The sequence below is a fragment of the Haliotis rubra genome, unplaced genomic scaffold (assembly GCF_003918875.1).
Source record: "Haliotis rubra isolate DU_JTF1 unplaced genomic scaffold, ASM391887v1 Scf418, whole genome shotgun sequence".
NCBI classification, from domain to species: domain Eukaryota; kingdom Metazoa; phylum Mollusca; class Gastropoda; order Lepetellida; family Haliotidae; genus Haliotis; species Haliotis rubra.
Window position 1 is genome coordinate 529,605 of NW_025767100.1, and position 288,358 is coordinate 817,962.

Genomic DNA, 288,358 nt, shown 5'->3' on the forward strand with positions numbered 1-288,358 from the left:
ACATGCCCCACGCCATGCGTCCCTGTTCTGCTGCAATAACACGGCAAGCTCGTCGTTTACTTGGCTTTCCCAGTGAAGATCCGTAGAAACGATATTCAGGAATCATTGTTTCTCTCCCCATGTGAAGAACCGGGTTAGAACTGATCTTCTGAAACAAATCCTTGTCTGCCCACGTGAAGATCCGGGTTAAAACTGATCTTCTGAAACAAATCCTTGTCTGCCCACGTGAAGATCCGGGTTAACACTGATCTTCTGAAACAAAGCCATGTCTGCCCACGTGAAGATCCGGGTTAAAGCCGATCTTCTGAAACAAATCCTTGTCTGCCCACGTGAAGATCCGGGTTAAAACTGATCTTCTGAAACAAATCCTTGTCTGCCCACGTGAAGATCCGGGTTAAAACTGATCCTCTGAAACAAATCCTTGTCTGCCCACGTGAAGATCCGGGTTAAAACTGATCTTCTGAAACAAATCCTTGTCTGCCCACGTGAAGAACCGAGTTAGGACTGATCTTCTGAAACAAATCCTTGTCTGCCCACGTGAAGATCCGGGCTAAAGCTGATCTTCTGAAACAAATCCTTGTCTGCCCACGTGAAGATCCGGGCTAAAGCTGATCCTCTGAAACAAATCCTTGTCTGCCCACGTGAAGATCCGGGCTAAAACTGATCTTCTGAAACAAATCCTTCTGAAACAAAGTCTGCCCACGTGAAGATCCGGGTTAAAACTGATCTTCTGAAACAAATCCTTGTCTGCCCACGTGAAGATCCGGGTTAAAGCTGATCTTCTGAAACACATCCTTGTCTGCCCACGTGAAGATCCGGGTTAAAACTGATCTTCTGAAACAAATCCTTGTCTGCCCACATGAAGATCCGGGTTAAAGCTGATCTTCTGAAACAAATCCTTGTCTGCCCACGTGAAGATCCGGGTTAAAGCTAATCTTCTGAAACAAATCCTTGTCTGCCCACGTGAAAATTTGGGTGAGTTGTCTGTGTTATGAGCTGATGTTATGATTGAAAATCTTGCCATTACACTCAGATTACGTCAGCTATATAATTATGATAGCGGCAAGTATTAATCTACGGCAGACAGGTTGTAAACGACATTGAACAACATTGTCGGGGATCTGTTCCGTCCCCGTGTCGTCAAGAGAGGTAATCATGGTCACCGGACTGGATTGTACAAATCATTAACCACGTTTTGAAAGTACACCTGGTCTGGTCAGCATCGGACAAACATGGCGTAACCATGGACTGACTGACTGAGTATGGTTTTACGCCGCTTTTAGCAATATTCCAGCAACATCACGGCGGGGGACACCAGAAATGGGCTTCACACATTGTGCCCATGTGGGGATTCGAACCCGGGTCTTTGGCGTGACGAGCCAACGCTTTAACCACTAGGCTACCCCATCGCCCCGCGTAACCATGGGGAGATTTTGGGGTTGTTTTGTTGTTTTATGCCGCACTCGGCAATATTTCAGCTATATGGCGGCGGTCTGTAAATATTCGAGTCTGGACCAGAGAATCAAGTGATCAACAGCATGTGCATGTGTATGTGTGTAATTTATGTACTTAGTAAGATAAACACCCCACCCCCAACCCCAGCGTGTCGTGTTCAAATCAATGACCACCCCCCTTCCCACAATTTATAAGCACATTATTTTAATAATACTGTTATGTACAAACTTGATGACCCCCTCCCCTACCTTCCGAGAACAAAATGGGTGCCCCCCTAAAATCATCATCAACATCTCCCACCACCCCCATCCCAACCCGGATATAAAAAAAATATAAAACACATCTCAAAACATCCGCCTACGACAATGAGATGATACAGACCGATTCCATGACAACAAAGGGTAGTAACGTTGACAACATCGCACTAAACTTGAACCCTTAATGATACAACGGGTTTTGCTTAACCACTCGCTGTATTGACCAGAACAGTCTGGGTAGCGTCGTTAAACTCGTGTTGTTTATACCTCCGGGGACTGATTAGATACTGCTGGGGTTGTATGTCGCTCTCCCAGGGTGCATTGGGTGTCTATCAGCGTTATCAAGACGTGACAAGTGACATGCATTTTTAACTCAGTGCTTGATGTCTCTGTCCTACCGATCCAGGACGCCCTCGTACAGCCAAAGGGTTGATTCATACTGATAGGTAAAAGAAAGAATACATCGACAATCAAACAAGTTTGTAAAGTTACTCTGTCCGTCAATGAGTCTGAAGCAAACAGAAATGGTTATTTAAGAATTGAATGTCACTTTGTGTGTTTGCACTGAAAAATGAACGATGTCAAAGCGTTGTTCAAACTCGTGTGAACGAGCGAGTTTACGAGCATGTGATATGATGATGATGATGATGATGATGATGATGATGCTGATGATAGCTAACTAAATCTATGGAGTATCTCTAAGTCATCGTAGCTGTGATGATACATATATATTGACGGTTAATTAGTATTGAGGATATGGATTAGTTTGGGTTTAGAGATTGGCCATTATTGTGTGTTTTGTTTGTTAGTTGTTTAACACCGCAGTCAGCAATGTTCGAGTTATAAGGCAGCCATTGGCCATCATTGTAATAGGGTACGTGAAATATCTTGACAAACAGACATGGAATCATGATGTTATTGTTTTGGGTTGGAGCAAAACAAACACCTCATAAACTTAAAGGCGAGAATTTATGGATGTCAAGTTCTTATTTTGACGAACACGAGTATATTGTTACTCCTTCATCAGATGAATACTCAGAAACGCCGTGATCCTCGAAATGAGCGGTCTGTGTATCACTTCTAAATGCCTTCACACAACTCACGTTCCTTGTTGAGACTTGTGTACGCCGTACGGATGTTCATAATCAGACGTCTCAATACAAACTGTATTACACAGCCACACACTAATATTGAAACGAAAATCGTTAAGATGGTCAACTTTAATTCCGAAAATATGAACATTTCTAAAGCCATCTGCAGCACGGGATAAGCAGCAGTGACCTTTGTGGTCTTCAACGTGAAAGATTTTCACAAGTTGTTTGACCTGAGATCAGATCCACAGGTTGGTTGCTATTGTCCAGTGGCACAGTCTCTCGTCAAAAGAGAGAGTGAGTGAGTGAGTGCCGGAGGGAGGTTTTACGCCGCTTTAGCTATTTTCTAGTAATATCGCTGCGGGAACCCCAGAAATGTGCTCCGCACCATTGGGGAATCGAACACAGAACTTCAGCGTGACGGGCGGACGCTTTAACCATTAAGCTGCCCTACTGCCCCTCAAAAGAAAAAAGAAAAAAGGAAAACCCATTTCCAATTTTCATTTGGCGAATAAATTAACCTTACGGACACCTGAGATAGTAACGTTTATACAAGTACCATTATAAGTGTATGCAGTGGTTTCATAATGACATGCTCCCCGGATTTCAGACCTCAAACAGCTTAGGTGATGTTACCAACTTTTCAAAATATTCTATTTCAAATTCCGATGAATTCAAAAAGAAAAACCGTTTGTGGAATTCCCCAAATACCTTCTCCATATTGACCCCTCTTGATAACGGTAATACTGACAACTTATCACTGTGCAAATAGATGTATTCGAACGATGAAGACAATAGACTGCGTTCTCAACTGAAAACAACAAAAACGTGCTTTAATAAAATGCAGTATTGTTCACCGAGAGGCGAAAAATATTTTCAGCTTATATCCTATAAATGTTGGTTGTTAGATTACGTCTGAGATTGATCGGCGGTATAGTCAACTGGTGTTACGTAATGAATGACGTGAGCGTGTCGCGAAAACGCAACAGTTTCTGGGTCATTTGCTGGGGGTTCCTTTCCTGCTTTCCGTACAGCGCATCATCCACACAGGGGGACGGCGTATAGAGGTAAGTAGCACAACATCTGCTTTCCACCTTTTTCACATGTCAGCATTCCTCTTCCAGAAACTGGATTAATCCATGTGATTTCGACAATAACCTACTTACACATGACAGCATAACTGTACTTACAAACGATAGCTCTTGCTATCTAGTTGATGAATGTGAAGGGTGGCAGGTATTATCACACTCCCCTCTCAGTCGCTTTACCGTACCATGTTCCTTCTGTCAAGACACCCGACACAAGGCAATGAGTTACACAGGAACCTGTCAAATCTGGACTCACATTATTTCTGGACACTTTTGCGATCATTATTTTACTATGATCGTACATTAATCTATGTACTCCCTTCACACCAGATCTCGGAGTTTAGGACAAGGATCTGTTTATCACGTAAGTTCACCCTGGACTTGATATTGAGCCGGTCACATAATACCCTATAACTACAACCCTCATATACGTAAACCTGGCTTCACCGGACTTAACTTGCTGGTTCGTAAGTCCGATCTAAACCGATTCCACTGTATATGGGTTACATGACTGTTACTTTGAAGTGATGACTGGAGGGACTTTATGTAGAAGTAGGTCGGGGTAGTTTGCGTAACGTATTGATTCTGGGGAGAAAAGATTCGAGGTATAAATATTTATACAGCGAAAGCAAACACAAGACCTGAACCTGAATACAGTTGAACCCTGTTAAGCTGGACGGCCGTTCACAGTGGAGTGCCCATAACAAGCATCCACATTCCTGGTGATGTGGACGCGTTACCCCGACTTTCTCAAGACTTTCCCGCTTATCCGGCGCACCATACTGATTACTCGCATTATCAGATTTCAGCCTGGAAGTTCTAACCCCCATCATTTTTAATCCGGATTAGCATGACCCGCCAGTGATCTGTGACAAACTGGTACTGCTCTGTATTGGTTTAACCGGAACATTAGGTGTCTTGTTTTGTCGGAGTGTGACGTCTTAAAGTAAGAATTTCCCATATTGTACCCAGTGGGTTCTTTTTCAACTACGCAGTTCCTTGATGTGATAAAGGACGTCATATCATTACGTCATATTGTATGTCCCTATCAGCCGTTGGAGTGTCGTCGTTACTGAGTGGAAACAGAGATTGTTCTATTTCCCGGGAAGCTGCACGAGTGCTCGGTCGTTGGTTTCATCAACAACACAACAAAAGTCGGAAGTTAATTTAGGAAGTGCTGATTGACAGCCGGTGAAATATGCTTCAAAAGTAAGGGAATAACAATAGATTATTTTCAGATTTGAAAACTTGAGGAAGATAAACATTAATACAATATATGTATTAATAGAAGTTGGCCACTGACACTGAGAGTGGCTGGTATGACTTGCAGATCCCGAAACCGTATTGTTCCCTTAAACTTGCCAACTTTGCTCTTCTTTAGCTGACGAAAGATTATGTTCACACTATTATGGAGTCCATTAGATAATTTCAAATATGCTGTACTAATTCACACTAGCAATGGTCCGTACGTTCGAGTCTTGTAAATGTTCTCAAGTTCAAGTATAATAGCAGAACAATGGTCTGGTGGTATTTTGGTACTTTGTTCAGTGAAGAAGTTATCGTCTTTAAAGGCCACGGGCCCATGTACATTTCATAATAATCAATAAACACATATAATATGGTAGTTAGGGACAGTTGTATAAATGATGGAGATATTATAATAATGAAGAACGTATAGACAAAGCTTCTTTGGAATATTTTGAACACTTAATTAAGGTCTTTGAAACTTCAGAATTGAGTGTATGCATAAATGTGTCTTTTTTGTTTTAATCTGCATTTAAATATTCCAGTCTCAAATCATAATAGATACGACATTCAAACATAAAATAAAATTCATTCTTGATGACGTTATAATGACAAAATGTACAAAATCTCAAATTTCTAACAATACCCTCTCTTCTTGCAATATTTTCACTATCTGTATGTCGTCTAAGTTAACATGCGTTATGAACCTTTTGATGCATTGTTGATAAATATGGTTCCATGAATAAGTTGATTTTAAAGATTAATATAAACTTAAAATCAATTGTTCTTTGAAAACCATATTTGAATATAGCTATCATTAATTCATTTTGAAAATTCACTGATAAAAACATCATCGTGCCCAAAGCAAACCCATATATGAGTAAAGAAGGGTTTTTGTAATATTTGAGGCCCATCCTGCCGTGTTTATCTGATATCTTTAACATTCTGTGACATTGTTTGGAGTGCCTATCATCACATGTCTACAAGTTTACACCAATATCTGACACATTTAAGATTCACAATAAATATTACAACGTCCACGCTATAACAGCTGCGCTTGTGGGTGACTTTCCAACTCCCAATATAAATTTACACAATTGTGAGTGTAATTGCTCAATTGTTTCTCACTTGAGCCACCCCCAAATATCTCACCAATACAAAATGATAGGTTTTATCTCAGAATGTAAGAGAAAAGTTTAATAGAAAGTGCTTTCTGAATGTACATATTTTTTGTAGTCGACTATGACTATGAAAGTATAATTCCAAAATTATAGTACGTTGCAAAATTCAGATTAAAGCCATTACACTTTCTTTATTCAGTATGTTTTAGTTTACCACCAATACAGTTTTATTAAGTTCGTTACTAAACATAGGACGTATTATACAACCTTGTTTGACACCATTCTGAAATGGTAATGTTAGATACTATCACAGTTATAGTTATAAAGGAAATATCACGAATAATGTTTAACATTTTACCATGGATGCTGTTTTCGATAAGACATACCAGAATGTTTCTGTCAGTGGAATGAAAGGTTTTGTAAAGTCGACAAATAGACAATAAACTGTACCCTGAGATTTTGATAAATGTTTTGGAATCCGTAGAACATTATGTATATATTTCATACTAAGTGATCGGACTTTACTCAGTGGGTTAACAAGCATACTGTTTTGTTCAGCACACTTCAGGTGTTAAACGTTTCTCTAGAGTGAGTGAGTGGGTGAGTGAGTCTGGTTTACGCCACTTTTAGCAATATCCCAGAAATGGACACCAGAAATGGGCCTTACAAATCGTACCCATGTGGGGAATAGAACCCGGCCTTCGGACTGACGAGCAAACGCTTTATCTACTAGACAACCCCATCGCCCACTTTTCTCTGGAAACTGTAATTAGGCTCAAACAGTAAATACAATCAACACACTAAACGACATAGATCGAATTTCCACTGTCATTAACAATTAAGTTGTGGACAACTAGAGATGCGCCAGGGTCAGTAGATTGTTTCTGTTTAAGCTGGTCAGTGTCAGCAATTCGTCGGTTTGGGAGCAGACCGAAGCAAAGCTTAAGTATGCCCATTACGACCCTCGGAAGTCGTCAAGTAATTGTCTGTCCCCACACCCTCACTGTGCTTACACAGGTCAACCACATCCCTGCGGGTCAAGGTCAGTCACATGGGCATTGTGTGTGCACATAGTGTTCCGGTACTGTATTTCAAGAACAAGTTAACAGATGGTACAAACAAATCCCCGACGGTTGCTCTACACATTGTGGCGTAGCTGGGTAGTGTGTTTGTTTCAACGGGGGATATTTCGTAATATATTCTTTTAGGTCGGATCAACGAGTGTTGTGGAGTGTCTCTGCGCATGTACTTGCAAGTAAATCGCGTATGCACCATGTGACCTTACGTAGCAGCGGCGTGCACCGACTATTTGTTAATGCATAAAAGTACCACTGTTATCATAACGCTGTACTGGGTCGCGGCTAAACCGTCTCGTCAACGTTGACGTCAGTGCCAGATTGGCGACGTCGGACCTTACATGACATCCCCTGATAGTTTTCCTCGTCCCTTGTCGGTTTTCATAGATGCATGTTATCCTGAGCGTCACTAAGCCACATGTCAGCCATATATGTAGCGGCGTCTTTCGGGATGCTGGATGTAGTTCTGTTCTGTAACTGTGAATTATACGCGGCGCTGGCAATTCCCACTCGCTGAAATATATTGGTGTCACCATATTAGGTTATCAGTTATCTCCGCATATGAGATAAAAGTCATATCATCATACATATACCTATCACGTCAACATGATTTATGACACCAATTAAAGTCGGTTAGGCTCAAAAGCGGACCGATGAATTGCAATCTAACTCGAAAACTAATAAACATAAAATACTCAATGAAACGCTGATCATAATCAAAACATCATACCAACTCTGTGAGTTTTTTGCAGAATTTTTGTCCCAAAAATACAAAAGTTGTTTAACAAACTATCATTAAAATATTGACACAGTTCACTGTTTGTTACGAAGGAGGAGTGCAGAGAAAGGGACAGCCAGGTGTTTGAAAAGCACGTTCACAGACAAAGTTATTTATTCATTAACCTGTGCTGTACCGTCTCCATCCGTTCTCGAACATCTGGCTGTCCCTTTCTCTGCACTCCTCCCTCGTATCATATGATAAATTAGGTATATCATCATATGTCTAAACAATCATATCATCATATGTCATAACAGTCATATCATCATATGTCATAACAGTCATATCATCAAATATCATAACAATCATATCATCATAATGATCTGTGAATATCCGGGTTAGAATTGTCAATTGGTCTTCAGAAACCATTGCTCGTAAGCGATGACTAACTGGATCGGATGGTCAGGCTCGCTGACTTGGTTCACACATGTCATCGTATCCCAGTTGCGCAGATCTATGCTCATGATATTGATCACAAAATTGATTGGTCCAGACACGATTATTTACAGACAGCTGGAACATTGCCAAGTGCGGGGTCAAACTAACAAACAATCACAGTATGATATAAGATATCAGTCATATCATCATCCTCGATACCAGTTATCTCATCATGAGGCAACAAGCTGTCAGTTTGCTGTGTGGAATTCCTTTTGTGTAATGCTGACAACAGGCGCGCGGTGCATTCGGCCGTCACTGGATGACATTATCTGTGATGGAGGATACTTGACCGTACCGTCGTCCACACGCAATCTCCCTGCACTCAGGAAGTGACCAGTTATAATGGGACTGTTATACTTTCCCAGGTCAGATAAGGCTGATTGGCCATCATAATAACAGCGCCAGTAGAGAGGTGCAACACAAAGATAGAGCGACCTCAATACCTAGATACTCTTTACAAGTCTACTCTTTACAAGTCTACTCTTTACAAGTCTATACCAAAGAGGTCCGTTTCAGCTACATAAGGAAAGAGGTAGGATCACTTAGTGAAACTGTTCGTATGTTGTTGTTTTCAACTATCAGGAATACTTTTACTAGTGCGTATGATTTCATTCCATCAGGTACACATCTGTACTTTGTTCCCCCGATTTAAAGGGATATATTTTACTTGTTTCAACACGTTTACAACAGAATTGAGGAAGTGGTCCTCCGTTTTCTACGCTGAAAATCTGACTTTTGTATCTGTATGTGTTCTCATTTCCAACCTCGAACAGCAAGACGGAGGGCCGTAGAAGAAAGTAATTCAGTGTGGGCGGGCGGGTGATGGGCAACACAGAAATCATCCGGGGGACGTCAGCTAGGCGATATGGTAGCCTCGCAGTTACTGTGTTCGCCCGCCAGGACTATCACACGGTTCTATTCTCAGTATAGGTGCTCCTGGTGACCTCCGTCCTGATAAGGGTAGAATATTCTTATAAACATATTCGCCGACCCGGACCGGAAGAGTGAGTGAGGGAGGGAGTGGGATTTTGTTTAGCAATCTTTATTTACACATCTACTTGAGGCCACAGGCCTCGAGTACAGACTGCATGTGTAGTGTAATATAGTTTTTATTGATTAATATTTGATATACAGTTTTATCTAAGTCATTACAGCCCAGTGGTAAGAGCGTTCGCTCGTCACGCCAAAGGTCCTGGTTCGAGTCCCCACAATGTGTGGAGCCCATTTCTGGTGTCCTCGCCGTGATATTGCTGGAATATTGCTAGAAGGTCCGACCAGTTCTTGTTCCTCATAGAGCCAGTGGGGTGGGATGTAAAGCCGTTTTAAACTTTACAGTAACCACACAAAGTTGTAAAGGGTGGAGGATACCAGTAATTGGCTTCACACTTTGTAGCTTCAGCGTGCCTTCAGCGTGATGATCTACCGCTTGAACCGTTTGACCACCCAACTTAGTCCTGATGACCGACTGACCATGTATTCACCTGCATGTATGACATAGTATTCCATCTCATGTTTCAGGCGCCGGGTATTCAGAATGCAACAGGGGAAATCTCTCGCCATTCACCATGGCGACAAGCGCGCAGAACACTGCGGACACAAGTGAAGGTAACTCTGGTAACTTCCGGTCCTGATTATGACACGTGTATGGAGCGATATTGCTGCTGCAGTCGATTATACTGGCCGTGTTTTCATATACAGCGTTTCATATCTCATTTTCTTTATGAAAAATGCCCCGGACAGCTTCTAATTTGTGTCCGTTGATTAGCTACCCAATCAAATTAAATTGGTTGTTGATTTCAAGTGAGCAGCGACAGAGACTGGTGATACCCAAGATCGCGACATTACACCCGCGAAGGTTTGACAGGCGTTTAGGGTCATGGGTAGGGGGTCTTATATCTAGGGTGCAGGGTCTAGAATCTAGGGTCCAGGGACCAGGGTCTAATGTCTACGGTCAGGGTCCAAGGTCCAGGATCTAGGGTTGAGGGTCCAGGGTCTAGGATCTAGAGTCCAGGGACCAGGGTAAATCTAGTCATAAGATAAATTGCTACACTGGATTAGACAGGATGCTTGTGGTATCACGTATTGTATTAACGGGATGTAACATTTTCTCCTCCATCTTATCGTCAGGGAACCAAATTTGTGACATTTCTGAATATCTGATTCATGACTGCAAATACTTTCGCAAGAGACATTCTTTTCTTCAGCAAGATCCAACTTTAAGTCAATGCGGGTTAACATGTCTAAATGTCGTTCCGGCTAGGTTTCGGGTACACTGTACGTGACCGTGGTTGGCAGGTGCACGGTGGATCGGTGATATGGCGCATGTGTTGGATGGTGTTCCTCAGTATCGGTCAGTGTGACGTTACACGGGCATACCACCTCCCTGGACATCCGAGTCGCCACTCACGTCTCATTCAATTCACCTGTAAGACAGGATCCCTGGGAATCTGATAAAGATACTGTAAACTCGTGACAATAGTTCCTGAACTGACGACTTTTGTGATATTTGAACAAATCAATCGAATCGCATGTCTCTCTAAAACATTGATTTCACGTGTGTGTGATCCATTCTCAATACATGGTAGTGTCTTAGTACGAAACAAGCCACTCCTGTTGGCAACACGACTCGCCCTCGATGTATACACCGCGGAGGAGTGGTTGGTGATATTGATGTCATTATTTACCGTTATGTGTTTAAAGACGAGGATGTTATATCCATACAATAATGACCATTCTCACCTTGACAACAACATTGAACACAACAACACACTCGCGTTATACCGGGGTTGCTTGTTTTATAGTGAAATACCAGGCCGCAGATGCAGAATACAGACTGCAAATTCCTGTTTAATCCCATAATTAATTGCATCAAAATATTCATATAATCGATGTAATGAGAAAATACACGAAATTTAGACAAAAAACATTAAAGTAATCGTTCGATTTTTGAAAGAAACTTCAGACAACGGTAAAATATCGAACGAAATTTAATAATTGTAATAAACTTGAAATAACGAAACGAAAATCGATACAATAAAAATATAATCAAAAATATATCCTGAAAGATCGAAGAAAACAGACGAATAATTAAAATATCAAGAACTTTCGGTTACAGAGAAAGGTATTTCCTGAAGACACACTGAACAATCTGCCGTAGTGTGACAGAGCAGTGTTATCTTAGCTTGTCAGATCACATGTTTCCATATTTCTTGACCTGTAAAGTTGATATCATTAATGATACAACTACGTGAGAAGATATGAACTTTGTGTTTCACAAGATGAGATAACATTATGTTTAACAATTACAAGACAAACGTTCTAAATTTTAAGCATTTTCTCCTAAACATTTCGTTCTCTGTAAACGAGAGTCTGAGGTAGACTAAAATGAGTCCCGGCTCACATGTCCAAAGGGAGATATCGACTTATGCCGTCTATAAATACATTACAAATTGTATTGTGTAATATTTTTAGGATGAGTATGTTTTAATATTACAAAATGTCACATTTGTTGTTATATACTTTACATGTTTATGTGAGACTTTGGAATTCTTAGCAATAAAGTACTACTACTCAGGTGGCAGCCAATGCTGTATGTTACAACCGTGCGTAAAGATTTTCAAGTGATCATGCTCCGTCCAGCTGTAGGCGCATATGTTCGCCATGCAGTGTTGGCACCTCTTGTCAAGTAGTATTCCAGTATTAAAGGATTAAGAAGATAGTCATCCTTTGTTGGGTGCACGGTCATGTTCCCAGCGATAACGCAACGGTGCTGTGATTCCTGTTGGACACGTAGTTTATGAAAACAGGGACCCGTTCCACAAAGCGATATTAGCACTATGATGATCGTAAGCCTATGTTGAAGTATGGGAGTTACGGTCACCTTAGAGCAAAGATCAATTTGTAGAACGGGGCACAGGAGCAGGACATTGTGTTTATTGACAACGTATTTTAGCCAGACACTCATCACGTCAAACCTTCAGTTTTAGGGGAGGTTGTGGTTTTAGTTAACTTATTTGCTCAAGGTGACACAAGAAAGTGAAATTCCACCTCACAATTATTAAACATGAAATTAAGACGAGGACTTTCAGGATCTCCAGTGACATAATCTCTCAATGACGAATCATTCCTTTAGAATACGTATCTGCCGCTCTTTACAAGATGTATAGACAGGTACCAGTTTAATCTTGAACGAGGATGTATAGACAAATACCAGTTTAATCTTGAACGAGGATGTATAGACAAATACCAGTTTAATCTTGAACTGGCGTTTTTGTGGAGATAACAAAACGTGACCTGACGTATTTCCAAGCTTAATCAGCATTGATATATTTTGAGTTAGTTCCTGATTTACGCAGGATGTTGAACAACGGAAACTGTTACCCTACCCGCAAGATATGCATGTCCGGGATGTTTCAGGCTTGACTGTGAGTTACCTGAGTTGCGCAGTAAATGTGTGTGTATTTCTACACGTTCCGTGTTTTGAGATACATTCGGTCCAGTAGATGTGGTAGAGTCCTCAGTCTTTCAATATTTTTTAGTTTCATTTTGGTAACATGAACAAGGGAGGCAGTTCTGTAGATGTACACCCTCTTTGCTGCTGGACGTGTCAATCTGGATACCGGCACCAGTCGTGTATCTAGTTCTACAAGAGTATCATTCAATGTAATACTGACTGACTGAGTTTAGTTTTACGCCGCTTTTAGCAATATTCCAAATATCACGGCGGGGACACCAGAAATGGGCTTAAACATTGTGTTGGGGAATCGAACCCGGGCCTTCGGCGTGACGAAAGCTTTAAACTAGACTACCCCACCGCCCCTCAATGTAATAAAGTTTGATAAATAACGCTGTATATACATAGAACTATCTCTCTTGTCTTATCTTTTGCATAAGTGGTACCTCGGTGGTTCTAAGAGTAGGTAATGAGTGTTTCTTCTAACGGAAGTCTGTGTTAGAAAAGACTTCAGACGTCCCTTTAATCATTGAAGGGGTCAACTAATCTCGACTGTGCGACCAGTTCATGTCTCTGAGCTCGATAAGGACGTCTGGCAATTGCTAGTTCCAGCACGCCGGACAGGTTATGATCATTATACAGGGAGTTTCTATTGACCTTTGTGACCAGTCTAAGTAAACCTAGACTCAGTATTATTCGTTACACTGCTGTACTGACCTTTGTGTTTGCAGGATTCTGTGCTCAGTGTGAGGACGTGTTGGGCAAGGTGAAGGTCAGGAGTCAGGAGTCCTGCTTCCTGTGTATGGACATTGCCGTCACCGTCCTTAACAACAAACCCAACAAAAAACAGGTTTGATACCTTTGTATCTGTTGTCTGATGATAGTAACACAGAGATGATACACCTATATTTCACGTCATGACAATACGTCCTTATTCCGTTACACTTACAGACATGTACGTGCACATGCAGAGAACCCGGATCAAGACAAATGTCTAACGTCTCCCATAGCAACTTTCCTCACGTCATATATACAAGCATTGCAAAACATTGCCTTCCTCGAAACAAATTATCCCGGAGACATAGAATGCTATCAATTGATAGTCGTCGCCATTTTGAATGAAGTCACGCTTTCGTGAGGTCTCGTTGCATGTGTTACTAACTTTAATGGTAACAAAATATTTGACAAGTAACTAAAGTGTAAGCATTCAGTGATTCATTGTACTGTAAGACCATTCGAGTGCAGGTTAATCTGATCCGTATTCGATTAGTCACTGCCGGCGTTATACACCTCGGACATTGCTTTCTGCAGCGTAAAATACAAGTACTAATTCTCTAAAAATCGTGTAGATTGTAACCCTTTATGACCTTGACCTTTATATTGAACCAGGTGAAGGAAGAGAGGAAGAAGGAGAGGGTAAACAAGTCGGAGGAACTTGTCAAGAAGGTGACTGCATTGAGGAACTCCAAGGGAGGGATCCTTCTCGTGCACATCACGGGTCTTGATAGAGGAGACAGGTTTCTGGGATACTTTGACGAATTTGTGGATGAGAAGTTGAATAAGCTGATTGAAGACGGGAAGCAGTTTGTGGATACGTACAGCCGGGTGTGGTTGTCTGACAAACCTGAATTTGGAACGGCGAACAGCTTCGTGTGTCTGACTGTGAAATCCTCCTCCAGCATATCTACAACCGACTTCAAGACGAAGATACCTCTAGACAGTGCTATCGAGAATCCTTCAACAATAAACATTCTGTCCCTTCTTGCCCAAAGAAGGACGTTCTCCGACCGAGACCCTCAGATCAGAGGTAATATCCAAAATCTCGCGCAGCTCAACGAGAGCCGGAATATACAGCTCAAGGCATTCTTGCTTGAATCCAAAAAACGTGAGGAACTTCTGAAGGACGTCGGTTTGTTGTGTGAATACATCTGGAAGGACCTGAGGCTCCGGGAGTACATCAGTGCCTTCACCAAGGTCGAATCGGGGGGATCATTTTTTCTTGGAATCGAAGAAAGGGAATTGGGATCCAAACAAGGAGACTATTACACGAAGGTCGTGCACGTCCACGGTATTCCTCTGCCAGGCAATCTCCACGGCCCTCTGAAAGACAAGATACACGAGGTTGTGAATCAGAACATCCTCATCTACAACTTCGACGGAGTAAAGGTTCCAATTCCGTCCAATTTCGTCCACGTTGCTTTCCATAACGCCAGTGAGCACACTCGGAACAACAACGAAAACGCCGGCGACGACGTCTCTGTCGTCGAAGTCTCCGTCAAACAGACAACTGGGATCGTGTTTTACGAGAACTCCGGTCCTAAGTCATTTCGGCTGGTGAAGAATAGTATTGTCCCCGTGGATGGGAGGAGGTGGTTTAAGATGATCAGAAAACTCACAGAAAGTTTCAAACACAAGAAGTAGAAGATGGCAGGATGTGGTCCAGGTTAGTACCATAATCATACAATAACACCCCGTCAGTACAGACCCTGTTAATCCAGAGCATCAAGAAGACAATTGAATCTGGGCGCATATTATATACGAAGTAACAACATCCGTACCCTTCATTCGTTAAAGAGAAATCTTGTGAATCTGCCTGTCTCGCAGTCCCAGAACCATATTATTGTCCCTACAGCCTATCCCTCCTTGTAGTGCTAAAGCTCTAAATGAAGCAAGTCTAGATTTCCCCAAGTTCCGAATGTCTGGTCTCCCTGGGGCTCCTTTTCAATTAAAATGGGTATATTTGTTACAATCAAAATTAGATATATTCAGAGACTTTAGTCTGGAATCGGGGCTGTTTCACATGGAATTCTGCTGTCCGTTTTAAAGAGGTTTCACTCTACTTATTTCTTTTACTGATGATACCTACTTATACTAAGTGGCCATAGGTGCTTTGCAGCTTTTCTACACAGTGTAAGAATTAGCTTGTCGTGGGTTCGAATCCAGTATTCGTGTCGATCATGGCTTGATTTACCATGACCATGAACATCCTCATGGGCTTATGTGTTTCAGACTTTATGTTTACGGAAATTGGTCAGTGAGTCCTGTTTTGACGAAACATTGCATGATTCGAATCCATACGATGTGCGAATCGTGTTCTTGTTGTACCCTGCTTTATGGAATTGTATTATGTCAATACCGTGAAGGTCCGGGTTAGAATGAACCTTCAGTAACCCATGCTTGTCGTAAGAAGCGACTAACGGGATCGGATGGTCAGGCTCGCTGACTTGGTTGACACATGTCATCGGAATATTGCTTAGTGCAGCGTAAAACTAAACTCTCTCACTCACTATTATGTCAAACTTACCTGCAACCTCTAGCTGCCTTAAACTGAAACACAAACCCGGACCCACTCGCTTCTGCATGTAATTTGACCCGTCCCACGGTGATGTCACAATGACCCCCAGTGATCCGTGCCAATCCCTGCTGAACGAGGGGTAGAGTTACAGTCACGTGATGATAAATCATACAAGTCTTTCTTGTTGTGTCTCAAGTGGGTCACGCTGATCCACAGAGTGGGAATATAGGTAGGGACGTGTTTGGCGTTGTTGAAAAACGATAATTCTATTATCATGATTTTAAATTAACAAAAATAGTCCAGCATCTCTCCAGTCTTACACATGGCCATAATTAAACTTCTATGACAGGCGGTTTCTTCTTATTACAATAATTATCTGCCATGATAGATTAGCTTTAGTTACATGAAAGTTTCGTAGTCCTTCACTTATTGTGAGTATTATATTTGTTTGATTTGGTTCAAATGTTGAAATTCTCGATTCGACGTTCAGTTTAAACCCATGGTTACTAAAGTATTATAAACTATTAATGTTATAGTTTTTATTATGATTTAAATATATTTTATCATGATTCCGTTTTTGATTTTTTACCTGGTATAATCAGATATTCTTATAATGGCTTTAATGACGAATGTTAGCATAAGATCTTTGACGAGTGTAACAATAATCAACTGACTAGTGTTGCCACGGTTTTTATGACAGTGATGATGGTTGTTACTATAGATACATGTTTGTTCCAGTGAGACAGGACTCAGGGGACGACGTCCTGGAGCCTGGTTTTATCGTCGACATGACAGGTACGTCTAGCGGTCCACATGACAGGTACGTCTAGCGGTCCACATGACAGGTATGTCTAGCGGTCCACATGACAGGTATGTCTAGCGGTCCACATGACAGGTACGTGTCTAGCGGTCGACATGACAGGTACGTCTAGCGGTCGACATGACAGGTATGTCTAGCGGTCGACATGACAGGTACGTCTAGCGGTCCACATGACAGGTATGTCTAGCGGTCCACATGACAGGTACGTCTCTAGCGGTCCACATGACAGGTACCTCTATGGGTCGACATGACAGGTACGTCTAGCGGTCCACATGGCAGGTACGTCTAGCGGTCCACATGACAGGTACGTCTAGCGGTCCACATGACAGGTACGTCTCTAGCGGTCGACATGACAGGTACGTCTAGCGGTCGACATGACAGGTACGTCTAGCGGTCCACATGACAGGTACGTCTAGCGGTCGACATGACAGGTATGTCTAGCGGTCGACATGACAGGTACGTCTAGCGGTCCACATGACATGTACGTCTAGCGGTCCACATGACAGGTACGTCTAGCGGTCGACATGACAGGTACGTCTAGCGGTCGACATGACAGGTACGTCTAGCGGTCGACATGACAGGTACGTCTCTAGCGGTCGACATGACAGGTATGTCTAGCGGTCGACATGACAGGTACGTCTAGCGGTCGACATGACAGGTACCTCTAGCGGTCGACATGACAGGTATGTCTAGCGGTCAGAATGTGTAGGTACGTCTAGCGGTCGACATGACAGGTACGTCTGGCGGTCAGAATGTGTAGGTACGTCTAGCGGTCGACATGACAGATACCTCTAGCGGTCGACATGACAGGTATGTCTAGCGGTCAGAATGTGTAGGTACGTCTAGCGGTCGACATGACAGGTACGTCTAGCGGTCAGAATGTGTAGGTACGTCCAGCGGTCGACATGACAGGTACGTCTAGCGGTCAGAATATGTAGGTACGTCTAGCGGTCGACATGACAGGTATGTCTAGCGGTCAGAATGTGTAGGTACGTCTAGCGGTCGACATGACAGGTACCTCTAGCGGTCGACATGACAGGTATGTCTAGCGGTCAGAATGTGTAGGTACGTCTAGCGGTCGACATGACAGGTACGTCTGGCGGTCAGAATGTGTAGGTACGTCTAGCGGTCGACATGACAGATACCTCTAGCGGTCGACATGACAGGTATGTCTAGCGGTCAGAATGTGTAGGTACGTCTAGCGGTCGACATGACAGGTACGTCTAGCGGTCAGAATGTGTAGGTACGTCCAGCGGTCGACATGACAGGTACGTCTAGCGGTCAGAATATGTAGGTACGTCTAGCGGTCGACATGACAGGTATGTCTAGCGGTCAGAATGTGTAGGTACGTCTAGCGGTCGACATGACAGGTACCTCTAGCGGTCGACATGACAGGTATGTCTAGCGGTCAGAATGTGTAGGTACGTCTAGCGGTCGACATGACAGGTACGTCTAGCGGTCAGAATGTGTAGGTACGTCTAGCGGTCGACATGACAGGTACGTCTAGCGGTCAGAATATGTAGGTACGTCGAGCGGTCGACATGACAGGTATGTCTAGCGGTCAGAATGTGTAGGTACGTCTAGCGGTCGACATGACAGGTACGTCTAGCGGTCTACATGACAGGTACGTCTAGCGGTCGACATGACAGGTACGTCTAGCGGTCAGAATGTGTAGGTACGTCTAGCGGTCGACATGACAGGTACGTCTAGCGGTCAGAATGTGTAGGTACGTCTAGCGGTCGACATGACAGGTACGTCTAGCGGTCTACATGACAGGTACGTCTAGCGGTCCACATGACAGGTATGTCTAGCGGTCGACATGACAGGTACGTGTCTAGCGGTCGACATGACAGGTACGTCTCTAGCGGTCTACATGACAGGTATGTCTAGCGGTCGACATGACAGGTACGTCTAGCGGTCGACATGACAGGTACCTCTAGCGGTCGACATGACAGGTATGTCTAGCGGTCAGAATGTGTAGGTACGTCTAGCGGTCGACATGACAGGTACGTCTGGCGGTCAGAATGTGTAGGTACGTCTAGCGGTCGACATGAGAGATACCTCTAGCGGTCGACATGACAGGTATGTCTAGCGGTCAGAATGTGTAGGTACGTCTAGCGGTCGACATGACAGGTACGTCTAGCGGTCAGAATGTGTAGGTACGTCCAGCGGTCGACATGACAGGTACGTCTAGCGGTCAGAATATGTAGGTACGTCTAGCGGTCGACATGACAGGTACGTCTAGCGGTCAGAATGTGTAGGTACGTCTAGCGGTCGACATGACAGGTACCTCTAGCGGTCGACATGACAGGTATGTCTAGCGGTCAGAATGTGTAGGTACGTCTAGCGGTCGACATGACAGGTACGTCTAGCGGTCAGAATGTGTAGGTACGTCTAGCGGTCGACATGATAGGTACGTCGAGCGGTCGACATGACAGGTATGTCTAGCGGTCAGAATGTGTAGGTACGTCTAGCGGTCGACATGACAGGTACGTCTAGCGGTCTACATGACAGGTACGTCTAGCGGTCGACATGACAGGTACGTCTAGCGGTCAGAATGTGTAGGTACGTCTAGCGGTCGACATGACAGGTACGTCTAGCGGTCTACATGACAGGTACGTCTAGCGGTCGACATGACAGGTACGTCTAGCGGTCAGAATGTGTAGGTGGTCCGTTCAGCGATATTCTGTACAACAAAGTGGAAGGCGCTGAAGCAAAAGCTGTATGCATGAAATAGAATGACCACGTCAACAACGTCAACGGTCGTTCAACGACGTCTTAAATTGCACTGTTTTATTTTCGATCACTTCACGGTGAAATTTCACCGTTCTATGTTGATATATATCTCGACCATTTCACCACCTAAGCTTCATTTCGGAAGTGACGTCATATCTCGTGTATTGTTACTGTACGTTCCAGCGTCATGGCGTTGGAATTCGGTGAAGGACGAATGTACGATGACATAGCATCTCAGTATTTCTCATATCAGAATACCTTGGATAATTGTGAGTCACGTAGTCACGGTTCCGACATCATTTAGACGTCCTGAAAGAAAGGTGTCCGGGCTATGGAGGTTATTGTATCAAACAGAAAAGTAGTTAGCTCACATGAACGGGTAGAAACCGCCTCGGTGGTGTAGCGGATAGAGCGTCTGTCAGGAGAGCGGAAGGTCGCTGGTTCGATTCTCGGTCGCGCTATACATAAATAGTTTGAAGTATTCCTTGTGGTTTCCGCCCTCGCGTTAAATATTATTAGATGGAACAAGACTGACTCAGACTATATCGTGACTTCATATCACTGTGACAACCATACTAAACTGCGTATCTCAGAGAGCTAGCACTATAAAATCAGACCAGACTAGTACTAGCAGCCTGTGTAGCCATAAGTGCAATTATATTGAATGTGTCTTTAAAATCTCAAGTAAAGTGTCATATCATCTAAATTGTCCGAACAGAGCTAAATGGGTCGGTGTAGACAAGGTCGCAAGTTTGTAGATGGTAGAGATAGATTATGTGCATGAGCTCATACTACTGGGCACAGTCCAAAACATGAATCCAAAGTAACCATGGTTACACGTTCCTTACTTTCATCCCGTTCTTAAACAGCTCACATACCCATGCGATAAAACCCCGTATATCCCAGTCGATGTATACTGTACATGTTTTGTTTTGTACTACTGTGTAAGTGACGTTGACGCGAGTCACACTGACGCCTCCTGTGTCGGTGGCGCGGTCTCCGGCAGGACGAGTGTCGTCATGAAGCCCAGCCTGTTAGCTACTTACGTATATTGAAGCGCCACCTGTCTGTCTGCAATACCACAGAACTAGCTCCGTCTCTGGTCAACGCGGTCATCACAGTGCGACGCTGGAATGTTTTCACCAAATCAAAGTGGTGATTCACCCCAAGTCTACAAATGTTGCCGATAGATCTGAAACACCCGAAAGTTTCTCAATGGTTGAAAATAATCCACTTAGTGGACCACCAAGCCTACAGAAGCAGAATAGAGGTTTAGCAGGCATTGATGATCCACTGCAGGTCGACAGGTGTTGATAAACAAGGGGGATACATACAATTTCTTTATTGCACCGACAGCGACATTTCCATGTAGATGCTTATGTTGTTATAGAGCGAGTAATGTACAGAAATGTCAAGTAGGAAGGTTTTATACAGGGAGATAATAGATGTTTAGTAATAGTCTGACGTTTAACGACAGATAAGGTTGAAAAAAGATTCCTGAATGCCATACCTAAAAGAATAAATAGGATTAGACAGGCAGGGTGAATACACAACGCCTTTAAGAAAGTATGAATGTAACTGTAATATTGTTACAAATGTAATGTTTGGGATTACAACGGCTTTCTCAGTAAAGTACCGATTCCAATACATTTTATTGGTTGAGTCCCATCCGGGATTCGAACCCGCACTCTCAGAGTCAGTCATCTAATCAGCCGTCTAACCCACCACTGTTTCCAGAAAATGGAAGTCTGATGGCTGGTAGTCCAGACCAGGTACTTTCTTTAAGTGGAAGCTGGTATGCATCCATGGCCGAAGCTATGAAAACACAATGCCATTCAGAGAGTGGTCAGATGTAACATATGTTATATTTGAATTTACACTTTCTGAGTAAAGTACAGATTGTAGTTCGTTTTAGGGATTGAGTCTCCTCCGGGATTCGAACCCAGACTCATGAACTACATTATATGACGTGCAAAACGAGTAAAGCAACAGGGTGGGTGATAAGGATAGGTTGATTGGAAGCCGGTATTGCCATGATTAGAATTATGACGTTGTTGTTGTACGAAACGGCTCAGGGCCTAGATTTTCGAAGCTCTCTTAGCGCTAAGAATGTCGTAAGTGCCATACATTAACATTAATTTACGACTATCTTAGTGCTAAAAGAGCTTCGAAAATCTAGGCCCTGAACCGTTTCGTACAACAACAACGTCATAATTCTAATCATGGTAATACCAGGGAACGGCAGCCAGTCAACGAGCCTGGGCCCCGTGTCACAGAGCTATCGTAGCGCTACGACTATCGTAAGTCTATGTTACAGTAGAGGAGGTATAAGTCTATGGCCTAGATTTTCGAAGCTGTCTTAGCGCTAAGATAGTCGTAAATTAATGTTAATGTATGGCACTTACGACATTCTTAGCGTTAAGAGAGCTTCGAAAATCTAGTGGCAGCACAGGAGGTACGACCGTCGTAGTGCCACGATAGCTTTGTGAAACTGGATCCGGGGCACCAGATCCATTGAGTCGTCTCTTATGTCTTGGCATAAGTTACTGCGACCTGGTTTAACCTGGAATTACCACGGGGGAGCATTCGGATGCTAAGTGTCTGAGCGGAGTGGATTACTTTGAATTCGAATTCAGTTGTATTGTGATTGCAAACGTCACACATATAAACGTATCGTGGTATGGTTGCCATTATCCGGCTGTATGGAAGTATTGTCCTCGTCCCCGCGACGTCGTGTAGGCAGAAAAACGCCTTTTAAAGAATCCGCCTCCGCTTTTGTACTCTTGTAGTTGAAGGTCAAGGGCATCGGGTAGTCACGTGTCGCCTCCAGTTTCGTAATAAGGAAATCTTTGGATTTGAAAAGTCCTGTTGTGAGATTTATCAGTAAAGAAAATATCCGTGAATACGTTGGCAGTCATGGACGTAATAACACTGACCTTGAACCTTGACCTTGGCGATATGACAGGAGTATGTATTAGCAGTTGTTAGCATCGCCCGAGATTTTCTGAATAATTGAACTATCGACGGAAGACCGCTGAATGCACTCAGAAGAACACACCCCGCCATCAGGTTTACACAACCGACTGCTGTAGACATACAGGTATTACACAGGGTCAGTCAAGTGACACGAGGACGAAACATACGAAATTCTCATAATTACACAGATTTCCCGTTATCTGCGTGTTTCTCTGTTTTGTGGCTTCCCCTGAATTTCCATGGTTTTTCATCAGTTTGAAAATTTAAATATTCGGTACTACAGCCAAGATCTGAACCCGAGGAGGCTCCACTCAGGCTCGCGTCACGCGCTCACCCCAGTGACACTCCCACTTGACCCGACATGTTCCTGGTTTCCAATGCGTAGTAACAGGTTCCTCAATAAATGTAGAAGGAAGTGTGTGCCTATCATAACGGGTCATTGTGTTTATAACACACAGACGGACATCACCAACAGTGATTATCCATTTCAGAAGAATTTCGTTTGATTTTGTATTCAAATGGGTCCTGCAGTTATAAACATAGGTACATGTATATGTTGTGTTTCCTGTTGTCACAGAGTGAGTGAGTTAAATTTTACTCCGCTTTTAGCAATGTCACGGCGAGGGACACAAGGTGGGCTTCACACAATGTACCATGAATGGAATAGAACCCAGGCCTTCGGCGTAAAGAGTGAACCCTTGAACCATTGGGCTACCCCGCGCCCCTCCCGTTGGTACTGATGTGTGGGTCGGCATGGGGTGCCATTCCTTCCACATGCACATGGCGACTGTTGTAAAACGGACACTTCTCGAAAATGTGATCGTGTTTCGATTTGCTATTTATGATGGTATATACTGTGCTTATATAAATTCTGCTAATGGTCTCAGCTTTTTGTTTCAGCTCGCGTCAAGGAGGAGAACTGCCGCGATTTCGATCTCCCCAGCAATGATCCATTCCTGCCGAATCTACACCAAATCGGGAAGTCCCTGGACGACATTGCCAGTCACTTAACGCCCAAAGGTCGGTCACTCACTCACTCACTCACTCTACATATAAATATCCGAAGTTTCAGTAAAATTGTTTTGTATTTTTGGCGACATGGAAATTTAATAACTCGCTCAGTAGAGAAGGGGTAAATCTGATTCGTTTCTCTCTTAATCATCACAAGGGTACTTCAGCGCCTTGAGCATGCACTAGTTGCGTGGATATGTGCGCTATATAAATATCCTATAATAAATATTATCCATATGTTTGAGTAACCCACCTGTTAAATTGCTGATCGTTACTGTGGATAATTGCAGGTGGTGTGAGCTTTTACCCCCGGAACATGAGAAGGAATCCTTCTGAACTGGTAAAGAATCTGTGCTCTCGGATAGAGGAGAGCTATGGCTCGGATCAGCAGAGTTTGGTGTATCTGGCTAACTCGCTCTCCGTCACCATCAATATCCCCGTCCACAAGGTCCCTTGTGAGGTCGTCTGTGACGTATGTATCGTGTCACAAAGTGCACCTGTCGTCGTGGTGACGCTCGTCAAGCAATATCCTGAAGCCCTGATGGAATATAATCTCCTGATTACCAAGGGGTTAGTGTCTCGGGTTCGTAACTTTACCGATGAACACTTCAGTGCCCTGTACGGTGTTCTTCAGGAGAGTGACGTTGTGTCCGACGCCTCCTTCCAGGACGCCATCGAGAGAATCAAGTCCAGTTCCTCTTCTTTCTGTATTCCTGACTCGCTGAGTATGAACGATGACAAATTTCGGAACATCCTGAAAGCCCTAGCTGCTTCAATAGCTTTGTCCAAGGCAGTACAGGCGACCAAGTCGTCCTCAACAGAAGCTGTGGATGAGGCAAACTTTGAGGACGAACAGGACCTTTGGTTTCTTACAAAGGATCAGTTTGTGTTGCTAACGGAGAATATTGACACCTCTGGCATGGTAGTGGTATGGGCATCCCAACATACGGGTTCTAGCACGCTCCTGATGGAGGTCGCGAGCAGACTCCAACAGAGTGGGAACACGTTATTGGTGTCGGGGTCAGAGGTCGTATGCAAATCTGCAAGGTGAGCATTGACAGTTCTATGGCGGACTCACTTGTGACACCCTGATATCACGACTACTGCGTTCGTTTGTTCGTTCGTTCGTTCGCTCGCTCGCTCATCCATCCATCCATTCATTCATTCATTCATTCATTCATTTCATTCATTTCGTTCGTTCGCTCATCCATCCATCCATTCATTCATTTATTTCGTTAGTTCGTTCGTTCGCTCATCCATTCATTCTTTTATCTAAGGCTGAATTTGTGTAAACTGCCGATGAAAACCCTGGCCCCGATTTCTCGAAACATGATTAAGCAGGATGGAGTGCACTTCACTGCGCCAAATTCCCAAAACTGAATTGACTGTCGCAGATGCAAGATATTACTCCGTTGATACAGATTTAAACTTGATGACTGAAATAACCACAACAAACACACAGAATCTGTACACAGTGAAACAGGTACATGAAACCACTGTCCATTGTTTCAGGAGCAACCAGGTATGTCACCGGGTTTTGAGCAGTACAGACTTCCTGCAGCTGCAGGCAGATACCGGCGGGGTGTTGGCCGACCTTGAGCACATTGTTGCCGAGGATGTCCCCGAGGCGATGTTGCACGACGCCCGGAAGTGCCATGTGTGGCTCTGTTTGAAGGTCAAAGGTGACACGACGGGAATAGGGGGACGTTCAGTCTACTTGAATGCATAATAACTTTGAGTATCAATTTAGAATTACTAAAATGTGTTTTAGATTGAAAGTATATTTTTGTTGTTCATTAAACTTCATTTTAATTCACATAAAAATCACAAATATAAATCACAGTCGAGTGTACGTCAATGTGACATGTGCATGTGACATTTCGTCTTTCGTATGTTCAGAAAGTACAACTCCGAAAGTCAGCGCTCCGTTGCCGAGGGCACCTGTCTATGTATCAACGAACGGCGCCACCCCCTCCAGACCCGGGCCAGCTGCGACGGTGGCAGGAAAAGACCCCGTTCACATCATCACCATCAACTTCGACCTCCCTGTCGACTCCATGGACGCCTGGGTTTACGACTTCACCGTTGTCACGGCCAGCAACAAGAAGATCATTGTGGCCATAGACAAACCGAACTGCAGGATCAAAGGTTTCCGTAGAGAAGACGGGGAAATACAAACCAGCTACCTGTCTATGGACAAAGACACTACGGGGATTACAAATATCGACGACAGGGTGGCACTCACTGTCCCCAAGTCTCGCCTCATCCGGGTCATCGAAGTCCTACCTGACCTTCACCCTCATAGTATCATTCACACTCAGAGACGTTACTATGACATCGCGACTTTAGGCTTCCAGAAGATGGCGGTGAGTGCCCCACTTGATGGCCGGCCTTGTGTCGACATCATTGACTACAGCGGGAACATTCTCAAATCCATTGCCACCGACACCGAGGGTCAGAATTTATTCAACCATCCTCTCACCGTCCAGACCATCTTCCCTAATAAGATTCTTGTTTATGATAAGCAGAACGGCGCCATTGTTTGCGTGTCAGAACGAGGCCAGTTGTTGTTCAGATATATTCAGGAGAAGAGACTTGAAAATCCGTGTGGGATGACTGTGACGCCGGCCGGCGACATCCTCGTGGCCGACTCTAGACAACAACTTGTAGTCCATCTGAGCGAAGAAGGGAAGTTCGTGAGGAACATACTGACCCGCCGTGACATTGTCTTCCCCTACCGCCTCTGTTGCGACGATACGGGGGTGCTCTATGCTGCTTCACATTACAAGGAGGTCAGACTGTTCGAGTTTAAGTGATTCGTTGCAACAACGAGACCTCCATGAAACAAATCAACATGTATGCGTTTAAGTGATGTGTTGCAACAAGGAGACCTTCGCAGAACATATAAAAAAGTGTTTAAGTGATGTTTTGCAACAAGGAGACCTCAGACTGTACTTTAATGAACACTGCTGATGAAAAGCAAGACATACTTCAAGCATCGTTCATGTCAACATCGCAGATCTCCGCCCAGTTGTCACACCGTAATACATCTGTCGTTGTGTATGATATTGTTAACCAGTCGTGTGATCCCGGTTCAAGGCGGTTCAAGGTTTGTGGTATAATGTATACGGTATAGTGTTATGATAAGATTACCTATTGATGCAAAGGTAATATGTATTTAATGTTCAGTCTCTGCACCCGAAACCGAAACTGAAAACCCTTTACGTGGACACACGAAACTGTGAATCATTTATAATACTTTAGTTGACATTGTTGACGTCAATCATCATTGAGATAATAGTCTAACTTTACTCGCTCTATCGTTGTCAATCACTGAGATAATTGTCTAACTTTACTAGCTCTATCGTTGTCAATCATTGAGATAATAGTCTAACTTTACTAGCTCTATCGTTGTCAATCATTGAGATAATAGTCTAACTTTACTCGCTCTATCGTTGTCAATCATTGAGATAATAGTCTAACTTTACTAGCTCTATCGTTGTCAATCATTGAGATAATAGTCTAACTTTACTCGCTCTATCGTTGTCAATCATTGAGATAATAGTCTAACTTTACTAGCTCTATCGTTGTCAATCATTGAGATAATAGTCTAACTTTACTAGCTCTATCGTTGTCAATCATTGAGATAATAGTTTAACTTTACTAGCTCTATCGTTGTCAATCATTGAGATAATAGTCTTACTTTACTATCTCTATCGTCAATCATTGAGATAATAGTCTAACTTTACTAGCTCTATCGTTGTCAATCATTGAGATAATAGTCTAACTTTACTAGCTCTATCATTATCAATCATTGAGATAATAGTCTAACTTTACTCGCTCTATCGTTGTCAATCATTGAGATAATAGTCTAACTTTACTAGCTCTATCGTTGTCAATCATTGAGATAATAGTCTAACTTTACTAGCTCTATCGTTGTCAATCATTGAGATAAAATAGTCTAACTTTACTAGCTCTATCGTTGTCGAGATGTCGACGTGAAGAGTTTTAGGTCATTCATCATCTTTACAATGTAGTACAGAATAGAAACAATGTGTTCACATTTACATAAAACTTTTCATAATTTTGAAGATATTACTTGACGATTGCTGAAAATGCAAGATTTGACAATTAAGATCCCGCTAACCTATTTTATTTGACAATGCATCTAGCAGTGCTACTGGGTGTGAGTGTTTAGGATAATATTTGACGTTTTTATATGTGTGGTTGTTAGTGTGTTTGAGTAACTCAATATGGGTATGTGTTTGAGTGTCATTCTAGAAGTTGGTGGTTTTGAGATGACAAGACTTTATGGATGATCAACTTCTTCATGGCGACGTTTCGGTATAGATTCTTATAACGTTTTGATCATCCATAAAATCTTGTCATCGCAATAAAGGTAGGTGTGATAGGCGTGTTCCTGTATCGACACTTGAATGACATGGGTTCGATTCCTCTTCAATTTGATATATCTATCCAAGGTCACCTTTTCTTGATATAGAGTCAGCTACGGTTATAACGAGCATGCAGGCACTGCTAACATTAGTTCGTTACACACATTCTGACTTATTTATAGAGCAGGTGCCCGCAACAAAAGCAAGTTCGTGATATCAGTTCGTTGTAAACGTGTTTGTGATAACCCTAGTTTACTGTAACTATATTAAAACATAAGTCAATTGCTTAGGGTAATCATGTTTTTTCGCCGCTTTTAACAATATTCCAACATCTTGTCGCCGGACACCATAAATTGTGCATTGTACATTATATTCATGCAGGGATTTTAAACGGTCGTAAAGATCAACCGTTCTGATCACTCGTACCACCCTTTATGCACCGTTAAGAGTTGCGTGACTTACTGTTCATATTGAAACGCTTGATCGTTTATTATGGGTCCTAATCTAGATTTGTTATGATCTATATATAAGCAAAATACCCTTGCAACAAAATGATTGGGGGACTTGGATCGGTCTCTGATCACTCACAAAGAATGTAGATCACTAGAGAATGGACATTTTTCTCATCCAGTGTGCAATGTACTTCCATGTAACAGCAAAGTGAGATGTCTCACTGGCTGCACACAATGCATGAATTATACAACCACACCCTTTACCACAATATATGCGGAGTTGATCTTCTTGAAGGATGTGCTAAACTCGGAGCCAGATTCCCACACTTTATGATAGTCAGTGCCAGCCTTGTCGCAGATCTCACTTTGTTGTAAACTTGTACGACCTTGTTCACGTGACCTGCGTCCTGTGGATGACATCCCGTACAATAGTGGAAACGTTGTTAAAAGCGCGGCGTAAAACTGTATTAACTCATTCGACTTCATCGGGGCAGTTATCTGTCCTTCTCTCACTCCATGCAACGCTAGACAAGGAATATGATTCAACATACAGTCTGTCTAACACCTTTGTGAAGAATTTGCACATACGATGCGGATAACGCGGAACCTTCTAATGAAATACCACCTTGTTTTCAAGAATTATTGATGCGCTTTTATATTTATAGGTGTAGTTACCTTGTGTTCTGATATATACTTGTTTGAAAGTTTGTTGCATATATTTGATCTGTACCAAACAAATTGTTAAAATATTTTCAAATTTTTATTGATTACTTTTGTAATAAAAATGTTACAAACAACTGTTGCTTTTGTTATAATGTTGTTGCATATACAACACCTACAGCCGCTACTTCTACTACTACTACTACTACTACTACTACTACTACTACTACTACTACTGCTACTACTACTACTACCACTACTTCTACTACTACTACTACTACTACTACCACCACCACCACCACCACTACTACGACTGCTGCTGAAAATATTTACGCTGCTGCGGCTGCAGCGGTCAAGCTGACATGCAAAAGGCTTCCAGGAGTTCCTAATCTGGAACTTTCTGTAAAATGATGGATAAGTATACGCTAAGTTATTCCTGCTGCTGTAGAGCCTTCCAGATCAGTCTATATATACTAACTCCCATTCTATATATACTAACTAGCACACCGCTTACCCCTACCGTTCTACAATAAATGTCACTTCCTCTCAACATCACCACCACCATCACCGCTTACCCCTACTGTTCTACAATAAATGTCACTTCCTCTCAACATCACCACCACCATCACCGCTTACCCCTACTGTTCTACAATAAATGTCACTTCCTCTCAACATCAACATCACCACCACCATCACCGCTTACCCCTACTGTTCTACAATAAATGTCACTTCCTCTCAACATCACCACCACCATCACCGCTTACCCTACTGTTCTACAATAAATGTAACTTCTCTCATCAACCATCACCACCGCTTACCCCATCACCGCTTATCACCACCCTCACTGTTCTACTATCTCTCAAATAAATGTCACTTCCTCTCAACACTTCCTCTCAACATCACCACCACATCACCACCATCATCACCGCTTACCCCCTGCTACTGTTCTCACTTCCTCTCAAATCACCAATGTCACTGTTCTAAATATCACCATCACAAATACCGACACATCACATATATATGAGCTGTACTTTGGATGATTTGAGATAATACAATATTCGCGAAAAGGTTAAGCGATAAATCATTATATTCCGTTCACACAATCAACTGGAAGTTCCCCGTAGTACGATGGACACACAAGGATTTTACTGGCGCTTTTATACGTGTTGTGCTTTCTGTGAGGCGACGACACAACCAGTTGCTGTCGTTCTGAAAAACTCCAAAGAATCGTGTCATAGACAGAGGTCCAGTGTCAACTACAGTCACTGACCTTTCATGGAATGGCCATGATATAACATACTCCTAATTAATTTTGAGACAAACCTGTTTAAGCTAGTTTGACCTTCTTAGCTAGTTCGTTTTGAGCGCTTCGAGCTTTAAGCGTTGAGTACAGCGAGTTATAAGTGTGTTTGTAGGTTGTTGGCTGATGGTATACATTTCGTGGTACCTCGCTCGATTGCCAGTATTGCGCGATGGACAACGACCTGAATACTGTGTAAGAATGGCGTCAGGAACAGTGTCAAGGGACAAAACTCGTGCAGGTTTGTAGGTAGTTCCCACTGCAAAGTGTTAGTGAGGTTTGAAAACATTGCCTGTCCGTGTTAAACTTCAGATGACAACATGTACACACAACAGGCAACTCTGGTCACAAAACATCTCATAGTATAAAGGTGGCCCATAGTGCTTAAACTCTCTCTCTTTCTCTCTCTCTCTCTCTCTCTCTCTCTCTCTCTCTCTCTCTCTCTCTCTCTCTCTCTCTCTCTCTCTCTCTCTCTCTCTCTCTCTCTCTCTCTCATGTTTCATGACGCTATGCTCCATTGTCGGGAACGTTCAGGCTACGTTAGTGAGTGAGTTTAGTTTTACGCCGCACTCAGCAATATTCCAGCTATAAGTCTGGGTCAGACAATCCACTGATCAACAGCATGAGCATCGGTCTACGCAACTGTCTATACAACTGGGATACGATGACCTGTGTTAACCAAGTCAGCGAGCCTGACCACCCGATCCAGTTGGTCGCCCATTACGACAAGCATGGGTTGCTGAAGATCACTTCTAACCCGGATCGTCACGGGTCACGTTGACAAACTAATCACGACGTCGATGACAATACTAACAACAGCTAATATTTATGAAGACAACGACGGCGACGACCAATGGTGATGAAACTATAGACTATATCAAGAATCAACGTTCTCTTTTGCTATGAAGATGATGTTGCAACAACGACGACGGAGATCACGTTAATCACTGACACTTGTGCCTACATCGCCGACCATTAATGAAGGTTATGATAACAGACATTGACCTACTGCTGATTTCTTAATTGTAAAACCGCCTCCGTGGTGTAGTGGTTAGAGCGTCCGCCCGGAGAGCGGAAGGTCGCGGGTTCGATCCCCGATCGCGTCATACCAAAAGACGTTAAAATATGGTACTTGTTGGTCCTTGCCTGGCGCTCGGCATTAATGGGTACAACAAGGACTGGTCGGCTCGGAGTCAGTATAATGTGTCTGAGTGGGGTATTCATGCTTCACTGCGGCATGGTATCTCAGTGAGCTAGCACTTTAAAACCAGCTTCAGTCTGGGCTAGTACAAGCAGGCGCACATACACATACACACGCATGCACGTCGTCATATGAGCGAAATATTCTCAAGCACGACGTAAAACCCAATTTCACCTCACCTCACCTTAATTGTAAAATATGGGAGTATGAGTCATGTGACCAATATCACCTGCGCATTAAACTGCAATCTAATGCGCAGACGGAGACATTTACAAGTATGTGACGATCTGGCCGTGTCGGGGCTGCTGGATCAAAACGTACGCCCATCTAGCTGTTGATCAACGTAGCCTATATATAAAATAGTCCCGACACCCCAGACAGCCCCGGGTCCCTCGGCTACCAGCAATATTAACCGCTAAAATCAAGCTAACAGTTGTAATAGGATGGTAGCATATCACTCAATCAACAACCCAGCTGAACAGCGCGGGCTAGCCACAGACACACGGCATTGCTCCACCGATGGTCGTGCTCTGGCCAGTAGCACGGTCTCTCCTCGTAATTGGGTTTATTTGGTCGCTGGATCCCCTTTCCTTTTGATCTGCTTCAGTCGTGTTAAGCTATAAGCTTGATATAATCTGTTTTCTTCGCAATCAAATTTCCTGTTGTGGTGATCTGCTGTTCATTTGCAACAGGAAGACGGATACAGACTTGAAGCGATCACACCTCGTTGTCTGAGCAACCACTTCTGGCATCACTTTTGGCCATTATCAAATTTTGTACTAAGTCCATGGCGGTATTAGTTCGTGTTTCAGTACATTATCTGTTAGAGATGGATCGGGAAGATTGGTAAAAACGCGCATTGTCACGGATTTGCCTGAAACCAGTGATCGAACAATCCGCCCCGAGATGTGCCACCATTCTGGGCGAGAGGTGCCGGAGAGACGTGGTTATGGTCGAGATAATTGAAATTGTTGGTTATTTTGTGATCTGAAAACTGTTTTGTCAGAATTACGTCTTATTTAGATAAATCGATAAAAATTAACTTTTGCAGTATTTAGAGCTACTCAAGACGTGTAATCTGAAGGTAGAAACTAAGCTTCGCAATTGACTTTGGCATCGCTGTAATTTAATTCCGCAAACCAATTTCATCAGTTCTCTTATTTCGCAATTTAAAGGCGTTTCGTAATGTTTGATGTGAAAAATGGAGATTAATGGTTTTCGATTTCATTATTTGCAAAATAAATGATTGTGGCAATTTATGCTGCGAATGAAGTTGAATCAATTACCCTCCTATTGTGGTAGCGCCACAAGTAAGTGTCCATATACCCACAATGTGGAATTTGACATTAAGCTCTTCCTGTTTGATTTGAAAGTGAAAGATATTATGCTGGTGCGTCTAGTGTGACTGACGACCAATTAAAAGCCTTGACAGAGATTATTTATAATCTGTTACATTCCGATGTTCCTCTTTCAAAGAAACATTTAAATGCACTGAATAAACACAGAAAAGTGCTTCGTTTTCTTGGTGATAAAACGATATCTAAGACAAAGAAAAAGCAATTGAATTACTATTTCCTTTGGCAAATTCTTTTTCCGTAAATGTAAAGTAATAACAACTACCCTAACTGTACTCACTTGAAACAATATACCAACAGGTATATACCAACAACAGGTATATACCAACAACAGGTATATACCACCAACAGGTATATACCAACAACAGGTATATACCAACAACAGGTATATACCACCAACAGGTATATACCACCAACAGCAACAACAGATATATAACACCAACATACCAACAACAGGTATATACCAACAACAGGTATATTATTGAGAGAAATATTCTGACAACAAATGCCACCAAGTTCTAAACCATGTGGATGTTAAACCATGTGGATGTTTTACTATGAAGAAGTTCGTGTACATTTGTTTATGTCTGGAGGTCAGTGACCTTCATTCATGGTTACAGTAATTCTTGTTTACTTAAATTCATGTTTTGATGTCACTGTGTTGAACCATGAGTTAGTAAACAATGTGCTCGTCAATGAGTGTCATATGAATCTTGCGAATAGAGTGAACATGCATACCAGTAGATTCTGGAACTCATTGCTTGGTTTTTTTCTAAAGTTGACTGAATGTATTTTCAAATTGTGGCCAAGCACTAGCCTGGGTGCCAGGTTCTAATTGTAGTAATGTATGTAACAGTAAAAGACACATATGACTGAGATTGTATGAGATATATCTGCTGAAGGCGCTCGTCAACATGCTAGGTGAGAACAAGCCAATATTGCTCGGACGTTCGGATGTACAAGGAAGACTAGTCTGTCATACAAACCCTGAAACAAATATATCCAAGAAGGCCCATGCACGTCTAGAATATGTGGCAAGTCTAGATTTCCAAAGTTTCAGGAAATACAGTCTCTGGGCTCCTTTACATTACTTGTTCAATCTATTCCGCTGATTTCAGTTGGGCAGTGAAATATTAACATGAACAATGAAAACTGGACTGTGGTTGAACACCTCCATAGGGGAGATTCACAGCTGCACCCCCGTCTTTGGTTTTGTGTGACAGAATCGAGATACCTTAAACTTGATGTGTTTTTAAATGTTCCTCTTGATGTCACGTGTAAAAATATTGATAGATACGTTGTTGGTTTGGACAAGTCTCTAAATATAGGATCTAAAATTGGTGAAATGATATTGTGGAGGACTTGGTTTGATAAGAAGCAACACTTCAGCTGATAGACGCCTCTCCTTCACGTGATCAACTCCAGGCGACAGCTCTGTAATTGGCAGTGGTTGTGGGAACTGACAGTGAGGGAGATCATTGCGACTAGAGTAGAAACGTGAGAGAGTGAGTGAGTGAGTGTGGGTGTGAGTGAGTGTGGGTGTGTCTCGGTATGTGTGTCTGTCTCTTTGTGGATGTGTGTGTGTATGTGTATGTATGTAACTACTGACATATGATAACGGATGACGTGTAATAACTAGTGACATGTAATAACGGATGACATGTAATAACAAGTGACATGTGATAAAGGATGAAATGAAATAACAAGTGACATGTAATAACGGATGACATGTAATAACAAGTGACATGTAATAACGGATGACATGTAATAACAAGTGACATGTAATAACGGGTGATGTGTAATAACAAGTGACATGTAATAACGGATGACATGTAATAACAAGTGACATGTAATAGCGGATGACATGAAATAACAAGTGACATGTAATAACGGATGACATGAAATAACAAGTGACATGTAATAATGGATGACATGTAACAAGTGACATGTAATAACGGATGACATGTAATAACAAGTGACATGTAATAACGGGTGATGTGTAATAACAAGTGACATGTAATAACGGATGACATGTAATAACAAGTGACATGTAATAGCGGATGACATGAAATAACAAGTGACATGTAATAACGGATGACATGAAATAACAAGTGACATGTAATAATGGATGACATGTAACAAGTGACATGTAATAACGGGTGATGTGTAATAACAAGTGACATGTAATAACGGGTGATGTGTAATAAACGATTCTAAACCAGAATCTATAGGATTCGCGTTTGTGGTAGCATTGGCGGGAACATTGGTGCTATTAGCGTTAGTATGGGGTGTTTGTACAAGTGTCTCTATTGTAGTATCAACATTAATGTTGTCTTTCTGTCATTGTCAACAACCAACAATGCCCCGTGTTAGGTCGCTGGCCAACAGCATCCATCTGTCTTGTGTGATCACGGCCCCTTGGTGCTCCTCTCATCCACAGCATCCAGTTTCTCTCTGAACTTTATGAAATGAATAACATCCAACGCAGCTTTTGGTTCATCATCATGTGTCTTCATTACAATCCTGCATATTTCACGTCAGCAGTCAGCCAACGATCAAACAAACCCGTCTGAAAACCCATAATGCATCAGCATTTATGTTTCCGCCAGGACTTCAATACAATGTTTCACAAAGCGAAGGCCACTCTCGGTGACAGACAATGATGTTTTACAAACACAAATCGTCATTTTCCCAAACCCGAGGGACGCCTCATCAGATACTAAAGACATGAAAAATAGTTAGTGTGTGCACAAGAGCTGCCGGGGGTCGGACTGTCTCCAGCTCTAAACCTCACCCCCAGGAGCGACGTCACGGTAATGGTCGTCCAGCACCCTCTTCGCAGCGGACGTTCATTGCGATGAACACGGGGCCTTGTATGGGGCAATATGTTGAGACTACATTAACTATCACATTGGTAAACAACGTTTGTCATGGGCTTGACATGTGGTAATTACAAACATTCATGAGGGAATGAGTTAGCGGATATCCCTACTTTATACTGCCGCGGGTTATATATATGATCAATGCATTCCATATTTATTACAGAATACTGAATGTGATTAAAACACAGAGCTGTACATACTGCAACGGTTGTATAAGGCCATCGCTATACTTTGAGATGGACTCGCAACTGTTGTTTCCGAAGTGGTCGGCAGCTCAATTCAACCCCATTTCATGAAACTCTCTTCTCTTTGTGAGAAAAGGCATCTTTGCTTAAATTTGTACAATTCAAAATGGCCACCTGGAAGCCATTTGACATTTGACTTCATGTATCTGGATTATTCGTCATAACTGACTGACTGACTGAATGAATGAATGTGGTTTTGCGCCGATTTTAGCAATATTCCAGCAACATCACAGCGGGGGACACCACAAATGGGCTTCACACATTGTACCCATATGGGGATTCGAACCCGGGTCTTCCGCGTAACGAGCCAACGCTTTAACCACTAGGCTTCCCCACCGCCCCTCGTCATAACTATACGTTTCTAGCGTCGTGCGATTGTTTGAAGATCTGTTGTGAGTTGGTTGACTAGTATGTAATACTATAGGGGTAACGCTGTTTTTGAGGACATTATCATTTGCAGAAGCCCTAGGACTTCAATTAACTCAGGAAATCGTACACGCTTTCAAAACACCTTGTATCTAATAATATATCCGCTCACCATGTGATATGGTCGTTACCATGTGATATGGTCGTCACCATGTGGTATGGTCATCATCATGTGATATATCCGTCACCATGTGATATGGTCATCACCTTGTGATATGGTCGTCACCATGTGATATGGTCATCACCATGTGATATGGTCGTCACCATGTGATATAGTCGTCACCATGTGATATGGTCATCACCATGTGATATATCCGTCACCATGTGATATGGTCATCACCATGTGATATAGTCGTCACAATGTGATATGGTCATCACCATGTGATATAGTCGTCACCATGTGGTATGGTCATAACCATGTGATATATCCGTCACCATGTGATATGGTCATCACCATGTAATATATCCGTCACCATGTGACCATGGTATGTCACCACCATGTGATATGGTCATCACCATGTGATATGGTCATCACCATGTGATATATCCGTCACCATGTGATATGGTCATCACCATGTGATATATCCGTCACCATGTGATATGGTCATCACCTTGTGATATATCCGTCACCATGTGATATGGTCATCACCATGTAATATATCCGTCACCATGTGATATAGTCGTCACCATGTGGTATGGTCATCACCATGTGATATGGTCATCACCATGTGAGATATCCGTCACCATGTGATATGGTCATCACCATGTGATATAGCCGTCACCATGTGATATGGTCATCACCATGTGATATAGTCGTCACCATGTGGTATGGTCATCACCATGTGATATGGTCATCACCATGTGATATATCCGTCACCATGTGATATGGTCATCACCATGTGATATATCCGTCACAATGTGATATGGTCATCACCATGTGATATAGTCGTCACCATGTGGTATGGTCATCACCATGTGATATAGTCGTCACCATGTGATATATCCGTCACCTTGTGATATATCCGTCACCATGTGATATGGTCATCACCATGTAATATATCCGTCACCATGTGATATAGCCGTCACCATGTGATATGGTCATCACCATGTGATATGTCCGTCACCATGTGATATGGTCATCACCATGTGAGATATCCGTCACCATGTGATATGGTCATCACCATGTGATATAGCCGTCACCATGTGATATGGTCATCACCATGTGATATAGTCGTCACCATGTGGTATGGTCATCACCATGTGATATAGTCGTCACCATGTGATATATCCGTCACCTTGTGATATATCCGTCACCATGTGATATGGTCATCACCATGTAATATAGCCGTCACCATGTGATATAGCCGTCACAATGTGATATGGTCATCACCATGTGATATATCCGTCACCATGTGATATGGTCATCACCATGTGATATATCCGTCACCATGTGATATGGTCATCACCATTTGATATGGTCATCACCATGTGATATATCCGTCACCATGTGATATGGTCATCACCATGTGATATATCCGTCACCATGTGATATGGTCATCACCATTTGATATGATCATCACCATGTGATATATCCGTCACCATGTGATATGGTCATCACCATGTGATATATCCGTCACCATGTGATATGGTCATCACCATGTGATATAGCTGTTACCATGTGATATAGCCATCACCATGTGATATAGTCATCACCATGTGATATAGCCGTCACCAAGTGATATAGCCGTCACCATGTGATATGGTCATCACCACGTAATATAGCCATCACCATGTGATATGGTCATCACCATGTGATATAGCCGTCACCATGTGGTATGGTCATCACCTTGTGATATAGCTGTCACCATGTGATATAGTCATCACCATGTGATATGGCCGTCACCATGTGATATAGCCGTCACCATGTGATATAGCCGTCACCATGTGATATGGTCATCACCTTGTGATATAGCCGTCACCATGTGATATGGTCATCATCTTGTGATATAGCTGTCAACTTCTTGCTTTAGTTGTCTGCGTGTGATGTGGCCGTCGGTATGCTATATCTGACATTGGACCCCGTTGCTGTAGGTACTATGCATTTGTTACCATGGTATTTATTAGTTACCGCGGAATAAAGGTACCACATAGCCGTCACGAAAAATTATAGCTGATACCACGCGATAAAGCTTTTAGTCATGTAGCTGTAACATGCTACATAGCTGTAACAGTAACTTTAAGCAATAAATCCACTTCACTCACTCAGACTTTTCATTCACAGTCGAATGTTATCAGAAACAACCATATTTTGACATGCGATTCCGCATTTTATATGTAAGAACTATTGACGTATGCGTAAAGAAATGAGAGTTTGTAAAACATGAATTCGTCATCGTGAGGACTTCATATTAAATCTGTCAGTGAATTCTCCGAAAACTAATTCTGAAAAATTGACACAGCTCACCTAGCTAAAACTGATTTGTGAATCAAACCTCTACAAACGCAACCCTGCAGTGAGAAACCTCCGCATACCATGACTCGCCGTAACGCCGGAACCTGTTAAACCAGGCACTCTGTGTCTGGACAGTTTCTCTTTTGTTTCCAAGGATGATTATGTTGGCATTTAAAGTCGCCGAAACTTGTCAATCTGTATGCGGATTTTACTTGTGACATTACAGTCTGGATTATGAGGGTTTTGTCGTAAACGTAAGATACAACAACCAATTGTTTCCACATTGCTCCAATCAACGGGACTTATTAAAAAAGTATCAGAGGTCAAAGATTGTGAATACTTTATAGTCTGACATCGTATGCTTCAGCTGGGCTGAACACTCCACGGCGATTGCCTTGCACAACGTGGCAGTATCTGCAGGCGCCTGCTGAGGCCGAGGTTGATCGTCCATCAGTGCTGATGGCGCCAGGTATCGCCCTAACGTCTGGATAATCCGGATGATGGCAATTCGTGTATGCACGTCAGGTCTATAGGGATCCCCCCTGCCACCCAGAGTCAGACATGGCAAATGACAATTATAATCTTTTGGAAGAATCCCAACCAGATAAACACAAGGTGGGAATACTAACAATAGGTATTGCCACTCGAAACAAGTATGGCTAAAATGATTGCGATGTAAAAGGGAATGGCGTTTCTTCGAATGAATATGCAGCCGGTGTTTAGACCCGGGAGGGCTTTATACATCTGTTATAACGGTACTATCGGAACATCACAACTGAGTTCACCCTGGTACAAGATATGTCAGTACGTTCTGTCACTGGCAGGAAGATCAACAGAAACACGTAACATTAAATGCCATAATGGAACCTTTCTTCCTCTCAAAGATTATGGTCATAACTACATGTTCATTGGTCATACCCAACTCAGTATGTGTTCAGATGCAGTGGGTGAGTGAGTATGGTTTTACGCCGCTTTAGCAATATTCCAGCAATATCACGGTGGGGGACACCAGAAATGGGCTTCACACATTGTACCCATGTGGGGAATCGAACCCTGGGTTTCACCATTAGGCTACCCCACCGCCCCTCAGATGTAGTAGTAGGGGTCGTAGGGAAGGTCACCGTAGTAGATGTAACAGCAACATCTATGTCGGCAAGAATATGACATGCACGTGCAAAACGCACATCTTATAGGCTAGTGTTCACCAAAGTGGGCAGAGGGAGTGAATGAATGTTGTTTTACGTTACAATGAGAAAGAGCCCACCCACATCACGGCTGTTTTCAGGGTGGGAGGGTAGATAGGGGCTGCTTTTTTTTGTGTGCTTTTTTTTAGTTTGAATATAAATACTTGGAAGGTGGCACGTTACATGATGTAATGTTGAACACCATATTGTGTTTTCGTGTTAAGAATGTTTTAATGATGCAATATCAAATTCCTCAATTTTAGTTAGCTTTAGTGGACTTTTGTCTTTGTCGTGATTGGAAATAGTCGGTCACGTGACGGTTGCGTGGAGCGCTCTGTCACGTGATGGTTCCGCGCCACAATGAACAAACCAGGAAAAGATGTAAGGTTGAAGGATCATGTGCAAATTATTTTGTAATGACAATTTATGTACACACCCCTTCCACGCCAACCTCCCCTGCTGCCTATGTAATGAGAAACTTCAATGAGAAACAGTTTTTCTTTTATTTTTACTCAATTGAAACTTGTCATAAACCAGCGCGATTGAGACACGCATGGTAATTTAGAGCAATATGGCGTAATTGTTCCTTGTTCGACAAAATTGATAAAATGGTTGCTATTAAAGAATGTGAAATTGAACAGACCTTATTACATGCGAGTTGTTTTGAAACGGTTTCTTATTAACAATAACAATTTTGGAACTGATAGCATCAGTTACACGCTATGGAAACTGGTTTGAAATTGGTTGGAATTATTTCCCTGTTATGTTGAACTCCGCATTGACAGATTTAATTACTTAATACACGACACATGGAAAGTCACGTGACCTAGAAAAACGTAATTGATCGCTTCCAACATGAAAACATTGCGTAGACTTGTTACCGGGGTCGTAAACGTCTACGTTGGCAGCAAAGGGTGACGTTCAGCGCGAAGACACAAAATTGATTAAGCCGAGGCAAATAATTCTCAGTGTTCCTAGTTCATAGGCTGTTCTGTAAATACTACTTACCGTTCGGGTCCAGTATCCGACAGAAAGTCATCTACCCTACTGAGCTGACAATCCTCATTGTTTTTGACATTGGCGTAGAAAGCGTTCAGGATTGGTTAGTTCACGGGTTCCCTTGAGCTAATAAAGCGCACATAAAATATACCTGCTTTTTCGGCAAATTTCAATGACGGTACCCGGTGCTCACAATGGTCCTCCGAGCGTATGTGAGGGAGCACAGGTGGTAAACTAGACTAAGGCTTAGTCTCTGAATGTATATAATTTTGATAGTCACAAACAAGCCCATTTATATTGAAAAGGAGCCCTAGGGAGACCAGAGATCCTGAACCTGAGGAAATCTAGACTTGCTTTATTTAGGGCTTTAGCACTGCAGAGAGGCTTGGCAGTAGGGAAATTAATGTGGTTCAGGGACTGTGAGACAGACTAGTGGTAAACGTGTCCTTTGTAACATCTGGGGTGTAGTGGACTTTAGCTATTCTGTCGATTGAAAATACCGTATTAAAGATCGAGGATGGCGGGTAGATAGACGCTAGTTTGTAAAATATAACTGACACATTTGGTTGTGAAGTACAGGCCATATACAGATTGAGGGGGTGGGTGAATGGGGGTTGCGGTGGCAGGGTGGGTGTAGGAAAGGGGAGGGGTATACTGTCCGGTCGCTGTAAGATGAACATACAGTTGTGGAGACCTATCACAGCAGGTTTGCGCCTGACGCTGTTAAATCTCAACTATCAATTTAAGGTTTGTAATCCATGTTAGACATATCTGTCATATAAATACGACAGATATGTAAATTTGGCAATTCATGCTGTTAGATTTTGTCACGAAACTTTCAAAATAACAGCCATTACCCAACCCCTGCCGTGGTAATGTTTCATGCCAATGTATTCAGTTTCAGGGAGGCGAGCGGCATTGTGCGTCAGATGGGAACGTAGGCAGCTTGATGTCATTTAACGACGGGGTACACGCACATTACACAGATGATAAATGGCAGGATTCGAACAGATCTTTCAGCGAGGCAGACTAACCCCTTTCAATCCCGTACTCATAAAATAAAATGTAGATCAGGGAGACTTGTGAACAGTCTTTGAAATGTAACGGTATTGGTGTAACGGTATTGGTGTGCTACAGTATTGGAATGTAACGGTATTGGTGTGCTACAGTATTGGAATGTAACGGTATTGGTGTGCTACAGTATTGGAATGTAACGGTATTGGTGTGCTACAGTATTGAAATGTAAAGGTATTGGTGTGCTACAGTATTGAAATGTAACGGTATTGGTGTGCTACAGTATTGAAATGTAACGGTATTGGTGTGCTACAGTATTGAAATGTAACGGTATTGGTGTGCTACAGTATTGGGATGTAACGGTATTGGTGTGCTACAGTATTGGGATGTAACGGTATTGGTGTGCTACAGTAGTATTTGGGTATTGGTGTGCTACAGTATTGGAATGTAACGGTATTGGTGTGCTACAGTATTGGGATGTAACGGTATTGGTGTGCTACAGTATTGGAATGTAACGGTATTGGTGTGCTACAGTATTGGAATGTAACGGTATTGTATAGGTATTGGTGTGCTGCAGTATTGGAATGTAACGGTATTGGTGTGCTACAATATTGGAATGTAACGGTATTGGTGTGCTACAATATTGGAATGTAACGGTATTGGTGTGCTACAGTATTGGAATGTAACGGTATTGGTGTGCTACAGTATTGGGATGTAACGGTATTGGTGTGCTACAGTATTGGAATGTAACGGTATTGGTGTGCTACAGTATTGGAATGTAACGGTATTGTATAGGTATTGGTGTGCTGCAGTATTGGAATGTAACGGAATTGTTAACATTAGTAACAGATTAGTTCAGGTATTGTTGTCACGATGCCGGTTTGTTTTCTGGTGTAACGGTTTTAGTGTATGATATCGGTGTGTTACGGTATTGGCGTGTGGTATCGGTGTGTTACGGTATCGGAGTGTTACGGTATTGGTGTGTGGTATTGGCGTGTGGCATTGGTGTGTTACGGTATCGGAGTGTTACGGTATTGGTGTGTGGTATTGGCGTGTGGTATTAGTGTGTTACGGTATCGGAGTGTTAAGGTATCGGTGTGTGGTACTGGTGTGTTATGGTATTAGTGTTTTACGGTATCGGTGTGCGGTATTTGTTTTACGGTGTTGATATGTTACGGTTTTGGTAATCAAGATATTACTGTATAACGGTATTGCTTTTACGAGTAATGGTATGTTACGGTGTTCGTGTTACGGCTTTGGTATGTTACGGTACTGGTGAGTTACGGTACTAGTATGTTATGGGGATTGATTCGTGGAAGACCTAACAATGAACAACAAAGGACCACAGATACTACCGGAACGATTTTTTTTATGTATGTAAATATATTAATGGAAGGCTTGGGACCGAGTTATTTACATAAATGTTTTGGACGACAGTTCGACTCTCACGTCGCCTTGACGTCCAGAGCTGAATATAAATACATAGATATACATTTTATCATGTTGTGAAATAATATTTGAATGGATCAGAAGTGCGTTAAGGAGGAACCAGTTTAGTGACTGGGGACGGAGTTTGTCTCGGCAACCACGCTATGCTTGTATCACTGTCACAGATCTAGGCACGACCAGGTCTGCGCGACGTCACGCCATGCGACACCGTGACGCGCAACTTGTATACAATCAGCGCTCGTTGGTTCTACTCCACTGCTCTCGGCCCTGTCTGCGGCTCCTGCGTGAAGTTCATACTGAGATTCACTCAGGGTCTCTGTTCATTCAGTCTCCTGTCGTTGAATGTATCCAACAAGTCCCGCGGCAACACACGCGTTGTTGACAGTCGTCCCATCCCCACCCCAGTTACCTCCCCTTGTATGGAACACTCATCTGTCTCTGTACAGCTCATGACGTATTCAGGCTGACTAAAAAACTGATGAATTTCAAGAAGGGTTTAGAGTTGAGACAAGACACAAAGGATTAGAGATATTTACATTTTTAGGCTGACTTGTATAGAATACCCGACTTGACTGGGGGCATTTTGTATAAAACCTACACTATTTAGTTCGACCGAGTGGATGAGGGAGATATCACCGCCGGGTGTATTTCCTCTGAACTCCGTAAAACATTCACCATGCAAGGGCTGATTTCGCTCCAACTACAGAAAAGTTATTCCAGATTAATGCGAAACATCTTCGTAGCTGCAGGATAGTTTTGTTCGTGTCAAAGTGCTTGGGTCGATACTCGTACACATTCTGTTACCACCGATACCACTGTTATTGTTAGACTGAAAGGGCATAATATTCCGAGTACAAACAACTGTTTTAAAACACATGCTTGGAGTGTCAGATCAATTTGTGCATTAGAAATAACACCAATTTTACAGAGTGACAGAGACCAATGTGAAGGTCAACATGACCAATGTGAAGGTCGATATAGACCAGTGTGAAGGGCAATGTAGAGCAGTGTAAAAGTCGACAGAAAAAGAATGTAAAGGTCGATATGCTATAGCTAACCCCGTGCAGGGCGATATGAACAATGTGAAGGTTGATATAGGCCAATGTAAAGGTCGATATGTGAAACAACTCCCCATAGCTAACCCCGTGCAGCACGACATAGAACAATGTGAAGGTTGATATAGGCCAATGTAAAGGTCGATATGCGGAACAACTCCCATACCTAACCCCGCGCAGGGCGATATAGAACAATGTGAAGGTTGATATAAAGGTCGATATGTGAAACAACTCCCATAGCTAACCCCGTGCAGGGCGATATAGAACAAATGAAGGTTGATATAGGCCAATGTAAAGGTCGATATGTGAAACAACTCCCATACCTAACCCCGTGCAGGGCGATATAGAACAATGTGAAGGTTGATATAGGCCAATGTAAAGGTCGATATGTGAAACAACTCCCATATCTAACCCCGTGCAGGGCGATATAGAACAATGTGAAGGTTGATATAGGCCAATGTAAAGGTCGATATGTGAAACAACTCCCATACCTTACCCCGTGCAGGGCGATATAGAACAATGTGAAGGTTGATATAGGCCAATGTAAAGGTCGATATGTGAAACAACTCCCCATAGCTAACCCCGTGCAGCACGACATAGAACAATGTGAAGGTTGATATAGGCCAATGTGGGTGTGATATAGAGCAATGTGAAGGTCGATATAGAACAATGTGGTGTTGATACAGAGCAATGTAAAGGTCGATATGCGGAACAACTCCCATACCTAACCCCGTGCAGGGCGATATAGAACAATGTGAAGGTTGATATAGGCCAATGTAAAGGTCGATATGTGAAACAACTCCCATACCTTACCCCGTGCAGGGCGATATAGAACAATGTGAAGGTTGATATAGGCCAATGTAAAGGTCGATATGCGGAACAACTCCCATACCTTACCCCGTGCAGCCGTGCAGGGCGATATAGAACAATGTAAAGGTTGATATAGGCCAATGTAAAGGTCGATATGCGGAACAACTCCCATACCTTACCCCATGCAGGGCGATATAGAACAATGTAAAGGTTGATATAGGCCAATGTAAAGGTCGATATGCGAAACAACTCCCATAGCTAACCCCGTGCAGGGCGATATAGAACAATGTGAAGGTTGATATAGGCCAATGTAAAGGTCGATATGCGAAACAACTCCCCATAGCTAACCCCGTGCAGGGCGATATAGAACAATGTGATGGTTGATATAGGCCAATGTAAAGGTCGATATGTGAAACAACTCCCATACCTAACCCCGTGCAGGGCGATATAGAACAATGTGAAGGTTGATATAGGCCAATGTAAAGGTCGATATGTGAAACAACTCCCATAGCTAACCCCGTGCAGGGCGATATAGAACAATGTGAAGGTTGATATAGGCCAATGTAAAGGTCGATATGTGAAACAACTCCCATAGCTAACCCCGTGCAGGGCGATATAGAACAATGTGAAGGTTGATATAGGCCAATGTAAAGGTCGATATGTGAAACAACTCCCATAGCTAACCCCGTGCAGGGCGATATAGAACAATGTAAAAGGTTGATATAGGCCAATGTAAAGGTCGATATGCGAAACAACTCCCATATCTAACCCCGTGCAGGGCGATATAGAACAATGTGAAGGTTGATATAGGCCAATGTAAAGGTCGATATGCGGAACAACTCCCATAGCTAACCCCGTGCAGGGCGATATAGAACAATGTGAAGGTTGATATAGGCCAATGTAAAGGTCGATTGCGGAACAACTCCCATACCTTACCCCGTGCAGGGCGATATAGAACAATGTGAAGGTTGATATAGGCCAATGTAAAGGTCGATATGCGGAACAACTCCCATAGCTAACCCCGCGCAGGGCGATATAGAACAATGTGAAGGTTGATATAGGCCAATGTAAAGGTCGATATGTGAAACAACTTCCATACCTTACCCCGTGCAGGGCGATATAGAACAATGTGAAGGTTGATATAGGCCAATGTAAAGGTCGATATGCGAAACAACTCCCATAGCTAACCCCGTGCAGCCGTGCAGGGCGATATGGCCAATGTTAGGGTGATATCTAGAGCAGTGTAATGGTCGCTATAGACCAGTGAGTTGGGCGATATAGAGAAATGCAAAGTCCATATAGGCCAATGTGGGGGTGATATAGACCAATGTGAAGGTCGATATAGACCAGTGAGTTGGGTGATATAGAGAAATGCGAAGTCCATATAGGCCAATGTGGGTGTGATATAGAGCAATGTGAAGGTCGATACAGAACAATGTGGTGTTGATATAGTGCAATGTGAAGGTCGATATAGAGCAATGTGAAAGTCGATACACCATAATGTGAGGGGAGGGGTGGATCCACCCATTCCAAACCAATTATACACAAAATAATACATCCATTTCAACCTCTCCCTCACCCCCCGGACCCGTGAAGATCCGAGTTAGAATATTGATCTTCAGTAACCCATGCTTGTCGTAAGAGGCTACTAACGGGATCGGGTGGTCAGGCTCGCTGATTTGGTTGACACATGTCATCGGTTCCCAATTGCGCAGATCGGTGCTCATGCTTTTGATCACTGGATTGTCTGGTCCAGACTCGATTATTTACAGGCCGCCGCCATATAGCTGGAATATTGCTGAGTGCGGCGTAAAACTAGACTCACTCACTCCCTCACCCCGCCTTTCAGTGATCCACTTCACCCCACCCAACCCCCGCCCCTCCTGTCAATATATCTCCATCTTCACTTGTACTTCACCACGGCTTTCAAAACACCACACCCAGGCTAGCTCTACATGACATAACACGCAGTCATCTTCAGCGCCAGAATCCTCCAATGAACTCATTCATTAACGCCATCTATCGGAAACAAATCTTGCCAGAAAATTCCTGGACAAAATGTGTCACACGAATACATCAATACTCACAGTCCCTGAACCACATTATTTTCCCTACTGCCAAGCCCTCGCTACAATATAGTCTGTCTCACAGTCCCTGAACCACATTATTCTCCCTACTGCCAAGCCCCTCGCTACAATATAGTCTGTCTAACAGTCCCTGAACCACATTATTTTCCCTGCCAAGCCCTCGCTACAATGTAGTCTGTCTAACAGCATTATTTTCCCTACTGCCAAGCCCTCGCTACAATGTAGTCTGTCTAACAGTCCCTGAACCACATTATTTTCCCTGCTGCCAAGCCCTCGCTACAATGTAGTCTGTCTAACAGTCCCTGAACCACATTATTTTCCCTACTGCCAAGCCCTCGCTACAATGTAGTCTGTCTAACAGTCCCTGAACCACATTATTTTCCCTGCTGCCAAGCCCTCGCTACAATGTAGTCTGTCTAACAGTCCCTGAACCACATTATTTTCCCTACTGCCAAGTCCCTCGCTACAATGTAGTCTGTCTAACAGTCCCTGAACCACATTATTTTCCCTACTGCCAAGCCCTCGCTACAATGTAGTCTGTCTAACAGTCCCTGAACCACATTATTTTCCCTACTACCAAGCCCTCGCTACAATGTAGTCTGTCTAACAGTCCCTGAACCACATTATTTTCCCTACTACCAAGCCCTCGCTACAATGTAGTCTGTCTAACAGTCCCTGAACCACATTATTTTCCCTACTACCAAGCCCTCGCTACAATGTAGTCTGTCTAACAGTCCCTGAACCACATTATTTTCCCTACTACCAAGCCTACCCCTCCTGCTGCAATGTAGTCTGTCTAACAGTCCCTGAACCACATTATTTTCCCTACTGCTACTACCAAGCCTCCTCGCTACAATGTAGTCTGTCTAACAGTCCCTGAACCACATTATTTTCCCTACTACCAAGCCCTCGCTACAATGTAGTCTGTCTAACAGTCCCTGAACCACATTATTTTCCCTACTACCAAGCCCTCGCTGCAATGTAGTCTGTCTCACAGTCCCTGAAGCACATTATTTTCTCTACGGTCTAGCCCTCCTTGCAATGCTAAAGCCCTAAATGAAGCAAGTCTAGATTTCCCCAAATTCGGAATCTCTGGACTCCGTGGGATCCTTTCCAATTTAAATGGGTTTATTTGTTGCAATCAAAATTACATGTATATTCAAAGACTAAGCGTTAGTCCTAATTACATCCTATGGTAACAGCTTCTTAAGATATGCTAACATCTTGTCTCGGAAATAAACCTATTTCACAGAAAACAGTTTCCACATTATTGCAATAGCATATGTTAAATAAGGGCCCAGAGACTTCCATAATTTACAAAAATACAACTGGACAAATCTAGACCTGCCACTTATTGTAGACCTGTATGGGCTGTATTGGGTAGATTTGTTTCAGGGTCTGTACGACAGCCCCCTACTTGACATCGGCATACGACAAACGTCTGGGCAACCATAGTCTCGCAGTCCCTGAACCTCATTATTTTCCCTACTGCCTAGACCTTGCAATGCTAAAGTCCTAAATGAAGCAAGTCTAGATTTCCTCAGGTTCAGGAATCTCTGGACTCCCTGGGGCTCCTTTTCAATTTAAATGGGTTTGTTTGTTACTATCAAAATTATATATATTCAGAGACCAAGCGTTAGTCTAGGGTTGTCTGTGAAACCGTTTGTACAGCAAGATCGTATACTTCTCCAGATGGTCGCAGTTCTGAGTCAAATAACATAATGCAAAAAGAAAAGCAAACAAAATTAAAAATAAAAAAACCCCAGGAAACAATTGAAAGGGTGGTACAGTCCCTGAACCACATTATTTTCCCTACTGCCTAGTCCTCCCTGCAATGCTAAAGCCCTAGATGAAGCACTAGGTTAGTCTATTGAAAGGGCTACCTGCTAATATAAGACGTGCCATAGGACAACTACAAAAGTGGTCGTTGCAAAATCGATTTCAATATCTGATTTGAATACAATGTATGTGATTTTATGAACAAGATATAATGTTTTAGTCAGAAAATTGACACATTGATGGCTATTTACATAAAGTAACCGGACTTTAACCTTTCTAGGTGTATATGTCACCTCAATGAAACGAAATGAAATCGTTTTAGAAAATCGGATTACATTGTGGAAACATATTCCTCCAGTTGCAGTGACCTGCTGTATTGTTTTCTGTGACAATAAACTGGCACTTCCTCCGTCCATCCCCATAAGGTGACACAGGCGGCCCATGGACGTCATTAGCCGTGTCAGGCAGAGTCAGCCTCTCCAGCTTTATCTATCTCCGTAACTGGAGCTCCTGTGCTGTGATTGGGCCTCTGTTCCTTGTCCGTGTAACCAAACACAAGTGAACGCCATACTCCGATATTGCATCAAGACTACAGAGAGTGTTCCGTTGACCGGCTAACTGTCTTTATTTCCCTTGACGTGCAGGGGTATTATGTCTCGAAATCAGGATCAGATATCAAATAAATAACACAGATTACCTGGAGGCAGCCCGAGCGTGGTATCCCAAAGTCAGTATTTAATACAGCGACTCCGGGCTGGGATGTGAGTGTGCCAGGGGCGAGACGGATCCTACTAATTAAATCAACGGTGTAACATATCTGGTCAGAAGCCGCGAGACATCACTGTAGAATTACTATAGGCCGTTCGTGGTGTGGACACTTCACTGTAGAGGCTGGTACTGTAGACTGTCCATGGTGTGGACACTTTGTAGATAGTTAACTGTAGAGGCTGGTACTGTAATCTGTTGATGGTGTGGACACTTCACTGTAGAGGCTGGTCCTGTAGACTGTTCGTGGTGTGGACACTTCTGTAGAGGCTGTAGAGGCTGGTACTGTAGACTGTTCACTGTCCATGGGTGTGGACACTTCACTGTAGAGGCTGGTACTGTAGGCTGTTGATGGTGTGGACACTTCACTGTAGAGGCACTGTAGAGGCTGGTACTGTAGACTGTCCGTGGTGTGGACACTTCACTGTAGAGGCTGGTACTGTAGGCTGTCCGTGGTGTGGACACTTCACTGTAGAGGCTGGTACTGTAGACTGTCCGTGGTGTGGACACTTCACTGTAGAGGCTGGTACTGTAGGCTGTTGATGGTGTGGACACTTCACTGTAGAGGCTGGTACTGTAGACTGTCCATGGTGTGGACACTTCACTGTAGAGGCTGGTACTGTAGGCTGTTCATGGTGTGGACACTTCACTGTAGAGGCTGGTACTGTACTGTAGGCTGTCCATGGTGTGGACACTTCACTGTAGAGGCTGGTACTGTAGGCTGTCTGTAGAGGCTGGTACGTGGTGTGGACACTTCACTGTAGAGGCTGGTACTGTAGACTGTCCATGGTGTGGACACTTCACTGTAGAGGCTGGTACTGTAGGCTGTTCGTGGTGTGGACACTTCACTGTAGAGGCTGGTACTGTAGGCTGTCCATGGTGTGGACACTTCACTGTAGAGGCTGGTACTGTAGGCTGTCCATGGTGTGGACACTTCACTGTAGAGGCTGGTACTGTAGTACTGTGTCCATGGTGTGGACACTTCACTGTAGAGGCTGGTACTGTAGACTGTCCATGGTGTGGACACTTCACTGTAGAGGCTGGTACTGTAGGCTGTCCATGGTGTGGACACTTCACTGTAGAGGCTGGTACTGTAGGCTGTCCATGGTGTGGACACTTCACTGTAGAGGCTGGTACTGTAGACTGACTGTCCATGGTGTGGACACTTCACTGTAGAGGCTGGTACTGTAGACTGTCCATGGTGTGGGACACTTCACTGTAGAGGCTGGTACTGTAGACTGTCCATGGTGTGGACACTTCACTGTAGAGGCTGGTACTGTAGACTGTCCATGGGTGTGGAGGCTGCTCACTGTGGACACTGTAGAGGCTGGTACTGTAGACTGTTCATGGTGTGGACACTTCACTGTAGAGGCTGGTACTGTGGACAGAGAGGCTGTCCATGGTGTGGACACTTCACTGTAGAGGCTGGTACTGTAAGCTGTCCATGGTGTGGACACTTCACTGTAGAGGCTGGTACTGTAGGCTGTCCATGGTGTGGACACTTCACTGTAGAGGCTGGTACTGTAGACTGTCCATGGTGTGGACACTTCACTGTAGAGGCTGGTACTGTAGCTGTCCATGGTGTGGACACTTCACTGTAGAGGCTGGTACTGTAGACTGTCCATGGTGTGGACACTTCACTGTAGAGGCTGGTACTGTAGACTGTCCATGGTGTGGACACTTCACTGTAGAGGCTGGTACTGTAGACTGTCCATGGTGTGGACACTTCACTGTAGAGGCTGGTACTGTAGACTGTCCATGGTGTGGACACTTCACTGTAGAGGCTGGTACTGTAGACTGTTGATGGTGTGGACACTTCACTGTAGAGGCTGGTACTGTAGACTGTCTTCATGGTGTGGACACTTCACTGTAGAGGCTGGTACTGTAGGCTGTCCTGTCCATGGTGTGGACACTTCACTGTAGAGGCTGGTACTGTAGACTGTCCGTGGTGTGGACACTTCACTGTAGAGGCTGGTACTGTAGACTGTCCATGGTGTGGACACTTCACTGTAGAGGCTGGTCACTGTAGGCTGTAGACTGTCCATGGTGACACTTCACTGTAGAGGCTGGTACTGTAGACTGTCCATGGTGTGGACACTTCACTGTAGAGGCTGGTACTGTAGGCTGTTGATGGTGTGGACACTTCACTGTAGAGTACTGTGCACTGGGTAGACTGTCCGTGGTGTGGACACTTCACTGTAGAGGCTGGTACTGTAGACTGTCCATGGTGTGGACACTTCACTGTAGAGGCTGGTACTGTAGACTGTCCGTGGTGTTGACACTTCACTGTAGAGGCTGGTACTGTAGACTGTCCATGGTGTGGACACTTCACTGTAGAGGCTGGTACTGTAGGCTGTTGATGGTGTGGACACTTCACTGTAGAGGCTGGTACTGTAGACTGTCCATGGTGTGGACACTTCACTGTAGAGGCTGGTACTGTAGACTGTCCGTGGTGTGGACACTTCACTGTAGAGGCTGGTACTGTAGGCTGTTCGTGGTGTGGACACTTCACTGTAGAGGCTGGTACTGTAGACTGTTCGTGGTGTGGACACTTCACTGTAGAGGCTGGTACTGTAGACTGTCCATGGTGTGGACACTTCACTGTAGAGGCTGGTACTGTAGACTGTCCATGGTGTGGACACTTCACTGTAGAGGCTGGCACTGGACACTTCACTGTAGAGGCTGTTGATGGTGTGGACACTTCACTGTAGAGGCTGGTACTGTAGACTGTCCATGGTGTGGACACTTCACTGTAGAGGCTGGTACTGTAGACTGTCCATGGTGTGGACACTTCACTTAGAGGCTGGTACTGTAGAGAGGTGGACACTTCACTGTAGAGGCTGGTACTGTAGGCTGTCCATGGTGTGGACACTTCACTGTAGAGGCTGGTACTGTAGGACTGTCCATGGTGTGGACACTTCACTGTAGAGGCTGGTACTGTAGACTGTCCATGGTGTGGACACTTCACTGTAGAGGCTGGTACTGTAGGCTGTCCATGGTGTGGACACTTCACTGTAGAGGCTGGTACTGTAGACTGTCTTCACTGTAGAGGTGTGGACACTTCACTGTAGAGGCTGGTACTGTAGGCTGTTGATGGTGTGGACACTTCACTGGTAGAGGCTGGTACTGTAGACTGTCCGTGGTGTGGACACTTCACTGTAGAGGCTGGTACTGTAGACTGTCTGTTCAAGGTGTTGACACTTCACTGTAGAGGCTGGTACTGTAGGCTGTTGATGGTGTGGACACTTCACTGTAGAGGCTGGTACTGTAGGCTGTCCATGGTGTGGACACTTCACTGTAGAGGCTGGTACTGTAGGCTGTTGGTGGTGTGGACACTTCTTCACTGTAGAGGCTGGACACTTCACTGTAGGCTGTACTGTAGATGGTGTTGACACTTCACTGTAGAGGCTGGTACTGTAGACTGTCCATGGTGTGGACACTTCACTGTAGAGGCTGGTACTGTAGACTGTCCATGGTGTGGACACTTCACTGTAGAGGCTGGTACTGTAGACTGTTGATGGTGTGGACACTTCACTGTAGAGGCTGGTACTGTAGACACTTCACTGTAGAGGCTGTCCGTGGTGTGGACACTTCACTGTAGAGGCTGGTACTGTAGGCTGTTGATGGTGTGGACACTTCACTGTAGAGGCTGGTACTGTAGACTGTCCATGGTGTGGACACTTCACTGTAGAGGCTGGTACTGTAATCTGTTGATGGTGTGGACACTTCACTGTAGAGGCTGGTACTGTAGGCTGTTGATGGTGTGGACACTTCACTGTAGAGGCTGGTACTGAAGGCTGGTGTTGACTGTGGTGTGGACACTTCACTGTAGAGGCTGGTACTGTAGACTGTCCATGGTGTGGACACTTCACTGTAGAGGCTGGTACTGTAGACTGTCCATGGTGTGGACACTTCACTGTAGAGGCTGGTACTGTAGACTGTCCATGGTGTGGACACTTCACTGTAGAGGCTGGTACTGTAGACTGTCCATGGTGTGGACACTTCACTGTAGAGGCTGGTACTGTAGACTGTCCATGGTGTGGACACTTCACTGTAGAGGCTGGTACTGTAGGCTGTCCATGGTGTGGACACTTCACTGTAGAGGCTGGTACTGTAGACTGTCCATGGTGTGGACACTTCACTGTAGAGGCTGGTACTGTAGACTGTCCATGGTGTGGACACTTCACTGGTAGAGGCTGGTACTGTAGGCTGTCCAGGCTGGTGTGTGGACACTTCACTGTAGAGGCTGGTACTGTAGACTGTCCATCATGGTGTGGACACTTCACTGTAGAGGCTGGTACTGTAGACTGTCCATGGTGTGGACACTTCACTGTAGAGGCTGGTACTGTAGACTGTCCATGGTGTGGACACTTCACTGTAGAGGCTGGTACTGTAGACTGTTGATGGTGTGGACACTTCACTGTAGAGGCTGGTACTGTAGACTGTCCGTGGTGTGGACACTTCACTGTAGAGGCTGGTACTGTAGACTGTCCATGGTGTGGACACTTCACTGTAGAGGCTGGTACTGTAGACTGTCCATGGTGTGGACACTTCACTGTAGAGGCTGGTACTGTAGACTGTTCGTGGTGTGGACACTTCACTGTAGAAGCTAATACTCGCTGATTTGGTATCACTGGGTATGTCACAAAATCTAAGCATTAGTTTAACGAATCTTTGGCGGGTATATTATCAGTTCACAGAAGTACTTCACAAATTGGTAAATTCAAATTGACTCGGTCTGTATCGATTAGTTGTTTAGGAGTCTCGCCATCGATTGACTGGCGTCTATGGGTGACACGTTGTTAGGCAGTGTTCGACATCAGTGATTACATCTGATTCACTCAAGTTAATTTCTTTGACCGCCGAGTCGCGCGAGCCTCAACTAATCATATCTGGGTTGGGGTTACAAACATTTGACATATTGTTTTTAAATGAGTCATTTCTGAAGATTCGATTTTCTTCGATAATTACGAAAACAATAGCGGGAGGACAGTATGACCCGTGTTCTAACTCTATGTCAAGTTCCGGGACATACTCTGGGTGTGTTCAAGTGGGGGTGGACCGGTGGTTTTATATATGTTTCTGTGTGGTGTGAGTATGTGAGTAGGGAGGATACGCGGTACATTTGGCGGGTACAGGTCAATCAGACACGTCAGGTTTGATTATAGTCTGTCTCACAGCATTATTTCCCCTTCCGCCCAGGCCGTCCTGCATTGCTAAATGCCTAAATGAAGCAAGTCTGGATTTCCTCGGGTTCAGGCTCACTTGGGCTCCTTTTGGATTATTTGTTGCTATCAAAATCAGATGTACTCAGAGACTAAACGTCAGTTTAGTTTGATTCGAAAATTGGCGATGTGATTCCAACAGTCCCGGCTGATCGACGCAGTGATGTAAGTAAGGTATGGAGAATGGTATTGGGTGTCATCATCATCATCATCATCATCATCATCATCATCATCATCATTCCGTTCTTATTATCATAAAAACGAGTTTGAACCTTTTACGTTCGCCTCAATAGGTTTTAATCTCCATTCACTGATAAACCAACAATTATGACGATTACTGGCTGCCAAAAACAACATGACCTCGCGTGGCTCGGGGCAACATGCGACGCTGGACTCTGAAGTTCGGCATTCAGGAATTTTGGAAGACGATGCGCATCCGGTTCACTGCGCACGGCACGCGCGGGCGACGGGGCGAGGCAAACTTCAACCGGCGTCATTAACAAGCGGTCAACGGTCTGGTCAAGGGGCCTGCGTCTCCAGTTTCGACCCCCTCTAGCGCCCCTGCCTTGAAGTCCGGCTGCAACAATTTATCTGGCATTCCCCATCTCTGCTTTTCAGCCGCCCGTGCTCGGAACAATACCCAATTAACTGCAGTCGTGGCTTTACGCCTCAAGTTTCAGGCAGGGAATTCTTTTTATCTCCGGGATATTTTTTCCCTTAGTTTAATGTTTAAAAATCTGTATTGCATTGAAGGAAAACTACTTTGTATGTTGGCTGTGGCGCGGTGTTGGTTGGACTGCACTCGGAAGGAGACGCCAGACATTTGGGATTCCCTCTGGCTTTTACAGTGGTGAAGCAAAAAGGACGAAATTCATGTCTTTTTCTGCAAAATACCTCCAAGGTTGTGACACCACATCATTACTATTGATTTTATCAGCACTAACCATACTCTTGAATATTTTCCATTTTTCATTTTGGGGTAACGTCCTCGACCAACAACCAATTGACTTGAAATGCCACAACCATCAGGTTCGAATCTCGCAAGCTAAAATTAGCCGTCCTATCAAATTAGTCATCCTGAACAACTCTGTCGGGTGAATTCATGGTATCTATCGTGTTAGATGGGAAACAAAATATGCTGGATATTGAGGGTGGTGTGCCTCAGCAGAATGCCAGAGACGCCATGGCGTCCTGTCGAGTCTGGACCAGACAAACCAGTGATTTATATGGTATCCTCTCCACGGGGATGACAACACGGGCGCTGAGTATGGACAATGGGTATTTCTTTTCAGCTACAGCTGCAGAATAAGATATTTTTCAAAACAAAACATTGAGCCTATTTTTTAAAAGCAACCATCAGCGTTAGCATTTGCGGCAGATATTTTCTTTGCAGTTTCAGTCGGAAGCATAATTGCTTATTTCAAGACGTCTCTGGGATAATTTATTTATTCATTTCTTTACATAAAATCCTAGATCCCACTCTCCCACATAACAAGTTACAATGGCAGTATGAATCAATACAGCATTATAGCATTGGTTTGTTTGCTTGTTGTTTAACGTCACACTCAGCAATATTCCAGCTATATGATGGCGGTCTGTAAATAATTGAGTCTGGACCAGACAATCCAGTGATCGACAACATGAGCATCGATCTACGCAAATGGGATACGATTACATGTGCCAACCAAGTCAGCGAGCCTGACCACCCCATCATCTTAGTTGCCTCTTACGACAAACATGGGTTGCTGAAGAATAGATCTAACCCGGATCTTCACGGGTTAGCATTGGTAATATTGATGTCATTGATGATACAAAGCAGCAGATGATACATCACAAAGAAGCAGCTACGGTCAAGGTTTCGGAACACGTCCGGGCTGGAGATCCAGGGTGAAAGAGTGATCTTCACACGGCCGCTGATGTAATCGGAACTAACAGAGGCATGTGCTTGCCCTCCAATATAATCTGGGGTGGTGGGTAGCCTAGTGGTTAATGCGTTCGCTCGTTACGCTGAAGGCCCGGATTCGACTCCCTTCGTGGGTACAATGTGTGAAGCCAATTTCTGGTTTCCCCCGCCGTGATGTTGCTGGAATATTGCTAAGAGCGACGTAAAAACTAAACTCACTCCTATATAGTCTAAAAACCTTCCTGAAATGTCCATACTTTGATGACACGCCTATGCTGTTTTTGAAGATTCCAGACTATGCCTGACCTATAAAGCTTCCAATTGTGGCAACTTCCACATCACATCTTGTTTGTTTGTTTTGTTTTTAACGCCACACTCGGCAATATGTCAGTTTCTATTACAGCGGCCTGTAAATAACCGAGTGTGAACCAGACAATCCAGGTGATTGACATCGTGAGCATCGACTACGCAATTGGGATATGATGACGTGTCAGCCAAATCAGCGAGCCTGACCACTGATAGTCAATCTTTATTTTTTTCAATGTTTATTTCATACTGAAAGGCCACAGGCCTGTAGTACATTGATTAATCATGTGCGGGTAGTAGAACATTCTTTCTGAGAATAAAAGCTTTATGAATATATATGGACAATCTTTCTAAATGTGTTTTACTGGAATTATTCATTAATTATATAAACTTATGCGTTTCAGGGTGTACATAATAATATTTCTTTAATATCTATTTCTTAACGATAAGTATGCTGGGCAAACACATAAAAAGTGAAACTCATCTTCGACCTCGTGTAAGTTGCACATTTGGCAGATTCTACTTTCTTTCTTTATACCTTGGTATCTCCCAGTTTCAACATATAAATCATGCGCGGAGCAGCGGAATCTCGCCAATGAAGATTTATGTTTCCTTATGGTCAAGACTGAAAGATAATGTTCTGTATATATGGAATCTTTTATCATTTTGTAGTAAAAACATTTATTAGATAATGAGAGACTAGTCAACCAATTTTGAAGGAATATATCTTTAAGTCTTTGTTTAACTGCACAGACAAAGTGAGAATGAGATTCTACAAATTGTTCATGCCAGGCATTGCCGAAGCCGATAGATGATAATACATGTTTTACCCTGTTTTACATCTGTTACCCAATTACGTTTCCCATGACTATCATATAGTATCATCATTTCATAACATTTTCTTGGCAATCTGTATGAGGGCATTGTTAATACTTTTAACCAATATCTAATAATTTTTACATTTGATTCTATGTACAATGGATATCTTCCACATTCAACGTAGACCATACAAGTTGACGTGGCTGTTTTTACGCCCAGAAATTTCTTGCATGCATACAAATTGACTTTTTCTATAACATCAAAAGTTTTAAAACCCCATACTTCTGCACCATATAACAAAATTGGGTATATTTTGGCCTCAAATATTTGGAAAAAAGACTTGTAAGACAAGTCGCCTAAATATGTATATATTTTGTTATACCTATTAATATTTTCTTTGCTTGTATAGCTGCCTGTGATGTGTGTACTGCCCATGAAAGATGATTGGTAAAATGCCCACCTAAGTATTTATACGAAGTGGTTGTTTCCAGTCTATTTCCCTTGAAGAACCATTTTTCATTATTGGCTAGCTTACCTCCATTTTTAAAAACAACTATCTTTGTTTTAGCCTGGTTTACAGTTAGTTTCCATTTATCACAGTAATTCTCCAGCTCAATAACCTCTCTTTGTAGGCCTTTAATTGTGCTGGAAAACAATATGATGTCATCGGCAAATAGTAACAGGAATATTTATATTATATCTGGATGTAATTGGATACCGTTTGAACAGTTTTCTTGGATTTGGGTTGCTAGTTCATTTATGAAAAATGTAAATAGAAAAGGGCTTAATATACAGCCTTGTCTGACTGCTAATTGGCTCAGAAATGTATCTGATAATTCATAATAACTCCTTACACAAATTTTCACATTCACTGATAGTCACCTCTAAGCATGTGTTGCTGAGTTCTAACTCGGATCTCGACTGGCCACACCACCACTGTTACGGCAGATAGTAATATAATCCCAACAACTAACTATATTGTTAAATACAATGTTAAAAACTTCAGCTGAATCATAACCCAAATAACATAGACAGACACTTATTCATACATCTATAAGTTAATAATTATAGCCTTAGAGACTTGAGCAAGTCTAAATACATTTATGTCTGTCAAAACAACAAAGTACAACTACAACACTATGCCATGTAACAACTGCAGCAACTGTAACAACTGCAGCAACTGTAACGCTGCAGCAACAAAGACGACAGAGTCATGTTAGTGAGTTCACTTCTGTACTTTCCTAGTGCAGATGCTACAACCTTTATCAAGCTAATTCCGAATGTCAATCTAATAAGTTCAACAAAACGTCAATTTCGTGCATGATGTGAGCAGTATCTCGTTTTCCCATTATATGTTGGAGTCACTATCTCGTCTACCTCAACGCTAACTTACGACTAGCCTGCTGTCGCGCGTGACTGTAACTTGACTGGAGGGCTATTTTTGACGTCAAATCGGGCATAAAACGAAGCTATAGGTTCAAAAGGGGCCAGGATATTTATCCTAATTGAATGGAGATGTTACACCCTTGAGAACCGAGGATGGTATCCCCGACAAGTATGGCTGTCGGTATGGTGACAGCGGCTGAAAGGACGTGCACCAATACATGAAACATGATGACTCAGCGAATACGTCTCAAGTACAATAAAACGATATCAAAGGGAAGAATATACACTGGTCGTTTCAGATGCCAGAGTAATTAAACACGTACTTCTCGAGAAGCAATAAAATCACTACGGTATATCGGACATGCAATCTACATCTGCGCCACGCGAACTTGAGTCTTTGTTGTTATGTTGTGTGTCAATAAATGAAACTGTAAAACTCCACGCTCGCTTCAAAGTGGCAGTACTCGCGGTGGGAACAAACAGGTAACTGCCTGTGCTCTCTGTTGTTACATAACCACCTCACATTGGGCAGGTTCATGGACGAGGTACGACTGAAGTCCGAGACTTCAAACGCTGGTTAATTGGTGTAATTAATGGGTGATTAACACCACTCCCTATCTGCAATTACCTGCCCTAACTTCCGACACCCCCGGCCACATCCCCGCAGCGTTCCCTTCCGTCCAGGCTCCTCCCCCATCACTTCACCCACAAACGACCCCTCCCTGTGCCGAGTGCAGGTCGATTACTTTACAGCAAGGAGATTGGTGGGACGGGTATCAGTATCTCGTGCAGATTGGGTGAGTGGGGTGGACATACTTGGTGACATTCACCCCCACGTCCCTAATTTAAGGCTTGGGTGATGATGATTTTATGGAGAAGCATGTACAATGTGAATGACCCCCCTAAAGTGTGTGTACATGCGTGTCATGAACAAAATCAGTGCCCCACACCCCCATAATTTTTTTATGTACAAAATTGATGAACCCACCCCCACCCCCCTCACACACTCCTTCTCCCTATAACCACCCAACCCCGTCCACCCAGCACACTCATCGCTAACGCCCTCCAAACACACTCCCCCAACCCAAACACCTGAACCCCAGCCCCCACCCCGACCCGTACATCTCCACCCCAACCCACTCACCCAATTCTTCACCCCACCCGACTACCTCGTGTACACCACATCCCCACCCTATCCTCACATCTCCCCACTCCCAACACAAAAGAAGGCTTGACTCCCAGCTCGTATTTGAACCTGGAGACATAGTCTATCTCTCGGTCCTTGAACCACATTATTTTCCCTACTGTCAAGCCCTCCCTGCAATGCTAAAGCCCTGAATGAAGTAAGTCCAGATTCTCGCAGGTTCTGAATTTCCCATCTGACTGGGGCTCCTTTTCAATTTAAATGAGTTTATTTGTCACAGTCAAAATCATATATATTCAGAGACTAAGCGTTAGTCTACTGGAGACACTTTACCAGGGCCTGTGGTGCATCCATCCCCTCTATTCCGACTACGCTACTGTTACAGTATTGACCACACAGCGACGCTGTATTCTGACAGTATATACTTGCTTACACGGCAGTCAGCCTACATAAACAAAATCATCCAACCTGCTGGTCACTTAGTGGGTCATTCCCGACCCGGTTCCTTATCACATGTATCGAACCAGTTTAACGCTAACAATCCGGGTAAGTGGTCTCCACCCTTTCCTTTTGTACGACAAGACGGACTGAGTCCACTTGATGACGCTTTTGTTTTCACGTTTGACCAACGTGCGGCGTTGAAAAGTTGTCTCAGTTCGATATTTGGCGTTAAAAGCTGAGGCGGAACATAATTATTGTACAGTTCCAAAGAAAAACGCTAGGACAAATTTCTTTTATTTCCTTTTCAAATGTCGGCTTGCTCAGAAAACACATGGTTTGCCTCGTAATAAAAGCCGATGTTTTCCCTCAGAGATTGGGAGACGTTGTAATAATGATTTTTTACACGTATCGATCGGATCCTTTTTAGAATTCTAGAAGTAGATTTTTTGCTAGTGTTATTTTATAAACGAAAATAGTGACCTGTAGCGCGCCACTCTAATTGTGTTCCACCACACGTGAAGTGACTCTTTGTGAGTCTTCTCCACACTGGCTCTGGTCGTAACTCGTAACGAACCCAGTAAGGGTGTGAACATAGACATCAGATGCATAATCCATTTGTTTGTTGTAAATGCGGGGGATGGAGTAGCCTAATGGATAACGCGTCGTCATGTCGAAGACCCGGGTTCGATTCTCCACATGGGCATGAAGCCCATTCCGGGTGTCCCCCGCCGTGATATTGCTGGATTATTGCTAAAAGCGGCGTAAAATTAACCTCACTCAATTATTGCAACTGTCCTTTAGCGTGGATATCAATTCTGTGTTCGTCCGACATCATGATTTCATGCTTGCAGTGTTTCATGATTCCTGTTGGGGTGGTGGGGTAGCCTAGTGGTTAAAAGCGTTGGCTCGTCACGCCGAAGACCCGGGTTCGAATCCCCACATGGGTACAATGTGTGAAGCCCATTTCTGGTGTCCCCCGCCGTGATGTTGCTGGAATATTGCTAAAAGCGGCGTAAAGCCAAACTCAGTCAGTCAGTCAGTCATGATTCCTGTTTATCGTCTATGGTTTATGGTCCCTATCACATTTCGGGAGGAGTGGGGTAGCTTAGCGTTCGGTCATTTCGACGAAGGCCCAGGTTCGATTCCATACATGCATGGTTATTGTGAAGCCCATTACGTTTGTCTCCTGTCCTGGTAGTGGTAGGTTTGGAATATTGTTTGAAACAGAGTAAAACATACTCACTCACTCAGTGATGTTTCGACAGGTACAACGGATTCATCAACGTGTATGGCAACGACGGGGACAACGACGCTTATTAGCATGAAAACAATTATTGCATTAAGTGATTTTGTATTCTTTGTATAAAATACTACTTATATTCTACATCCGGTTTACATTCCACAAAAGACAATTTCGTTTTGATATTATCCCCACTTTTACACAGCACCTAACTCGACCACTTAAAAAACCATTCGCACGAGGGGTCAAGGTTCAGTACACTCTGTAACAGTTTTCTACAGAATTTGCAATTCTTTCACTGATAACACATTCCCCGAAGTCTGAAGCGCATAGTCACTGACGTGAACGAAAGCGGACTAGCGGCTAGGGGATGTTCGCGCATAACGTATGTACGGCCGGTTCAGCCCCGGGACGAGAATGAAAGACGCTTATCTCATATACATTGTAAAGGTGTGAAAAGAGACAGGTTGGGGTCATTCATTCTAACCACAGCCGTTCGTGTAATAAGCGGTCAGAACTTTCCAAGTTAATAGCAGAATAAACACGAGCCTCGCTAGGTTTCCCTTTCTGTCGCAGGTCGCTGCCTTACATTGTGAACCCAGCCTAAAGATATACAATCCCACCGTGTGGATTAATGCCACACACAAAATCGTTTTATCCCATCGTATTGTTTACCATTGGACCCGGCTGACCAATCAGATTTGGTGCTGGAAGCGCTGACCTCGTGACGTCACAGGGTCAGTGAAAATCAAGATGGCTCACTTGAGCAAGAGGAGAATAATTTTGCACATTTCTAGCGTCTGCTGTCAAGCCTGTGTCGGGAATATGCATGTATGCAAGTAGATTGGAGCTTACCGCTATATTCAATAACTACAGTGAGCGTGTTAGTAACGCACAAGTGACCACAAGTGCTGCAAACGAAGGATATTCGAGGAGTTAACAGAGCGGAGATCGACAGTGCCTGTGTTGAGGGGATGATGAGAAGGAGCATGTTCCCGTTCTGAGCCGGAGGATGCGCTAGCACCTCTGCTCCTCTTGGGTTCAGCGTCTGGATAGATCCCCCGAAGATGGATGGTGTACAGTAAGAAGGAAAGATGCAGCCGTGTATACTGAAATGCTCGGTTCTCAAATCTCTGTCCAGCTAGCGCTTTGTTCCGTGGTGAACACCGAAGGATCTCCCCCAATATTTATTTGATGACAATGAAAACATGTGTCGTGTTTCCTTACCCCTATGTGTTCGGTGAGATCGGACATGGATTTAGGGGCACATTAGCCGCGGCCCAGCCCACTGTCCGTCAGTACACTCTCAAAGAAAGCTCTTGAAAGCCATTTATTTACTATTGGAATACGTCATCTACTACAATGGGAGTTTTGGCGAGACGGCTTGTTTTGGCATCAGTTTTTCTGTGCACTGCAAATCTGATGTGTTTTGGGGAGGCGTGTGTGTTGAGTTGTCACTGCACCGCGATGGGATCGAAAAACAAATCTAAAGTTAGAAAGGTGGACTGCGCGAAACACCCCCCTCCGTTCACAAGCCTAGCCCACATAGCGTTCCCACTGGATACAGCCTACTTGTAAGTATCTACTTGAAATCAACACATGGATCCTAGCCTGCCTGTCTACACTTATATTGTACTTGTCACGTTTACTGATGGTGTCTTTGTCATTGTTGGTATGCAGGAACTAAACATATTTCTTATAAACACTGACAGGATGTCTAAACCGTTTTCTTATCAGTATATTACCTGATAAGCTAATAAAATGAGCGTACATGTTAGTCATGCATTACTGTAGCGCTACATGTGATTCCCCAACACTATATGGACCATATGAGTTACAATATGAATATATATAGCTTGGTATTTGAGGTGAGTAAGCACCTCACCCAGCTCTGATGTGTATACAGTCTGTTAATCTATGACACATTTAGCCAGATAATTAACATTCCAGTCTCTTGGTAATAAACAAGAGCTGGAGTCATTAGCAATTACACCTTGTGGCTTGGCACCTTCCCTGGCCCTGTACAATCTGAGATATGCAATGAAGGGCTGTGGTATAACACTTGTAACACCATCTGTGAATGTCCAATCAGTTGCCACATGTGTAACACTGGGTAACAGTGTAATGGTAGGGATCGCCATGTGTAACTCTGTGTAGTGCAGTTACTGTGATTGAGGAAGACTTTCTGAGTCATTTGTTTGTAATACATTAATGAACAAATTAGCTTTATGGGTTATATGTAACTGTTATACTTGAACTGTCCATAGTGTTAGATACAATATTACTTGTTTGGGGTTATTATGGAACTGTTAATACAGAACTGTTAATACAGAACTGGTTATGTCTTTGACCAACAGGATGGAACAGTTTAAGTTTTAGTTTGATTGATTGAAACTTAATACATTAATTTCTGTAAGATGGCTATATCAGAGATGTATACCAGTGATGTAGATATATCTCAGGGCTCCAGATCAGGGCCGTATCGGCGTATGTCCGGATAAAAAACTATGCACGATAGGGTAGGAAATAATTTAGAAAACATAGCAGATACGCAACACAGCAATGGTGTACAGTCTTAGAATAATTTACTGACGTATTTACCTGAAAAAATATTGTTTTATTGTTTATTGACCAGTTTACACAAGAGTAGCAATGTTGTGGTACAAATATGGATTGCTGATGCTCCATTAAATTCTATTCAGTACTCTAAATATGCTCTTAAGTTTTTCCAGTACTCCTGTATTGAAAAAAATAAGGAGTACGTACTCCTGATGTTGAAAAATTATCTGGAGTTCTGTATCTTCATTTTCATTTCTGCTTATTCCATAAGAATGAAGTCAGTGAGTTATATATCATTTCATATCAGTTTATTATCTGATTAAACTTGAAATTCTGAATTATCTGAGTTCTATACATGAACACAGGAAAACTCTTAACTTAACAGTGAATAACACCCAACTTTGGATTGTTAAGAAGTCTCATAGTCCTGTTATCTATGCTGGGGCTTGGATGTAGATGATAGGTATTTTGTTGATACATATCTTATGGAAAACAAGAGTGATATTGAAATTATTTAGAAGAATGTGTAATTTCAGCAAATACGTACAGACCCACATAAACTTAAGATTTAATAATGTCACATGGTTATTTGAATATCACCATGAGATTATTGCTACATTTTCTTTTCTGTGTTAAATCGTTCTGTGTAGCAATGCAGCTAGGGTTTTCGTTCCCCACAAAGAATATGTTCGGGTCGTCTGACATCTGTTGGATGTAGCGCCTAGCTGGGATTTTCCATAAATCTTACGTCAGGTAAAAACTGAAGCCAGCTACAACATGAACTTCTTCAACAGCATTATCATTACTAAGTTAACAGATTCTATCGGGGATGCTAGGAGCTGATGCTGTACCCATATCAGGAGACTAAGCTCCAAACTATTGGTCTCCAAATGATAAGAAATACACTCTGAGCACCTTGTACTTTTAGGTAAAGAATTTCCAAGGCTTGGAAGTTCTGTACATTGTTGGGTATTAGCCAGCCTGCTGCCATGTAACCCGACTCCCAAACTTGACCCTGGAAGTCCCTTACGTAAATGATATGCCTTGGAGGAAGACCACCCTTCAAACAGTATCGCCTGATATATACACCACATGCTGGTGCTCCAACCTACACCGACTGCTCCCTGTTACTGTTTCTCTATCGGAAGGTTTACAGGTTAAATCGTTGATTGTGTTGTCCACTCAGGTTAAACTGGTATATGTATTTATGCTAGGAATCCTAGACTAATGCTTACTCACTGAATATATATAATTTTGACAGTAACAAATAAAACAATTTATTTGAAAAGGAGCCCCAGTCAGATGGGAAATTCAGGGAAATCTGGAGTTGCTTCATTTAGGGCTTCAGCATTGTAGTAAGGACTAGGCTGGAGGAAAATAATGTGGTTCAGGGACTGTGAGACAGACTATTGAAATTCCTGAAACCACTACTGTATAAATGGCATCTTCCAGATGTAGATGCTCATCAGATGTATTAAATATTAATACTGAGATGTGTCAGAAGCCCAGAGGAATGAGGTTTTGTGTAGAATGTTATTTACAGTTAATAGAACTATTAGATGAGCACCACCTAGTTCTATAGTCCCGGATTGTCAAAGTGTATATCAACGTACCTCCATTTATGTATCAATTTGAAATAGCATCACACTCACTGAAAAATGTAAATATCAATATATTAAAGTCCTCATAGATAGTATATCTCAAACAATTAAGTTAAGAAATAGTTAGACAAGTATTGTGAGCAATTCAACATGATTTCTGTACATGATCTGTCCACGCAGATGGATAACATCTAACATTAGACTGGAGTGTTAAGATCATCACTTGTTAGATCAACTCTTAAGCTTTGCAAACTTAATTTAAGGACAAGTAGGGCTGGGACGATACACTATGTCACGATTCTATATGTATCACCGATACTTTACCTGCGATACGATATGTATCACGATACATACACCTGGAAAGAATGACACAGTATTAAGATTTTAAATCATTTATTTCAAACGTGTTTGTGTAACACTATTGTATTAAACAAACAAGTAACTCTATCATACTTGCGTATTTTTTATCTAAATAAATACTTTAACATGTTTAAAATAATACTGTTTTGTAAATAAGTTGTGTTTCGTCTTGTATCAATACACCAGTTGAAGTTACGATAGCTGTATCAAACTAGAATGTATCGTGATGTATCGGTGAATCGTCCCAGACCTAAAGACAAGATGATATGAAAAAGGCTTATGTGGGTTTCTATGTTAGTAATGGGATGATTAAGTCTGTAACTATTTTTCTGTGTATATATATTTCAAGCGTTAATGAGACAAAACAACTTTTCGTGTAACTATGTAGTATGTGGAACGTACTATTGGATTATCATGTTCATTATAACAACATGCTCCTCGTCTCAACTCAGGCATCAGTGTCAGGTTTACTCCAAGTTTACTGATGAAATATAATTAGTTTCCTTAGTAATAACTTTTCCACGGAGGTATGGTGTACATGGTATGTTGAAGAGGTCGTAGGGCAACACACATGGACAACAGCACTGGGTGTACATCCAACAGCACTAATTGCCTAGTAGAGCCATATTCAGTTCCTGTGCACATCACTCATGTCCTGATGTAAACCCTACAGGATTATCTGCCAGCTGATAAATTTACACCCCAAACAATTAGTGTCATAAGCTGGTTACACATTCTTGAGGTGATGTATAACATTGTCCAGTGTTACACGTTCATCCCGACAGCAGGTAGCTGGCTAAACAACAACAGCTGGGCAGGAGATAGGCATCTTCTAGACTAATGCTAGTCTCTGAAAATATCCCGGTGTAAAAATAACAGGTAGCTCCACTTAAATTGAAAAGGAGACACAGTGGGATGGGAGATTCTGAACTAGAGGAAGATCTAGACTTGCTTTATATTGAGCGTTTGCATTAGATGGGGCTGAGTTGAAGGAAGATGATATGGATCAGGGATGAGTGAGTGAGTTTAGTTTTACGCCGCACTCAGCAATATACAAGCTATATGGCGGCGGTCTGTAAATAATCAAGTCTGGACCAGACAACCCAGTGATCAACATCATGAGCATCAATCTAGGCATTTGGGATACGATTGAGCGTGTCAACCAAGTCAGCGAACCTGACCACTCGATCCCGTTAGTTGCCTCTTACGACAAGCTTGGGTTACTGAAGATCAATATTCTAACCCGGACCTTCGAGGGTCGGATCAGGGATGGCAGAACAAACTGGTATCTTACATGTGACAGAGAAAATCTTACATGTGACAAGACAAAATCTTACATGTGTTAGAAGTGATATACCTAAAGGTTGAGAGATTTATGGATGTCAACTCCTTTATTTTGAGGAACACACCATTTTGGAGTATTCACCTGAACAAGGATAAGGATATACTCTGAAACATGTTCCTCAAAATAAATAAGTTGACATCCATAAATTCTCACCTTTATGTTGTTAGTTGAAATTTGTACTTTTAGGCTGATAAAACAGAGAAGATAGTGTAGCGGTTAGGTTAGGAGTAGACTAACAACTAGTCTCTGAAATGTAACATATTTTACTGAAAAAAGTTCATAGTAATAAAATATAATAAAATGAAAAGGAGCCCTGAGACTCTCTCCATTTTCAGAAGCTGAGGAAATCTAGACTTGCCACATTTTCTAGACTTGAGTGGGCTTTCTTGGATATATTTACTTCAGGGTCTGTACGACAGACTAGGGTAGGGGCTGATATTTAGTGGCTTTAGGAGAGGATTAATGTTAAAAACTGCAACTGTGCTTATCTTCCAGCCTACTGCAACATATGTACAGGCAGGATATTTACTAGTAAACACCACAGTGCCGACACTCATTAAAAATGGCAATCTAAATAATTAGTCAGCAATAATCCACAGAAATTGTTTTCATTAATCCAGTTACCATCATGGTGAATATTTTTGTAGTGACTGATGTTATTTCCAGCTTGTCCATGTTCATAGTGGTGGCTTCTGTAGCTGATGTTGAAATAATCGATATTGTCTCAAACACAACCTACCTTGCAGGTGCCACAGGTCTCAGTCAGTAGAGGGGGGAGACTTGGTTTTTGGTTGTTGTTTTTTGTTTTGGCTTTTTTGGGGGGTGGGGTGGTTATTGTGGTTTAGGATAGCAAATGGGGGATGGGGTTTGTTATCGTGGTTTAGGGTATCAAATATTTCAGGTTAATCTCTACTTCTTCTGAGCATTATACATAGGGGCAGTAGGGTAGCCTAGTGGTTAAAGCGTTCGCTTGCCACGCCGAAGACCTGGCTTCGATTACCCACAGCCCTTTTCTGGTGCTCGCCGCTGTGATATTGCTAGAATATTGCTAAAAATGGCATAAAACCAAACTCACTCGCTCACACTGAGCAACATAACTGTAGAACTGAAGTGCAGATGACAATATCTCAGCATGTGTCGTGACATGGCTGACAAAACTTGCATGTTGATTAGCATGACCAGGTGTGTGGAAGTAGTCATTCTCAGGGAAGCAAATATAAACTGAATTCAGCAAATCAGACCTCTCAATTTTCAAGTATGCTCGATCAAAGAATCTTGGCCAGTTTAGTTTTTAAGATCAGTTTCAAATTTCAACACACAAAAGGTATAGACTGGGGTTTTGACTGGCTCAACTGGCTAATAGTCGTCAGTTTTCAGTCCACACTAGCACCATGGCACCTACAGTCAACACGACAGTTTGAAGTACATTTTATCTCGACACAGGATTGATTCTGTTAAAGTGTTTGTGATATTGTGGCAGCCATTGATTGGTATCCACTGGCTTGCATGTAATCAACTCTCTCTGTGTTTATTGCAGGGATTTAAAGAAGAATCAGCTTACCATTCTGCGGAATGGTTCCTTTATCGGGCTGTCCAAGCTCACCAAACTGTAAGTAATCATTACTTATTGCCATCAAATGTTTTACACTGAAGGCTTAGTGGCAGCTGGAAGGCACCAAGCTGTCGGAGACAAGACAGAGGAGGTCTTCCATGTTGAGCTATAGCTCTGGCTATTGCTCTGGCTCTTGCTCTGGCTATTGCTCCGGCTGTGGCTCTGGCTGTGGCTCTGGCTATTGCTCTGGCTATTGCTCTGGCTCTTGCTCTGGCTATTGCTCCAGCTGTGGCTCTGGCTATTGCTCCGGCTGTTGCCCCTGACTATGGCTCCGGCTGTTGCCCCGACTATGGCTCCGGCTTTTGCCCCAACTATGGCTCTGGGTGTTCTTATATGTTGGTTTTCTTTATCTAGTATTTCAGAACTGAATATTTGTAAGTGACTTGGGTTGCAGGTCAGTTCACGTTATAATGTCAAATTTCAGTGATACAACCCTTAATACTTGATTCATGTGAAGAAGTTGCTAATGACCAAACATTCTCATCTCTCAAAGATATTATTTTTTCCCAGATGTGTAAATGGGACCATTTGTTTCTTTAACAAATTGGTCCTCAAATGATAAAGAATCGTGTCAATGAGCTGTTTCAGTCGTGTATTTGGTGGTGCTTTGGTAACGTATGGGCAAACAAGCTATTTGTTGACATTGGCCTGTTGTTAGCTGGTATTGGAAAGCTTGCTGTTTCCGTCACGCTCCGACGAGTCGGGGGACATAGGTGGTCCCTCACACACCAGGGGCCATTGCATTGGCAGTTCTCCACGGTACGCTAGTCGCCGTGTGTGTACAACCATTTCTCTCCTGATGAAACTGTATTTGAGGCAGTTATTAATTCTCGTCAGGGTTTGTTGTTGTGATTGGACTTGATGATTGTAGCTTTTGTCTGAGCTGCTAGCTCCGATGTTGATTATATACATATTGGAGTTACTGGTTCACGTCCTTTCTGCCCTTTAGTGTGTCTCCTGTAGGGAGATTGTTTGCTAGATCCTGATGGATGTGTCATCGTTACTGGAGCTGAGGTAGTGATGATGGCTGAATGTTTGTAATAAGTTGTAAGGTAGCAGTGACTTATTGTTTGTAAGGTTATTACAACTTATTGTTGAATGGGTTATAATGGCAATAACATTTTATTGTTTGGAAGGTTATACCATGTAATTGTAAGGTTATAACAATTCAACAGGTTATAACTATTGTTCAGAAGGTACAACAATTTATTGTTTGTAGAAGTATAACAGTTTATTTCTCGTAACTTGATAATACTTTTGTTTTTGTTTGGTTATTGATTTCGTAAGGTTATAATGTGTTACTGTTTGTCAGGTACTAACAGTATATATTGTTCATAAGTTTATAACAGTTATTTGTTTGGAAGGTGATAATAGATATTGCTCATGAGATGGTACAAATGTATTGTACATAAGGTTGTAACAGTCTAATTTTTACACTATCTTAGGTCAGCCAGTTTCCAGAATTGAAAGAGTTTGTTGGCATGATCTGACTCTAGTTCAAAGGGCAACGTGGTGGAAGGCAGGTTACGATGCCGTGTGCTGTTGTCAATGATATTCATAGCCGATACATCAATAGGAATTACATAAATGAAGTGTTTACCTGTGGAAGTCCTTGTTTGAGCATCAGTTTAAGCCTCCATGCTAAATTACTGTGTCCTTTTTAAGCCATGACTACAGCATCCAGTCTGAGACGTGTATTGGGCGTTAGATGTGTTTGTGTGACAATACTGTCAAGATGTAACTCTGATGGAGGCTTTGGAGCTGATGTAGCTAAGTTAAAAGATTGTTAAAAGTTTCTACATTTGTGACTATTATGTCACCACACGTTCGGCAAACAGCAGCATCAAGGGAGACAACACTGGACAGCTACAAAAGTGTTTATTTTTCAATGTTCTGCTTGAAATGTAGTAAAATGTAACCTGCTGATGAATAATTAACTCGTGACGAGTTTATGTGTGCAAGTATTGGCATGTTGAAAGAAGGCTTGTAGAAGATGTCTGACACTGGAGGTGTTGCAGTGGATGATACTGTCTCCTGGGTGAGGGTGGTGGAAAGGGTGCATCAGTCCTCCAGCTGCACACATGGAGACAGCAGCAGCTACGGTTGATGATGTTGCTGGTACATGTCCTTGAAGATACTGAATACTTATGTATGTGTACATCAGGCAATCAAATATCAGGAGAGTAGTCAGATATACACATTACTGTAAGAAATGCAACTCATTGTATAAATGCCACATATTGTATAAATGTATAATATATATCAGCTGCAGAGGATCCATGCACATTTAGCTGGGGTATAAACTCCCAGTATATATACTGTTTATACATCTACAATCTTAACCACAACTCCACTCTATACAACACACCTCCACAATGTACAAGACACCTCCACAATGTACAAGACACCTCCTCAATGTTCAAAAAACACTGTACAACACACCTCCACACTGGACAACACACCTCCACACTGGACAACACACCTCCACACTGTACAACACACCTCCACACTGTACAACACACCTCCACATTGTACAACATATGTATTCCACACACTATGGGAATGTTGCACTGACTTCTTGGGTAGTACATGGACTATTGGTCTTGAGGTCAGTTATGGTCAACATGAGCAGTGCTTGTGACAGGAAGATGACCTTAACATTCCACGGTGCACTAGATACCACTACTGCCACAGATAATAACACCCGGTCCCTAATGAATCGTGGGTAATGAAGTTGTGTTGCAACGTATCAGATACAGAGGTGAAGTCCCCTGATATCAACTGCTGATATCTGCAGCTGGGCCCAGTCTGACCTCGAGGTGCAGGTGTCTACCACCTAGTATGTAGGACCCAGATAACTCTCTCGGCTTGGATTTCGAGATCCAGTCTTGAAACACTCACTGTTTAAGTTTCACATTAAAAGGTTTAATATTGAAGAGCTTGAGTTTGTATCCAGAGTTGAAATTAAGGTGTTCTGATCACATTACAGGTAGTCTGAGATCTCGGAGAAACATGATACCACTCTCAGGGTGTTTAGTCCAGGGTCTGAGTAGCTCTCAGTATTAAGCCAAAATACAGCCCGGTGTTTGATATCTGATACTGGTATACAAGGGTTGGTCTTTTTAAGTATGGGGTTTTAACCCCGACTGACCTTGCCTCCCGAGACTGGCAGACAGGTTGTGGCGTACTGCCTGTGTCCCTGTAGCCCTGACTGTTGACAGAGACTGTGTACTGGCTGAACTCTGACCACCTCCCCATTTGGGAGGGTCTCTTCCCTCACCCTGGTGACAGGCGCCTAAATATGCATGACAGTAACTTTGGACGTAATGATCATAACTCAGAGGAGAGTACAGTTGCTGTAATCGGGTTAGACATTTGCAGGAAACACGAGTCAGAAAGTAAAGAGTGAAAAAAATCAGAAGCATCCCATCTCTCCAACCAGGAGACTTGGGGGCTGTGTGTAACATGATACTGCCCTCCCTCGTTGTAAGACTCTGAGGGGAGACGTCAAATGTGTGTGTTTGTGGGCTGTGTTGAAGTTATAATTCACGCAGAAAGTGTTTCAGATAGCGAGAGTTGTCATTTTGTCATATATACACACCGATATTTGAATAGTGAAAGGGTGAGAAAAGACATCGTGTAATAGTGAAGACTTTTTGCATTTAGGAATTTTTGTGTGTCTGGCCTGTGAAGTGAAGATGTTTCTTGTTTATGCAGCCCAAGGTTTTCACCACTTGGGATAGGATGTTATATTGGGTATGGATGGGGCTGGTTGGGGGTAGGGTGCTGGATGGGGGTCGGGTGCTGGTTGGGGGTAGGACGCTGGATGGGGGTAAAGCGTTGGATGGGGTAGGGGCTGATTGGGGGTAGGATGCTGGATGGGGATAAGGTGCTGGTTGGTGGTAGGGGCCTGGTTGGGGTTAGGGTGCTGGATGGGGGTAGGGCGCTGGTTGGGGGTAGGTGGGGGTAGTGTGAGGGCGCTGGTTGGGGGTAGGTACATAGTGTGAGTGATGTATTCGGTGTAGACACATATATATTACATGCTGGGACATATCCTTTGCATATACCAGGCTGTGGTATGTATCCACATTGTCTGCTCCAGACTCAGTATATTACACACTGTAAGTGACATATCTGTTGTATACACTAGACCGTGGTATATGTCCACCTTGTCTGCTCCAGACTCAGTATATTACACACTGTAAGTGACATATCTGTTGTATACACTAGACCGTGGTATATGTCCACCTTGTCTGCTCCAGACTCAGTATATTACACACTGTAAGTGACATATCTGTTGTATACACTAGACCGTGGTATATGTCCACCTTGTCTGCTCCAGACTCAGTATATTACACACTGTAAGTGACATATCTGTTGTATACACTAGACCGTGGTATATGTCCACCTTGTCTGCTCCAGACTCAGTATATTACACACTGTAAGTGACATATCAGTTGTATACACTAGACTGTGGTATATGTCCATACTGTTAGCTCCATTCTCAGTATATTACACACTGTAAGTGACATATCTGTTGTATACACTAGACCGTGGTATATGTCCACACTGTTAGCTCCAGACTCAGTATATTGCACACTGTAAATGACATATCTGTTGTATACACTAGACCGTGGTATATGTCCACCTTGTCTGCTCCAGACTCAGTATATTACACACTGTGAGTGACATATCAGTTGTATACACTAGACTGTGGTATATGTCCACCTAGTCTGCTCCAGACTCAGTATATTACACACTGTAAGTGACATATCTGTTGTATACACTAGACCGTGGTATATGTCCACCTTGTCTGCTCCAGACTCAGTATATTACACACTGTGAGTGACATATCTGTTGTATACACTAGACCGTGGTATATGTCCACCTAGTCTGCTCCAGACTCAGTATATTACACACTGTGAGTGACATATCTGTTGTATACACTAGACCGTGGTATATGTCCACCTAGTCTGCTCCAGACTCAGTATATTACACACTGTGAGTGACATATCTGTTGTATACACTAGACCGTGGTATATGTCCACACTGTTAGCTCCAGACTCAGTATATTACACACTGTAAGTGACATATCTGTTGTATACACTAGACCGTGGTATATGTCCACCTAGTCTGCTCCAGACTCAGTATATTACACACTGTGAGTGACATATCTGTTGTATACACTGGACCGTGGTATATGTCCACATGGTGCTTTGTCCCTCGAGGGCAGGTCATCATTCATTTCTGAAGGTAACGCTGGTAGATTACCCACATCGAAGAATGTGGCTCGTACCACTGAGAACCAGCCAAGTTTTCTGATAATTATCCAAGTTTTCTTCTCCGTTGTCTGTATAGAATTATTGGCATATTTCAATCAAGTGGAAATGGGTTTTGTCAGTGCCAACAGGCCATTTCCATACCCTGCTTTGAAAATAAATATGCGGCCAATATTGTCCGATATGGTTAAGCTGAGGACTGCCCGGTGCAGTCCAGCTATGTGGAACAGCCAGCACACGCATCTATTTATAGCATGCATGCACATGAATCATGATGGCTTTATGTCTTTGTGACAGTACATGCAAGTCCTGCCGCCGCTGCAACAAATCGGTGCACATAATTGTGTGTGTGTTCAAAGCAGCCTCCCCCCAGGAGTGGGGCTTGAAGTTGGAAGGAGGTTGTTGAGTGGGGTTTGAAGATGGAATTAGGTTGTTGAGTGGGGTTCGAAGATGGAATGAGGTTGTTGAGTGGGGTTTGAAGATGGAAGGAGGTTGTTAAGTGGGGTTTGAAGTTGGAAGGAGGTTGTTGAGTGGGGTTTGAAGATGGAATTAGGTTGTTGAGTGGGGTTTGAAGTTGGAATGAGGTTGTTGAGTAGGGTTTGAAGTTGGAAGGAGGTTGTTGAGTGGGGTTTGAAGATGGAAGGAGGTTGTTGAGTGGGGTTTGAAGATGGAAGGAGGTTGTTAAGTGGGGTTTCAAGATGGAAGGAGGTTGTTGAGTGGGGTTTCAAGATGGAAGTAGGTGGGGTTTGAACATGGAATGAGGTTGTTGAGTGGGGTTCAAACATGGAATGAGGTTGTTGAGTGGGGTTCAAAGTTGGAAGGAGGTTGTTGAGTGGTGTGGGTTGGTTTGTTGTAGTCATTATCTTCTAGAGTACTGGTCATTATCTTCTAGAGTACTGGTCATTATCTTCTAGAGTACTGGTCAGAGTACTGGTCATTATCATCTGGAGTACTGGTCATTATCTTCTAGAGTACTGGTCATTATCTTCTAGAGTACTGGTCATTATCTTCTAGAGTACTGGTCATTATCTTCTAGAGTACTGGTCATTATCTTCTAGAGTACTGGTCATTATCTTCTAGAGTACTGGTCATTATCTTCTAGAGTACTGGTCAGAGTACTGGTCATTATCTTCTAGAGTACTGGTCATTATCTTCTAGAGTACTGGTCAGAGTACTGGTCATTATCTTCTAGAGTACTGGTCATGATCTTCTAGAGTACTGGTCATTATCTTCTAGAGTACTGGTCAGAGTACTGGTCTTCTAGAGTACTGGTACTGGTCATTATCTTCTAGAGTACTGGTCATTATCTTCTAGAGTACTGGTCAGAGTATTATCTTCTAGAGTACTGGTCATTATCTTCTAGAGTACTGGTCATTATCTTCTAGAGTACTGGTCATTATCTTCTAGAGTACTGGTCATTATCTTCTAGAGTACTGGTCATTATCTTCTAGAGTACTGGTCAGAGTACTGGTCATTATCTTCTAGAGTACTGGTCATTATCTTCTAGAGTACTGGTCATTATCTTCTAGAGTACTGGTCATTATCTTCTAGAGTCATTACTCTTCAGAGTACTGGTCATTATCTTCTAGAGTACTGGTCATTATCTTCTAGAGTACTGGTCATTATCTTCTAGAGTACTAGTCATTCATTATCTTCTAGAGTACTGGTCAGAGTACTGGTCATTATCTTCTAGAGTACTAGTCATTCATTATCTTCTAGAGTACTGATGTTATAAATATGCAATATTTTCTGAGGTTTTAACTCCAGATCCTTAGGAATTTCATAACAGCATGATACAGAATTATATTCCCATATATGATTTCCTGTAGTAGTTTTATATTGTATTACGTATCTAACTATCTTAGTATTATAATTACCGGGTATGTGGTGAGAGCTGCGGATTGAGTGTTTAGAGACCGCTAAATATTTAGCTGTAGGATCCAGGTTAGGACAAAAGACCCCTTGACGTTTATTGTTTAATTTACACACTGAAGTGATCGACGAATCAGATGGTTGATTATCAGTCTAGTGAGTGATGTATTTTGCAACAGTGTTGAATTTTTTCCAATCATTTGTTAATCAATTTGTGGTGTGGCTGTATCTCCGCAAGCTCCAGGCTTGCCTAATCCGCAACAGGGCAGCTCAGTTAATGAAACATCAGTTTTAGGGGGTTTTTCCTCCTTGAAATTGTCAGTTTACGAGGTGTTTACCCAAGGTGAAGGCGAGAGTACCCACAGTGCAGCCATATCTTGTCTGGGTTGCAAGTTATTTGTGAGATGCTCAGTACTAAACGACTCACCCTCGACATTCTCTTGTAATAAAAGAAAATTTATTTTCTAATTTGTTAAAATTTGCTCTGTTGGCTGAGAATCAATGGACTAAGTGTGGGTGGAGTGGCCAATTTGGCGTTACTATTTTCATTGCATTGATCTTCGTAGGTCTCCTGTCAGCCATTGTTATGCTGAAAAAAAATGCGAGGGAAGACCTTTTGGAAAAAAACAGTGAAATAACAGAACATGGTTTTGTAGAGTATTTTTAAACCTTTGAAACCTGAGAGCAGCCGAGTCTTGTTATTTTATCTATATTACTGCTCCACATCCAATTATTGACAGGTCGCATCCTGGGGGAATCGCGTATCGGTATGTGAAAAAATGAGCTGGGAATATCTTGAAGGTTTATCTGTAGGATGTAAGGGGGCAGTGGTAACCCCATCCATGTGGTAACTCTTGGGAGTTGTCAGGAAAGTAGTACAAGCAATGCATCTAACTTGTGGAATGAAAACAGGCATGTCAGCATGCAGTTTTAAGGCCGTCTCAGCTGAACACTTTGACAAAACCATTGAATGTTATTGACAAATAGTTATTTTTATGTACAAATGTGCATCCTCTATAAGAACATCTTCGGTTATGGCACTGTGCCTGGAAGTTGGTGCCAGTTTGTCCTGGGTTTCATTCACAGATTTAAATGTTGTAGTAGAAGTCTTCACACAAATTGTTGAATCCAACTCACTCACTCAATTGGTTTTAGATAATATTTGAAATCCCGAGATACTGTGGTATAACCAAAATACTTTCCAAACTGGAGTTGCATCCAACTCACTCACTCAAGCCTACATATTCTGGTGGTTGTTGGAAGGCCCCAGGGGGTGGAAATCTTTTCAAAACTCCACTGGACACAGGTCCAGTAAACTTTCAAAATCCACTTGACTAAATATTAATTTCACTTGACCACAATTAACAATTTGGTTTCTTTTGCAAATAATCTTTATCAGTTATGAACAACGGAAAAGCTAATAAAACATTTCAGTAGTTTGGCACTGCTGTACCACGGTAAAGTTTAATGTGGATTTTACTTGACCGACCGGAGAATTCCACTCGACCCAGGTGTCGGGCAATGGTATTTTTCAACCTCTGGGCTCTGATTACGATGCTGTGTAATACCTGAAGCACTGTTCAATATGGTGTTGAATCCATCTCACTGAACTTCAGGAGATCCTACATCACAACAATAAACAAAGCTGGATGAGTTCAAGGCATCTGTCTGTAGAAGATGGGCTACAGTTGTGATGAAAAGGCTATCTAGGTATAGGCAATATAGAGGTATAGGCAATATAGGTATAATCAAAAAAGGGATAGGCTATATAGGTATAGGCAATGGTATAGGCAATCTAGGTATAGGCAATATATAGGTATAGGCAATATATAGGTATAATCAATAAAGGGATAGGCTATATAGGTATAGGCAATATATAGGTATAGGCAATATATAGGTATAGGCAATAAAGGGATAGGCAATATAGGTATAGGCAATATATAGGCATAGGCAATCTAGGTATAGGCATAGGCAATATAGGTATAGGCAATATATAGGTATAGGCAATATATAGGTATAGGCAATATATAGGTATAGGCAATATATAGGTGTAGGCAACAAGGGATATATAGGTATAGGCAAATATATAGGTGTAGGCAATCTAGGTATAGGCTATCTAGGTATAGGCTATCTAGGTATAGGCAATATATAGGCATAGGCAATCTAGGTATAGGCAATATATAGGCATAGGCAATATAGGTATAGGCAATATATAGGTATAGGCAATATATAGGTATAGGCAATATATAGGTATAGACAATATATAGGTATAGGCTATATGTATTTGTTTGCAGTCTTGATTGACCCCAGCATTGACCCCACCTATCCTTGTAATGGACTTCCTCTATAGGAACTACTGCCATTGAATACTTTCTTAGGAATACTTGTTTAAAACTTTAAAAAATCTAGGAGTTGTAATGATTTCAACTTTACAAAATTGCACCACATTTAGGAACTCTATGGATTCTCCATATTTGTAATATTCTTGCGGTAAGGTGAGTGGTAAGCACAAAACATTTTCATTTAGGTTGGTGTCATGTTTAAAATTTATGGGTTTGAAGCACAAGATAAGAATATCCGTTTTGATTCACTACAAATGTAATATTGAGTTGTTGAAAGAGCTAGTCTGTGACTTACTGAGGGGACGGGAACATCTATATTACCCTGTGATAAGGAACGCAGCTCATGAGGACGGGACTGCGGAACATTGATGGTGCTTCCACCACATGAGAGACGGGTCCCGGCTTTGATCCCTCCGACAGACAGGATGGTTTCACCATCACGGTGGGGGTTTCACAATAAGGGATGGTGAGAATGGATCTCGACATCAGGAATTACAACTTCAAAGGATTGTGTTGAATGGAATCACAATTTGGAGTGGAGTTCCCCCATCAAAATTTTAACTTGAGTTTTCTCCTTGATGAAATTGGACAAATTAAATATTTTGTAGCACATCTTGTACCCCATCTTTTTCATATGGACTTTTCCTTCTCTTTATGTGGCTGGATCTATTGCTGATAGAAGGGAGTGGAAGGCGGAAATTCATGATTCACATATCGTCATGTAAAATAAAAAAAATATAGCCTTTTATTTTGATTAGATGTATGGGTTGTTTTGGTCCATGTTGTTGTTGCCATTCACTTCATTGATTCATAAATAATGCTCTGGATCAACAATTCAAGTTCAGATGAAAATGTAAAGTTTCCACACTTTAAATTATTTCTAAAGTTATGCCATTAACTTTTAGTGTCATTTCTCTGCTAACACATCAGTGTTAAGAAAGAAATGGAAAATTGTGCGCCAAGAATAAAAACTTGCTTTTCTGCTCCAACTTGAGCACGAATTCTGCTACAGAAAATATATCATGGCTGGTAGTTTTTCCACGTCTTTTCCACTCCCACTTTTTGCATTCACTGCCAGGACATGCTTGTGTCCTCGGTGATTGATAAGCCTGGGGTTTGTTTCATGTCTGTATTTCCCCTGTCGTCTGCTCGGCAGAAAGAAACCTATTCTCTTCCTGGACCGGTTCCTCTGTATATTTCCTGACTGCCTCCCTGTAATGTTAGTTTTGTGAAAAAACAAGGGTCACCGGGGATTAATGATTGTCAGGGCAGACCAGACGTGACCTTTATCTCGGGTCATCAGGGCAGCAGCTTTCTGAATGGAATACCTTTTTGATATGTTTGTCACAGTTTAAAACCAGCTTTTTGTTTGACCTCTCTAAACTATTCACAATTTTCAGGATCATTATGCTGTCAATATCACAGTCGGGTCAATGCAAATTATACCACCCATTGTGAGTGAATTGTGGACAATGGACTTCAGCTGCATCATGGGGATCTGTTGTCACATACATAGTTTGAGAAGCATATTGCATTTAACTGGTCATGCAGTATAGCCTTAGGTACTTAGGATGTTAATAATGTGGTGTACATATTTGATGTTAAAGCATGTATGTGAAATGTCATGTTAAAGCACGTATGTGAAATGTCATGTTATGGCATGTATGTGAATCAAGGATGTGATATGGCATGTTATTTCATGGATGTTATTTAGAGTGATATGTCACAGATGTGATACAAGATGTTGTTTCATGGATAATGGAGAGGCTTTGAAAAGATTCAGTGAAAGTTTGTCCTTTACAACTGTTTCCTTGTATAGTGATCACAGTTCCTGATTAGAGATATTCAGAGATTCTCTTTTATCATTGAGGATTGTTTTATACAACTTTTAGCCATCGACGCCATATTGGTTGTGTCTAGTTTCTGTGCCTACTGTTGCTGCTTCTGTGGAATCTCGGTGAATCGGAACTGCATCGCTAGAGACAAAGGATATTCCTTGCTTGATAGGGATCTGGATTTGTCATCTTGGAGCCATTTGTTAAGAGAGGGCCCTTTCATGTTGGTTTTATGACTTGGTTTCCCCAAGACACAACTTGGCCTGTATGGCCACACGGCTTGGCTGGATTGAAGGAGAGTGTGAATGTGTATATTTAACACTGTTAACAATGGCCATTTGGAACCTGAGTTGTGTACACAGTCACGTTAGATTTCTTTGATTCTCATGTGGATGGATTTTAAATCACATTGAACATTTCTGTGTTTCAGTTTTGATCCAGATGTGAGGTCATTCACTTTGTTAACGTTTCCAAAGTTTAATAAAAAAAGTGCATTTTTTTCATGGATCAATTTTGAGTGGAATTTTAACTGCCACTTTGTTAAGCGTTGATACCTGATTTTTTCTGGCTCAATCTTTGCCTGAGTGGTATTGTGCTCACTGTGTCTCCCCAGCACTGTTAGAATTCACTGCAGTTACAACTTGCTGAAATACCTTGTTTCGTTCTTGACAATATATGTCTGACAGCATCTTCCATGAGCTTTCATGCGTTGCATTACCGCAGCCAAATGGTTAGACTTGCACCGGTCTCCAAGGTAATAATTATTAGTTTAAATGAAATTTTCTAAAAAATATAAATAACAGACTGGCATCCTGTCCACTTATCTAGACTTGCCTTTTAAAAAGATAGAATTACTATACATCCATGGGCTTAGCATTCAGTACAGCCTTGGAGCAAGGCTACCAGCTGGTATGTCCTTCCTCAAATAACCCTCCTTCTTAACCCCCTCCCTCTTAACGCCCTCCCTGTTCACCCCTCCCCCCACATCCCTGACACATGTAAGTGCAGGGTTGTTATTACAGTGCAGCCATCAGAGAGTGGGGGTCGTGTCTCGGGTGTCAAAACACACACAGCTATGCCAGGGGAAGACTACTGTCAGTTTCTAAATAATACATCTTGTGCCTCGTGTTCCAACTGACCTGCCAGGTTGAGACGGACACTGTTTTAGTGCTACAGTAAATCTGACTGGACTTCCTGTGAGTGCTGTTTGTGAAGGCAGTGCACTTATCTTTGTCGTGATCTACAGGATGCTTGCCTGGCAGTGTTTAGGCAGGTGTCTGTGTGCTTCTACATTTACACTGACATAATGCATACGTCAGTGTCGTTGTTTTTGTTTATTTTCATTGTCCAGCTGTTTGATGTTGTGTTTTGAAATAGAATTCTCTAGTTTTGATTGTTTCAGCGTGCATGTGTGTGGGTGGGTTGGTTTGGGAATAGGGGTGTTTTCGGGCTATGCGTGAGTGCCGGTTGCGTGAGTGAGGTCTTCTTGGTGGGGTGTTTGGTTGGAGTGAGTGAGTGATGCTGTACTTTTACACATGTCACAAGGACGTGTAGTCTCATATATCAACTGGGATCAGGCGTTTGTGGAATAATGTTTAGATCCTCACCACATTCTGGTGTCCCCCGCCGTGATATTGCTGGAATATTGCTAAAAGCGGCGTAAAACTAAACTCACTCACTCACTCATCACATGGACGTCTTGTGTCGTGAAGTGTACAAGTCTCTTCTCTCGTGGTGCTTTGTATGCAGTCCAGTTCGACCAGTGAATCATCGGTCATCGCAATCAATATCATGGTCATTGTCCACCAGGGTCAGTCTAATGGTCATTCATTCACTGTCCAACACTGCCACACCTCACGCGAGGATAAGCTGGCAGCTAGCTGATCTAACAAGGATCATTTGGGAAGCTGGAGGCTGGAGGTGGTGAAATGTCAAGTGATTGATGTGTACAGCACATTCCATGCTGACCCACTGGCTGATGGCAGAGTTATTTCCCTTGGCTGTTTTCTAAAGCAAGCTCCTCACACTGATGCCTTGGTCCTGGAGTTTGATATTGTATCTCTGCCACCAGTCTGAACAAGTCACATGGTTGAACACTGATCCAGACCCACTAAAATTTGAAGCAGAAACTACTTGCTACATTCTGTTTAATGGAGGTATTTGCTGATCAGTGACAAATTTACATAGCATAGATCCTGAACCTTTTGGGATGCTGCCGGTGAATGTACTCACTTAGCTTAATGAATGGCTTCTGGGTCGTGAAACTGACATGGCAATCAGTTCAGGTTTCCCCACGTGGTGGGTGTCACGACTGTCATATTTCCCCTCAGCTCACCTGATCACCCAAGTGTGGGAGCTCCAGATACTCTAGAAGTCTTCACCTGCACTTTGAGTCCAGACACTGTAGCAGATATGACTTGCACATTGTGTCCGAGAAAGTAGATGTAAAAAGGCTCGAAAATATTCAAGATGCTCTTTTCCAAGCACTGTAGTGATCATTGGTGGAATAGATAAGTCATTGTCCAGTATGTTTGGGAGCCTTGTGATGAAGGCATTAACTGGTCATGCTCAGATAAGGGCTTTCTACGGGCATAATGAGAAGGCATTGCTGTCCTAAGTCATGATGTCATTCTGCTGCATTATATGTCTCACTTATTAAACTGGATCTAAATATCTCTCATATTTAGTTTTTGAAGATTGAGTTTATGTTTGAAGATTGCGTTGGATGCTTTGACATCCGACATTGTGTTTGTTGAGTAGGAATGGAGCTGAATATGGAAGTATTGCAGCACAACGAAGGCAGAGAAGTGAGGCTACATTGGAATGAGGCCTTGAATCTCGATATAGCAACTGTATGGATAACCCTGATGTAGATTTGCTAGTCAGGATGTTCCGCTTTGAAGTCTGAGCTGTAGACGATGATGAGCTGGGAACCGATGGGGGGGGGGGGGACCAGCAAGTAATGTGCTTACAGCTAGAGCTGTATGTGGATGTAGCGAAGATACACTGGCAGGGAAGTGTACAGATAGCCAGAAAACTATGTGCTGCATTTTCAATTTGTGTGTGACCTTCACCTTGCAAGCTGAGGATGGCAGCTGTCTTCTTGGTACAGATTCAGCCTCTAGGCCAGATGCTAGCAGAAGAAACAGAAGGGATAATTGTTTCTCTTTTTCTGATTAGAAAATTTAATAACACAGCATTTGCAGTTATATATTTGAAGAAAACCTCCGGGGAAAGTTGTCCAAGATGTTGTTCCAATTTACAAAGCTGATGGTTTTTATAAGTAACCCAGCTTTTCGAAGTATCAGATGGAATCAGAATAATGTGAGATAGAGATGGAGGCTTAAATGAGGTTCCGTAATGGAGACGAACAAGAGGGATGGGAGGGAAAATAACTATTTTATGGTATGAAACTTAGCTTGAACAAAATGCTGTGAAACTCGCAGGAACTATATGATCTTGTGGATTTTACGTCTTTTTTTTTTTTTAAAGCTGGCAACTTTTCAAATAGCTCAATTTTGATTTGCTTGTAAATCTGTGCCTTTCTAAGCCATAGTACGGTTATTTGCAAGTGTTGTCGATATATTGTCACACTTCCTTTTATCTGAGGGAAACAGTACATGTTAGAGGACATTCATCCTCTGTGCTGTGGATTCTGCATTATGAAATGCGAGTTTAGAAATGGAGTTGAATTTTAAATTAAACATACATTTTTCATGAATTTCCTAAATCTGCTGGAGTGAGAAGATTGTTTGTCACCAGTTGTGTGCAGATCCTTTACCATGGTGGTCTTCAATTAGCTACATATAGAACTCTCTCTATTGTCAACCTGTTCATGCTGATAGGCACAAGTGACAGGTTCACCCATTATATAGGATGAATCTCTTTGGTTCAGAGGTTAAGACTAGAACCCAGACCAAGGTAAGCCAGGCCAGCACTTACCCAGCCGTTCTCCTCAACTCAGGATATTCCTATGTATTTCAACAAACACCCTATGTATTTTTCAGTTATGGTGATATTCCTCAGCTTATTGCCATTTCTATTTTTCTAATCACCTCAACGGGTTCATCTGTAGTACCTGACAGGTAAGACAGGTGAGTGTTGTTCTGACAATGTCACTTCTACTAGAGGCCTATCACGTCATGCCCTCCTCATCAGATAGCAGGGCGGCCCTGCCACTCACTCTTGTGTAGTGTGTTCAGATTGGTGGCAGTCAATGGCAGCTCCCTTCTGTTGTCGCTTCAGACTTGAACTAACTGTATGGAGATATATGGGGATAGTATGCATTTTTGTTTTTCGGCTTTTCCTGTGTTTTGATGTTTTCAAAAGACGTTGCGCAAAATACCTTGAAGAACCAGTTAACCATTTTGCAATGACATTGATAAATTAAACTGAAATAGAGGTTATTTGTCATGTTTACGTCAAACATTTACATAGTTTCTGTGATCAACTTTCTTGTTCCTCCCACTCACTCACTCACTCACTCACCGCCGTGATGTTGCTGGAATATTGCTAAAAGCGGCGTAAAACCAAACTCACTCACTCACTCACTCACTCACTCACTCACTCACTCACTCACTCACTCACTCACTCACTCACTCAAACTCACTAACTGAGACTGAATGACAGTGTGGTTGCGGTGTGCTGTAATCTGTGGTAATCTGTTTGTTCTCAGCTTCTCCCAGGAAGTCACAGTGTCTTAGCTACCGGGCTAGGCAGGCAGAGTTTGGAGGCTTCCTTTCAGTAAACATTTACAACAGAGCAGTGTCTTCCTGACTGCGGGCAGCATTTGCAGCTGATCATTCTCAGTACGCATTTTCTAACTTGGGATTTGGGGCAGAAAAACTTGGAAGTTGATACAACGCAGAAGTTCGCGGCAATAATTTCCTCATTGAAGAAGTTTGAGTGGCGCACTGTACGTTGAGCCACAGGAAGGGAGAATCTAAATAGAATCGGCTGCTGTACCTTGTCATCATTCCTCAGCAGAACCAACTACTGCCGCATCTTAAACATTGTTTCTAGATATGTTCACTGACCTCAGTGTGGAGACCTCCAGTTTCTGGATGTTCACTGACCTCAGTGTGGTGACCTCCAGTTTCTGGATGTTCACTGACCTCATGTGGGAACCTCCACTTTTTGGATGTTCACTGACCTCAGTGTGGGAACCTCCACTTTCTGGATGTTCACTGACCTCATGTGGTGACCTCCAGTTTCTGGATGTTCACTGACCTCAGTGTGGTGACCTCCAGTTTCTGGATGTTCACTGACCTCAATGTGGGTACCTCCAGTTTCTAGATGTTCACTGACCTCCATGTGGGTACCTCCAGTTTCTGGATGTTCACTGACCTCAGTGTGGTGACCTCCAGTTTCTGGATGTTCACTGATCTCAGTGTGGAGACCTCCAGTTTCTGGATGTTCACTGACCACAGTGTGGTGACCTCCAGTTTCTGGATGTTCACTGATCTCAGTGTGGGTACCTCCAGTTTCTGGATGTTCACTGACCACAGTGTGGTGACCTCCAGTTTCTGGATGTTCACTGATCTCAGTGTGGAGACCTCCAGTTTCTAGATGTTCACTGACCTCAGTGTGGAGACCTCCAGTTTCTGGATATTCACTGACCTCCATGTGGGAACCTCCATGTGGACTGACCTCCAGTTTCTGGATGTTCACTGACCTCAGTGTGGGGACCTCCAGTGTGGTGTTTCTGGATGTTCACTGACCTCAGTGTGGGGACCTCCAGTTTCTGGATGTTCACTGACCTCAGTGTGGGGACCTCCAGTTTCTGGATGTTCACTGACCTCCATGTGGGAACCTCCAGTTTCTGGATGTTCACTGACTTCATGTGGGGACCACCATTTTCTAGATGTTCACTGACCTCCATGTGGGAACCTCCAGTTTCTGGATGTTCACTGACCTCCATGTGGGAACCTCCAGTTTCTGGATGTTCACTGACCTCCATGTGGAGACCTCCAGTTTCTGAGTGTTCACTGACCTCAGTGTGGGAACCTCCAGTTTCTAGATGTTCACTGACCTCAGTGTGAGAACCTCCAGTTTCTGGATGTTCACTGACCTCAGTGTGGTGACCTCCAGTTTCTAGATGTTCACTGACCTCCGTGTGGGAACCTCCAGTTTCTGGATGTTCACTGACCTCAGTGTGGGAACCTCCAGTTTCTAGATGTTCACTGACCTCAGTGTGGGAACCTCCAGTTTCTAGATGTTCACTGACCTCAGTGTGGGGACCTCCAGTTTCTGGATGTTCACTGACCTCAGTGTGGGAACCTCCAGTTTCTAGATGTTCACTGACCTCAGTGTGGGAACCTCCAGTTTCTAGATGTTCACTGACCTCCGTGTGGGAACCTCCAGTTTCTGGATGTTCACTGACCTCCGTGTGGGAACCTCCAGTTTCTGGATGTTCACTGACCTCAGTGTGGGAACCTCCAGTTTCTAGATGTTCACTGACCTCAGTGTGGGAACCTCCAGTTTCTGGATGTTCACTGACCTCAGTGTGGGAACCTCCAGTTTCTAGATGTTCACTGACCTCAGTGTGGGAACCTCCAGTTTCTAGATGTTCACTGACCTCAGTGTGGGAACCTCCAGTTTCTAGATGTTCACTGACCTCAGTGTGGGAACCTCCAGTTTCTAGATGTTCACTGACCTCAGTGTGGGAACCTCCAGTTTCTGGATGTTCACTGACCTCAGTGTGGGAACCTCCAGTTTCTAGATGTTCACTGACCTCAGTGTGGGAACCTCCAGTTTCTAGATGTTCACTGACCTCAGTGGGGACCTCCAGGACCTCAGTGTGGGAACCTCCAGTTTCTGGATGTTCACTGACCTCAGTGTGGGAACCTCCAGTTTCTAGATGTTCACTGACCTCAGTGTGGGAACCTCCAGTTTCTGGATGTTCACACTGACCTCAGTGTGGGGAACCTCCAGTTTCTGGATGTTCACTGACCTCAGTGTGGGAACCTCCAGTTTCTGGATGTTCACTGACCTCAGTGTGGGAACCTCCAGTTTCTAGATGTTCACTGACCTCCGTGTGGTGACCTCCAGTTTCTGGATGTTCACTGACCTCAGTGTGGGAACCTCCAGTTTCTAGATGTTCACTGACCTCCGTGTGGGAACCTCCAGTTTCTGGATGTTCACTGACCTCCGTGTGGGAACCTCCAGTTTCTGGATGTTCACTGACCTCAGTGTGGGAACCTCCAGTTTCTGAGTGTTCACTGACCTCAGTGTGGGAACCTCCAGTTTCTAGATGTTCACTGACCTCCGTGTGGTGACCTCCAGTTTCTAGATGTTCACTGACCTCATGTGGGGACCTCCAGTTTCTAGATGTTCACTGACCTCAGTGGGGGGACCACGGTTGATAGCAAGTCCATGTACAGAAAAATATGACTATGACATTGCTGTATATCATCTTCATGGACTTCAATGGCTCACCGACTCCTAGTCTGTTGAACAGTTACTGAACCACATTAGTTTCCCTACTGCCTACTCCTCCTTGCAATGCTAAAGCCGTCAGGTTCAGAATCTCATCTCACTGGGGCTCCTATTCAGTTTATAAGGAATTGTTTATTTCTGACAAAATTATATATATTCAGAGACTAAGTGTTAATCTATTAATCTAACTAACTGGTCTGAATGCCCTTCCTCTTCTTCCCCCTATCTTCCTCCTTCGCTCTTCTCTCTTTCTTGGGCTGTAGACCGATATAGGCTAATTTCTCTACCTGGCTCACAGCCTCAACTCATTGGACACGCGTATGCAGATTTAAGCAACCTCCTCCTTGCCGTGTAAAGCTGACTCACTCACCCACTCGCTCACCAACTCACCGATTCTTCACTCACCAATTCACTCTCACTCACCAATTCACTCTCACCCATCCACACACTCACTCACTCACTCACTCACTCACCCACCCAAACTCACACACACTCACTCACTCACTCACTCACTCACTCACTCACTCACTCACCCACCCACCCACCCACCTCCTCCCAACCCATTCTCACACACACCCTCTCTCACACCCACCCTCACACCCACCCACCAACTCACTCACACACTCACAAACCCACCCACTCACACACTCACTCACCCATTAATATTGCAGGCAATGTGTTAATGTCCCACTGATTCAGGTTTCAGTTACGTTATGAAATTGGAATCAGGTTTCTTTGTTAAACACAAGCCTTTGATGTGAAAACAGCTGTATTTTCTCATCTGTTTCTTTTTTTCCGTGGTCGTTTCTGACCAAGAGCTGACTACAGGAGGGCTCGAGACAATCTCCCAATAAACTCACAGCATTGGTCATGATTTGAAATTTCATGAATAATGAAAATGTCCAATTCTTCATGAGACAGTTAGGAGAAAAGACCATTGTCTTCCATGCTGTGTAATTGCCGCGCTCTGCCGTCGTGTCAGGCTGTGATTGATGCGTAGTGTACATGAAGACATACTTTAAATGTCAGTCTTGTCACTGAAGTATTATTTGTTTTTGAAAAAAATCCTCTTCCTCTTATTTTCTAAATTTGAGGTCTAAAAGCAAAAGGAAGTTTTTTTTATTTGTTTTCTCTCGTCTACTCAGCTGTATAAATATGATGGAATACGCAGCCCATGACTAGCTTCAGGTAGCACCTTCGAGGCAGGTGTCTCTCGTCAGGTAACACTGCTTACCTGGGTTCTTAAAGGAAACATCTTGAACACTTAGACAACATTTCAGTGTTGAGGGCTTGACTTGAGGAATTTGTTAACTGGTGTTGTCTCTGATTTTCTGAGATCCATTCATATGCTTGCCACTACTAATTTGCCTGTTACGTTAAACATGGGATTCAGTGGACCAGGTATTCTTTGACAATGATGTTTTAGGGTGGGATTAGTGTATTAAGGCCTTTTACTTTTTATTAACATGTTCCCCCCAAAATGGCCCAAATTCATGTAGTGGTGAAAATGTTTCTTTTTTGGGGTGTTTGGTCTCTTTACCAGCTGAAAAATGTAAAGGGTTGCCTTATTGGTTGTCCTGAATCATCAAAGGTGTCTCTCCGAGGTATTGGATCTGTCCTGCTCATTGTGCCAAGTCATATGACTTATGGTTTGAATCACAGGTTCACCCTGGTTTGGAGAAAAGGCCATTGTCTTCCAACTCCGTAACTGATCTCAGGTGTGACTGGGAGGTTTCACTGAAGAGGTAAAACATTTCAGACTTACATCACTTGGGGCATTCTTTTCATAAGGCCCCATGATAAAACTGAAATCCTGGTCAAAAGTGTCCCACCCACTATTGATGGTAAGATGTCATGTATACACAGGTATGACTCTTAAGCCAGGAAGCCAGAAATTATGTTAATATATTTTTTTTTTGACTTCTTGTATGGAGGTGTAAGATGTGGGAATATCTATTTCAATAATTACTAACTGAGTTTCTTGCATACAATACGTAACCGTCCTAGACTATTTCCAAACCAAGCCTTGTCTCTTTGCTTGGAAAATATGAGCAATATAAAACATATCACCATCCCATTCTGACATTGAGAGCCATGACATAAAAAAGCAAACATACTTTTTATTCCTTTGATATCTAAGAAAAGATATTTTCTTTGATGTTTAACTGCATTACAACTCCTAAATACTATGTTTGTTTGTCAAATCTCTATTTTTAACAAAATGTCTAGCATTGAAGGACCAAAGCAAATATACTAAATGTGTCCCAAAGTAATATCACTTAACTTTTTGGAACCGTGAAATAACTTTTACAAGAAAAATGCTTGCATTTGGGGGAGAAAAAGAAGAAGAAATGAATCAATCCATTTGAGAAGAACTGAAACGGATTCTGAAGTTTCTGAAGTGACATCACTCGGCGTCCATCCTCCCGTCTTCAAAGCTCTGTAGTAATTGTAATGCGTTATAAATGTCATTGAAATGGGTCGCATACTTCAAGTCCACTCCGAGCCAAGTGATCCGAACTGTGTATTCTCTCAATCCAGCTGCTTCAACAATGCTTCTGTGATGCTTCAATACTGCCTCGACAATGCTTTTTACGGAGCCTCTTTTCTTCCTTCACAAAAGGTCTACGTAGGACACACACAGAACGGGCTGGACCTGAGCCTTTGATCTCGGTTAGTGCGTCTTGCTGCTGATGATCCAAGAGGGGTTTCATTTGTTAAATGCTCTATCATTATGATGGAACTGTCAGAATATCAGCCTATAGCACATGTAGCCTTCATTTCCTTTTAATGAAATGTCTGTCTAGTTGTGGAATTGCATGATTTTATGAATTGAACTCTGGAGATTATGAATTACTACATGGGCAGGGGGTGAAGGTGCATGAATAGTGTGTGCATGTGTGTGTGTGTGTGTGTGTGCATGTGTGTGCATGTGCCTGTGTGTGTTTGCATGTGTGTGTGTGTGTGCATGTGTGTAAGGGGGTGGTTGTGGGGGGGATAAGTGGTGGTGTCTGGAGGGGAGTAAGGCCTGTGTCTGGGAGGGGTTATGAATGGTGTGTTTGGGGCAAGGGATGAAGTGTTTGTCAGAGTAGGGGTTAGTGTGTATCGGAGTCGCATGTTGGATAGCTGGTGGCTGGAGTATATGGTTGCTTCAGGGGGAGGGGCTTTAGATCAAAATGGAGTTCAGACATGTAACATACACGGAGGGGTTGGCATTTGGGGAGGGGAGTGTTTCAGGTACCGTGGCTATGTCTGTGACAGTATGGGTCTGTGGCATATGGGGAGGAGAGTGTTTCAGGTACCATGGCTATGTCTGTGAAAGTATGGGTCTGTTAGACAGTTTGACAGCTTGGACAGCATGGCTGGACAAAGGGGTAAAAGTTTTAAGTTGGCCTTCAGATTGAAATCTGACAAGTTCTGTTGTCTGTAATATTCTGTCCTCTGAAAATGGTGGCACTTGATACCGGACTCTTGAATCGCTTCACAATGCTCTGTTTCTATTCACCTTTCAATATTTCCCCAGCTGGTGGCAGATCTAACGACCTTGACCTTGATCTAAAGTGTTGTCGTTAATAAGCCCAATTTGTCAGATTTGTTCAGTTAAAGGCTAATCTGGGGACTGTCTACGTGTCTGTCAAACTCAACAGGTGTGACTTGACTCCTTCAGCTGTTCCCACCACTCAAGATTTTGTCGGCATGACACAGGTTTCATCATTAAGCTGCTAATATGATGATCCTTTTATCAGGCCATAATCTTGCATGATTTAAAAGTGTATTATAACTTAACAAGTCGGAGAGAGTGATATATCTGCAAAATTAACCAATAATAATTCACTAGCCAGTCGGGCCAGTGACTCTGGAAATTTACTGGCCCGACTGGATTTTTACAAGCCACGGGCTAGCGGGCCAGTGGCTATTTCATACATTCTATCCTGTGCAGTGCTCACATGCAAAAGTTCATTCAAGATGGTGATATTGTCTGCTGAGGAAGAATAACCTCATAAGGCTTTGTGGGTGTTTTCAGTGGCCAACACTTGTGGAACAACTTTACCTCAAGTCACCAGGATCTCTTCCTGTGACAAATCTTCCCCAGGGCATTGGGCCCAATACGACTCATAATCACACCTATAATTCTATACCTTGTATGGAGATGTTTGGCTCCGTGCAGGGTTGGTGGTCACACCTTGTTGTGTCTGTGAGGATATAATGATATATATGTGCTAATTGTGCTCATTCACACGATGAAAGGAGCTGTGACACTCATGGTTACTGGTCTCCTCGCACCTTCAGTCATCAGAAGATGTAATCACGTCCTAGGTGAGAATCACTTTGCCACACTGTGGTGGACATGAGTGGTCTTCCTTCACCTTTAGTTGCAAGGTACAATCAGGCCATCGTTGAGAGACTTTCACACAGAGCCGATAATAGGGACTCCCTGCTCTTGTGTCCAATTATGAAGTTACAAGTACAATAGATAGGCTAGACAATGCCACAGAGGACAGCACATTACAGGAGGTTTGTGGGAAATGGGATACAGCATGTTAGACATTGGTTGTAGAGAGTCGCAAACTGCTGCCGATGTCGGTTATCACAACAATATGGATTCATGTTTCTCTGACATAAAACATCATTTACGATTGTCCTTCATCGAGTTTATTCCTACCAGGACTCGTATTGCTTATAGTAAACCATTATAGTGTGATACTGACTCATATTACTGTAATAAAACTACTACAGTGTGATATTATAAGTTATCACTCCGTGTCATCGTGATGTTATCATCTACCTTGCTTCTCTATAGGGCTGATACTGGGAGATAGTCGCAGTGCTGTAACCATGTGAATAATATTCTCATAGGATCCTTAGCAATATTGTGGGTAGCATTCAACACTTACTGCTGCCTTGTGCCTTCACCCTCAGTGGGTCTGTTGTTGATATTGCTGAGAATAGGCCTGCCCCTGAGTAAGCGAAGTCTATGTTTCACCTGTCAGGACCCAGGCAGCTCGTGCCATGGACCAGCTCCCATCTGTCAGATGATGATCAACTGGGTCTTCTCTGTGGGTGCAGCGTTCTGCTCTGAGTTCAGTTCTCACAGGTGCCCTTGGCTATGTGTGTTTATGTAGAAGTAAAGTCAGTTACATACCCATACACAGTTAAGGTACATTCAGGGGCTACTTTTACAAAGAGAAAAAAATATATGTTATCTGGTAACAGGGTGAGGAGGAGAGATATTTCAGCTGCCTTATGATTGACGACTTGCGAGTTACCCCTTGCAACCCTGTACACCCACCCCACAACACACACACTCACTCACTCAATCTGTCACGTGGAGTTAAACTTTCTTCAGTGTTGTGAATGGCTAGCCATTATGACGAAATGTGTGCGAACTGCATCATTGTAATGTCCACTGAGTGTATCACCAGTAGGGACATTGTAGGGGTATCCACATAGAAAGGACATTGTAAGGTGTTGGGACATAATAAGGATATTGTAGGGACATAGTAAGGACATCATAGAGACATTGTAGGGGTATCCACATAGTAAGGACATTGTAAGGTGTTGGGACATAATAAGGATATTGTAGGGACATAGTAAGGACATCATAGGGACATTGTAGGGGTATCCACATAGTAAGGACATTGTAAGGTGTTGGGACATAATAAGGATATTGTAGGGACATAGTAAGGACATCATAGGGACATTGTAGGGGTATCCACAAAGTAAGGACATTGTGAGGTGTTGGGACATAATAAGGATATTGTAGGGACATAGTAAGGACATCATAGGGACATTGTAGGGGTATCCACATAGTAAGGACATTGTAAGGTGTTGGGACATAATAAGGATATTGTAGGGACATAGTAAGGACATCATAGGGACATTGTAGGGGTATCCACAAAGTAAGGACATTGTGAGGTGTTGGGACATAATAAGGATATTGTAGGGACATAGTAAGGACATCATAGGGACATTGTAGGGGTATCCACAAAGTAAGGACATTGTAAGGTGTTGGGACATAATAAGGATATTGTAGGGACATAGTAAGGACATCATAGGGACATTGTAGGGGTATCCACATAGTAAGGACATTGTAAGGTGTTGGGATATAATAAGGATATTGTAGGGACATAGTAAGGACATCATAGGGACATTGTAGGGGTATCCACAAAGTAAGGACATTGTAAGGTGTTGGGACATAATAGGGATATTGTAGGGACATAGTAAGGACATTGTAGGGGTATCCACATAGTAAGGACATTGTAAGGTGTTGGGACATAATAGGGATATTGTAGGGACATAGTAAGGACATTGTAGGGGTATCCACAAAGTAAGGACATTGTAAGGTGTTGGGACATAATAGGGATATTGTAGGGACATAGTAAGGACATTGTAGGGGTATCCACATAGTAAGGACATTGTAAGGTGTTGGGACATAATAGGGATATTGTAGGGACATAGTAAGGACATTGTAGGGGTATCCACATAGTAAGGACATTGTAAGGTGTTGGGACATAATAGGGATATTGTAGGGACATAGTAAGGACATCATAGGAATTTATATAAGTAATAGGACATGGTTGGGACATCATCAAAACATCAGGTGTATTATTAATTATACCGATATTAATATGGAAGAGACTGTCTGTGGCCTGGGATCACAAGGGACACGAATGAGATAATTGAGCGGGCCTTGATGGAACCGGACTGTACGATAGCAGGCTGACTGTCATACAGGCTACTGTGGAGGAAGTGTCATTTATTAACGTGACCATCTCAGGAAGTAAATAAACTTACAGATTGTTGAAAAAATTCTGTTAGTTTGGCTAAGTTACATCAAATTTGCAGGGACATTAAGTAGAGTGCGATGTTTACTTAATAAATTAAGGGAATGGTTTGTACATACAAGTCCCGAGTTGTCTGAGGAGTGAGATGAGAGATGGTCCAGGACCGGTGCGGAATGTTGGATGAGGTTCTTCGCATGCATGTGGCCATTGCACAGCTATCTGTGTGTCAAAGGTTACCATTATCATGGTAACCAGTTCAGTGCTAGCTTGCTTCACATTGGATATCATGGTAACCAGTTCAGTGCTAGCTTGCTTCACATCGGATATCATGGTAACCAGTTCAGTGCTAGCTTGCTTCACATCGGCAGCTTTTGTTATTCCTACCATTCAGTACACTTTCAAGGTCATCCTGAGAACTTCTTTCAGAATCAATGTGGTGAGGATTAATTTTTGTGGTTAGTTGTCGGAAATTATTGCCATATTTTTATGGCCGGGGAGTTTTTGAATTATTCATTTAATTAGCCATGGTTTGTCATATATCTGAATGGCTAGAGGATGCAAATAAGTCATCACCAACTGACATATTCCAGGATGAGGTTCCAGTCTTGGTATGATGATGTCATTAACCATGGAGACAGCTGAAGTGTTGTACTCAGCTGTTTTCAACTGCAGCGTGGGTCGTCATGGAATGCAATAACGTGTACATGTTTAGAAACCCTCGCTTCATCTCAAGTACCATATTATTCATGGAAGTGAGTATTAGTGATCTTCATCTACAAACTTCCTTACTCCAAAACCCTCCAACCCCTGTGAAACAACTTCAGCTTTCACATGTCCTAGAATTACACTCCAAAGAGTTGAGGGATGATCAGGTTGATCATCGGTGTAAAAATGGAAACTGCTGTGAATGTATATATACAAAAATTAACTCCTTATTAACCTTGGTCGAGTTGCTTCCCTTAGTTCTCCCAGGATCTGATGATATTTGCTGAATTTCTAGATTTGCACTTCTAATGGTTATTGGCTTATTATTGACATCATGAATTGTAGGAAATGTATTGTTCAGTATGAATGTCGAACCCTTCCAAATAGTAACTGATGAAATAATAAAATGTTATCAAAGTGAAACAAACTCGCTGTCTTCACCAACATCCTTCCCAACTCTCCTCCACCATCATCGTAGGTACATCTCCCACCTTGCCCCCCTTCCTGAGTATTCCCATGTGTCTGCAGCTTCCCTTGCTGAGGTCACCGTAAGTGTAAGTATGATAGCAGACACTTTCGCCAGTTTTAATTACAGGGAGCGTGGTGGGCCATTATCTTCACCAAGGTACATACAGGGAGCACCAAGGCAAGGGAGGTAATTGGGGCGGCCCACAAAGCCCTCGGTCTGTCGGAGGAAGTACTGTTTATTCTGGTAATGAATTCCCCTATATGTGTTGGTTGTCAGTACAGAATCAACATCAATCTGCTATGGTTGTTCAGGGCTGTTGACATGACTCTTGTCATTCGTTACTCGCAGTTTGAGATAAATGGGTTTTTAATAGCTGAGAAAAGTGCTTGACAGGTGTAATAGCAGGATCATTGCTTTTCATTTTGAATGCTCATTTATTGTATTTGAATGGCTTGTGTTCATTTTCTGGGCAGTCGGCCGGATGTTAGCTGTAGGTATTACTGTAGACCAGGCGGTGCTGTACGGGACCAATCAGGCTACTTGTTCACACAACACCATGGATGATGGTATTTGATTAGTGGAACATTCAGGATTCATCATTTACATCCACATCACTAAACCTTTACACACTGGATGTGTCATCAGCAGAACCATTTTCAGGCAATGTTTTCTTACCTTTTATGGGATTTATTGCTTTCCTTGTCCTGTGGACTTACACCTATGGTTCCATTAACAGGACATGATTGTCTGTCCATCTGGAGCACTAAGTAGCATATTGTTAGCCATTCCTGCTTTGTGCAGTGTTGGTCCGACCCAAAACCTATTGCAGTTTTCCATGTAGTTTCATCTCCTCATTTCTATAACTTTTTGTTGAAACCATTCTAGCTGAGATAATTATGTCCCTTCACCGGGCTGGTAGCTAGGTGGTAGTTTTAAAGGCATTGCTAATCACACCCAAGTTCTGGGTTTGACTCCCATCCTTGGCAGAACTTGTTTATTGCACTACCTCAAGGGAGAGAGGGGCGGTGGGGTAGCCTAGTGGTTAAAACGTTCGCTCGTCACGCCGAAGACCCGGGGTTCGAATCCCCACATGGGTACATTGTGTGAAGCTCATTTCTGGTGTCCCCCGCCGTGATGTTGCTGGAATATTGCTAAAAGCGGTGTAAAACCAAACTCACTCACTCACTCACTCAAGGGAGAGACTAATGCTGTCTTGAAGCAATCCTGTCCAGTTTCCCACAAATTTGCGGCAACTGGAAAGTTTCTGAGAAGATGTGATGTTGATGTAGAAAACTGATCTTCTGTGAATATGTTAATGGTTCCAGGGTATTTAACACAATGGAATGTAGATATAATTCCCTGCACTGTCGAGGATGATGTTATGCTAGGGAAACAAGGATGTTGTAGCAACGTCTACCTGTAACCAGCAAAGAGATGAGCCTGGGCACTTGAGACTTATACTGCCTACTTCTCCACACAAACAAATGCTGCTTGTAGGACGCATGTTGCCGATGTGTTGCACAGCCTGCTTTTCAGCCAGTGTGATCATACACCTCAATTTGTGCATTTCAGCTTCTGTATTCAATGCTTAAAGAAACTGTTCACAGATGGCTATTCTTTAAGACTTACCATTTAGACACTGTAAACTTGTTAAGCTTAATATCATTGTCTAGCAGAGTGGAGATTTGAATCTGCTACGTCTACTGATGAATGATTCATTTTTGATGCAATTTTCCTTCAGAATTGAATATAAAGAGCGGGATTCTGGTAATAAAATAGTTGCTGCATTATTGATGTGTGCTGTCGGAAGCCATTATAGGTTAGAATCAGGGCTCATTTGTTACCTTTTTCTGTGTTATGAAATTTGATTTCATTATCAGCTGACTTTTAACATACATAGTAAATTGTTCCTTGAAGATTCTGTCTCATGTATAATAAATTAGCTGGTCTGCCATACAGATATAATTGATCAGGTGTTTTACAAATGTAACAATTAATTGGTTATCGGATAAAACAAAAATTCTGAGTCAGCGATTAGAAATGATATAATGAAATCCTGACCTTTTTTATGTTTAGTAAAAAAACACCCAGAAAAATTTGAATCTTATAAAAAAGTTGACATGTGTAATGAGTCATGATAAACGAGCTGAATCCCAATACGGTAGAGAGGACGAGGTTGTCGGTTTGACACATCCACCAACATTTGTGAATGATTGTTGGGAGTTTGTTGTCATCAGCACATTAGAAAAACAATTTTCCAACTTTTCAAATCTGCTTGAAAAATCCGTTGTTGTGCTTCTATGGAATTAAGTTCAGCAGAATATGACAGCGTTTTTAAGAGGATATGAAGCATTATGTGAAAATTGATTCCTGGCGTAGAGCAGCACTGGCAACTGGAGGTTTCCAGCAAGACTGAACTCCGTGTCAACACAAATGACATAAAGCCTTGAACAGTTGTGTGGATGGGTCCCTTTTCATGGACGATTTCAATATTTCATGTCGTGGTAAGAACATGCATGCAATAGAAAGGCAGCTACAACTCTGCCTTAACAAAATCCAAAAAGGGGCCAATGAAAATGACTTTAAGTTTTCAAATCCAAAACAAATTGTATTCACTTTTGTCGTAAATACAAACCACACAAGGATCCAGACCTATCTTTAGATGGTACTCCTATCAAGGTAGTAGAAGAGGCTAAATTCCTGGGACTCATATTCGACTGTCACCTGACATTCTTACCACACATAAAATATTTGAAAACCAAGTGCTTGAAGGCACTGGACTTACTAAAAGTCGTTTCAAATACAGAGTGGGGAAGGGATCAGACTACCCTCCTTCACTTGTACAGATCTTTGGTTCGCTCTAAACTAGACTACGGCTCCATTGTTTATGGTGGAGCCTGCAAAAGCAATTTAGAAAAATTAGATTCTATCCACCACCAAGGCCTGAGGCTCTGCCTGGGAGCTTTTAGGACCTCTCCGGTAGACAGTCTATATGCAGAGGCTAACGAACCTTCCCTTGAACAACGCCACATTAAACTTTCACTGCAATATATCACTAAATTACGTTCAAATCAGTCCAATCCAGCATACAATTGTGTTTTCAACCCTCTCTATGAAAACCTGTTTCCTAAACTGCCAAGCGTGGTTCCACCACTTGGAATCAGAATTCAACCACACATATCTGCAGCTATAATTGATCTCAATATCATAGCACCTTACCGACTCCTGTCTTCACCACCTTGGCAGATGGTGAAACCACAGGTCGATCTTACCCTCACTAAACTCAAAAAGTCCAAAACAAATCCTTTGGTGTTCCAGCGGGAATACAACCAGTTACGTTCCAAGTATGACACCCATAGATCCATTTTCACAGACGGATCCAAGGATGAGGGCCAAGTTGCAGTGCTACAGTCATTGGATCCAAGACTGTCTCCTCTAGGATTCCCGACAACAGTTCCATTTTCACTGCGAAGCCAAAGCTATCTATTCAGCTTTGACCTATATAAAACAGCAGAATCATTCCAAAAACTTCGTCGTTTTCACAGATTTATTAACTTGCCTTCAAGCACTTCAAAATGTCACTTCAAGTCACCCAATCATTCTGGACATTTTAGAACTTTACAACGACCTCTCTACTGGCCAATGTGACATCGTCACCTGCTGGTTGCCGGGTCACGTCGGCATAGCAGGTAACACAAAGCCGATGCTGCAGCAAAAGCAGCTCTTGACAAGCCCTTATCTCCACTGCTGATCCCGTACAGTGATTTCAAACCCACTATCAAAAGCTATACTCGGGACCTCATGCAAAAGAGGTGGGACACTCAAGTAGGAAGAAATAAACTGTATGAACTGAAGCCAACAATTGGTTATACCTACTTGGGTTGTCAGTCAAGACATGATGAGGTAATTTTACGACGATGTCGTATTGGCCACAGTCGGTTTACTCATGACTATCCGCTGAAAACGGATGGGGATGGACCCCCCATGTGTGTCTCTTGCGATGAGGTTTTCACTATCAAGCATATTCTGCTTGACTTTGTGGACTTGTCGTCTGCAAGGGACTCACATTATGAAACAACAAATCTGAAAGATCTGTTCTCCCGCGTGAGCGCTCATGTGATAGTGAACTACCTGAAGGAAGTTGATCTGTATCATAAATTGTAACTGTGTAATGTGACTAACAAATTGCCTGCTTTTAAATTTAGTGCTATGACTTTTTCCTTTTTTTAAAATGACAATGAAATGAATATATGTTTTTAAATAAAACTCATTTTGACTCTGTACTTACAATGTTTACTAATGCAGACTTGTTCTCGTCACTATATGGCTGGAATAATGCCGATGTGACGAAAAGCCCAACTCAACTCAATTACTCCACAAAACAATACACTACTTACACTGCAAAACAATGCAATAATTACAATAACTACAATACAAAACAGTGTAATGCTTAAACTGCAAAGCAAGATGCAAGAGCAGTTCTTGCCTGGATCTTCACAGTGGACAATGCATGGGTTGCTGAAGACCAGTTCTAGTTTGGATTTTCTGGTCATGCAGTCAATAATTTCTGCATTTTCCTGGTCATTGTGCACTCCTCAGGGTAGTGTATACTCTCACTCACTCACTCACTCACTCACTCACTCACTCACTCACTTCACTCACTCACTCACTCACTCACTCACTCACTCACTCACTCACTCATGCTTATCTGTGACGATCTGGGTCAGAATTGGTCATCCATGTTTGTTGTGAGAGGCAACTAACGGGATCGGGTGGTCAGACTCGCTGACTTGGTTGACACATGTCATTGTATCCCAATTACGGAGGTCATTGCTCATGCTGTTGATCACTGGATTGTCTGTTCCATACTGGATTATTTACAGACAGCTGTCATACAGCTGGAATATTGCTGAGGGCAGCGTAAAACTAAACTCACTCTCTCACTTATGCTGCCAGACACTCACGCACTCTGTCATGTTGGATGTAAGTTACAACATGGATGACATGCCAGTGTGTTTTCTGTAAGTTAAACCAGGTAATATTAGGCGGAGCTCACGGAAGCAGGTGTGTGGGTCCTTGCAGTGGCGGATGTATGGAGAAATTGTTAAGGAGACATGACCGAGTTTGCTGGGGGGCTGCACTGACTGCAGGCTTGTGTATATTGTAATGTGTCAGTTGGCCTTCCTTCCACGTTTGTGTGTGAAAGCTGCTCCATACATCTGGGGATCAGTCAAACGCAGCCGAGAGTGAGTGAGTGAGTTTGATTTTACACTGGTTTTAGTAATATTCCAATATTCCAGCAATATCACGGTGAGGGAAAACAGCAATGAGCTTCATTCATTGTACCCATGTGGGAATCAAACCCGGGTCTTCAGTGTGACGAGCGAATGCTTTAACCACTAGGCTACCCCACCGACTCCACACAGCCTGGAAGCAAGGGCTGTGTGAGGATATCAAGATGCGTTGTGTTGTTGTCATGATCAGACTTATTTCACAATGGTTGTTATACGTGACCCATGTTCTGAGGTGATGCTTGGCTAGCAATCGGAATACAATCGCTGGAACATGGAGGGTCTTACACTGGTCCAGTGTCACCAACAAAGCTGCATGAATCTGATTACCAGATTTGAATTTGGAAAGGGAAACCTTGATGTCTTAAAAAGAAAGCTGTACTTAAATGGAATTACAATTTACAGAACATTTAAAGGAGATATAGTCAAACACTGTGGTGTTGAACTTTGATCTGTTGAACTTTGCTTGGTACCTGCATATTCCTTATTTAGTGATCAATTTGCAGTTGCTACTTACTTAGAGAACTTGAAGTGTTTACGTAGGTAGCATCAACACAACTTTGTTGGAAGTGTTTACGTAGGTAGCATCAACACAACTTTGTTGGACTGTTTGTGAAAACATTCTCAAATTCTTCATTTGTCAGCTGTTTTAGGATGATGATAAAAAGTATGAAAAATATTGTCTGTAATGTGGAAAAATCCTTAAACTACATACCTACAAATATGTTTTTTTAGGTTGCTAAGCAACATAATGAAAATATGAATTTGTATTTACAATACTGGGCCATCACTATGAAATTGGATGGGTCTGAAAGTCGTAAAGTCCATGATAGACATGTTACAAGGAAATATATGTCTGGAGGGAGTGAGGAACCAAGCCCAAAGAGATGGCTTTGGTTTGTAGCCAGTCATGTTACAATATATGTATATGGCGGTGTTATGATTAATATTTAGTTGGTTTTAGAATTTCTTGAATAGCTCCCATCTGACTGCACTGTTTAAGGATCTACTGAACAGGAAGCACTTTTCTGAAAGTTGTAATGGGAAAATTGTAATAAGAATTGAAAAATGGGAAAATTGTAATTAGAATTTAGGGATTGGGAAAGTTGTAATGGGAAGATAACGATTGTGGAAACTATGGTATGAATTTTGTTACTGTGAAAAGTAGTAATATGCCTGTCACAGTTATGTTGTTGGTTGGACCCTGTGGGAGACACAGAGCATGAGGTCACTGTCAGCCCATCAGGGACCACTCCATTGAACCATGACATTTTCAGTTCCGTATCTTTGTTTCAAAGTGGATTGATGTTGCAGCTGAGTTATTCATGCACTTACTGGTAATAATAATGCTAAGTGTATGATCACGGCTCCATGTTTTTATTACTCTGGATCAGTCGTTATTGTCAACTTCTTAGGGAGTATACAGCCAAGCTGAGTGTCAGGTTCACCATCACATGACTTTCTCATCCTACCTGGTACCCATTAATGGCTGGATGAACTGATCAATCTTTCTAACAGAGTCTCCTTCCTATGGAGACACCACTTGCATCAGTGTGGGGCAGGCCCGAGACCTGGGGCCTGAGACCTCAGGCCAGAGACATAAGACCCAGGACCCCAGGCCCGATGCTTGAGGCCTGAGACACAAGACCCAGGACCCCAGGCCCGATGCTTGAGTCCTGAGGCCTGAGACACTGTCAGGAGTCCAGCTGCGGGCCATGACCCCCTGTCCACTCCCTCTAGTGTTCCCCTAGAGCACATTTAGGAGGGCGCCCTGCCCTTTGATTTTGGCGCCCTGCCCTTTTTTGTTTTGCCCTGCCCTTTTCGCCTCAATCCCAGTTTTTTCCAGCTGTGCTTGATTTTACAACAACCCGTGTGTATTTTCCGGATTTTATTAAGGATCAGGAGTTCTCTCCCTTTCAAGGGGAGACGTAAATTGTTTTGATAATGATTAGGAAATTGGCATTTAAACCATGGCGAAGTCAAATGTGTTTAGTTAAGCTTTACAAATCACAATGCCTACCAAGGAAAGAATCAAATGGAAAGAGAAGAAGCGGTGAAGGTTGAAGCAAGGAAGTGTCGCCGACTAATAGATTTCTTAAGCCCTAACAGGTATGTGCCTCTAAGTTCGTGTGATTTTTAGGCCGTTGATTTCCCTTTCAATTTCACATGCCTTTCAAATAAGACCTTCATTTATTAAAGACAACGATGTGTGAACTACATGGAATGTATTTTGGTACGTTTGGGGACCACGATATTCATGTGACTGTGCTGTTTAGGTGAAATCTGAAACCTCGAAAATATCCGCCATTTTGAATCCATCGGCAATTTGAAATTGATCTTGAATTATTTTGTTGTTTGTCCTGGGAAATGAAATAGTTAATACAGCTTGCATAACAGCTTCACTTGGTAGCCTTTGTTTTAGTGTTTACTGTCGATTTCATAAAAATGTAAGTCTTGAAGGCGTAGAAACTATTTTTCACGATTTCAAACAATGGGAAGCCACACCCTTGTGGAGGCTCTCCACAGTAGATACTTACGTTCAGGTGTATTATTGTGTGATATTTTTTGTTTTAATAATTATGATTGCAAATTTAATATCTAAGAATATTTTTGAATATGGTATATGAACTTTGTATTTTTTTTTTTTTTTCAGACCGGACGAGTCAGAGGTAGTTTCCTATATGAAAATTCAAGGGCACACAGAGACAGAGTCAGTTATTCCAACACAGAAGAAAGATGGTGGTCACAAGACTGCATTTGACACAAAGTGGCAACAAAACCGTCCTAATTAGAGAATTACTCAGAAGATGACAAAAGAAGGGAATGATGTTTTGTTCATTATGTTCTAGAAGTGGAACACCAAGGGCAGAAATGGACTTAATGTCGACCAAACACAGATTGAGTGGAGTCAAGTAAAGGAGCTTGACACCAGTTTCCACCCTCCACCATTTTGAAGACTCAAGAGCCTCAACTTGGAAACTTGAATCCAAACATTGTTCAATTACTGTCCATTCATGCAACTGTGATTGTCCACTTCTGAAGTTGAGGAGAGTGTTCTCAAAAAGTGAACTGATTGTGACAGATTATGAGAAACAGACTCAGTGTTCAAAATTACAGCGGACTTCTCATGATTAGCCTGAATGCATCGTCAGTGACCGTGAAGATCCAGGGGTAGAATAGGTCTTCAGCAACCCATGTGCTTGCCATAAAAGGCGACTATCTTGTCGTAAGAGGCTGACTAACGGGATCGAGATTGGTCAGTTTAAGCTGACTTAGTTGACACATGTCATCGGTTCCCAATTAGCAGATCGATGCTCATGCTGTTGATCACTGGATTGTCTGGTCCAGACTTCGATTATTTACAGACCCCGCCCGCCATATAGCTGGAATATTGCTGGAGTGCGGGCGTAAAACTAAACTCACTCACTCCTCAGACATTGACTTGAAAAAAAGTTGTTAACAGATGCTTGGCAAGAAAGAAAAGAAGACTGTAAATTGTTGTTTGCGTGTTTTGTGAAATTGTAAACAAATGTGACAACAGGTTAATGTCTGGAAATGCTTTTTTCCAAATTTTGATCTTAAAATACAAAATGAGAAGAGTAATAAATGAACTTTAGAAATAAAATTATAAGAGCATTTGACTTCATATACATTTTGTTATTGTTATTTTTTCAATAATCCTCACCAAAGTGCCCTTTTTAGATTATGAAGTGCCCTTTTGTTTAATTTACCCTGCCCTTTCTGAATCCTAGGGGAACACTACCCTCTCTTAGTAACAATGCGTGGCACGCCAGTCTTACACGTTCACGATTATGAAGACACCAGAGGAGCATGCCATGCAACCGTACGTCGATGTTGCGCAATTGAGGCTCTTTTTTCAATCCAATTTTGTTAACATTTGTTCAATTATTCATTTAAGTGCGTCATGTTTTGATTTCCTGGCAGGTGTAATGGAGGCCTGGTGAGTTGCCGTTAGCTGGACGTGCATGTTTGGATAGGGGACGTCTGCTTCCCCACCTCCCGTTAACCACACTGAATATTTCATCATCGTACATCTCGGCCGGCCTCATGTACTCACTTAACTTTAAGGGCACTGGCAGTTCCAAAATTTGAATTAGAAATTGATTATTTGCCGATTTGGAGCTGTATGTGTCGGAGTAGTTATGTTAGTGGCAACACTGAGATGGCCTCGGGAGTATATCAGACTGACATGGAGGGTGGTGAGACACCGGCATCTCCAGAGTACATCATGGTAGAACACACATCTCCCACAGTATATTAAGAAACATCTCCGTTCAAATTGGTTGGAAGTCGTCATGACTTGACATAAGGAAAGTAAGTCTTCCTGCCTGGATGTCCCACATCTATTCATAGTGACCCTTACAGAGACATTGTTGATATATTTCCGAATGAGTCAACTTACACGCTCACTATTTCTGCATGGCCCATTGATGCTCTGTGGTATTAAGTATTGTCAGACTATTGTGGGTGTTCACGTTATTGACCTTTGGTTTGCTGGCTCCAGGACAGATGGGGGCGGTGGAGTAGCCTTGTGGTTAAAGTGTTTGCACGTCATGCCGCCCCAGGGGTCGTGTGAAGCCCATTTCTGGTGTCCCCCACCATGTTATCGCTGGAATACTGCTAGAAGCAGAGTAAAACTAGACTCACTCATTCCAGAACAGATTGTTCCCTGCAGATTAAACAAGATTTACTCACTAACTCATCACTCTGTACCCAAAGGTATTGTTCATCAGTCTTTACCTGACTTGACTGATTACCACCTGGACTTGCTGACCGTAAAACAACATTCACTCTCTTATTCATTGGCAGCCTTGAACTTCACTTGATGGCAAAACCTTCCTGATTGCTCTGCAGTTGATGTTGATAATAGGATTGAGACACACGGAGAACGTAGTCAGATGAATATTGATGTGGAATGAAATTCTGAAATCTGATCTAAGTTTTTAAGTAATGACTTGCGAACATGTATTTGTAGAATATAGGGCTGGAAACATGAAGATCACAAATTCCTAAAAGGTTCTCGATTATGCCACGTGATTAGAATGCGTAAAGCACTTCCCATCAAATGATTGTCATGCTGGGATGTTTTTAGATTGGAATAATATCATATTTTGAAAAATGAATAAAAACTAAACATTGATTAAGCATAATATTCTTGTATTTGCATATAATGCATTTTCCCCAAATGAGACCTGATTGAAATTCATCATGACTGTCTTGAGATTCACACTGAAACCGAAACCAAAACTGTTTCTAATTGATATGCAAAGCATCAGCTGGGAGACAACCTCATCTCTTCTCGTAACCTTCATCTTGTCACATGGTACTTCATCATGTCGCCAGCTTGGCTGTGTTTGTAAAGATAATCAGTGTTATGGATGTAGATGGTTTGGACAATCAATCTAATTCTTTGGGTGTTTGAGTGTGAGACAGTCAGGGACACCTCCCAAGTTGGAGTCTGAACAAAGTGTAATGGGACGAGACATTGTAAAAGCTTGTCACTTCATATTAGACCACCACTTTCGTTGGCTGTGTTCACATTGTCAGGCACTCTTTAGTGATGGAGGTTCACTTTAGTGTGTCACATTGTAAGGCACTCTTTAGTGATGGAGGTGAAAACATAGCGTAGAAGGCACTCTTTAGTGAGGAAGATGAAAACATAGCCTAGAAGGCACTCTTTAGTGAGGGAGATGAAAACATAGCGTAGAAGGCACTCTTTAGTGAGGGAGAAGAAAACATAGCCTAGAAGGCACTCTTTAGTGAGGAGGTGAGATGAAAGGCATTGCAGGGAGAGATAGAAGGCACTCTTTAGTGATGGACATTGCACAAAACATGATGGAGGTGAAAACATAGCGTAGAAGGCACTCTTTAGTGAGGGAGATGAAAACATTGCACAGAAGGCACTCTTTAGTGATGGAGGTGAAAACATAGCGTAGAAGGCACTCTTTAGTGAGGAAGATGAAAACATAGCACAGAAGGCACTCTTTAGTGAGGAAGATGAAAACATAGGGAAGATGAGGAAGATGAAACATAGCGTAGAAGGCACTCTTTAGTGAGGGAGATGAAAACATTGCACAGAAGGCACTCTTTAGTGAGGGAGGTGTAAACATAGAAGGCACGCTTTAGTGAGGGAGGTGAAAACATAGCACAGAAGGCACTCTTTAGTGAGGGAGGTGAAAACAACACAGAAGTCATGCGTTAGTGAGGGAGGTGGAAACATTTCACAGAAGGCACTCTTCAGTGAGGGAGATGAAAACATAGCACAGAAGGCACTCTTTTGAGAGGGAGGTGAAAAGGCCTTATATAGGTCAAGGTCATGCTTTTAATTTGAACCGTACTGAAATTGTACCTGATGTAAATGTCAGAATGATTGTTACACTCATGTATCGTCTGCCCTTGCCAAACATCAATGTGAAGTTTTCCCCAGAGTGGAGTAATCTTAAGTTCAGAGTAAGTGAATGTTATGTTCCACAGTCAGCAGTATTCCAGACCCAGGGGAGACAACTGTGTAAATATAGTTACAAAACTTTGCTAACGATACCTCTAGACCACAGGAACAGGTATAAAGCATCTAGCGTATCGGCTACATTTCTGTGTCGGAATACAATCACTGGAAGACACACTGCTTCAGTCTGCACATATCTGGCTCCTGGTTCCTGGGTCATCTTTCCATCATAAACTGAGAGGTGTATCTCCACCATTATCGTTGTTATGCCATTACCAGTAATGGCCGAGATAGCATCTCCGGCCTTGAGCAGGAGCACTTTCTCGACCAGTCTATTTAACAAATACTACCATTTATATCTAATATGATACATCACAAGACACTTCAGTAAGTTCAGATTGTTCCAAACCACTCTGCCATCCTTCACAGACTTCACCCACTCTGCCAGCCCCATTTGCTAGGATTAATAATGTATATATACATACACCCTGTCTTAATATCAAAGGGAATTTATTAGTCTAGCTGGAATGGTAATACAACCACTTAGGTCAATTGTTTTCCTTGAGAATAGGTCTGCTTGAGGCTGTTTTAAATGTCAGCAAAGCCTTGTGGAGACATCCCTCACAGACTGTCCTCCGACTCCAGTATGGAGGGGGAATGAAAGGATTGTCACACGTATTGTTCTACTGAATCAGAAACCAGAAGTCTCATATCTGGGGATTTTGAGAAGCTCAATCAGATTGTGGGGCATGGAATTACATTGTGCTGACTTGTGTTTGATGTTTCTGATCATCAGTCTGCTTGAATATTTGAAAATGTGAAAAACTGTTTTGTGTTTTGTTAATTAGTGTGTTAAGTTCTTTTGTAAAGGTGGGTTGCATGAGAGTCTTTCAACGGAGGGTTTCAAGGTTTGGTTATAAGTGTGTGTTGTAAGACACGGTAGGCCATTGTGAGGGAATGCTGCTTGCACTTTTCTGTGTTGTATATAATCTCAAAAATGTACAGATGAGTTGATAAAGGCTTATCAAGGAGTTAACATGTTCATTGACAAGGGTTGACATTTAACAGATATGGAAGTGAAATGTATTCTAGTTATCATTGCTACTCTTTCTATTGGCTTGTAAAACAGACATAACCAGTGAATGAGTGTGAAAAGTAGAACTATCAAGATTCAGGTCAGATTAATTAGTGACAGCTAATTATGTCATTGATAAAATTAATTGCAGCAATAAGTGATGCGTCATATCTAAGGCAGTTCTGGATGGTCATTAACAAGCAACCACTAATGCAAGATAAAAGCTACAAGATATTTCATTATGCAACGTTCCATGTAGAAACAGTGACAATATTCTATATACTACATAAACAAGGTATATAATAAGTCAGAGTAACAATAGTAACAATATATATACTAATACAAATGTGTATACTGACCAAGGACAATCTGTAGATCTTCCAGATTGTTTGAAGTTGTATATATGGTAGCAGATTATTTCTATGCTATCTGGTTTATTGTTTGTAAACAGAAGGCTAAAGTTTTCTGTGGTGGTAAGGGTTTGAATGTAACTAGTTTGAGAATTTGCATCATCAGGTGGACAGGGTTTGGGAATCAAACCTAGTCTCTGAGAAGTTGCACCAACAAGCCATCAGTTGCCACAACAACACACCAGCAAGCCAACAGTTGCACCAGCAAGCCAACAGTTGAACCAGCAAGCCAACAGTTGCACCATCAAGCCAATAGTTGGCACCAGCCAACAGTTGCAACCAGCAAGCCAACAGTTGCACCAGCAAGCCAACAGTTGCACCAGCAAGCCAACAGTTGCACCAGCAAGCCAACAGTTGCACCAGCAAGCCAACAGTTGAACCAGCAAGCCAACCACCCAGTCCTTGCATGAGTCACTTCAATCGAAATGTATACATCGTAATACAGGATTTATTCATGAAGTTAGCTTCATCAATTTAGCATTACAAATTTAATAAAAAACGGTTGCTAGTTCAAAGAAAACCGACCCTTTTCATCCAATGTTCTTGACACAATGCACGTTGTTTGCAACAAGTTGCAGAGGAATATGAAATGGCACCCATTCCTAATCTGCCCCCAGAGGGCGCCACCTAGCCTCATGAATATGGATGCCCTCTTTGAGTGTAATTGCTAATGCACACCTTCAGCCCTTCCGATTGTTTCTGCCGACTGCTCCTCCAACAGAGGTCCCCGTCTCCGTCGCTGGGTACAGCCTCGCCTTCTCCAGTCAATCCCCATATCAAATATGTGTCCTATCCATCACTCGTGTTACACCAGCTGATTAAATGTGGTGACTTAATACCTTGTTTGTCCTTAGCGTTATGTAGTTTGGAAATTGTCAATTTGCAAATTTTTATGTTTCAATGTATTTGATACCATCTCATGATGTGTCTGCCGTCTGCTTGTTGCATGAGCAGACAGGGACCAAGGCAGATTACCAGTCTGACATAGGCATTGAAACAAGTTGTACAATGAGCTGTGTAACAAATGTATATATAAATACTTATTGCAGGCACAATTGGAATTAACCCATTGTTTTATTCTTAAACTTGCCATGTTCATCAGAAAACCTTCGAAAACAGTTTTATTTGACATGAAGGCTGCTGGTCAACTATCTGTTCCATCTGTATGAGCTGTCAGTCCGCTTGTCATATAAGCTTTGTGAGGCTCAACTAAGTTTTAAATATTGCTATCAAATTAATGCCTTCCTTTCATTAGAAAAATGTATATGAAATTTAATCTGTTTTATTTTGCCATGAAAGTCATCAAAATCTATTGTATGGCTTCAAGGTTGAATTGTTCACACTGAATACCTAGGCTTCAGTCAACGTGGCGATGCAAAATGTGAGGCTCACTCTTGGTGTCACCTGGCTGGAGATTATCAATGAAATATCGCTAACATCTGTGTTAACTGACAGTGACACCAGGTGGTGTTGCGCAGAGCAGTATTTGGTGTTAGCTGGGTGTCTGCGTGTTTCCAGAAGTACTGGAGAGCTAATTCCTGAGCTGGAACGGCCTTGCACCAACCAGTGCAGACTTGGGAATGTTCTAAATGAGATTTGAGGGAGTTCTTTCTGTGGTTTCAAGGGTAGCAGCTGTTAGTCATCGGGAGATACTCTGCAGGGTATTGTGGAGTATCACTGAGAGGTTCTCTCTCGTGTAGGCAATAACAACAACATAAGCCAGTCTACACTGTTGGCCTCTGTAAGCCTCTGTAGTTCTCTGTGCAGGATGATCACGCTTGGTTTGAAGCCGTCAAGAATGGAAGCACCTTCTGTAATCACCTTAGTATCTGGTTGTTCGTTCTTATTTGGACCAAATGTCATGTTTAGTTGTAAGGATTCTGAAGTACAATAATATGATTGAAGTTTAATCATGTACAGAAGAGCCAGTTCTTTCAAACACATTCATTATTGATTCATTATTGATTTCATGGATAAATATTCCAGTTGCATAACAGTAGTCTGTAATAATCAAATCTGGACCAGACAATCAAGTGATTGACGTCATGAGCATCGGTTGTGAACCTCGACAAGCATGGGTTGCTGACAAGCATTTCTTACTGGGCTCTCTCCTCCAGTGTAGCCAGTCATTTCCTCTGTGAAGCTCCTGAGCAGGTTGATTTAAGAGCTATGCATTCTGATAACAGGGGCACCTGCCAGTTGTATCTCCAGTTTACTGGGTTAATCCTTTCATCTTCATATGTCCCAGATAAGGTATAAATTCTGGGTTAGACGAAGATATAGTCTATGAAACCTTTCATTACTCATTAAATTTCTTCATTTTGATGTAGCTGTAAAAATATTCTGATTGTGATTGTACATGGAATTCGGACTGGTTTTGATTAAACTGTAGATATTCCTGAAGACAGGTGGGCTGTGTGAGGCTAGTTCCTTGTACACCAGACTGTGGAGCTCTACTTGAGAAATCTGCCAGTCTCAACTTGTTGGACAAAGCACCATTTTGAGAAATGTAATGGTCTCTATAGAACACCAGGGCCAGTGGTTGTATTGAGCAAGGGCCATTGGCTCTATCGTGCATCATGAATGGACGACTTTCCACCCATGGTGTAATTACGACTAGGGAAAAGTCAAGTCATGATCAGAAGCCGATTGCAGTGAAAAAAGAGATTAGGGACTAATTGTGTGATAGTACACCATTGTGTTGGCCACAATATCTGGCAGCCGATGAAGTGGTTGTTCTGCCCGAAGCTAGTGTGTGTGGTCCGGTCGACTGTTATTGTTTGCGGGCTGTTGAGATTCTGCTGGAATAGTTTACGCATATTTCCAGTCTCAATTACTTTGAAGATTACAGAGCTGTATTTTGTAGAACAATGAAGACTGTTTAGTGAGCTGGAGCAACATGTTGTCGTCACCAGTCCAGGATCATGGTTTTGAAGAAAGTTGTGAAAGAAGAATATAAAATGTGCATTAAATGCTCTAGAATGACAGTGTAAAATATATAACCATTTTGCTCCATTTTTATGGATGTGGCAATGTTATATGTTGCCCTCAATATGAATAACTAAAATACCCCAATCCCCATCCCAACCCCAACCCGCTGTCCCTGTCCTCACTCACTCACTCACTCACTGCTGTAAATATGATACAGAAGCTGCAATATAGATGAAGAAAGAGTTTTTTTGAAGTCATCTTCATTTTTTTCTGTTGAGTTAAAGGCTTCAGCTACTATTTTCTTTCAGTGAAATGTTTTGGGCATTTCCACAGAGACACAAAAGCTGAATGCTATAAAACACCTTCAAGTGTTCAGTGCACGAAAGAGCAGGTGCCCCCTGTTGTGAAGCAGGTGCCCCTGAGATAAACGAGCCTGTTGTACACTGTGACACAACACTTGCTCATCTGTCCCAAAACACAACCTGATGCTTGTCCTCTACATCCTCTGTGGGACATCCATCTTGTCCCAGGGACAGCTTGGAGGACCTGGTGGTTTGAATTTGTGTTCTGGATGGTGATTGGCTGGCATCATATATGAATCAGCCGTGGTAACCATTGCAAGATGGATATCAGACACTGGCAGTAACTGTATGACTGATCAAGTGTTACTGAGTGGAGATCTTGGCAATGTCAAGAGTTGATATTCAAACTCTTAACTTCAGCAGAACTTTTTATCACAAATATGAATATGATTTCAAGCAACGCTTCTTAAGAGTTATGAGATAGTATGTATTTATTGGTTGTAGCTCTTTCGATGTTTTTGACTTATCAAGGAGAAGTTGCCCTTTAGCTGTGTGTGTTTTTCTGTAGCAATACACCTGTGTTGTTACGATAGGCATATCCGGTTAGATTAAGTATCGCTGACAACATTGGGAACGTGAATGTAAACATAGCTTCTCTGTCTGGTCGGTGCTGGTGTGATAGATACTGCTGGACACCATAATCTTTACTTATTTCTTTGACAACTTGATAGTCTTCCTGTATTATGCACACAATCCGACTCGCTATATACTGAATCTACATCTACACGATCCAGTCTCATGGGAGAGATTCATCACTTCTTGCCCACAATAGTCTTCGATAAATCCAACTCCCAAGTCAAATAGTCGAGGATTACTAAAAGCAATTAGCCATTAACCATGGCTTATCTGGTCACACTTCTCATCACTCTATGGGCCGCGATGGCTCATTTCCGTTGGCTACTGGAATCGGAAAACGTCCTCAGCTATATTTCAAGCACCCTTTCCTTCTGTGTCTGTGACTTCCTGTCTGCTCAAGTAGCAATATTAGAAGACTGCAGTTACTGTGACTGCTACAGCGAACACTGCATCGACTGCGGTCACAACAGCAACAATTCACCATGATCTATTGTCTTCCCACACAATAATTACTATAATAAAAGACCACTTTATCATCAGATGTACTCTGTGCTTTTCCATGAAGGTTATTTGTTCAGAAAAATATAAACCTGAAGATGAATTAATAATTTCATGCAGTGTTTGCTTCACGCTCAGAGTGAGTGAGTTTAGCTTTGCCCCGCTTTTAGCAATATTCCAGCAATATCATGGTAGGGGACACCAAAAATGGGCTTCACACAATGTACCCATGTGGGGAATCAAACCCAGGTCTTCAGTGTCATGATGGAAGGCTTTTGATCACTAGGCTACCCCGTCACTCCCTCAAGTTCAGATCTCCAAGTCCCGTCTTCATTGATATATTACTTGGTTGTGGGGACGGTGGAGTAGCCTAGTGGTTAAAGTGTTCACGCTCGTCACACTGAACACCCGGGTTATATTCCCCACATGGGTACAATGTGTGAAGCCCATTTCTGGTGTTCCCTGCTGTGATATTGCAGGAATATTGCTAAAATCGGCATAAAACTAAACTCACTCACTCACTCACTTGGTAGTGGTTTGCCTACTCCAGACTGTTGCTTCCTCTTTAACGTTATTTCCCCAAAGGACATCGAGACTACAGAAGCTGGCCCATCAATTCACCAGGTTTCTGGAGCGAACACCCAACTGCCTGAATTATCTAAAAACGACCACTCACTCATCAACACAGGGTTGAACTAGTGCCTTTCACTGTTTAGATTTTCCAGATCTGTTATTCCTCTGGGGACAAAATCAATGATGCAGTATGCAAAATAGGCTTTGTTTGAGCATAGCTACAAAATGTGTTGCAGTTTTTCTCTTTAACCTTTCATACCCACTTCATCGAAGTGGTTAGTTCAGTGTTAAAAATGCCTCCAATCCATTGTTTCTGAAGACTTGATGCTGGTGGCGTGTAACAGGGACAAAAACACGTTTCTGTATTCTGAAGATGATCAGTCAGTTGTAGACGGAACTTAACACCTTTTGTAGAATATTCTATTCATTTTTCAGATCGCTAGATCAACACCTTTGTCACTAAAAATTATCAGTCACATGAACAAGATACCTAATATCTTTCAATATGTTTTACATGATTAATGCTTATATGTAGACTGGTGGTATTTCATTCATATGTTACTTGTCCTTCCTAATTGTTACTGGCCACAGGTTGACGGGTAAGCTGCTGTTTCCAGCACTATTTAACTGTAACTAGGACAATAAACAAGATATGGTATGGTACCATGCACAAGATATATAGAGGTATGGTAAACTATCTACTTAATGGTATGATATACAAGATATATAGAGGTATGGTAAACTATCTACTTAATGGTATGATCCACAAGATATATAGAGGTATGGTAAACTATCTACTTAATGGTATGATCCACAAGATATATAGAGGTATGGTAAACTATCTACTTAATGGTATGATATACAAGATATATAGAGGTATGGTAAACTATCTACTTAATGGTATGATATACACAAATATAGAGGTATGGTAAACTATCTACTTAATGGTATGATATACAAGATATATAGAGGTATGGTAAACTATCTACTTAATGGTATGATATACAAGATATATAGAGGTATGGTAAACTATCTACTTAATGGTATGATCCACAAGATATATATGGAGGTAGAGGTAGTAAACTATCTACTTATGGTATGATAAACTATCTACTTAATGGTATGATCCACAAAGATATAGAGGTATGGTAAACTATCTACTTAATGGTATGATCTACAAGATATATAGAGGTATGGTAAACTATCTACTTAATGGTATGATCCACAAGATATATAGAGGTATGGTAAACTATCTACTTAATGGTATGATCCACAAGATATATAGAGGTATGGTAAACTATCTACTTAATGGTATGATCCACAAGATATATAGAGGTATGGTAAACTATCTACTTAATGGTATGATCCACAAGATATATAGAGGTATGGTAAACTATACTTAATGGTATGATCCACAAGATATATAATGGTATGATCCACAAGATATATAGAGGTATGATACATATGGCATGGTAAACTATCTACTTAATGGTATGATCCACAAGATATATAGAGGTATGATACATATGGCATGGTAAACTATCTACTTAATGGTATGATCCACAAGATATATAGAGGTATGATACATATGGCATGGTAAACTATCTACTTAATGGTATGATCCACAAGATATGGTATGGTACCATGCACAAGATATATAGAGGTATGGTAAACTATCTACTTAATGGTATGATCCACAAGATATGGTATGGTACCATGCACAAGATATATAGAGGTATGGTAAACTATCTACTTAATGGTATGATATACAAGATGTGTCATGGTATGATATACAAGATGTGTCATGGTATGATATACAAGATGTGTCATGGTATGATATACAAGATGTGTCATGGTATGATATACACAGATGTGTCATGGTATGATATACAAGATGTGTCATGGTATGATATACACAGATGTGTCATGGTATGATGATATACACAGATCATGTATGATATACATACAGATGTGTCATGGTATAAGATGTGTCATGGTATGATATACACAGAAGTGTCATGGTATGATATACAAGCTGTGTCATGGTATGATATACACAGATGTGTCATGGTATGATATACAAGATGTGTCATGGTATGATATACAAGATGTGTCATGGTATGATATACACAGATGTCTCATGGTATAAGATGTGTCATGGTATGATATACAAGCTGTGTCATGGTATGATATACAAGCTGTGTCATGGTATGATATACACAGATGTGTCATGGTATGATATACAGCTATGGTCTGATATACAAGCTGTGTCATGGTATGATATACACAGAAGTGTCATGGTATGATATACACAGATGTGTCATGGTATGATATACAAGCTGTGTCATGGTATGATATACACAGATGTGTCATGGTATGATATACACAGATGTGTCATGGTATGATATACAAGATATGTCATGGTATGATATACACAGATCTGTCATGGTATGATATATACACAGATGTGTCATGGCATGATATACAAGATGTGTCATGGCATGATATACAAGATGTCATGGTATGATATACAAGATGTCATGGTATGATATACACAGATGTGTCATGGTATGATATACACAGATGTGTCATGGTATGATATACACAGATGTGTCATGGTATGATATACACAGATGTGTCATGGTATGATATACAAGATGTCATGGTATGATATACAAGCTGTCATGGTATGATATACACAGATGTGTCATGGTATGATATACACAGATGTCATGGTATGAAATGTTATAGTTGACATTATTTGTGGATAACAACTACTGTCTGATAACTGTATTCGGATATTTGCTAAAACATCGCTATTACAGTAAATTAATAAAGTTGTATGTTTATATTTTGTCTACTTGATCACCCATCTAAGAAAAGTCTTTCAAACAAGATATGTATAAAGAAGTTGACTATCCATAGAACTTGGTTTTCCTTCATCTATACAACTTCTAAAATGCCTCTCAAAGAAGATATGTAATGCTATGATCAGAAGCCTGTGTATCCGCCATGACATCCATCTTGTGTGGGATGTCGAGGGATGCCGAGAAATAGCTGGTCTAATTGCTTATCTGGGTACTTTCATGTCAGAATCATTGGAAACTTACAGAGTAAATTTGACAAATCATCGCATGTTTTTTCCAAAGCATAAATGTGGGAATTTTCTCACAAGTTTTCGCTGAAGTTCATACCTTTAGGTTAAAAAAAGCACTTTTGACAAATAAGAACTGTAGGTGAGATCTGAGCCAGTAACAGAGAGCCCATATCAAACCCACAGATGGACGCTTTGAATACATTGCACACAATAATCTCACTGTCAATATTTTTTTGCTCTTTTAATCAAAATATATCATTTTGTAGCCGTATGATCTGAAGTGTTTGCCATGCGGAGCCCGTATGCACAGCTCTTACTGGGTGTTCTATATGTCGGCTATTTAAGGCAGAATGGACCAGCCAGTCTTTGAAAGTACAAGTTTTTTTCTAACTAAGGGTTGTATTTGCCTTGATGAAAGAATGATCAAAGGGGTTGTAAAGTGTTTTGTGATATGACTAAGAAACGAGCATTAAAGAAATACTAATATTGACAGATGATGACGACGATGATGATGATGATGATGATGATGATGATGATGATGATGATGATGATGATGATGACAGACAGGTACAGACATAATAATTTCCAAGCCATGATATTGCTAGACGATAGAAGCATGTCTCTAACAGTATGCAATAGCTGAAGTCCCACAGGACAGAACTGTGGTGAAGCTGTGTTCTTTAAGATGTGGCTTACACTCAATATGGGTCAAAGCAACGCGCCCCTTCTATGTGAAGGTCAAGCTGAAACCACGCAGAAGCCTCCTCTTCTTTCTTCACCGCCAGCCCGTGTCAGTAATGAGGAAAATTTAATATGAATGATTTGACAAAGCGTGTATGAATGACTGTCAGACACAGGTGAATAGTAATCGGTGGGGAGCTGGCGGTAAGAGGGAGGCGGATACAGGGATTATGGGAATACCCCGAGATCAGTGGAGGGGGCGCGGACATGAAAACCTCTGCATAGCCCAGGAGGAGAGGCAAGCCACCAAATCACTATGGCAGTGTCACTGGGGAAATATTGAGAATGGGTTGTGTAGAAAGGGTTATCCAGATCAGAATAAGTTGTAAAGAAAGTGTATGTGGGGTAGCTATCTGCTGTTGTGGCGGTGTCTGTGATGTGTGGAGGAAGGGTTTTGTGGGTTGTCCTCAGCATTTCATGCTCGATGTCTCTTTAAGGCTGTTGATTCTGAGAGGTTGTGGGGCAAGGTGACTTTAGTGACGCATGAAATGTTGGGTATTCGGTTTAGAATTTATTTTGTGACAGAGAATGTTTTTGATAATGAAGGTTTCAATATTTCAAACATTAATTCATTTGGATAGATGATTGGTGGTTAAGTGTTTGTTTATTTTATTTGATTTCACACTTGAATGCCATGTTTTGGCGAGTGTCTTGTGTATGTGAGAAGAGCTGGTGTCCTGAGCTAGTGTTGTCATGGAGAGTTCAGTGCTGGAATGTAAGGAAGTCTAAAACTATACACGGCTGACTGTGTGATAATCAAGAGCAGTTTTTAAACAATGTAGTTTTGCCTAAGTATTACCGAATAATAACATTGTTCAGTGGATGTGGTGGAACACAAGATGTTTGCCTCATCCTGCATGGAAAACAAGATGTATGTCTTTAAGCCATTACAGACACATATCGGATAGGAATTAAATAAAAAAATTAATGGTCCCTCCAATGCTAAAAAAATAACCATATTTGGGAAGAGTTGTGATTTTCTAAAATAGTTTGGGAGGACAGTTGTGACTTTTAAAAATAGTTTGGCAAGTTATATCTTCAATGGCAGTTGTATGAACAGGCACACGACAGGAAGCAAGAGTTGAGTTTTTATGGCAGTATATATCCCCAGCAGCGCCAGCTGGGACGAAGTTGGTGCTAATTTGCCAGGGTGATGCTGGATGTGATAACGTCACAATCAGCCATGTACAGGCTAAGATTGCTATCTTTAATTACAGACGTGTAGCACTTGATCTGTCAGGCCCTTCTCCTCCATCATGTTCACCTACACTCCACTGTCATGCTGATCAGCGACGACGGCAGTATCTACACTGCAAGTCAACCTGTCACATCGTCGCACTGACGGCAGGACCATGCCAAGTGTTGTCATGTAGATGTATGGACATCTAGGCAGGAAAGAGGCTTCTGCCAAAATGTGAAAAAATATGTGCATGTAATATGTAAGAGAAATAAACAACTTTTTATCTGTGCTTATTGCAATGAAATGGTATGGACAACTTGGTTGCAGATTGCATCAACCTGAATTTTATAAATATAATGAAAATATGAATATTTTTTCTTTTTGTTGATAAGAGTTACAGATGAGCTTGGCTTAAAGTTGACACCTGCCAATATAAGAAATGAATGGAAATTCCAAAGATAATGAAATATTTTGATAACATTTGTGAAGAAATATAGTTTGATTTGGGGATGTATAGACATGCTTGGCAAATAATTGTTTCCTCCTCGGAATATGAATATAATCAATCATGACTGTCACATGTTCAGCATCACAACAACTTTCTTGCAGTTGTCACTAAAGTCATTCAGTTGTCATGGTAACATAATGGAAACAATGATGTAAAATAACTAATGAAGATGAGAAATGATGCAGTATTGTCAAAGATCTGTTTTTACGGGTTGAGGGAGGGTCCGTCAGACTCTGTCACGGAAGCAGGTCATTCAGGTCCTCTGGACGGCCAGCTCATAGTACTGGCTCCTAATTTCATTAGGCTTGCTAAGCCTACCAATTTCAATGTTAATTGAGTTACTAAAAACATGAGGCCTGCGAGGGTCCACGTTTCCTCAAGCTGAACTCAAAAAGTATAAAACAACTGTGGGATTCATCCAGGCATATTTTATGTCAATCAATAACTAGGAGAGTGGCAGCTCATGGGGCTGAAGTGGTGATACCAGCACTGGATAACAGCTGCCCCTAACACAGGGAGGATTTCACTGGTATTCAGACAGTATGGATCTGGGGCGGGGGAGACAAGGGGTTGGTATAGGGTGGGACAGGAGGTGGGATGGGACAGGGGTAAAGGTACTGTGGGGCTGATGTCAGTGGTAATTGCCCTGTATGTATCTGGGGGCTGTGGACAAGATGTAGGGGTTGGGGTAGGTGGGACAATTGAGGGAAAGGTGGCATAGGAGTGGGGATAATGGTAGGGTGGAGATGGTGGCTTGAGGGGTTGGGGTGGGACAATTGGGGGTAAGGTGGGATAGGAGTGGGGATAATGGTAGGGTGGAGATGGTGGCTTGAGGGGTTGGGGTGGGACAATTGGGGGTAAGGTGGGATAGGAGTGGGGATCATGGTAGGGTGGAGATGGTGGCTTGAGGGGTTCGGGTAGGTGGGACAGGGGTTTATGTGAGGTGAGATATTTGTTTGAGTTAGGTTCGATAAGGGTAGGGATGTTGGTATGAGGGGTGGGGCAAGTTGATGGCCTATTTAGGTATTATGTTGTTGCAATACATGTAGTGAACTGGACTTTTGTTTGGTGGCTTACATTGTGGCCTGTGGCTTGCATCACAATAAAAGAAAAGTAATTCTCCAGTCCACTGAATGCATGAGAGGGATACAGGTGGCCCAGTTGTCTATGCTGCCATAATGTTCCTTAGGTGAATCTGTGTTTGAATCTGAGAATTCTATATGTTTGTTTTGTATTCCTGGGTTTGTCTGTCTCATGTATCTTCTGTGACATTGGGTTTTCTTGGATTCTCTCATGATTCTGAAGGTCTGGGTTTGAATCCCAATAGTACAAAGTGTGAAGCCCATTTCTGGTATCCCTTGCTGTGATAGTGCTTGAATATTGCTGAAATTAGCATAAAACCCAATTCACTCACTCACTCCATATCACACTCACTTGTTGTGATATAAGTGAAATACTGTATAAGATAACCCCTCACTCCATATCACACTCACTTATTATGATATAAGTGAAATGCTGTGTAAGATAACCCCTCAATCAGCCTCTGGAGTGTACATCCAGTCGGTGTCGACATCGTCTTTGATGGCTGCTTGTAGTGGTGCTCTCGGGATCAGCAGTGATCAATGACTGATTGATTTCTCTGTACCAGTGATCAGCTGCAGGTGTCTTCAATCAATTGGGGAGGAAAATATTAGTTAATATTTAATGTGATTCAAACATTCTTATAGATCCATCTTAATACACACATCATGTCCATGAACCAATCTGGTGTGTCATGTTTTTCAAAGGTTTTGAAATTTTGAAACAGAGTGACTTGATATTCAATTTTTCTTTTTAAACAATTCTTGTAGGATGATCATAAATGTGTTCATGGATTCCAACCAATTCGACATTCTTTATCAGTTGGAAAATTGATATTTAAAAACATGCAAATTATGAGTATTCTTACTGGTTGTGATTGTGACCAAGCATTGGTGATGTTTTCTCCTCTGTGGTTGGCACTTGTCATCTCTGCCATTGGGTACAAGATTTTTTTATAAAGACGGAGGTGAAGATGAAGGTTAAGATGATCGTGAGGATGCTTGAGTCACCTGATTGGGCTTCGTCTGTAAATGTATCCTACCTACCATGGAACCCTGTCGAGTTGAATGAGCATCACGTCATTATTCCGACTCGGTATTCGACATTCGGCCAAGTCGGCCTCATCCTGACCTACATCTTACCTCTCCAGGACTGAAGGTACACAAATTAAATTGAAGTCTTTCCAAGCACTTGTGGTAAATTCAATTTCGCTTCCATCCCCATTTCTTGTTGGATTCCCATATTGAATTGTTTCTGAAGTTCAGTTAGGATTTTCTGAAATTGAAGCTTATTGATAGTTGGAGCTATCTGGACCGATTCTGATGTTCTGGATGAGGATCGGAGCCTGTGTAAAGATCTTCTCAGTCTTAGTTCGTCATTGCTGCTACTGCACAGTAAGCTGAGAATCTGTAGCACATATTGAACCAGAAGATGATGCTCTGAAGGCTCAGGCTTTCACAATAACTCAGCCTGAGAAAAGATGTCTCTGGAGCCTATCATGCTGAAGACCCGGGTTCGATCCCCGGTGGAGGCACCTAGGTTCGGGTCCCAAGATGGCCACATTTGCGTAGTATCCTTGGATAAGATACTTGAATCCACATTGTCTCAGTTCACCCAGCTGTAAAATGGGTACCTGTGAGGATGTGCTGGCAATGTGAGCGTGAAGTTCGTTGCACCGAACAGGCAGCATGTCTGTATGATCCCCAGGGAGTTGAAAACATATCAGAAAGTATGATAGTGTCCTATGACCGGGGATAGTGATGTATGTACGCCTTGTGCAGGCAATGTGCCTGGATATGAGCGCCATGTAAGTGTGACTGTTACTGTTGCTGTTACTACAATCTCATTTACGATTTCCCTAATTACCAGTTTATATCATTTCTGGTTGGGGTGTGAAGGTTTTAAATAAATGATTGATAAATTTACGGACTTTTAAAATTTTGACCCCTCATATAATAAAACTCTGTAGGTGAGGTAATATATTGTTCAACAAGTATGTGCAGGGAACCTATTCTGCTCTGGAATGACAGTGGAGAGAGTAAGTGTACGAGGAACCTATTCTGCTCTGGAACAACAGTGGAGAGAGAAGTGTATGAGGAATTTATTCTGCTCTGGAACAACAGTGGAGAGAGAAGTGTATGAGGAATTTATTCTGCTCTGGAACAACAGTGGAGAGAGAAAGTGTATGAGGAATTTATTCTGCTCTGGAACGTCAGTGGGAGAGAGAAAGTGTACGAGGAACCTATTCTGCTCTGGAACGTCAGTGGGAGAGAGAAAGTGTACGAGGAACCTATTCTGCTCTGGAACGTCAGTGGGAGAGAGAAAGTGTATGAGTACTGGGGACCTTTGAGCTGGTTTCAGGCCTTTGAATGACATTTAGAAGTACTACACATAAGGAAGAGCATTTTATGGATGTCAACTTTTATGGATGTATATACTCCGAAATGTTGTGTTCCTCGTAATAAAGAAGTTGACAACCATAAAACTCTCTTATTTTTTAGCTGGTTGTTTCCACCGGTGGACACAGGGTATTAATTGATAGGTATTCTTAGGCAAGGAGGTAAATATATATATCTCCAGTTCTTTCCATCTGCATGAAATATTTCTCAGAGCAGCATCAAACAATAGTTAGTCACCCTGAGTGAAGGAGAGTCTGTACATTACGTTATAGCTACATTTTCTACCAGTCTGGTACTTGAAATATTGTTGTAAGTTTGTATTTATGAAAACTGCACCTTGGCAGTAATTTTGTTAGTTTTGAAAGATGCATTCATAAAAAGGCAAAAACAACCCTTCAAAAACAAAGATTGAGGAAAAGAATGGGTGAGTGGACAGCTATTCAGTATTGATAAGACTTGTTTGCAGATGCTAAAAAACAAATATTTTATGGATCACATGACTTAGCTCATAATCCTTTAAATGGGTTACAAGCACTTCAATCTGTGATTTAAAATCCAGCCACAATATTTATTTTGTCAGGTTTAAAGCCAGGGCTATATATCTCCCAGTGTGTATGGCTCATGGGGCCAGTATTCCACATTCTGGTGTTGTGTAATGACTAAGGTCAGGGAATACGGCTGTTTATTCCCTTCAATGGGATCTCATGGGATCTTGCGTTCTCCATGATGTAATCATGGCATTTCTGTCTTCTCTTCTCCACAAGAAAGGGTGTGAACGCTGAAATAAAATAGCTCAACATAATCTCTGTTATATAGAACCTTTTGTTGACAGTAGAATTATAAACATTATGGTTAGTTTATGTCCTTCATAGGAGATATGGATTTTTTGTGTTTTCAACTGTGTTTAGCGGAGTTAGGTGTGCCGTGCTTTGATTAACGGGAATACATGCTACTATATCTGCTGCAAAGGAGGATCACTGACCAACTGTGGAAGAGATTGGAGCTAATTTGGGATGTTCGTACCGAGAGAATGTTTTCGTCTTATCATGGTTAAGTATTTGCGGTTAGACAACATGGGGTGTTGGGTGACTAGAGAAAAGTATAGTCTGTCTGTGCTCTGGATGGATTGTGTCACTTACTACAGCGTTGTTACTGCCGACGGGTGTGCAGTGGCAGACATGCCAGCGTTGTCACCTAACCCAGACAGACCACGTCAAGATAGTATGGAGTACTTGAAGAAGCTGTATTGTCTTCCTGTAAAGGAGCGCGGTTGTTAGTGGAGAAGCCGATATTGACTCCACGCTTTCAGTATGTTGCATGATGGAATTATGGGATTGTTTCCAGGTTTTGTTGCGTTACGTTGTAAGGGATTACTTTGCTGAGTGTTGTGAGGAGCTAATTGTGAGATGGATTAAAGAAACTGGGAAATTATGTTTTTCAAGATGGCATTCTCTGTTAAATGCTTTCTGTGGAGAGTCATGTGTAATGAGGTCGGGATTCATAGGTTTCGTGACAGGGCAACAAAAAATGAAGAGATTAAGATCAAAACCTGATGTACAATAAGATATGTTGAATATTTTCTGCATTTGGAGACTTTATTTAAAGAGTTAATCAGTATGATAGTGAAGGAATACAATTTAGATTGCACAAAACATCATGGTTGATTTATGTTCACATCAACATTGTTTTAGACAAACAAATTTCATGGGATTTTTAGACATTTTGCAGCAGAATGTGAAAACTGAAATGAATCTTGCCTCCGATCCACATACAAGTAGTGACACAGGAGTAACACTTTCAGTGAGATAGAACCCATCTTTATTGGCAAGTCCTATGATGACAAAGGGAGAAATTCACCATAGGCCTTGATAGTAATAAAATCCAGGAATTTGATTGAGACCAATTTTGCCCAGTGAAGCCCTTCCCGAACATTGGTATTCATATCATAAAGAGCGGTACTCCAAGAAGTATCTCATCTCTTTCCATCTTCAAGGGAAGCTATTAATTGGGGAACTTACATCCCTCCTTGTGATGATGGTGATAGCACTTGGAGCTATTAGGCTGACGACTAGTCTCAAAGGCTTGGATCAGGCTTGTAGCAAACCCAGGATCAGTCTTCAGGGTAATCGAATGTGGATCCCTGCACTCTGTCCACTCTCACTGTCTTCTGTCAGATGGGACTCGTAAAATTTGTTCCATTTAATGAAAAATCAAGCAAGTACTGTTTGTAGTTAGTGTGGTGCAGAGAGTAGTGCATCAGAAGTGTAACCTGGCTCTTTCTTCAGTATGGCAGCCATTAGTTCCGCTCAGGGCCTCGGCTCTGATTGGACTAATGAGGGTTTATGTTTTATGGCTAATGGGACTTCTCTGTATTTCCTTTCACCATTCTAAAACCTCGGTGTGTGATGAACACTTCATGATTGACTTAACAAAATGGTATTTTGAACTTAATGATGTAAGTATCGGAAGGGTTCTGTAAACAGATGCTGACACAGGCTGGAAAGCAGGAAGATGGGATCAAGTCACACATCTGGAATTGTTCTACATGGTGGCAGTCACACATCTGCTGCTCACACAGTTCTACATGGCAGTCACACATCTGGTAGCTGTTCTACATTGTGGCAGTCACACATCTGGTAGCTGTTCTACATAGTGGCAGTCACACATCTGGTAGCTGTTCTACATAGTGGCAGTCACACATCTGCTCACACAGTTCACACATCTGGTAGCTGTTCTACATGGTGGCAGTCACACATCTGCTCACACAGTTCTATATGGCAGTCACACATCTGGTAGCTGTTCTACATAGTGGCAGTCACACATCTGGTAGCTGTTCCACATAGTGGCAGTCACACATCTGCTGCTCACAGTTCATGGTGACAGTTACACATTCTGCTCACACTGGCACCGTCTTCCTATCTGCTCTATGCTTTCATTTACCTATGCATCTCTGCGTGGCACATTCTTCTCATGTCTGTTCCTTATGTCTTTTTACTTCTGCTCCTTACATTTCATAAATATGTCTGCTGTTTACATCTGCTCCCTATACATTTGATTAATGTGTGCTCCTTACGTTTGCTCCGTATGTCTGTGACTTACGTCTGCTCCCTCATTTAATAAGTCTTGTCCTTACGTCTGCTCTGTATGTCTGTTACTTGTGTCTGCTGCTTCCTTCTGTTCCCCATGTATGTCCATGACATCTGCTTCTTACTTCTGCTGATTGTAGCTGCTTCTTACTTCTGCTGCTTGTAGCTGCTTCTTACTTCTGCTGCTTAAATCTGCTTCGGACTTGTTTTCCTCGCATCTTCTCCTGAAGTGGGCTGCAGAAAGGATATGCGAGGAACTGTGGGCTAGGTGTGTGATTGTTTACCGGTGTGCATAAATCAACTGAACTGATGTGGTCAGACACTGGCTACATTCTTCACATGGTAGCTGCATGTCTATCATTGTAGCCACGTCTGCCATCTTGTATTTACGACCTCTGTAACCAGGGTCCAAGAGGCAGCCATGTTGAGGAAGGAGAAGGGAGTTTACATCGTGAGACAGGTGGTCAGTTACTGTACTGCCTCCCCATGGGTCACTCCAGAATAATGCCTCATAACTCTGATATATAGCCCCGCTCCGCTGTTAAGCAAAATAATGTGTTTAGCATACCCAGAGAAGAAGTACAACATTGTGGCAGATATATCAGTTGGAAAAAATTCTGTTGTCAGTGTAGGGGTGGAAAAGGGGCAGAGGACTAGAGAAATATATCTCTCATGGGAAATCTAGAATGAAGCTCTTTTGTTTCCATATGATATGCTTTAGTGAGCAGTATTTTTGCTGTCAGGCACGATAGGTTGTTATTGATCTCGAGGAAGACATTGTCCACCTTGAAGCTAGCTGAGGATAATTTGAATAAGTGTCACCTTGTCCTGAGGAACTATGAAAGTATGCATAACACAGAGTTGGAGGTGGTCCTCCGTGTTAAAGCTCTTAGCTCCTTAAGTGGAACCTCTGGTTGGGTATGTAATCAATCAGGAAAGTGACGCTGTATTACAAAGCAGTGTACAGTTTGTATTCGGTTTTGTTTATGCTGTACAACTGGTGCTGTTGTGTCGATATTCCTTTGACTTGGCCTGGTTTTTGTAATCATTGGTTAAACACTATCTTTTGCAGCTGTTGAATCCCATTCTGGAATGAAAGATGATTCTTTCATAGGGCTGTCAGGTTTAGATTCACCTATTGGACGTTGAGATGGTTTCATTGCATAGTTTACTTCATTTGCTTGGTGGGTGGGGTAGGCAAGTGGTTAATGCGTTTGCTCGTCACGCCAAAGATCCGGGTTCGATTCCCCACATAGGTACAATGTGTTAAGTCCATTTCTGGTGTCCTCCAAAGTGATATTGCTAAAATATTGCTAAAAGTGACTTAAAACTAGACTTACTCACTCATTTGCTTAACACAGCAAAACCTGAGGTTCAATTCCCATAAACTCAGTTAGTGTAGAAGGGGTGTTGGTGAAGTGTTCTTCTCAAGGTTCTGAGATCAGTTCCCAGAATGGACACCACTGTCTACCTCCCTGGTTTAGTGGTTAGGACATTTGCCCAGATTTGATCCTTGCAGGTACAATACCAATAAGTGGGAATAGACCGTACCTCTTGTTGCTCCATGGCGTTAAGGGACCACAAGAACCGGTGTTACTGGTGTGAGAAGTCTCTGAGTGGGTACACAGGTCAAACTGTAGCATGGAATTTCAGTGGTCGAGATCAGGCCTTGGTGCCACCCTGGCCAAGGAAGATATACATTACCCTCACTTCCATGTTTTATTATACAAATGTCACAAATCTGAAACAAGATGATAAACACCATTACATCTCACCTTTGTTTCATTCACCACAATTTTGCTTTAATATTGTCAAAAGCAGTAAGATCATTCTCCCTCATGCAAATACTTTTGAAAAGAGTGAGTTTGGTTTTACTCCGCTTTTAGCAATATTCAAGCAATATCAAGACAGGGGACACCAGAAATGGGCTTCACACATTGTGCCCATGTGGGAATCGAACCCGGGTCTTAGGCGTGGCGAGGCGGACGCTTTAACCACTAGGCTACCCCACCGCCTCTACTTTTGAGAACATAGTTCCTTCATTATGTTTGCTTGGTTGCTGTACGGGTAATTATGTCAGTGTTATGCTATAGTACCCATACTTAGCCCATAAGGCCCTAGTAATCATCTGGTTGTAAAATGTGATATGAAATATTATATCAGATTTATTCCTTCCCATTGTGAAAGGTGCTGTCGTTCTTTGATATATCCCGGGCAGGAAGTATCTCCTTTGTAGAGCAGAAGCATCAAGGCTTGTACAGAACATGACTTACAGTCGGCACCTTCCTGTTACTGGGTTTGATGGCGAGGCTCTTTAGAAGTGGAGCTGAGGAGAATGAGTCTGATGTTTGGTACAGTTGTGGTGCTGGAGGCCGGCTCTCTTTCTAACACTTCCTCCAGGTATAAATACACCTCTGTTCTCTTTGATTGCCAGCCAGGACATTTAGTTTTGGCTGCTCACATGTTGGTTATTGGCCTAGTTACTGGCTGGAGGGAAGATGTAGGTAGTGAAAGGAACGGAAAATGTCAGAGGTGTGCTTGCTGGGAACTTCACAGGAGGAGGAACGAGATATGTTTGGAAAAAAAAACATGCTATGTGAATGGAGTGGTTACTTTAGAAATGTTCTGAAAACAAATTTGAAAGTTAGAGATTTGGAGTAGGTGAAGAAAGAGTGACTTGGTAAATATTGTTTATGACTGTTTGTACTGTTCCTCTGCTGTCTGGGTGAACTGGAAATAGTCCTGGAAACAAGTGATTGATGGAGGAGGAGGAGGAGGAGTTACTCAATCAACCGGATCCTCCCTGAAGCCACTGCTCCCCAGCTTGTTGGATGCCTGTAATGCTGAGGTTGTACATGATGATGGGGGTGCTGTTGTTGACGGAGTCACTGCGATGTTGTACATGATGATGATGGGGTTGTTGTTGTGGGAGTCACTGCGATGTTGTACATGATGATGATGGGGTTGTTGTTGAGGGAGTCACTGCGATGTTGTACATCATGATGATGGGGTTGTTGTTGGAGATGTACATGATGATGGGGTTGTTGTTGAGGAGTCACTGCGATGTTGTACATGATGATGGGGTTGTTGTTGAAGGAGTCACTGCGATGTTGTACATGATGATGATGGGGTTGTTGTTGAAGGAGTCACTGCGATGTTGTACATGATGATGGGGTTGTTGTTGAGGGAGTCACTGCGATGTTGTACATGATGATGATGGAGATGTTGTTGAGGAGTCACCGGAGACATGATGATGATGAAGGAGTCACTGCGATGTTGTACATGATGATGATGGGGTTGTTGTTGAAGGAGTCACTGCGATGTTGTACATGATGATGGGGGTTGTTGTTGAGGGAGTCACTGCGATGTTGTACATGATGATGATGGAGATGTTGTTGATGGGGTTGTTGTTGAGGGAGTCACTGCGATGTTGTACATGATGATGGGGTTGTTGTTGAGGAGTCACTGCGATGTTGTACATGATGATGATGGAGATGTTGTTGAGGAGTCACTGCGATGTTGTACATGATGATGATGGAGATGTTGTTGAGGGAGTCACTGCGATGTTGTACATGATGATGATGGAGATGTTGTTGAGAGGAGTCACTGCGATGTTGTACATGATGATGATGGAGATGTTGTTGAGGGAGTCACTGCGATGTTGTACATGATGATGATGGAGATGTTGTTGAGGGAGTCACTGCGATGTTGTACATGATGATGATGGAGATGTTGTTGAGAGGAGTCACCGCGATGTTGTACATGATGATGATGGAGATGTTGTTGAGGAGTCACTGCGATGTTGTACATGATGATGATGGAGATGTTGTTGTTGTTGGAAGTCACTGCAATGTTGTACATGATGATGATGGAGATGTTGTTGAGGGAGTCACTGCGATGTTATACATGATGATGATGGAGATGTTGTTGAGGAGTCACTGCGATGTTGTACATGATGATGATGGGGTTGTTGTTGAGGGAGTCACTGCAATGTTGTACATGATGATGATGGAGATGTTGTTGACGGAGTCACTGCAATGTTGTACATGATGATGATGGAGATGTTGTTGAGGGAGTCACTGCGATGTTGTACATGATGATGATGGAGATGTTGTTGAGGGAGTCACTGCGATGTTGTACATGATGATGATGGAGATGTTGTTGAGGGAGTCACTGCGATGATGTACATGATGATGGGGTTGCTGTTGAGGGAGTCACTGCAATGTTGTACATGATGATGATGGAGATGCTGTTGAGGGAGTCACTGCGATGTTGTACATGATGATGATGGAGATGTTGTTGAGGGAGTCACTGCGATGTTGTACATGATGATGATGGAGATGTTGTTGAGGGAGTCACTGCGATGTTATACACATGATGATGGGGTTGTTGTTGAGGGAGTCAATGCGATGTTGTACATGATGATGATGGAGATGTTGTTGAGGGAGTCAATGCGATGTTGTACATGATGATGGAGATGCTGTTGAGGGAGTCACTGCATTGTTGTACATGTAGAGGGTGGAGATGTTGTTGAGGGAGTCAATGCGATGTTGTGCATGTAGAGGGTGGATGGGGGTGCTGTTGAGGGAGGACCGCCTGCGTGGTGTAGTGGTTAGAGCGTCTCCCCGGAGAGCGGAAGGTCGCGGGTTCGATCCCCGACTGCATCATACCAAAAGACGTTAAAATATGGTTCTTATTGGTCCCTGACTGGCGTTCGTCATTAATGGGTACAACAAGGACTGGTCGGCTGGAGTCAGTATATTGTATCTGAGTGGGGTATTCATGCTTCACTGCGGCATGGTATCTCTGTGAGCTAGCACTATAAAACCAGCTTAAGTCTGGGCTAGTACAAGCAGCCGCACATACACATACACACGCATGCACGTCGTCATATGAGCGAAATATTCTCAAGCATGACATTAAACCCAATTTCACCTCACCTCACCTGTTGAGGGAGTCACTGCATTGTTGTACATGTAGAGGGTGGGGATGCTGTTGAGGGAGTCACTGCGATGTTATACATCAAGTATCAGATGCTGGTGAAGGTGAAGCAGAGAACAGTCCACCAGGATTCTGTGTGATGGCCAGATGCATTGTGGGTTACCAGGAATTGTGTGTGATGGAGAGCGGGTAATGATCCTGAAAAAAGAGTCAAACTTTCCGACAAACTTCTTAAGCTGTGTGAAGATATAAATGAGAGCTCTCTTTCACATGCTTCCTATATATCTGTTAATGGTGGGTTGAAGATAAAAGCTGTTCTTTGGTCTTTTAGTTTGGAAATGAAATTAAGTGTCTGTAACATTTACACGAGGTCTGCACCTTGGATGTGTCAGCTTATTAGATGAACCCTCGGATAGGACGACTCTCATGTACTGAGTTTGATTAATTGAAGTTTGCGTGGAATTTGTGAAGCCATGCTACTAAATGAACCACCTGCTGTCTTCAAGGAAAAAAGGAAAAAGACATTAACTGTGTTGGGGATGGTGCCGAGATATCAAAAAAAGAATTGAAGAATTCAGGGATGGGTCACATGCTCTCCTGAACTGGAGGAGATTCTCAGTCAAGATGCACCATCGGCTAAATCTACCTAGTTTCACTGCTTGTTTGAATCATTTGGTTTATTGTAACATAAGTAGATGTTGATGGACTGCAAATATTCTTGCCTCAATTTCACAGTTTGAATTCATGTTTTTCCTTTCCCTGTATTGCTGAATCAGCAGGTGTTTGTGTGTAGCAACAGTTCATTGGAGTTACATCCCCTTTATGTGGCAGGATATTATGATGATATATTCGAATCCTGGAGTTACCTGAATGATGTGTAAATGTCTATCATCTGCATCACTTCTCACCTCAAATGAGCTGATACTGTGATATAACTGAAATATCCCCACATCAAGCTGACACACAGTGATATAACTGAAATATCCCCACATCAAACTGACTCCCCATGTCAGGCCCTGTTATAACTGAAATATCCCCATGTCAAGCTGACACACAGTGATATAACTGAAATATCCCCACATCAAACTGACAGGCCCTGTTATAACTGAAATATCCCCACATCAAGCTGACACACAGTGATATAACTGAAATATCCCCACATCAAACTGACAGGCCCTGCTGAGCTGACACACAGTGATATAACTGAAATATCACACAGTGATATAACACATCAAACTGACAGGCCCTGTTATAACTGAAATATCCCCACATCAAGCTGACACACAGTGATATAACTGAAATATCCCCACATCAAACTGACAGGCCCTGTTATAACTGAAATATCCCCACATCAGACACTGGCTGACACACAGTGATATAACTGAAATATCCCCACATCAAACTGACAGGCCCTGATATAACTGAAATATCCCCACATCAAACTGCCAGGCCCTGTTATAACTGAAATATCCCCACATCAAGCTGACACTGGTATAACTATAGCAGTGAACATGTAGCATGACCTCAGCCTGATGATGTACCTGTCGCGTGATGCAAGCCTTTGTGTGGATGTGTTACCTGATCACTGCTCGGATCGGGCCATCTTTGAAACTGTGTCTGAATGCCGTGCTCGCTAATAGACAGGACTACTTGAAAACTGTCTTCACCTGATACTCAGCTCAGTCTACAGGTTCTGAGTTAAGATCTGGACCCACCTTTATACACTTGAGGGAACATGTCTGTGTGCACATCGGAGATTTTGTCAGGAATATGCCTGACTCTGCATAGAACTGATACAATCAGTTCCTGCCTCGAAAATATAACTGATTTTAATTTTTTTATCTAATCTTACACATAATCATTCTCCTTCTGTGTTGGTAGAATTTCACAGTAGTGAACCCTATAGAATCGTTGATCCAGGAGACATTGATATGGGAATGCATTCAACATGGTGCTGAGTAGCCAAATTAGAAGATTCCCTATGCTGTTGTCAGTTGATCAAGAGTCATTGCACAGGATATCAGTTAATTTTAATTGCTTGTAAATCTTAATTACTGCACAGCTCACTCTGTGAAATAAACACCAGGGCGAAATAAACACCAGGGCAAAATAAACACCAGGGCAAAATAAACACCAGGGCGAAATAAACAGCACTTTACTCAATCAACTAGTGATGCTGTGTGAACGTTGCTGTTAGTACACTGCTCATATTATGTATCTGTACCACTGTGGGAATCCAGGTTAGAGTTCCCTGTACATCTTGGTTGGTCCTTGTACTAACAGCATGAAGTGGTGGTGCTCACTATGTCCATCACTAGGTCTCGGGTTCTGTCTTCATTGTTGGAAACCCGTGAAGATCCGGGTTAGAACTGATATTCTTGTCGCAAGAGGCAACTTATTTGGTGGACACATGTCATCGTATCTCAATTGCGTAGATCGATGCTCATACTGTTGATCACTGGATTGTCTGGTCCAGACTCGATTATTTACAGACTGGCACCATATAGCTGGAATATTGCAGAATGCGGCGTAAAACTAAACTCACTCACTCAATTATTGGCAAGTATAACAACACCTCTGTATATGTACCTGTATATGTTGATATAAATATGGAGCATATGCCTTTACCCTGATAAAACATCTGATCGTCTGGACTTCAGTTGGTCGCAGAAAGAGACAAATGAAAGAGTTTCATTGCTGTTTAGTAAAAAATAAATCTGCACAATTTGATACAAGGTAATTGAAAAGATGTCAATAAATCAATCAAGTGGTCCTTGCATAATGACAATAATGACAAAGACAAGATTGAGACAGTGGTAAATCAGCTGTAATGTTCTGTATCCTTAATGCCTGACCGGCTCATTGATTTACAGCCTTGTTAAAGCTTCAGTTGGAGACTGGTGATTGGGATTAGCAGTGAGCTGAGGTGCTCCATGCTGCCAGGCCACATTCTTAATGTGTTGCCTAAACTTAAATGGCTGAAATTAGGCTATAAAATCAATATTTAAAAGGTATTGATTGGAACATGTTATCAAATGTTAATGATCATGAGTCAGTGTCATATGATGTTACTGTCAAGTAGCTTTTGTTATGATTCATAAAATTGATGTTATGAACGTGAGTGATGTGCGATTGCCATTTGAAAATGTCAGGAAGAAAAAAAAAGTTCATTTCAATGCAGGGGTGACCTAGACATCTAAGGTGCCACAATTTGCTGAGTTGCTTCCCTTGGTGGGGTAGCCTAGTGGTTAAAGTGGTCACTCGTCACGTGGTTTGACTCCCCACATGGTTACAATGTGTGAAGCCCATTTCTGGTGTCCCCTACCGTGATATTGCTGGAATATTGCTAAAAGCGTTGTCAAACCATACTTATTCACTTGATATTGCAGGAATATTGCTGAAAGCAGCGGAAAACCATACTTACTCATTCCACAACAATACAACTGTAAACTCTTTCAGAGCAGGACCAGTTCAGTTCTTGAGGCTAGTGTAGACTAATTACTAGTCTCTGAAATGAACATATTTTACTGACAAAAAATTTCATAGTAAAAAAATAAAATATAATGAAAAGGAGCCCTGAGACTTTCTCCTGAAGCTGTGGAAATCTAGACTTGCCACATTTTCTAGACATGCGTGGGCTTTCTTGGATATATTTGCTTCAGGGTCTGTACGAGAGACTAAGGATAGTGCTGAGTGTCCCCATCGCCCACTTCGTTCCCCACCTCTGATTGTGCTCAGCATCTTTCACTAGCCACTCCCTGACTTGGTGCACAGACTCAGTTATTTTAGGGAAGCAATTTCAGATGAAAGAAACTATTTGATTATGACATGTTGAGAGATATGGCTGAAGGTTTAAGAGCTAGGCATGTGTGTTGAGGTATTAGTATATCAGCGTTTTTAAGTGGGGATGATAGTGAAGGTTGAGACTCCACGAGGAACAGTTCCTTCAAGAGTAACAGACCTGTTTTCTTGTGAAACTAAAGGAGATAGTTTGTCTCCTTACACACATGTATTATAGAGCGGCAGTGACTCAACCAGCAGTTGTTTCAATGGAAAGGATTGTTGTTGATGGAGTTTCAATGAAATGGGTTGTTGTGGAAGGAGTTTAGATATGATCTCGAAGTCTGCACTCAATAAGGTCGACATATAGGTTATTAGCAAGTAGATGTTTGAATTTATCTCATATCTCAGTTTGTTTTGACAAAGTGAATGTTTGGTGATAGTCATCGTGATCAGACTGGTGGGGGGTGGGGGGGAATTCAGTGTTTATTTACACAGTCGGAAATAGTTGCGTGGTCAGGCTCCTCCAGATACCCAGACACTTGATGCCTGCTTTTTATGGGTTCAGTTTTGTGGATGTTTTGAAAATCACAGATTTGATGCATCATAATATGTAAATTCAAAGTTGTGGCTGTTCGAGGTTTGGGTCGGAGGTTAACCCTGTTTAGCATTTACAAATTTATGCCTGACCAAAATTATATTTTGTAAGGTAATTTTATATCGATTTGGGCCATTAATTTCTGACTGATTCTTGTGCTTACGTAAACTTTCTGTACAATCACTGTCAGTGCCAATGAATGGATATTTAAAACTATGTGAGATTTATAAGAATTAGTTTTCTGTTCAGAACATCCTTTATAATATGAAATAGATGTTTGAGATGTTCATTTAGTTAATATTTTGTGTGAATAAATGTCGGCAGTTTGTCTCCTGTTGGACCAGACAACCTCATTGCTGATTTCCTTTAGGAATACATGTTGCTCGACCTCAGATGCTGCCCTTCGTAGTCAGTCCACAGGAAGCTACTAGTCAGAGGTCATCATTATTTCAACTTGGTTTTCTGATTTCCTAAGTTTATAAAAGTAAAAGCAACACTGTATATTTATGATTGAGTTTGATACAAGTATGTTGACAATTATACAGACTTACTATAAACAAACCAGTCAAGTTGATATTGAGAGAAACAACAGGATCCAGGCTGGAAATACAACAGAGGCCTTTCTGTCTCTCAGGGAACGAGAGTTCACAGGGGAGGCTACTCTGTTCAAGTGCTTTCTTTTAAGTAGCTGCCATTAGGCTTATGATGAGTTGAGTGGATTTGAATGTTTAGACTCTGCTGTTGAAATGTTTTTAAACAAATTAATTGGACGACCATTTGACCTGCCAGGTTGCCAGACAGTTGGTAATGTCGAAGCACAGTAGGCTACCACAAACAGATAGCAGGGGAGAGTGGGGGCACAGTAGGCTACCACAAACAGATAGCAGGGGAGAGTGGGGGCACAGTAGGCTACCACAAACAGATAGCAGGGGAGAGTGGGGGCACAGTAGGCTACCACAAACAGATAGCAGGGGAGAGTGGGGGCACAGTAGGCTACCACAAACAGATAGCAGGGGAGAGTGGGGGTTCCACAAAGTAAAACTATTTGGCTTAGAGAGGGGTGCAGTGTAATAGTCCTAGTCTCCATTATGTGCCAGAGTCATTCTGGGGTCCCTCAACAGAGATGGGAATAAGAAGGTCCCCTTTACATCTGTTGGTCAATGGGATTTGACGTGAGTCACATAGTTCCCTTTCCATGTGTTTGGTATACAGAGGCCCAAGATTTAATCTGGAGCAGAATAGGTCCCCTGTGCTTCTGTTTGTGGTACAGTGGTTTGAGGATTAATATACTTTTGGGGTTACCGTAATTGGAAAACACCTGCGATCTGCATCAAATGTGGGTTCGTTCCCCTGACCTAAGGCTGGTATTCTAAAATGTATTTCATATATGGCTTAACTCAATTTACCATGGTTGAGTCTTGAAAATACTTGTACAAACTTAGATCAAATTTAACTCCTTTGAAGGAAACTAAATTGAAAAAAACTCAACAGAATTAACAAACCACACTAGCAATCAACATTCACAAAAACTTCCAAGGTCAAATAAGTTTGATGCACAGCAGTGCACATTTACACTGCCATTAAGTATAATCAGTCAATCTCCGCACTGATTCATCAGCATGTGACATTTTCCTTCTGAAACATTAGCTTGCTTTAGTGTATTACATATGCTACAGTGACTTCCAGCAACCAGTGCTGGCAGCTTGGTAAATAATGCAAATTGAATTGCAGACCAGTTTGCATGGCCTAATCGACACACGCATAACGTGGGTCTCGCAGTATAATGAAACCAACTACACAATGTACACTGTGCAAGCTTCATCACACAAATACCAGTGTGAATAATTGTGGCTGCCTTGTTGGTAAATAATGGAAATTGAATCGCATGCGTCTAGCTGTGACCACAACAGAGTAATCAACAGGCGCAAGAACTCGCCTCATCAGTGTATGCTTCAGATTAAATCCTGCATGTCTGGAAGTGAAGGGGAAGCCATCCGACGACCAGAATGCCTCTTTGTTTGTTCTGTGGCCCCTTCTGAAGGTGCTCTAACCTCTAGGGCTTCCATCAAGTGGCCTCTTCGGTAGTAGCTTCTTGTTCTGATGCTGATTGCTTCTGGAGGGGGCTGGCCAAGGATGGAGTCGGAGACGTCTGCTCGTTCTGTTTCTCAATTCGGCACTGTATGTTGGCAATGATTTCACAGGTAGCCGATTTGATGAAACCCCTCCGTCAGCCAATACTGTACTGATAAGCCAGTTTTCTGGTTGTTTAATCACAGAACAGGGTTTTCAGTGTATTATCGTGAATATTGTGAAAAGAGAAATCTTGTCTTTTGCATTCCCATCCTGTTGGAAGGTGATTGAGAAGTCTTACAGTTGGATGTAAATATTGGTGAAAGGTTTATCTCTCGCTGTAGCTCATCGGAGGTACTTCAACATTCAGATTCTTGACTCGGACATTTGAGAAGCAGCAAATGTAATTGTGCAATAATCACATTTGATTCTGAAACCTTGGCAGGGTAGAAAGCTTGACAGGGCCGTGGAATCTAATTATTGGTTTGTCACGAGGAATGCATTGTCTGTCAGTCGAAGAACTGTTGAGAGAAGCAGAGACGATCACACAGCAGCATGCATCGAGCAGAACTCGGCAACGTGCAGACGGCCATCACGACCACATTGTCTGTTCGCTCTGTATCTACTGAGCCAATATTTCCGGAAGATGAAGATGTCCATCATCTCAAGCCCTAACATTTGTGTTCCCCAAACCAGCTTTGATGTATTGTGTGAATATAATGACTCAAAAAGGGGAAGACAAAAATCCTATTTAGTACTCGCCATCTCCTGATGGAGTTGTCTGATGGGTTAGCAGAAAGGCACGACACAAATTGATTCAACCTTTCTGAGCTCTGGTAGCCTTCCATATTTGTTTACAGTGAAATGACCATGACATTTCCGCAGTTGTCTCCTTTGTCCAGGGACACATGAGGCGTGATCTACTTACAATGAGTTGTAGGGAACTAGTGTCCTGGGACAAGACACGGACATAGAAAGGCTCATTCTTTTTCAGTCATTCTTTTGTATCTGTTTTACATGTGTAATTACATGTTAACAAATGAGAAAACTCTACACAGCTTTTTACCTAAACTGAATTTACAGTGAAGAAAAAGACCAGTTAATGGCTTCCTTTCTGATATTCTGTGATTCTTTAAGATGTTTTCTATGAAGGTGCCACACTGTAGAGATATTGAAAAAAATGAAAATAAAACTTTAAAATGTGCCTTCATCAAACTGTTTGGTGAGGCAGTACCATTATGGCATAGATATACCAAAGTTATAGTATTCTTGTCATGTCATAGGCTTCCAGATAGTTAAGTCATGTCTTAGATTAATGTGACTTTTCATTTACCTGAAGCATACCACGTGAGTGATTACCTTTCTGAATCAGCAAGAGGATGAACTGTAGATGGCCTAGTCTAGCAGCCTTGGTAAGGGTTTGAATGAGAGGCTGGAGGACTGCACCGAAGTAATGGCACCTTACTGGAGCTCTGATGATCTAACCATGTGGTAGGTGAGGGGTTGCCTTGCCTCCTTCATCAAGTGAACAGTAGCGATCTACATCCCACGTGCAGGACCGAGAGAAAGCATATTTCACAGACAGGGGAACTAATAATATTGCCCACTGATGCAAACGGCTCGGTTATAAAGTTGTAGATTTGCCGCAGTTTCTCCAACAAGCATTCATCATTTCTGGCAGATGAAACATTTTTCAGTATCATTGTGAAGGTTGTGAGTTTGATGAAGTGGAGTTTTAAGTTCTTGTAGCATATTGTGGCCAAAAAAATTATGAAGCATTTTTCATGATATTTCGAAAAATATATTTGATTACGTAACATTAAGTTTATTGTTGCAAATTGAAATATATGTTTGAAATATTTATGTAGGGTTATGCTGTTTCAAGAGCACCTGATATGGCGCCATGTCAGCGGTGAGCCTGGAGTATGTAAGACTGTACTTCATCCATACTATTAGTGTAGGTGATGACGTTGAACATGGAACTTGTTCAATACTCACTGGATCCAAATCTGTTGTTTGCAAAGGGCTGTTGTCATGGAAACAGCATAAAGCACAAAAATGGCAATGTTCAAATGGACAGAATTCTCTGGGCATGGCTGTTTTGTAGTAGGGATGTGTATAGGGTTTTGAACTAAGTCACTCTGGCCAGCAAATTGAATTTTATTTTATTTTGTTCAAAATAGAATTTTTGAAGTTTTTATTTTTCCCTTGAAGTGTATTTTGACATTGTATTTGAGATTGCAATAATATTTTCCTAAGCAATGCAATAACCTGAAACTAAGCCTTTTCCTGTTTATTGATTCAGTTGTCAGTAAAGTATAAGTTACCAAAGTGTATTAAAGGTGTGTCTCCAAAGTTACCACTTGCCATAAACTTAGGTATTGGTAACATATGACATGACAGATTTACAACACAGAAAGATGATGAAAGACCCTGACATTCATCTTGTGTGTATTCCTTTTTTGAAACTTTTTGATGTTCAGGAAGTGTTCAGACGTGTTTGTTGGATATGAAGACAAACACGTGACTAACATGTGACACACATGTGACAAACATATGACATACTGGCGGAGCAAGGGTCTTAGCCATGTGGGGCCTGAGTTCAGCATGCAAGATGTGTGTAGTTGTCAGGCAAGCACTACACGGATCGCGACATGATTTGTTGTGCTTTTGGTGGGGCGCTCTTAGATTAATTACGGCAACCTGTTTGGCAAACAGACCACATCCATCCCTGGCGTGTGGCTGGAGCAGCAGTCTGTTCTGTCTGAAGAACACTGCAGGATATGGCAGTCTTGTTTGGCCAGGCAGTGATCAAATTAAAACTCCAGCGTTATACCAAATGTGCAGTGTCTTGGCTAAGTTCCTTAACACGAAGCTTGAAATTGTCCATTATGTGTGAGGGTTCTGGTTTCAAGGCAAATTTACATTGTGTTTGTCTGAGAAGTTGGTCTTGACATTTTGATAGATCTGTTTTTGTTGGTGATCATGTGATCAGATTTCATATTGTCCTCGTCTTATTGGGTATTTGTGGTAATACAGCCATTTGATTGGATGAGAGAAGTTATGTCATGTTGGATAAAACTTTCTTCAAGGTGTAAAGTTGTTAGAGAGTATTTCATGGAAATAATCACATATTATTAGTGATAAAACTTGATAATTGTTTGGAAGGAGATGTGTCTGCCTGTTAGATGTGACTTGTTGTGGAGCTCTGTTATTTTGTTAGGCCATTTGACAATCCCAGGATGGATAGATGCGCCAGAAAAGGGCCGATTGTAAGAATAACCAGTGACTCGGTGATGCTTCGGTGTCATCATCTCCCATGGCATCGATGGTTGCTTGCACTATCACTGGATTGTCTGGTCCAGATTGGATACAGCCTAGCCATAGTCACATGGCTATCAAACAAAACAACAAAGTTGTTGTTAGATGTGTCTGCACTCTAGTCTGCAATAGGAGGCATGTTGTACCTCAATGTTCTGTGTTGCTCCAGGCTTCTTTCCCCCTTGTAGCAGATCGTTGTAATTCATCTTCGCATATAGCAGCGGATAACTTTCCTCTGGTACAGATGACCATATTGTGGCCTGTTTGTCTCAACCACTTAGAAAACCCTCAAAAAAATATTCTTTAAGAGGCAATATTTAGAGCAATGATAAAGTTTACAGCCTCAAATCAAATAAGAGAAGCAGTTGATGTCAGTCATCAGGGTGTGAAACTAACTCGCAGCCTGCTACGGTGTCGACAGTCAATCACATCTGTCAAACTAACACCAGGTTGAAATTCATGTGTGTTTGACATTTGAAATGAACACAAATTTAAGAACGTCATGTAATGGATGAGGACAAAGTGGTTAAAAATGGTTTCGCTCCACCTGCAGGAGAAGAGGATGTTTTCATTGCCAGTGACGCCATTACTTGCTTCCAGTGTGGTTCTGCTATGTGGCCATTTGTGTCCTCAGAAAACAGACTTGTAAAAACATGTGTAATTATTTAGGAGAAGGAACTCCCTCAAGGGCTCGTTCCGACTCAGGTTTGACTGATAGTCAATGTAAATTTCTAATGATTTTACTGTTTTTTCTTTGCAGGAATCTAAGTCACAACCAAATAACAATAATTGAACCTGGGGCCTTTGCCGGACTGGAGAGTTTGCGCCGATTGTAAGTACCGAGCAATTATGTAGATGATGCATGTGTAGAATTAGCTGGCGAGAAGTGATGCTTACCGTTGGTTTTAATGTATCCCTCCACCACTGTTTATGCTGCTCCATTTGAAGAAATTGCCAAGCAATTCAATCTCATCCACAAGCTGCCATACCATTAATTTTCAAATAACATCAATCATAGTTAATTAATCTATAATCAATATTGCGTTTAACATGTATAAAAATACTTATGTTCAGCCCCTAGTGTCCATAGTGTGTGTTTGTCAGGGTGAGGACAGAACTGGCCTTTCTGGCTTGTTGGGTGTAGGTTGGGGACATCAGAGTATGGAGGGACTGGATGTAGGTTGGGGACATCAGAGTATGGAGGGACTGGATGTAGATTTGGGGACATCAGAGTATGGAGGGACTGGATGCAGATTTGGGGACATCAGAGTATGGAGGGACTGGATGCAGATTTGGGGACATCAGAGTATGGAGGGACTGGATGCAGATTTGGGGACATCAGAGTATGGAGGGACTGGATGCAGATTTGGGGACATCAGAGTATGGCGGGACTGGATGCAGATTTGGGGACATCAGAGTATGGAAGGACTGGATGCAGACTTGGGGACATCAGAGTATGCCGGGACTGGATGCAGATTTGGGGACATCAGAGTATGGAAGGACTGGATGCAGAGGGACTGGATGGAAGGACTGGATGATTTGGGGACATCAGAGTATGGAGGGACTGGATGCCGATTTGGGGACATCAGAGTATGGAGGGACTGGATGCCGATTTGGGGACATCAGAGTATGGAGGGACTGGATGCAGATTTGGGGACATCAGAGTATGGAGGGACTGGATGTAGTTGGGGACATCAGAGTATGGAGGGACTGGATGTAGTTGGGGACATCAGAGTATGGAGGGACTAGATGCAGATTTGTGGACATCAGAGTATGGAAGGACTGGATGTAGGTTGGGGACATCAGAGTATGGCCGGACTGGATGTAGATTGGGGACAGATAAATATTACTTCAACAAATAAAAGAATTTTTTATTAAATGTTTTCACTAACTTTTTGTTCCTTTTGAAACATATGACATAGTTAATGAAAGTCAAGACAGGTGCTTGTAGGCTGTCTAAATCATGGGAAATATTTCTGTTCTTACCTCTGTTCTTATTGAATACCGTGTACGGGACTGTGAGCTGACACAGTCTGTGATGACTGAAATATAGCTCACAACTGAATTGGACTTGGATTTATCTGTGTATGGCGATGTATTGTTTCGGGTTATGTACCTCAGGTGTTGCACAGTCCTGTGAGGCTCTCCCAAGTTTTTCTGTTTCCCATCTCCAGATACCCTGAATTTTCAGTCTCATTTGAAAAAATAGAAATTTCATTGCTCAGTTTCCTGCCATTTGGAATTGCGTGCACTGATATGATACAAGATATACACTTATCCTTGCCCACTCATGAAAGAACCAGGTCAGCTTAGTCTTTCATCTTCCACATTTATTAGAAAATTATTTCGAATCAAACGACTCAATCTTCATCATAAATTAATTAAATGACTATTACGAAGTGATATGAATTTTAAATTAAAAATAATTAAGCTATCCTATAAGATATATTAGCTTTTTATATCAACAGTCAGGTTTTACCCGTAGATGTGATGTTTGACGGGGATTTTAGTGACTTTCAACATCATTTTTATTGTGTCTAACAGATTGTAAAACAAAATACATTTCTTGCCACAAAAGTGTTGATGTATCATAAAGCATTATTTACTTACTCACTCTTAATTTTAATGTTTAAACAAATATGGAATGATTATTAAAAAAACAGTTTATATATTTTGTTCATTTTCATGTATTAGTTAACCTTTTTGTTAGTTAAGGTTGGCGACGAGAAACATAAAAAATACAGTTAACCTGATTGTGTGGTTGAATGGTGGTGGTCAGCACCGTCCTCGTCCTTGCTTCAATAGGCTAATTTTGGTCAAGGCAAACATTTGTGTTATTTATGACTTCAGGAGTGATGCAGTAAAACAACTGAAGTACTACTGTATAAAGCAGCATTCTTTCTCACTCACTCACTCACTCACTCACTCACTGACACACACAACAACTGAAGTACTACTGTAAGAAGCAGCATTCTCACTCACTCACTGACACAAACAACTGAAGTACTACTGTATGAAGCAGCATTCTCACTCACTCACTCACTGACACAAACAACTGAAGTACTACTGTAAGAAGCAGCATTCTCACTCACTCACTGACACAAACAACTGAAGTGCTACTGTATGAAGCAGCATTCTCACTCACTCACTGACACAAACAACTGAAGTACTACTGTATGAAGCAGCATTCTCACTCACTCACTCACTGACACAAACAACTGAAGTACTACTGTATGAAGCAGCATTCTCACTCACTCACTCACATACTCACTGACACAAACAACTGAAGTACTACTGTATGAAGCAGCATTCTCACTCACTCACTCAGTGACACAAACAACTGAAGTACTACTGTATGAAGCAGCATTCTCACTCACTCACTCACGCATTCTCACTCACTGACACAAACAACTGAAGTACTACTCACTGACAGCAAACAACTGTACTAGTACTGTAAGCAGCATTCTCACTCACTCACTCACTCACTGACACAAACAACTGAAGTACTACTGTAAGAAGCAGCATTCTCACTCACTCACTCACTGACACAAACAACTGAAGTACTACTGTATGAAGCAGCATTCTCACTCACTCACTCACTGACACAACAACAACTTATGAAGCAGCATTCTCACTACACACTGAAGCAGCATTCTCACTCACCACTCACTCACTCACTGACAAACAACTGAAGTACTACTGTATGAAGCAGCATTCTCACTCACTCACTCACTGACACAAACAACTGAAGTACTACTGTATGAAGCAGCATTCTCACTCACTCACTGACACAAACAACTGAAGTACTACTGTATGAAGCAGCATTCTCACTCACTCACTCACTCACTCACTGACACAAACAACTGAAATACCACTGTATGAAGACCGCCTCCGTGGTGTAGTGGTTAGAGTGTCCGCCCGGAGAGCGGAGGGTCGCGGGTTTGATCCCCGACCGCGTCATACCAAAAAGAGGTTAAAATATGGTACTTGTTGGTCCCTGCCTGGCGCTCGGCATTAATGAGTGCAACAAGGACTGGTCGTCTCGGAGTCAGTATAATGTGTCTGAGTGGGGTATTCGTGCTTCACTGCGGCATGGTATCTCAGTGGGCTAGCACTATAAAACCAGCTTAAGTCTGGGCTAGTACAAGCAGCCGCACATACACATACACACGCATGCACGTCGTCATATGAGCGAAATATTCTCAAGCACGACGTTAAACCCAATTTCACCTCACCTCACCTACTGTATGAAGCAGCATTCTCACTCACTCACCCACTCACTCACTCACTCACTTCTCACTCACTCACTCACTCACTCACTCACTCACTCACTATGTAATATAGTATGGTGATCCGCACAACCAAAGTAGAGTCAGTTGTGATTGTAAATCAGTTTATTTGCGTTCCTGCGGTCAGACACATGACGCTGCACACCATTTCTTACGTCCTTCTCATGAACAAATTCTGAAAACAAGTCCTAAATAGAATGATTTACATTCTTTGCATGTGTGAGAAAAAAAATTGGTCAATGAAATATTCACTACTGACAAAATTAGCCGTCTGTCCAACAGTTGAAGTGGGGTCTTTAATGGCTGTGTGATGGGATAAGACTGCGTAGACTCGGAGAATGTAGGATGTTTTGTGGAAGGCCCCCAGCAGAGACTTGTATGAACAGGCGATACATATCTTGTGGAAATCAGTTGGATATGTTGCCGCCTCCTTCTCCAAGTCTGTGAAGTCCTTCAGTCACATGACCACATGGCGAGTAGGCATCAATAGGTGACGGAAACGACTTCCAGACTATTGCACCTGTCTACGTTAGGCACAGTTGTCTAGGTCAAAAAGTATATTTGGAAAAACGTCTTGCTAAGTAAGAAACATTTGGCAGCAGCCAGCTGCCGAGGAAGAACAGATAATTACACTGTTGCTGGCGAGGACTGGATGTTCTTAATAATGAAACCTGATCAATATGTTTGTTTAATGCTCACCGTTAGGAACATGGGAGTTAAGCATGGAAGTTAGACGCTTGGGTCATGTTTAGAACTTCTGTGATTAAATTTTATGAACTTTACATCACATATGAAAACATTTCAGATGAAGATAGGCTTTTGTATAAATATCATGGCATGGAGTTAGGAACAGGGCAGGCTTATGGTCTGATTTTTTGTTCACCCCAAGATCTTTTTCCGCAAAGTTATCTTAGCCATGAGATGATTGTAACTCGCACACTTCAACAGGCTCAGGGGTTTTCTTGTGGAGGAGGAGCCAGGAGCTGCTTGATATGATGTTGTGGTGGAGGAGGAGCCAGGAGATGCTTGATATGATGTTGTGGTGGAGGAGGAGCCAGGAGATGCTTGATATGATGTTGTGGTGGAGGAGGAGCCAGGAGATGCTTGATATGATGTTGTGGTGGAGGAGGAGCCAGGAGATGCTTGATATGATGTTGTGGTGGAGGAGGAGCCAGGAGATGTTGCTTGATATGATGTTGTGGTGGAGGAGGAGCCAGGAGATGCTTGATATGATGTTGCTTGATATGATGTTGTGGTGGAGGAGGAGCCAGGAGATGCTTGATATGATGTTGTGGTGGAGGAGGAGCCAGGATGCTTGATATGATGTTGTGGTGGATGGAGCCTTGATATGATGTTGTGGTGGAGGAGGAGCCAGGATATGCTTGATATGATGTTGTGGTGGAGGAGGAGCCAGGAGATGCTTGATATGATGTTGTGGTGGAGGAGGAGCCAGGAGATGCTTGATATGATGTTGTGGTGGAGGAGGAGCCAGCCATATGCTTGATATGATGTTGTGGTGGAGGAGGAGCCAGGATATGCTTGATATGATGTTGTGGTGGAGGAGGAGCCAGGATATGCTTGATATGATGTTGTGGTGGAGGAGGAGCCAGGATATGCTTGATATGATGTTGTGGTGGAGGAGGAGCCAGGAGATGCTTGATATGATGTTGTGGTGGAGGAGGAGCCAGGCCAGGATATGCTTGCTTGATATGATGTTGTGGTGGAGGAGGAGCCAGGATATGCTTGATATGATGTTGTGGTGGAGGAGGAGAGGAGCCAGGAGATGCTTGATATGATGTTGTGGTGGAGGAGGAGCCAGGAGATGCTTGATATGATGTTGTGGTGGAGGAGGAGCCAGGATATGCTTGATATGATGTTGTGGTGGAGGAGGAGCCAGGAGATGCTTGATATGATGTTGTGGTGGAGGAGGAGCCAGGAGCTGCTTGATATGATGTTGTGGTGGAGGAGGAGCCAGGAGATGCTTGATATGATGTTGTGGATACCTGTGATAATAAACCAGCAGGATGTATTCTGTCATATTGAAACAAATTCTGAGCTGGTGGCCATGAAGACTGGTCAGTGAGGGTCAGCTGTGGTGATACATATGCATGTGTCCAATAACCCTCAGAAATGAGGTATTGTAACACATGATCTCCATTAAGTGAGGGTTTGGGGGTTTTCTGAGGCGGTTGATACTAGAGTGAGTGAGTGAGTTTAGTTTTACACCAAACTCAGCAATATTCTGGCTATATTGCAGCAGTCTGTAAATAATCCTAGACAATCCAGTGATCAACAGCATGAGCATCGATCTACGCAATTGGGATACAATGATCTGTGTCAACCCAAAGACATGTAAACCTCTTAAGACAAGCATGGATTACTGAAGATCAATTCTAACCCGGATCTTCTGTGTCCGTAGACACTAGAACCCAAAGTAAGAGCTGAATTGTAAATTCAGTGAACTTTCCAGACAAGTCCGTAATAAACTAACCTTGGATTTTTCATTGCATGTGTAAATGGGAGTTTTGATCAAGGAACTTGGCTGCAAAGTTAGAAAATGGTTCAAGTTTTTAAATTGGTAGCACAAGACAATGAGCCATTTGGGGCAGTACAGAGACAATGTCTGCTCTTCATCAGTGTAAATGGCTGAAACACTTCAACATTTCATCAACTCAAATGGCTGATAGACTTCATGAATTACCCAGTGACTAGACGTCTACTAGTTCTTAGTCAATGGAATGACCTTTTCAGACATATTTCCTGGGAGAAGCAACTTGTGTGCCAGTTGGTGAAAACACTTGGTGCGGAGAATGATAGCAACAATATCGTCGCCCTCCTTCAACTGACCAGGAAACACAAGGCAAATATTTAAACTGCAGTTTACTGGTGCGGTTGTGCTGGACAAGTGTTGCTGTAGACTTGTTGTGTGTCAGAAGGACAAGTCGTTCTGGCTCCTGAAGCTGGTGATCAGCAAGTCCTGGCCAGCAGTACACCAGTCTCATGTGACAGTATAATGTCTCCTCAGATTTATGTTTGTTCTTGATTCTTGATACTTGATGTTATGATGTCTATGTTTTACGAGGCAACAGTTTCCTAGTGCTGCATCTGAGTTGATGTGTCATGATGCAGCTGAGCCTGAAGGCTTTCTGTACAAACTGTTTCTCAACACTTGTCAAGAGAAGCTGGCCAGGTTTTCAAACCATAAACTGTATATTTCTGTCGCACATCTTTGTGAATCGAATTTCAGTTTTGATTGTCAGGTAGACACATGCTTGTATCTATTTCTGGATTAGTACATGTAAAGGTGAACTAGATAGGTGTTCTTGAAGTAAATTATGACCAGACTTAGGATGGTTGTGTTGTCCTGTTGCCAGTATGAACAAACATAACATGACAAGGTGGTCTGCGGAACCTCAACTGCCCTTTGTTATGACGGGATCTGTAGTGGGCTTGAATCCCAGATTCACTCCACATCATGGGTTTGTCAGTGAAGTATCATTGTTCAGGCTACCAAAGAAAACTTTCCCACTGTGCAGAAAAGTTCACATTAATCATGGAAATAGCAACATAAACATATTACCTCGTTACTGAAACAGTAAAAACAGCAACGAAAGATTATGAAACTGCAAGATTTTTATATCAGGGAACTTTGACCTCTACTGTACATGTGCGCTTCTTTCAAATTTCCGAGCAGCCATGAATCGCCTCGCATGGAAAAAGTATTGAAAATGTCGAAATAATTGCTGTGAATCATTTCATACGAATTGAAAATAAACTAAACAAGTTTGCACACAAGTATCATGATGATAAATGCCAAATAACACAACAGAAATACTTTAAAAAGGGAATGTAACTTTTGTCCAAGCTGGAAAATGTCAACATGCGGTCGAGACTTCCTCTTCCATGTGCGCATGCACAAAATCGAAGTTGCAGACGCTTTGTTTTTTTATGCAGGTTTCGCGATTTAAGGTTGCCGTTTTTACTGTTTCAGTAGCAAGGTATTATGTTTATGTTGCTATTTCCACGATTAATGTGGGCTTTTCTGTGTTTTTCTGCACAGTGGAAAAGTTTTCTTTGGTAGGCCTGATTGTTGGTGGATTTCAGTTATAGATTCTGCTAGTGTGGTACACTGTGTATGAGGATCTATTCTGCTAGTGTGGTACACTGTGTGACGATCTATTCTGCTAGTGTGGTACACTGGGTGTGACGATCTATTCTGCTAGTGTGGTACACTGTGTGTGACAATCTATTCTGCTAGTGTGGTACACTGTGTGTGACGATCTATTCTGCTAGTGTGGTACACTGTGTGTGACGATCTATTCTGCTAGTGTGGTACACTGTGTGTGTGATCTATTCTGCTAGTGTGGTACACTGTGTGTGGCGATCTATTCTGCTAGTGTGGTACACTGTGTGTGGTGATCTATTCTGCTAGTGTTGTACACTGTGTGTGGCGATCTATTCTAGTGTGGTACACTGTGTGAGGATCTGTTCTGCTATTGTGGTACACTGTGTGTGGCGATCTATTCTGCTCGTGTGGTACACTGTGTGAGGATCTATTCTGCTAGTGTGGTACACTGTGTGAGGATCTATTCTGCTAGTGTGGTACACTGTGTGTGGCGATCTATTCTGCTAGTGTGGTACACTGTGTATGAGGATCTATTTTGCTAGTGTGGTACACTGTGTGTGACGATCTATTCTGCTAGTGTGGTACACTGTATGAGGATCTATTCTGCTAGTGTGGTACACTGCGTATGAGGATCTATTCTGCTAGTGTGGTACACTGGGTGTGACGATCTATTCTGCTAGTGTGGTACACTGTGTGTGGTGATCTATTCTGCTAGTGTGGTACACTGTGTGTGGTGATCTATTCTGCTAGTGTGGTACACTGTGTGTGACGATCTATTCTGCTAGTGTGGTACACTGTGTGTGACGATCTATTCTGCTAGTGTGGTACACTGTGTGTGGTGATCTATTCTGCTAGTGTTGTACACTGTGTGTGGCGATCTATTCTAGTGTGGTACACTGTGTGAGGATCTGTTCTGCTATTGTGGTACACTGTGTGTGGCGATCTATTCTGCTGTGGTACACTGTGTGAGGATCTATTCTGCTAGTGTGGTACACTGTGTGTGAGGATCTATTCTGCTAGTGTGGTACACTGTGTGTGACGATCTATTCTGCTAGTGTGGTACACTGTGTGTGAGGATCTATTCTGCTAGTGTGGTACACTGTGTGTGACGATCTATTCTGCTAGTGTGGTACACTGTGTGTGACGATCTATTCTGCTAGTGTGGTACACTGTATGAGGATCTATTCTGCTAGTGTGGTACACTGTGTATGAGGATCTATTCTGCTAGTGTGGTACACTGTGTGTGAGGATCTATTCTGCTAGTGTGGTACACTGTGTGTGACGATCTATTCTGCTAGTGTGGTACACTGTGTGTGGTGATCTATTCTGCTAGTGTGGTACACTGTGTGTGAGGATCTATTCTGCTAGTGTGGTACACTGTGTGTGTGATCTATTCTGCTAGTCTGTACACTGGGTGTGACGATCTATTCTGCTAGTGTGGTACACTGTGTGTGACGATCTATTCTGCTAGTGTGGTACACTGTGTGTGCGATCTATTCTGCTAGTGTGGTACACTGTGTGTGACGATCTATTCTGCTAGTGTTGTACACTGTGTGTGAGGATCTATTCTGCTAGTGTGGTACACTGTGTGTGACGATCTATTCTGCTAGTGTGGTACACTGTGTGTGAGGATCTATTGTTTCATAGCCATCCTCATCATGATTCTTGGTTATAATCATCATCATGTGATAACGCCTCCCACATGACTGCTATATCAGCCTGAACACGTGAAGATCCGGGTTAGAATGTGCCTTCAGTAACCCATGCTTGTCATAAGAGGCGACTAACGGGATCGGGTGGTCAGGCTGCTGACTTGGTTGACACATGTCATCAGTTCCCAATTGCGCAGATAGATGCTCATGCTGTTGATCACTGGATTGTCTGGTCCAGACTCGAATATATTTACAGACCGCTGTATTCGAGTCTGGACCAGACAATCTAGTGATCAACAGCATGAGCATCGATCTGCGCAATTGGGAACTGATGACATGTGTCAACCAAGTCAGCGAGCCTGGAATATTGCTGAGTGCGGCGTAAAACTAAACACTCACTATATCAGCCGGAATCTGATTGTTTGTCCCGTGTCAATCCAAAGTCTTTCTGTGGCTTCCATCATGTTCCTCCCGCATCATCTGTAGCTGTGTTCTGGAGCAATATTCAAAACAACATGTCACCCACTCACGCAGCACAATGAGTCCCACTAGCACTTTGATCCACCTAGGCGGTTCAGACTGAAACAGTGGCACTGCCCCATATGTAGAAAGTAACATGTTGGCAGGCCCTGTTTACCATCCCACTTGCTTTGCTCTACTTTGATCTTTCATTCAACCAAATATTAAAGAAAATGTCACCTAAAACACAATATTTCTGATGATATATCAAGTTTCCTTTGTGTATGTAATTCTGACATGTTTTCGCTTTGGGAGAAACTTAATGTATTTAGCAGAGTGTCAAGCAGCAGATGAAAACTGCTGACTCAGCACAATAATTCTGTAATCACTTAGATGTACCAGAGCTCATAATAAGCAGCATATTTGCCGAAAACACATGAAATAAATCACCCTTGCCCATTATTGTTGAGTTGTGTACAAGTAGGCATAGAAAATGTCAAAGTCCCAATATTATAACAATAATCTATGTAACATTTTGTTTCCTTTCCAATTAGCGAACCAGTATTTCTTTAAAGATTTTTATTTACTGATGTAATGTCGACAACACACACACACATAAACTCTAGTCTACTACTGTGTATAATGCATAAACAATGTTCTGCATCTTGTTATTGTCAGTGTAAAGTGCTTTTGTGAGTTTATGTGACGTTACATACTTGAAAGGTGACCTTTATGAATATTACCACAATTGTAGTTGTATTGCAATTGAAACACAAATGTTTTCCTCCTTATCACTTAGTGGTTAAAGCGTTTGCTCGTCACGCCGAAGACCCGGGTTCGAATCCCCACATGGGTACAATGTGTGAAGCCCATTTCTGGTGTCCCCCACCGTGATGTTGCTGGAATATTGCTAAAAGCGGCGTAAAACCAAACTCAGTCAGTCAGTCAGTCTCAACCAAAAGGAAATTACAGTCCACTATATCAATAACGAGCATGCTTATATCAACCTGATTGATATAGCAAACTATTTTGGTCCCATGACTTGCTGTACAGTTTACTCAAAACTCTAACAAACCACGGTGATAGAGAACAAAACTGAGTTGTCTCTTTGAGTTTGTCAACCGTACTTTACTGGAACTTATGTCTGAAGGGGGCGGTGGGGTAGCCTAGTGGTTAAAGCGTTGGCTCGTCACGCCGAAGACCCGGGTTCGAATCCCCACATGGGTACAATGTGTGAAGTCCATTTCTGGTGTCCCCCGCCATGATATTGCTGGAATATTGCTAAAAGTGGTGTAAAACCAAACTCAGTCTCAGTCAGTCAGTCTTGTCTGAAGTTGTAATCCCTGCTGACCAACTCCACAGGTTGATGTAGTCTGTGTAACCAGCTGCAGCTATATACCTGTGGCATGCTACACGTACTGGGTACTACCGGCAGCACTATTTTACTGCTACACGTACTGGGTACTACCTGCAGCACTATGTTACTGCTACACGTACTGGGTACTACCGGCAGCACTATGTTACTGCTACACGTACTGGTACTGCACCGGCACCGCAGCACTATTTTACTGCTACATCGGGTACTGGGTACTACACCGCAGCACTATTTTACTGCTACACGTACTGGGTACTACCGGCAGCACTATTTTACTGCTACACGTACTGGGTACTACCGGCAGCACTATTTTACTGCTACACGTACTGGGTACTACCGGCAGCACTATTTTACTGCTACACGTACTGGGTACTACCGGCAGCACTATTTTACTGCTACACGTACTGGGTACTACCGGCAGCACTATTTTACTGCTACACGTACTGGGTACTACCAGCAGCACTATGTTACTGCTACACGTACTGGGTACTACCGCAGCACTATTTTACTGCTACACGTACTGGGTACTACCGGCAGCACTATTTTACTGCTACACGTACTGGGTACTACCAGCAGCACTATTTTACTGCTACACGTACTGGGTACTACCGGCAGCACTATTTTACTGCTACACGTACTGGGTACTCACCCGGCAGCACTATTTTACTGCTACACGTACTGGGTACTACCGGCAGCACTATTTTACTGCTACACGTACTGGGTACTACCGCAGCACTATTTTACTGCTACACGTACTGGGTACTACCAGCAGCACTATTTTACTGCTACACGTACTGGGTACTACCAGCAGCACTATGTTACTGCTACACGTACTGGGTACTACCGGCAGCACTATGTTACTGCTACACGTACTGGGTACTACTGGCAGCACTATGTTACTGCTACACGTACTGGGTACTACCGCAGCTTATGTTACTGCTACATCGCACTGGGTACTACCGCAGCACTATGTTACTGCTACAACGCATGCTGGGTACTACGGCAGCACTATTTTACTGCTACACGTACTGGGTACCGCAGCCGGTTACACGCATTCGGGTACCACCGCATTTTATTTTACTGCTACACGTACTGGGTACTACCAGCAGCACTATTTTACTGCTACACGTACTGGGTACTACCGGCAGCACTATTTTACTGCTACACGTACTGGGTACTACCGGCAGCACTATGTTACTGCTACACGTACTGGGTACTACCGGCAGCACTATTTTACTGCTACCACACTGGGTACTGGGTTTTACTCACCGCAGCACTATTTTACGCTACACCGTGCTACAATTATTTTACCGGGTACAGCAGCACTATTTTACTGCTACACGTACTGGGTACTACCGGCAGCACTATGTTACTGCTACACGTACTGGGTACTACCGGCAGCACTATGTTACTGCTACACGTACTGGGTACTACCGGCAGCACTATGTTACTGCTACACGTACTGGGTACTACCAGCAGCACTATGTTACTGCTACACGTACTGGGTACTACCGGCAGCACTATGTTACTGCTACTGGGTACCGCTACACGCGGCAGCACTATTGTTACTGCTACGCGTACTGGGTACTACCGGCAGCACTATTTTACTGCTACATGTCTGCTGGCATAGTACTCTTGCAGGGCGAGCATGGGATAGTTTCACAGTTTGGTGTATTGGTAAACCCCTAAAAGAAACAGTTTATTTTAATGGCCTTTTTTCAAATTTTCTTTGCTCATCAAAGCATGTGATAGTTTGACAGTTTGATGTAAAGATAAACTCCTGAAAGAAACAGTATATATTAAAGGCTTTATTTTCTTAATATTTTTTGCTCATCAAAGCTTTCTATGTTTTCTTATTTACAGATGTTCTTGTTTACTATGCTGAGATGAAGGATGCAAGCAATTTAAAAACCCATAAACTTTCAGTTTAACTTCGTTTTTATTTCTTTGAAGTTTTGAAAGAAGAACAAAAATTAAATGTATAAAGATGAGCTTATGTTTTATTAAGCACTTATTTGACTTTGCAATATATAGGGAAGTCGTACTTATCAAATATAGAAATATGAAATGATTATAGAAGTACCTGGGTGTGAAAGTTGTGAATAATGTCTACTCTGAAATCTACATGGAATTCTGCAGACCGTGAACAGTGTGACCGCCTTCTCCTTCTATTTGCAGAGATCTATCATGGAACCAGATTGGCACCATCAACAGTAGCATGTTCACCGGACTTCCCAAGTTGGAGAAACTGTAAGTTGATTTTCTCGCTACTTGCCGCTACGTGAAGGATATGAGGAAGGTGGGGGTTGTTGGACGGTCAGTTCGGGCAGTGCATGTCCCGAGTAACCAATGATCATCATATAAACCAGTGGTGGAAATAACTTTAAAATTGCTAGTGTACTCCGGTACAGTGGCACATGTAAAATCACTTGCCCTGATAAGTTTACCACTATACCGGCCACTTTCTTGTTGATTTTTTAAATAAACAACATTATTAACATTGGAAAGTCAACTGGACACCGGTACAGCATGATATACAAATTTGCTTGCCCGACAGAAAAAAACACTGGACTCGGACGTCGGGCAATGGGTTTTTTCCACCCCTGTAAACCAACTGAAGCAAAGGTGCAGTGTTTGAAATGTTTTCCTTAGCTATCAGTGTGTTCCATCCATGGATAACTGATCATGCTATCAACCGCTGGTTTGTCAGGCTTAAACTGGATTAATAAGATCCACCGTACCACTGCTGGACTATCGTTGGCTATGACACCTGGTGTTGCTACAAACTTCTCAGATTGATCGTAGGAACACCTGGTGTGGTCTTCTTAACATTTGTTGTTGTCACTATCTTAACAGTGTGATTGTAGAAATGGTTGATGTGATTGTGATAAACAAATGAAGGAACACCTGGTGTTTGTGTAAATTCAGTGTAGAGATGCCTGGTGTCATTGGGCTACACATAGGGTTCCCTGTAGGACACCTGACTAGCTATTCTCGAAACTTCTTAAGCCCTACGAACTTCTTAAGCCCATTCTTAACACATTGCCCATTTCTGGTGTCCCCCGACGTGGTATTGCTGGAATATTGCTAAAAGCGGCGTAAAACTAAACTCAGTCTGTCAGTCTTATCACATTGGCTGTGGTCAAAGTTAAGAATTCTTAGGGCTACGAACGTTTCGAGAATAAGGGCCCTGGTGGCATTGGTGGACACCTGGCCCTGATTTCTCGAAACAAACTTCAGTTTGAGTTTTACTCAAATTTGAGAAAACGCAGGAATATGTATTTCCCAGTATAAACTGAAATCAATATTAAACTCAAACGTAGTAGACAAATTGAGTTTGGTGTATAGATTACTTAAGTTGTTTGGGGTTTTTTTATTGAAAAAATGTAGTTAAGTTAAAAATTCAGCTGTTTCAAATTGTCAAACTCAGTTTGAAATTTGAGTAAAAACTTAAGTTTGTTTCGAGAAATAGGGGCCTGGTGTCATCAGGCTACATGTGAGGTTCCATGTAGGACACCTGTTGTTGTCAGACTACGTGTAAAGTACGTGACACCTAGTGTCATCAGCTACATTCTGTCCATATGGCACCTGATGTCATCAGCTACATTCTGTCCATATGGCACCTGATGTCATCAGCTACATTCTGTCCATATGGCACCTGATGTATGGCACCTGATGTCACCTGATGTCATCAGCTACATTCTGTCCATATGGCACCTGATGTCATCAGCTACATTCTGTCCATATGGCACCTGATGTCATCAGCTACATTCTGTCCATATGGCACCTGATGTCATCAGCTACATTCTGTCCATATGGCACCTGATGTCATCAGCTACATTCTGTCCATATGGCACCTGATGTCATCAGCTACATTCTGTGCATATGGCACCTGATGTCATCAGCTACATTCTGTGCATATGGCACCTGATGTCATCAGCTACATTCTGTGCATATGGCACCTGATGTCATCAGCTATTTAAGGTTCTGTGTATGACACCTGGGTGCCGATGTCATCAGCTATCTTAGAGGTTCTGTGGCCATAACTCCCATATCTTAACATAGACTTAATCAGTATTTCAGGTTTTGTACAATGACACCTGGCGTCATGAATTTCAGTATTTTGTTTAGGCTGAGAATCCTGCCAGATTTCCATGTGCTGATGTCCATGTTTGTTTCAGGTTCCTGTCCCGCAACAGAATTAACACCATCCCTGAAGGAACGTTCAATGATCTCACTGCACTTAAACGAATGTAAGCTTTGTGTTTCCTTGTCAGTTACATTGACTGTTCTGTAAGATAAAGTGATTAATCTCCTTGTAAATACCTTTTACCTTTGCTCCATCACACCTATGCTTAAATCCCTGACCACACTCCAGTCACCCATATTCATCTCCAGAACACCCCATTTACCCAATTACCCAGTCTGCATCCCCAACCAACTGTAATCTATCCAAATCCTCTTGCCCTCTCCAACCCAGATACCTTGACCCCAACCCAAAGCCAGGAAATGTCCCTCATCCTCACCTCTGGAAATCTTGTGCCCAGTGCCACCCCCAAAACGTTTCTTTCCCCAATCCCAACTTCATTAACCTTAATCCTGTAATGCAGGCTTACGACAGTGGTGTCGCTAACATTTTCTGCCATGGTTGTTTCAGTGACTTCAACTCGGAGTACCTGCGCTGTGACTGCCACCTCAGCTGGATGGTCCGCTGGGCCAAGGACAAGGGGGTTCGAATCCAGTCTTCCACCAAGTGCCAACTCCCTGATGCAATGAAAGGACGGATACTCTCCAAATTGAAGACTGTTGATCTTCATTGCAGTGAGTTGAAAGTTTTCTATGTCCTCACTGTGTAGGAAGTAACTGTGACTGTGGACATGGGGATTTATGGGGTTGTGATGGAGTGAAATAATTTGTGATCATTTGTGTGTATTGAGGGAATATTTTTTGAATCTGTCATAATCTACCTTTCAAAACCACTTCTCTCTACCCTCTCCCTGTGACAAGACCCAGTCCTCCCTGAGCTGTTGCTGTGGCATGGAGGGGGAGCCATACCTGTGTAGAGGGAGCCATACCTGTGTAGAGGGACCCATACCTGTGTAGAGGGACCCATACCTGTGTAGTGGGAGCCATACCTGTGTAGAGGGACCCATACCTGTGTAGAGGGACCCATACCTGTGTTGAGGGACCCATACCTGTGTAGAGGGAGCCATACCTGTGTAGAGGGAGCCATACCTGTGTAGGGGGAGCCATACCTGTACCCATACCCGTGTAGAGGGACCCATACCTGTGTTGAGGGACCCATACCTGTGTAGAGGGACCCATACCTGTGTAGAGGGACCCATACCTGTGTAGAGGGACCCATACCTGTGTAGAGGGAGCCATACCTGTGTAGAGGGACCCATACCTGTGTAGAGGGACCCATACCTGTGTAGAGGGAGCCATACCTGTGTAGAGGGAGCCATACCTGTGTAGAGGGACCCATACCTGTGTAGAGGGAGCCATACCTGTGTAGAGGGAGCCATACCTGTGTAGAGGGACCCATACCTGTGTAGAGGGAGCCATACCTGTGTAGAGGGACCCATACCTGTGTAGAGGGACCCATACCTGTGTTGAGGGACCCATACCTGTGTAGAGGGAGCCATACGTGTGTAGAGGGACCCATACCTGTGTAGAGGGACCCATACCTGTGTAGAGGGACCCATACCTGTGTAGAGGGACCCATACCTGTGTTGAGGGACCCATGTGTTGTAGAGGGGACCCATACCTATGTAGAGGGACCCATACCCGTGTAGAGGGACCCATACCTGTGTTGAGGGACCCATACCTGTGTTGAGGGCCCCATACCTGTGTTGAGGGACCCATACCTGTGTAGTGGGAGCCATACCTGTGTAGAGGGACCCATACCTGTGTAGATGGACCCATACCCCTGTTGAGGGACCCATATCCGTGTAGAGGGAGCCATACCTGTGTAGAGGGAGCCATACCTGTGTAGGGGGAGCCATACCTGTGTGGACCCATACCTGTGTGAGGGACCCATGAGTATGAGGGACCCATACCTGTGTAGAGCCATACCTGTGGGACCCATACCTGTGTAGAGGGACCCATACCTGATATGGGAGCCATAACACATTGAGGGACCCATACCTGTGTAGAGGGACCCATACCTGTGTAGAGGGAGCCATACCTGTGTAGGGGACCCATACCTGTGTAGAGGAGCCACCTGTACCCATACCTGTGTAGAGGGACCCATACCTGTGTAGAGGGACCCATACCTGTGTTGAGGGACCCATACCTGTGTAGAGGGACCCATACCTGTGTAGAGGGACCCATACCTGTGTAGAGGGAGCCATACCTGTGTAGAGGGACCCATACCTGTGTTGAGGGACCCATACCTGTGTAGAGGGACCCATACCTGTGTAGGGGACCCATACCTGTGTAGAGGGAGCCATACCTGTGTAGGGGGACCCATACCTGTGTAGAGGGACCCATACCTGTGTTGAGGAACCCATACCCGTGTTGAGGGACCCATACCCGTTTTGAGGGACCCATACCCGTGTTGAGGGACCCATACCCGTGTTGAGGGACCCATACCTGTGTAGAGGGACCCATACCCGTGTAGAGGGAACCATACCTGTGTAGAGGGACCCATACCTGTGTAGAGGGACCCATACCTGTGTAGAGGGACCCATACCTGTGCCTGTGTAGAGGGACCCATACCTGTGTAGAGGGACCCATACCTGTGTAGAGGGACCCATACCTGTGTAGAGGGACCCATACCGTGCCTGTGTAGAGGGACCCATACCTGTGTAGAGGACCCATACCCTGTGTTGAGGGACCCATACCTGTGCCTGTGTAGAGGGACCCATACCTGTGTTGAGGGACCCATACCTGTAGAGGGACCCATACCTGTGTGTGAGGGACCCATACCTGTGCCTGTAGAGGGACCCATACCTGCCTGTGTAGAGGACCCATACCTGTGCCTGTGTAGAGGGACCCATACCTGTGCCTGTGTAGAGGGACCCATACCTGTGTAGAGGGACCTATAACTGTGCCTGAGTAGAGGGACCCATACCTGTGTAGAGGGACCCATACCTATGTAGAGGGAGCCATACCTGTGTAGAGGGACCTATACCTGTGCCTGAGTAGAGGGACCCATACCTGTCTGTGTAGAGGGACCCATACCTGTGTAGAGGGACCCATACCTGTGTAGAGGGACCCATACCTGTGTAGAGGGACCCATACCTGTGTCGAGGGACCCATACCTGTGTAGGGGCACCCATACCCCATACCTGTGTAGAGGGACCCATACCTGTGTTGAGGTCGTAGTGTTAGCATGCGGACAGATCTCTGACCTGTCACAGGTTTTCTTTTGTAGTGCAACACTGCTTGAGAAACTATTTGCCTTTGAAAAGTTTTGATTGCTTGATAACAACGTACTAGGTAGGATTGCCAACAGACATAAAACAAGCAGACCGGTGATAATGTGTAACAGCCAGATCACTGACTAGAGGCAGTTAACAAGCTGATAATGGAAGGAAGACGGAATCTTGGGATGGTGGGGTGGAAGGCAGGGTGTGGGGTGGGATAGGGGGTAGACAGGTAGACACTGTTCATCATATCCATCTAGTCTACAGGCCATTGCAGACAACTGGCTTATGAGAAATAACCAGGTTTCAGAAGGAAACAAGTCTGTGTAGATTTTGATTTTCCCTAGTCACAGAGTAACAGGTATATGGCCGTGTCTTACATGGTGATAATGTAAATCATAAAATTAATCCTTGTACGAAATTAATGTCAGAATATATTAATGTCCCTTGCTTGGATTAATGAGTCCTTATCTCATTTCTATGTATGTAGTCATGTCAGGTTCTCTGCACACGGGCAGACATTGTGACATTAATAACAAAACTCTCTGTAAATAATTTTACTGAGTGCCAGATGTAGAAAGTGTTTCTCAGCTGGATCCGTGTGTAAAGTGGTCAGTTTGTTGACACAGGCTGACCAAAGTGTGACAGTCCCCAACCATGGGTGATGGCTACATTGTTCTTGGTAAAAAGTGTCAAATAATCTTTTAATTACAAACTAAACACCGTTCACTCAGTTGATAAAAATGTCCAGATCAGCAGGTTCTGGTGAATACATAACTTTAGCTCAGAGGATTGCACCAACCTGATGGTAGGACACAAGGCACAGGATGGGGTATGTTTGGGTGGAGGGTGGAAGATGGCGGATGAGGGGGTAATGTTTGGGAGACAGGTGTGGGTCACAAGGAGGTGGAGGGGGGTAGGTCAGGGTGAGATGGATTAGAGTGATAGGTGAAAGGAATGGTGTGGGGAACAAGGGGTGGGAAGGGGGGAAGGGGGTAATTGGATTGAGGTGGATTGGAGTGATAGATGAGGGAAATTGTGTGGGACACACTTATGTAAAGGATAAAGATGTTTGCAGTGTGTACTGGGAAGCCAGGTGGGTTGTGGCAGCGTGAGATTGGGTCGAGTCAGAAAGGTAAAACATCGATGGTGGGGAACCAGAAAGTACAAGGTGTGGGTGTTGTTAGGGACAAGAAGTCAAGGAGGGGATTGTAGGAGAAGGTGGGAGACAGTGTGTTGTGATCAGGATTTAAGAGAGTGTTTGTAATGGAGGTGAGGAGGTTTTGGGGAGTACGACTATGTGTGAGATGGTGGTAGTCATCGTTGTGGTAGTTGAGATGGCAGTAGTACTTACAGTATCCGAAGTAAATATTTCCAAGCCGAAATTCTTGCACATTTGAGTAAGAACATTTTTCAATTCTCAAAAATGATTGATCTGTATTTATTTATAGTGAATCATATGCATGTTTATTTAACAGTGCCATATCTATAAGTGGTGTTATTACCATTGATTGATGTTCACTTAATTACAACTCGGCTAATTGCTATATTCATAGTCACCATCTGGAGGGAATACCGTCATTCTTTGTCTGACTCTCAAAACGCACCTCTACCGGATTGTGAATAAGTGTAAACCTCGCTATTTTCACTTTTTCCTGAAGCTTAATTATTGGTAATAACACCTTATTTAAAGCAACCACATTTCTGTGGGGAGATCAAAGCTAGGCTAGGACATCTTTGGTGCCAGTAAGCTTTTTACTGTCTTATGAACACTTCAAGGATCTTGTTCTCACAAAAACTATTTTTGCTTCTCTAAATTTGACATAATTTTCAAATCATTTGGGTTTTGTGATCTCTTTTTTTTCTGGACATATTTGTTTTATTTTCCAATCTGAAATGTATTTTTGGTTCAGCCAGTTTTGATTAAGGTTGAATTGGTGTACTTTGGGAATTTCCGTCACCTGTCTTCACTCTAATTCAGCAGTAATAAAAATGTGACTGTCACAACAAGTTGTGAGGGAAACAGTCTTGTCAACTCGCCACTTTTACACTGTTAATGTCAACTGAGGGAGCAGCCTCCTGATAGTGACATCAGTAAATGCTGACCTTCGTTGATGTTGGTCGGCGTCTAATGGCAGGTTAATGGCACAGTCTGTAATTGCTTCAAAGGATATGAAATGTCATATGTGATGAGTTTAATATAGTGGAGGGATATGGGCGCTGAGTGAACAGCACAGCACTCCCTTGGTTCATGAAGGCGTAACATGGTTTTGGTGCCATTTGACACAATGTAAACACAGGTTGGGGTTGTTTTAGTGAAAAGGTAAATCAAATTTCCTGTTCCACAGATTTTATTTACTAATAAACTTCAGTATTTATTTGAAAATATAAGGTAAATATTTCCTTGAGTGAAATGACACTTTTAGGTCGGAACTGCATTCAGACTGCATCAGTCATGCTGATTTAGATCGAAGTTTGGTTATAAGATATGTTATAAACTCAACATTGATGGTTTTCTTGTCAAGTTACATGTATATAACATCTTCAGATCTGCTGTATCACTTGTTGAAATACATCATCACTCTTGTGTCATTGTTGAAATGCCATCACTCTTGTGTCACTTGTTGAAATACCATCACTCTTGTGTCATTGTGGAAATACCATCACTCTTGTGTCACTTGTTGAAATACCATCACTCTTGTGTCACTTGTTGAAATACCATCACTCTTGTCTCACTGGTTGAAATACCATCACTCTTGTGTCATTGGTTGAAATACCATCACTCTTGTGTCATTGTTGAAATACCATCACTCTTGTGTCACTTGTTGAAATACCATCACTCTTGTGTCACTGGTTGAAATACCATCACTCTTGTGTCACTGGTTGAAATACCATCACTCTTGTGTCATTGTTGAAATACCATCACTCTTGTGTCACTGGTTGAAATACCATCACTCTTGTGTCATTGTTGAAATACCATCACTTTTGTGTCACTGGTTGAAATACCTTCACTATTGGGCCACTCGTTGAAATACCATCACTCTTGTGTCACTGGTTGAAATACCATCACTCTTGTGTCATTGTTGAAATACCATCACTCTTGTGTCATTGTTGAAATACCATCACTCTTGTGTCATTGTTGAAATACCATCACTCTTGTGTCACTGGTTGAAATACCATCACTCTTGTGTCACTGGTTGAAATACCATCACTCTTGTGTCATTGTTGAAATACCATCACTCTTGTGTCACTGGTTGAAATACCATCACTCTTGTGTCATTGGTTGAAATACCATCACTCTTGTGTCATTGTTGAAATACCATCACTCTTGTGTCATTGTTGAAATACCATCACTCTTGTGTCACCTTTTGTTGTTGTTACCATCACTCTTGTGTCACTTGTTGAAATACCATCACTCTTGTGTCACTTGTTGAAATACCATCACTGTTGTGTCACTCGTTGAAATACCATCACCTTGTGTCATTGTTGAAATACCATCACTCTTGTGTCATTGTTGAAATACCATCACTCTTGTGTCACTGGTTGAAATACCATCACTCTTGTGTCACTTGTTGAAATACCATCACTCTTGTGTCACTGGTTGATGTTCCATCACTCTTGTGTCATTGTTGAAATACCATCACTCTTGTGTCATTGTTGTGTTGTTGAAATACCATCACTCTTGTGTCACTGGTTGAAATACCATCACTCTTGTGTCATTGTGGAAATACCATCACTCTTGTGTCACTGGTTGAAATACCATCACTCTTGTTTCATTGTTGAAATACCATCACTTTTGTGTCACTTGTTGATGTTCCATCACTCTTGTGTCATTGTTGAAATACCATCACTCTTGTGTCATTGTTGAAATACCATCACTCTTGTGTCATTGTTGAAATACCATCACTCTTGTGTCACTTGTTGAAATACCTTCACTCTTGTGTCACTGGTTGAAATACCATCACTCTTGTGTCTCTCGTTGAAATACAATCACTCTTGTGCCACTCGTTGAAATACCTTCACTGTTGGGCCACTTGTTGAAATACCATCATGGTTGTGTCAAAATTGGGGTGTTGTGGTCCTTAAGTATGGCTTCAAGTATTAAGGTTGAGTCTAGTAAAATTCTGTTTGGTCAAGTAAGGTCAGGTTGGTGGTTGAGTATCTTAGTGGTTAAAGTGTTGGCTTGTCACACTGAAAGACCAGGTTCTATTCTCTGCATGGGTACAGTGTGCGTTCAGGGTGAGTTGAGTATCTTAGTGGTTAAATTGTTGGCTTGTCACACTGAAAGACCAGGTTCAGTGTGCGTTCAGGGTGAGTTTTGCCTGATGAATGACCTTGATGTTTCAGAGCATGACCTTCAGTTGCCGTTCTTCGTCATAAGTCCTCAGGAGAGTCAGATCGTGTTTGAAGGTGACAAACTGCCGTTCAATTGCCGAGCATCTTTTATACATGCGGACACGCACATAGCATGGATTCGGAAAGGAGTTGCTGTGGAAACCAACAAATCTGCAGGCGTCTTCGTTGTCACGTCCAAAACACCAGATGATACAATCATCACTCATACATTAGCATTAAATAATTTACAAAAGTCACATTCTGGTATATGGAGCTGCCAAGTTTCCACGCCACAAGGAAAGGTTTCCCGAGATGTATCAATAACAGTTATTAAAGATCCCGAGAAAAACTGTCCCCATATCCATAAAGTAACAAACAAGGGAAACTACACATGGCATGAAACCATCGCCGGGGTGACGGTCAAGAAGCCATGTAAAGTCGGGGGCAAGGATGACTTCGCCACGTACTACTGTGACGAGTATGGATACTGGAAGTACCTCAACATATCACAGTGTGACTACGTCAGCGACAGGACACGCATGCTTCACAGACTCGCACAGGTGAGTCGCCATGGTTTCCTACTGCCTCTTTTGGGTGGTAGGTATAAAGTTAAAATATTTTTGTATCATGTTTTGGGATGATCAGAAGCTTGTGCTCAATGCTACAACCTTGTGTCGCAGAGGATGAGAGTGTCCAAGCTGAATCTCCTTTGAAAATATGGCAGAATACTATTGGTCTAGAACTACAGATATCTTTGTTGATTAAAATGATTAGCTAAATAATCCTGGTAACTGTTTGATTGAGGAGTTTGACTTTCGAACGGTTTACTGTTTTCCTGTGTTTGACTTCTGATATTGGTTTGTGATTCTGTCAGTCTCCATATTTCAGGAGGAGATAAATGCAACCACCGTGTTTGAATACATCAGCAAAATCAACATGACGCTCAACCTGCCCATGCCTATCTTCCCAGAGATGTCCGTCATGGACGCTGTGTTTGTCTCCGACGCCATTGACAAACTCAAGGGCTTTGTCTCCGTGGGTGCTGAGGTAGGAATGCAATATTGCTGAAGTGTCAGAATGACCTTCACCTTGTCAGACATCTTGACAGGGAAATGTTATCAACTGTCAATACACTTGATAAATTTGGTGCCAATTAAGGGACATTTGGTCAAAGGGACATAACTCCGTCGACCTTACTGACAGCTGCCTGGTTGAGAGACATTTATTTCACTCTAGTGTACCGACCGGTGGACAGAAGACAGGGAACAGATTGGGAAGTGTTTCTTGGCTGAGATATCCTGCTTGTACCCTTAGAGCTTAGCATCAGGTTTATGTTTATGAACTTCTTCCTCTTCTTTGTGGGGGCGGTGGGGTAGCCTAATGGTTAAAGCGTTGGCTTGTCACGCCGAAGACCCGGGTTTGAATCCCCACATGGGTACAATGTGTGAAGCCCATTTCTGGTGTCCCCTGCCGTGATGTTGCTGGAATATTGCTAAAAGCGGCGTAAAACCAAACTCAGTCAGTCAGTCAGTCTTCTTTGTGTTACTGTTTGTTTCGGTCTCTGTCCACAAATATTCGTTTACTGACAATAAGATTTTCTTGGAGATAAGGGAGGCTGTGATTTTGTATGGAGACAAGATATTAATTCATCTACAGCTGCATTACCAGTTATGTTTAAAACTAGATATAATTAAAAATATCAGCCTAATTAATTTTTTTCTACAGAACACCTGGCATCAATTAATTTTTGTTGCAGAAAGTTGGTTTTTCATCAGTCTGAAGGATAGTTACTTTGCAAAGAAATATTCTTGAGAAACTTTGAGGGGATAAAATCTCTGCTCCACTCTAAAACATCAAATGGATGGTCCCTTATTAATATTCATGCTCATTTCTCACGGAACTTATTCATTCTCAGAGGCTAGATTTCCTGCAAGTCTACGAATGTTTATAAAATTCTTAAAACATTTATCAGATTGGATGATTCAGCTTTGTGGATGCAAATTATATAAGTCAAATGAGAAAAATTGTATGATTACATATTTTTGCTTTTGTTTCAATAAGTGTAATGCTTCTGAAAACATTCCCAGTTTTCGACAAAATAATGCCTTTTTTAACAGGTAGTAAATTTTGAATTTGTCGCGGACAAGTCATAGCAGTTTGCACTTTCCGTGTATGATTGCCCTGTGATGATGTTGATGTTGATGTTGATGGTGGTGGTGGTGGTGATGGTGATGGTGATGGTGATGATGGTGATGGTGGTGGTGATCACGATGGTGGTGTTGATGATGATAGCTATGACGATGATGATGGTGGTGATGATGATGATGATGATGATGATGATGTGGTGGTGATGATGATGATGATGATGATGGTGGTGATGATATGATGATGATGGTGGTGGTGGTGGTGATGGTGGTGGTGATGAGTGATGATGGTGATAGTGATGATGATGATGATGATGTGGTGGTGGTGGTGATGGTGATGATGATGATGATGGTGGTGGTGGTGGTGGTGATGGTGGTGGTGGTGATAGTGATGATTGTGATGATGATGTGGTTGTGGTGGTGATGATGGTGATGATGATGTGGTGGTGGTGGTGGTGATGATGGTGGTGGTGGTGGTGGTGGTGATAGTGATGATTGTGATGATGATGTGGTGGTGGTGGTGATGATGATGGTGGTGGTGGTGATGGTGATGGTGATGGTGATGATGATGATGTGATGATGTGGTGGTGGTGATGATGATGATGATGGTGGTGGCTGCGGCGATGATGTGGCGGCTTGCTCACTCTCTTAGCCTTTATCTCTTGCAGATATCTGATGCCATTGTGGAAGTGGTGAACAACGTTACCATGGCAACACCAGCAACTCTTGCAGGAGCACAGATGCAGAAGAAAGCTTGCAGCAGGTATGTGTCATTGATATCAACGCTAAATTTATTAAGATAATAACCTTTCTAAAAAAAATCCTATTTGGAGAGAGTTATCATTAAATTTGGTTGAAGCAAATGCTGGTTTACTGTTTAACACTGTCTGTCTGTTCTGAGGTGAATATGGAATTACTTGTACAGCATCATGAATATGTTTTTGTTTCCAGGTTTGTCCTTGCACTGGAGAACATGACCCAGCAGGTGGCGCCACCATCACCATCCAGGAAGTGGAGTCGCTATGCTTTCAACATGGCCATAAACGTGCTGCGCGAGTCGTTGGCCAACCCGTCTCGGATCTACTGTGCTCTTGAGAAATCCAGGAAGAAGGCAAAGCGGGGATATTCTCGCAGTTTGTTTTCATGTTCGCGGTTTGGGAACACGACGGATGACCTCCACTTATCAATGAAGGTAGGAAGAACTGTTGTTTTACAGTGAATATTCATGATGGTTTAACATTGATATCCCAGATGATATGACTGGGCAGAATAACAGCCCAATAGGTCATATGTGTGAGAGTAGACATGAGATTCACCGAGATCATATGAGATGTTTAGGATAGGAGACCTGGTTCACACTATCAACCACTGAGGTGTCTAGGTCACCATGACATGGCTGTCACACTATCAACCACTGAGGTGTCTAGGTCACCATGACATGGCTGTCACACTATCAACCACTGAAGTGTCTAGGTCACCATGACATGGCTGTCACCATGGTTGTCACACTATCAACCACTGAGGTGTCTAGGTCACCATGACATGTCTGTCACACTATCAACCACTGAGGTGTGTCATGACATGTCTGTCACACTATCCATGAGGTGTTCTGGAGGGGTCATGGACTGTCACACTATCAACCACTGAGGGTGTCTAGGTCACCATGACATGGTTATCACACTATCAACCACTGCAGCTGTGGTGTCCAGGCCACCATGACATGGTTGTCACACCATCAGCCACTGAGGTGTCCAGGTCACCATGACATGGTTGTCACACCATCAACCACTGAGGTGTCTAGGTCACCATGACATAGTTGTCACACTATCAACCCACTCAGGTCTCTAGATCATCTTGCACTGTCTGTCCTTACGCACTGTCTGTACACACTGTCTCTCACTGTAACAAACCTTCTACCCAAACACACAATTGTAAGCATACTATTGTTAGGGTAAACTAAAACAATATTTTAGTTATGTTTTCTTTGTTTTGAGTGGTGTAATACATTTATGGTTGGTATACCCAAGCATCTCTGTTACTTTGAAAGGTGTATATGTATACAGGTATGCACGTTTGCTGAAGAAAGGTTAGGGCTCGCTCCAGCACCTCCTTCTTCATCTCAACCGTGACACCTTATAAACCCCAACAGCCCTTCTCTATCAACTGATCCGTGAAGATCCCAGTTAGAATTTATCTTCAGCAACCCATGCTAGTTGTAAGATGCGCCTAACGTGGTTTGACTGGGTTGACACGTGTCATTGTATCCCAATTGCATAGATCAATGTTCATGCTTTTGATCCGTGGATTGTCTGGTCCAGACTCGATTATTTACAGACCGCCGCCATATAGCTGGAATATATTCTGAGTGTGGCATAAAACTAAACTCACTCACTCATTCTGTTGCATGTAGTGCTGCCTTCCCAGAATAACAAATATACTGCCAGCCATGTCACCTGACACACACTCCCCCTGTATATCATTTCTTGACTTTGTCGCTTGAAGACAAACTGTATTGAATTATAATCATGATATTTAACATACTGGGTATTATATAAGGAGTAGGGTTATCCCAAGCACACATCATGTGTAAGGACTGAATCATGTACAGGGAGACAGGCTTCGTTGTGTGTTTGGCTGTGATCTGGGCTCTCGAGCTGACTGTGATCTGGGCTCCCGAGCTGACTGTGATCTGGGCTCCCGAGCTGACTGGAAGTTGTCTGGGCTCCCGGGACTGTGATCTGGGCTCCCGAGCTGACTGTGATCGGGGCTCCCGAGCTGACTGTGATCTGGGCTCCCAAGCTGACTGGAAGTTGTCTGGGCTCCCGAGCTGACTGTGATCTGGGCTCCTGAGCTGACTGTGATCTGGGCTCCCGAGCTGACTGTGATCTGGGCTCCCGAGCTGGCTGTGAGCTGAGCTGCTGGAAGTTGTCTGGGCACTGAGGCTCCCGAGCTGACTGTGATGTCGGCTCCCGATCTGAGCCGAGCTGACTCACTGATAGGCCATGTCACCACCCAGCTCACGCCACACCCAGGGATTCTGTCAGGAACAGGAAGGGCTGCAAGTTGTGTCGATAGTTGCTACTTAACTATTGTGTGGACAATTCAGAGTTTGTTCTTTATGATGGTTTATAAGAGAGACATTTCTTTCATAGCACCACTGTAACCACCTGTAGGTTTATGGCTTCAAGCTGCCTGAGGCTCTCCACCGCTGGGGGCAACTTGTTGTGCAGTGGTTTCAGTGATTGGTATACATCAGGCTGAGATGGCAGGCTGTCAGCCTCGTGATTTTAAATATATTTGATAGAAGGATAAGTAAATTTTATTGCTTGTTTCAATACCCTAATAGAATAGGTTACAAGTACTTTTGTGCTTGTATCTCATGCCAAATCTGGTACAAAATAGGTCCCCAACTACTTGGTGCGTGTCACTCATAATAAATCTGGCAGGGAATTGGTCCCTAGAACTTGGTGCTTGTCACCCTTGACGGACGTTGCACTGAATAGGCCCCTAAGTACTTGGTATTTACTCCTCGTGTGTTTAGACCTGAATAGTTAACAGATGAGTGACTTTTGAAGTGTAAAACTATTTATGTCTTTCCAACTCCTCCCTTAAGACCCTCATGTGTGTAAAGTTTCCCAGTGACCCGAGTTAGTGGTGCAAACATGAGTATCCATGAAGGAGATTCAACAACCTAGTCTTTCAGGAGTCACAGAATGTGCACACATCTTGCAGCAGCGACAGTGACAGCAACAACACCTTTGTGTGTGCTTTATAGCTGGGGAATGTCAGCCTACCTGATCTCCGTCGGTGACTGACACACTGGATCAGAGCACTCAGTGATTGATTCACGCTTCACTGGGTGTTGGGACATGCTGTACAGGAAGTGAACTGTTTACTGGGCAGATATTCCTCGTATTCATATGGGTGAAATTCCTCATATTCCTGGTGGATGATATTCCTCGTATTCCTGGTAGGTGATATTCCTCGTATTCCTGGTGGGTGATATTCCTCGTATTCCTGGTGGGTGATATTCCTTGTATTCCTGGTGGGTGATATTCCTCGTATTCCTGGTGGGTGATATTCCTTGTATTCCTGGTGGGTGTGATATTCCTGGTAAGGTGATATTCTTCATACCTGGTGGGTATTCCTGGTGGGTGATATTCCTGGTGGGTGATATTCTTGTATTCCTGGTGGGTGATATTCCCTGATATATTCCTCCTTGTATTCCTGGTGGGTGATATTCCTGTATTCCTGGTGGGTGATATTCCTTGTATTCCTGGTGGGGTGATATATTCCTGGGTGGATGATATTCCTTGTATTCCTGGTGGGTGATATTCCTCGTATTCCTGGTGGGTGATATTCCTTGTATTCCTGGTGGGTGATATTCCTTGTATTCCTGGTGGGTGATATTCCTTGTATTCCTGGTGGGTGATATTCCTCATATTCCTTGTATTCCTGGTGGGTGATATTCCTGTATTCCTGGTGGGTGATATTCCGTATTCCTGGTGGGTGATATTCCTGGTGGGTGATATTCCTGATTGGGTGATTCCTGGTGGGTGATATTCCTGGTGGGTGATATTCCCTCATATTCCTGGTGGGTGATATTCCTTGTATTCCTGGTGGGTGATATTCCTATTCCTGGTGGGTGATATTCATCCGTATTCCATCATTATTCACTGGTGGGTGACTTCAGATATTCCTCATATTCCTGTGGGTGATACATTATTCCGGTGCTCGACTGATATTCCTCATTGATATTCATTGCATTGCAGGTTGAGAAATATTTGTTGTATCCACACTTGCTTTTTGGTTGTCATGTTAGATATTACTGAAGCTCAAATAATATGTCATTGCCTGTAACATTACTTGTGTTGCATTATTGTTGTGTGACAACAGTAAGTTATTTGGGTATGGTGTCTGAGGAAATGACACGTTGAACAACATGGGATTTTGTTCATAATATCGACCACATGGTTTGCTGTCTGTGACTTGAGAGGCATCTGTGATAAAGCTGCAATAAAGCTGACTGCTGACCAACATCGAGCAAGAGTAGCTTCCGTTTTTGTAATACTTTGCAGAATTGATTTTGAATTGTATATTTTTCTGTCCTTTAGTAATAGTAAGCCATTGTAAAGTACTTCATATTTTGATGTATGTACTTTTCGCAGAAGAAAAAATGAAATATTGGGTGCAGTTATCTAGCATGTTTATCAGTGACTGTTTGTGCATCCTGCATGTTACTGTATGTAGGATATCTGGGACATCGACCTTTACATATTTCGATTTGAAAAAATACTTGCATTTCACAGTTGGTCACTTGTAGTATGAGCAAGAGGAAGCTGAGCTCCACTCCAGCCACCATTCCCCATTAGACTCCTTTGTAGTCCCCCGTTAGAAAGATATATTGATTAAAAAAGTTTTTAACCAACACATCTGAGAACACCTAAGAAAGATAGCAAGCAAGTACAAGAAGAATAGCAAATAAGTCTTCTAGGATTCTATAGACCTTTCTTTACAAGGAAATGACTTGGTGGGATGGGGTTGCTGGCTTGTATTTGATTGTGCAGTGAGCTTGGAAATGTCGGTTGTAGATGGAGGTGGATCAAAGGTACCTTGGCGAGAGCCTAATTCTAGATGATAGAGAGTCACCATGTAATGAAGGAAGAGTGGGACTTCAAAGATTCCTGTGCTTAATGAATTCCATGTCATAATTGCTTCTCACTTATGGGAGTCAATTTGTCAGATAAACTTGAAATAGTAGTGAAGAAACTGTATCCAAGGTAACACTTGACTATAATGGGTTAGATTTGATGAGGTCCCATGTAAATACACCTGCCACATAGGAACTGAGCTTCTTTGGTACCATTTGAACATTAGCAAATATCATTGCTCACCTGTCCCTGTAGGTCATAAGGTGTACCATTGTTTTTTATTTAGGTAGAAAGAGTACTGTTGTTTTGTATATAGGTAGTGGAGGTGTACTGTTGTTTTGTGTATAGGTAGTGGAGGTGTACTGTTTTATATATCGGTAGAAGTGTACTGTTGTTTTATATATCAGTAGAGGTGTACTGTAGTTTTGTATATTGGTAGAGGTGTACTGTTTTATATATCGGTAGATTTGTACTGATTTGTATATTGGTAGAGGTGTACTGTTTTATATATCAGTAGAGGTGTACTGTTGTTTTATATATCAGTAGAGGTGTACTGTTTTATATATCGGTAGAGGTATACTGTTTTATATATCAGTAGAGGTGTACTGTTGTTTTATATATCAGTAGAGGTGTACTGTTTTATATATCGGTAGAGGTATACTGTTTTATATATCAGTAGAGGTGTACTGTTTTATATATCAGTAGAGGTGTACTGTTTTATATATCAGTAGAGGTAGTGGTATATATCAGTAGAGGTGTACTGTTTTATATATCAGGGTAGAGGTATACTGTTTTATATATCAGTAGAGGTGTACTGTTATCAGTTTTCATATATCAGTAGAGGTGTACTGTTTTATATATCGGTAGAGGTATACTGTTTTATATATCAGTAGAGGTGTACTGTTTTATATATCAGTGTAGAGGTATGTACTGATTTTTATATATCAGTATCGGTAGATGTGTACTGTTTTATATATCAGTAGAGGTGTACCTGTTTTATATATCGGTAGAGGTGTACTGTTTTGTATATCAGTAGAGGTGTACTGTTATATTTGTAGATATCTGATTTGGTAGAGGTGTACTGTTTTATATATCGGTAGATGTGGACTGATTTGTATATCAGTAGAGGTGTACTGTTTTATATATCGGTAGATGTGGACTGATTTGTATATCAGGAGAGGTGTACTGTTTTATATATCGGTAGATGTGGACTGATTTGTATATCAGTAGAGGTGTACTGTTTTATATATCGGTAGATGTGGACTGATTTGTATATCAGTAGAGGTGTACTGTTTTATATATCGGTAGATGTGGACTGATTTGTATATCAGTAGAGGTGTACTGTTTTATATATCGGTAGAGGTGTACTGTTTTATATATCGGTAGAGGTACTACTGTATTTAGAGGTTTATATATCGGTAGAGGTGTGGACAGTAGATCAGTGATTTGTATATCAGTAGAGGTGTATATCAGTAGAGTTTTATATATCGGTAGATGTGGACTGATTTGTATATCAGTAGAGGTGTACTGTTTCATATATGACTGATTTTATATATCGGTAGATGTGTACTGGTTTGTATATCAGTAGAGGTGTACTGATCGGTAGAGGTGGACTGGGACTGAGGTGTTGTATATCAGTAGAGGTGTACTGTTTTATATATCGGTAGATGTGGACTGATTTGTATATCAGTAGAGGTGTACTGTTTTATATATCGGTAGATGTGGACTGATTTGTATATCAGTAGAGGTGTACTGTTTTATATATCGGTAGAGGTGTACTGTTTTATATATCGGTAGATGTGGACTGATTTGTATATCAGTAGAGGTGTACTGTTTTATATATCGGTAGAGGTGTACTGTTTTGTATATCAGTAGAGGTGTACTGTTTTATATATCTGTAGAGGTGTACTGTTTTATATATCGGTAGAGGTGTACTGTTTTATATATCGGTAGATGTGTACTGATTTGTAGGTAGGTAGAGAAGGTGTACTGCTGTAGTTTTGTACTGACTACAGGTCACCATGGCAACTGTGATACTGCTGGCCTCTGTCCAGTACTATGTTAGTGTTCAGGAAGAAATCACAAACAGTATGTACTTCACCCTGACACCCTCCTGTAACACTCTCAGATCAACACTGTATGCAGTCCTACATGTGATATCAGATCAGGCTGACTTGCATACTGATGAGGGCATTGCTGGAAACATCACACTTCTTGTTTATGCACCCAAAATATAAATATTCATGTGACGTGTCCCAAGTGCATCCACTGTAGCTTGTTATATGTCGCCCCAACACAAACCCATGCTCTGATTTCCTCTGGATGTCACTGTAGGTATATCATCATCCACTGATGCAGAAAGGGAAGCTATATCTTTTGTCAAGCATACTGTAACAGGTTTTAATGAATATTTCTTTGGGAACCGAGAGGCTGTGGTAGCTAGTGTCCATGTTGGATGTTTCACACAGGTGTTTCAGTGTGGGAAGCCTGTTGAAACTATTGTTTCTGGTGTTTTGTAAAAGCATTCTTGTCTTGACCTTTAGCTGTTTAAATCTATTCAGAATTTTGAAAAATTGTTTTTAACTATCATGTTGTTTTGTTGGCGTGGATAGCCTTAATGAAGTAAGTTGATTTCAAGTTAGTGAACATGTCTGCTGATAAAGATGCAAAGTGATATCTGTGTAGGCTTGTTAGATGATTTCTACTCTCGTGATGAGACAATTACTCTGTAGTTACGACTGTTGCATTCTTGTCATTCCACTCAGTTGAAGGTTTGTGCCACGAGTTAATGACATCTCTAAGATAATTGGATTATGGTATGTTTATGATATTTGTAAACATTTTGCAGCTATCATTCTCTACTTAGAGGTTGGTTATCAAGGTTATAGTGTCGTCTGATGAAGGAGAAGATAAGTTGGTTCTGCAGCCCAGATTTCACACATAGTTGTTGTTCAGCAGATAACGGCAAATCACAGAGAGCTGACCACCTCTCCCTGGAGATAACTCAGTGCCACTGCAACCCGTGAAGATCCGAGTTAGAATTGGTCTTCAGCAACCCATGCTTGTCGTAAGAGGTGACTAACAGGATTGGGTGGTCAGACCTGCTGACTTGGTGGGCACATGTCATCGTATCCCAGTTGCGTAGATCGATGCTCATGCTGTTGATCACAAGATTGTCTCATCCAGTTTCGATTATTTACAAATAGCTGGAATATTGCTGAGTGGCGTAAAACAACAAACACACACACTCAGGGTGTAGTCAAATAGATGTGATGGGCATCTTTAAGCTTTGCATATACTGAAGGATATTGTCAGATCAGGTTTTCCCTCCAACTGTTCTTATGTATGATTGTTTGTTGCAGAACATCCAAGCATCTGCAGACATCCCACCAACGCTGTTGCAGGATGCTGGTGAGGCTGAGGACGCCAACATCCAGGTCACAGTTTACAGGAACCATGCCTTGTTTCCCAGAACTAAGAAGCATTTTGAAGACCCCATACTTGGAGACGGCAACTGGTCCGTGGTGTCCCAGGTGTTCTCCATCGCTGTTGGTATGTGGGCCTTTGAAGAAATAACTACACTCAAAGTCAAAGATACAAAGTCAAATTTCAAAGAGTTACTGTAGTTAATTTCTTTTAAGATTTGGAAGTAGAAATCACTTGGTTGGTGGCATGTCTTGTTTCTTAGGTTATATCAGTGTTATACCGGCTAATATAATATAGCTGGAGTGTCGCTGTCTGTGGTGGAAAACAACTCATTCTCTCATTAGTGTGTCTGGTCTCAACTGTGTTGGAGGATGTTGTGTAGGACGTTGTGGAAGGTGTTGTGAATGCTGTTGTAGATGCTGTTATCTTCGATATTGAAGACGATGTTGTGTAGGACGTTGTGGAAGGTGTTGTGAATGCTGTTGTAGATGGTGTGATCTTCGATATTGAAGACGATGTTGTGTAGGACGTTGTGGAAGGTGTTGTGAATGCTGTTGTAGATGGTGTTATCTTCGATATTGAAGACGATGTTGTGTAGGACGTTGTGGAAGGTGTTGTGAATGCTGTTGTAGATGGTGTTATCTTCGATATTGACGACGATGTTGTGGTATTGATGACAGGGAAAATGTACAACATCTTTCACTCACTCACTAACTCTTTTCCATTGCAGAGGAACCAGTTCTAAATCTGTCTAACCCCATCACTCTCAACTTCCATGTGCCTGACCCGCACGCCTCCCTGGCTGCTGTGTACTGGGACTTCGGGGCTCATGGTTGGTATCCCACCTCAGAATGTTCAGATCTGATTGGTTAATGTTACCTTGATAAAATACTGGAAAGGTTACCTTGATAAAATACTGGAAAGGTTACCTTGATAAAATACTGGAAAGGAATTAACTGAGCAGGAGAATATACATCTTATATCCCTCTAAGAAGAAGATATCAAGTTGCACTGTCAAACAGGGGTTTTCAAACAATTATATTTTTGTTTCAATTCTCTTATAATGCAGGTTGAAATATATTTGCTTGTGATTTAAAACATGTGGTATCTGAATACATATATATCCCTTGTGATACCGCTACAACATTGTTACAATTTGCCTCACACTGCAACAAAGTACCCCAAATTGTCATAATATCTCATAGATCAGACCAAAATAATTGCAAAATGTATTTTTTTATTTTTCAAGAAAGTTTGGCAGGAGTCCATGTGTATTTTTTATGTTTTATTTCTTTTTAACAAAATTTGCAGGATGGATGTGATTCAGATGAAGCATGTATATGGTGTATTTCAACACGTACAGACACAGAAATAAACACTGTGGTCTTGGTAACTACTTGAGTTAATGAAAGGTTTCGAGTTTGGCCTCACATGTTGTGAGTGAGATAAAAATGTACTGAATAAGACTAATTTAGTTGTTTCCAAGTAGTTCTTCTGCATGGTGTTTAATTTCAAGGCAGTATTCCATTATACTGGTTATGTGTAAATGTTGCAATCCTCTTGACCTTGACCTTGTGTTGTGACAGGTGGACTGGGAGACTGGTGTACGGATGGCTGCGAAATTGTCAGCTTCACTGGCAACATCACCACTGTCAAGTGCTACCACCTCTCCAACTTCGCAATATTGCAGGTAGATATTTCAACTTGCTATATTGATTTAAGATAACAGCCTTTATACAAAATCTGAGAAACAGTTTTGAGAGAATATCTCATATTGGTGGCACAAGAGACTTTGAAATAATCCTGTTTACCCAGCAGTAAATGGGTATTATAGGATGAGATCGTAATTTTACTGGTAACCTTCAAGACCCTCATGAGGCCAAGATTAACATTTGAATGCAGTCAGCTTCTTATTGTTTCAAAGTACCGATATCTGTAAGAAAGGCCTGCCTGTCTGTGTTTCAGGAAAACGCCAAGGACCATTACGGCCGATTCATCATGGAGCCCATCATCTACGTCGGCAGCTGTATCTGCATGTTGTGCATGATGGCCGTCATCATCACCTACGTCACCTGCTTCAGGTATACTGCTGGAGATATACACCCAAACAAGTCCTGGGTCTTATTAAGTTCGGTTGTAGTTCTCTACATAGGTACAATTTGTGCGTTCCTGCTGCTCACTGAGTGAACAATGTTGGTGAAAGATTGGATGTTTGACTTGATATGAAACTGGATGTATGATTGCGTTACTGGATGTGTGACATCATGTGTTACTGGATGTGTGACATCATGTGTGACATGTGTTACTGGATGTGTGACATGTGTTACTGGATGTGTGACATCATGTGTGACATGTGTTACTGGATGTGTGACATCATGTGTGACATGTGTGACATCATGTGTTACTGGATGTGTGACATCATGTGTTACTGGATGTGTGACATGTGTTACTCATGTGTGACATCTGGATGTGTGACATCATGTGTTACTGGATGTGTGACTGCATGTGTGACATCATGTGTTACTGGATGTGTGACTTGTTGTTCCAGAATGATCTACATCCCGAAGAAGATGAAGCACTCCGTGATCAACATCTGCATCAGCGTGCTGCTGCTAATAGTGGCCTTCACCATGGGCATCAACCGCACCGACTTCGAGCTGGTGTGTCAGAGCGCGGGGATCGCTATTCACTACCTCACACTGTGTGCAGTCTTCTGGATCACCATCACTTCCAAGTAAGACAGCTACAGCACTGAATCATTCTCATATTTGGAGCAAAATACAAGATTTGAAATCATTTTTGGAGGCGGCAAATATTCAGTAATAAATCAGTCTGATTAATAATCAGATCTTACATTTAGATATGAGACCTCTCGGGGAAAATCTGAGGACACATAAGATGAATTGTCTTGTCGAGCATTGTCTTGAGTAGAATTCCCTAGATTCTTGATAATGATCAGCTCATCTGATTTTCTTTTTCAAATAATGAACATAAGCGATTAAAAAATATTGACTAGGCAGTTCACTCAAAGTTCTCCTGGTGCAACTTTGTATGGAGGTGTTTTCATATCGTAACACAGACAGTTTAGTTATGGAAGTTGATAAAACAAAAGGGAAGTAACTCTAGTGTCACAGTGTTCTCCTGAAACACAGCAGGCCTTGTTACACACATTAGTACATTTAAACAACAAAAGCTGACTGCACTTAAGGGAAGTAACTATATGACACTTTATTCAAATTTGACCTTACTGTTGAACATTATGTATCAACACACGTTTGACATCTTTGCTCCAGCAACATGTTCAAGAAGTTCCTGAAGGCTGAGCGTCCTCCATCACCACCACCAGAGCCGGTCGTCATGCCGCTACCCCCCAAACCCATCCTCAGGTTCTACTTCCTTGGCTGGGGCGTCCCCATCATCATCTGTGGCATCACTGCTGCCGTCAACTTCAACTTCTACTCAGGAAGTGATTAGTAAGTAGACAGCCACTGTAGCCAAGTTTGGGAGTTAATATCGTGGAAATAGGGAACATAAGCATATAGAGGCCACTCATCACTCTCAGATTTACAGCATAATCAGCAATAAAACAGAAAATAATTTAACCCTTGACCATCTTTTGACCTTGTTATAGTTCTAGGTCCTTATAGAATTCTATATAACATTATGTCCTGTCAAATATTACTTACTTAATTAATCTTCTTCATGCTCTTAGCACAGAGTTTTCCAATGCTGTTATTATCTATCTGGGCCCATTGCTGCACCTGTCACCAGGTCCACCCTGCGTCCTTCATCTCTGCCTCCACAGATCTTCTCCAAGTCCAAGTTCTCCTGTCAAATATTATGCCTTGTAAAATGCTGTGCCAAGTAAATCTCTACCTTGCTAAACATGTGAAACATATTGCCATGTGTTACGCACTGCCTTGTAAAACACTCTGCCCTGTGTTTCAGCTGTTTCCTGGCCTGGGAGCCAAGTCTAGGGGTGCGTTCTATGGCCCCGTGGCTCTGCTGGTGGTGCTCAACCTTATCTTCTTCTTGAGGATCTCATGTGTGATTCGTGGACAGCCCAACAACCTGAACGAGACAGATGAGACCGAGGAGATGCACGTGAATGAGATTGAGCTGGTGCCGAACCAGGCAGATACCAACCTGGAGACCCAGAGTCTGACTCAGCTGCATAACGACGATGATGACAACGCATCGTCCATCAGCATCCTGGACCAGGAGAGGCGTCCCATCACACAGCTGCGAGCCCTTGTGGCCATGTTGTTTCTGTATATTGTGGCCTGGGTGTGTGGAGCTTTTGCTGTGGCCAGGCCGTTTAAAAATATCATCCCATACCAGGAGTTAATTTTTAGTTATTTATATGGAGTGACAAGTGCGTTGCTTGGAGTGTTCATGGTGGGATATTTCTGCCTGATGAGGAGGGACTCGCGTTTGAGCTGGAAGCGGTTCTTCGGATGTGGACCTCAGCCGCTGTACAGCTTCCCTGTAAATACTGACCCACCCACGCAGGTGACACAGGTCAATGGCAATGTGGTCAAATCAAACAGTAGTGTGGATGTATCCACAACGTATTCACAGAAATCCTCCAATATTGCTAAGGCTTACCAAATGAAAAACAACCCTGGTAAGCAGTCTAACATCAATCTAGTCCCAGTGCCGAACTCCTCCAAAGAGGGGTCCGTCAGCAGCAACCAGGAGGGGTTCCCTAATTTTTACAACCCCCGACAAAATGGGGCAGCTAAGAAGTTCTGGCAAAAAAATCGCCACACTCATTCAAAAATAATGAACAAAGATGTGAATAAAGACCTCAATTGTGACAGTATGACAGACAATATGTCGACATCGGACATCAACCGAAGACTAAGTCAGGGCACAAACAGTGATGCAAACACGCACCTAAGTATTGAAATACAGATTCAAACCAAAGAGTCGGCGGGCAAGCCCAACATGCAACACGGGGCTAACTTGAACAACCCAGGGATAGCGATACACCACGGGGCTCCGCAGCTCCCAATGAACATCCAGCACAGCCCCGGGAGGATGCCGGGACCCCCCATGGACCGGAGTCAGATGACACCTGTGGGGGGCTTGAAGATTCCTGACAGGGGTGGGGCAGTGAGCCCATGTTGTAATCTGACCCCTGGGGGGCCTCTGCTACCTCAACATCAGCGCTCTCCCAGCGCCTGCTCCCTCGGCACTGGATCCCACCCGAGTGCCTTCACCCCCGTAGCTCCTCGGAATAACACGTTGCCCCGTCAGCTCCGTGCAGGGGTGGTGCCAGTGATTCCTGCAGGGGAGTATGTGGTTCGGGATGGTTCCGTGCCCCGCCTCAGAGACTTCGATGGCCAGAGTCAAGTTAGTGATAATGGGATGGAGATCCTTCACCCGCAGAAACTGCCAGTCTTGCCTAGTCATGTGGACCGTGGCGGTCAGAACGGTTTTATACCGCCGGTCAGTCCTCATAAGTCGAGGAATGATCACATAAAATCCCGGGGACTGAGTCCGAGACGGAACTCCCGTCCCTCGTCAGGTGAACGTGTACATAGCCCGAACACAGCACGACCTTTGTCAGGGGACTATAGTTCAGACAGCAGTCGTTATCGCTGTCACAAACGAAACCATTCAAGTTCATCTTGTGTTGTACCTAGGACAAAAGGTGACGGCTCGAAGAGTCCGGTCATGTCAGATGACCAGTCACGTGACTTAATGTGTCCGGCAGACTCGGATGGTCAGCTGCACAGTCAGCGGAGACCTGTGATCAACGAGTCTGACCATCACTCAGATCCAACACATCGAAAACGCCACCGACCTTACGATAAATACTCGCGCCATCGAGGCATGCAAAAACAACGTTCTCTAGGTTGGGAGGAACAGTTTAAAGATCGTCCAAGGAAAATAGCATATGCATATGTGAACCATTCGTACCAGGAGAAAGTGCTGCATAAACTCATATCACAAGCTAGTGAGAGTGATGACCTAGCAAAGAAAGCCTTTTGGCTACCAAGGTCGATGAGTGAGTATGACCGACTAACGCAGTCGGGATTCCGAGGGCTGTTGGAGGACACAAGTTCTACCTCGGAGGATGACAGTTTTGACAATGTGTGGCTTCCTCAACAAGACAGTGGGGATAATGCATTTAAGAAGGAGACAAGTGTATAGGCATCGTCTCTGTGTATACCGATTTATTGGTGCTTCATTCTCTGTACAGCTTTGAAGGGGAGGAGTGAGTGAGTGAGAAGTTTTATGCTGTTTCTTGGCAATATTTCAGCCATATTACGGCAGGGGACACAAATAGATAGGCTTGTTTTGGGAGTCAAACCCTATCTGTGGTGTGATTGGCAAACGCTTTAACCACTAGGCTACCCCACTGCCCTTACCAGCACAAGACTAATTCTTCTTATGGAATCCTCTTGGAATCAATTCATTTGTTGAGCCAGTTTTATATGTGGTGTAAAATTTACAAATTCATATGATACTTGTGATTTTTTCACGTTTTTCATTTTGTGGCAATTTTGTAAATTATTATTTAAACCGCTTCAGTCATTGCTTTTTGTACTTGGGTGATTGGGGTGAACGATATATTTCCTAGTGTTCCCTAGTTGTCATGACTCCCCGATCAAAGCTGAGCAGAACACTTATTAGTAAACTTTTGTACAAGAGAGTGAATTTTGTATTTTATAGTGGTTAGTGGTAGTGTTTGGCCTGACAGCGTGCTTCTCTCGGCTGTCAGCCTGCTGCAGGGACAGTGATGCTAAGGGGCACCTAATGTGACTGGACATCTCAACTCATTTTACTACAGTAACCAAGGCTAAGTGATGTTTTAGAAAGAAAATTTATGTTGAACTTGAGACACACAAGAAGTACAGACATGTGAATAATTTGTACAGACCAATCGTCATGGAAACATTGCTGGTATTTACTTAATCCATATATTTTTTGGTATGGTTATATTTTGTATTGACTGCTTGAGGTGAGAATCAGGAGAGTTTTTGCTGGTACTAAACATCTGTCATTACAATCCATAGAACACCTGTTATTACAACACATAGAGCACCTGCCATTACAACACATAGAACACCTGTCATTACAATCCATAGAGCACCTGTTATTACAATCAATAGAAGACCTGCCATTACAACACATAGAACACCTGCCATTACAACACATAGAGCACCTGTTATTACAATCCATAGAAGACCTGCCATTACAACACATAGAACACCTGCCATTACAACACATAGAACACCTGTCATTACAACACATAGAACACCTGCCATTACAACACATAGTACACCTGCCATTACAACACATAGAACACCTGTCATTACAATACATAGAGCACCTGTTATTACAATCCATAGAAGACCTGCCATTACAACACATAGAACACCTGCCATTACAACACATAGAACACCTGTCATTACAACACATAGAACACCTGCCATTACAACACATAGAACACCTGCCATTACAACACATAGAGCACCTGTTATTACAATCCATAGAAGACCTGCCATTACAACACAGAACACCTGCCATTACAACACATAGAACACCTGTCATTACAACACATAGAACACATTACAACACAGAACACCTGCCATTACAACACATAGAACACCTGCCATTACAACACATAGAACACCTGTCATTACAATACATAGAACACCTGCCATTACAACACATAGAACACCTGCCATTACAACACATAGCTGTACAAATACAGTACAGAACAAAGAAAAGAATGTGTTGGCATGCTTCTCGTTTTGACCTCCTGTGTTTTTGAGACATGCCATATTCAAAAGCTGTGAAAATCCCAGGTGATTAAATTTAAATTTGATAAGTACCAATGACTAGGGGTCAATACTTACAATGTGATTACAAAATTTGAATTTCCAAGGTCAGAGTTTCATTTATTATTGATATTTAGTATTTTTTATTTTTTGTTCTATGTTTTTAGGGTGGCATTTCAGTAACTTCATCCTTACATTTAAAATTTTGTGAAAAAACTTACCAAGACAGCTTCTGATTTGTGCGTTCATGGTATCCTATTTCATCTGATAACCATGCAGGGAGTGCCCTTGTGTCTTCCACGAAATATCTTCACAGCATGTTGAGAATTACATTTTTAGATTTTAATACTTGCATAATGATCACAATCACTTGATGGTCTTGTCCAGACTGATTATTTACAGTCCTCTTTCATACAGTTTGAGGGGTGGTGGGGTAGTCTAGTGGTTAAAGCGTTGGCTTGTCACGCCGAAGACCCGGGTTCGAATCCCCACATGGGTACAATGAGTGAAGCCCATTTCTGGTGTCCCCCGCCGTGATATTGCTGGAATATTGCTAAAAGCGGCGTAAAACCAAACTCACTCAGTCAGTCATACAGTTTGAATATTGATGTCAGCATTAAACAACAAACAAACTCAGATCTTGCACCTATGACTACAATGTTTCTGTCACTGGTTGTCATGGTAACTGATAAATCCTTACTCAAATGACATGAGTGTTTAGTACCAGCAGATACCAATTCCTGTCTGGTTAAAGTAATGTTGAACAATCCCATCAGCTGATTAATGCCCAATATGTGGTTTTATGTTGTTTTATAATGTGAATGTATTTGAGAGCTGCTGAAATTGTACAGGTTATACTAACTCCTTGTGTACATTGTCCTTGACCTTTCATCATATCTCTCAGGCTAACCTCCGTGTTCAAGCAGCAAGAGAGAAAAGACATCACAGCTCTCGGCCTGTACACATATTGAAAATGTTCGAATATTTAATGCAAATATTTATTTTAACTTACTATCTAAACATGACATGCTGCTTGTTTTCAGAAGAAATGGCATTTTTAAGTATGCAAACTTTTTTTTAGTATTTTCTTCCACTTATATAAATTATGTAGCAACAAATATTCTTGAATCTCATGAATCTGAACTATACAAGTATTTATGATATACCAGTGTATATATATTTATTATATACCAGTATATATATACACAAAGCAGATGGTGACAAGCTTAAAGTATGTAATGTCATCGGAAAGTTATTTAATGTCCAAGGTCACATGTACTTGAGTTGTCCGCCCTTACCTCTACGCCAGACCAATTCTTGGGAACAATACACTTGCTGTGGTCTGTCCCCATACTACTTGTTTTACAACTGATTCACATCAAGGCATTCACAATAGTCAACACGTCAAAACATTTTGTATTGTTATAATTTCTTAGACATTTGTATGATAAACAGATCATGAGTTTTAATCAACTTGTACTTATAACACTGCTTTAATGAAATGATGTAGAAATATGGGGCTGCTTGACTATTTTACACAAGGCTTGATTCCCGAAGTGTACATGGTCGAGATGAGCGAGCCATTTGCAACTTGTATCAGTATCACATGACTACAGTATTGTTGAACATAAAATCATGCTTCCCCTGTAACAAACTGGTTGATAAATATAGTTGCAAGCAACGATGAGGGCTCCTTGGCTTTAGGTCTATCTATTGTATTTGAGGGCAAGAAATCATCGTCCAAAACGGAGCCAGAACACGTTTTTGACAGGCGAGCTGATCTTCCAAATACAGCCGGGTCGCGGGGGTCATGTACCATTTTAAGAAGTTCTGGAGAAGAAATAGTTTCCTCTTTAAAAGGCTGTATCTCAGTTGTTCTTGGGTCTAAGGTCAAAACAATTAGTTATTGAGATATTTGCTGTCAAACTTTGAAATTTTGGAATTAATTTATTTCCCCTTTGCTATTGGGCCTAGAGCCTAGAGAATTTTTAGGGGAATATCTACACCTCAGTGCGCATCTGTGTGATTTTTTGTAAGCGATTCGGAGGATTGGTTTAGGAGTTATGTTCGATACAAAAATCGGCGGAATAATAATAAATAATAATAATAATAATCCAAACGATTACAATAGGTCTCCTGCCTAGAGGCAAAGAGCCCTAAAAAACATTAGGATAAAGCTTTGACTTTGAAAGATGTTTTTTTTCTATCTGAGTCACTCTCATTAAAATTAGATCTGACTGCTTGCAGACGCTGCACAATGATTGGAGGATCCTATGACATGTGACATCAAAACAACCTATATGTATCGACCAATCAGTGCTTCAGTTACTTGATTATGAAAGTTTGCATGTGTTTTCTATTCATGAAAATATGGGGCTTTCTGAATACTAGCTGGTGTACAACTGATTCCAAATGCTAGATATTGGCTGTCTGTTGCATCAGTGTGATGACCGTGTGAAACAGATGAACCTTTCCAAGCTGGTGGAACAACTGCCATATAATCTCGGCCATATTGTAACTCTTCCAGAGCTTTTTTTTTTTTTCAGTTTCCATTTGTTTTATTAAGAAATTTTCAAAAGATTTTTCAGAGTGTTTCAAAGACTGTTTCTATAACTGCCATCTGATTTGTTTATGTCAACCTTGTGTTCAGATTTTTTTGGTTGATCTAAGTTTGTTTTGTAGTGTGGTAGGTCATCGATCTGCGTTTTGGGGCATGAGCCTTAAGATATGATTTGATGATTTTGGATATGATCAGAATATTCGGAGGGAAGCATGCCAATTTATTGTTTAAATGCCTCGATGGGAATCAGTTTTGTGTCACATACCAAATTTAGAAGTAGCTTTTACAGTTGCATTCAGGGAAAGTCATCGTCATTTATCAGTGTAGAGAATTTGTTGTTGGGTAGATAGCAGCTGCTGTACTAAACTCATCAGCGTCCACTAATCTAGTTGCTTCATGATATTTTGTGTTTTCTTGTCTTCAGTAGACTGGTCCACACCGAGAACTTTGTCAAAACCATGTGATCAAAAATGTGCAGCTATGTATTTTCAGTTTGCATGAGGCCAACGAATGAATTATCTCTCATTACAGAGTGGACGTGTAATTTACACAAGCTCGTTAGCAACTTAATGTCACCATATCTGAGCAAAAACCTCTCAAGAAATCAACTGAAAATATTGGAAAAGAAATGTCTTTCATATTTTACTTGATAGAAATTCAAACAAATTATTATGTGTTTTTTTTGCCTTTTGTAGGATTGTTGTGTTAAAAAACGGAACTTAATGACTGTCTTTTTACCTTTTCGAACAGACTAATCTGGTTTGATAAAAAGATAAAATCAGTACAATGTCTACAGGATATTTACATAGATGCTGAGGTCATCTATGTATCAAATATATACATGATAATATAGTAATGCATTTTTGAAAAAATGGTAGAGAGTTGTTGGACGTACTCTAAATGCCAAATACTTTTGAGTGTGCATATCTTAACATTCACACAGAATTGTCACTGTAAGGACTCCTTATGAAGACAGTGTCAGATAGTCCTCATCTCCTCTGGGATGAAATGCTTTAACTTACCATTCTCATTGCCAAATCAAACTTACATTTTAGTTCCTAGTTTTCATCAAGTAAAGAAAACGTTGCCAAAGCCTCGACTGGTGCTAGGTCTACTAGGGTCTGAGGATCTTGTGAAATTATGCACCGCTTAAAATGAGTTGTGATTTTTATGATCAGAAACTAAACTGTCTTTCTTGCTTGGAGAACAAACCTGGAGAATACCAGGAGAATGATGGCGAGCCGGTCGAAGAATACCGACAGCATTACCAACTGTATGTTAAGCTATATTTGTAAGAGTCGGCTGCTAAACCATGGACAACCTTGGCAACATTCAGTTGTCTGGTTACCTTAGCAACTACATCATACCATTACGACTTTTTTAATAGTTTATTCATTGTAGAAATTAATGCCAAATGATTAGGTCACATTATTAAAAGATTTGATTGATACTGACATCCACAAATATAGAATGTTTCAGAAGGATCTGGGGCTCCCTTCACCAAGCAACCTTTACTAAGGTTAACCTTAACTCCCATTCTTCTTGTGAAAGGAGGCCATGTAGCTCATCACAATAATTCCTCTAGTCCTGTACATACCAACAGACCCTGCTCAACTGCTGTACTACATACAATGCCAAAAGTTATGAAAGTTTGTTCCATGAAATTGTGAGCAAGGAGGGCCCATGGCATATACCTTAGCTGTCTCTCTTCTAAATAGTAATCAAGATAAATTTCATCATAGGATACAGGAGATAATTGTAACTATGGTTTAGGGCAGGGCCCCGTTCCTCAAAGCGATCATAACCCCAAGATGATTGTAACTCCTATACTTTAACATAGACTTACGACAGTCGTAGCGCTAAGATGATCGTAACTCCCATACTTTAACATAGACTTACGACTGTCGTAGCGCTAAGATGATCGTAACTCCCATACTTTAACATAGACTTACGACAGTCGTAGCACGACAGTCGAGTAAAGCTAAGATGATTAGGCTAAGATGATCGTAACTCCCATACTTTAACATAGACTTACGACAGTCGTAGCGCTACAATCGCTTTGTGGTACGGGGTCCTGGAGTTGTTGGTACTCAGCTGTTTGTTATTCTGCTGCTACATTATGGAGAGGTTTTCACAGAATACTTGTGTCAATATTTGAATTAACTTTGCAATTTCATCTTGGATCTGTGATGGAATGGTTGTTTGTCAGTCATGTTGCATCTGCCTTGTAGCTAACACGAACAGTCCACCTCAATGCTTATGCCAAAACTTGCTTTGTCCATTTTCTGTCTCCTGTTTCGATTATTGATCTGTTGTGGCCTTACCTTCATACGTAGACTTGTGACAGACCCTGTTTGGAGACCGGGTCTGAGATGAGACCCCCATGGCATCATGACATCACTTTTCCCACAATTGTGACAATCAGACGAACATCATCTTTCTCGTCAAAACTGTCATCATTAACCATTATTTCATATCACAGCGAAAGATGAACACTTCCCATCATGCATGGCTAGATCTATGATCATCTTTCTCCAAAAATTAATTTTTTTCACATTGATTTTGAAATTATTCTTCATACGAGCATGTCTAACAAGAAACATCATCTGTGTTTGGAAGTGAGTTATTTTCCCTTGAAGAAGGGGGGATCATGTACTTGACTGACTTAGCCTGCAATGTATGACATTGTTTATAGGTATCGACTTTAATTGGCATTTTATCACGATTTTATGGACCATTAATTTGTATATTTAACTGGATTTACCGGGTATTGTTTAAATGAAGTCTGCAATTATAAACAAAATTGTTTTATTTATTATTATTTGCCGACAGTGAGCCAGACGTACTGTGTTCTCTCTCCAGACAGCTGTGTTTGGAAGTCTTATATCCTTGATGTCTACAAGTCCTCAGTGTCTCTTGTATAGTGTGTAAATAAAGTGTACAAACCTGGCCTCCGACTCTGCGTCCTCCTTCTGCATTGACACATCACCTCCAATACAACCTCTTGCAGGATCCAGGACTTTGTTAATATGAATGGCATTATGCATACAGTGAAACCTGCCAACACCGGCACCCGTCTAATTCGGCATAAAAGTTTGGTCCCGCCATTTTACAATGATATTATGTAACATGTTATATTTGGGATTTACACTTTCTCAGTAAAGTACAGATTCTAGTACTTGTTTTAGTTGAGTCCCATCTGGGATTCGAACCCACACCCTCAGTCAGGCACCAAATCGCTAGCACACAAAGTCAGACGCCTAGAGAGCTCAGCCACCGCGGCTTCCACCAGGAATCTGCCACCGCAGTCTAGGAGTCTGACTTTGTGTTACATTTGACCACTTTCTAAAATGGCATTGTGTATTTCATAACGGTATTATGATCATTAAGACATTGCCTAATCCGGCACCTGTCAATTCCGTATTCCAGCATGACTCTCCGGTCCCAACAAGCAATTTTAACTGTAAGTAACACTGTCTAAACCGGCATGGGTATCAAGGACCCATAATCCAATCCAATACACTACTTAATCCTCTTGGCATGCTAGATAATCAGGAAGTAGTGATTGCGCGGTGAATCGAACTCTCTAAGCCGGCTTAGGTATGAGCAGTCCAATCATGGCCCCTTAATCCTTAACGGCTGCACCAAAATTGCACAATTACAAAAGATCAAAGGCATAGAGATAAAGAGATTGATGAGTGTAAATGGCAGCCATGTTGGAAAATGATCGTCACTGTCTAAACCGGCATTTTATTTCGGTCTCGTTGGGTGCCGGTTTAGACAGGTTTCCCTGTACTTCACTATATCCCAGCTTCTTGAGGGGAAGATTTAGATGTTTACAATTTGTATGAACAGGTTAATCTGGGATTCAGTGAGTGAAGTTAGATTTACGATGCTTTTATCAATATTGTAACATCTTGGTATGGGGACACCAGAAATGGGCTTCACACATGGTACCCATGTGGGGAATCGAACCCGGGTCTTCGGCTTGACTGGCGAACACATTAACCACTAGGCTACGCCACCGCCTGATCCGAGATCCAAACCCTATAACGTAATGAACAATGTGTGTATGTGATCAAGAAAAATCCACAGTGGAAGCATTGACAAAGCACAAATCTGAGAGTGAGTTTAGTTTCACACCACTTTTACCAACATTCCAGCAATATCATGATGGGGGACACAAATTTTAACACACAATTTAAGCATATATTACAGTCATATTCAGTACTGTGGAAATGAGGGGCAGTGGGTTAGCCCAGTGGTTAAAGTACTGGCTCATCACGTCGAAGACCCAGGTTCGAATCCCCACATGGGTACAATGTGTAAAGCCCATTTCTGGTGTCCCCTGCCGTGATGTTCCTGGAATATTGCTAAAAGCGGCTTAAAACCAAACTCAGTCAGACTGGAAATTACAACATAAAGGAATGACTTGAAATACAGATAATTTATTGCTATGGATCATAACGACCGCACACTTGTAGTACAGGCAACAGTGTGTTGAGGGTTTCTTGCACCCTCTGTCTGCTGGAAGACCCTCCACAAAGTGATACGCTACTGTCATATCCACTGTGTTATGCGAGCTGATCATCTTATCCCCAAACCCTTGTGATTTAAACATTCAAAAATAGGACACTGTAGCTTTGTCATTTCCCCTGCTACAAGTGTCTGGTTCTAGCACATCAATGATAAGTTGTGCCATTCATGTATGCAGGATCTCATTTGCCATATATATTTATTTTCTGTGTAAATTGTCCAACAAAAAAGTGGTGTAAGAATGTAACAGTAACATATCCTTTGAGAGTTTTTAGCAGATCTAACTTTGTAAACAGACAGAATAATACTATGTAATTCTATTGGAGTACTATTACAATAGGTGACAATATCAATCAGCATTACTACTTAACACAGGAAATTATTCTGATTAGAGACTTCAACATTCATTGGCAAAATCAAGCCATTAATAAAGAGCTACATATGGAAAGGTACATAATATACCTACTATTGTGACATCAACATAAAAGGTTTTGTGGATCTAGCAGTTTGTCATGGCAAATCGTACAATACTCACACCAATATATCCCTTGCCAAGCAGTCAAAATGATTATTTCATTAAATGCAGTTAAAAATCAATTCAAAATCAAAACAAACAAAGCACCTTCAAACAACAAACAAGGAAGACTGAAAACAAAAGTGGAGTGAAGCTGCCGAAGAATGAACACAATCACGTCCCCCAGCCACAACACTGGCCGGCACACTTGTAGCGCTTGACAACATCATAAATCAAAGTCCACAGGACTGTCCATGACTAGAAGATCTTTCAAACATAAATAAGGATAAGTGAGTGAGTTGAGTGTTACGCCATGCTAGCACTTCTCCAGCACCATCTGTTGACAGTAGAGACTGGCTTTACACATTGTCCCCCAAGTGTGTTTTGAACATGACGAGTGACTGCCGCCACCACCACCACCAGGCAATCCATGACTCAACTCTTCTACTTCATAGCACTGCATCAATTATTAATTATCATGCAAATAAAGAACATGCTGTTTGACAAATGCTATTCAGATTTTAATCTTCATACATATGACATCATTGTCTGCTGAATAGGCCAAAATAATATTCATAAGCCTTAGACAGGTATGACTGAATGGACAAGTCTGACTGGATAGGCAAGTCTGACTGGATAGGCAAGTCTGACTGAATAGGCAAGTCTGACTGAAGAGACAGGTCTGATTGAATGGACAAGTCTCACGGCACATGTAAGTTACTGCTTTCTGTTATGTGTGTATTAAATCTGCACTCTGAGAGCCAATAGTCTGTCTGTGGTTAAGTCGGAACACACAACACAGTACCGATGCATCGTTGTCATTTGAAGATCAAGCATAAAATAACCAAATGTTAACAGAAAGCCTATAACAAAATCAATGCAGAAACCCTTAGCCTGACTAATATCAATGTGGTTGATTTGTGTCAACATCACCAGTCCTCAACATTTTCATCAAAAGACGATCACATCTCTTGCCTAATGGAATGTCATGATTTGTTTGTAAAAGAAATGCCTCATAAAATTTCATACATCACTATCAAAATATCTTTGGCAAAATACAAGAATCAATGACAAGTACAAGGATTAAGCCATCAAAAACTGGTATAAAATAAAACCCTGACCATATAACAAATAATTTGTGACATTTGATTTACATGTAATCCCTGCACACCTTACTCACAACATGAGGACAACACAGATGGGTTCTACTTCCCTTCTTGTCTACACAACAACCTGATGACCTTCACATCATCCTCACAGGGAACACACATCGAATTCCCATGAACGACACACAGTACCGACACAGAAACCCCATGGGCTTCACATGGCGCCTCCAGCAGGGTCTTCAAACGATGACCAGGTCAGTCTTGCTGTCCTTTGTGATCAGCTTCACTAAGCTTCCATTGGCTGGACGGTCTGTTCCAGCTGTCCACTTGTAGAACAGTCTGTAATAGAACAGCAGTATGGTCAGAACCACCAGCAGGGTCAAGGTTAGAGCAGGGTCAAGGTTAGAGCAGGGTCAAGGTTAGAGCAGGGTCAAGGATAGAGTAGGGTCAAGGTTAGAGCAGAATCAAGGATAGAGTAGGGTCAAGGATAGAGTAGGGTCAAGGTTGGAGCAGTGTCAAGGTTAGAGCAGGGTCTGATATTGTCGGAAACAAGTTCTGAAACCAGCTACAGCTGATGTCCAGTCAGAGGTGTCACGATAATGCCTACATCTCGTGATGTGTGTCATGGTTAGTTCAATTCAATGAAATTCTCATCATGGCTGCTTCACAAGTTTTTGCTTCCAACCATTTTGTTCAATGACAGGCAGAAAGTCAATGCCCTCCCCAGTGGTTATCAGGCCAGGCTGTTGTTAAACTTTACATCATAAAATAAATTAGAAAAGCAAGTGAAATTTATACATCAATACATGGGTAATGTATATAGATCAGTATCACGTGTAACTTCACAATACTTCACTTCATCTCCTGAATCATGACAAACACAGTGTTAGATCAAAAAGACATGACATCAGGCATCCAAGGGACATAACTCTTGGCCATCATGAGTGTTTGAGTAACTCCAGAAGGAAACATAGCATATCAGTGTAATATTTTACTCATAAGTATTACTCAGAAAACTACTTCCCATGCAGACACCTTGCACGAAGTAAGACATAACTAACAGAATATGTGTACAAAATGTCTAAGTTTAGTCTGTTTTATAACAAATCATTAAAAGGGTTTCCAAATCACCCTGGAAACATTATAAAATAGATACAAGAAAGATGGAAGAATGAGAACAGCAAAACACCCAAACCTCTCAGACATTGTTGCAGGGGTTAAAGAACGAATAAACTTTTGTATTTTGTACTCTTTTAACCATTACATATGAAAGACGTATGGTTAGTCTTAACACCAATTTCGTTCTTAAAAAACTTGTGGTTAATGAATACCGAGTGATTAAAGTTGCCAAAATGTCGCCTGCTTCACTCTCGCTCGCCAACAAAACCAGAGCGGTTACGAAACTCTGTCGCCAGAACACTACAGCGAACAGGAAGTGACGTCATATGAGGAAGGATTTTCAGTTAGTTGTATGTAAAATGTAAAACAAGCTCGTCATTTTGCTGATTTCTTGACGTCAACGAAGACATGCCGAATCGTTGCGTTGCCGTCAGTTGCTCCTAGGGGTCGGGTGATGGTGTCACCATGCACTGAGTTCCACCCGACCCCGTAGTTCATGCTAAATGGGTTATGTTTGTGAGTGCGAAGCGAGCGTTGTGGAAGCCTGGAATGATATCTTACTTGTGTTCAGATCGCTTCACGGAAGTTAAAGAATCAAAACTACTTACTAGTTGTAGTAAAATATGTATATGATTGATGACCATAAAGATTTTCCATAACACAACTTGTAACATAACAATTTCTTCCTCGCAAGCGAGGTTGTGGTCAAGGTGACAATAATATTGTAAGTAGTGTTATATTGACACCCACCTCGCTTCCACGAGAGAAATTGTTATGTTATAAGCTATGTCATGCAAAATCCTATTGGCCATCAATCAAATACATACTTTACTACCAGTATAAAGTAGTTTTGATTTTGTAACTCGGTGAAAACAAACCTAAAGAGCATTTATTCTCAGACTGGCGGATGTTCGCGATAGGGCGCCGCCATTTTTAAAAATCGTGAAGTCACTAGCTAAAGTCTGTTAAAGAAGTAATGAGATTATGGTTTGTTTTCATCAAGTTAGAAAATCAAAACTACTTTCTACTTGTAATTAAATATGTATCTGAATCATGACCAAAAGGATTTTGCATGACACAACTTGTAACATAACGATTTCTTCCACGGAAGCGAGGTGGGGGTCGAAGTGACAATACTGCGCAATAAATTTCTTGCTACATTCACGCGGAAAACGTCCACTCACCAGTATGTAGATACTAGTCAATGTACTAGGGTGAAAATACTGCGCGATAAATTTCTTGCTACATTCACGTAGTTAACGTCCACTCACCAGTATGTAGATACTAGTCAATGTACGTCTTTACATATGGTATTATAATCCTAATTAGTTTATTATCATACTTGTATGCATTTTGAAACTGAATAAAAAGCAGGCAATCTGCTGATACTTATGGTGAATTTATAACAGGACTGTGATATCTAGACAGTTTATAGTTTGCCAATGTGAATCATAATTCGCACACATGCCCTAGTCTCTCATTACACTTCACTGCGAAAAACAATGATTCTGTTGAAAGCTACGACAAATGAATAAAAACAAAATGCAAATATTAACTTAAAACAGACTAAAGTTATAGGAACAATGTCAGGCTATTACCTTGTTCGAGGAATGTATCCATCAATATCCACAAAAACGAGTGATATGCCATTCATCTGCAGCTGTTCCAAGTGATGTGTCTTTTAACAGTCTAATATGCGAAAAAGTGATATACCGTTCCAGGTTTTTTCACATTGGTGTATAGTCTCATTGGTCACCCAAGATAGCCCACCTGGCAACTAATTGCATAATGTCCACCATTCTTTAAAAAAACTAATTTAGTTAGCCAATAATGAGCTATCAATCAATGTATTGGTGGTTAATCCTTTGAAAGAAGGACATTGTTTTTACACAGACACTTTAAGACAGAGTGTATTCAGTATAGATTAGTAAATCTACATACATAAACACTACCTTTTGACAAATCCGCTGTGCAAGATAAAAGTAATTAATCAATCAGCGTGTTATCGGTTTATAATGTTGAGTATTTACTCCAGACACAAGAAATGCCAAATAGGAACCGTTGTCGGGTAATCTAAGTGGTGTTACCACTAATTATACCTGTTATAAATTCATTAACTGACCATCAAGTGAATGATGACAAATAACATGTGTAGGTTTATACCACCTAACACGGGTTACCAAGGGAGTATTAATTGCTGTATTGCATGCAATTTTAATTGCATGTGAAAACTTATGGGCCAACACTGTTTTGAGAATACGAACAGAACTTCATTGTTGCATAAGAAATACATATAAGCATTTGCTGTGTGCTAAAACTGTATGTACCTATTTACCTAAGTAAATTTCCAGATTCTTCTGGGGTTGTTTAGTTTACGGATTCAAATAAATCAAATATCAATGTTGAAGATCATACGTAATAGACGTCATATTTTTACATGATATGATTAAATATCGAGGTAAAAAATCCACAGAAATGGGATCAATTTGGATCAGTCATTATACCATCCAGGCATTAGAAAACCTGAAAAAGCCCACACTGCTTTGATACTTTATTACACTCAGACAAGAACTACCGGGGATATTTTCAAATAACGGCATCTGATGGGCATCCAGCCTTCCTAATGTCGCACTGTTTAGGTTGAAGAAATTAACCGTAACCGTGATGAGCGAGGCTGATCATCGTTTTCACTATCAATAGCGTCTGGTTCGACCAAATAAGGCTTAGCGACACCAAGCGATTTTGACAGAATCGTCTATGAAAACAAGTTATAACTCGGAAGCTAGGCAAAGCAGGTGACAAAATTAATTAACAGTAGATTGGGAGAACATATAGCTTTCATTTTTCACAACAATTGTCACGATTTCAGGTTCATACAAACCTGTAAACAAGATAATTTACCCCCTGAAATGTACATGATTTCTACATCGGCCCTCATATCTATTCCTCAAATGACGTCACAGAGACGCGCCCCTCTGATTGGTTGAAATTTCGTTCGCACGTGAGAATTGAGCACTGTTGTAAAAAAGGTTGATTTAAGTTATTTAAAGATCGAAAAGAGTAGTTTTAATGACAGCAGGGTTAGAAATCTCTTTGAAAAGTCTACTAGCCTTGAGGACTAGTGACTCTCACCAAACTACTAGTCCTCACACAATTTTGGTAGTCCTCAAATTTCAATCTTTAATAAACCAACTAATTAATTTGACTTGTCAAGCAGTATTGGCAGAGGTGTGGTATCATAACAAACAAAAACACAATATTAGATGCTTGATTGGCATTTTAGAAGATGATATTTGATGAACATAGAGATTTTTTCTGGGTTACATCTTCTTTTTATTCTCGAGGACAACGTTTCAGGGCTTGTTCTGGCCCCATCATCAGGTAAACTGAACAGTAACTGTTAACTCTGGCCGTGACGTCACAATGATATGACGACGCAATACATGTGGTGGTCAATAGATACAGATGACATGGCTCATACAAAATTGTTGATTGAATTAGAAATGTACAGAGACGTATTTATAAATATATAGAATGTAAAGTAATAGCAGTGTATACATAGAAATTATGCTTTATACATGGGAACAATGACGAGGGTAGGGTATTGTCTTATTGTTTTATGTACCATGCATTTGGGAAATCTGCAGTTTCTGAACACATTATGAATAATCCCGATCATGAAATTGACTGGGAAACTGAAGTCCTCTCAAAAAACATCAGTGCCTGGCGTAAACGCAAGTTGATTGAAGCTATCTTCATCAAACGCACAAAACCAGCAATAAACAGGGACCAGGGTGTCTACCTCCCAAATGCATGGTACATAAAACAATAAGACACTACCCTACCCTCGTCACTGTTCCCATGTATAAAGCATAATTTCTATGTATACACTGCTATTACTTTACATTCTATATATTTATAAATACGTCTCTGTACATTTCTAATTCAATAAATAATTTTGTATGAGCCATGTCATCTGTATCTACTGACCACCACATGTATTGCGTCGTAATATCATTGTGACGTCATAAGCATTGTGACGTCACGGCCAGAGTTAACAGTTACTGTTCAGTTTACCTGATGATGGGGCCAGAACAAGCCCTGAAACGTTGTACTCGAGAATAAAAAGAAGATGTAACCCAGAAAAAATCTCTATGTTAAACACACAATATGTTTTGGCATAGTTTAATTCAGTCATGACAGATGGATATGATCATATTATTCTAATAACACAACTACAACGTAAATAAGTTAATATTTAATGAAAATGCAAGCTTATACATTTATAATGTCCAGATAAACCACGAAGGAAGCAAAAAATGCAGCGAATTTTTCCATTTGTAACATGTCATAATTATCCCCTTACGTTTTTCTTTTCTATTTTTCATGTTTACGCAATCGGAAAACTATTATAAAGATATTTCTCAAATAATATGTATGGTCGAGTCTATTTCCCGATAACATTGGCTTTCCTTTCGTTAATTGATACAACAGTGGAAATACCTCCGTTTTGAAGCTTAGGTATAAAAACAAGTGAGGTGATTCGTTTGATGGCGGTATCGTTCGAAGCTCTGAACATCAACTATATCACTATACCCTTGCCAAGAGTATTTTCACAGTTGTAGAAGCGATTTGATTGGTTAAAGATTGGTTTCTAATGTCGCTTTTCTGTCACAGTCTGCTACTTAGTATCGTGATTGGTCAAAATCACACGTGACTTAAGGCAGCCAATCATATTACAGCAATGGATACCGCCGTAAATGGCTAAAACTTTTAGATTCATATGAAAGTTTTGGGTAAAATCATGCTATTCTGAGCGTGTTACGCAAAAGATCACCACTATACGTATATTATGGAACTTAGTGGACGTATCATGCTAGGTTATGACCTGTGACAAAAATGCTTCATGCATATATTTTAGCATTAAACATCGTGTCCGATCACGAAGTTCGAGGCGACAAAAGCCGAGATGTCACTTGAATTACATTACACGATCGCACAATAAAGATCGGAATAGTAAGTTATAATGTAGGTTTGACAACTTTTATGAGTACCGTTATTGAATATATTCTTCAATTTATTCAATTTGTTTAATTATCATCTCGAAACATCGTTACTTTGCTCTTTAACAACTTTGATGTGGACCCGTTGCCGAAGCATGTGTCCGAAAATCGTTTTTTCAAATAACATTGCGAAAAATAGCTTTTAATTTTAAGTTTGACGATAACATATGGTCATTTGAAATGTAATAAGTGTTTTCAGACATTGTGAAAAGTGATAGATTTAATTAATGAATCATATGTTAGTTAGGTTCCTAAAGTTCTATATCATTTTGATGCGACTACTGCCTGGTAGCCCGGCGGACTAGTACTGTTAGATGTTTTGGTAGTCCTCCGGGAGATTTACTAGCCTTGGGCTAGTGGACTATCGTAGATTTCGAACCCTGTGATAGGGTTTCATTTATAACGATGTCAATTAGTTATTTATGTATTTGTACCCCCAAGAGTATATGTGATCTTTACGACTCAAGGAGAAGTACTGGGTCTGTGGGGATCCCAGTCCCAGGGAATTAACCATGAACATCATCAGTTGGGCACAGTAGCTTGTGCTCTACTATATTCTGTATCCATACAATTGTAAAATCCCTGCCATCATTTGGATAAAGTATTGTTTATTGGAGACAGACTTTTCAAAGAAGCACTTACTCAGCAACAAACTCGAGTGGGGTCCAGGTGCTGAAATCTGCGTTGGGCATGAACTTCCGGTTCATGGGCGTGTCAAGCGTCACACTGAAACAACGACAGGGAGCATTTCATGTTTCAGTGTCAGAATACAAACTTAAACTGATGTGAATGTCAAGTGACCCAGTGTGAAAATAATGGACTTAAGTTTCAGCAATTTAAGTGACCAAGTTTCAAAGTGCCTGGAAATGGTTCCAGCAAATGCTTTGAATGTCCAGAACCTACGGCAGTATGGCAGCTGATAGGCTGTTGGCAGGCATCCCACTCTCATTAGCAGCAAGACTCTTCACCAGCTGGTGGGCGGCAGCCTTGGCCAGACCATACCGATCATACCTGGGAAATAAAGGGAAACAAAGTCTAACCGATCTGGGAAATTCAGGAGTGGGTGTGGATGTGGATAAAAGTGAAGATAAGGATGAGGGGTGAGAGTGTGTGGGTGAGGGAGTGAGGGTGGCGTTAGAGGTGTGGGTGTCGGTGTGGATTAGGGTGTGGGTGAGGGTGAAAGTGAGGTGAGTGTGAGGTGAGGGATGGCCTGGGAAATAAAGGGGAAACAAGTCTAAGCTGGACCATACCTGGGAAATTCAGGAGTGGGTGTGGATGTGGATAAAAGTGAAGATAAGGATGAGGGTGAGAGTGTGGGTGAGGGTGAGGGTGAGCGTTAGGGTGTAGGTGTCGGTGTGGATTAGGGTGTGTGGTGGGTGTGGGTGTGGGTGAGGGTGAGGGTGAGGGTGAGGATGTGTGGGTGTGGGTGAGGGGTATGAGGGTGTGTGATGGTGATGGTGTGGGTGAGAGGTGATGTGGGTGAGGGGTGAAGGTGAGGAGGGTGAGGGTGTGGGTGTGGGGTGTGGGTGAGGGTGAATTAGGGAATTGAATGTAAAGAGACAGGTGTGGAGTTCGAGGCAGAAGTGAGGATGTGGGTGTGGGTGAGGGTGAGAAGTGTGGGTGTGGGTGTGGAGTGTGGGTGTGGGTGAGGTGTGGGAATTAATGGAGTGTGATATGTGGGTGTGGGTGAGGGTGTGAGTGAGGGTGTGGTGTGTGGGTGTGGGCAAAAGTGAGGATGTGAGTGTGGGTGTGGGTGAGGGTGAGGATGTGGGGTGTGGGTGAGGGTGAGGGTGTGGGTGAGGGTGAGGTGTGGGTGAGTGTGGTGAGGGTGTGGGTGTGGTGTGGTGTGGTGTGGTGTGGTAGTGTGGTGGTGTGGTGTGGTGTGGTGCGGGTGTGGTGTGGTGGTGTGGTGTGGGGTGTGGGTGTGGAGTGTGGGTGAGGTGTGGTTGTGGGTGAGGTGTGGAGTGTGGGTGAGGAGGTGTGGGGGTGTAGTTGAGGTGTGAGTGAGGGTGTGGGTGAGGGGTGTGGAGTGTGGAGTGTGAAGGTGTGGGTGTAGGTGTGGAGTGTAGGTGTGGAGGTGTGAGTAGAGTGTGGTGTGGGGTGTGCAAAGTGAGGATGTAGGTGTGGGTGAGGGTGAGGGGTGTAGGTGTAGGTGTAGGTAGTGTAAAATTTCATCCCCTCCTTCCCAGGTACTTGGCTGCAATACTGGAGGAGAGCACCGGCGATCCATACACTCTGCTTCCACATCATGTCTGCATTCTTCACCAGATCTGTAACCATGGCAACACAAGCTGTTATCAACATGGTTCAAGCAGGACAAACAACTTGTGTTTCTGACTACCAGAATGCCAGAATGATAACACAAACATGATAAATAGTCAGACAAGACCATCCTGTAAGTTTACAAGGGCAAGTATCGGGACATTAGTAATCAATCTTTATTTATACTGAAGGCCACAGGCCCATAGTTAGATTAACAACTAGTCTCTGAAATGAACATATATTACTGAAAAAAGTTCATAGTAAAACAATATAATATAATGAAAAGGAGCCCTGAAGCTGAGTAAATCTAGACTTGCCACATTTTCTAGACTTGCGTAGGCTTTCTTGGATATATTTGCTTCAGGGTCTGTACGACAGACTAGCCCATAGTATACAAGACTGACTGCTTTTATCTATGCAATATCATAGAAAATAATAATATAGTCACATCACAATATGTCATATCACATCAAAATGTATCACATCATATAACATCGCATTACACATACTATGTCGTATCACATCATATCATAACACACGATATCACACCATATCATATCATATCATATCATATATCACACCACACCACACCACATCATACCATATCATATCAAATAACAATATAAGTACATACATTCTATGAATTATTATGTTATTTCTTAGAGACAATGCCTGATAGATAAAGGTTGACAACTTACAGATAAGAACATTGTCATCAGTACTCATTAACAAAGAAAATTTCTCCCTATCGGGATATACAGAATAATATGTTGGGACATATTTTTTTTCTCAAATCACAATATAATGGGCAAATTAAGAGGAAGTGATATTCATCTTCTACACAATTAAGATCACAAAATGTATAAATTCTATTTTCTCTCTCTATTTTATGATATCTCCCTGTTTCAATTGCCAAGGAACACCTAAACTGAGCAAATGCCTTTGAGAATTTCATGATATTTAGTGAAAACAGATAATTCTCTCTGTATATATGGGTTTAAACATTCTATAATAGAAACATTTACTTGACAATGACAGTGCTACAACCCATTCTTGTGTATATATATCTTTGAGCCTTTGAGTAACATTATTCACAAAATGTGTATGAAAGTCAACATTTGCCTTTTTGCCATACCATCCCAAAACCTATTGTATTTAACAATTCTCGAGAATGTTAGTCACGCAGTTAGTCTTCCGTTGTTATCGTACATTAACATCATATCATAACACTGTCTAGAGGTATCGATCAGATGGCATATATAACAGACATATCAATATTTTATTATTCTAGCTTTAGCAAAAATGTGGTATGGGAAATCTTCCACAATCTCCATATACCATGGCATTAGGTGTACTTGCTTTCACTCCTAAAATGTATTGCAAGTATATAAAGCGTATTTTCTCAATTACCTCAAAATGATTGAAACCCCATACCTCTGAACCATACAATAGAATAGGAAGGATTTTTTTATCAAATATTTTGAAAAGGAATGATAATCAATATCTGAGTTTGTGAATGCTTTTGAGAACCCCAATAAGTACCTTTTTGGCTTGTGTTGAACAATATTTAGTATGTGCTGAAAAGCCAAGACGATTAGTGAAGTAGACTCCAAGATATATATATGATTGTGTGACTTGGAGCGGCTCTCCTTTATAATACCATTTTTCCGTTTTAGATAGTTTGCCCCCATTTTTGAATACAACTATTCTAGTTTTCTCAAAATTAACAGTTAATCCTGCCTCATTGCAATAATGTTCCAACTCATGTATATGCCTTTGTAATCCAACAACAGTAGTCGCAAACAAAATCATATCATCAGCAAACAACAATAAAAACAACTGTGTCAAACAGGGATGTAACTGGATCTATGAGTACCATTCTGTTGTATTATCGAAGCAAATTCATTAATGAACATTGAGAACAGGAATGGACTCAAAATACAGCCATGTCTCAGCCCAGCATTGCAATTGAAGGTATCTGATATTTCATAATTATTTCTGATGCAAACTTTCACATCATATATCTTCTGTAGCAGTCTATTCATCTTAGAGCTAATACCATGTTTTTGCATTATCCCCCAAAGTTTTTCTCTCTGTATTGAATCAAACGCTTTCTTAAAATCGACAAACAAAGCATACATTTTCTTTCCCTTTGTATTTAGACACTTTTGAACAATTGAATTTAGTATAAAGATGTTATCAACAGTGCCTCATCCTGCCCTAAAGCCAGCTTGAGATTCATCTATTTTATCAAAGTATTTGCCCAATAAGTCAAGCTCTTGTTGATGATATAGACAAAACCTTTCCCAATATACTGAACAGATTCATACCTCTATAATTCTCAACATTATTAATGTTCCGCTTTTATGAATTGGAATAATAATTCCAATAGTCCAAGACGATGGAAAATTACAGCTCTCTAAAATAACATTAAAAATCAACTCAAAGTAAGGTAATAAGATATCTTCAGAATATTTAATAAATTCAGGTAAAATATTATCAACACCCGCTGCTTTATTACCCTTAAGTGTCTTATACTATCTATAATTTCTTGTCTGGTAATAGGTGGATCTAGAATATCGTTAGTCAATAGGTCAAAGTCAGTTGGTGTGCTTGTACGTACATTAGTACACTCGTGGCCAGCACTTACATCCTCCATTACATCATTGCTAGTTGATGTAAACAATTGTTTGATATGTTTAAACCACTCACGGGTACTGATATCATGTTTTGTAGACTGTTTACCATTCCAGCCTAGAAGGATTGACCAAAACTCTTTAGAATTGATATAGTTTTCTAGTTTTATCTGTTTTTGTTTATAGTATTCTGTTCTTTTCTGCTTACACTTAGCGTTATATAGGCTTCTAACTAAATGGTACTCATCTAAGTGCTGTTTGTCTTTATAAATTCTGAACTGATTTAATTTCCGGCAACGCTCAGCTTTCAAACGCCTACATTCACTATCAAACCATGGGCTGTTCTTACTAAAATATCTATGTGCCAATTTTCGTTTCATACACATTTGCAGCTGAGCACAAAGCCTCTGCAATATATTCTATACTCTGATTGATATCACTAAAGGCTGTATCTAAACATTTATCGAGTAAGTCCTGCACACTATCTGAGAACATATTTTGTCTAAACTCATCCGATTTTTCTTCATTCCAAACAAACTTATAACTATGATTCAAACCATCTCTTATTACATCATATTCCAACTTGTGTGTTGTACAGTCAATTTGAGTCAGAAACGGACCGATGAATTGCAAATTTTATCATTGTACAAAATTGCCACATAAATATAAATAGTACACATGTTTATCATTTACTAATACCCAACAGCTTTCTTATATTTGAACATTTTCCAGACGCCACCAAAAAAGTTGTTTAAGAAACTATCATCATTGAAAACGCAAAAGTTGTTATCTGTCGCGGCGGGGTGAAACCGCAGAAATGGAACAGGCACTATCTCGTCGTGCACAGGATACACATGCCTGATGAAAAATGAAGTTGAATGCTGACATGAAACAGTTGATGATTAAAGTGTACGATTTTTTCCGTGCTGAAGCCAAAAGGGGCAAACCATTTTATGCCATTAATAAAATCCGTAAGCGGGCAGCAAAAGCTTTAGGAGTATCAGCAAGGGTACTGACAAATGTTCTGGAACACAAACATTGTGCGGATGATGCGAAGCAGGTAGGGGTCGTGTCAAAATCACACAAATTAAAACATTTGGACAACTTTCAAAAGAACCTTGTAAGGCAGTCTATCAACAAGCTCTATTCTGAAAGCAAATACATGTCGCTGAAAATTTTAAAAAAGCATTTGAAGCAAGAACACAACCTCAGAGTATCAAAGTACACACTCTGGCGACTCTTACACTCTTTCCGGTATCGTTATAAGAAAATTTCGGGGGCGAATAGGTCAGTTCTCTGTGAACGGCCCTGATATCGTTTGCTTGAGAAATAATTTTCTCAGGGTCATATAGAAGAAGCGCAAGGAAAGGGTTCGAGCCAGTGTACTTGGACGAGACCTGGGTCAATGCCTCGCACACTGCCAGCAGAAAGTGGGTAACTGATGGGGGTGATAAGGGGTCACGAAAGCTGCCTCTAGGGAAGGAGAGACTAATCATTCTCCATGCTGGTTGCTCCAGCAAAGGCTTTCTCCCAGGCTGCGACTTGGTATTTAGGGCAAAGTCCAGAGATAACAGAGACTACCATTCCGAGATGAATGGTGCGGTTTTCCTCGATTGGGTTAAAAACAAGTTGGTACCAGCTCTACCAGAGAAGTCTTTTATCGTAATGGACAATGCCCCATACCACAGCGTGCAGGACCCGACAGTAAAGCCCGACATCGAACAGTCGAAAAGGTGATATGATATCATGGCTCGACAAATTTCAGATCGCACAGCCTTCAAAGGCAACGAAGCCTCAGCTATATGAGATCATAAAAACCCACAAAGGTGAACCTTTCTACACAGTTGACAGTTACATAAAAAGTAAGGGTCACGATTTTCTGCGACTTCCACCCTATCACTGTGACCTTAACCCCATTGAAATGATATGGGGTATTGTCAAAGGAGATGTTGCCAGATCAAACACAACTTTTAGATTACATGACGTAGAGGTTTTGGTTAAGGAATCCCTTAACAAAATCACGACTGAAACTAGACAAAACTGTGTCAACAAGGTAGCTAACGCCATTGAACAAGGTTACTGGTCTCGGGGATGGCTTACAACAGGCAACTGTGGCACCACTTGTCATCCCTTTAAGTCATTGACTATGACACTCGACGGACGAGGAACCGACAGGTCTCCGAATAGATTTTGAGATGTCCCCGCCATGACTGGCTGTTCCGTTTCTGCGGTTTCACACCGCAGCGACAGATAACAACTTTTACGTTTTCAATGATGATAGTTTCTTAAACAACTATTTTGGTGGAGTCACGGAAAATTTTCAAATATAAGAAAGCTGTTGGGTATTAGTAAATGATAAACATGTGTACTATTTATATTTATGTGGCAATTTTGTACAATGATAAAATTTGCAATTCAACGGTCCGTTTCTGACTATAACGGACTGTAATCAATTTCATCGTGACTGGGAGGTATGTCAACTCTGTGCGAGACTGTATATTGAAGTCAGTACAAGATGAGAACAGACATGATGATGCAATGATATAATCAATTTCTCTGGCCCCCACTGACCCGAGAAATGTAAAATCTCCAATATTTTTGTCATCCGCATGTCCCATTCATGATATGGATATTCAAAACAGCACATAATTCTACCAAAGATCGTCCAAATGAATTAACAGTCTTGTCGACAGAATCTTGTGAGGTTAAATTGATCTACTAGGAATTTCCAATTTGACGTGTCTGTTTCTATATATTCAAGTATATCATCCTCAATAAAGTCCGGGTCATTTCCTGTTCTCGCATTGAAATCTCTGCTACACAAAACAGATGCATCTGGATGATCTGACAATATATCTACTAGATTTTCCTGTAACAACTGAATCCCGTTTTTACAATGTACGTTTGTCTTTTCATATCAAGTTGACCCCTCAGGGTGTACATATACACAGGAATATAACAGATCTTTATCGTTACATAATGACTTATCAAATAAAATGTTAACTGCATTTTCAGTAATTATACACCATTTAATATATTGTCTAAGACATTTTCTAACTAGCACAACTATGCCACCTGATAATCTCCCGCAGTGAGATAACTTATCTGCAGGTTTCATGAACGTGACATAGTCATCAAATATATTATCAACATCACATTAATCCACGTTTCGGTAAGTCCGATAATCTCAAATGTTTTGATATACATGAGGAACTCAGTATCGGTTAATTTAGATGATAAGCCAGACACATTCCAAAATAGAAATGATTGATGATAAAACTCATCAGGTGACGTGGTTGACTGAGCAGAGGGTGAGTGATGCGCCGTACAATCACTGGGTGGATCAGTGTCAGAAGTTAGACCCTGGCCACACCCCTATTGGTACCGACCACGTCTAGAGTGAGACCTGAGGTTTCTAGAGATACCACCCCCAGCCTGTGGCCCGTGGGTAGTCAGCGCTCTCATCCTGCTCTCCCTCCTGCTGACCCTGAGGCACTTTAGTATTCCAGCAAATGTGTGGGGACACCAGAAAATGGGAACATGTGGGGAAACCCTACTGTTATGAAACTTTAACCACTAGGAATTTATAGTAACATCAGCAATATTTCCGCCATATCGTGACTAAAACAAGTCATACACAATGTATTGATACAAAATACACTTATATTATAATATCTCTCCAGAATGGACAGTGTAACAACTACATTATCACAGATAGAGATTTAAAACTAGCATTTAACTTAAACAATTACATCTACTGAATTACAAGCCTAAAATGTATGCTATATCCTTTGTTGATCACACTCAACAATATTGCAGCTGTTACAGCATCTAGTAAGTGTCAACTTCGGACCAAACAAACCAGGGACTGACATCATGAGCAGCTGGTAGAATATCAATTATCAGTATGGGGCAACCAAGCAATCAAACCCAGTGACATCTCTTACAACAAGACTGAAGCATACGCAGGAAGGCAGGGTAGCTGGTTAAATTGTTCGCTCATCATGCCGAAGATCTGGTTCCATTACCCACATGGGCACAATGTGTGGAGCCCATTTCTGGTGTCCCCTGCCATGACATTCCTAAAAGCAGTGTAAATCTCAACTCCCTGACTGAAGCATACACTGATTGGCACCAGTTCTGACCCTGAAGATTCAGTAGAGAGTTAAAGGGGTACTTCTGAACACTGACTTAATGATGAACACAGGCTACCCACCGCCCCCTCTAATAAGGTCGACCCGTGAAGGTCCGGGTTAGAGTGAACCTTAGTAACCCATGCATGTCATAAGAGGCGACTAACCGGATTGAGTGGTCAGGCTCGCTGACTTGGTTGACACATGTCATCGGTTCCCAATTGCGCAGATCGATGCTCATGCTGTTGATCACTGGATTGTCTGGTCCAGACTCGATTATTTACAGTCCGCCCCCATATAGCTGGAATATTGCTGAGCATGGCGTAAAACTAAACTCACTCACTCTAACAAGGAAACATGAACATACCCTTAGAAGCAGCATTGCCTCCAGCCCAGCCCCCAGCAACACATAAGATGGCATCCACCTTATTTTCCCCCAGGACACCATCAATGCTCTTCACAACGTCATCTTCCTGTGCTATCCAAGACTCGGCTACCTTCACAATCACATTGGCATCTGCATCTTCATTGGGGTGAAGGTCAATGGAGCCTACCCACTGAAAGGGGAAACATTCTGTTACAACTACTGCAAAGAGCTTATCAAACATCCAAAGTTTACAATGTAACCCTCCTCAACACACATTCACAGCATCAGTCAATGTGTGTATCACACAGATGCAAGAAGTGTTTCAACCAAAACACAGTCAACATCAGTCAATATATGCACCAATACCTATGAACATACAAGATACTTGGGTGGTGTCTTAAATTTTACAGACTATCTCAATGTTGTGTGATTGTTAATAATCTATTGCTGTAGTAGAGTGTAACCAATGAAATATCAATCTATAACGACACATACTGTAAACAAACTTTATGGATAACAACTTCTTTATTAAGAAAACCATCTTTAATAATAAGGAAGTTGTTATCCATAAAGTTTGTCCATATTGTACTTCCCAACTTTTAAAATGCCACTCAAAGAAGTTAAGACACATTTCAAATATTGCAATCGTAACATCAGTATCAATATCAGTTGAAGTCATGAGCATCATACCACAAACATGTAACTACTAAAGATTATTATGGTTCGCCTTAATGTCCTTCTAAATGTAAAGACAATTTTGAAATTCATCCCCAAATCCTAACCACATATACATTCAAAACAAAGGTCATCAGAAGATGACAAATCCCCCCGGCCCCTACAAATTTGAAAGAACAAATCATCTGACAGTTACTGAAAGTCCAACTTGATGAGAGAAGTTCTGTGTAATCTGTCTGTTGGTATACAAGAGTAGTTATTGAGCTATCAAAACAATAACATGGAATTGGGATTCGTAACTTTGAACTTCTACGTCAAGTACATGCCATTATCAAAGTCATTGGAAAACAAGTGTTTGCCACTGATATGGCAATGTCCGCCGCCGCTAAAGAATGGAATATCCATATTTACTACTTTATATTTTTTTGGTCACATAAATGATGCCTGAAATGACTGGTGTCTGCATAATCACCCAATGTAGGCTGTCAACATTAATTGAAAACATTGGGTGCAATGTTTTATGAGATATCACGTTTAAATAAGTTTGAAAAGCGGTCAAAGTGTCGTGGTGACCTTGAAGGTAAGGTCAAGGTGACCCAAATACAGCAGTGTCTGTGTAATCCCCCAATGTAAGCTATCACCAAATTTGAAGACATTGGGTACAACAGTCCATGAGATATCGCGTTAACAAGAGTTTGAAAAGTGGTCAAAGTGTCATGGCGACCTTGAAAATAAGGTCAAGGTCACCCCAATCGACTGGAGTCTGCGTAATCCCCCAATGTAGGCTGTCACCAAATTTTAAGACATTGGGTACAACAGTTCATGAGATATCGCATTAACAAGAATCGGGACGTACGTACGGAGGCCGCTGAATACATAGTCCCCCGTTCCGCATTGCGGCGGGGGACAAAAATACAAATCCTAAAGATCACTAACAGCAAAAGGCAGCAATGGACAACCTGTTTTTTGTGTGCGCACAGTTTCAAGAAAGAATACCTATTAGTTTCAGAGCTATGGTCTGTACAAACACACCACTATGAACAGAGTCAAAGTCAAACATTTTGCCACGGAATCAGGAAACAAATTCATTTCTTAGAATTCCTAAATAGCAAAAGGCACCACTTCAGCCCTTGGTTAATTGGTTAATACATGTACCAGATTTGGATGAAAAGTGTCTCATGGTTTTTTAAACCAAGTCCAAATTGTTTTTATTGAAAGCAAGAAAAAAATGCCATAATTCTGCAAGAAGCACAAGGCACTACTTCAGGATCTGTTTGATATGTCTGCTAAGGGTTGTTGATAGATATTGAACAATTTTTTAGTTATGCGTGGGAAACGAAATCCACTCCTTTTTGAGACAAAATCCAAATTGTTTTCATGGAAATCGATTAAAATAAAATGCCCAAAATCAGTAAATAGCAAAAAACACTACTTTAGGGTCTGTTTGATACATCATCCAATTTTTTTGAAAGATATCAAACGGTTTTCGAGTTATGCTCCGGAAACAAAATGATTACAGATGGACAGTCAAGATGATGACTCGGGGAGATTTTATGGGATACTTTATGAGCTGGCTTGTCATGGTGACTGAATTAATACAAATACAAGAGACAGTCGGCTGTCTCGCATACACATAATGTCAATGATGAATAATTGATGTCTTAGATTTAAGTCACTAGGTGTATTATTAAAAATATAACTTATCAACTACCAACATAACAGAAATGTATAAAACACATACATGAAAAAATCATAAATGTATGCTGGCTGTTTAATCAAGCATATGATATGTAAATTATCTACCCTGTTCAGCGCCATTGAGCAGCTCAAAGTTGGAAAATAGGCGCTATACAAATTAATTATTATTATTATATTATTAACAGAAGAGAAAGAACTGATATGTTTTTGAAAAGCGTTCCTCTCTAAATTTAGGATAATGTATTGATTTTTAAAATCAATTGTATACATCCATGTAGATGAAAAAGTTGCATGCAGAGGACTGAATTTACACTTTGAACAAGTATGCAAAACAATATGGATCATAGCAGATATTCCTGATCAAACGTTAGGTTCATGTGACTATATGTTTAAATGTTTCTTCTTCCATCAGAGATCTGAATGGCGGATCTAAAGATTTGTTTAAACAATTTGTATTTCATAGTTTCATCTTTTCCTTAAAACACGAAGGCTACAACGTTCTTCTCCAAAATATGAGAGCCAGAAAGTATACTGACCACGATTCAAATTTAAAAATCAATAAATTTTCTTTAGCCGAGATTAAAGAAGAGCACGTCCAAAAAATATTGCGGGCGCTTTATCACTCTTTTATGCTTCAGACAGCATGTGCATGACTCGTAAGTAAAACCAAAACCAGCATGCAACAGGAATAGAATGTCATCCAAGGTCACCAGCTCCTGTCTCAATGGCGCAAGGCCTGTGACAGTGTCAAAGAGATTTATGATGTTGATTGATGCAAAGCTGTGACGTAGGCCACTTCCGTAGTTGTTCTACACGCTGATTTCGAGACTGGGAAGAAAAGCTTTTGACTGCAATGGAATCAGCATCACGTAAGAAATGCACGTACATAATTTTGAGCTTTGAAATATTTCACAATCACAGAACCCAGTGCACCTCGTCCACCATACACCAACACGCGACCACCTTGCGCCGCCATCTTGATACAATGCCGACAGGTTTCCAAATCGAAATCATTATTATTTTTTACTATAACTATACTTTTTGGTGAAATAATAAGTATAAATGTCCTGGATGGCTATTTGTTAAAAAAAGAATGCAAAAACAAGAATCCCGTTCAGGCGAGTATTTGGCGTTATTTACCGTGACGTCATCATGGCCTCCGCTAGCTGAAAGTAGATTGGAATTCAGACATGAAAATCCTTTGAATTTGTGTAGATCGTTGAGTTTTCTTCCTTTGTCCATTTGATATAGCTAGTTTATTTAGTATTGGTTATCTAGGATCGATTCTTCTCATTCCCACGTGTCTCTGTGGTTAGAATGTCCCGTCATGAAGGTGGGTATTTTTGATACAGACTTGACCAAAATGGCTTCGTTCTATTTCTGCTCTATGTTGTGCGCATTTGGCATTGATTCAGTCATCAAAGTTAATTCGTACTTTTTCACCCCTTCAGATGATACATTGTATAGTTTGGTACATTTCATGGTACTTTTGCTCAATTGTCTATCCATGGCTTTCCCGGAAGTTGAACCCATGTCTGACACATGATTATTTTAGGAAGTAAAGAAATTCATGGAAATCCCCATGAACCGAAGAATCTGTTTGTTCAGCGAATAACAGAGAATATGTTTAAGTCACTATGAACATCATAACATCGAAAGATATATGTTTGGAGAAGAGTTCAGTGGTTTGGTCATAAGTTAACCCATAATTTGTAATGTATGATATGTTGAGTATGCTTGAATTTTCATCTGATGCAACTGTGTCACAGCAGTGCATGATTCTGGATTTCTGGTTACAACAAAAGTATGAAATTCATTGATTTCATCTTGTGCATATTATTTAAATAATGCGTTTATCACTATGCTCATGTATGCAATTCAAGTGTTATATCATTATGACAGTGCAAAGATCTGAACGTACTGATCAGTGCACACCCATTTCCTTTTGAATTCATAAGACCTAAAGTTTGAACCTAAATTTAGTTAAGAACACAGTATTTTTTGTTGCTAAAATGTGACTTTGAAATACTGATACATTTTTCTTGTTCTCTTCTCAATATGGAATTGATAACCTAATGTATCAAGACCTTTGACATACCCAAACTAATACAATTGCAAGCATAAAAAGTAGGTTGTCTTACGGGTGAAATTCAAAATGATCATTGACAGATGTATTTAGTGAAGTGTTCAGTGTATGTTTAAAGAATGTCCTTCTGTTGTTCAGATTCATCAGCAGTTTCAGAATGATGTGAATGACTATATCTTATCTGCTTCATAACTGCTCTTGTACTGGACTAGAATACAAGTGTAATGCATGCTGTCTCTTAACTTTTGCAACAGAAAAACAAATGTTTTTAACATTTCATTCATGTTATTTTGTGAATGCAGTCACTGAGTCTGTACTAATGAGATGCACAAGCAAATAAATATAGGTTGTGAAAATCACTTAGGATGGTTAATAACCAAGTAAACTATGACATTTCTAATTGGTTCTCCACCATTGTTTTAACTTTCAATGTCAGAAGTATTTGTTAGAAATTTGAGCAGATGTTGAGTAACTAGGTACAGTATCACAATGTAGCATGCTGGCAATTCATAGCCAAGGATTAGGTTAATTGATTCTGTTTCAACATTAAGCACAAACTTAAAAGTGCTAAAATGTGTCTATTTATTATATTTTTGTCTCAAATCCCATGCCACAGAAATCCTGAACACTGAAACTGTATCACCATGGAAACCATATTTTGTACAAGTTTTGCATGGTAGGGTAGAAAATGTCATAACTAAAACGAAAATGTTTTAAATGAATCTCTTGAGACATGACTTCTGTACATTTGTGATTGACATTTAGCATCAAAGTATTAAGAACCCAAACTGTCGCTGAATTTTCTTAATACTAGTGGTGTTCCGATTAATTGAAATAATCGAAGATTGGTCGCAGTGACCAAATGACCAAGCAACCTGTCACATTTTCTCATAATCGAACTCAAACAATTTTGGAACTACTGTTTTAGTCTTTGAAACACTTGATGATGGAACATATCTTCGAGGTTGTCAAGGCCTGAAAACATGTTTAATTCTTAGAAACCTGACTTCACTAACTCAAACATCATGATTGAATATTTGTTGAAGACTCTGGGAAGTTTATGTTCATGATATATTATTCATCACTTTAAAGTAGCAAGTTGCATCATGTTATACTTATCTGCAATAACAACCTGAATAGGAAAATCGGAGAAATGACACTGACCAATTTTTTCGATGATTTCTCATTGGTAATGAAGCAATCATCAATTGTGGGATTTCAACCAATTCCCAACACTACTTAATGCATGATAACATAAAGAAGTCTAGACTCTTCTGATTGTGAAAGTACATAATCCACACTTGGAAACTATCTTGGACTTGCTGCAGTAGCTGTATCTATTTCATGGTCTCTATGATTGACTGATGCATGATATGTATTGCTCTTGATGACTGTGAAACAGTAGTTTTTGCATTTTCTTGTTTTGTTTTCCTATTAACAGTTGAACATATCTCTCTTGCTACTTTTCTAAACAAGCTTATGGCATAGAGTAGTGTTATCCACCGGATCAGCGTTATTAGTGGTTAGTAGGTATTATCTGTCAGAGAACATCTGCTGGAGCATGTAATCATGCCCCCAGGTCACAACAATAGGGCATACTGATTACACAAGTGACTGGTCATTGACATTCATTCAAACAGTGTGACAGTAACTTACTCGGGTGTTGTTACATTGATAAACCTTAGTTCATCTAACATGTGCAAAGGTGAAAACATTCATACCAATGCATATTTTTGACTAGTTAAATTTGTTTTAAATGCTTGGTAATTATTGGGGGAAAATGTTTGATATGTTTCAGTCATTGTCAATTATACATGTATGTTACTTCTAAGTTATTAATCATAGAACATGGTGAATGGACTTGGAATTTTGGAAGGTCATTTTCAGTTACACACCATAACAATCAAGGGCCAATATTTGATGTAATTCATTCATCACCTAAATATTGGGAAAACATTTGTGATTCTTGGCTTGGTTAGCATTACCCAGCTTATTGGCATGGATCATCATCATGCTGTCACCTTCTGATATTTCTGCAGCAGTCTTCTAATTTACATGTTGGCAGGATGTTGGTGGAATGATGCTGACTGTTTCATAATAATTGTTATTGCTCGTTTTTGCCTACTCACTTTCCTTGCACCCTGAGTTGATGAATATGATTACTTGAAAGGATTAACTGGAACCAGTGTAAAATAGTTGTTTGGTGATGCAGTACTAGATTACTGAAGAACTAATGACCCACAGCACTAATATCTGTAGAGTGTTTGCACTATCACTCGTCACCAGATTTTGAAGTTAAGCATTTTGTATGACACATTGTGATGTTTCTACTGGATTACTACAAATACCCTGATAACAGCCACAGTGCTTTCTTTCAAAAGTGATGACATCTTAATCTTTCTGATCAGTAACTTGGCACAAAATTCGCTTATTCATGAGTGTCATTTGACTGAACATCATCTCGCTCAAACTGCACTCAGGACGAAGAACGATGGTGAATAGGTCCTGCACGTAATTGAATCAAATTATGTTTCATCTGCTGTTTGAGGATGTCCCCTTATCTTGGTCCTGACAATGAGCTAATGCATGTCTTGATTTGAATTATTTTCAGGTGTCAGCTGTGACTCTTGCTTAAAAGGCAATTTTCGGGGCAAGAGATACAAGTGTTTGATCTGCTATGACTATGACCTGTGTTCAACATGCTACGAGGCGGGGGCCACTACAACAAGACACACCACTGAACACCCAATGCAGTGTATCTTGACGCGGACAGACTTCGGTAAAAAAACTCAATTTATGTCTGCATCAGACTATCCCTACTTATAAGATGATATATTATATTATTTCTATATAATAATGGCAAATGTTGTGATTGAGCAGGTTGTTTAAGAAAATAACCAGAACATTAGTTGATGGCCTTTTAAGCACAGAACAGTTCAATGATGTGTATTGGTAACTACAATCCATAGCTGTTTCATAACTGTGTGTGTTAATAACACATTTATCAATGTGTAATTGTTTATTCAATCAAGCTTGCGACCAGCATGTCGACTTTTCCTATCAGAATGACTGATGTCCATCTGTGCAGGGGGAAAACAATGGTATCTGAACGCTTATTTTATACATTCCGCTTAATAAAAATAGGATCGACACCAGGATTCAAGGGTCGGTCGGTAATCGGAACCACAACATTTTTCTTTTTAGGCCTAATGCAGAGAGCAGTAATTCATGAAAGGAGCATATTCCGTGTTATTGGAAATAATGCATTTTTTGACAGCAAACTGTTACACAATTTATAAAGGTTGTATTGTATTGTGTTGTTTTGAGACAAGCTAGTTGAAAATATAGGTCTTAGACTGTATGTATTGCTGGTCTACTGCAATATATGCCTTTCAAACCATATGTGTTGCAATACTTGTTCTTAGAACTCATATGTTGGGTACACAATTACAACAAGTTTTGTCATTGTCTCTGTGGTTTAACTTTAAGCCTATAGAGTACTTCATTCATGCCTGATGTTGCATTTCATAATCAACTTCAAAATGGCATACTTTACACTCAGAGAATTGTATAAAAAATGAAGAAGTACACTACCTATCCTAACTTTTTTTAGAAAATCAGAACATTTTTAGGGCCTTGGTTTGTAGAAAATAGCATCTGCGTGTACAGTCAGTGCCACTCACTTTCAAACATGTTAGTTTGCATTACAATAATCGCAATATGTATTGCAATACAGATACATGTGTCGCGATATGTTGCAATACAATATATTTGCCATTACACTGCCTTACCTACTATGGCGCTCGGCATTAATGGGTACAACAAGGACTGGTCGGCTCGGAGTCAGTATAATGTGTCTGAGTGGGGTATTCATGCTTCACTGCGGCATGGTATTTCAGTGAGCTAGCACTATAAAACCAGCTTCAGTCTGGGCTAGTACAAGCAGCCGCACATACACACACATGCACGTTGTCATATGAGCGAAATATTCTCAAGCACGACGTTAAACCCAATTTCACCTCACCTCACCTTACCTACTAATAGAAGTGTGGAAGAGAACAAGCTGTTTTTCTACTTATGTTTTATTACCTCATGTGGAATTGTAGATTATTATCACAGTTTTGAATGTTGTGACACATGTTTGGTATAACACCATGATGAGCTAATATGATGGGTTTGTTGTAGATCTATACTATGGAGGAGAGGCCCTCACCACTGAACAACCTCAGTCTTTCACATGCCCTTATTGTGGGAAAATGGGATTCCCAGAGGCCACACTACATGACCACGTCACTTCAGAACATGCTGATGCCTCAGTAGAAGTGGTAAGTTGTGATGGTGTTCCGAGGAATTGAAATAATCGAAGATTGGTTGCAGTGAACAAACGACCGACCAATTGATCACATTTTTTAATAATCGAACACAAACAAGTTTGGAACTATTGTTTTAGTGTTTGAAACACTTGATGATGGAACATATGTTAGATGTTGTCAAGGCCTGAAAACGTGTTTTATTCTTAGAAACCTCACTTCACTTACTGAAAAGTCATGACTGAATAGTTTATATGTTCATGATATATAAGCATGTTGCATCATTTTACATTGGATGTGAAATTTGCAAATGCTGTTTCCTCAGTTTCTAAATATAACAAAAAACAACAAGAGAACCAATGTTTTTTCTTTATAGTTATCTGCAATAACAACCAGGAAAATCTGAAAAAAAATGATACTAACTAATTTTCTTCTATCATTGTTCGTTGGTAATGAACCAATTGCCAACATTAAAGTACTGTTGGAAATAGGAAAAACTGTTTTTAGGCGGTTACTCTGTATCCCTACATTTGCAAATAGCATATGTCGAAATAACCCTTATTGGCCTAACAGGGCGTTCAGTGGGATGCATAATAAGATATCCAGAAAAGCTTGTTTACTCGTAAAATCGGGCAAAACTTAGAAAAAATACGAACAGCTGCTGAAAACAATAGATCAGACTACAGATAGCAATTAGGTCACTCAGTCAGGTATGACAGCGGACCGTCAACTCACTTGGCATGAAATACAAGTGCTGCCCACAGACACAAAGGGTCATCTCAAATATCTTTTATGCTTTTTCATGTGTACGGACTATGTCTCTACTGATTATCTAATCTTAGCTAATATCTCTATCCCCAAGCCCGACCCCAACTACCGTCAGCAACAACCGTCTTGGTTTTGCTTTTGAGACGACCCCTCCTACCTGTTTCTTTTTATAGTGGTAGTGAGACTCCATGGCAGCTACATTCTTCATAGTTTCAGTATTTAAATAATAATTGTTTATGTCAGCTATCGTTTATAATGAAGCTAAGTTTAATTTCAAAATGGACATGCAAAAAATTGTCCTTTGTAATATAATATCATTGCACACTAATTTGCATAAAGCCATGGCCTGTTCCAAATAAGTCGCTTTGAACTTAGAAAAACCTCGCAGTTCTGATTTCTGCACTAATCTCTCCTCAGTAAAGTCCTTTTTCTACGTTTCCTATCTCCCTACCACTGAGACTGTAGTTAGGCTGAACTTAATTCAACAGATATTTCACATTTACACATATTAACTACATAAATTGTAGATATCAATGCGAAAAAACAGTTTTTTTCTATTTCTGACAGTACTTTGTAGTAAGTAAGTTGTCTCATCTAGGCTGTCACTGTTGGTCAGAGCTTTACTGTCAGAGTTGGTCAGATCTAAGCTGTCGTTAACAAATTATTGTTTGTTAAAACTTCAGCAGTTTTAAAACTTATCAGGCTTTGTTGCTGATATGATTTTTAAGACCTAAATCGTAAATGTTTTATGTAAGAATTATAGCAGGGACTGCCTGACTTCCATACTTAGTTATTAAGCATTTGTTTAACATAACATGTCTGAATAAGCCTTTCCCATTAACATATCGGTATTTGGTATAAGCTGTTTGAGATTCAAGTGTTGTGACAGGGACCTCTAGACTTCCCTGTTGAATCAGTGTATGATGGGAATGATGTATTGATGTTGTGCAGGTGTGTCCGGTGTGTGCGGCCCTCCCCGGCGGTGACCCCAATCATGTCACTGATGACTTCGCCTCCCATCTCACCCTGGAACACAGGACACCCAGAGATTTCATATCCTTTTAGCATACAAAACGTGTGACTGTTACAAAGAATAATATCAATCAAGCAGGAAACCTTATAAGCTGAAATCCTTAAGAAAAGACTAGATTTCATTATTTCTTTGACATTTCCTCAAGTTAAGCAAAATACACATGCATGCATGCATACACACGCACACATGCACTCACTTACACTTACACTCACACTTACACTCACACTTAAACCCACACTTACTCACACTTACACACATATTACCATTTGTAGATTATTATAAAGAAGATTAATGTTGAACTTCCTTAACCATACTTACGATGAACCTGCAGGCATGCGTCATGTGCGACGTATTCCTCACCCAGGTAGGGGAGTGAGTGGCTCACGCACACGGCGAGCTAATATGCATTTTGCATCTACTGGGACAGCACTCACCGGGCTTTCACCAAGTGGCAGAGAAACTATGGATCCAATTGCAGGTAATTGCAACAAGTTAAAACAATATGCTTCTTAATGTGGGAAAATGACTTGGTGTTCTGTCTTATTATTAAGTAAACTCAATATTGCAGGTTTTAGATGTATGCTTCCTGCCCTTTAGATCAACATGTTAGTATATTAACATGTTGATGGACAGTCAGTGTTGTGGATCAGCCTTGAGTGAAATCATGTTGTGTGAAGCCTGTGCATCACTGACAACATACCTATTGAGAACAAGCACCATGTTTGACCATGTGGTTGATAAGGATTCTGCTTGTTTCTAAGGTTACATTATCCCTGAACTTCAAATCTAGATGTGGAGTAAGGGTTAATGCATCTGGCTATTTTGACCATTTCCATGAGTGTTCAAATTGGAGATAAAAAAACTGAAATGTGATAAGTTGTTTAAAACTGTGGTAGGTTTGGTCCCACAATGTGATTGTAGCACTAGTATGATTGTAACTCTTGACTATGGTAAAAGGTTTTTGAAGCTTACATCACTTTGGGGGGGACCTGTTCATGTGTTATTGTGTTTCCAATGTGACTGAGGCACTAACTGCTGGATTTGGTTTACAGAGCTGCTGTCTCAGCTCTCCAGTGTTCGAAGTCGTGCGGCAGCTGCACAGTCGGTGTCGTCCCAGTTACAGCAGCTGGAGATGCAGCTACAATCAACTAGGTGAGTGTCTCTCCCCCGATCACACAACACTGCAATCAAAGGACCAGCTGACAAATTGTTATGTTTCACAATTGTAGAAGCTGCAGTTTCCAAATGGTACAAGTTCTCAGGATTTAAACCAAATGCTTGCCTTTAGTGACATAAGCTGTACCCGCTGCTACTGATCTGAAGACAATATTATATCTACTTGAAACTTAAAAATAATATAAAAAAATATGAAAATATTTTATCTGAAAATCAACTGGAAACAACTTGATACATTTTATGACACATGCTATAAACAAGGGTCTTAACCATGACCCAATGTAGTGAACTTATTTTTGACAGTGCCTATCCAGTTCAGTTTATATTCCTCAAAAGTGGTGTCAAATTTTGCAACGAAAAATGTATACAGAATATATATGGACTAGGGCTGAGACTGGTAGGAAAAAATGGAATTGAGTACTCGCATGTACTTACCGGAATCGAATACCCGGAAATGTAATAAATAAAGCACTTCTGTCAACTTTCAGAATATTCAATCACGAGTTGACAGAGATTATTATAGAAAACTTGAAAGGATGGCAATAAGACACTGAAACTGAACTTAGGCTATTTAATTTACATCCATTTAACAAATATAGAGAATAACACCATTACATGCATTCCTCATTAAAACACAGGACCGCTGTTACTGTAACTTGACTCCTCACTGCTCATGCTCAGATATATTAGTTGTTAATAACAACCTCCATTAATCGGACAATGCCAATGATGCAAATGTGTGTTACGTCAATAATGAAAAAGACAAGTTATTATCTGCCCTTGCCATTACAGAGTTATCTCCTTTTCCGGGTACTCGATTCCTAGAAATAGTATTCGATTCTAGCTGTACCCGTCCCAGCCCTAATATGGACCTAGTTTTTATGTTGAGACAACTGTAAGCTTAGCACGTAAACGTTCAACACAACATTGTTTGAGTACTGTGGCAGCAAACTTCAGTGACCCTCTTTAGGATAAAAGAGCTCAATTTCACTTGTATTTTCTTAAGATGATAAGGGTCAGATAAAAACTGCTATTTAAGCCTCAAGTCTGCAGCAATTGTCATTAACATACCCAAGCTGTAAAGGAATCTTTTTCAGTTAATGCATAAAGGATTATATAATTTTTATAGGTAATTTGATGGCTTGGTATTGGATTGAAACAAAATCTCAAAATGTTTGGCAAGAAAAGATAACTTGGCTTATTTCCAGTCAATGAATCCAGGAAATGCACAAAACAGCTTTCAATTTGCTATTGTTCAATGAAATTGCTGGTACCCTTTGTTTGCACTGTTGTGTGTGTCAATGACCCCAGTTACCTCCCCTTCAGCTCTGAAGGTTCATCCTGACATTGTACCACACACACAACTGTTTGATTATGAAAGGATAAATTTCTTTACTTATTTCTTTGGTCCAGTGCACCCCAGCAATTTCAGCCTGTTGAGGTGACTGGATGTAGACATCATCAACTGTCAACATTGGTATTTGCAGATCCATTTTGTTTATATCTTGATCTGGTTGATTATCATTTCTTATGCTGTTCCAGTTAATTTGTTGACGTTATTTGCTTCTTGAAATAGGCTTGTAGCAAATTTATGGTTTGGGAAGAATGCAGATCATTTCCTTTATTTTGAAAACTTTTTTCTGAGTAATTAGTTCTAATTGTATGTTTCACACTTAAACCTTCTGTTTCCCTTAATTCATTTCAACCATTCTTCTTTTCTTTGCCACTTTTCTCATGACAGTTCCCATGTCTTTTTGTCACCTAATTTTTTGGTAAAACTGCTTTGTTGTTTATGTTACATAAAAGTAGATGTTTTTTTATTGACCCACTTTGTCTTCTAACCATCTTATATCTTCTGTTCCCGAATCCTGGTGTGGGAATGCCCAAGACTCTGTCGACACAGGCTTATTGTCTATATGTGATGACAGGAATTACTCTGGAATTTCTGTAATGTTGAAAATTGATTTTTTTCAGAAACAGTCAACAGATATCCTCGTGGTGTTACAACAGGTAAATAGTTCCATCACTGCTCATCCTCTTCCTCCTTCTCCTCCTTCCTCAGTTCACCATTAACATCTCTACGCTTGTTTCCACAGGAGTCCTTGTGCCTGGAGCCGAGTCTACCAGACCATCTATCACTGGTTTCTGGTGCATGAGTCACAGATTAGTCATTCTGTTACACTAACCAGTGTATCACAGAATTGGCAATTTGGTCATTGTAGGAAATTATTTATTGAAGTGCTTTCAACAAGAAAAGTATCTAGGCTTGAGTTGTGGAAGGGGGATAATTCTAAGACTTCCTGTAAGCTAGGAGATGATGATCACTGACTATAGTTCATTGGTTGACATCTACCAGATGACATAATGTAGGATTGTTGTCACTACCTCAAAGTCAAGAGGTCATTTTCATAACCCTTATATTAAAACTGAAAAATCAATGGGATCTTTGGGCTCAAATACTGAAGCATCAAACCTGAAGGACTTCAGGACCCTAATTTTGAACACTGGTTAGTGACTTGACTTTGACTGAACACACTACACGTCATGGCAGACATTTAAAATCACTAAAAGAGGGTGTGACTCATTATCCAGAAACTCTTATAATATGACTGTGTGTGTGATATTTAATGTTCTGTCCTTGTTTCAGACAACAACTGGAGAGGTTGCCGCGCCGACAGGCCGAGGCGGCCAAGGTGGCGTTGCCGTCTAATGCCCAGAACAGTAATGCTGACCAAGGAGGCAGCAGTGGGGGGAGCAGCCAGTCCAATTCTCTCTATCTTCTTGTCAAGTGAGTTCAATGTCAACTCGCAGACTGATTCAAATCTCAGTTTGAAAATGGGTTGAAATTTCAAGATTAGTTAATGCTGTGAAGAGTTGATCTAGTAATGATTGATGACAGAACAGAATGAAAACTTGATTTTTGCGGTGTTATTGTGGAGGCTAGACAATGCATCAGTGCTCCCTCTTTCTGCAGTGCCTTTTGAACAGCATACTGAGAGATATCCGCATTGATGCAATTTATGTTACCACTGATAAGAATGCTCTTGATATTAATTTATTTGCAACCAGTATTTAGCATCTCCATCCAGTGTGAAGCTGTTGCTGGGTTTAGAGTTTGAAATTGGTTTATATGAATGTCTTATAGATAAAGGGATATGTGAAGAACCTTGTAAGTCAATATCATAAAATGCCATCAAATCTCAACTTTTGTTTAAGATGAAACTGTTTACAATTTTGGGTACAAGAATTCCTCTTTTTGGTGTGAATAACTACGTTCGGGAAAAATTTATTCTCTCTTTGAGTTATTTGAGTCATGTGTAGTAAAATGTCTTGATACAGTTCAAGCTGCAAAAACCTTGACCTTCCCACTGATGCCTTGATGGGTGTGTCTCATATATTTATGTTCTCCATGGCATGTGTTTTGCCCGTTATTATCTGTGTCTGGTAAGGTCAGCACAAGTGTATTTAGCAGTAAATGTATTTGCATGTGTTGTATAATTGTCTCACATTACACATGCTATGCTTGCTTCCTACAGATGTAGTGACGAGTTGTCAGAGTCGGAACAGAAAGCTGAGATGGAGCGCAGTGACCGCAGTATGTTTGTGCAGGAGTTGTTGCTGTCAACACTTACAGACCAGATACAGGTCCAGGGGGACAGTGATGACCCTTCCGCGCTTCTAGAAGCTCTCAAATCTCCCTCATCTGAAGAAGTACAGGGAGAGTCCAAGGCATGTGATGATAAGAAGCCCTCTGGCCCCACACAGAGTAAACCTGTAATACCCTGTGTGGCCCCCACAACTACAAAGTCTGCGGAAAGCCGGCAAACAAGTTCAGCAGCCCCTTCCTCAAGCCAAAGGTCAAGCGGAAGTGGGTCTGGAGCTGCAGCCAGCAGCCGGCAACACGTTGGGGGGACATCCAGCCAGGGTGGAGGAGGGGGGACCCGTCAAGTGTATAATTCCTTGTCTAATCCTACCGCTGTATCTCCTAGTGTTTCCAGTAGTAGTTCCGCCAGTGGTAGTTCCATGCTACAGATACCTGCCCGGGCCTCGGGGCACTCACGGGATCCCAGGATAAACCCAGCAGCAGCTAAACGAAATCTGCTCAAACACATGCCTCCCCCTCGAGCCTCGGACACAGAACCTCCTCATTAATAATTACCCCACTTCTGGACTGTGACACTAATATATACAAAGAAACCAGATGGGAATAACAAGAGACCTATTCCAAAGTTGGATGACTACTATATTATTTATTGCTTTGATACAAGCAGAGTTGCTTGCTATTGTGCACTTTGGACACATACAATAGAGCAGTGTAATCGTTTGTCGTATTCAGAATTTGTGATGTGCCCTGGTTAAGGCCAGGCTCATGGTGATGCCTTTAGTACATTCAAGTACCGTATCAAGTTCATTACAAATTTGGGGTGTGCCGATTACTGTGAATTGGCACTGTATTGCATATTTTCATCATTTTTTTTCAAGACTAAAGACCTGTGATATGTAATATCTTGATCTTTGAATATCCTACCAAAATAAAGTTGGATTCTAAAATAGATGTACTGTAGTGATTGTGACCTCCATTGTACAAACTTGTATCTCACAGAGGTTTGAAAATAACACATTGTTATTTGAATTAGTCGGTCTAATCACCTCACCCGTGTAAACTTGGTAGCCTCACTGAAAAGCCCTTACAGCATCTCTCTCAACAGCTCTCCGTCAGTCATGGTTTAACATTGACTTCATACTGCACAATACATATGGACACACATTTGCTGGAGCATTTTTTGTATCAGACAGCAAGTCTTCTGAATGTATGGTTATTATACTTATTATGGTTGAAAGACAGGCAGATTGTGTTGGAGTTATAATGTCTGATATATTTGTACAGTCAATAAGATAGACAAGATTCATTACGTTTTTCTTGTTGGTTCCCCTCATCGTACCACTGGTTAGCTCAGGGAGTGTCCCCCTCTCACGACACCTGTAGTATGAACACGGCTACCTACTGTCTGCACCAATTGTAATTCATATAAATGCACAATCATTATCTTGTGACAGTGATCATTCCCTTTCCCATCTGACTGAGGAATGTCTTGATGCAAGACTTATCTCCTTTTATTCATCTGCAACTAGTTTGTGTATGAGTTGTACAATAGACTTCCCATTTCTTCAGTCAAGCAATTCTGGATATTGCTGAGTGATTGTTGTACATCATCCATCAACTACTTACATTGACTTCCTGATGTTGGGAAATATTTCTGCAGTGTTAAAAATAAACAAATGTTAAGTGGAAAAAACAGAATTTGTTTGGTGTTACTTCTGTATGATAAGGTTAGTTGTCAGTTTGTGGCTTTCATGTAATCAGACAGTTAGGTTGATCAATCTGAACCTGTTAACATTATGTGTTGAAGTATTACTAATGGCCAAAACTGCTTACATGTATGTGATATTTGTTGGATTATCCACTAAACGTGTTGTACTGTGCGACAGTACTTCAAGTGCGTTCCACATTTGCTGTGTTTTGCTCACAAGTAGAAGTGACATCTTATCCCTTTTTGATTTCATTCATTCCTCTATTTTGATAAAGGATATTTTCGTATGTGGGAAGTTTTGTAATATTGGAGAAGAAGCAACTCACTGACTTCCATAGATCCTAGAGTTACTAACATTTGTCGATGATGAACATGTTTGGTTTGTCAAGGTACTGACTAGTTGAGGTTCAGGGTGATTATTGTATGTGTATTGTTATGCTGAATATGGCATTGTTGTGCATCATGTCAGCATTTATACATTTTGTCATAGGTATCTGATAATTAAACAGGTGCTTTTACTTTCTTATACTGCGGGATAGGATACAACTGAATGCATAGAAACTGCTTGTGCTTTAGGGGACGTTTGCTGAGATTGTAACACAGGTTAATGTAGATTACAAAGCAGGTAGTGTCATAGAATGATTGGTGTCTGATGCTGTTGTATCAACAGGATTGTATGTTTCGCTGTGTGAGTGAGGATGACTTTGTGGAGTGACTGACTGACTGATGCAGGTATGTATCCTGGGTGAGGTTGGGGGTTACACTGTACTGGTAGTCACAGGCTTGCTTAGGAAGCAGTATTGTCTCTATGTAGGCCATCAGGTTTCCTTAGTAACGAGTTTTAGGATATCTCTTGCACAGAGCAGTAAAGATTTTGGTTGATGCATTAGCCCACATACCGGGGTAACTAAGGTCTTCTGATGGTGCAGTACCCCTAAACTCCAAGGTGTTAAGGTGAGGCTGTACCCTCAAGCAGTGTATGAAATAAGGCCCGTCTGACCGCCCGAGACGGGCTAGATTTCTGCCGGACGGTATAATTTTACAGCTAGCCAGCCCGATGGACGGGTGAAAACAATTATTCAGATAACGTGTCCAATGGCACTGTCTGTTTAGTATTTAAAAAGGACTGGTTACATCTCTTCTGGGCTGGTAAGTTTTTGAAGTTACCAGCCCAGATGTCTGGCTGGATTTTGGCTTATTTCATACACTGACCCAAGGCAGAGCTGATGCCATGTACAGTTACAGACAGGTGGAGGTGCGTTACTCTGGCGATAGTTCAGGAGGCACCAATCCGTTAGCAATGTAAAAGGACAGACAATGTTATGATCTTAACAAACGTTGGATAGTGTCCTACCCCTAGCAGCAGTGATGGTTAGGTATGTTACAGGAAGCAGGTGCAAATATATCATTGTCTCTGCACCAGGGATTGCGGCAGTGAGCCTTGGTCACAATTGCCATGCCCAAACAACAGCAATGTAGATGTGATGCTCTTTCTCAGCCAACAGTGACGTTCTGGTGGCTCTTTGCTTTAAGCAACAGTGAGATGTAGATACTAGTTTCTGGCCATTGTGATGTTCAGGTCATGTGTCCTGAACTACGAGAGGCAGGTTCCATTCCTGTATAGGTGATATTTGTTCTTGTAGAGTCCATGGGTTTAATGTGATGCTGTAAGGTCTTGTTCAGAGCTAGGCTGTTTGATGTGCCATGCTTCTAGCTGTCAGGGTGAAAGGGCTGGCCTCTCTGTATTTCAATTAAGACAAGGATTGAAAGTGCTTTATTTCACAAATTTTTGACTGTACAATATTCTGAAGTCTGTGAGAAGATGTGCTAGTGCACAGTGTAATTTCTACTGTTAAGTATTTATACTTATTATTTTTGTTGTAAATTTTCAGTGATATTTGTACATAGTGAAAGGCCAGCAGTGAGGCCTTCATGGAGTCGAGGGGAGGCAGTAACAGACAAGTCCTGGCTTACTTGGCTCTTTGTAAATGTAACTGCAGACTTCAACATTATTGTTTGTACAAAGGTCTGTTCTAAACAGAATGAAAGGCTGCGTGTTTGTACCTATGTTCAGGATGGAATAAAATCATAAAGAGATATGAACCTGCTGCTTATGTTGTCTCTGAGTGCATGGTTCTAGTGTGCTGGGAGAGGGGGTAGCTTGTCAGTCAAGAAGTATTTCCCTTGTACTGAGACAAAGTAGGACAGTTGAAATTTGAAGTTTATACTAAATTGTCTTCAGTCTAAATCAAAGTGTAAAAAGTGATAGGAAATGATTTTGGCAGACAATTCTTTCAATCTACTGATTTGATTTGTTGAAATAAAGCACTATTGATCATGGGAAAGCCCTGAATGAAACTGGTAGTTGTATATAGTCTTCTCAAATTATTGTGTGGCAGCTGAGAACATATTTTGGTAGTTTGTTGTGAGTGAATTTGGTTTGCAGCAAAATATGTAATAGTAAATGTTCATTTGATATTTCAAATCTGTTTTATTCAAAATGCTATGTGTGTCGGGTTCACCAGTGCAAAAACATTCAATCGAGACTTAATTGTTGAGCTGTTTTAAATATAGTCCTGGAGTTAACCCCTTTGAATATTCCATTTGTCACAGAAACATAAGATATGAAAAAGATGTAAAATATTTTATTCATAAATTAATAACAATATATTGCATTTATGAGTTAAAATTGGAATCTCAAGGCACAATTCTGCAAACATACCCAAATCCACTACCCACACATGGCAGTTGAACTATCCCAAAGACACCCAATATTAAACATAAAATACTTGTGACCACAACCACTAGATCACTCCAACATGGATGACTGGTTCTACCCCTGGCTGCAATCAACAGCTAAAAACAAAGTTTCCATGCTCCTTGAGCTGATACCAATTTCAAGTGACCTTTTTTGTTTAACAACTATTGCATAATTTTGGTTCATCATTCATTTGAAATTTATGGTGAAATTGTTGGGACTGCCATGTGGCCCAAGGTTATTGCAGGAAGTGTTTTAAATAGTCATTGCGTACATAAATCAGAGTGAGCAAGTTTGGTTTTACACCGCTTTTAGCAATATTCCAGCAATTTCATGGCTAGGGACAGAAATGGTCTTCACACATTGTACCCATGAGGTGAATCGAACCCGGGCCTTCGGCGTGACGAGCGAACTCTTTAACCACTAGGCTACTCCACAGCCCCCGATAAATCAGAAATTACCTTGGGTTCTAAAACATTCGACACCAAAGGTGGAGGAGATGGATGTTGTCAACTCACCAAACACCGAAACGACGGTATGCCTGGTGGAAGGTCATATTTATATGCTATTAGAGTAACAACTGTCAGTCACACTCAAATTCTTGACAACTTACAATATCTCTGGAAAATCAATGCTTAATTTGCAGGATCAGATCAGATCACAACACATCTTCAGATCATGAATCACAAACAGCAATCATTTTTCATTCTTCATGACAAGTCATTACATGATAACTTTATGTTGAGAGATGATAGTAGGGTAGAAACAATAGAATAATGATGATGGTAGTGAAGGTTTTGTGGATGGCAACTGTCTGACCAACCCCAGGTTTGGGTGTCCAAAGCAACATGAAAAATGTCTACACAATCTAAACAAAGTGTGTGAGCATGTATGCACTCATCAGAGACAGATATACATGTACATTATGTGTGCGTTGTGTACAATATCTACAGCACATTCTTTACATCTGGCTTTTCAAGGGGAGTGCTGTCAGTGATACAATATTCCAAACTTCTGTACTATATCGTATATTTGAGAACAATTTCTGTGAGGTGCAGGCCTTCCTTCCAGTTTCACAAGGTAATCAGTGCCTCTGCTATCACAACTCCCAGTTTTACAGTCAACACTAAAAAAATCTTTGAAGACCTGGACCACGGCCTCGTTTCACACAGCAATCTTAGCCAGGACTGAAGTTAAGGTGGGTCTTTGTGGTTTGTCGATATATTTGAATCTAGGGTTCCCATGAATCTCAAATATACATCAGCATGAGATCAGTGACACAGTGACTGTCAGTTTTAAGGGACAAAATTTACATTGATAAGGACTTGTGGGACTTCAGACCTCATTCAACATGGCAGTGTTTGTGCTTCGAGTCCACGTGGTCAAACCTGACTGCAGTCTAGTATGTATAACATGGGACATTTCACGTAAATGGACGGTTGCAGAACAGTTAAGATGTGGTTAGGCACAAGATTCTCCATTCGACCACATAATGGGGATTCCAGGACAGAGTGACGCTGCCAGTGTCAACTAAATTAGCCAGTGAGAGTGGTTGTCGAGCAGACAGACTGACCAGGAGGGGCCCACTTTTCACCCTACTTCAAACCAATGTAAATACTAGTTTCCTGGAGCCAGGTCTTACAAGGTTCTTGGAGGTGGCCCAGTGGTAGGTGTGCTCATCTATCACACCAAACACCAGGAGGTATTTGCTAATATGGGATTCGAATCCAAGTATATTTATAATTTGCCAAGATGGTTGTAACACCTACTAACATCGAGGCAGTTTTGTCTCATGATTTTGATCAAAACACGCAAACTCTTGCTTAAACATTTTCTTACCTTTTGGGCATTTATGGAGACCATCCTCTTTGTCACAGTTGCTCCACTTTTGGATAAACCTACACTAGACCCTGGTTCCATGCCCCCTTTGATTTTCATGAGTCAAAACCGATTTGCAGTGGTACTCCGCCTTATGGACTAATCAAAATGCATGTTACAGCCTCATTGTTGGGTTGTTGATATCAACAAAATGGCAGCCAATCCCACAGTTTGCTCAAAATTCAACACTGAAAAGTTGGCATGCAGGTTTTTCATGGACAGGACATCTTCATGTTCATGTGAACTCATGGTGGCATGTCCTCCCTCACCCATTTCCTTTTCCCTTATTTCCATATTTTTATTGGTCAGAATAATAGTAATAAAAATCAAGGGCAGTTAATCACAGCTTGCAAGAACCACAGGAATAAATCCAGGAGTTAGTGTAGGTATAAATGAAATGAGAGCCCTGGAGATCTAGAGGATGGATGAACACCAATATACACACATCCTCCTATTTTCTAGGAAGACTATAACAATATGCAAGGTTCAACATTAACACCACTTTGATGTTAAACCACTGTCTACACGTCACTACAGACTACCTGTAAATGTCATATTACCACACTGGACAACATTCTACCTATCCATGCTGACACACTAATGGCTGGGCCAATATCTGCTCTTATTATCAGTTATATTTACAAAGAAACTATTCCTCACAGAAGGTTGTGGTATATGTCCGAGGAGTACCTGAGTGAGACGGTCCTGTTTGAACAGGATTTCAAAGACATCACATACATCATTCCTGTGATAGAAAGAACTATGATGCTGATGATCAGGGCAGTGATCAGCAGATCCTATAATACAGTGAATTCCAGACACTTAGACCAGGGGGATGCCTGACCAAGAGTGACGGAGTGAGTTTAGTTTTACCCCGCACTCAGCAATATTCCAGCTATATGGCGGCGGGCTGCAAATAATCAAGCCTGGACCAGACAATCCAGTCATCAACAGCCTGAACATCGATCAAGTCAGCGAGTCTGACCACCCAAACCCCTTAGTCGCCCCTGACCCGGAACAAGAGTGCCCAGACAGTTGCCAGAGTGAGGTTCTCCCTTCTCTCACATCAATGTATTAGTAACAACTGTGGCAAGAAAGCATTTTACGTCCATGTTAGACAAAGCACATGCTCCAACCTTCACCAGTTATTCAAAAGTTGTTAATCCCTTATTTTCCAGGCTAGTGGCAGTTTTCTACCACAGGGTTGTACATTGTGAACACATTTTTGAAAAAAAATTGGTAATGAGTGTATCTTTTAACATGATAATCATAAAATCACAAAGAATCATATAATATTGGCTAAATATGGTAACAGCTGATAAATTATATGGTTATATGTCCATGACAGAAAAATAAAGTCATTGGCCTGAACAATTTAAGGATTTCTAAAGTTGAGACTGATGGATCAGGTTATATCAAGGGATTAAACTACCATTTCCCAGTGTTTGAGTACTGTAGTGAGTGAGTTTAGTTTTACCCTGCACTCAGCAATATTCCAGCTATATGGTGGTGGTCTGTAAATAATCGAGTCTGGACCAGACAATCCAGTCATCAACAGCATGAGCATCGATCTGTGCAATTGGGAGCCGATGACATGTGTCAACCAAGTCAGCGAGCCTGACAACCCGATCCCGTTAGTCGTCTCTTACGACAAGCATGGGTTACTGATAGTGTTTGGAATTGGTTGAAATCTCACAATTGATGATTGCTTCATTACCAACGAACAATCATCGAAAAAAATTGGTTAGCGTTATTTTTCAGATTTTCCTACCAAGGTTGTTATTGTAGATATGTATAACATGATGCAACTTGCTACTTTAAAGTGATGAGTAATATATCATGAACATAAACTTTCTGGAGTCTTCAAGAAATATTTAGTCATGACTTTTCAGTTAGTGAAGTGAGTTTTCTAAGAATTAAACAAGGTTTCAGGCCCTGACAGCTTCTATGATATGTTCCATCGTCAAGTGTTTCAAACACTAAAACAGTAGTTCCAAAATCGTTTGTGTTTGATTATGAGAAAATGTGATCGATTGCTTGGTCGTTTAGTCACTTCGACCAATCTTCGATTATTTCAATTAATCGGAACATCACTAGTTACTGAAGATCAATATTCTAACCCGGAACTTCACGGGTCGTTTTAGTACTGTAATATTTTAAAGTGGGACATGTTGATTTTTCCGTCAGTGCAGTCCAGCCACCCGTTTCATAAAGTGATAAAGGCTTCACAACAGTGGTAAACTTACGTTAAGAATTTGGATTATGGGGTTCTTAGAGCTACTTTGTGACTCTTGATGCTAAACTTTTGAAAGTCACACCAATAGTATGAGTCCTGTGATCATCCACAGCTAACATCGGACTGGGATTGGTGGTCTGTGGTGTGAGGATCCTCCACTTTACTACAAAGTGATCGCAATGAGAGTTAAAACTGTCCTAGTACTGACATCCCTTTGCAGGACAATGATGATGGCTGTTCGTCCAGTAAAATATTTCCTCCACACCATTACACTCTGCAAACAAACTTTCACTTCAGAGCTAGTGATTACAATAACTGCTACATTGAGACTAAATATGAAATATGTTTCATGTTAATGGTATTACTTTTAATTAGTGACCAGTTTCGTGATAAATGTTAACAATCACACCCACACAATATTAAAATCATAATAACCAAATTTAAGACACAATCTTCAAACTACACTGATAATAAACATTTAACACTGCTGTTGAGAGAGATTGTTAATATCATGTTAGATAAATTTTAACTTTGGGTCCAATTCACTGCTGCAACTATTTTCGACCCACTTACTGACCCCATAAGCTCTGAACTGACATTGAATGATGGCTCTCATATTCCTCATATATACTTTTAATATTTGTGGAAACTGTAAACCATGAAAAATCTTAATAGCTGCTACAGTAGACAAGTAACAATTGCAAATCGTTGTTTGCCTCCTCTTCAGTTCCTGAACTGCATACAGACATTCAATGTTCATCGGACGCTGGAAGCACTATCCAGAAAAACAGTAGATGCTCTTCACATAACGAGGTTTATTGTAGCCCCACTACATGAGAGTGAGGTGGGCGTGGTGCTGTGTGAAGTGGGCGTGGCACTGTGTCGACACTGCTACCACAGTGTCCATGGCGGCTGGTTGACACGTCCCAAGGGTATACCAGTCACATTGATTGGAATATTTATAAGAGCACTATCCATATTTAACTGTTGCAGTGTGTGACGAATCATAGCACTGAAACGGAAGTTACAGAGTGTTATATGTACATGAACATATGAAATAGAAAACAAATGTAATTAACAATTTGACAGAGAATAACATCATTTGGTATGATTTGTACACTGTACACATCGACCGTGGGAGTAAAACGATTTACAAAAGGATCAATTTATCATTCAGTGTGCTGGGCTCAGTCAGTTTGCGTGATGTGAAACCTGAGGTGTAGTAGAGTTTTAGTTCTGATAGGTGATCACTATTCAAGCATCTTAATGTTCCAGGATAAGTGCATTGTCCCTGGGTAATGATCAAGAACCCTTGAACTAAGGGGGCTGTCTGGTATCCTGGGAGTTAGCTGCTATTATATTTTACTAAGGATGTTTTAGCATTATGATCCAAAATCTTCTTGAACTATATTTCTATCTGTATAAGCTAGTATCTGACAGGATAAGAGCCTTTGGGCTTCTGGCAAAACGAGAGCCTGTGAGATAGCAGTTAACAGTCAACTATTTCCTGGATGTATAAGAGCCTCTGTGAGCATTCAGCAAGACAAGAAATTGTGTGAGCTTCTGCCAAGACAAGAGAGTGTGTGAGGTGCTAGCAGGACAAGAGCCTGTGTAAGGTTCTAGCAGGACAAGAGCCTGTGTGGGGTTCTCGCAGGACAAGAGCCTGTGTGGGGTTCTAGCAGGACAAGAGCCTGTGTGGGGTTCTAGCAGGACAAGAGCCTGTGTGGGGTTCTCGCAGGACAAGAGCCTGTGTGAGCTTCTGGTAGGACAACATGTGTGAGCTTCTGGTAGGACAACATGTGAGAGCTTACCCGTCTTTCCCCATGAGGAACATGGCTGGAATGTTCACTTTCCTGCTGGTGTTGTCATCGATCATGTCGACAAACTTCTCATCATTCTCCTCATCACTGTCGCTGATCATAGCACCAATAGCATTTGCCTTTTCTGCGTTGTAAGTTTTAGTTAAAAAGGAGCATCCTCTGTAAATAACATTGATAAAAATATGCTCTCAAAGTACCGTGGAGACAAATGGAATATCAGCTTATGCTAGTACAGGACATGATACACCTGTACCAGGTGCATGTTGACAATACCTAGCTACTAAACAAGACTACATACTGGTGTTATATCTCACGATTATCTATAGAAACAACTCTCAGAAAACTGTTGACATTGTCATGACTTTTGATTCTGTAAGTACCAACTGGTACACTAAGTGAGTGACTTGGGTTTTACGCTGCTTTTGGCAATATTCCAGCAAATTCATAGCTGGGGGGACACCAGAAATGGGTGCAATCAATGGAAACCACCACACAAGACTATCATTGTCTAAATATCATACTGTGACCTGTCCTCTTAAGTGAAACAGGATGCTATAAGTTTGTAAATTAATTCAGTACATTATCTTAAAGTACGACACAGGTTGATGAAGTCAAGCCTAAGACAGCACGAAAACGTAACAATTATTGATAAGAAAATTATGTCATTGACAAAACACTTGAAATGAGGCCAAAAAAAAATAATATGTGTGATTATGGTTTCCCGACCGACCCCAACACAAACTTCCCGACCCTAAACTTTTTTTTCTCGTTTTTTTAAGAGACGGCGAAACATTTTGCTATTCCAACAGTATGTACTCCCCAATGTTGGGGGCGACCATGTGACCTGTGCTCAATTACTCCTGTTTTTCATAAATGTTGAATTTAGAAAGTGTTGATGCTTCAGTTATTAAAATTTTAAACTGGTTTCCCCTCTTTTCTTTCAAAACTGGTGCCTGATATTACATAAAATATGTGGTTTTATGAATAATATGTGAGTGCATCTTAAAAAAAATGTAAGAAAAAAAATCAAGATAAACCCTACCTACCGACCCTGTTTTATAATTTCATGTTACCCTAAAAACATATTTGTGGCCTGATATAAGTTTTAATACACCTAAACAGACTTGTGCCCAAAACTATTTGCACTTTACTGATCACGTTTTTAGTTACCCATGCAGGAATGTGTCCCAACATTTTTTTTCATTTTTGTTATTTCTTACATATCAATTGATAATCAATCAATATTCAGTAAATGATTATGGTCACTAGCCAGCTGAAGTGCATGTGGAGAAAAACATTCAGTGACAGTATTCAATGATGGGTTATACAACTAAATCGAAGCCTGTGCTAGTCGATCCCATCAACAAACTCATGCATCCTTCACCCTTTATGTCATATGGATGCAATCTCATGATAGCCACATAGCATTGCAATACGGGGAGCTTAGGTGAATTCCAAACTGCACAGCTGTCGGACCTACTTTTTCCAATGTTCGGCTGTTCACAGATCCTTCCATGTACATCTGAATTTTAAACATCTTTGAAATATTATAGCTATTAAACGGTTAAATTATTGTGTGTCAAATACTATCTGTTTTGGTTATTTTGTGATGAGAACCTGGCATGTGTGATATGTCATATGTGCGGTGTGATACTCAGGTCACGGTAACATCAATGTGGAAGCTTCAATAGTTATGTTTAGGACTCACCATCCATGTAGATTGTGGAGATCAATAACCATTAACTGAATATTGATCATGTATTGAGAAATATTGGAGGAGAAACCTTGAGCAAAAATACCAAAAAAATTAGAAACAAATCAACATGTGTCACATCCCTGGTGAGTGGTGACATATTTAGCAGGGCTGGAAATAACTTTAAAATTGATAGTGTACTCCGGTACAGTGGAACATGTAAACTCACTTACAATTTAATTTTCCCACTATACCGACCATTTTCTTCTTGGTTTTTCAAATAAACAACATTGGAAGTCAACTGGACACCGATACAGTGTGATATACAAATTTGCTTGCCCGACAGAAAAATACACTGGACTCGGACATCGGGCAATGGATTACTGACAAAACATCATCGTGAACAGAAGTTAGATGCAGTGCATGAATAACCACTTCAAGTCTGTGTATTGTCTCAGTAAATTCAAACACTATTTCATCACAAGTGTCATGAACAATTTTCATATAGATAATCATTAATATTTAGTTCTATCAACGATTATGGATTTTTTTACCCCATGACTATCATTTTATCAATATTCTATCATCCAGTGTTTCTAAAATCTACTTTAGAACAAAATGTGAAGATTGTTTTAACAATAAAAAAACTAGATAAATAAAAGATAAGCCAGTGGTTGACCTCACCTTGAAGTCATGTTACACACACTCAGTCACACACTGCAGTCTGTGACTTGTCCAAGCCATAGTCTAGATAATTTCTGTTTGATATAGTAACATCAGCTTATAGAACACCATATGATAATTTACCCAAAATGATGCTTGGAGCCTTGTTTGGGCTGTTGGCTTTTGATATTGTTACTGTATTATTCAACTATGTTGATAAACAGGAGGTACTTGGGTACTTCAGAATCCCCATAGGAGTCAATCTAGAGAAGTACATGTCACTGCACATCAACTCAGTGAAAACCACTGGCATCTCCTGCAAAGCTTATTGACTGGTGTGATGAGCCTCAAAACCTTTTCAAAAGCTTTAGTGAAATGAAATTTCACCCAAAATTAACATTATATGATCACTTTATTTATCTTACCCACGTAATATAAAGGCAATGGATCCCCTCATGCTGCTTGTAAAAGTGCCACACCCATCTAAAGGGTCGGCAAATCTAAGCTCCACTTTGCTAAGTGTGTGTTCCTGTAATGAAAAAGAATATTAACTAGGTTAACAAGTAAAGACATGTACAAATGTCACTCTTGTCACTATTCTGAAGACCGAATCTCGTACAATTGTGTTTGGTCTAGCCTGGATCAGTTTGTCAAAGGTTTCCTGAGGGCTTGTTAAATTTCAAACATTTTGGAGATATTGCAACAGGTATATGTGATCACCATTCTTGTGATATTCTGACTGAATTTACACTCCTGTGACTAGTAAGCTCAACTAAAAAGCCCTTATACGAAGACTAAATTCTACTGAAAATGATGCTAAGAGCAATGTTCAAAACTTGAAAGCTCAAAAACTTCTGGCACATGCATGAAACACTACTGGATTTTTGTTACATGATACAGCCTCAATATATATACTGAGAGAAACAAATAAAGGATCACAGGAAAATTCAAGCGTTCCTTTAATATTTTCCCGTTTTTATCACCCGCTTTGAATAGCACAGTAGTGATGAAAACTGGAAAATAATAAAGGAACACTTAAATTTTCCTGTGAGTGTGATCCTTTATTTCTTTCTCTCAGTATATTTTTCCAAATGTATGTATCAGTTTATGCTGAAGACTCTACAATCTGCAAACCCGTACTTGAACTCTGGCATCATTTTCAGTAGATTTTATTCCAAGAGCGTGGACTTGTATGACCTAGACTGCAGCCAAAATATTTTGAGTAGACTTAAATCGGTGGCTTAAGATGTAGACTGACATATTAATTAATAATGGAAATGCATCTGCTTATGATACAGTTTACTAGAATAACAGTTCCACACATGTAAACTATACAAAATCAGAAATTCCTGCTCAATGGAAAAATCTGCAATGTTAGCATCAACTTAAATTAACTGGTTCAACAATTCTCATTCTTTGTCAGTAAATATTGAAGGACCATAGAGAATGTACATCATTGTTCAAACAAAACTTCACCATTTCTGTGCTTTTACTTACAAAAACTCCTCCAAAGTCTCTGGCCGGACGCACTTTGTAAGTGTAACTTAACTGCTCAGGTTCAATGATTTCAAAAAACATGGCATCGTTGAGGACAATGTTGACATCGGGTGATGTTGCAAGTTGCAACTCTAGAGCTGTCAACAAACACAAACAGAGACCTCAAGTTTGGAATCAGCCTACAATTTACAGATGCAAGCTAACTTGTCCATTTCCCCTTTCTTGTAACTATGATCTCGGCACAATGACATTTTGATTTTAGGTGCCCCTTTAAGTGTCTGAACATTTAACGCCTTGCATTAGCAGAGCTCATTACAGACCAGTAGCTGGCACCAGAGTTTGGCTGAAGTCCAAAAGATCAGGAGATCTATAGAAAGATCCACTGATCCTGTCCCATATATTATATCTGTCCTCAAAAAGTGTTTGGTCAGTTTTTGCACTAGAATTATATTTTCAGTGAAACATAGCCTCAATGATATTAGTAGATATGTGCAGGATCCTCTAGCTGGCACCAGAGATACATTACTCGTCCTCTGTGATTGGGAGCAACATGTATTTTACATCAACAACAGTTCTATTCTTGAACCAAACACACAAACAACAATCGTAACAACAAATATACTTTATCATTTGCAATTGAACAGATAAGTTTCATGATATAAACAAGATTAATGAAATGTACATGCGCACAATGGTACAAAGCTCTGCAGATGGGAGTACAGAGTTGTGTCCCATATTGGTAACAGGATGCGCATAGGAATGAATCCCAGGTTAATAATGGTTATGGTCATCCCTGTATTTCAGCAACAGGATTTACAGGATGCAAATTTTTGCGTTCTATACACATATAAAAATTGACAATGGACCCTCAAATACAGGACTCTTGAAAGGTAAATCCCTGGATTGTATCTTTTCATAAACCTGATAAAAACATATCTTCTTCTTCACTGTGGTCTTTCTGTCCATAGCAAGCTGACAAGATGTCAAGTATTATTAAAATCTAACTCTAAAACCGCAATTTGAGAGGGTAATTCTTCTCAAATATTGGCTTAATCAATTATTCAACTTGACATTGAAAACGTCGAACATTTGCTTGATAATTTAAGTAAAAATTGGAAGAAGAAAAAAGCTATTGTGGGTCTATCACTTTCAAATCATTTCCCCAACAGATGCATACACATGATCATTGAAAAAATATATAAATGCAAAACAAAAGAAAACAATTTCATTGACAATTGTTTTTCGGTTTTCCAATTTTTAGTGGGAGTTTCTTAAACCATCACATCTACCTGGCTAATTTACAAAAACGCTCTCATGTCACGTTCTTAAACAGTCGATGAGACGCTGAACTAAGAAAGATCTCAACATACCCGTCTGCTTGCAGAATGAATCGAAGCTACGATATATTCTGTTCAGCAAGACTCGCCCATGCAACGCAGAATAAATCAGTCATACAAGTGCATACAAATACACACGAAAGAGTGATATGTTTCAAACTTACCGCATAGCGACAATAAAGTCAAGAAAATCAGCAACAGAAGAAATAAATGCCTTAAGAACACCCTCTCCATGCTGTCATATTTGCTGACGACAACTTCCGCCTGGAAGAGTTACCTCCCCTGTTTCCGGGCACCTGTTCCAAGTGCAAATATTCCCACCAATCCTTCCTCAATCCAGAGATCGAACCGGCGTATGGAATAGACACAGTAACACTAATTTACAGCATTATCTTAACTTTCACTTATAGAAATCACTTGCGATAAACATTTAAACACACAAACACACACAAAAACCCCAATAAAACAACGAAAAAACAGACACACACAAAACAAAAAAAAAACAACAACTAAAAACAAAGACATTAGTAAAACCAGAACCTAGAAAGCAACAACATTTTGAAAAATAAAAAATTGGAAAAAACGAAAAGGAACCAGATGACAGACAAAAAAACCCACTCACTTGAATTTTTCAGATGAACATAAATATATCTACAACGTGCACGGCTCTGTTGTGTATGAAATCCAATACAATTATAATAATAATAATAATAATAATAATAGGGATATTTATAAAGCGCCAGTGTCCACCCACGAATGCATGCTCATGGCGCTGAGAACCTATGTACAAGGAGAAAGGAAGATTGAGTGAGTGAGTGAGTATGATTTTACGCCGCTTTTAGCAATATTCCAGCAATAATGAAGAGTCACTGGAAGGCTTTAGTGAAGAAAAAAAAGTCTTAAGATTACACAATTACACAACATTACAGGTATTGCGGAACTAAATTGAAGCTACTGTGACACAACATTAAATTAAAGCTATCGCGACTGAAAACACGATTTTAGGTGGTGAATTTGGTACATGTGTCTAATGTTTTCGGGATGCAATTTTACCTTGTAACATCTCTTGCCCGTGGACAAGAGCTGGTAGCAGTTCTATATAATTGAACGCTAGATCAGATCTGATATGTTATGAAATATAACAATATTATACACTATAGAAGCAAACCAGGATCGATTAGTCATTATTGGACATTATAATCAGCCTCAAGATTGAGTAAAACACGTCAGGCGCGTAGCAAGCCATGTATTTTTCGTGTAAGCCCGATAGCTTGCAAAGCTTTATATTTAGATAGTATTGATGGCTTGCCCATCCTTTTAACAATGACGTGTAAGTCCGGGCTTTTTTAATAATGGTAGCTACGCCCCTGTACATACCTTAACAGCTTATGTCAACATTTGAAAATATTTACATGTGAAAGAATAAGGGAAAAGATCCATGTTACTTCGTATAACCACTAAGTATATACAATACGATATCGGATTAAGGCACATCACATAATTAAGTGAACTTGATTTGTAATGTCAAATGTGATTGCACATGCCCAAAATATTGCTCCACAATTCACTGAAGTTCACATGTTACTGGTCTCAATCAAATCCTCTGGCTCTTTCATGGACTCGAAAAGTCATTTCCTTATTGATAACACAATGGCATTCAGAAAGTGTCAAATGTAACACATGTTATATTTGGGATTACACTCAGTAAAGCACAGATTCTATGACCTTTTGGGTGTAGTTCCATCCACGATTCGAACTGTCACAATGACAATAACAGATGGTTACTTCCATGGTTTGACCAGCACAGCTGGTTCAGAAGGGTACACGGCCGGTCAACAGAGGATTTTATTACACCTGACATTCGGACATGGTCGCATGAGATAGTGGAAGTGAGATGTTCACATGACATTAAACGCTTGTGCACCCTCGTGTTCATTCCTTAACGTAACATGTTCTTGGAGATTTGACGTTGGTGTGACACGAGGATTTGTACACTACTGTTTGATTAGTACCCAGTCGATTATGGGTTGTGTACTCATTGTCCGGGGAATGTATCGATGCGCACTAATATATATACATGTATTATGTACTTTGGGATGTATCAACGACAACCGAGTAATGCATAATGCTGCTGTTGTTTTACCGTTTACCTCGTGGGGTATTTTCGGGGTGTGGATCAAAGGAGAGTTGCTCTGTCTCATAGCCCAGTGCAAAAGGGAGCTTTACATGACGACATTTGAACGTTTTGAGTGTGCAGACGTGTACATTTTTGACGTGCATTTTTTAAAAGTAAAACGCAAATAAAAAACTTTGCTAGTTTGTACAAGGTAAGCCGGCCTGGCAAAATGAAATCACTCCTACATTTCAGTCTAGAATGATCCTGCACTGAATCAAATCAATCTGAATGACCTGATTCTGGAACTGATATACTCTGTAGCGAAACAGTCCAGGGCCTAGATTTTCAAAGCTCTCTTAGCGCTAAGATAGTCGTAAATTAATGTTAATGTATGGCACTTACGACTATCTTAGCGCTAAGAGAGCTTCGAAAATCTAGGCCCTGGAATAAAATCACTGCCCTCCAAGTATCGAAGGTCAAATCGCTTCTTCAATATGAAAATCAATCCCCTTATTACAAACTTACTCCCTCGGAAAAAGTGCAAAATATACAATCCACATGGATTAACTTCTTTGAGTGGCATTTTAGAAGTTGGGAAGTACAATATAGGACAAACTTTATGGATAACAACTTCTTTTATTCGTGAGTGCGACGTTTCGATACAGATTCTTGTACCGTTGTCAAGCATAATGGGACATGAAGAAGGGGAGTATATATATATACTGGATGTAACAATGTAACAAAGAAAACAACATAATTAACATAATTGGCTAGGCAGAAAGCCGATGAAGCCAGAGAGTAGACAAAGGACAGGCGTGGAAGCCAATGATGTACAAATAATAATGAGATGTTTATACAGCAGAGGATTAGTGTGCGTGTGTATGTGTGCGAGTGCGTTCGTGCGGGCGTCTGTGGTGTGTGTGTTGAGTCTGTTGACGGCGGCCGACTTGACTACCACGGCGTCCAAAATTGTAAGAAAGCTCTTTAATTAAAGCTCTGCCACATAAAGAAAACATTGGCACAAATAACCAATAACTTTATTATCCCAGCTACGACTCCTTTTGGCACCAGTAGTAACAAACGTTGCATCGAGTGTGGTAGGGAGTTTAAACCTTACGGGGGAAAATGGCTGAATAATAATTATTACGACGTCGCATGGAGCTTAGACATATATATTTTTGAGAATGATGTGATTGAACCCAATGCCTGAGTAATTTCAGTAATGTGTTACCAAGCTGGGTACATGGGTATGTGGCGGGAATGATTCTTCCAATGTATATTAAGTGAAAATTGCGACAAGCGTCACGAGGAATATTATTTATAATGCTAAAGAGCTGAGAGAATCACCTTTTGAACTTACCTGCGAATCTGAGGGGAGGTGATGATGATTTGGAGATTTTACGTGCGCTATTCGACATGATGCGTATTTCGCACACGATAAGTACAGACCGTAGAGTAAACTGATGCCAAAATACAGGTTACATAACAACCGTATGCTGGAGAAAAGAGTGAGTGAGTGACTTTGGTTTTACGCCGCTTTAGCAATATTCCAAAAATATCACGACAGGGGACACCAGAAATGGGCTTCACACATTGTACCCATCTGGGGAATCAAACCCGGGTCCTCGGCTTGACTGGCAAACACTTTAACCACCAGGCTACCCCACCGCACAATGGAGACAAGAGACAGAGTTATCACTTTTCTATAATAACATTGACACTAGGGATTTAGTGACAATATCAGACAGAAAATCATGGACAATAAAGAAGAGACTTGTTGGATGCCTTCTTCGTTATAGTGAAGGACACAATTTTTCGGAGTAGTTTCTTGCTTCTTCATCAGATGGATGAAAACTAGGATGCAGACTTTGCAACAATTTTGATGATACAACAAAGGTGGATACTTGGTGAGTAAAGCCAATAGTTAATTGGTGCTGATTCGTGATAGCGATGCACAAATGGGATTCGTGAGTTAAATAGTTCTGATAGTAAGGCGACTGGCGACAGGTGATTTTCAGTGTCCAGACACATTTGTCTTGCGGTCTAGTATCGTAGGTAGTTTTACATAGACAGCATGACATCTACAGAATTTTAAATGCTTACATATTGCGTTTTCATGAAATAGAAACGAGTTATAGATCTGTTGGGAATGCTAACTTTCTAATTAATGAAATATTTCACTCCTTCAGAGAAAAGTAGAATATACCAGGTATAGTGACGTCACAATATGTCACTCCTTCAGAGAAAAGTAGGATATACCAGGTATAGTGACGTCACAATATGTCACTCCTTCAGAGAAAAGTAGGATATACCAGGTATAGTGACGTTACAATATGTCACTCCTTCAGAGAAAAGTAGGATATACCAGGTATAGTGACGTCACAATATGTCACTCCTTCAGAGAAAAATAGGATAAACCAGGTATAGTGACGTCACAGTATGTCACTCCTTCAGAGAAAAATAGGATATACCAGGTATGTATAGTGACGGTACTCCTTCAGAGAAAAATAGGATATACCAGGTATAGTGACGTTACAATATGTCACTACTTCAGAGAAAAGTAGGATATACCAGGTATAGTGACGTTACAATATGTCACTCCTTCAGAGAAAAGTAGGATATACCAGGTATAGTGACGTCACAATATGTCACTCCTTCAGAGAAAAGTAGTATATACCAGGTATAGTGACGTCACAATATGTCACTCCTTCAGAGAAAAGTAGGATATACCAGGTATAGTGACGTTACAATATGTCACTCCTTCAGAGAAAAGTAGGATATACCAGGTATAGTGACGTTACAATATGTCACTCCTTCAGAGAAAAGTAGGATATACCAGGTATAGTGACGTCACAGGATGTCACTCCTTCAGAGAAAAGTAGGATATACCAGGTATAGTGACGTCACAATATGTCACTCCTTCAGAGAAAAGTCGGATATACCAGGTATAGTGACGTTACAATATGTCACTCCTTCAGAGAAAAGTCGGATATACCAGGTATAGTGACGTTACAATATGTCACTCCTTCAGAGAAAAGTAGGATATACCAGGTATAGTGGCGTTACAATATGTCACTCCTTCAGAGAAAAGTAGGATATACCAGGTATAGTGACGTCACAATATGTCACTCCTTCAGATAAAAGTAGTATATACCAGGTATAGTGACGTTACAATATGTCACTCCTTCAGAGAAAAGTAGGATATACCAGGTATTGTGACGTCACAATATGTCACTCCTTCAGAGTAAAGTAGGATATACCAGGTACAGTGACGTTACAATATGTCACTCCTTCAGAGTAAAGTAGGATATACCAGGTATAGTGACGTTACAATATGTCACTCCTTCAGAGTAAAGTAGGATATACCAGGTACAGTGACGTTACAATATGTCACTCCTTCAGAGTAAAGTAGGATATACCAGGTACAGTGACGTTACAACATGGAGGACACAATCGCTACTTTCCTTCATGACACAAACCTACACACTCTTAAGAAAGTAAGAAAGTTTATGGATAACAACTTCTTTAGTATATATGATGCGACGTTTCGGTATGGATTCTTATACCGTTGTCAAGCAAGAGTGAAGTACTACAGCACAGAACAGACTTATATACATGAACAGGGATTAAGTAATAACAACATGTAGGAATGAATCAGGGGGATTAACAGCAACAACAAGGCACGGTGGCAATAATGTAGTGACAATAGGAAGCCAATACTGGTGGAGGTAGAAACAAAATATACATGCTGATGAGATTAATTAACAATGATAGCTGAGGTGCTCTAATCTGTTGTTTTTATCAGATCATTGTATGCAGAGGGGATGAGATATCCCTGGTCTCTGTTGATTGAGGACTTGTGTCTACGTTCTGCCGGTCATCTTGTGATCCCACAAAAACTGATATGGCCGGCAAGACACGAACCATTAGACTACCCTATGAAACCACGGTTGTGGCTGTCAGTTTGTGATGTCACACACGTCCCAAGGGAGTGATCACGTGATGTTCCAGTCGGGTCCGACGATGCTATGATGTCACCTATGACCACCGACCAAAAGTGGTCATCACTCAGGGACAATCCCTCAACTCAAAACATGGCCGCCGTTTTTGACGTCATCATTCAGAGGGTCGGGATCAGAGCACTACATTTCCGAGCATTTTTGATCCACTATATACTGACTGCTTTGACCCTAAATGACCCCACCCCCAACTACCCCCTCCCCTAGGGTGAAATAAGGACCTGAGCCCAGCCACTACAGGACATTTCGGAGATCATGTAATATTACGTCACCTACTTAGCTCGAGGGGCGCTGGGGTAGCCTAGTAGTTAAAGCGTTTGCTCGTCACGCCGAAGACCCAAGACCCGGGTTCGAGTCCCCATATGGGTACAATGTGTGAAGCCCATTTCTGGTCTCCCCCCGCCGTGATATTGCTGGAATATTGCTAAAAGCGGCGTAAAACCTAACTCAGTCACTAAGCTCGAAAATGAAAAAACAAATCAGCTGATGTTATACTCCTTCAATTTAGGCTTCAGACAGCGAGCTATATGAACATAACATATTTGTGTCTGGTATCTAGGGGTGGGTATTGCAGAGAATTTTCATATGCGATATATTGCGATGCGGAAGCATATATTGCGATATGTATTGCAATATATTGCAAGAATTATTTTTTTAACAAAAACTATTTATAATCGAGTTAATGCTTGATTATAAAGCAAAAACACAACAAAATCACTATGATTGATTAACCTTTAATAAAAACTTTTAATCATGACAAAATAAAAATGTAAGTAACATTTGGCACTAATGAAACAGGAAAAGAACAATTCAAAAACGGAAATATCCGAAGATTTCCGAGTGTTACGAAGTTTTCCGAATGCATGTCAAAATACCGGTTTTCGATGAGCGTATCGCAATACGTATCGTTTTCATGTCTGAACCGGTAAATACCGGTAAACCGGTTATATTGCGCAGCCCTACTGGTATCGGGTTATCAATATACTGACTGACTGACTGAGTTTAGTTTTACGCCGCTTTTAGCAATATTCCAGCAATATCACGGCGGGGAACACCAGAAATGGGCTTAACACATTGTACCCATGTGGGGAATCGAACCCGGATCCTCGGCGTGACGAGCCAACGCTTTAACCACTAGGCTACCCCACCGTCCCTATCAATATACAACTGTGTTGCACTGACCATGTTAACTGAGACTGGACCGTGCTATGATTTATGGCTATTTACTACAACCATGAAGGTATATACTTTGGTGTATTCATGTCATGTGTTAGCGATATATCATTCTCGTTGTTGAGCAGGGAGCGGGTTATTGTAAGCTCATACTTGATCTTATATTGGGGACACTAAGAAAGGGATGACAGCTAGAAACAAATATAATTAACTCCAATTTGTGACAGTCCATTTTTATTTCCGTTCACGTGTGATACACAGTAACAAAATGGCTGCCCCTATTTACAGAGGAACGATGACAGCATCCATTTCAATAACGAGACATTCTCTGCCCTCCGTAACCACTGTTAACCCTGGTCGGAGCTCGGATTCCGTGTACGTGCTATACGTCATCTTCCTTCCCCCGTCACACCAGCTGTATTGGAGATGTCCCCCTTCCTGGTCCCCCGCTCCCAGGAAATCCCCAGGCTGCACCGTGATACGCTCCCTCTCGTCCACATCCCACGTCATCACGCGGTCGTTCATGCACTTCACCTTGTTGACGCCGACGATCTTTGACCTGGAAATAGTGACAAAATCTTTTATATAATTGTTTGTACACTTTACGATTTCGGCCACATGACTTATATGCATCAGTTTATAGACCACTATCAAATAGTGATGGGAATATCAAGTCCCATCGGTGGCACCTGTCACAAACACGTGCAAAGGCCAGTCAATTGTTCACCTGTTAACTGTCAATTGAATTTGATTACGGTCGTACACGTCGCAGTTCGATTTGCAGAGTTGGGTTTCCACGGCCTGTGATCGAAAGTTCGCCCTTATAATGTGTCTAGATTTGTCAACATTATACTGATCTCTGGTCTGGGTGTCATCACCGTGAGGATCTGGGTTAGAATTGATCTTCAGCAACCCATGCTTGTCGTAAGAGGCGACTGAAGAGATCGGTAGTCAGGCTCGCTGACTTGGTAGACACATGTCATCGTATCCCAACTGCGAAGATCGATGCTCATGCAGCTGATGACTGGATTGTCTGGTGTCTGCTAAGTGCGGCATTAAAACAAGCAAACCAATAAAATCTCTCCCTTCACACAAGGCTGCAACGCCTAGACATTACTGAACTTGTGTTGAAACGGCCTTCAAACCAACCCATCCACCCGCTATTAAATGTGAAATACAAGCCTGACCTGTTCCTCTTCTCGTTCCTCAGCACCATGAAGACGACCTCCCCCTTCGTGGCACAGAACGCCTTCCACTGCGACACCCGACCGTGGCGCTTGATGACGGGCTTGCCGTACAGCTGGAAGTCGCTCGGGAAGTTCAGCATAGGCTCCAGTTTACGGCCGTTCACGCTCGACACGGTGTTGGATATGTCTACAGGAGGAAAAGATGCTGTTATGATCTGAATCAACGTTTAAAATATATTTTTAAAAAGAAATTTAAAAAAAGATGTTTTATGTTTTTCATCAAATGACGTTTACTGGACTGACTCGATAGTGATTGCGTGCAAATAGACGCCATTACTTGTCAGTGGAGGGTCTAGCTTGTGAATGATTGGCATTACTCGCCAACAGAGAGCCATTGCTTGTGAATGATTGATATTAATCGTAGATAATAATCATGACTTGTGAATGATTGACATTACTCATCAGTAGATAGTCATTACTTGAGAATGATTGACATTAATCGTCAACACATAGTCATTACTTGTGAATGAATAATATTACTCTTGTCAATGGCTGTCATTACTCATCAGTAAGTGAGTGAGTTTAGTTTTACGCCGCACTCAGCAATATTCCAGCTATATGGCGGCCATTACTTTTCAATAGTCATTGCTATATGGCTGGCCATAGTCATTTTTCAATAGTCATTGCTTGTGATGGATTGTCATGAAACTAATGACATTACCCGTCAATAGGATAGTCATTGCTTGTAAACTAATGACATTACCCGTCAATAGGATAGTGATTGCTTGTAAACTAATGACATTACCCGTCAATAGGATAGTGATTGCTTGTAAACTAATGACATTACCCGTCAATAGGATAGTGATTGCTTGTAAACTAATGACATTACCCGTCAATAGGATAGTGATTGCTTGTAAACTAATGACATTACCCGTCAATAGGATAGTGATTGCTTGTAAACTAATGACATTACCCGTCAATAGGATAGTGATTGCTTGTAAACTAATGACATTACCCGTCAATAGGATAGTGATTGCTTGTAAACCAATGACATAACCCGTCAATAGGATAGTGATTGCTTGTAATCTAATGACATTACCCGTCAATAGGATAGTGATTGCTTGTAAACTAATGACATTACCCGTCAATAGGATAGTGATTGCTTGTAAATTGCTTGTAAACTAATGACATTACCCGTCAATAGGAATAAACTAATGACATTACCCGTCAATGGGATAGTGATTGCTTGTAAACTAATGACATTACCGTCAATGGGAATGACTAATGACATTACCCGTCAATAGGATAGTGATTGCTTGTAAACTAATGACATTACCCGTCAATAGGATAGTGATTGCTTGTAAACTAATGACATTACCCGTCAATAGGATAGTGATTGCTTGTAAACTAATGGCATTACCCGTCAATAGGATAGTGATTGCTTGTAATTAATGACATTACCCGTCAATAGGATAGTGATTGCTTGTAAACTAATGACATTACCCGTCAACAGGATAGTGATTGCTTGTAAACTAATGACATTACCCGTCAATAGGATAGTGATTGCTTGTGAGAGGACGTCGTTGCTCGTCAATGGAATGCCATTGCTTGTAAATGATGACATTATTCTTGTGAATGACTGACATTTCTCATCAATAGTAATTGCTTGTGAATGACTGACATTTCTCGTCAGCAACTACATGTCCTGTGACAGTCTGTGGTTAGTCGGCGAGTGTAGTCTAGTGCTATGACTATTCACGGTACCTGTGCAGACTGGAGCGTCATCCGTCAGCGCCCCCGTCAGTGTGCACGCCCGCCTCAGCGCCCCGGACTTGAGGACATACCGCCTCCTACACCTGTACCTCACGAACTGACCGGGAGTCAGCTGAGACTGGGACCCCTTCACAGCCACGCGGTCAGCAGCGGCAGGTGTGGGCACCGTGCACGTGATATCTGTAGTGAACATGAAGGGTGTACAACGTGTATTAGACAAGTAGCAATAGGAATCTCTCTCTGGTTGACAACCGACATTGAACTCGTGGACAAGAGCAGCTATATAACCAAACATTACTAAACATTAAACATGGTGGTTCTTATACTATTTGCTATGACGCTCTAAATCATGGTCTCAAAACACATGCGGCAACTATGCAAAACAGTGCTGGTATGGGTCCTCAAGGGTTTGCCATTTCCTATTTTCAGAGTGAGTGAGTTTCGTTTTACGCCACACTCAGCAATATTTCAGCTATATGGCGGCAGTCTGTAAATAATCTACTCTGGATCAGAAAATCCAGTGAACAAGAGCATGAGCATCGATCTGTGCAATTGGGAACCGATGACATGTGTCAACCAAGTCAGCGAGCCTGACCACCCCGATCCCGTTAGTCGCCTCTTACGACAAGCATGGGTTACTGAAGATCAAAATTCTAACCCGGAGCTTCACGGGTATCCTATTTTCAGAACATCCTGTGAATTCAAAGCATATCTATACAAATATATAAATACAGAGATTTTGCCCCATCCTCAACAAAGAATTATGTGTCATTTTCACATGTCCCAACCCCCCTGCCCCCGAACACGCACGCACGCACGCTCACACATCACGTGAACATTACCAGTCCCTTACGTCTCCCACAATGATACAGGTTAAGATATCAATAGAACACGCTTTGATAACTGACGAGGGAACATCATTACCGTTAGGGTTGCATTGGCCGCAGGTTGCCGGGCAGCTCTTGGCTAGCTTCTTCTTGCACATTGCGGGATCATCGTGCAGGAACGTCTGACATTCGGACCGGAAGTCACAGCACTTGGCTGGAACACAGAGCTGGGTTTATCACCGTTTTGAACAACAGGTACGTTATCAAGGCTGAAACGTTATGGCGATGGTAGGGTGGTTACTCTGGATCCTGTTCGACCGCATGTACAACATTTCAAACACACTGGGTCTTCACTGAACAAGTGTATTTAGCCCCAAATCACACAGCCAGAGATTATGTTTTACAAGCTGTTGCTGGAATGTGAGTTTGTTACACAGACAACAATTAAAAAGCATATTTTCTTTCAAATTAAAGTTTATGAAAACAATATCGGTATCCATTTTTTGGCGCTTGGTTTTTAATGATACAGCTGTATTAGATTCGGCTGGATATTAGTGTTTGGTGGTTTTATTTCAAGCACAGGAAATGAGTATTTGGTGATTCGGGATGAGATATAGGTAAGGTGGACACAATACTGACAATCAGGGGTTCCGGAGACGGTGTTGGTCCTGCAGATGAAGTAGTTTTTGTTACACCTTCTGGGGATCCACTGACTCCCCTCAGACGCTGACTCCATCAACACACACTTGATCTTCGCAGCAGCGCCACCGTCGGGGCCGTCGGCTGGGGACAACGACGTTATCCGTGTCATTATGAACTACATCAATAACCTATACTGTCAACCCACCCCAATTGCTAGGTCGATGCTCATGATGTCAATCACATGGTTGTCTGGTCGAGATAAGAGTACTAACGGACCGTCGCCATATAGCCGGAGTATCACTGGTTGTCTGGTCGAGACAAGAGTACTAACGGACCGTCGCCATATAGCCGGAGACCGTCGCCATATCACTGGTTGTCTGGTCGAGACAAGAGTACTAACGGACCGTCGCCATATAGCCGGAGTATCACTGGTTGTCTGGTCCAGACAAGAGTACTAACGGACCGTCGCCATATAGCCGGAGTATCACTGGTTGTCTGGTCGAGACAAGAGTACTAACGGACCGTCGCCATATAGCCGGAGTATCACTGGTTGTCTGGTCCCGACAAGAGTACTAACGGACCGTCGCCATATAGCCGGAGTATCACTGGTTGTCTGGTCAGACAAGAGTACTAACGGACCGTCGCCATATAGCCGGAGTATCACTGGTTGTCTGGTCCCGACAAGAGTACTAACGGACCGTCGCCATATAGCCGGAGTATCACTGGTTGTCTGGTCGAGACAAGAGTACTAACGGACCGTCGCCATATAGCCGGAGTATCACTGGTTGTCTGGTCGAGACAAGAGTACTAACGGACCGTCGCCATATAGCCGGAGTACTAACTGGTATCACTGGTTGTCTGGTCGAGACAAGAGTACTAACGGACCGTCGCCATATAGCCGGAGTATCACTGGTTGTCTGGTCCCGACAAGAGTACTAACGGACCGTCGCCATATAGCCGGAGTATCACTGGTTGTCTGGTCGAGACAAGAGTACTAACGGACCGTCGCCATATAGCCGGACCGTATAGCCGGAGTATCACTGGTTGTCTGGTCGAGACAAGAGTACTAACGGACCGTCGCCATATAGCCGGAGTATCACTGGTTGTCTGGTCGAGACAAGAGTACTAACGGACCGTCGCCATATAGCCGGAGTATCACTGGTTGTCTGGTCCAGACAAGAGTACTAACGGACCGTCGCCATATAGCCGGAGTATCACTGGTTGTCTGGTCCTGACAAGAGTACTAACGGACCGTCGCCATATAGCCGGAGTATCACTGGTTGTCTAGTCCTGACAAGAGTACTAACGGACCGTCGCCATATAGCCGGAGTATCACTGGGTACGGTTTTAAACCACAAATAAAAATCACCTTTAAACTCTTCCTCTATCTGCGAGTCAGTGGATACAAACCTACTCCGTTTTAACCGCCTCCCAGACAGATAAAAAATAGTTACGTAAGGATTTACAATTTGAACTCTCATACTGGGCCATTTGGGTTCATACGCTAAATAACTCCGAGGCAAACGAAGCTTGGCTGGATAGGCCGGTCGGGCTAGCTGACATGACAGTTTGTATGTCACCGTACCCTCAGTTCGTGGCTTCGTAATACCCAATACAACCATGTGACTGTCTGGTCCAACATTGATCATCGACACACTGCCGCCATGTAGCTGGAATTTTGCTGCCGTTTACAAACAAACATTAACAATCTTTGAAGGGCATTTAGAAGTGGAATGCATAAGAAAAGCAAGATTTATGGATGTCAACTTCTTTATTGTGAATAACACGACGTTTCGGAGTGTAGGCTTGATGAAGGAGTAAGCATACACACCGAAACGTCGTGTTATTCACAATAAAGAAGTTGACATCCATAAATCTTGCTTTTCTTAAACATTAACAAACTCAGTGGTGGACAAGTTCCTGTCCAGACTCACGGTTATTGGAGTCCCAGTTGGTGTAGAAGCTGGCGACCTTGAGCTTCCTCCCCAGGGGCACCCAGAACCAGTACTGATCCTTCCTGTTCCACTTGGCGTTGATAAACATCGGAGAAGAGGAAAATCTGAGAGAAAGAAACCATTGTAGCTCACCTGGACAGATATCGGTACACGAAATCCTCATTAGGGAAGATTACCGCCCCTGACCCCTGCTTCACCGTTTGGCGACCTAATCCAACCTAACGTAACGTGCTATATTTATCAAGGTAGACAGTGACACACGGGCACTTTTTAAGTGGTGGGTGGGGTGGTTGGTTGGGAGAGACGAAGCTGTGTACTGATTTGAAGCGTGGAGTCATTCACTTGCTTTAACACCCACTCTTGTAGGGATCAGTCAGCCACACACAGCCATCGTGCCTTTGTCCAGTCATATGTACATATGTAGCAGCCCCCGGGGTACGCGGTGATCAGACAGACTTACCCTGCGGCAGCTCTGAGTTGGACTAGGAACAAGTTGACGGCGGCCGACTCAACAGACGTTATTTCGCCCCCGTCCCGGGAGCACGTTCTCTTGGCCTGGCCGTAATTCCTTTTAGAGGTGAAGAATTTATAGCACTGACCATCCCCGGCGTATTGAGTGTAGCCAGACGGACACACCCTCATCGTAGGTGGTGAGGTCGTTGTTGTCACCTTTGTAGTTGTTGCTGTTGTTGTAGTTGTTGTTGGTGTAGTAGTGGTGGACCAAGTCGTCGTTGGTGTAGTTGTGGTGGACGAAGTAGTTGTTGGTGTAGTAGTGGTAGAAGTAGCAGTTGTTGGTGTAGTAGTGGTGGACGAAGTCGTCGTTGGTGTAGTTGTGGTGGACGAAGTAGTTGTTGGTGTAGTAGTGGTAGACGAAGTCGTTGTTGGTGTAGTAGTGGTAGACGAAGTCGTTGTTGGTGTAGTAGTGGTAGACGACGTCGTTGTTGGTGTAGTAGTGGTAGACGAAGTCGTTGTTGGTGTAGTAGTGGTGGACGAAGTAGTTGTTGGTGTAGTAGTGGTAGACGCTGTTGTCGTTGGAGTTGCTGTAAAAAGATGGACACAAAGCTGATTCCCCACAGATATTGTTTTACGTCTTCACCTGTGACATTAGACGGGATAAAGCAGCAACCGTCACTTACCTGGCTTCAGGTGATCGACTCAGTGGCTAATTTGTAGACGGCCGATACCTACATGTTATCTCTTATTGCATTTCTAGTTATCCCCGTTAGTTATCGGAAGCTTAGTGACAGCGTGGAAGCTCAATGGTTCAAGACATGGTTTATTGGACGGCTACCATATGACACTCAATCCTCTGGATATCGCTGTGATTTGGCTACATCAGTGTTAAAAGCGCCGTCACACATTACTAAGTCACTGCGAAGATAGGCTAGTAAAGACATAATTATTATATTAAATACCCTGCTCTTCGCATGTTTTTCGACAACTGAACTGTGATGTAGGTGTGCTGCAGTAGTCCGCGTTGTTGTCGATGAGTTCGTCGCAGTTGTCGTAGCTGTCGTAGGTCCTGCCTGAAACAACATCATGTGACATCTCTTGGTTAACTGCTGGCTTCAAGGCGGGAGAGGGCAGTTGGGTTGGAGGATCCTGGGGTGGATGTTGGTGTGGTAAGTGTGTATGAACGGGGAATGCGTGTGTGTGCGTGCCTGAGGTAGTGGTTGTGAGGCATGTGTTTAGAGTAGTGTGTGTGCTTTGTGTGTGTGTGCTTTGTGCTTTGTGTGTGTGCTTTGTGTGTGCGTGCGTGCGCGAGCGCATAACAACAGAACGTACCGAACTGACACACATCACACAAGGTGATCTCACAGCTGAATTCGCCGATGTAGGTGTAGCACCAAGGCTGGGGGAGCACCCCCTCGGGGTTCCTGCAGTTGTTGCCGCTGTAGTCGGCCATGAGGCTGAAGGAGAATACGTCGTCACAACATCAACTACAAGTCTATCGACATACACCGAGACACAACGGACAACATCATGTTCAGCGTGTGAGATGGTACGAGGCTATTATCGCACAGTGTCATTTAGAAACTGGTCAAATGTAACATGTTATATTTGGGATTACACTTTCTTAGTAAAGTACAACTTCTAGCACTTTTTTTAGTTGAGCCCCATCCGGGATTCGAACCTGCTGTTTGGAACAGGTGTGTCGTTTCATGACAATACTTTCGCCTCGTGTAAGAGGAAATTCCAGACATGGCAAATACCGATTATCGCAGACGCATATAGTGTGTCCATTATATAGCGCCAAACTCCACACTAGGTATGTTCATAGCGCTAAAGGGGCGGTGGGGTAGCCTAGTGGTTAAAGCGTTGGCTCGTCACGCCGAAGACCCGGGTTCGAATCCCCACATGGGTACATTGTGTGAAGCCCATTTCTGGTGTCCCCTGCCGTGATGTTGCTGGAATATTGCTAAAAGCGGCGTAAAACCAAACTCAGTCAGTCAGTCATAGCGCTAACAATCAATAGCACAGCACATTATTACCCCGGATAACCCAGGCTGCCTGATAGGCGCTAGGAGGCTATAGTCCCATGACTTATTCCACCGGGTACCCATTGTTCTGCTGAGTGAACATATCATTCTGTGAACCCCTAAAGTCCGGGTATTGGGCTGACAAATCAAGGATCGCATCATGGACGAATTAACGACCCTCTACTTATCTAAGGGATGTAACTCTGCACGGCAAGATGTGGCTTGTCTGAAAACTGTACCAAACGAGCCACCACCGCCACAGGGTAATTCCCAGCCCGCCCCACTGCCCAGATGAACTTACAACCCTTCCCCAAAGTGAAAACCGACCAGCACAGAAATCAGCCCCAAGCGCAGGGGTAAATCTGGCTACTCACGTCATCTCAGCTGGGTAATATTCGCAGCTGGACGCCTGGGACCAGGGCAGGCAGGCGGCGTTGGTGACTGCCACGTTGACGTTGTCGTTGTAGGTCTCTCCCTTGTCACTGAGGTCGTAGCACCAGTCATCAGCTGAAGATAGTATCGGTGTCATACTTGTTCCCGTTTGTCAGAACACTCATCAATATCACGCTTGGGAGATTCACTGATATGTTTCTCATTACCTGGCTACAGGGTTGGGGTTACCTGGCTACAGGGTTGGGGTTACCTGGCTACAGGGTTGGGGTTACTTGGCTACAGGGTTGGGGTTACTTGGCTACAGGGTTGGGGTTACCGGGCTACAGGGTTGGGGTTACCAGGCTACAGGGTTGGGGTTACCTGGCTACAAGATATGGGTTACCTGACGACAAGATATAGGTTTGTCAGAACACTCATCAATATCACGCTTGGGAGATTCACTGATATGTTTCTCATTACCTGGCTGCAGGGTGGGGGTTACCTGGCTGCAGGGTTGGGGTTACCTGGCTGCAGGGTGGGGGTTACCTGGCTGCAGGGTTGGGGTTACCTGGCTACATGGTTGGGGTTACCTGGCTACAGGGTGGGGGTTACCTTGCTGCAGGGTGGGGGTTACCTGGCTACAGGGTTGGGGTTACCTGGCTACAAGATATGGGTTACCTGGCGACAAGATATGGGTTTGTCAGAACACTCATCAATATCACGCTTGGGAGATTCACTGATATGTTTCTCATTACCTGGCTGCAGGGTGGGGGTTACCTGGCTGCAGGGTGGGGCTACCTGGCTGCAGGGTGGCGGTTACCTGGCTACAGGGTGGGGGTTACCTGGCTACAGGGTGGGGTTACCTGGCTACAGGGTTGGGGTTACCTGGCTACAAGGTGGGGGTTACCTGGATACAGGGTTGGGGTTACCTGGCTACAGGATTGGGGGTTACCTGGCTACAAGGTGGGGGGTTACCTGGCTACAGGGTTGGGGTTACCTGGCTACAGGGTGGGGGTTACCTGGCTGCAGGGTGGGGGTTACCTGGCTACAGGGTTGGGGTTACCTGGCTACAAGGTGGGGGTTACCTGGCTACAAGGTGGGGGCTATCTGGGTACAAGATATGGGTTACCTGGCTGCAGGGTTGGGGTTACCTGGCTACAAGGTAGGGGTTACCTGGCTACAGGGTGGGGGTTACCTGGCTGCAGGGTTGGGGTTACCTGGCTACAAGGTGGGGGTTACCTGGCTACAGAGTTGGGGTTACCTGACTACAGGGTGGGGGTTACCTGGCTGTAGAGTGGGGGTTACCTGGCTGCAGGGTTGGGGTTATCTGGCTACAAGTTAGGGGTTACCTGGCTACAAGGTTGGGGCTATCTGGCTACAAGATATGGGTTACCTCGTTACAAGGTGGGGGTTACCTGTCTGCAGGGTGGGGGTTACCTATCTACAGGGTTGGGGTTACCAGGCTACAGGGTTGGGGTTACCTGGCTACAAGATATGGGTTACCTGACGACAAGATATAGGGCATCAATACACCTGGCTGCAGGGTGGGGGTTACCTGGCTGCAGGGTTGGGGTTACCTGGCTGCAGGGTGGGGGTTACCTGGCTGCAGGGTTGGGGTTACCAGGCTACATGGTTGGGGTTACCTGGCTACAGGGTGGGAGTTACCTTGCTGCAGGGTGGGGGTTACCTGGCTACAGGGTTGGGGTTACCTGGCTACAAGATATGGGTTACCTGGCGACAAGATATGGGTTTGTCAGAACACTCATCAATATCACGCTTGGGAGATTCACTGATATGTTTCTCATTACCTGGCTGCAGGGTGGGGGTTACCTGGCTGCAGGGTGGGGGCTACCTGGCTGCAGGGTGGGGTTACCTGGCTACAGGGTGGGGGTTACCTGGCTACAGGGTGGGGGTTACCTGGCTACAGGGTTGGGGTTACCTGGCTACAAGGTGGGGGTTACCTGGATACAGGGTTCGGGTTACCTGGCTACAGGTTGGGGTTACCTGGCTACAAGGTGGGGTTACCTGGCTACAGGGTTGGGGTTACCTGGCTACAGGGGTGGGGTTACCTGGCTGCAGGTTACCTGGCTGCAGGGTTGGGGTTGGGGTTACCTGGCTACAAGGTGGGGGTTACCTGGCTACAAGGTGGGGGTTACCTGGCTGCAGGGTTGGGGTTACCTGGCTACAAGGTTGGGGTTACCTGACTACAGGGTGGGGGTTACCTGGCTGTAGAGTGGGGGTTACCTGGCTGCAGGGTTGGGGTTATCTGGCTACAAGTTAGGGGTTACCTGGCTACAAGGTTGGGGCTATCTGGCTACAAGATATGGGTTACCTCGTTACAAGGTGGGGGTTACCTGTCTGCAGGGTGGGGGTTACCTATCTACAGGGTTGGGGTTACCTGGTCACAAGGTATGGGTTACCAGGTTACAAGGTGGGGGTTGCCTGGCTACAGCGTTGGGGTTACCTGGCTACAAAGTATGGGTTACCTGGTTACAAGGTGGGGGTTACCTGGCTACAATATAGGGGTTACCTGGCTACAGGGTTGGGGTTACCTAGCTATAAGATATGGGTTACCTGGCGACAAGATATGGGTTTGTCAGAACACTCATCAATATCACGCTTGGGAGATTCACTGATATGTTTCTCATTACCTGGCTACAGGGTGGGGGTTACCTGGCTGCAGGGTGGGGGCTACCTGGTTACAAGGTATGGGTTACCTGGCTACAAGATATGGGTTACCTGGCTACAAGGTGGGGGTTACCTGGCTACAGGGTTGGGGTTACCTGGCTACAGGGTGGGGTTACCTGGCTCCAAGGTGGGGGTTACCTGGCTACAGGGTTGGGGTTACCTGGCTACAGGGTGGGGGTTACCTGGCTGCAGGGTTGGGGTTACCTGGCTACATGGTTGGGGTTACCTGGCTACAGGGTGGGGTTACCTTGCTGCAGGGTGGGGGTTACCTGGCTACAGGGTTGGGGTTACCTGGCTACAAGATGGGGTTACCTGGCGACAAGATATGGGTTTGTCAGAACACTCATCAAATATCACGCTTGGGAGATTCACTGATATGGGTTACCTGGCTGCAGGGTGGGGTTACCTGGCTACAGGGTTGGGGTTACCTGGCTGCAGGGTGGGGGTTACCTGGCTACAGGGTGGGGGTTACCTGGCTACAGGGTTGGGGTTACCTGGCTACAAGGTGGGGGTTACCTGGCTACAGGGTTCGGGTTACCTGGCTACAGGATTGGGGTTACCTGGCTACAAGGTGGGGGTTACCTGGCTACAGGGTTGGGGTTACCTGGCTACAGGGTGGGGGTTACCTGGCTGCAGGGTTGGGGTTACCTGGCTACAGGGTATGGGTTACCTGGCTACAAGGTGGGGGTTACCTGGCTACAAGGTGGGGGCTATCTGGGTACAAGATATGGGTTACCTGGCTGCAGGGTTGGGGTTACCTGGCTACAAGGTATGGGTTACCTGGCTACAGGGTGGGGGTTACCTGGCTACAGGGTTGGGGTTACCTGGCTACAGGGTGGGGGTTACCTGGCTACAGGGTTGGGGTTACCTGACTACAGGGTGGGGGTTACCTGGCTACAGAGTTGGGGTTACCTGGCTACAGGGTTGGGGTTATCTGGCTACAAGTTAGGGGTTACCTGGCTACAAGGTTGCTACAAGTTAGGTTACCTGGCTACAAGGTTGGGGCTATCTGGCTACAAGATATGGGTTACCTCGTTACAAGGTGGGGGTTACCTGTCTGCAGGGTGCGGGTTACCTATCTACAGGGTTGGGGTTACCTGGTCACAAGGTATGGGTTACCAGGTTACAAGGTGGGGGTTGCCTGGCTACAGCGTTGGGGTTACCTGGCTACAAAGTATGGGTTACCTGGTTACAAGGTGGGGGTTACCTGGCTACAATATATGGGTTACCTGGCTACAGGGTTGGGGTTACCTGGCTACAAGATATGGGTTACCTGGCGACAAGATATGGGTTTGTCAGAACACTCATCAATATCACGCTTGGGAGATTCACTGATATGTTTCTCATTACCTGGCTACAGGGTGGGGGTTACCTGGCTGCAGGGTGGGGGCTACCTGGTTACAAGGTATGGGTTACCTGGCTACAAGATATGGGTTACCTGGCTACAAGGTGGGGGTTACCAGGCTACAGGGTTGGGGTTACCTGGCTACAGGGTGGGGGTTACCTGGTTCCAAGGTGGGGGTTACCTGGCTACATGGCGAGGGTTACCTGGCTACAGGGTGGGGTTATCTGGCTACAGGGTGGGGGTCACCTGGCTACACATGGGTTACCAGGGTGGGAGTCACCTGGCTACAAGGTATGGGTTACCTGGCTATAGTGTGGGAGTTACCTGGCTGCCAGGTAACCCATACCTTCTAGTCAGCCAGTAACCCCACCTCAGGTTGCCCCCACCTTGTAACCAAGTAACCCATATCTTGTAGCCAGGTAACCCATATCTGGCTACAGGGTGGGAGTTACCTGGCTACAAGGTATTGGTAACCTATCTACAGATTGGGCGTTACCTGGTTGTAGGGTTGCGTTACCCTTGATGTAGCTGTTGGAGGCGGTGCCGGCGTCCAGCTCGATGGCCACTACATTGCCCAGGGAAATAATAGATTGACCATACCCAGAGCCGCAGTACCTGCAGAAAAACACACTTTCTTTGCATGACAGATACTATACATATAATGTTGAAATATCAGATGATTGTTCAATATGTGGTCAGTTTGTTATATCATATTTCAAAAGTCCAGCCTAACCTCTCGCTGGCTATCGTTCTCCCTGCCATGTCAGTAAGTGTCATGACATGACTTTCTTTATCAATGTAACTTGTCGTGTCATGTCATGTCGCCTCGTCACTGTCGTGATGCCAAGGTGAACTTTGACATCTCTGATAATGAGAATGTATATAATTCACTGTATGTCAATAAAGGCTACCAAAGCGGAACCATAAGGCTGTCGTAGAAGACAGATTATACTAACTCGTTGCCTGATTGGCCGATCAGATCCCTGGAGATGTGGAGCGTGGAGACGCAGGATGAGCTACTGCCTGCTACCAATACATTCTCTATGTCCACCACGATCTTGGAGCCATCCTTGGGCGCCTGCAATCACGGATAAACTGTTCTTAGCTTCAAAACAATAGTTGACACAGTAAGCATCAGATAAGATATATAAGATGTTTGTAATCAGCGAGGGATCTGTATGCGGCTCTGAAATTATTTTTAAAACGTGTATGCCGGTTTCAGCAACATTTAGCGAGAACAGCTACTAACGGTGAAGTCATGTGTGGAGCCAAACCCCAGACACTAACGTCACGACCGAACGTGATTCCGTCGGGTTTCTTAACATCAGTAATAGCCATCAGGAAAAAGACACATTCTCCTAGATATAACTATGTCCAAGTTAAAGAGAACATATGTTGAAAATATCGTAAAAAGAACTACGTGACGAGAAACGCTATACCATCAAGGCTTCTCTCATTGTAGTAGGAAGAAAACATAAAATTCACCGCAAAGATAGATGGCGTACATGTGAGTGAGTTTAGTTTTACGCCGCACTCAGCAATATTCCAGCTATATGGTGGCAGTCTGTAAATAATCGAGTCTGGACCAGACAATCCAGTGATCAACAGCATGAGCATCGATCTACGCAATAGGGAACCGATGACATGTGTCAACCAAGTCAGCGGGCCTGACCACCCGATCCCGTTAGTCGCCTCTTACGACAAGCATCGGTTACTGAAGATCAATTCTAACCCGGATCTTCACGGATCTGTACATGTAAATATACAAGGGAATGTTGTAAGTTCTGTGAAATGAACCGATGACATGGACGTACCCAGAAGATCCACATGTACTTTGAGTTGGCTGGAACACCCGTGACGGGGGCACCCGGGGTAGAGAACTGCACTTCCGGGTTGGAGGGCGTCAGCGAGTACACACCACCCTGCACTGGAAGCCATCTCATGTAGTGGAGCATTATACAATATATCGGACGTTAAACAGTCCTGCGTCTGACAGGAGTGTTGTACGTCAATAAGGGAGGTAACTGTGTGGGCAGTGAATCTGAGGAATGACTTCATGGTGTGTCCGAAGGTAGAACAAACCTTATGAGAACAACTGTGTGGGATGTACTTACTGGCGGACATTAACATATATTAATCTCTAGTTTATGCTCATAAATACCCCTGATGTAAGTCAGGTGCTAAACATAGATGGCACATTACATTTTATTCTTGTGCTAGAGAAATTCTTTGTGAAGTATTGATTTCGTAGTTTAATGGAATTCAAAACTGAAGATGGATTTGCGATGGAGTACTTATTAGTATCACAGAACGAAGGTGTTAAATGCAGAGAAATTGAGAACCAGTATCGGGCGCAAATAATGGTAGCTGAATTCTGCCAAATATATTAGATGAGAAACACATGACTGTGAGTAGAATGTCGAGAGTTATAAGTGTGTTTGTACCTCCTGGCTGAAGTGTAGTGCACGATGTTGCAGGGTCGAGGAGTTTAGGACAGATGCAGGTGCATGAGCTGTTGTAGATGCCGGGGTAGCCTCCGTTGGAGCAGACTGGTGGAGACCCAGGGCACCTGGCTACACGGGAGATAGACATCAGTTACAATCTGTGTTATCGAGGGATGGTATACATGTGACATTTAAACGTGTATATACAACATGAATATTGTTTTCCAAGATACAAAAACCACACAAATAAGGCGATGTTCACCTTACAAAAGTATACTGGCAATGACCTACTTTAAAACACAGGTTACCCGTGAAGGCCCGGGTTAGAATATTGGCCTTCAGTAACCCATGCTCGTCGTAAGAGGCGACTAACGGGATCGGGTGGTCAGGCTCGCTGACGTGGTCGAAACATGTTATCGGTTCCCAATTGCGCAGATCGATGCTCATGCTGTTGATCACTGGATTGTCCCGTCCAGACTCGATTATTTACAGACCGCCGCCATATAGCTGGAATATTGCTGAGTGCGGCGCAAAACTAAACTCACTCACTCACTCGCTCACTCAAAACACAGGTAATGTTCCGCTGATAAACACAAAGAAATGCAATGTCCGACTAACAAACATACTGCCATTGTATTTCCAACTTACAAGCACACTGTCATTGTATTTCCAACTTACAAGCACACTGTCATTGTATTTCCAACTTACAAGCACACTGTCATTGTATTTCCAACTTACAAGCACACTGTCATTGTATTTCCAACTTACAAGCACACTGATAGGCAATGGTGAGTTCGTGCATCACGATCCAGTAGTCTTCACGGGTCTCTGCGACGTCGTCGGAATACGGGTCGAGTGTCTTCCTCGAGGATCTGTCTTTGGAGAAGTCCTGAAAGAAGAAATTGAATGGCTCCAAGTATATATAAAACATCGGTTGCCAAACTGATCCCTCCTCAAATCTCGCATTATCAGTTTGAGAGATTGACCATTATACTTTTTGTTGGTGAGTCCACAAGTTACCTTTACAAAGCAAGGGAATGTTTATTTGTTACATCACAGAAGATAAATGGTCCATTTTCCGTTAGTGGGGTTAATTTGTATCTGAACGGTGGTGTAAATGAACATAGAGCTGAACTCACATAGTCTCCGTACATCATGACTGACTGCAGATCCACAGGGAGGTTCACAAAGTCGTCCTTCCAGGATTCTGGTGGCAGCATGAAGTTATTCTCCAGACCTGTGTATGATTGCAAAGATTACGACAAGGATGATAAGACGGATGATAATAACTCCCCCCCCCCCCCATCTGCTACTACAGCTTATAATCACCATCATCATCACCACCACTATAATCACTACTTCTCCTATTACCATACTACTACTACTACTACTACTACTACTACTACTACTACTACTACTACTACTACTACTACTACTACTGCTGCTGCTGCTGCTGCTGTTGCTACTACTACGATTATTACTGAACTAGATCTACTACTACTACTGCTACTTCTGGGGCGGTGGGGGTAGCCTAGCGGTTAAAGCGTTCGCTCCTCACACCCTATTTTGATTTCCCGATCATACGTACAGTGTGTGAAGCGCATCTCCCCCCGACGTATTATTGCTAAAAGCAGCTGAAAAAACTAAACACAATCAATCAAAATTAGTTCTACGGTAAAGTACTACTGCAGCGACTATTACTACTACTACTACTACTACTACAGCTGCTGCTGCTGCTGCTACTACTACTACTTTCGCAACTAGATCTACAGACCTACTTCTACTGATTCTATTACTACTACTACTACGGCTACTACTTCTACTGCAACTAGTTCTACAATACTACTACTACTACTACTACTACTACTACTACTACTACTACTACTACTACTACTACTACTACTCCTCAACTGCAACTAATGGTATTAGTAACCCCCAACCACCAAAACACCTTGAAACCCCCAAATACATGTATTGTCTCGCCCGTGCATGCTCGTACGCACGCTCATACACACGCGGGCATGCTCGTACGCACGCAAACATACGGAAGCTAGCAATCAGAGGGACTGACCGCTCTGGACGTTGTTGGGTAAATACTGCAGATGCTGGTGTCGCTCGTAATGTTGATGCTCGTGCCATGCTCCAAGCGCGTGGATGATCTCGTGCAGAACGGTTAACTGAAATAGACAACATTTCAGTACAAACGCACATGTATGCAACTGTAGTTTCTACTCGTCTGAGTGGGTGAGTGAGTGCGTCAGTGATTGAGTTGGGTTTTACGCCGCTTTTAGCAATATTCCAGCAATATCACGGCGGGAGACACCAGAAACGGGTTTCACACATTGTACCCATGTGGGGAATCGAACCCGGGTTCTCGGCGTGAACGCTTAACCACTAGGCTACCCCATCGTCCCAATGGACTGGAGACATGCAATGGATTATGATTGTTGCTAGGGTACCCCATCGTCCCAATGGACTGGAGACATGCAATGGATTATGATTGTTGCTAGGGTACCCCATCGTCCCAATGGACTGGAGACATGCAATGGATTATGATTGTTGCTAGGGTACCCCATCGTCCCAATGGACTGGAGACATGCAATGGATTGTGATTGTTGTTAGGGTGGTTCTGGCCTACTCACAAAGTTGTAGCAGGGGGAGATGTACTGTGGGTCGTGATGCATCCCGATGTACGACCAGCAACTGTAACAACAACAACAGCATGACAGTCAGCACCACACGTACTGTGAGGGGGAGCACACTTCATTTTGCACGAGAGTTTCAATGGTACTTTAATTAACTTTCAGGACCCCCACCCATCTCTGGATCCGCCTGTGACACAGCACTCATTTGTCGTAGCATGATACGTATCAATTCGTAGCATTATGTATGGTTATATCGTTGCTTTAATAAGACTGATGAGAGGTACGACTTACGACGATGTTTTGATGAAGAGAAGGTAGTTAGTGTGGGGGACGCTGTATCCGGGGGAACCTTTCACGAAGAAGCGGATGCAGGTGTATTCCTCTATGGTGGCGATGGCTCGGAGAACCGTGGCCTGCTGGGAGGTGGCTGTAGACACAGAGTGAGTGAGTGAGTGAGTGAGTGAGTGAGTGAGTGAGTGAGTGAGTGAGTGAGTGAGTGAGTGAGTGAGTGAGTGAGTGAGTGAGTGAGTGAGTGAGTGAGTGAGTGAGTGAGTGAGTGAGTGAGTGGTGAGTGAGTGAGTGGTGAGTGAGTGAGTGAGTGAGTGAGTGGTGAGTGAGTGAGTGAGTGAGTGAGTGAGTGAGTGAGTGAGTGAGTGAGTGAGTGAGTGAGTGAGTGAGTGAGTGAGTGAGTGAGTGAGTGAGTGAGTGAGTGAGTGAGTGAGTGAGTGAGTGAGTGAGTGAGTGAGTGAGTGAGTGAGTGAGTGAGTGAGTGAGTGAGTGAGTGAGTGAGTGAGTGAGTGAGTGAGTGAGTGAGTGAGTGAGTGTTTAGCAATATTCCAGCCTTATCGCGGCGGGGACACCAGAAATGGGCTTCACACATTGTACCCATGTGGGGAATCGAACCCGGCGTAGACACACAGTGACACAGGTATACAAGCAGCGTTATACAGAGGCTCCTCTGAAGTATTGTCAGCTGACTTTTGAAACACTTAACGATGTGCAGGTCAAACACTGTTTACACATTGAAAGGTGAATTGCTTTTTAGGACTACAGTTTAAGTACAATACGTACTAATATTGCCAAATTCATATGGCACAATTCCATTGGTCCAGATTGGCGACTTGCTATCAACGAAACGTCTCTCTCGAGACAGCAGCTGTGACGTCACGCTACGTTTCTTCCCCTTTTCACCGTGCTGTCGTCGCTTCATCTCAAACGTCTTCATGTTACAGGAACAAACGAGAATGTGATTATTTCAAGCCCATATCAAGTCTATATAGATTGTGTTGACTGGATTATTTTTAGTCGGCAGAGATATAGCTGTAATACTGCTGAATGAGTTGGGATTCATTCATCCTTTAATAAACAAGCTTCATGTGACTAAACGGGACTTGATTGTCTAGCCGAATTATTTTTGGCAGTTTTTACTTCTATACACCCAAAAGGTATTGTTTGTAATTGTCAAACAACTAAACACGTGTTTAAATAATTTGCCTCAGGTGTCATTTCTCGCTTAAAGACTTTAACAAAATGATATCATGATGCACATCAATAATAATGTGTCCATTATATAGCGCCAAACTCCACACTAGGTATGTTCATAGCTCTAACAATCAACAGCACAGCACATTATTACCTCGGATAATAAGGCATGTTCTCATTTCGCCTACATCCCAATTCACCTACAGTCTTAAAACAACATTTCATGGTCTGTTGACTTTTGATTTCGCAATGGTAAACTAGTGGCACCCCTATGATCTAAAAGCGGACTCTTCTAGTTGAAGTAGTTGAAGGACAAAAAGAATTAATTTCTGTTATTTGTCTGTTATTTATTTATTCTGTTATTTGTCATTTTCCGATCACAATGATATTCACATCAAATCATAAATTCACGTCATATCATATTAGTATTAAGGAAGTTAACTTGTGCAGATGTCCATTTAGCAGATAAACATACTGTGTTGGAGAATTAAATGATGATAACGAAATTGTAATAGCTCTAAATTTGAATGAAAAACCCTACGCGTAGCGGGAGTTTTAAACACAAAATTTAGAGCTATTATAATGTTATCTCCATTGTACCATAGCCGTGTTATTAAGATTAAAAAAAATACATACTGTACTGGAAAATCAGAGGTATATAACGTGATTATATACCTCTGAATGACTTCAGTATTTACTGAAGGCATGGTAGAATCTCACTTCAACTTGGTAAGGTGACCAGCCGCGACGAGGCCCTAAATGGGGGATCTTCAGGACAAATGTATTATGTTACCTACGAATACATCAAAATACCAATTGAGATGTAGGCGAATAGAGACTAAACCCCGGATAACCCAAGCTGCCTGTTAGGCACTAGAAGGTTATAGTCACATGACTTTTCCACCAGGTACCCACTTTCTGCTGGGTGAACAGAGGCAATTCTGTACATGTGCTTCGTTGTGGGACAGGACTAACGTCCCAGAAACTCTCAGTAGTCAAGTAGCCAAACACTGTCACCCATCCAAGGACTCCCCGAGCTCGAGCTTGCTTAATTTCAACTGATTTGTGACCTGAGCTCTGTGCACAGGACCACACGCTACCACATGTTAACTGTTAACAACGTCATCAACAGTGACGTTATCCGACGTCGCCTCCTACCTCGCGTTGTATCTCCGCCTCCTTAGCCCCACCGTCTCTGTGGTTGACCTTGGGCTGTCAGGGAAATAATAACTATCATCATAAACATGACACTGCACATGATAACAGGCGATATACGCCGACGTGGCTTACTGTCATACATAGGTTAGCCATTCACGTGAACATTTACGGTAATCGCGATTTCGGGAGAGATAGGGCTGGGGTGTTTCTTTGACTCACCGGGTGGCGATAGTGGTCAACGACACCGTGGACGAGGAAGTTGGAGACGTAGTCAGGGACGCCTGGAGCCTCCTCATAACGTGGCAGCTACGAAACACAACATTAGTTCATTGACATGTAGCAGCTGTAGTAAGTGTAGTTGTGAGTGTGCAAGTGCGTGTGCGTATGGGAAATGCTACTCAATTTTATCATTAATTATCATCAATTTTGTCATAGTTATGCCAAAGGGCTAATTTATAGTTTTAACTTATATCAATTTTCGTTCAATAAAATTATTGACGTAAACGCCCGTTTTAATTATATTTATTATAAATGATATAGTATTTCACATTGGTAAATGTCTCATAACATATAGATTATAAAAACATTTTTACAACAATAGAACTATTTCGGGTTACAAACCACATAATTCTTTGGCCTGTTTTTCCTCTTCCTGGTCCGTCGTTTAGACTCCACATGCGTCAACAGCAGAACAACAACGACGACTACGGCGACGGTAAAGCCGAACTTCATGACGTTCAGGAGGTTGGAAGAATCGAAGCGTTCAAACTATAAAACAACACACATAAAAAACAAAATATAACCGAAGAAATATTTAGCACCCAACAAACATGTCGTCGAGGAAATCAAAAGGACTGAACAAATATCATTAAGAATTTACCCTCTACACATCAATACGTGCAACTGACACAGAACGTCTCGAACAAGTCATACGGATAAATTTATAACTTCTCATTCGACAGTCAGCCTTTGATTAGAAACAACGAACACGTGAACAGATAAGCATTCATCATTCAACTCTCGACCACAAGATATAGATTCATCATTCAACTCTCGACCACAAGATATAGATTCATCATTCAACTCTCGAACACAAGATATAGATTCATCATTCAACTCTCGAACACAAGATATAGATTCATCATTCAACTCTCGAACACAAGATATAGATTCATCATTCAACTCTCGAACACAAGATATAGATTCATCATTCAACTCTCGAACACAAGATAGATAGATTCATCATTCAACTCTCGAACACAAGATATAGATTCATCATTCAACTCTCGAACATAAAATGTAGATTAATCATTCAACTCTCGAACACAAGATAAGATTCAGCATTCAACTCTCGAACATAAGATATAGATTCATCATTCAACTCTCAAAAACACAAGATATAGATTCATCATTCAACTCTCGAACACAAGATAAGATTCAGCATTTAACATTCGAACACAAGATATAGATTCACCATTCAACTCTCGAACACAAGATAGGATTCAGCATTCAACTCTTGAACACAAGATATAGATTCATCATTCAACTCTCGAACACAAGATAAGATTCAGCATTTAACCTTCGAACACAAGATATAGATTCATCATTCAACTCTCGAACACAAGATAGGATTCAGCATTCAACTCTTGAACACAAGATATAGATTCATCATTCAACTCTCGAACACAAGATAAGATTCAGCATTTAACCTTCGAACACAAGATATAGATTCATCATTCAACTCTCGAACACAAGATATAGATTCATCATTCAACTCTCGAACACAAGATAGGATTCAGCATTCAACTCTTGAACACAAGATATAGACTCATCATTCAACTCTCGAACACAAGATAAGATTCAGCATTTAACCTTCGAACACAAGATATAGATTCATCTTTCAACTCTCGAACACAAGATATAGATTCATCATTCAACTTTCGAACATAAAATGTAGATTAATCATTCAACTTTCGAACACAAGATAAGATTCAGCATTCAACCCTCGAACACAAGATATAGATTCATCATTCAACTCTCGAACACAAGATAAGATTCATCTTTCAACCCTCGAACACAAGATATGGATTCATCATTCAACTCTTGAACATAAGATATAGATTCATCATTCAACTCTCGAACACAAGAAAAGATTCAGCTTACAACTCTCGAACACAAAGAAGAACCAACCACAGCGACTTGTAGCAAACACGTCTTCAGACTCCGTGCTTCTTAGCTCACCCCGATCCACAGAACACGTAGATATACAACAACTTCAAATGTTTATATACTCTTATTTGAAGAAATAAAAAATAACTGTTTTAAAGAACTTCATAACATAATAATACAGTTTAAATGGTTGTGTTTGTCGATAATGCTCTAATTGGACCCCCAAACACCTGCAAATGATAAAATCCAAATTCCTCAGATTTTTATTACAAATAACAATCGCCACATAATGACTATGGAGGAATATTTATAGAAGGACTGTATTGGGAAGTAGGTGCGTGTGCCCAGTGCGGGCTGCCCACGGGTAGATATGTAAGTGTCCGATGTGCGGGTTCCAGCGACTCGGTGGAGCTTGAATGCTTTAATAGTGGTATTTACCTCGTAATATAGGTGCAAGTAATTACAGACATATGTACGCATTGAAATTGTTTTTTACAGACAAACCCTTGTAATTGCACCATCGTAGATAGCTGCTTAGTCACGCGAAGCCAAGGATGAAAGAAGCATGGTTAAAACATGATTTATATTACATAATATACAGCATAACATAATATACAATACATATATACACACATAGATCTTTTACAATACAATGTACACATGTGCCACATTATAAACTGCAAGTGCTCAGGCATAACAAATACTCTCAGTGAAATGAGATCCGGTTTTCCCCAAATGATCTTACAACAGAGTCTTTCATTATGTTTCATTACGGAAGAATTGCGTCTAGACAATCCTGGGATAACTGCAAACATTTCGTATTCCTTAGATGACAGTCTACTCCTTACAATGCAAGCTTATAATCTACATTGCCATATTCCACTTTCCCCTATACGAACAGCAGGGAAAAGATTTAGACCACAAACGTATAGACCATGATTATAATGTGTATTGACGAAAAATCCGAGTGTTTCATATATTATGTTCTAATGTTTTTGTTAATATGGTTAAAACAAACCACCATTATGTTCATATAACAATAATCACACATTGCAGTCCGTCGTGACAGTTTCCTGACAAAGAAGTATCATTTGCTAACATGCATGGCGGGTGTATTACTTCATTGGAGATACAACCCACGCCCTGACACGTCATTGATATACATCGTAAATAATCATGGTGATAGGACGCGACCTTGACCAACACCTTGTTTGATATGAAACACATTTGGCGTAAAACCGCCAATACTTACACATGGATTCATTGAAGTTTATGATAGTCTCCATTATTGTCAATTAATACCAAACTTTTACAATCTGAAAATATACCATTAAGCCAAACCCGAAAGCTTTCTCACTATCGAGATAAGCGCAATAAACTGGAGATTGCCTTTCGTTTAGATAACCTATGCTTTCAAGTAGTAGTTTTTGCACCTGCACCTCTCCTACATCTAAATTGAAATGGCTTGGGAAAGCCTTTAGATTTGATTGCCCACTCTTCATTTCTGTTCTTCAGAGGCCTTTCTAAACGTTTAATACAGGAGTGACGGTAAGACATCTGTAATTAGACGGGTCATCCGTATCTTTACGATGACCTTTATGGATAGGGAAGGTTATTAAAAACCAAAACATTTTCATTATAAAATGTAACAAGACGATGTATAAAAGAGATACCAGAATATAATGTTCATTTACTAAACAATAAGAAACATGCGACTCAACTCTTTAAGCTTGGAAGGATACAAGATACACAGAACACCTCATAAACACATGAAATGTGACATGTGAAAGTATGGTTGATTAGATGACCCGTGATTACTGTCAGAAAGTACTAGTACTAGTACATGGGTTCTAGCAGACTTCGATATTTACCTACTTTCTCCGACGTTCAATGCCGTATTGGGAAGAAAGATCAGAGGTACCTTTAAAGCTGTATTCGCTATGACCGGCGGTCTGCGGTCAATGGTCGATGCGTTACACAGAAATAGTCAGTGTATATATACCCGCATCTCTATCTCCCCATCTCGATTTGCACAACTGATGCAGAGATTGGGCGTTAGCTGTAGGACATTATACATCAGTGGTCAGTATACGATCAGTATACCCTGGCTGTAAGGACGTGTGTTACTTAATAATTAACATCAGATGTAATATGGTCGAACGATAATACCCCTTATCCACGTCGTTTGGTGATGCACACAGTTTCAATAGGTTATGCCTGAAGGAGATTCCAATATCTGTCCACAGTGCAAAGCTACTCATGTTGACACGATGACGTCATATGTAATATCTTTGCTGGCAGGCACTATGCTAACTTTCTGTGGTATGTCGTTTGAAAATATTGAAACGACAAAACCTTTTCAACATGCATAAGGAATCTTTTGTAAAAACAGAGCCGATTGTACAATTCAGACTATATCACGAGTACATGTTAACAAAAGCACGGGACGTGATAGAGTGCTAGATCATACTATATCACGAGTACATGTTAACACAAGCACGGGACGTCATAGAGTGCTAGATCATACTATATCACGAGTACATGTTAACACAAGCACGGGACGTGATACAGTGCTAGATCATACTATATCACGAGTACATGTTAACACAAGCACGGGACGTCATAGAGTGCTAGATCATACTATATCACGAGTACATGTTAACACAAGCACGGGACGTCATAGAGTGCTAGATCATACTATATCACGAGTACATGTTAACACAAGCACGGGACGTCATAGAGTGCTAGATCATACTATATCACGAGTACATGTTAACACAAGCACGGGACGTCATAGAGTGCTAGATCATACTATATCACGAGTACATGTTAACACAAGCACGGGACGTCATAGAGTGCTAGATCATACTATATCACGAGTACATGTTAACACAAGCACGGGACGTCATAGAGTGCTAGATCATACTATATCACGAGTACATGTTAACACAAGCACGGGACGTCATAGAGTGCTAGATCATACTATATCACGAGTACATGTTAACACAAGCACGGGACGTCATAGAGTGCTAGATCATACTATATCACGAGTACATGTTAACACAAGCACGGGACGTCATAGAGTGCTAGATCATACTATATCACGAGTACATGTTAACACAAGCACGGGACGTCATAGAGTGCTAGATCATACTATATCACGAGTACATGTTATACACACAGCACGGGACGTCATAGAGTGCTAGATCATACTATATCACGAGTACATGTTAACACAAGCACGGGACGTCATAGAGTGCTAGATCATACTATATCACGAGTACATGTTAACACAAGCACGGGACGTCATAGAGTGCTAGATCATACTATATCACGAGTACATGTTAACACAAGCACGGGACGTCATAGAGTGCTAGATCATACTATATCACGAGTACATGTTAACACAAGCACGGGACGTCATAGAGTGCTAGATCATACTATATCACGAGTACATGTTAACACAAGCACGGGACGTCATAGAGTGCTAGATCATACTATATCACGAGTACATGTTAACACGGGAAGCACGGGACGTACTATACGAGTACAGTGCTAGATCATACTATATCACGAGTACATGTTAACACAAGCACGGGACGTCATAGAGTGCTAGATCATACTATATCACGAGTACATGTTAACACAAGCACGGGACGTGATACAGTGCTAGATCATACTATATCACGAGTACATGTTAACACAAGCACGGGACGTCATAGAGTGCTAGATCATACTATATCACGAGTACATGTTAACACAAGCACGGGACGTCATAGAGTGCTAGATCATACTATATCACGACGTACATGTGAACTATATCACAAGCACGGGACGTCATAGAGTGCTAGATCATCATACTATATCACGAGTACATGTTAACACAAGCACGGGACGTCATAGAGTGCTAGATCATACTATATCACGAGTACATGTTAACACAAGCACGGGACGTCATAGAGTGCTAGATCATACTATATCACGAGTACATGTTAACACAAGCGGGACGTCATAGGATCATACTATATCACGAGTACAGTTAACACAAGCACGGGACGTCTAGAGTGCTAGATCATACTATATCACGAGTACATGTTAACACAAGCACGGGACGTCATAGAGTGCTAGATCATACTATATCACGAGTACATGTGAACACAAGCACGGGACGTCATAGAGTGCTAGATCATACTATATCACGAGTACATGTTAACACAAGCACGGGACGTCATAGAGTGCTAGATCATACTATATCACGAGTACATGTTAACACAAGCACGGGACGTCATAGAGTGCTAGATCATACTATATCACGAGTACATGTTAACACAAGCACGTGACGTCATAGAGTGCTAGATCATACTAAACAAGTTAAGGATCTTGAACATGTTTTGGGACATTTTTTTGTATTAAAGTTTAAGCACTGTTTCATAAAATTATTTTCTTCTGTTTCGTATGATCAATCTAAGAATAGTTCCCTGAGTCTTTTAGTGGCATGGAACATGGACGTCTTGTATATATTCCTCAAATTTGCTGACCTTTCTACTACAAAAATCCCAAACCAGTTTTATTAAATTGATTTCTTCACTCATCAACAACATGGACTCATTTAGATTCGCCGATTCCAGTGTCCTGCTTTATGCAAATCCCTATATTATTGGCGCGACCAACAGTTGACATGCTTGAAACATGTGCTGGGTTCCAGGATAGTGGTAGGACACAACTGTATACAACACTTGTACAACTGGTGTGATACTGGTACTACATATATATCCAACACACTGGGATGTTCTGAACTGATACAAGGAAGTGTTGTGTTCTTCAGGGGCGTATCCAGGAAAGTAATGAAGTGTAGGCACAACTGATCGTGCGGGTGTACGTAGCGCGAGACTTTTAGGGTGGTTTTCCCCAGACACAGACACAGACACAGACACACACACACACAGACACACACACACACACACACACACACACACACACACACACACACACACACACACACACACACACACACACACACACACACACACACACACACACACACACACACACACACACACATTATTTCCAACTTTTCATAAAAATATGTTTTCATTGGGAACTTACTGAAACTGAACTGATAAATTTAGTATTCTATCACATGGTTTATTACGCATTTAGTAAAGACAAAATAGCTATTTCAGCAAAAGTCGTTATTCTGTTTGGCCATAAAATTTTATGTACCGGCTGTTTCACGTTTCAAAATATAAGAAAAAAAACATAGAAAGGGAGCCTACTCTCGAAAAGTTAGATCCATAACATCGCACATGTGAAACAAATTGCCGAAGAAATTAAATGTAGTCACGTGCCTAAAGTGCTTAATGGCAGGTACGCTACTGTTCTTCACTATTCCCTTTGACAGATCTTGTCATCAAATGTTGGCTTCAGAAGAGGATAGATCAGCACTGATGAATGTGTATTGTAAATGTGTATATTATTGTGTCCAGAGTCTGGTATCCACGCCATCGTGACTCTCAATGCCAATCAGCAATATGTTCCCCGACCGGCGTGTTCTCTATAGTGGGACACCCATGTGGCATCAGGGGATATGGACTAAACCAGCAATACAACAGCCACTCTCAACGGCAGTTTAAACATGGCTTGTAACTAAACCAGTTTACTGAATACTTGAACTCTACACAAAACAAAACACACATAACCACAGCCTTCAACTGCACATATACACACATCTATCACACTCAGAAGGAAGACGTTTTTATATGTGTCAACTTCTTAATTATGAGGAACTCGTTCATAAACACCGAAAAACACACATTTAAAACACACACACACAGACATCAATCATACACACGGACACAGGCATTTACCATACATTCCGAAAAACACACATTTACCAAAAACATTCATCACGCACAGACATTCATCATACACACAGACACAGACATTCATCATACACACAGACACAGACATTCATCATACACACAGACACAGACATTCATCATACACACAGACACAGACATTCATCATACACACAGAGACAGACATTCATCATACACACAGACACAGGCATTCATCACACACACAGACACAGGCATTCATCATACACACAGACACAGGCATTCATCATACACACAGACACAGGCATTCATCTTGGATACAGACATTCAATATACACACAGACACAGATATTCATAATGCACACATTCATCACACACACAGACACAGGCATTCATCATACACACAGACACAAGCATTCATCATACACACAGACACAGACATTCATCATACACACAGACACAGACATTCATCATACACACAGACACAGACATTCATCACACACATTCATCATACAGACACAGACATTCATCATACACACAGACACAGGCATTCATCACACACACAGACACAGGCATTCATCATACACACAGACACAGGCATTCATGACACAGGCATTCATACACACACACACACACAGGCATTCATCTTGGATACAGACATTCAATATACACACAGACACAGATATTCATAATGCACACATTCATCACACACACAGACACAGGCATTCATCATACACACAGACACAAGCATTCATCATACACACAGACATAGGCATTCATCATACACACAGACATAGGCATTCATCACACACACAGACACAGGCATTCATCATACACACGGACACAGGCATTCATCATACACACAGACACAGGCATTCATCTTGGATACAGACATTCAATATACACACAGACACAGATATTCATAATGCACACATTCATCATGCACACAGACACAGGCATTCATCATGTACACATTCATCATACACACAGACACAGGCATTCATCACACACAAAGACATAGGCATTGATCATACACACAGAGATAGGCATTCATCATACACACGGACATAGGCATTCATCACACACAGAGACACAGGCATTCATCATACACACAGACATAGGCATTCATCACACACACAGACATAGGCATTCATCACACACACAGACACAGGCATTCATCATACACACAGACACAGGCATTCATCATACACACAGACACAGGCATTCATCTTGGATACAGACATTCAATATACACACAGACACAGATATTCATAATGCACACATTCATCATGCACACAGACACAGGCATTCATCATGTACACATTCATCATACACACAGACACAGGCATTCATCACACACACAGACATAGGCATTCATCATACACACAGAGATAGGCATTCATCATACACACGGACATAGGCATTCATCACACACACAGACACAGGCATTCACCATACACACAGACACAGACATTCATCACACACACAGACATAGGCATTCATCATACACACAGAGATAGGCATTCATCATACACACGGACATAGGCATTCATCATGGACACAGACACAGGCATTCATCATACACACAGACACAGGCATTCATCATACACACAGACACAGACATTCATCTTGGATACAGACATTCAATATACACACAGACACAGATATTCATAATGCACACATTCATCACACACACAGACACAGGCATTCATCATACACACAGACACAGGCATTCATCATACACACAGACATAGGCATTCATCATATACACAGACATAGGCATTCATCATACACACAGACATAGGCATTCATCATATACACAGACACAGGCATTCATCATACACACAGACACAGGCATTCATCTTGGATACAGACATTCAATATACACACAGACACAGATATTCATAATGCACACATTCATCATGCACACAGACACAGGCATTCATCATGTACACATTCATCATGCACAGACACAGGCATTCATCATGGACACATTCATCATACACACAGACACAGGCATTAATCATGGACACAGGCAGTCATCATACACACAGACACAGGCATTCATCATGCACACAGACACAGGCATTCATCATACACACGGATACAGGCATTCATTATACACACAGACAGACATTCATCATGGACACACACATTCATCATGGACAGAAACATTCATCATGCACACAGACAGACATTCATCATGGACACATTTATCATACACACAGACACAGGCATTCATCTTGGACACAGGCATTCACCATACACACAGACACAGGCATTCATCATGCACACCTACACAGGCATTCATCATGGACACTGACACAGGCATTCATCATACACACAGACACAGGCATTCATCATGGACACAGACATTCATCATACACACGGACACAGGCATTCATCATACACACAGACACAGGCATTCATCATACACACAGACACAGGCATTCATCATACACACAGACACAGGCATTCATCATACACACAGACACAGGCATTCATCATACACACGGACACAGGCATTCATCGTACACACAGGCAGACTTTCATCATACACACAGACACAGACATTCATCATGGACACAGACATTCATCATACACACGGACACAGGCATTCATCATACACACAGACACAGGCATTCATCATACACACAGACACAGGCATTCATCATACACACGGACACAGGCATTCATCATACACACACACAGACATTCATCATACACACAGACACAGGCATTCATCATGGACACAGACATTCATCATACACACGGACATAGGCATTCATCATACACACAGACACAGGCATTCATCATACAGAGACATACATCATCACACACAGACACAGACATTCCTCATACACACGGACACAGGCATTCATCATACACACAGACACAGGCATTCATCATACACACAGAGACATACATTCATCATACACACAGACACAGACATTCCTCATACACACGGACACAGACATTCATCATACACACAGACACAGACATTCAGCATTCATCATACACACAGGCACGGGCGATCATCATTCACAGAGACAGACATTCATCATACACACAGACACAGACATTCATCATTCACAGAGAGACAGACATTCATCATTCACAGAGACAGACATTCATCATACACACAGACACAGACATTCATCATTCACAGAGAGACAGACATTCATCATACACACAGACACAGACATTCATCATTCACACAGAGACAGACATTCATCATACACACAGACACAGACATTCATCATACACACAGACACAGACATTCATCATTCACAGAGAGACAGACATTCATCATACACACAGACACAGACATTCATCATTCACAGAGAGACAGACACTCATCATCCACAGAGAGACAGACATTCATCATACACACAGACACAGACATTCATCATTCACAGAGAGACAGACATTCATCATACACACAGACACAGACATTCATCATTCACAGAGAGACAGACATTCATCATCCACAGAGACACAGACATTCATCATACACACAGACACAGACATTTATCATGGACACAGACATTCATCATACACACAGACACAGACATTTATCATACACACAGACACAGACATTCACCATACAGACATCCGTCATTACCATCGATTTGGGTAAACTGATGCTTACCGATAAATCCCTTTATTCCACACGTTTATTGCCCGTATTGCATAGTCAACATGTATATAATGTATATGTAATGCTTGTATATAACAACATGTACCCTTTGACATACTTGTATGGGGTTTTAAAGTTATACAGTGTGTTCAGGTTGACCGACGTACTTGTCTCTGAGCAATGACATGGTAATCATAGCTTTCAAGGGTACAAGCGTGGCGATCTTTACGATGATCTTCCTTGTAAACGTATTTACTAAAGTTACTGGCATGTCTCCGAACACGGCAGATGTCAGCTGGGGATATAAAGGCCTATCTGACCGGGTGAGTGAGATCAACAGACACGGGCATGTAACCAACAGATCAAAGACTGATCAAATGACAAATAAGGGAGGTCACTCCAGTTTACAAGCAGCTGGGAACATCACCATAGGACACTTTGAAACTAGACTGACTGACTGACTGACTGACTGAGTTTGGTTTTACGCCGCTTTTAGCAATATTCCAGCAATATCACGGCGGGGGACACCAGAAATGGGCTTCACTCATTGTACCCATGTGGGGATTCGAACCCGGGTCTTCGGCGTGACGAGCCAACGCTTTAACCACTAGACTACCCCACCGCCCCTTGAAACTAGACAAAATATGAGCGTTTCTTTCAGTTTGCTGAAACTAACAATCAGTAAAACCAACCTACAATAATCGAGTTCTACATACTTTAGCATGGGGTGTTTGAACAGATTGGGTTGTATTTCAATATTTTATCATGCAAGGTATAACATTAAAAATATTCAACAAATCGTTGCACACGACAGCAAAATATTTACCTTGTTTATGCTTCAAGTTTACAGATTTATCATAAATACGTATGCAATTTATTTCAATTATCATTTCATTGACCCCTTGGATTCCTGAGCCACTCAAAGTTCACACAATCGCATGTTTGTCGAAAGAAGCAATTAAATACGGTGAGCGGGAGGTTTGCATCGATAACGTGGCTTGTGTGATCATGCTGTCCACCACTGGTTTGTGTGACCCTGGGTCCCGATCCACAAAGCGTTCGTAAGGTTACGACCTGTCGTAACTCTATAGTTTATCATAGGCTTACGAATGTCGTAGCGCTACGAACGTTTAGTGCATCGGGACCCTGGTTTGTCACCTTCATGCCACCGTGAAGCAGCTGAGGTATTGCTGACTGTAACTTGAAACAACAAGAGCACTGTAACAATGCTAAATGATTAATCAGTTTCATACTCTTGTGTCATAGAGTAAACTTCGGTTAAGGAGCTCAAGGGATCATAAATTTTAGTTCGTTACACCCCTTTCGATTAAAATATTGGCCGAGTGGCCGGGGCATATTTTGTTGTATGTATCACGGTTAGTTCGTTATAAGGGTGTTCGTTATAAACGTAGTACTGTATTTGATGAAAAATCTACACTGTAGCTAGTGAACTCTCGACTACATCCGTTTATGTAAAACTGTCTCTTTAATAAACATCATAAAGTTTAACGTGCGTAGTCGTATGGGAGTGTCCTTAGTTATTTCCTTGTTCAGTTTTCGCCATTCTTTACAGAAGCATATTTTATCACTATACATTGTCTCTACCTGTTTCTACCGAGGTCGCCCCTCTCTCTCTCTCTCTCTCTCTCTCTCTCTCTCTCTCTCTCTCTCTCTCTCTCTCTCTCTCTCTCTCTCTCTCTCTCTCTCTCTCTCTCTCTCTCTCTCTCTCTCTCTCTCTCTCTCTCTCTCATCGTCCTTGAATATATAACTTTAATAGCAACAAATAAACCAATTTAACTAAGGAGTCCCAGTGAGTTGGGAGATTCTAAACTTGCTTCATCTAGGACTTTAGCATTGGAGAAAGGGCTGACAGTAGGGAACATAATCTGGTTCAGGGACTGTGAGACAGTCTGTCGATCCCCAGCATTGATCGCTGTTATACTGTTTTAGAGTCGGTTGTGTTTTGGTCTATTTTTCATATTTTTCATTGGAGATAGTGGTTGTAACAGATTTGGGGTATAGGTTTTTTTTACATTTTTCTTTTATCAAAATAAATTTACGAAAGAAGAATTTAAAGTACTATATGTACTGCATTATCTTATGTATCCGCTTTTCATCCAATGTAAGGCGTTGCCTTGATTTAACTAAATATCGGTACGTACCAGCAATATACCAATAGTTGTCCGAATACCCATATAAGGTCTCAGATTATTGCCACGTTGGTGATAGAAAGAGTTGTCAATGGTGAAACGTCCGGGTTAGAGACTGTCCGGGGGAACATTACTCCACTCTTGACGGGCCATTACCAATTCAGCAAAAGAGGAGTGAGTGAGTGAGTGAATATGGTTTTACGCCGCTTTTAGCAATATTCCAGCAATATCACGGCGGGGACACCAGAAATGGGCTTCACACTTTGTACCCATGTGGGGAATCGAACCCGGGTCTTCGGCGTGACGAGCGAACGCTTTAACCACTAGGCTACCCCACCGCCCCAGAGTAAAAGAGGAGATATTAGAAACAATTACAGTGAGGTTTATATACAACGCAAGGTTATGCTTCCAATGACTGGAATAATATAAAGTTTAATTTGAATCTGAAGGTATTATGTTCAGATGAGATATTCTGTTGGTGCATGTACATGCAGACCTAAATAACAGACTGCAGGGAGACAGAGAACATGTGCCCTCCCCTAATATTGACAACTAAACATATACACATAGCAGGAAGGGTAATATGTATCATTAAATCATCCCTTTAGAACGAGGATAACAAGGAGTAAATCTATGACTATTGACATAATAACAACCCATTAAATCAGATGAATGGTTGTTATCGTTTATGTACTCGGTATATTCGCACAGGCATCTCTGTAACCTGTTCGGCCAGGAAAGACGTAAACGTGATGGTGTTATAGCTACTCTCACACCTGCTAGTTTCCTGAACCTTCACTGGTAGTTTATTATTCGCTGAGGTATTGTGTTTGGAACGCTTCAAGACTTCACAGGCATATTCTTTTATGTCGTAAGAAAATATATTTCTCGATTATATGTGTCTTTTTCCTTTAGAAAATATATTTTTCGATTATAAGTGACTGTCCTTTTCCTCTAGATACACTTCATTTGTAGTTACACAAATTCAGGTCATATACAGCATGTAATATTTCAGTCTAATTGTGACTGCACTTACAGTCACAGTACCAGGTGTTTGTGAAACTCGTTGTATTACACATAATCGATATGGGATACATATCGCTATGTAGATATAGAATATAAGTATAGACGGAAATGTGTCGAAAACTCAACATGTCTCCTTAAAATTAATGCATCAGCGTCAAAAGTTCGATGAAATCCCCTATTTTGACCTGTACCAAAAGTTCTGATTTTTCTCAGGTGGACAATTTCTAGCATTTGCTACTGTTTCTAACACCAATAGCACGGATGCCCTCACCTTTTCGCGAACACCGGGTATCATCAATATTTGATAGCGATTCATAAACACATGTTATCGTATCGCATGATGTCAATCACTTGACTGACCTATCAGCTGCAGACCACCGTTATACAGCTGCAATATTTCTGAGTGGGACGTTAAACAATCACACGCTCGGAATTGTATGACCGACTCTGATTTCTTATTGATGTGGAAAGGGTCTTGTCGCTTTAATTACACTCTTAAAAAAAAGAAACGCACAACCGTTTTCAGCAGTTCATTTCGATATATTTTAACAGCAATCGTCATCAAGACAATTGCTATGTTGGAATCCCGTTAATCATGTTGTGGTTGTTGTATATTGCGTGTTAACACATCCTAAAATGTGTTTGCAAACGTTTGTCATAAAAATGAAAACGATACATGAACAGAGAAAGCAGAAAATGTTTTCCTCGTAATGCACGTGTAATATGTCGGAAACATGAGAAGAGACATCGACTATAAAGACCAAACCAAATTCATCATTTCACGACTTAAACGAAGATTAATAAATGCCAATATTGAATGTGCTACTGAGCGAAATATGGCCATTGGACGTTTGGAAGCAGGGGAGTCCCAGTCTGCCGTTGCAAGACACTTCAACGTCCACCACAGCACCATATCTCGATTATGGCATCGACATACCCGCTTCAATTCGACCTAAGATCGTCCCAGAAGTGAAAGACCAAGAGTGACCACTCCTGCTCAGGACCGACTCATCCGGGTGTTTCACCGACGTCACCGATTTGCTACAGCAACGGACACTGCAGGACAGGAGCCTGGTCTTCGAAGAATTCCCTCACCCCCCTTCCACGTTTTAACCGCCAGAGGTAGCTGTTTCAACACGACAACGCTCGACCCCACACAACTTGTCTAACAGGTGCCTATCTCGCTAATGCAAACGTCAAGGTCTGAACCCGTCCGAGCATCTATTGGCCATGGGCGAACTTGATCAACGCGTCCGCAAACGTCACCATCGTCCTCAGACACTTGCAGAACTTGCCAACGCGTTGCAGGAGGAATGGTGAAGAATATCTCCAAGCAACGATATGTGCAATCCCTTCCAAGGCGATGTCGAGCAGCGGAGGGTGCAAGGGGTGATGTCACCAGGTACTGACATGAACGCCCCCCTAGTGTCCAAACATGTGCAGTGAGGGAACTGAATTAATGCTGACAATGACAACAATATATATGTTCATCCGTGTGTCGAATTTCCTTCATCTATGTCCAAGCTTAAAGGTCACATGCAACCAATAATTAAAACACAATTATCACTTATTCATGACATATAATATACATTGCTGGTTATGAAAAAACATATAAACAAAATTATAAGCCTACAGTCGCAAATCAAAAGTGCAATAGTGTGTACTTGGGTTTACTTCCCAAGAAACGAAGCAGCCGGGATACCGAACCCAGTCAGAGCGGGTGGGTGTGCACTCAAGTGTAACGGCTGGTCCATTTGCAGATGCCCTCACGGCTCATTGTGTGTGTATGTATAGAGATGCTGGGTTTTGTAAATACATGCTAATTTTTTGTGTATAACATTTTGCAATCAACAGACATCATAACATGTCATGTGTACAAGTATCACATCTGCCTGTCTGTGTAATTACATAATGTGACAGAGACCGAACTCAATGCATTTTGTTTATGGTGTATAGCCTGATTGGTGTTAAGTTCAAATTGCATGTGGTCAGTGATCGCAGTTGTGTATTGAATATTGTCATAAGCAGACAGGCAGGCAGACACACAGGTGTCAATAAAACAAGACATTGAGTTTTGTCTGTGACAACGACATATTTATATCACAGTTAGAAATTCTGTCAACGCTAAATAATGACATTGCTTTTAAGTATCGAACTGAGAAAGTGACTCGGTAAGAAGAACGTGTGGTGAAATAGACAAATGAAATTATATAAACATTTAATTTACTGTCCTAACATATAAAAAGCTCGCGCCTGTGAGATATCAACAAAACATTAGAAAAATAGCTCACACCAAAGCCTTCACCGAGTATTCACCGGACAACCCGCTTCCAAGTTGCGCGAACCTATTTCACTGCGCACGTGCTATGAGCGCAGCCCAGCTGTTGAAACCACTTGAATTCCCCCCCCCAAACGCTGGGGGAAAATTAGTGAATCGTTTGAACTACCATTTCGCGCGTTTTGTTTCATCGCGTTATTTTTCAATTTTATAAGTTCAATTTGCATTTTTGATGATTTGTTTCGGTAAGTCTGTACCGAAAGGGTATCAGAATCTGCAAAGTTGTGTTTTACGTTGCATGTGACCTTTAATCAACGTATGTACACTTAAATACGTCCTAAACATGTCCTTAATTTTGGCCTGTGCGTGTCTTTTTTTGAAGAGTTTATTTTTTGTTAATAAATACACTCCTTAGAAAGTGTGTAGCTTCATAACTGTCAGTGAAAAATATGTCTGACAACTGTGACTACCGTACGGTCGTATTGGATATATGAGCAACTGAAAATGAGCCCTAGTAAATACAGAAAAGATGGTCTACAATTGTTGATACCAATAGCCCATTGATGATTGTACAAAATTCGCTCCAACTGACTACTGATTTTAAGACGTCGGGGTAAGAGATAACAAGATTACAAGTCTGAACAAAACTTACCTTCCTCTTTGTTAAAAAGCGTAAGCAATTGTACTGTTCCAACAGAGATTAGAAAGTCGCCGGCTGTGACCAGTATAGCCTGTGTTCGATGAATGAAAGCTTCTGCTAGCCCAGATTGTTGTTTACTAAAAACATTGATCAATGTTCTACGCTATATTTACAAATCATATAAGACACCATTAAACTGTTTGAAGCTTTACTGAGGCCTTGAATGTTGGAAGAACTCCTGAGCCAGAGTCGTATGACACTCTGTGAAATCCTGGTAAAGAAGAACATGATCGATTGTACCTTAAATGTTGTGAAATGTAAACACCAAAGGCTGGAGCTGTTGGAATATTGCTCGAAATGAAAGGCTAGATGACTATTGGAAAGTTAAAATCATCCCTTTTCTCATACAGCCTTGGGTTTTTGTCACTCTGGATCTTCATGCATAGTAATTGAGGGGTCTCACTTGTTTCCTGAAGTCAAAGTTCGGATGAGTAAATCAGTGAAATGGAATAAGCTATATGATGGTTATTAAATAGATCGTCGACATACCTGAAGCTCGAGTTTAACACGATTGGAACCCATGGGGTTACCTACCTTATATCTAAACGTTTTACCCCACATATTACAGAGATGTTGCCTACTTTATATCTAAATGTTTTACCCCAAATATTACAGAGATGTTGCCTACTTTATATCTAAATGTTTTACCCCACATATTACAGAGATGTTGCCTACTTTATATCTAAATGTTTTACCCCAAATATTACAGAGATGTTACCTACTTTATATCTAAATGTTTTACCCCACATATTACAGAGATGTTACCTACTTTATATCTAAATGTTTTACCCCACATATTACAGAGATGTTACCTACTTTATATCTAAATGCTTTACCCCACATATTACAGAGATGTTACCTACTTTATATCTAAATGTTTCACCCCAAATATTACAGAGATGTTACCTACTTTATATCTAAATGTTTTACCCCACATATTACAGAGATGTTACCTACTTTATATCTAAATGTTTTACCCCACATATTACAGAGATGTTACCTACTTTATATCTAAACGTTTTACCCCACATATTACAGAGATGTTACCTACTTTATATCTAAACATTTTACCCCAAATATTACAGAGATGTTGCCTACTTTATATCTAAATGTTTTACCCCACATATTACAGAGATGTTACCTACTTTATATCTAAATGTTTTACCCCACATATTACAGAGATGTTACCTACTTTATATCTAAATGTTTTACCCCACATATTACAGAGATGTTACCTACTTTATATCTAAATGTTTTTACCCCACATATTACAGAGATGTTACCTACTTTATATCTAAATGTTTTACCCCACATATTACAGAGATGTTACCTACTTTATATCTAAATGTTTTACCCCACATATTACAGAGATGTTACCTACTTTATATCTAAATGTTTTACCCCACATATTACAGAGATGTTACCTACTTTATATCTAAATGTTTTACCCCACATATTACAGAGATGTTACCTACTTTATATCTAAATGTTTTACCCCACATATTACAGAGATGTTACCTACTTTATATCTAAATGTTTTACCCCAAATATTACAGAGATGTTACCTACTTTATATGTAAAAGTTTTACCCCACATATTACAGAGATGTTGCCTACTTTATATCTAAATGTTTTACCCCACATATTACAGAGATGTTACCTACCTTATATCTAAATGTTTTACCCCACATATTACAGAGATGTTGCCTACTTTATATCTAAAAGGTTTACCCCACATATTACAGAGATGTTACCTACTTTATATCTAAATGTTTTACCCCACATATTACAGAGATGTTACCTACTTTATATCTAAATGTTTTACCCCACATATTACAGAGATGTTACCTACTTTATATCTAAATGTTTTACCCCAAATATTACAGAGATGTTGCCTACTTTATATCTAAATGTTTTACCCCACATATTACAGAGATGTTATCAATGAGGAGGTCCGTCATTTCACATATTGTTAACTCGGTAAACTTCAAATGACATTTGTTTTCTTTTTGGCAAATTATCCTGAACCTCCGGGTATAGATTTGTGGGTATATCTTTGTTCACCACGTTTATTTACATCAGCCCCATGGATCAAAGGATGAAGTTTCCCTTTAGTTTGTCATTTGGGATAGTGGTGTAGAATGTTGAAAGATCAGATGTTTTGACAAAACTGAATTCCGTTTCTGAGATTGTAAACATTCAAGCAAATCATTTGACATTTTGAGAATCAACATTGTATCAATTCCGCTAGTCTCAAACACTCTCTGTAAATATAGAGAGAGTATTTCCATGATAGTGTTAAGAATTATGCTTAATCGTTGAGACAGGGGTTTTATGGTACATTTAAAAGCTAGTTAAGCAGTATAAATCGAATGTTTTGTGACGTCAACTAGACGT

General features: G+C 41.8%; 6 protein-coding genes and 2 long non-coding RNA genes across 11 annotated transcripts; 4 read left to right on the forward strand and 4 right to left on the reverse strand.

Annotated features, from left to right (window-relative positions):
• Positions 1 to 15,291: 15,291 nt before the first annotated feature.
• LOC124288428 lies at positions 15,292 to 27,556 on the forward strand. Of its 3 annotated transcripts, XM_046724947.1 has the most exons (7): positions 15,292 to 15,445; positions 17,036 to 17,092; positions 23,730 to 23,849; positions 24,131 to 24,887; positions 25,353 to 25,522; positions 25,740 to 26,669; positions 26,726 to 27,556. In XM_046724947.1, exons 1-6 carry the CDS (start codon positions 15,427 to 15,429, stop codon positions 26,654 to 26,656), a joined length of 2,040 nt encoding a protein of 679 aa, XP_046580903.1. In that variant the 5' UTR covers positions 15,292 to 15,426; the 3' UTR covers positions 26,657 to 26,669; positions 26,726 to 27,556. The 3 variants fall into 3 exon arrangements, with proteins under 3 accessions (XP_046580903.1, XP_046580902.1, XP_046580904.1); XM_046724946.1 differs by having other exon boundaries at positions 25,740 to 27,556; XM_046724948.1 differs by lacking the exon at positions 15,292 to 15,445 and adding an exon at positions 16,441 to 16,526 and having other exon boundaries at positions 25,740 to 27,556.
• Positions 27,557 to 63,561: 36,005 nt separating this feature from the next.
• Positions 63,562 to 184,564, forward strand: LOC124288437 (adhesion G protein-coupled receptor A3-like). The gene is given in 18 exon segments (XM_046724955.1): positions 63,562 to 64,387; positions 70,216 to 70,287; positions 142,758 to 142,829; positions 156,077 to 156,148; positions 158,080 to 158,151; positions 158,556 to 158,719; positions 165,616 to 166,163; positions 166,492 to 166,650; positions 168,416 to 168,510; positions 168,699 to 168,939; positions 176,761 to 176,950; positions 177,555 to 177,656; positions 178,411 to 178,514; positions 178,790 to 178,905; positions 179,373 to 179,558; positions 180,118 to 180,297; positions 180,773 to 180,800; positions 180,803 to 184,564. Coding segments are annotated over 18 exon segments (4,797 nt in total). The 5' UTR covers positions 63,562 to 64,175; the 3' UTR covers positions 182,987 to 184,564.
• On the reverse strand, positions 69,680 to 86,180 carry LOC124288438. Its single transcript, XR_006901449.1, has 3 exons — positions 86,107 to 86,180; positions 79,759 to 79,763; positions 69,680 to 69,697 (listed from the first exon to the last, which is right to left on the reverse strand). It is a non-coding gene; the product is annotated as an uncharacterized LOC124288438 (long non-coding RNA).
• A 7,048-nt stretch (positions 184,565 to 191,612) lies between the features above and the next one.
• On the reverse strand, positions 191,613 to 212,265 carry LOC124288433 (dihydropteridine reductase-like). The gene is given in 7 exon segments (XM_046724952.1): positions 191,613 to 193,675; positions 200,161 to 200,244; positions 200,422 to 200,545; positions 201,659 to 201,743; positions 201,745 to 201,788; positions 208,917 to 209,106; positions 212,176 to 212,265. Coding segments are annotated over 7 exon segments (717 nt in total). The 3' UTR covers positions 191,613 to 193,575.
• Positions 212,266 to 212,435: 170 nt separating this feature from the next.
• Positions 212,436 to 226,123, forward strand: LOC124288431 (E3 ubiquitin-protein ligase KCMF1-like). Of its 2 annotated transcripts, XM_046724949.1 has the most exons (9): positions 212,436 to 212,622; positions 215,987 to 216,154; positions 217,561 to 217,700; positions 219,405 to 219,506; positions 219,805 to 219,964; positions 220,539 to 220,638; positions 222,637 to 222,672; positions 223,310 to 223,450; positions 224,199 to 226,123. In XM_046724949.1, exons 1-9 carry the CDS (start codon positions 212,607 to 212,609, stop codon positions 224,812 to 224,814), a joined length of 1,479 nt encoding a protein of 492 aa, XP_046580905.1. In that variant the 5' UTR covers positions 212,436 to 212,606; the 3' UTR covers positions 224,815 to 226,123. The 2 variants fall into 2 exon arrangements, with proteins under 2 accessions (XP_046580905.1, XP_046580906.1); XM_046724950.1 differs by lacking the exon at positions 222,637 to 222,672.
• Positions 226,124 to 233,646: 7,523 nt separating this feature from the next.
• LOC124288432 (PRADC1-like protein) lies at positions 233,647 to 240,192 on the reverse strand. Its single transcript, XM_046724951.1, has 5 exons — positions 240,021 to 240,192; positions 238,520 to 238,656; positions 237,448 to 237,551; positions 234,658 to 234,825; positions 233,647 to 233,858 (listed from the first exon to the last, which is right to left on the reverse strand). The coding sequence occupies exons 1-5, from the start codon at positions 240,088 to 240,090 to the stop codon at positions 233,738 to 233,740; spliced, it is 600 nt and encodes a 199-aa protein (XP_046580907.1). The 5' UTR covers positions 240,091 to 240,192; the 3' UTR covers positions 233,647 to 233,737.
• Positions 240,193 to 247,381: 7,189 nt separating this feature from the next.
• LOC124288449 lies at positions 247,382 to 270,444 on the reverse strand. The gene is made up of 24 exons (XM_046724967.1): positions 270,326 to 270,444; positions 268,784 to 268,930; positions 268,382 to 268,468; positions 268,163 to 268,216; positions 266,594 to 266,741; positions 265,814 to 265,949; positions 265,520 to 265,580; positions 264,949 to 265,054; positions 264,017 to 264,114; positions 263,646 to 263,766; positions 262,878 to 263,006; positions 262,248 to 262,360; positions 261,390 to 261,511; positions 260,930 to 261,048; positions 256,403 to 256,535; positions 255,334 to 255,458; positions 254,964 to 255,074; positions 254,009 to 254,588; positions 253,528 to 253,652; positions 251,591 to 251,734; positions 251,049 to 251,165; positions 250,116 to 250,304; positions 248,352 to 248,538; positions 247,382 to 247,723 (listed from the first exon to the last, which is right to left on the reverse strand). Exons 2-24 carry the CDS (start codon positions 268,892 to 268,894, stop codon positions 247,447 to 247,449), a joined length of 3,393 nt encoding a protein of 1,130 aa, XP_046580923.1. The 5' UTR covers positions 268,895 to 268,930; positions 270,326 to 270,444; the 3' UTR covers positions 247,382 to 247,446.
• LOC124288450 lies at positions 256,042 to 267,948 on the forward strand. The gene is made up of 2 exons (XR_006901456.1): positions 256,042 to 256,104; positions 267,912 to 267,948. It is a non-coding gene; the product is annotated as an uncharacterized LOC124288450 (long non-coding RNA).
• Positions 270,445 to 288,358: the final 17,914 nt, after the last annotated feature.

What these genes read in the sequence shown, in the direction of transcription:
- LOC124288428 (XM_046724946.1), top strand. An exon ending in TTTTATCGTCGACATGACAG is followed by an intron (nt 17,093 to 23,729) that starts GTACGTCTAGCG and finishes TTTTTGTTTCAG; the next exon opens with CTCGCGTCAAGGAGGAGAAC. An exon ending in GCTCTGTTTGAAGGTCAAAG is followed by an intron (nt 25,523 to 25,739) that starts GTGACACGACGG and finishes TCGTATGTTCAG; the next exon opens with AAAGTACAACTCCGAAAGTC.
- LOC124288431 (XM_046724949.1), top strand. An exon ending in ACAGGACACCCAGAGATTTC is followed by an intron (nt 219,507 to 219,804) that starts ATATCCTTTTAG and finishes AACCATACTTAC; the next exon opens with GATGAACCTGCAGGCATGCG. An exon ending in TCTCTCTATCTTCTTGTCAA is followed by an intron (nt 223,451 to 224,198) that starts GTGAGTTCAATG and finishes TGCTTCCTACAG; the next exon opens with ATGTAGTGACGAGTTGTCAG.
- LOC124288432 (XM_046724951.1), bottom strand. Translation starts at nt 240,090, where the DNA reads ATGGAGAGGGTGTTCTTAAGGCATTTATTTCTTCTGTTGCTGATTTTC. An exon ending in GACTTTATTGTCGCTATGCG is followed by an intron (nt 238,657 to 240,020) that starts GTAAGTTTGAAA and finishes GTTTGTTGACAG; the next exon opens with CTCTAGAGTTGCAACTTGCA. An exon ending in TTCCTCATGGGGAAAGACGG is followed by an intron (nt 233,859 to 234,657) that starts GTAAGCTCTCAC and finishes CTTCCGTTTCAG; the next exon opens with TGCTATGATTCGTCACACAC.
- LOC124288449 (XM_046724967.1), bottom strand. Translation starts at nt 268,894, where the DNA reads ATGAAGTTCGGCTTTACCGTCGCCGTAGTCGTCGTTGTTGTTCTGCTG. An exon ending in ATATGAATTTGGCAATATTA is followed by an intron (nt 265,950 to 266,593) that starts GTACGTATTGTA and finishes CTGTGTCTACAG; the next exon opens with CCACCTCCCAGCAGGCCACG. An exon ending in GTGTGATGTGTGTCAGTTCG is followed by an intron (nt 255,075 to 255,333) that starts GTACGTTCTGTT and finishes ATGTTGTTTCAG; the next exon opens with GCAGGACCTACGACAGCTAC.